Source organism: Phasianus colchicus, chromosome 10 (assembly GCF_987193195.1).
Source record: "Phasianus colchicus chromosome 10, bPhaCol1.hap1.1, whole genome shotgun sequence".
Taxonomy (NCBI): Eukaryota; Metazoa; Chordata; class Aves; order Galliformes; family Phasianidae; genus Phasianus; species Phasianus colchicus.
Genome location: NC_143445.1, coordinates 12,969,657 through 13,225,949, shown reverse-complemented (window position 1 = coordinate 13,225,949; position 256,293 = coordinate 12,969,657). Strand labels below are relative to the sequence as shown.

The 256,293-nt window shown below is 38.1% G+C and overlaps 2 protein-coding genes and 2 long non-coding RNA genes across 11 annotated transcripts in view; 2 read left to right on the top strand and 2 right to left on the bottom strand.

Annotated features, from left to right (window-relative positions):
- Positions 1-8,596, bottom strand: part of CPB1 (carboxypeptidase B1) — a 16,846-nt gene extending 8,250 nt beyond the window's left edge. Inside the window, exons 1-9 of the mRNA XM_031596271.2 lie at positions 8,476-8,596; positions 8,297-8,372; positions 6,249-6,373; positions 4,519-4,618; positions 3,674-3,775; positions 2,905-3,006; positions 1,354-1,464; positions 1,168-1,258; positions 365-567 (exon numbers count right to left, since the gene is read on the bottom strand). Coding sequence (XP_031452131.1) covers positions 365-567; positions 1,168-1,258; positions 1,354-1,464; positions 2,905-3,006; positions 3,674-3,775; positions 4,519-4,618; positions 6,249-6,373; positions 8,297-8,372; positions 8,476-8,546 — 981 coding nt within the window. The 5' untranslated portion in view covers positions 8,547-8,596. The remainder of the gene's footprint in view (positions 1-364; positions 568-1,167; positions 1,259-1,353; positions 1,465-2,904; positions 3,007-3,673; positions 3,776-4,518; positions 4,619-6,248; positions 6,374-8,296; positions 8,373-8,475) is intronic.
- Positions 8,597-21,204: 12,608 nt separating this feature from the next.
- On the top strand, positions 21,205-204,236 carry LOC116230821 (uncharacterized). Of its 7 annotated transcripts, XR_016469642.1 has the most exons (11): positions 67,108-67,135; positions 117,583-117,651; positions 118,050-118,143; positions 154,085-154,218; positions 165,979-166,034; positions 167,851-168,059; positions 170,070-170,165; positions 188,988-189,174; positions 189,570-189,706; positions 194,850-195,041; positions 203,913-204,236. It is a non-coding gene; the product is annotated as an uncharacterized LOC116230821 (long non-coding RNA). The 7 variants fall into 7 exon arrangements; XR_016469640.1 differs by lacking the exon at positions 203,913-204,236 and having other exon boundaries at positions 194,850-196,398; XR_016469643.1 differs by lacking the exons at positions 67,108-67,135; positions 117,583-117,651; positions 118,050-118,143; positions 203,913-204,236 and adding an exon at positions 21,205-22,588 and having other exon boundaries at positions 194,850-196,398.
- On the bottom strand, positions 33,638-54,590 carry AGTR1 (angiotensin II receptor type 1). 2 transcript variants are annotated; one of them, XM_031596272.1, is made up of 3 exons: positions 54,460-54,590; positions 49,680-49,784; positions 33,638-35,373 (listed from the first exon to the last, which is right to left on the bottom strand). In XM_031596272.1, exon 3 carries the CDS (start codon positions 35,318-35,320, stop codon positions 34,241-34,243), a length of 1,080 nt encoding a protein of 359 aa, XP_031452132.1. In that variant the 5' UTR covers positions 35,321-35,373; positions 49,680-49,784; positions 54,460-54,590; the 3' UTR covers positions 33,638-34,240. The 2 variants fall into 2 exon arrangements, with proteins under 2 accessions (XP_031452132.1, XP_090003050.1); XM_090146924.1 differs by lacking the exon at positions 49,680-49,784.
- Positions 204,237-214,755: 10,519 nt separating the features above from the next.
- On the top strand, positions 214,756-228,770 carry LOC149916613 (uncharacterized). The gene is made up of 3 exons (XR_016469492.1): positions 214,756-214,866; positions 217,522-217,692; positions 228,704-228,770. It is a non-coding gene; the product is annotated as an uncharacterized LOC149916613 (long non-coding RNA).
- Positions 228,771-256,293: the final 27,523 nt, after the last annotated feature.

Sequence of the window (256,293 nt, the reverse complement as noted above, 5' to 3'; positions counted from 1 at the left end):
AAGCGTAATGTTTCTGTGTGATGTTCTGCTGCCACACACTGCAAACTCTTGTGTCAGGAAGAAGCGGTGCTGCATGATGTAGTGAATTTCTCTATGGCATGACTGGAAGGCAATCCTGACCTTGTGGCAAATTCATTGTATATATTGAAATAAAGTAAGGTTCTCAAGTTTATCTTGTGCTTGAACTATGTGGAAGCCATCAGGGTTTCTCTGGTTTTTGAAGTATTTTCAAAAACTGGCAACATGTACTCTTTATTCACAGTTAAAGATGCTGCCTGAAGTTAAATAGACCTAAATAGTGCTCTTTCATTATCTCAAAAACGTTCTTTTCATTACATCAAAATGACAAAGAACTTGTGCTTACCAGTTCGTTGTAATCCTTTGGATGTGCGTAAGTGTATGAATAAGGAAACAGTAGCAGCTGGGAGTAGGAGTGAATAGTCAGGTATGCCTTGATTGTAGAAAGATGTTCACGAATAAAATCAGCCAAAGCCTTTGTCTCCTTTTCAGACTCAGGTGAGGAGCCACAGTAAGTGGAATCACAGGGTCTATTTGAGGCCCCCAGTTCTGGAAAGAACAGTGAATGTAATGAATACTTAATAAAAAAGTTGGTTGTTAGGAGAATGATATTATATAAATTTCATAATAAACTGCCACACCTGTATTCTATCGGAACAGAGAGTCCTTTGTTGCATAGTTAAGGCACTAGGCAATATGACACAGTGTTCAGTAAATACGATCTGTTCTTCTTTGCTTGTTTGGAGGGACATGAGTTTTTTTGCAAAGCCCTATGTTATTTAAATGATTATTATTTGCTTCCTTACTTAAAAGTCTTCTCCTTGCACATCTCCCCCATATCTGGGGTGCTTTCAGGAACCAGCAAAGAGAGCAGCCCTCTGCAATGAGTGAAACAACTGAAAGAAAGCTATTTTGACTTCTCTTCTGAAGTCTGCTGTTCATAGAAGTAGCTATACTAATGAAACTAGTAACCAAAATTTGTTTTTTGCATAAAATTTGAACACCAGCTATTCCACAATGCTATATTGGTGGTCTTCAATCAAAATAATGATGAACCAACCATAATAACATAAGGGAAAATCCATAATTAAGTATTTTGGCTATTGCATTTCTGGGTGATTGCTGCAGCTTCTATTAGGAGACACTTACGGCACCAGCCAGCATTGAAATTCCTGTTGGGATCGGTACCAATGCAAAAGGTGCCAGTGTTTTTAGAGCGTGTCTTTCTCCACATACGGTCCTAAAATAGAATGGTGAAGCTTAGAGTAAAAGTAAGAAAGAGTTCTTACAGTTGGCTTAGCCAGCAATATTTTTGAGAAAGAGGAACATACTTACATTTGTCCAGGTGTAAACGTAACCATCAATATTAACAACTGGCAAAACATAGAAGTCCAAGCTGTTGAGAAGTTCGGTCATGGTACTGTCTGTTCCGTAGGTCTCAACAGCCTAATCAGAGAAAAGTAGAAAGAGCTGATGATGCCTTCATGGAATGAAAACACCTCCAGCATATATTTGAAGGCCTGGATCTAGAATTACTGAATGTGGAAGGTGAAGTCATCCAGGGCACTGCTCCACATGAGGTGGTAGCTCTGATGTTATATATGCTCAGAAGACTTACAGTGACTGAAACCATGTTCCTGAGAGTCATCTTTTTTCTGGTGGATAAAATGTATTTTAAAGCAATGTTGATTTTGAACAGGATAATAAAGAAAAGGTTTCTATCTACTAGCTTATCAATGAAAGACAGAAGAAAGTTCTGTCTTTCTCCCCGTATATCTTCCCTGTGTCCTGTCGTCTTAAACGCTTGTTTATAGTTTGAATCGATAGTAAATTCTGGTTTTGATATCTGTTATGCAGATAAAATTCATCACTAATCAAAACTACAGAGAATATTTCCGTCATTACATCCTTAGACATTTCTAGTCATAATACTTTGGTTGCACATATTCATAGAGAGGCGGATTTTTCCATGCAATTTTCCAGGTACGTACGTCATAAGAACTCCTGCCTACATATCCTATTGTTTATGACCTAGCACTTTGTATGCTTGTTCAGAAATTTAAGTCAGTCTTGTGTGAGCATCCAATTATAATTGACATTTGCTCTAAAGGCCTGGTTGCATCCTTTACTTTACAAAGGCCTGGTTTCCTTTACTTTACGAAGATGTAAAGTGCAATGCAAGGAGCAGTGCAGTAGAAAAAGAAATCTACTGTCCTGTAGCTAGCAAGCAGACAGGTTAGGTGTAGAATTTGGAAAAGAAATTTTAGGTCACCAGAACTTACATTTTTCCGGTGTTTTTTGTTTGTTTATTTCTTTAGGTGGGTTTTTTGTTTGGTTGGGTTTTTTGCTTGTTTGTTTGCAGATACAAAGAATGATCTACTTAGTTTTTTCTGTAGTTTCTGACTGTTATGTCTGGAAGCAATCCCAGCTGAATCTCCAATGACTCTCAGAGGACTGCACTTTAAAGTTTCTTCTACCTATCCACACTTGCATTCTCTGCGCAGAGCCACTGCTGGTGTCAGGTACATCCATGAATTAAATGATCAGACAGTGAAAATGACAGCTGTAGTGACGTGAATTGCTGAGAGAAGAATGGTAGCACATACTGTCTGCAGCCTTATTGGGAGATAATGAAATAACATTCCCTTTGACTTCACTGAGATGTCACTTTCAATTTCCACTGCTCCTTACACAAAACCGCATGGCTGTCTGAGAGATAGAGGTTATATTTGCCACCGATGCCGCTGCAAGCATACCTCATACACATGCTTAGGTAGTCTTAAGCTGCTCAAAGATTACAGGGCAGCCATTAAGATCTAGTGTAAGTGGTTGAAATAAAAATAATTGCGTTTTGTAAAACAAGTTTTGATCATTATGCTTACTGACTTCTTTCACAAACCACTGGCAGAAAGCAGGGGAGATCCACTCTCTTGCATGAAAACCACAGTCCATGAAGATGGCCTTCTTATTCGTACCGCTTTTTCCCAACTACAGAAACAAATAAAAAAACAAACCCAGGTTCCGAATGAAACAATTTGTATGCAGATGTCTAGGGAGTTCTCTCAGCTGTAGTTGACAATGATATTCAAGCTAAAACCTTATAATCTGAATGATTTTATTTTTATTAATGTAGGTTACTCTCCTCCACCACAATAATAGATTGTTCTGCACTGCTGATATATTTCCTGTGGTGTTTCTAGTAGTTAGCTTTGTTTGGATGGGTGACAGAGGCTTATGCAATTTTAGGCAAGTAACCTTTATTCTCTCACCTTTAATTCGTTAATCATATCTTATTTATTCATAAGAGTTATTCAAAAACCCCGCATCTGATGAAGAAACAAACATATTGCCTTTTGCTAGGGAGACTGACATCTATAGATCCTTTTAGAGTAAATGTGCTTACAGGTGGAGAGAATATAAAGGTAGGTGATAATTCACTTGCCTCACAGGATTGTTGTTAAATTTATGCCTGAACTTCTAGTAATTCATTATGGCCCTTATATCTTAAAGTAAAAAAGATCATAGTATAAGTTGTGCAAAAAATCTGTTTGGTTTCTTTCAAAATGTAGATTAATATCTTAACATCATCATTCAGTAGGCATCATAGTCTTGAATAGATAAGAGCATTCTGGCACAAATGAATCGCTGCACTTACTTTGAGAAGGTACAGCGGCCGTCCTTCGTATGTTTCCCCAATTACACTGCGAGAGACCAGGGTTGGGTTCTGAGCAGCAATGTCAGCAGTCCAAGCAGCTATCTGTTTAATAAGGAGAATAAAGATGTTGATGTGTCTGTGCTCAGGTCCAGAGTAACTTATTCACAGCTTTCAAGCTGGAAGGGTCCTTCTGAGAATTGAACCAAACATTTAATACCATTCATAGATTTCCAAGAATTAACTCTTACTTGTGCCAGAACTATGTATCTAATCTTAGTTGGTTTTTTTTTTTCCAGTGATAGATAGTGTTTCATAGCAGACCTCATCAAACTATTGCTGAACTAGGATTTTCTGATATGAATTTATCTAAAACTTCTAATCATTGGAATCTGGTTGGTGAGTCAAGAAACTTTTTGAATGCTAACCGTACATAGTGCTTAGAGATTATGATTTTGTCATCCTTTTAATTTAACAAAAGAAAACATTCTTCCTTTTACAGTAAGTAGGTTGAATGCCTTAAGTCTTCTGCATGCTGTCATGTTTTTCAGTTTCATAGCTCTTCTATTTATTATCATTCTTGAACTGCTTACAGAAGCACTGGGCGGGGATTTATGGGAACAGTCCAACGAAGTAAAATACAAAAGAAATAAATATGTGTAGGCAAATGGATTATGCAGATTATCTCTGTAATGAGCAATGAAGGAGAGATTTTGGAGAGGAGGTTATCAAGTTAAGGGATGTAACAGAAGAGGAGAAGGGAATATTGATGGAAGAATATCAGAAGCCATTTTGACTATGGAGGCTAAGATATCAAGTTGAGACAGTGGAAAACTTTTGGACTTTACCTTATCCCAGGTGTTGTATTTTTCATAGCTGTGACCAGTGCTACGAACTTTGCTGTCAAACTGAGCATGCAGTGCAGTCTGCAGGTTGTCAATTAGAACTCTGCAATACCACAAAAAGCAGAAAGAAATGTGCAATTTGTTAGCAGAAAATTAAGCACCATATGGATATCTTTGGATTTGCACAGAACTAAGGCCATGTTGATTATGAAGAGACATGCGGGGGACTGGTTTATGCATTTGAAAATAATGTAAGTTATGTTCAAGTTTCAATCTCCTTCCTGCCTCATCCTTGCTGACAGAATGATCACAAAGCAATAGCTTCTTAACTCACACCTGCCCACTTAACTCCCATACTAGCAAACCTCCAGAGTACTAATAGTTTGGTTTAGGAAGAATGGCAGTGCTAAAACAGGGTGCATGTAAACTATATTAGTTCTGTATCCAAGTAAAACTCTCCTTTGCCTTGGACTGACCTCATGATGCCAGATTGCCTCTTCCTCAAAAGGAAAAGGGCATTCTCTTGAACTGATGATGCTGAAGAACAATTAGACTGCAGTAATGTAACAGCCTCCTGTTATCCAGGATCTCTAGCAACCCAGAGATGTTTGCATGATTAAATTCTTTATCAAACCAGGTTTCCAAAGTTTAGGTGCAGTTTGCAGATGGCAGGATCCATACTCCAATCTGCTTTACTGCTTGTGAGAACAGCTATTAAAGTAGTAACACACCATGGCAAAAAAAAACCCGACAAAAACAACAACAGAAAAAACCACTCTAACATCCTGACTGCATTGGCTGAATCTCTCCTGTTCATCTTTCCCTGGGGCTTAGAGAAAGGCACAGCTCATCATCAAGCATGGTCTTGTGGACCTTTTGCTTATATTTCAACCTTGGCTATAAAAAAAAAAAGATGTTTCCTTGTTTTTTCCAGTGCTTGTCTTAATATCCTTACAAATTCTCACTTGTTCACGATATGTCCTCAATCATTTGGATAGAAGAGCAGGAGGCCACTTTGTGAGGCACCACCAGCCTTCAGAACAAACAGTGCAAATGAGCACATTGACATGATGTCATGGCACTACAGCTCCACTTCAAAAGAATTTTAACTGCTTGGGTTGTCACAAGGACACTCCACTGAAGTTTGTCAGGGACACCTTCCAGACATTTGTTGCCTTTGTTGCAATCAAAAGATTTGTGTATGGACCTGAGGGAGTTCATAAATATCATAGGGAAAGATAGCACATGTAACTCTTCCTTTGCCAAAGAAATAATTCCAATGATACTGGATTCCTGTGCGGTACATGGGCTGAGGTACTACTGAGAACAATCTCTTATAGAGTATTTTTAACTCTGTTCCCTCCCATGGCATCCAAACAGGACACAGTTAACATGGAGATGGCAAGTTTAGGGAGAGAGAATCCTCAGATTTAGCAGAACCTAACAGCTGTTTTTCATGAGAACTCCAAGAAATGAGTTTGATCTGGTGGAAATAAATCTGAGTGATGAAAACTCTCCACCCTGCTGAATGAAGTCATGAGAGTTTGATCAAGTAAAACTGAGTTTTGTTTCTGTGTTTATGCATACACTACACATTGAAAAAGCCTGCTAATCAAGCTGGACCAAGGAGGATGCAATGGAGGATGTTTGTGACAGGAAGATAAGTTCAATCAATATTGACAACGTTCAACACATTTTCTCCAGTATTCAGTCTCCTCCTACTCAAAACTTACTTGTAATCCACTTTGTTTTCTTTCAAGAGATGTTCAACCTCCAAAGCCTTGTCAGCTTCAACTCGGAAATCAACTTGCATTTTTGGCTTTACCAGATCAACGTAGTCTGGCTGCCAAAAGTCAACCTGAAAGAAGGCCAAATGAATATATGAACAAATACATATATACGCATGACTGAGTTTTAAGTGAGTGCATGTGTGATATAGTAATGCTGATTAATTGTGATTAATACAACAAATTTCATGCCGGTGTTACAGTGAACTGATCTTGTTTGCCAGAAAAACTGACTTAAGTTTTAAATGGAATTCAATGAAGATTTTATTAGACCCTTGAACTTATATGGAAGATTTCTGGAGATGGCAGTAACAGTTTAACAAATACCAAGTATTAACTCAGTTTTTGAGTACATTTAATTTTTGACTTATTAAATTATATTACTTAATAGGGACTGCACTAGTCTTGCACAGTGCTAAAATCAGTGCTTCGTATTTTTTCTTTTCAAAATTGAAAAAGGAAAAAAGACAAGTATCACACTAAATCAAATGACAAGTAGCCCTTATATCCATAAGAACATTCTGAACTTCATTTAAAAGAATCTGATGTAAAAGAGACTGGAGTTTTGGAACATAAGGAATATTGTCTGCTCTGAACCTCCCTTACAATTATGACAGCATCTGAACGCATACAGATTTGTGAATGCTGTGCAAAATTTGTAACTCTATAACTTTTTTCATTCTTTGTTCACATTTCATTGGAGATTTTTGCCTATAACCATTAAATGGAAATGGTCTCCTGACTATAGCAAGCTACAAACATACTTTACATACATCAGCTGGAAAGGACTGTTGAATTTATAAGTGTCTTTAAGACTCATTTTGCTGCAGTTTGTAGGAGGAGCCTATGCCTTTGGAAGGTATTGTTTAACTCATAATGGACAAATGACAGTGCAATTACTACTTTACATATTCTTTCTGAAATCTGCTTTAAGATCTCTTGGATTTAGAGTCCTGTTAAAGGTCAGTGAAAACAAAACTGGTTTACCAGTCTAATGCATTTTCAGCTTTTCATGTCCTGAACATAAAGGAAATTGGGGCTGGTCTGCATGTTCACAAATGATGTATCTTCAAGTGAGATGACTATTACAGTGTATACTGCTACCACATAAGTCCTGGCAGATTGCTTTGTATAACAATGGTAGTTTAGAGATCTTTACTTTAAAGAAAACAAGCAATCCCTTTATCCTGCAGACTTAGAAGCAAACTTGTTATATTCATTTTCATAGAACTAGCAGCAACATACCAGTAGTATATTCTTTCTGTAGAATACTGTTTCAGCATACTGTAGTACCCTGCTGCTGCTACTTCTCCACATCTGTACTTCATTAAAAATATCATCCTTTTATCCTACAGATAATGGTGTCTTTTTCACCAACAGCTATTTTACAACATCAAAGCTAAAGAGAAATATTGAAAACACATTTGCTGTCTTTATTGTTTTTTCTCATGTCATTATGTCATCATATATCTACATCAAGGTCAGTCAGAAACATGCAGCTTGGCTGGAGAAAGAAAATTTTAAAGGAAAGTCAGAGACAAAAGGTGACACAAGAGGCTAGAGGCCAAAACAATGTGCAGTTTGTTATGAATATGAATTTTTAGATTGTTTGCATGAACAAAATCTTTTACCTATAACATTAAACATTCTGGTACTTGGAAGTTTCATGTTTTGTCTAATTCATAAAGGCACTCCACAATGAATATATATAATTTCAAAGTAACTCAATTAATAAATTGCAGTGCACGCTTTCATACTCAGGCTGGGGCATCTAGTCTTTTCAGGAAGACATTAACTTGTATTTGAGTAATTCCAGCTTTATCACCTTGTCCTCTTCCCTCTGAAGAAGCACTCACAATGAGTTGCTGGAATCAGGATTAGGTCTTTAATTTAGAAGCTTGTTATTGTTTTTGTTTTGTTGTTTTTTGGTTTGTTAAGAAAAAGGAGAAATGTTCCATTTGGATTCAATAAAGCTCCTTCCCCAAGTTCTTTACCTGCATTATGCTGGCAAGGGAATGGATGATTTCCACCTGCTCATCGTTCTGTGGAATCACACGAAACACCTTGTGGCTGAAAGGAGAGAGAAATTGGATTTTAAAAAGATGAGTCAGCTGGAAGACTTTTGCTCATGGAGAAGAAACCATGAAAATATAAACCTGATGTCTGTACGTACCCGTCAAAAGTCAGATCTTGCAGGTGAGCAGAAGCAACTGCAGCACCTATGAGAACTAAGAACGCCCACATGTTTTTTAAAGAAGTAAACAGGCATTCAGTTCTGGGCTTCTTTTATAATCTGTTTTGTGCTTTTTTTTTTTTTTTTTTTTTAAATCAAATATACACCAGAACAACCCACTGATCAGCTGACAGGTTATCCCTTTGGCCTTGTTTGGTTTGCATATTATTTATAATGTGTACTTTACTCCACACCTGTGAAAACAGCAGAAAGTCTCAAAGGTGGTAGTAGCAGTAGGGGCTAAGGAATTTTTCTGCTAGAGTGGGATGAACTTGTTATGTGAGAAACTGAGTTTAATCCATTTTGTTCTTTTTTAATGTTGCTTTTGTGTGTATATTTTGATGAAAAATGTAATTTTTTTTTCAGTTGTTTGGTTGCTGGATTACAAACTTTATAATAGTTAATTGTCACCTTATGTAATGGCTGATGACTTTCAGATGTTGCAGCAGTGTGACCAGTCTTCTTAATCACACACCACTCTCTCTTTTTCCTGAAAGGTCTGTGGCTGACTGTGACAGAGTCAGAGTGTCTGAAGAGGAAACACAGTTTGAATGTATGAGTTATCAATCTTTTCCCAGTAGGGAGGAAAGGTACTGAACTTTTTGTTGCTTCAGTTATCTCACTCGAAGGGAATCAGATGCCTGCAGAACTGAAGGTGTAGATATTTCTAGTCACGGTGGAGTTGTACATATTCTTCACATAACATATTCACAGATTCATTTGTTCTCTCTAATTATACCATAGGAAAATCAGAGGTCAAATTCACTCTCTTGTGGGAATTAACTATAGGCCAAAACGGGCGTACCTACTTTGGTAAATTTAAAAGGAGAAATGGCTTCAACAGATGAAGAGAAAGCTGAGGTGCTGAATGAGTTCTTCACCTCGGTCTTCACTGGTGGCCAGGATTCTAGTCTTTTTCATGTCCCTAAGTCTTGCACCCCCATACCTCTATGTGGGGACCAAGGAGGTAAATCCCTCCCCACTGTAAGGGTTGAGCAAGTCCGAGAGTGCCTCCTTAGACTGAATGAGTATAAGTCTATGGGGCCAGATGGCGTGCATCCCAGGGTCCTGAAGGAGCTGGCTGAGGTGGTTGCTGAGCCGCTCTCCATCATATTTGAGAAGTCGTGGCTGTCAGGTGAGGTCCCGGACGATTGGAGGAAGGGTCACGTCACTCCCATTTACAAGAAGGGGAGCAGGGAGGACCCGGGTAACTACAGGCCGGTGAGTCTCACCTCCGTGCCTGGGAAGATTATGGAACAGATCCTCCTGGACAATATGCTTGATCACATAAAGAACGAGCACGTGATCCTAGATAGCCAGCATGGCTTCACCAGGGGAAGGTCATGCTTAACTAATCTTGTGGCCTTCTATGATGGAGTGACGGCATTGGTGGACGAAGGGAAGGCAACTGATGTCATTTACCTGGACCTGAGCAAGGCCTTTGACATGGTCCCCCATCACATCCTCATCTCCAAACTGGAGGGAAGTGGATTTGACGGGTGGACAACTAGATGGATAAGCAATTGGTTGAAAGGCCGCAGACAGAGGGTGGTGGTCAATGGCTCTATGTCCAGGTGGAGGCTGGTAACGAGCGGTGTCCCTCAAGGGTCTGTCTTGGGACCGGTGCTCTTTAACATCTTTATTAATGACATCGATGAGGGAATGGAGTGCACCCTCAGCAAGTTTGCTGATGACACCAAGCTGAGTGGTGCAGTCGATACGGTGGAGGGAATGGAGGCCATTCAGAGGGACCTTGACAGGCTGGAAAGCTGGGCTCGGGTGAACCTAATGAGGTTCAATAAGGCAAAGTGCAAGGTTTTGCACTTGGGCCGGAAGAACCCCAGGCACCTGTACAGGCTGGGGGGAGTTGTCCTTGAGAGCAGCTCGGCAGAGAAAGACCTAGGGGTCCTGATAGATGAGAAACTTAACATGAGCCAGCAGTGCGCTCTGGCAGCCCGGAAAGCAAATGGGATCCTGGGCTCCATCAGGAGAGGGGTGGTCAGCAGGGATAGGGAGGTGATTGTCCCTCTCTACTCTGCTCTTGTGAGGCCCCATCTGGAGTACTGTGTTCAGGTGTGGAGCCCTCAGTACAAAAAAGACATGGAGATTTTGGAAAGGGTCCAGAGGAGGGCCACGAAGATGATCAGGGGGCTGGAGCACCTCCCCTATGAGGACAGGCTGAGGGAGTTGGGTTTGTTCAGCCTGGAGAAGAGAAGGTTGCGGGGCGACCTCATTGCAGCCTTTCAATATCTGAAGGGAACTTACTCCCAGGAGGGGAATAAACTCTTCATAAGGGCTGATAATAGCAGGACACGGGGAAATGGTTTTAAGTTAAAAGAGGGAAGATTTAGGTTGGATGTTAGGGGGAAGTTTTTTACTAGGAGGGTGGTTAGGTCCTGGAACAGGCTGCCCAGGGATGTTGTGGATGCCCCGTCCTTGGAGGTGTTCAAGACCAGGTTGGACGAGGCTCTGGGCAACCTGATCTAGTAAAGGTGTATGTTTGGTGGCCCTGCTAGGCAGGGGGGTTGGAACTACATGATCCTTGAGGTCCCCTCCAACCCAGGTCATTCTGTGATTCTGTGATTCTGTGAAGATCAAATGACGCATAGTCATATAAACACATTTTCATTTTTACTTCCGTGTTGTTCTTAAACTATCTGAGAATTGTATTTTCTCATCACTGTGCTTGCATCTGTTTAGTTTTCATTAACATGCCCTAGGCATTAAATGTTACATGAATTGTCTGCTGATGCTGTGTCCTGAGGTGATTGATGCTTTTGGCAGGGAGCCTGTAAATGAATCAGCATACATATATATATAAAGAATGGAATGTATGAGCTCAGTTCTGTTTTCTGTTATGCCTAAGTGACCTGACAGATTCCAGGGTTTCAGACACAGATCATCTTGAAGATGTTCTTTGACTCCATGTCTGCTATTTTGCAGAAATCTGCATATGCAAATATCATATATATGTCAAAATGCATCAGAAAATTGAATGCGTTCATCTTGCAGAAAAAGGAATAGCAAGTTTCAGAGGACTATCTTAAGAAAGAAAGTCATGATAGATGCTGCACTTAGCTTTTTTAAAGAGGTTCCCTAGAGACAGTAAAACTGCTCAGTAAAACTGCAGCAGCTTTATATAGGGAATGCCCTAGAAATACATTTTTAAAACCTACGTACCAAGTATGCAGCAGTTTTACATAAAAAAATAACATAATGAATATGCTCTTAAAAGGATGCTCCCAAACTGAGCCTGCTTATTCAAGAGTTATGCTTGCCAAATCATTCAGTTTGAACTTACTTCACAATTAATGACCTAATTTGTTGCACTATGGGCACTTACCCTGCAATAATCTTGCTTTTACTCGAGTCTCCTAAGAAGGATGACAGCAGGAGTTATTCTGACAAACTGCCAAAACAATACTGCAAAGTCTTCAGAAGTTTTAATTTTAAGTTGATTAGATCTATGGTATTAGGTAAAACGGTCTGGTCCACGAACACTGCAATGACAATAATGCACTGATGATCAAGCCCAGATCTTGCAATGAGTAAATGATCATAAGGAGTAATCAAACAAATTGCAGATATCATCATTCCCTGCTGAGCGCTGAAAAATATTTTGGAAATAGAAGAATGCTAGATTTCAAGGCATGAGTTTACTTTTAAATGTTTTTTTCATGCAGTTGGAGATCTTTTGCTTTCGCAAACAATCACTGACACAGCATTACTGCCATCAGCTACTGAGCTGGCAAGTGTTAGAAATATAATTTCTGATGGCAGTTTTTGCTGTTTCCATCACAGACTAGGTCAGGAAAAAGACAATGACCTGGAATCCTATTTAAATTATTCATTTTGCATCTCAGGATTGATGGTTAAGTGTAAGATTAGCTCCTAAACAAGCTCTAACACAGTCTTGTTTTTCTAACTGTACAATATAACTGTTCAATATTTGTATGATAAAGAGGCAGCATAAGGATAAATAAAATAACAAATTAAATTTGGTTAAGCCATCTGTTCTTTTTATTGTCTGATTACAAGCCAACAGCACATCAGTAGGCCGTGGCTGAATAAACCTTGGGCATTAGTACTTAAAACTGAGAGCAGAGGCTAGTGCTACCTATATTATTTCAGTTTTGGGAAGAGAAATACTCTGCAGTAGAACACTCAGCCTTGACATTCTTATGAAGGATAAGTGTAAACCAGTAAAGGGAAAAAATACATATTGATGTTTCAGAAGCATCCTTTATCACATGAAACCTTTCGTTCCATTTGTTATCAAACTGAGTGAAATGTCTAAGATTAAATAACATCTCTTTTTCTAGAAGTTCTCAGCAGTTACACATTTTCTGAACCAGATATTTTGTTATGTTTAAAAACAGTGTATTTTCTTTTAGTCACAATATATTGCCAGAACTTCTAATCCCTGACTGACAAATTTATCTTATTATTCTTTGATATTTATTAAGTTCCAAAATAACATTGAAAAATTCCTCAGTGCCCAAATATTAATCCTATATATGTATATAATGTATGAAAATCCTAACTGTGCCTCAGGCCAGCGTATGTTTTTGGATTATGGGATACTGTTATCTCTATTTATTATATCTTATCATTATTGTTTATTTTATCATCATTACTTGTGTGTTCTAGATAATATTAGTTTTGAAGAGTTATACTTCTGAAAATATTCTGAAAACCTTTGAGATACTTTGAAGATGCCAGGATCAGCAGAATCTGCTATCCAACATGTACTTCAAGCTTTGCTGGTATTTTCTTTGTATTTATATATTATTAATATTGCATCCTGTAATTCATCAAAGGCTTTTTCAACTTTTGTGCCCTGGGACATGCTTATATCCTACCATTTCGGTAGCTATGGGTATGTATGTCCCTCTCCCCCCCATTCCTTTCTCCTCACAGATGCATATTAACATGTGAATGGGAACTAGGATAGGGAGAGGAAACAGCGGTTGGGATGAGATCTAGGCTATGGAGCAAAAATGTAACAAGGAAGCAACAAAATTTGTAATCTGTCTTTTATGAAGTCATTGGATTTGTATCTCCCGTGAGATATTTTTAATATTGACTAGGATTAAGAATGAATGTATTGCAGCTTTCTTTTGTGTTCATTTATGAACTGCTTAGTGTTCAGAAAGTATTTTTTATCCTGAACTACAGAATGTTGTACATACATTTCACATTTGAATTCCTACTTGCTTGAAAATGACGTGAAACTACTGAAGTGGAAGGAGCAGGTAAATATCGTGGCAGTGCCAGAATTCTCTGAAGCCAGGTACTGAGAATCTAAAAGCTGAGTACCAAGCAGAAGAAATACTTTTAACAGAACAATAAGGACTGACCTCACACTCATTTGTTATGGATGTCTTCTGCTTAATTATCTTGCCCTTGGGATGGGCTTTCCATTGTGATCAAGAGTGGTGGGTTCTTGTACTCAAGCCTATTCTCTGGCATGTGTAAGGCTGGCTGGGGTCATGGCAGGGCTCAGCAACAGCTCAAAGATTCAAAAAGCGTAAAGGTTCCTTCCCTTAATTCTTAAGGCACTGAAATCAGCATGTGGTGTATAGTCAGAGATCATGGCTTCCCTGAAAAGATCCTAATCTGAAAAAAGTACAAAAATAACCAGGCACTCAGCACCCTTACTGACAGAAGCCAGCTCTTTCAATTCTCAACTTCTTGCTATATCTGATGGATGTAGGAGTTTCTCTTCTGGTGTAGTTCAGTACAACGTTAACACCTATATAACATCTCCAGCAATGTGAGAAGCAGATGCTGTGGAGGCAGGTGCTAGAGTTGTGCTGTAAGAGATACAAGGGTATCTGCCCACTGCTGAGGTCTCCCCAGGATAACTAATGTGGGTTGTTAGCACATTTTCTTCCTCAGTATTCCTCAGTTCCTGTTCCGGGATCCTCAGGGGGAGAAGGGTAAATCAGGCTGTCAGTGTGCTATCATCCACTTCCAGTTCTAACAGAAGGATTTAGACAGACAGATGAATCTCCATTTCATCTAGTTAAATGTGATCCAGATAGTGATGGATTGGAGTTAACACAGCACAGCAGGGTGACCACGAGTGGGAGGGAAGACAGATGATACATAATGGGAGAGTCCAGGCTGTATCAAAAACATCAGCAAGAAAGGTTCAAGGAAGAAAATGGACCGGGCACAGCAGCTAGATTCCGCTCTTAGGCTTAAGTGAAATTTCTTTTTACAGCTTGCTGGGTAATTTACTGTTCTGTTTTGATTTTTTGCAATATTGGCCTTCGTGGGTGATGTAAATCATGACCATTTTTCTCCTGTATAGCCTGTTTGTCATCAGTAGACTTGATAGTGTTTGAAGTCCAGTGCTTGGATAAATCACCTTCAACTCTGAATGATTTTGAAGTCTGTTGCCCTTTGCTGGAAGAAGGGCTCTATCAGCTGGTGCTAGGCCTGGGCAAAGGTCAGGGAGCTCTGCCATTTCAGAAAAACAAGGCCTGTTAGAAATGGTCAGAATTTCTCACTTTGCATTTACTGAAATAAGACAAGTTCACAAGCTGCAGAAAAAATGGAACTCTGCTGAAAGCACGGAGGCTACAACTATTTCTCTGTCTTCAGTTAGATAAGCTTCCTTCTTCCTTATCATCAGATTTTGGATATGTCATGCTGTAAAAACAAAAACATGAAATGAAAAAGGCCAAATAGACCAGGTATTATAAATGAGGTATTCTGCATATCACTTTGCTCATGTAACAATGTGATCCTTTACAGAAGAATCGTGGTTCTTAGTTAATGAGAAGCATTCACAAAACTCTTTCCAAAGTGATTAACTTGACGAATAATATACACTTGGATAGCATTGCTAAAGCACACTAATTGCAAAGATAATAGTGATAACTCACTCATTATAGGAGTATGAGGTAGCAAATTAATTCATTCTGATTAATCTTGGCATTGTTTGTTCTTCTGTGAACATGTAAATAAACAAAGCTCAAATCAAGAGGAGAACAGGGCTGATTTAAGCAATTCTATTAGGTTGTTGTGAGACATGATAGGAAAAAGTAACAAGAAATCAAATTAATGCTACTGAAGTGTGTGGAACCAAATATGGATTTTTGCTTAGATGAAAAGTTCCTTTTATTCTCAAAAACAAGTCAATGGCTAAAGATAAATCTGGACTTCTCACAAAATGAATAATTTAATATTTTTCAGTAGCAAGTACCCTTCACAGAACAAAGGAAAAACATAAGGAGTGCAAACAATTTATGTCATGTTGCTATTCATTTGCATGAATTTGTTTGGAAATTAATTCAGCTGGACACCTTTCTGCTAAACTTGAATGAAAAGGGCCTTGACAGAGAAAAAAAAGAAGCAAGCAGCAGAATTCAGAAGATAGCATTCCTGAGAAATATTCTGGTCTGTATATGTGGCGGTGTTTAGAGACTATAAGATAGCTGCTTTAAATTCAGTGTCCAGATTCTGTTGTATTTGTTGTATTACACAAGTTTAGATCTTTAAATTGTTTTTTTGGTTGGTTGGTTGGTTGGTTGCTTGTGGGGTTTTTTTTTGCATAGAAGAGTATAACTGAAACAATTATTTTTACCACCTTGATTAGAAGCAGTCTGTAAGAGTCTTCTTTGTAATACAGCTGACTCAAACACTGGGACCATGCAGATCCAGTGTTAGACAGAGGCTTTTTGCTACTAATTTATCGCTGCTTCTTACTTGAGTTTCTCTGCACTTCTCAGTTTCCAACCCTGAAATCAGATCTGCTGGGAAGGGGTGAAGGAGGAGAGACCATGCTTTGATCTGCTACCTCCTGAATCCTCCTGAAACATCACAGCTACCTGAAATCTTTACATTTTCTGTGAATTATTTAAAACTTTTTCTCAAAAAAAAAAAAAAGAAAAAGAAAAAAAAAGAAAAAAAAGATATATTTTGATGTGGAAATGTTGTTGTACTGCTTCATGGAAATCGTACAGAAGGTATCCCAAATACACTGTGCTGTATTCTCCAGCCACTATATCACACCTGTGATGTTTTGTGACTGAGGACTCCAGCCATGCAGTTTAGTGCATGGGTCATCAGAAGAGATGGTCTGGACAGATATAAAATATAAAAGATAGACATATATATATGCACACACAAAATTATATGTAGGTGTGGAATATATATACATACATACACACATATATATCTCTGCTAAATAACCAATTATAAATAGAAGTTCCTTCCCTGATATGGTTTCCTGACTTGTGTCTATTCAACAGCAGTGTGCTGGTAGAAAATAAAGATTTTCCATGTAAAATGTATGGGGTTTTTATGCTTTTTTGTTGTTGTTGTTCATTTATTTTGTGTTGTGGGATTTTAAAATCTAATTTCATTTAATGTAACCATTTATTTAATTAAGATCTTCAGATTGGGAAGTGATACATAGGCAAGGGCAGTTATATATTCATTGGCAGTGTAATTTGTAGACGAGGGGAATGACTAAAAGCGTTTTTGAAAGAGCACTTTCATCCAAGGGGAAAAAAAAACAATCTTCCTTATCCTTCTATTGTTTGTTTTTGTTTGTTTGTTTTATTTCTATTTTGAATGATAAATTCTATGAGGATTCATTAGTCCTGCTGTGCACAACTTGATAATATTTCATAGAGAATTGGGTCTATAGACTTTCTAATATTGTGTATGAACTACAAATCACCTTGGAGACAACTGAAAACTTTCTATCACTCATAGTTTTATCCTGGTAGATTTTGTAGGGATTTGTTGGGATGCTGACATTTCCAAATCCATATCACACCTTTGCACTAATAAATGGAACGTGAAGCAGCAATGAAGCAGCAATGTGTAGTATTTGCTCTTGAGCTCATGAGGCCACGTATCGCAGGACACAGCACTGCAAATTTGCCATCTTCATTCCTTATGCAAACTTGCCACAGAATTTTCTGCAGATTCGGGGTAATTTAACATGCCTTCTGAAACTGATATATTACTGCTGTAATATGCTCAAGGTTTTCATTGTGTGGTCTGGTAGAAGTGAGACAAATACTTTGATTTCAAGCTTTCCTGTCTGCAAAAGCAATGGTTCAAATGGGGTGGCATAGCAGTTGGCTACAACATGGTGTTTTCTTTTATTTTGTTTTGTTTTGTTTTGTTTTGCTATCCTCTGATTAGATTTATAACAAAGAGAAGAAGTTAAGAAGTTTGAAGGTGTGGTAAGAAGTGGGAAGCCAGGTTGAGAATTAGAGCTGGTAGGGAAACTGACATGAGGAGAGTCCCAGTTCAGCATGGGATGCAGTTCTGTCTAAACAAAAATGTGACTGTCACTAGTGGAAGTTTTGCATTTGCATGATCAGATATCCTGCAAGTTACAGGGCAATAAATAAATGTGTGAAATTTTATGTATTTTTTGTATGTCTAAATACTGATTAAATAAGTACTCCCTGAACACAGTAACATAAGAGAAGCAGGAAAAAATGTAATTTACAGACACAGGATCTTCACTGTACATGAAAAAAAAAATGGTCTCATATCTATTTTCTGGATTAAACAACCATTTATGACAGGCATGCACTGTGTTTCTCACTGTCTGCTCTGCAGTGATTCAGTCTCAACTTTTGTTTCTAACCGTGGCTTCTCAGATCAGCATTTCAGAGAAAGAACCACTAGAGACTATGCAAAAGCATCAGTACTTTCCTAACTCCTGACAACACTTCATGTCACACATTGCAGCACTGCATTGGCTTTCCCACAATGGCATTGCATCAGAAGCTTATGATCAACTTGTGTTTGACCACAACTGAAATAAGCGTGTTTTTGCAGACCAGCAGCATCTTGATTTGCTGATAAAGAACTTGCAGAGCTGAATGTTTTAGTCAGTATCGACTTTCTTTCTAGTCAACTGGCTCTTTGCGTGGCTCATTATTTCTAAACACCACTGATCACTTTGTAACTTCCTTTTCAAAAACACATGGATACATAAAAGTTTCCTGTGTTTCTTGTGTTTCCTGTAAGTGTTGGATCTAGGCTTGAGAATTTAAGTGGAAAATGACCAAAACTTTCAAAATAATTAGTGCCAAGTGACAGCAATATGTCTGCAGTATTTCCTTTCTCAAATGTCTATTTAAAAGCATGCATGTGTTTCTTTGTGAAAGGGAGAAAAGATGTAGTATTTATGAGGATTTTTTTTTTTTTTTTAATTCACATTCTCAGCTTCAAAATCTGATGTAAGATGCAATTAGTTTGGGTTACTGGTACATGGACCATGTAAAATTTTGTGCGCTGATAGTGGAAAAATGAAAAATAACTGTAGCTAAAGGCAAGAAGAGCCTTGGTTTCTGCACTGAAACTTAGGAATACTTCATCAACTCAATAACTATGCAGAATGAAAGCTGGGAGAATGATTTTTTCACCAACGCTTTCTTCTTTGTCGTATTATAAAATGTCATCCTAACATCTAAAATAGTTAAAACTGTGATCTTTTTTTTTGAATCATTTTGCAGTGCTAATTCTTTGAATCTCATTCTTGTCTCTTCATAGCTGCAAAAAGGAAGTACTACTTGCTCATTCCCTTCACTCACCTGCTTGCTATGTAACCAAGCCCTGGTTTAGTCAGTGCATGCTGCTGCAGATGCACAGGAATGTCGGGGTGAAGCTGCCCACTTAAATGGCTGTTCTACTTCTGCTTTTTCTGGGACCAAAGAACCACAGAAAATACTGGGAAGATAGATTGGAAGTCAGAGGCAACCCAGACCTACAAGCAGCAGCAAAATGAAAACTGAAGACATTGAATGATAAGAAAACAACTGAGTTGGTAAAAACTCAACTGATGGAGCTCTCTTGTGGAACATATTGTGTCTACAATGTTACAGGTCATTTCCTTTGCCTTTTTCTATAAACATGTTTTTCAAATTGGTTTCAAGTTGGCCCAGCTGTTTCAAGCATAGTATATTGAAAGCATATTAATATGACAGATAACTAGCAGCTGTTGTTGGAAAACTGACAAAGCAAAGGGTAGATGTTGCTTCAGAGGGTGAACTTGTGTTTTCAGACACATCTTCCTCAGTGATTTGTTTCTCTACGAGCTTTTCTTTGCAAAGGCTGGGCCAGTGAAACGAGGCCACATTCTTTCCAAATGTAACTCTATGAAACACTCATGTTGTAAGAAACATGTATGCAGATGTACATATTGCTCAAAGCAATGAATGACAGAGGAAAGTGTTCTTGATCTCTGCAATTGCTCCCTCTGTTAAAAGTATTTCTGTATCGAAGATTTGGAGACAGTGTAAATAGTAGCACAAGTGCTCCTGACAATGTGTTCTACAGGTATTCTAAGCCATTTAACCATGTCCTTTCTCCTAGCTCTTCAAGCCAGACTTTGTCTTAAAAACTTTTTCTTTTTTTAAATTTTTCTTCTTCTTCTTTTTTTTCCCCCACCAAATATAGTGTGTTAAAATATAGGAAAACAATATTTTTCATGAGTGGAAGAGATACCATTTTTCTTTCTAACCTTAGTTTTTTATTGTTTCTTGTCTGAAACACTGCATGAATGGCTTGAGAAGAAGAGAAAAACTCCACAAACCATTTAACTGCCAACGATACTTTCTTATTTTGTATTTAAATCTATCGAGACATGTACAGCTTCAAGTCTGTTGCTGTTGTGATTCTACAAGTTTCACATAACTCACAAGGCCCATAGCTGTCAAACACTGTGTAGCTTCCTTAATAAGAGAGAATAAACACAAATGTGCTTTGATCTACCTCACTGCTTCAAAGTTTAAAATGCACTGTGAGAGCTTGTCATGGGATTTCAAAAAACAGTTATTGAGAAGAGTAACTATGAAAGTAGCAATTTTTCACTGACATTATTTTTCTGTAATTGAGATCTGGGAGGTAAGAGCTTTAGGTTTTCTTATGTGTGTGTTTATATATATATTTTCCCATAGTGTAGTCTACAAGAATTGTTGATCTATATAATTTTTCTTTTATAATTCACTCTGCCCTGAGGAACCACAGTCAAGCAGAAGTCCAGGAGTCTGCAAGAACACAGACAAACCATATAAGCATTTATAAGCAGCCTGGAGAGCACCAAGCATTAAAAAAATAAATCTACCTTTCAAATAGACTTACATCAGGAATCCTTGAACTCATTTCTGGGACAGACCACATAGCAAGAGAAAGACTGCTTGCTTCCATCCATTCACAAACTGCTGATCTTTGTTCCTTTCATAATTTTCTAACATTACAGCAGCAATTACAGAGAAAAATGCCTAATGTATGTACTTCTTTTAATGTAGTTTAGCATCTGGAAACTTGGAGGAAACAGTCTGCTTTCTAGGGACAACATTTTCAGAATTGCTGACTTAGGCCACAATCCCAGTTGCAGGGATGCAACAGCACAGAGATCTTTGCAGATCATTACAGAGGACTATAAACATTTACTTTTTTTTTTTTTTTTAAGATGCTTTAAAACTATTCCGGGTACTTATTTACTTTTTCCCCCCCCCTCTCTTGTCCCAAGTTGCACATTAATGTAACAGCTGTTTGAGATTTATGCCCTTTTAGCAAAAATGTAATTAGGTTGCTATGAAATAGCCTAGTGCTGAGAAGCATTTGTTTAAAAAGAAAAAAAAAACAACAATATTCTCTAAATAATGGAAATGAAACGTTTTATTTGGTTTCCTTTGGCTCCTCTTAAGTCTTGTTTCAATATCATTCAGAACTAAGTTTCAGTCCTGTACTTTCAGATTTTTGTTTTTATTCTTGAATGGACAGAGACACTTCTGATTTGTTTATTGGTTAGACTAAGTTTTCAAGGCTGAAGATGAGGAGAAAGTTAGTGTTGATGTGTAGGGTCAATTAACAGACAAGTTTTGTAATCTAAGAAACTTCTTCCTTACAGAATCCTCAAGGTTTACAAGGCCTGAAGAATTTCATACTAGCATCATTCAACTCCCCCCCTGCCCCCCCAGGGTTTTACAAGCTATACAGGGAAAATGATGAACCACGCAATGTAGTCACAACACAAAATGTCTGTCAGGAATCATGCCTCTTACAGAATTTGCTAACAGCATGAAGCAAAGCTTCCACTGCCGTCTTTGAACTGTATACACTATACAGCTTAGAAGTTCTGATGATGTTGGGAGAGCTTGCAATTTCTAAGATTACGTTGTAGCCCAAGAATGTTGATCTTCCAAATTCCTGCAAAACAACATCTGTTAGAAGGATACAAGCTACAAGAAGGCAAAAAGCATCTTAGATTTTGCTGAGGCCAACAGTATTCACTCAGAAATATCCGAGGTGATACTGAGTCTTCAAAAGCAGCTAGATAATAGAACATGACTGAAATTATTCTGGCAGCCCTAACCAAATGAATCCTTTCTCTGAATTCTGAGATGTGATTCAGGTGTTCATGTGGAACATAACCCTAGTGCTATCTAAGCCTGCATGGCTAACCTATATCCTAGTCTTCTCTGTGGTAAACTCTTAGCTTCAGAGATTGCTACCAGAATAATTCCAAACTTGTCAGCATGTTTATTTCAGTCAGACCTAGTGCAGGGGCAGCTGGGCCAAACGTGGCATGGGTGGGTCATGCAGGGCTAGTATCAGCCTGTAGATCAGCTCCAAAGCCAGGAAAGCCTGCAGCTCAGCAGGACTGCATACCAGTGTCCTTCAGCTGGGCTGAAATGAGGCCTCAGGTGGGGCTGCCCAGTTTGTTAAGTGCCCTCAGGGCAGTTGTGGTGCCCCCCTGGGAGTGAGGCAGATTGGTCAGTGTGCAGCTGAGGGAGGAGTCCCATCAGGAGCAGCTGGGGGTGTGTGGGTCTTCACTTCTTTTTTTTCTGTGATGAGACACTTTTGTTTGGGATTTGGTTTCCCCAAACTCTGAGTTGCAAGGAAAAAAGCTTTTTGGGCTGTGGAAAGTGAAAGAACTTGAATAAATGGTTTCTGCTTTGGCTAGGGCCTTACAGCAGGCTGCAGGAGTAACGCCACAGGTGCAGCAGCCATTGGTACCAATAGCAAGAGGATTCTGCTGCTGTCCTGGAAAGTTGTTAATTTGGTGAGTTTTGACATGGCAGGATTACTGAGAGTGCGGTAAGTGGACAGTCTTGTTTCATGTTTTATTGGTTGCTGTCCTGGTGTAAATGCAGACGTGACATCTGTGAGTTGTGTTTGGAGCTGGGAATGTGAGCTCTGCCAGCAGTGAAGTTACACCATGGCTGGCTTTATCTGTGCATCTGTAAGAACTTATGCTGTAAGGATTATGCTTGTTGGGTTGGGAAAGAAAGTACATGGCCAAATCCTGATCTCAGTTGCACGTGTGGAGCTCCCAAGGCAGTAGGGCTGCATCCTGGCTCAGCACATGGCCTAATGAGGTCTTGCATGATTGCGAATGATGTGGATGGCACACTGGAGAGTCAGCAAACAACTGTTCTCATTTTTGTTGTGCTCTCTGCACTGCAGCATCTGTTTTGCTTCATCATTTTTTAAAAGAAAACCACAAATATTTTTTCACTAGGGAGCTGATAAATAACAGTGCTTATGTTTTAAAAAAGTTTTGGGGAGAGGGAAGTGATTCTTCTGTTTAAATTCTTTATATTCGGAGTTGAGCATTGATTCACAAATTGTATCTCATTGTTTTGTTCCTAGATCAGAAAATTCTATGGGGTATTCTCCCCTAGGAAATCGCACGGGATGTGATTTATTTTTATTTGTGTGTGCAACTTTGCATAGAATTCTCTTTCATGTCAGCTTTTTTTTTTTTTTTAATGGAGATTTGTATTTCTTTAAAAAATTGGGACACTGGGAAGTATTTAAAATTTGTCAGTGAAAACTTGAATGAAAAGAGTTGCAGCTTTTGGATACACCTGTAACTGGTGTGATGTAATAAGCTGTCTTAAAGGGCTGTGGTCAAAAGATGATGTTATGTTGCTTCATTTTTAATACAGCTGCCTGAGAGGAAATGCATTCTAACAAATGGCATGCCCTGTGCAGAGCTGGGGCAGGGTTAGCCCGAGTCTAGTCTTAGTATTTCACTAATATTTTATATTTCTGTAGTATTTTCATTGCTTCTAGATGTGTTTCGTTTGATAGATGACAATGCTTTTAGAGAAGAAGTTTTAGTTGGCATTTCTGTCTTACCTATTCTTGTGGGGACGAGAAAAGGTTTAAGAATTATCTATTGGAAAGGGTATTTAATCTGTGGTGGAGACTGTGTGAAGAGAAATCTTCAAAGGTACACGTTACTTCAAAGATGCGTGTTATGACTTCAAAGTTATGGCTGGATAGGTTCTCAGGTAAGCTCAGATACTTTTGTAATAAGAAATTCTCTTTTTTTATATAGAGTCTTCTAATGGTTCAGTGGTTTTGGTATTTCTGAAGCAGGGTTTGCTAATTTATATGGACTCATTTCTGAGTTTCTCAATACGGAAGCTGTCATTTATTTATTGTTTATCCAACATCAAAAACATACACTTGAACTTATTGAGTAAACTTTTTGACTCCTTCCCCACAGCATTGCATTTAGAAATTAGGCGTAACAAGAAGTTAATCAACAAAGCAGGGGAAGTATGTGCAAATGTGAATTGGAGAAGGTCCGGGAATTCATAAATTAGATAAAGTTTGAGTTTCTTAGAGTGAAAAAGAATAAGGTTGTTTGGTTGCTATGCAAATCTTGTCTGAATGCCCAAGTTCTGAGCTGGACAAGTCCCAGCAGTCTAGTGGAGGATCAGTGGAAGGTCAGTGTACTACCAGCAGTAGGCCTAGACATGATCAAAGGCACTGCTGTATGCAGGGCAGCCAGTTTTGTAAAGACCATGTGGAGCACCAGGCATATCCTAACATGGGTCTCTGCTTTGCTGCTTCTCTCTCCCTTCCAACTCTATGCTCTCACTTGAAAAAGCACAACAGGAAAATTCTACTGCTTATAGAAATCAGTGGCATAAAGACAGGATGATGAACGTCAACTCTTCTGTCCAGAGGAAGTGGTCTGCAACGCTTATTTGTATGACACAGTTGGGTGGAATAGAGGCTGCAGCATTTCTGCCCATCTTTATGGTTATGTGCCACTGATGGGCTCAGAAGTGGTGTTTTGGAGTAAGCTGATATCTGTCTAAAGCTCTGAGCTGCTTCTAGATAGATCAGGGTTAGGAGTGGACCTTACAAAATTTAGTGAACTAACATAGTCACTAATCAAAGACAACATTCAAATGACGTTAAAGGATACCAAGATCCAGGGCCTTATTTGAGAAACAGAAACAATAAAAAAAAAAAGAAAAAAGATTAATTTCAAGGGTCATGTGAAGCAGATAACAAAGAGACAGTGAGAAGTGTGTTTTTTCTAAATTAGAGAACAATTGTCAAACATGCTGCCTATTTCTGGGTACTGCTTTACTGCATCAAGCAGTGGGACAAAGCAAGGTATTGAGATTTTGCAGTCCAGTTGCTGCAGGGATATTCTGCAATTTATTTATTTTTGAATAGGTGGATGACTAGAAAAAGTTCTACATGTGTCAGAAACATGATCATTGCTATGAAAAATTATTCTATGTTCTATGTAAATCTTGTATCTAGGAGAAAAAAAAATCTCATGTTCCATGACTGAAGTAACATTTAGCTACTAGTAAAAAGGTATGTCTTTATTTAAATAGCAGAATTACAGTTATAGTTGAAATGTATGAAAGGCTTCATGTAGATTAGACTTCATTGCAAAACTGATTTTTCTTTTTATAATACATATCTTTGTCAGTATTTCAGGCTGAATTTATTGTAATTTATTGTAACAACTACTTATCTTTTTTCCTAATAATTCCTTAAATCATATATTTTCCACTTCTGCACATCATAATATAAGTATTGAGTACTGAAGTGCATAATATTACTTTAAAAAATCTAGTTGGGTGACAAGAATTAATTACAATTCTAAATTATTCCATAGATTCTCTATTCTACAGTGGGAGTTCTAGTGAAATGCTGGCAGTAGGTAATTAGCTGGTGCTAATCTGTGTCTTCAGTTTTGAGTAGTCCAAAGAAGATTTGATGTTTCCTTTTCTGCAATAAACAAAAATAGCTTCCAAACTGTCAGAAAACAACTGTAGTTCTTAAGGGCTAATCATTACCAGCCTTTGTCATGGGCTTGTAATTGTTTCATGAATTCTGCTTCAATCAGGGAAAAGTGTGCTTAAGTGCCAATAAAAGTTTTTATGCTGCTATGATTTTCTCCTGCCTCATCTTCCTCCTCCCATTTTATGGCTTTATTCCACTGTCCCTGTTACTAAGCAACACTGCACGTGGTGTTCATGCAAATTACTGCAAACTCCCTGATAGCAAAGCAGACTAACATCAGGTTAATTTCCTGATTAATATGTGCTGCAAGAAGTGCTGTTCACAACAATAGAGAAGCGGCAGGGGAAAGGCAGCTAGGAAGCAGCTTTGTAGTATAAGGAAATCTCTTTGGTACTTTTTAGGTTGTTTTATCTGTGTCTACTACAACCCGTCCAAGCAGATGGGTTGACTTTTTGGTTCCATCATTTTGGTCTTATCTGTTTTGCATAGAGAACCCCAGCTGATTGCACCGTGTGCATCCAATGACAGTGCAAGTGGTTTTCTTGTGGTTGAATGCTATAGCTCAATCTGTATGCAAAGGGAGATGAAACGATTGTTCACATGCTGATCTTGTCCTGATTTTAGAATTAAAGGCAGGACATGAGACTTCTCAGAACTGAGTGCTGTCTCTTATTTCAAGCCAATGGTCAAATTCCAGCTGACACCACTGTGAATGGACTCCAACCAGTGTTCATGTTCATTTGATAAATGTCTGTGATATGCCATAGTACCACTCCCCATAGCTCTTGCATGACAGCTGACTGCACATTTTTGTCTTTTCCTCTTCTTAAAAATACAAAGTCTCATTTAACAGACTAGGGACTATAACCATGTCCATGAGGCAACACCATTTTAGATGAGAATAAAGCAAGCAGATTTTAGTACTGAACTACAGAAATCTGAAGAGCAATGTTCAGACTGCCCTGTTTGCTCACTGGAAGAGCTGTGACAGATTTATGGTTGGTGTTTTCAGAACTGCTTTGACTACTTCTCTAAATCAACATCAAAGTACGCTTGTAAAAGGTAGAAACTGAAAATTTAAGTATAGAATATTAGAGGGTTTAATATGTAGTTAAAAGTATGTTTGCAATTTTGATTACTATAAAGCTTGAGGCTTTATACTTCTCAAACAGCCTAACATTATACAGAGCTTCCAAGCAAATTCTGCTTTTTAGATAGTTTCTTGGTTTGGAATCTACCCATTTTCAATGTAACAAAAGTAATAGCATGTAATGCAGCTCTAGGAACTATATCTGCATTGACTCATCTTCAAACATTTCCTGTGTTTTGCTCTCTTCTCTTTCACTTATCTCCTGTTTTATTTCCTTCTGAAGGAGAAAGAAATACTGAAACCACTGTCAGTAAAAAGCTGTCAAACACACGGTCGACAGAAAAAGTTATAGACCAGATGCCAGTTCATTCTTTTACATGATTAAATTGCAATTCAAAATTTGTGTGTAGTGATGTTTCAATATCTTATTTTTTTTCCTTATTTGTTAGAGTTCTCTTAAGAAAACTGCACTGTGCTTTTGGAAAAGCAAGCATTTCCCAAATCTGAAGCATACAAAGTCTTTGATTCCTCTATTTTCTGTGAAAGCAAGCATTTAAAAAAATATATGATTAATACAGTTATGCAGCACATTCTTCGTACTGCTCCATGTGCCCTTCTTCATTGCTATAGTGAACTTAACAGCTGTGTGTGAAGTGCTGCATTATGCATTATCAGTAACTGCAATACTGCTGGCATTGCATGGCAGGAGTTTCATTGTAAGTGAAATGTAGGGCTGTCCCTACTTGAGGCAGATCTTTCAGGAGGCTGTGGATTCTATAGTTTTATTGGGCCAGATAAGTAAGGTTATTTGCAGTGAAACTAGGTGCTAATGAGCACAGTGCTACTCTGCACGAGTGTACATGGTGGTGGTGGCAATCTGCTCATAGCTGGAAGTTGTGGAGCTTTGCAGTGTCGATTGGCTTCTGCTTTGACACAGGCATATCATCAATCAAATGATACGGCAGGAGAGATAAAGGCATATTCCGTCATGGAACAGCCTTGTCAGAGTATTTGAATTAGCTTGGTAGAAAACTTGGCCTTTAAACAGTTCCAAGGTAAGCGTAACTTCAAGTGAAGTGTAAGGAAAAAAATTATCTTGCAAATAAGCTTTGCAGTCTTCTTTTGGGTTGGAGGTAAGAGATCAAAATCGGAATATGCCTTAGATGGTTTTGCTTTTTTGTTTTTGTTTGTTTGTTTTTTTAGATATACTGTATATTTTCTAGCATCTTGACAGGATTTTGCCTGAGTGCCCTGTTTAAATCCAGCACCTGTTTGTTACAGGCTATAGCAATGAATATTAGTATTTTGGAGCTCATCTGCTAAGCTCTCAAGGCATATTCAGTACACACGTAACAGTGAGCCCTGCAGGAAAACTGAAGTTAGATGCTTAAAGAGAGTGTAGTAACTTATTGTAGGTGCAGAATATTACCCAGGTTCAAGCAATAAGTACAACATATTTTTTTCCAGTTAGCTTAAAGTTTTCTTTAAATAACAGGAAATTGATTCACAAGCCTTGTTGAGCAAAACAAAATCACGTTGCAACTTCAGAGTTTCTGGATTATGAGCTGTATTAAAAAAAGATTAAAAAAAGAAAATGTTCTCATTTGGAGTCCAGTGTTCTTGTCAGCTCCTGTCCTTCCTAAACTCTGCTACCTCTGTTGTGAAGTAAAGCTAAAAACAGCTTTGTTTGGAGGTCTGATTAAAAAAAAAAAAAATGAATTTGAAAGAAACAATCTAACCACGTGGTGTAAAAAATAATTTGAACCAACACAGTTAAATGTATTTTAGAGTAATATTTTAAAATATTGAAAATACCATCAACTTGATGTAAATGCTTCTGTGCAAAAATATTACTTTACAAAACTACCAGTTAGACCAAAACATAAAATTTGATCTTTCTAAAGCAAAGCACTACATTTCTACTGCTCATTCATCTAAAAATTACAGACAATGGCATACAAAGTTACTACAGATAAACAGAGAAATTCAAGAATAACAGAAGTATCATTTTGCTGAATTTAAGATATATGTTGCACCATGTAACAGTCTAACATAGAAAGTATGCTATGAAGTATGCCTTGCTGCATATTCCTTTATACTTCCACTTAGTGTGATCAAATTACACACACAAAATGACCAGGTTCAACATTAACAGTTCTCCATTAGATGAAATTACATCTCCTGTACCTTTTATTTATACCCTTTCCTTGAGAAGTATCCTGCAAATCATAAACATTCTCTCTTTTTATGGCTGCTTTTATACAAAGAAGGGTTTGGGTCTGCAAATTTTATTGTGCTTGAGGGTTTTTTTACAGTGCAAAACCAAATTCTTAGAGAAGGGTATAAAAATAAAAGCGCTTTGATCAAAACTTAAGAAAATAGCCTTATTTTAGCTCCTTTAGTACTTCATAATTGTTCAGCAAATTTAATTATACACAGTACTACTACAGCATATATTTTCTGTTCTTTTGTATTTGTACACTGCTCTAAACTAAGCCTGGAGTTCAGGCTAGGTAGGCCAAGCTGATATAGATCTATATGCAGCACTTTATCTGCCTCTCCTGGACATACAGTTATCTGATGGGTTTCTAAGACACTGATAATACTGGAGTACTTACAGTAAGATAGAAATAAATCTCTTCTTTGAGTGGACTAACACAGCAACAAAGATAGCTTTCACAAAGATGTTACCTATTGACGACACATCTTGTATCTTTTCATAACACTTCAGACAATAGAAGCTCTTATAATAGTAACTTTTTACAATATAAAGCTATTTCTATAGAAGTAGAAAACATAGCCACCACTTCACAAATCATGACTGCACGAAAATACTGAAATGAAAATATCTAGTTTTTGACACGTTATTCATAGGGTATTTTTAAAGCTGAAGGACACAGCACTAGACCATTATAAAGACTGTGGGATCCTGGTTTCAAATGTGGTCTGTGCTTATTTCTTGTACAGCTATGTCTGCAGAACTCACCAGCGACAATGAGCTTGACAGCTCTGCCATTAGATAGCGGATTTGTTAACTCAGCCTTGGTAGCGAGGTCATTGATAAAATGGACTTAGTGATTGATAGAACAACCTCACTGCTTTGCACTAGCTTGTGGGATGATACGTTGGCCAAGCTTGTGACACAGAAGAGCAGAGCTGGAGACCCTGACCTTGTGAGTTGGGTAGGAATGGTTTGATGTGTTCCAAACTGAGCAGGATGTTCTAAAGAATCTTAAAAGAGCCTCTCCAAACACTCTGAAAGTTCTTAACCCTTAGCTGAAAGATTTCTTCTTTAGGTTCTTTAAAAGCAAACAGAAAACAAAATGAAAATTTGTGAAAATAGAATTATTTACATACTGCACTAAGTATTTCTGAAAGTAACAAGTTCCTTATTAGATCTTCTCCTTGCTCCATCCCATTCTCTTCTCGTTTGCTTTTTTTTGTTTGTTTGCTTGTTTGTTTCCACAGCAAACCCTTCTCCCTGGGAATACTTGCACTTTAAAATATTTAAAAAGCAGGTCAGTAAGATAAATCGTTGCTGAAGCTATACAAGCAAAACCAAACTGAACCTGGGAATCCTGTTGTATTGTCTGCTGCTGTCGCGGTTCCAAGTTGATGAGAACCATCGTCTTAATAATGATTCTGATAAAGGAAAGGACTTCTGGCCTCTGCAACACCTCAATTAACAATATAATCATGAAACAATTGTTTGAGCTAAGAACCCAAATTAATCCCCACTGTATCTGTAAAGACTTTGCTGAAATTAAGGTTATTCAGCACACAGTATGATTCAGACTAGGCATTTAATGGGCCAACAAGTACAGAGTGGAGTGTGAAACATGAGTCATAAGGGACAACTGCACAATAAATAGAAATAAATGTTATGTATGTACATGTCAAGTATAATGTGATTTAGCAATTATTCCTCCAGCACAGAGGCAGTATTCATTCATACAAGTCAACGGACTATAACTGTGATAGCCCTATATTTAGGTCTAAGTGCTGTCCCCACTAATGCCTTGAGATCCACACACCAGGAGAGTACAGGAACAGACTAAAAGCACATCAAGGATTTTAATTTTGGATGCCCTAAGAATAGAAAGTACTTTAGATACTTGTTTTTAAAATGCAATATCGTCGCATCTTAACTTACTTTGTGTTCTTTGGGAGAGTGAGAGTTTGTTTAAAGTACATGTAACTAGTTCATGTTTTGATATTAAATTAAGAAGGCTCAATCCAAAGATATCCCAAGGTGGCAGAGTCGTACAGGGCCAAACCTTACTCTTCCCTCCTTTGTTGGCAAGGAGTAGGTTCTCTGGCCTTCTCCTCAGTATGGACCATGCAGTCCCAAGCTTATCACAAAGGCCAAGGAGGCACTGCTCTTATCTGCACCTAACAGATACCAAACTTGTATCGAGTCTTTGCATCTTGCATGATGGAGGTCAGAATAATTAAATCAAGGTGCTTCAAGGGGACACTGTGACTAGAAGGGCCTGACCCTGCAACCTTTGGCACTGCTGCTCTGCATGCCTCACTCACAGGTCTCTAGCACAGGATTCTCAGCAAGTACGTGGGTAGGGGAAGCAGGGCTCAGCAAAAGTGTTTCTCAGCACCTGCACTGATTACAGCAGGATGGGTGAAGAAAATGGTGTGAGTTTACTAAAGGAGAAGGGGACTCCAACTGACTCTTGGTTTGAGGTTCTGCGGGAGCATCTGCAGTACATGGCTGCAGGCAGTAACAGCTGTGCTCTGGAGGCATTAGCTCTGCTGCTGCCCTGTTAGATTTGCTGGAGACTTCTAACTCCGGATATAGGTGGTTTTCAGTATCTATTGATTTTTGTTTTAGGAAACGCTAAAATAGGATTCTGTCCTTGACAGCTGCTGACCATTCTCCAACTCCTTAGAAAAAAAAATATCTGAGTGTTATTTATTTATTAGCTATCTATTCAAGGCTAGCATTTCGTTCAAAGCACAACAGCTGCAATCCTTTCCTGCCTTTCCTGGAGCAACCCAGAAGAACGTGCATGCCCTTGCTTTTTCCCACGACACAGGTAGCACCAGCAGCTAGGATACGCACTCTTGAAAATGCAGGATATAACTTGAAATGATGAAAATTACTAACTAATGGCTTCTGGTTGTTTTGTCCTGTGATAGTTATTTTTATTATTCATAATCACTACTGACTCTGCTTCTTTGTCTTCCTAATAATGAGTCATTTCAGTTAAATACTTAGTTACTGCTTTCACAAGTATGCTTTTTTTTTTTTTTCTATTTATTATATATGTATGCAAAAATAACCAAAAAATTTACGTGCATCTTTGAGATGTCTCTTGTAGTAACACAATCAGCACTTTGTAGATGAGCTATGCTTGTGGTGGTCTGGGACAATGGTATTTGGTGACCAAAGGAATCAGCAGGTTTTGAAGAAATGCTTGCTTTGCTCCTTCCCAAGGGAGCTGAATACAAAATTGTCCACCCAGGAAGCAGTTACTTCTACAGGAGTTTTGCCAGAGGCAAGGATCTGCAGATCTATCAAGAGGCAGGAAAATATTGCTGCTTCTTCCTTTAGTAACTCTTGAGATGAAAAATTTGTGGCTGCGTCCAGCAGGTGGCAAGCACAGCACACCGAATCATGACTGAGAAAGAGCTACTTCCTCCATTGGAGGCTCCTGACGTGGTTCGACTTGTATGCATACACATGAACAAAATGTCACACAGATGAATGGCAAGCTCTGATAGTCCTTCATCAGCTTACTGTGTGCTCTGGATGCTATTTATAATGCATGGCACTGTTGCCATGTTTATTTTCAAAGAATGGCTATTTCACGTGCCTGTGTAAGGATATAAGCTGAAAAGAAAGCGCTATATGTGAGGATAACTCAGCTGTCCCTAAATGACACATTCAGGTATCAGATTTTTAAAAATAGCTTTCAATTAAATCAACCTTCAATGAAAGAGCATTTTTTAATGAAGTACAGTTGTAGAAGTTTTACTGAATCATCACAGTGCCTTGTGAGATGTAAATAGGAATTATAGAAAATCCAGCTGCTTGCTTACTAAGCAACATTAAAGATATCATTCAGAAGATTATAAATACCACAAATTCTCCAGGGTCATGTATTTGTCTATGTGACAAATATGTGAATTTTTGGAATTTTTTTCTTAAGCTTTGTTATGTTGGAAAGTATTTACGAGCTCATTTATCTTTGAAGAAAATAAATGGGAGTTAATCAGGAGCAAATATTTTCTGGAGTTCGCTATCTGAGGTTACAAGGATATGTGAGGATTTCAGGAGCTGGAACTTCTTATCACCTTATTCCCTTCATTTGTTTGAGCCAGATTTTTGTTCTGATTTTTGCTAGTATAAATTTGAAATTGTTCCATACAAATAAAATGTGGGTCTACATAGAGCAAATAATCCTCATTTCAGGATGAGTTTCATATAAGTGAATAGCAATGGAGTAAATGCCAAGGACAAAGTTTGGTCCTGCTTATTTAGTGATATGACTAAAAGCATCACAATTATTTTGTCAGAATCTGAGCTTAAGTGTCCAAGAATTTTGAAAAACTGAATGGACCTCATTAGTTGGTACTTCTCGCATAGAGTACTCTGGTTATTCTACAAAAATAGCTTGAAGGTTTCTGATCACTTCCGTCCTACAACTTCTGTTTTCCAACAGTTGCACAAAGCACAGGATTAGCTCACTCCATAAGCAGTGTTCTTCAGTCAGCACGGCACACCACGGAGAAATGTGAGGAAACCCTATTTGTGTGTCTGTGTGTGTGTGTGTATATATATATTACTAGTATAAAAATACCCACTGGGATAAAAATGTTTGAAGAAACGTTTGAAATCTCTAATTAGGAATATAAATCTAAAAATATATTTATTCTATATTTAATAAATAAACCTGCATTTTATTGCATATATTATGAAATTTTGCTATTTAAAAATGGAAAATAGTAGCACAAATCAGAATGAGATCAGTTTCATGGTCCTTAAATTTCAATTTAAGTTTAAAATTGGGCCTGTAGATAAAGTATATATTTGAAAAACGAGTTATAAATACAATGACAAATGACTCATTGAAAAGAACAAGAAACAACCTACAAAACAACAACAACAAAAAAACCCCACAAACCCAAAATCAAGCAGTGTCGTTCGATCAGGGCCTGAAACAAAACTTGGTGAAACTTGGCTCACATGTGCAAAACAGGTTCTTCGTAATTCACGTCACTTACAAAAGCTCTTCCTTTAAGTTCAGAGATCTTCTGTAGTTTTGAGTAAATGGCAGAATGCTGACAAACTCTGATGTATCTGTTCTATCATTTATGCTGCTTTCAACAAAGTAAAACAAAATGAAAATCAGGCAGTCCTCTGCACAATGTAAAATAGAAGGCCACTGCTAAATCTTTGTAGTGTGATTTCGCTGAGGTGATTTAATGTTTCTGTAATAAGCAGTAAGCTGTGATGTCTGGGACTGCAGATGGATTTTGTCATTCATGCTGCTTCGTTCACAACCTTGTTCAGGGAAAAAAAGTATATAGTGAAGTGCATCACTCAGCGTCGAAAGAGCCAGCAGTCTTTTTAGTGGGCAAACGTATATTTTCTGGTGGTCGATATGAGAGGGAGCTCATTTTTGTAGTGAGACTTGGATGTGTGCTGACATTTGGTGGAATGTATTTTATTAGCTGAAGGAAGTATTTTTTAAAGTTTTTTCCAAAGAAAACATAAAAAAAAGGATTCAAACAATTATTAAAGTAAGCGATGCAAATAGTAAAGGGCATAGCCGTATCCACAATATCAGTGATTTTGCAGTCTGTTATTACATGTAATTGAATTAATACATCCAGAAAAGTGAACACTTGATGAGGAATCCAGGAAAAGAAGAAGAAAAATACTATTGCCACAATCATCTTAAAAATGTCATCATTTCTAGTCTTATTTCTTTGAATTTGATATGCCTTCTTCAGGGTCTTCCAAATTAGGGTGTAGCTTGTTAGTATGATAAAAAAAGGGATCAAAAATCCCAGTAAATTCTTGGATAAACCTAACCCAACCCTCAGCGTTGTGTTATTGTTGTCATATCGAAAGCCACAGACTGTCATGTTCAAGTTCTCCGCAAAAAATATATTACGATGAATGATGACGGGCAAACTGGCCACACCAGCAAGGAGCCAGATGACAATGCAGGTTACTCTGGCAACAAACATGGTACGCCGGATTCGTGACTTCACTGGATGTACTATGGCCAGATAGCGGTCGATACTAAGGCATGTGAGTAGGAACACACTGGCATACAAATTGAAACTTATTCCTGCTGATGCTAGCTTGCATAAACAGTTGCCAAAAGGCCATTGATATTCCATGGCTGTGTAGGCTGCCCAGAGTGGCAGAGTTATTAAAAAACACAAGTCAGCCAGTGCCAGGTTTAGCAGAAAGATGCTGGCCACTGTTTTTAATTTCATGTAGCAGTAAATGACAATAACGACCAGGCTGTTCCCAAATATGCCTATGATGAAGATGATACTGTAAACAGTTGGAACCATAATGTAAATGTAACTGTGCCTTCCTGAAACAGGGCAGTCGACGTGAATTCTCTTAACAGTTTCTTCAGTAGAATAGTTTGGGACCATCTTGATCTCTTCTGCTGTGGCTTTGTTTCAAGGAAACAATGTGAAGATCAAACCTGTGAGGAGGGGGGGCAAAAAGAGGAAATAAAAATAGTTCATGAGGGATTTAGGTTTTTTTTTTTTTTTAAGTTTCAATTAAATCTCGAGATTTTTCTGTTTAACTGGGGATACAAATCATTGTAGCAAATTCCATTTCTTCCTCATAAGACATGGAATAGTCAGCAATTAATCTGCTTTTCATTAACTGACTTCTGCCTATGACTTTCAGTTGAAAACTAGGTTGTAGGTGCCCCATTATTAATTACTTCTCTTCCTGAAAAACTTAAATGGAAAGCAATGGAAACAGATTTTTCCCCTTTTAATTTTTATTTATAAATATATGGTATTATCTCTTTACTAGCGTTCCTTTGCTTTTTTTCCACATGCTTGTCTCATATAGCTAACGCTACTGGTGTTTCATGCTTTTCAATTTTATAATTCCTGGGCCATATCCTGCCCTCATTGTCTGTGAAATCAGAACTTCCTTCCAAAAACATGAGGGTAGGGCTCTTTTCTGGCTTTGAATAGAAGCAGTAATCAAGTCTGCAATCTGCAAATTGGGAACTTGCAGTTCATTCTCTGCAGAGTTTTACCCTGACACCACAGATAGCAGTTGCCTCAAATACAAAGCAGTTGTTTGTCTGGAACTTGCATTGACTTGAGTGGGAAATTCACAATGTGTGTTTCTCTTGAATCATTTTTCTGTTTGGAAGGCAGGTGGATGGAACCAGGAGTTTCTTTTACTTTGCTCTTTGCTGATTTGGAGTGAAAGACTAGATTATATGCTACAGCCTTGCTACAATACTTATAGCAGGAGATTTAATCTGACTCTAGAGGGACCTGGAAGTGAGCCATGCAGTATGTAACAGTTTAGCAATAAATAATAATAATAAAAAAAATGGCCATGTCAACCCAAGAATACTGATTCTCAGCCCACAAAAACTGAAGGGAAAATTCTTTTTCTATAACAGATATGTCTTGATAATCTGCTGATCGTTACAGTTTCTTGAAAATTCTGAGAAAGCAGTGAGCCACCATCTTAAACTGATCAATTTATATCTGCTAAGACAGTCATAGTCATTAAGGTTGGAAAAGACTTCTAAAATCATCTAGTCCAAACATCCACCTACCAGCAATACTGCCCCCTAACAATGTCCCTCAGTGCCACATCTCCACAGTTCTTGAACACCTCCAGGGATGGTGACTCTACTGTCTCTCTGGACAGCCTGTGCCAATGCATCACTACTCTTTCTCAAGAGTGAAGAAATTTTTCTTGATATCCAACCTGAACCTTCCTTGGTGCATCTTAAAGCTATTCCCTCTAGTCCTAAAAGTCAAGGAGAGCCAATACAGAAGTATTCAATGCCTTTGAAATAAACAAATGGAAGGGAGGGAAAGGAAGGAGGGAGAGAGAGCCGTAGAGCTGTCTTTCAGTATTTTCTCAACTATTTTAAAGTAGACCTTGCAGAATATAGCAGAGATAATAGTGCTAGGAGCTGGTTGTACATTGCTAATTTTCATTTACACTAAAAGAATCCAACAGATTTCTTTCAATTTTTGAACAAGGTTCCAGATTAAAATACAACAATATGTTAATGAATGTATGTTATAAAAATAATACAGACCCAAAACAGCAGATTTGGTACATTCAGAGCCTTTATTTAGACTTTTTTTTTCCTATAATCAAGTGCTGAATCTCTTGAGCAAAGCTATCTGGATATCTCAGAAATATGCTTAAGCACTCTGACTATCATTTTACTGTGTACATAAAAAAAAAAAAGTACAAAGAAACAAATGAATTCAGATAAGAGTTCTTATTTTGATCTTTGATGTGAATAGTCTTCTGTTGGACCTTAAATATTCAGAAGCTTCCTAGATTCTGTCTGGCTTAGAAGTACGATGCTGAACTATGAATGAGTAAAAAAAAGAAAAGAAAATCTGTGAAAATCCAGGCTTGTGCTTCTTTGTTGTTAATTAGGTTAATTAGTAACCTCAGAAATAGAGTCTAAGGATGTTAGAGAAGGCACAATTCATATTACTAACTTATGTGCCAAAGAGTTGAAGTCATAGTCTTAGGGCAAGAAAAATACTTCTAGACCACATCAACTCTATGGAAATTGTACAAAATGGCACTCATTTGGTTTGCCAGGGCTTGTGTGTTTTGCAAGACTAATTTCCTTATTAATGATTTATGAATTTAGCTGTGAGCCTGATACTAAACCTTTTCCAGAGTGAATAAACAGCCAGTCTTCACTTAAAACAAACAAACAAAAAACAAGCAAAAACAAAACAAAACAAAAAAATCCCCCCCCCCAAAAAAAGGAAACTTAGAAAAATAAAAATAAAAATCAATAGTTATTATCACAGAGTAATTTTTATTGCTGCATGCAGGATCCTGACAGCTGTCAGCCCAACCCAGTCTGTGCTGCTTGAAAACAAGATTAAGTGAAATATACTGGCTTTAAAACAAACAAGAAACCCTGTAAAGTCACTTTTGTATAAACAGTATATATTCAGAAAGATACTTGTTCTTTTAGTAGTGCTGGCTGTGTTGTTAAGGAGGCAGTTGCTCATTATTTTCATTGCTAGCACTGACGTTCAGTGGTGGGCTGTGTGGGGCCCTGGGCAACCTGATGTAATGCCTGATTTAATGGGTGGTAACCCAGCCCACAGCAGAAGGGTTGGAACTAGATGATCTTTAAGGCTCCTTCAACCCAAGCCATTCCATGTTTCTGGTAAAGGCAGAATGCTACTGTGTTAAAGACTGATGTGCTCCAGCTAGGAGACAAATCTTATTCCTAAATAGTTGAGTTTTTCATCTTTAACAGGAAAGTGACACACAGATACACCTCTGCAAAGTCCATACAGGAAGTCTGGGGAAAAGCCATGCACTGAACACAGAATATGGGTAACAGTCAGTACCTTTTGAGCATGTCTCTCTTTAGCCCTCACTTAATTATCTTTTAATATTCTTTTTTTCCCCCTTAGCTAGTGTTCTATTATAAGGTCTGCATCAGTAAGTTGATTCAATAAATCAAACGGGGCAATCTCAAGACTTAGGATCTTGATATTTCTGGATATTGGAATATCTAGTTAATTCCAGCCAATGACAAACCTTTTGTCAAGATATGTAATACCTACCAGGCTCTCCAATTTATTCTGTGAATTAGTCTTGATGCTTCAAAATGACACCACCTTTTTCTACCATGTTTAAGATGTTAAAAAGTTAAGCAGATACATCTGACGTTACACATATGTACTCCATTTTGATCACATATGGCAATTTGTGCTTATCTTGCTGGCTCTCACTGTGCCATATCTACAGTACCTGGTGTCTGGCTCAGTGGAAGGTCATCCTATTCATAGGACAGGGAGCACCAACACAAAAAGATAAATCCTCTTATCTCAGTTCTTGGTTGTGGAAGTGCATGACAGTAAATAATAGATTCTGCAACACTGAAGTCTGGCAATATGTACCTTGCCCCACCTACGTGCTGGTGCTGTGTGCTCTGTTCACTACCACAGGTAGCAAATGGGGTTTTGAGCAACCTGGTCTAGAGAAAGGAGTCCCTGCCTGTAGCAGGGGGGTTGGAACTAAATGATTTTAAAGGTCTCTTCCAACCCAAATCACTTTATGATCCTATATCCTTTGCTTATTTACCCACTGAGATAATGGCCAAAAGTTAGCACTATGAAACTGAAGTCAGCATTGCAAATCTGGCTTGCAGTAAAGTATTCAAGGCCCAATTAAGGCTGAGCAAGACATTTCTCCAGGACTAGATAAACGGTTATAAACACTTTATATAAGCAGATACTTCCACATAGGATGTATTACAGACTGCTCGATAGTGTTGCAGAAATAGTGGTTAGTGCAACTTTCTTCTCTTAGAATTCACCACAACAGATTAAACCACTGTCCACTTAAATGCAAGTATTGAAATTGTGCACATAGATAATTCCATTTAAAGCATCTTAAATGACCTGAGTTAACATAATGATAATTGGATCATTTGAAGGCTGATACACAAGGAGCTTTTTCTACAAAGACTGAATTGTGAATGATGTGGCAACATCAATCGTAAAGCAAATTATCTGGTGAGCAGCAAACCCCTGTTGTATGTTACTGTCCTGTTTGACCTTTTATCTTTTTTAATTACAATGATTCTAATGAGTCACTGATAATGAAATGCTTCAGACTGCTCTACCAACTATTATTTACCACTTCATTCATTGCTTCTGTTGGGTGAATATGCATCCTCATTAAACTGCCTGTAGAAACAACAAGGAACGCTAGGCCCATACAAGGTAAACAGCACTCTGCCTGCTGAAAGATAAGATCACACTGACAGTGGCTTTCTGTGAGAACTTCATCAGCTATTAATAGGTAAGCAGATGTCACAAGTCAGTTTTTAAACAAAAAAAATGTGTTTTTAATATTTGCTTTGACACAAACTAAGTAAACTCTGACTGAACAACCCTGCCACCATTAGGAAATGTGGTGGTGTTGTTTTTTTTTTTTTTCTTCTGATGGTAGGTTATTTACTTTTCTCATAAATGAGATGATATTACCATGTTGGAGGATGATGCATTCTAATTTTATATAAAATTATTACACAGGGAGAAGAGGCTGTAAAATGTTTGGAACAGTATGTTCAGTATTGAACTATGTTTACTTTCTTGTGGTTCAAGCTTTTTCCCTCTATCTTGAGGTTTTTAGCTCCCACTCCTTTCCTAATTTCTTGTATTCTTTTTCTAATTGCTGAAAAACTAACGATGCTTCCCAAATGTTTTATCTGACTGTGGTTTTTTTTTCCTACCCAGCATTGCAACCCCCTTGTTCACAGTATTTTAAAAAATAAATGTATTTTTTTTTCCACTTCATGTGCCTACTTCAGCCCCTTCCTTGTCTTCCTGGAGCTCCTGAGCAGTACCAAGCTTATATTCCACAAATACTTTGCACCAAATGGAGTAGGAATGCATCCAGAGAAAAGAATTACTGTTTAACAAATATGGATTTAGAAGATAAATGAACATAAGAAACAAATTGAGTGCAGTTCCTGTCTCTCTGAGCAAATAGTCTTGCAGAAAACGTTTGCTCATGTAATAATCATAAATCCATTCTCCAGAGCTGGGGGAAGGACAATTGCTTGGGAGCCCTGTGACTAACATCACCAGCGTGAAGAGACTGGACATTCTGCAAAGCTGTACATTTACTTTTCTCCTAGCTCTTACTTTAGTTGCTTCTTCTAACAGCCAGTTTTCCTCACTCATAGCTTAACAAAGTATTTTTAGTCTACAGTTGGTATGTGAATTGAGAAGAGTGAGAGCAATGCAAACACTTAGGCAAGTAAGGACACTATCGTGGCCTTGCAGTGTGCCCAGGTCTCCTGTCATCACTACCACTATCTTCCACAGAGGTCAGTGTCTGACTTGGTGGTGAGTGACAATAAACCAACGTACTGCTGAAATGTAACTGCAGCAGGCAGTGTGGAACAGGAACCCTGTCTGTGCATTGGCTCAGGAGCAGCAGGAACAGAAGTAAGCTTCAAAAGATCCTTATTTGTAACTGTCAAGTTGGGTGTTGCTTTTGCAGATTTGGAACAAAAAGTGATTTGATATGAGAACAAGTAGAATTTATGGAATCTTTTAACTTGGCCTCTGCATAGATGTCCTCCTATTTAGTCTTGCATAAAGCAACTGACATTCCATTGAAATTGCTGTCAATCTTGTGGTGCTTGTTTTCACTACATGCTTGAGTCATAGTGAGGTACTTAACTTTTTACTTCAGAAGTATGCTCTGGTACTTTTGAAGAAAAAAGAACACCTGTATAAATGTGTATTTGTATGACCTATGCTAATATATTTCCAGTAATCCTACTGCACTCAATTATTACTCTTACTTATCCCATAAGGTAGGTGGAGTGTCATCCATATTCATGCATTTTGCAGCAGTGGGACACTGATCTGAAATAAATTTTAATTAACTTGTGTTTTGCTTACACTATCTTAACGTGCAGCAATTAAACTTTTATTTGTGCTTTATTACTTTAACAACTGCTGCTTTGAATCACGTAGAGGAGATGTGTACTGGTGTTCTCTTGACAGTTTTGCATTGCAGAACTGTAAATATATATGTGTATCTACATATAAAAAGATAAATATTTTATTCTTAAGTATAGTTTATATAAGTAGATTCTCCTTGCTGCAGCTGACAGAAAAATAACTTCGTTTGTGCTAGCTTTATGTACGTGATGCATAAAGTGCCAGTGATCTTCATAGGATTTGTTTCCTCAAAACTCTAAATTGCTTATCACGTTTTTAGCTAGCAGAAGACTAGTTATTGCTACCTTGTAAACAGAAATTGTTTATCTACTCTGACCTTCTCTGTAAGAACTCTTCTGTATTTATTTCTTCTTGCACATTTCAAGAGTCTGTCCTTCTGTATGATGGCTTTCATAATTTATGCTGAAAAGAATGAGCATCTCTGCTGTGTGTTTTCAGAAGCTACTCTCATTAATTTTCCCTTACTTCCTAAGTGTCTCTCAACTTTACTCAATTTTAGACAAATTTTATGTGCGAAAAGGGCAGATAAAAAGATGTTTTCATCTGGACACATCAGTGCTTGAGGAATGAGTGAATAGTGAACTCAGGCAGGAGGAGGCTACTTTGAATGCTTTGTTTTGGGTATGGGAGGAGGAAAACGTGAAGGAAAATAACACAGTTTAGCACAGTGATATTTGAATTGCTTTGGAATTTAATTAGGATAATATATCTTTTGACCACTAGAGGTCCATATTTCCTATTTAAAAATAATTATTTCATATTCAAGTGTCACCAGTTTTCAAAATACCACCTTCAAGATTATTCAAGATGTAAATACAAAACAAAATTCTATCAAAAACATCTGTATTTATGTAAAGCATTACGTACCAGTGTGAGCCATTTACATTTTCTTTTATTACATACTAGTTTATATCTAATTTCCTTTATTCTAGTATGTTCCTGGTTTTGCAGACCTTCAATCCAGTTCTTGCCCCAGTAAGTCATGGAGCAAGGCCCTGGCACTTTTAGACATACGTAGTTAGACTATAAAGCTTTCAAGCCAAATAAAAAATTAAAAAATAAAAAACGACTAGGGAGAGTAGAAGTATAATTTACCTAAATAATGTAGGAAGAAAAAGTGGCACCTACTCAGTAAACTACATTTCTTTCTAAACTAACTATGGCTGTTATTAGTCAAAACATATTTTTTCCAAATATCAGACAGAATATTAGAATCACTTTCACTAAGTTATTTTGACTCAAATCTGTATTTCAAGGAAGTTTTTATTGCTGCAAAAGCAACTCCAGAACTATTTTTGTGATGAAATGGCAGTGTGACCCTACGCAGCTTTTATTATGCAAACAGTGATTTTTACACTGCATAGAACGTATTTTTTGAGTTGTAAACAATTTCATCATTTGAAAATTTAAATATCTTTTCCAATCACAGCCACCCAAATCATCCATTCTACAGTATCTAGAACACATAAAATGTTTCAAGGCCTCAATCAATTGAGGCTATGATCACTCCACACTGATATGCTGTATTACCAGAGCACCTTCTGACCACCTTTGTTTGAAAGGGAGATGGAACAACCCAGAGGGCCAGTCTTGTCACTGCAGCTTGTTCTTAGGCAGCCCTAAGAATCTTCTGTTAATCCCCAAAGTTTTGGAGGCAGTTGAGAAAATTGCCATGTTCTGCATGGAGTGCAAAAGACTTGTTCTAGGACACTGTGGCCCAGTTTGAGTCCTTACAATTGAAGGACTTTTAAAACAGAAAAATATTGGCTTCAGAAAAGCAACATAACTATTAAAGCTTTGTGGTATTATTAAGCATTTAGTAATACTTCAATGTAATATGTGACAAACCTTCTGGATGCCCTTTCCAACAGCTTACACTGCATTAACATCACAGATGTTACTGTTAGCTGCAGGGGAAGTAAAAGCTTGGACGACTTTTTCATGTACTCGTGCAGTACTTGCAGGGTCCAAGAACGCTGGAAATACTTTTTAATGCAATTTAGTTCCTTGGCCACAATTAACTACCAATTCCCTCCTCATCTGTTGTTTTGTTGGTTTTTTTTTCTCCTACCAAGAGTTGGGAAATCCTGATTTACATACTTCTACAAAATTATATTCCTACAAGGAAGGATTGCTTAACTAGAATTTCTCAACCTCACTAGAACACTAGCATGGTGATTATAAGGTTTTTGTTTGTTTGTTTGTTTGTTTTTTACAAAAGTTTGTTGACTAATCCACAGATCATTCATTACGGATAGCCAAAAGTATAGTAACTGACTTTTAGTAAGTATTTTAGTTCATAAATTTTGTTTCTCTGGTCTTCTAGGTTAGGGCTTAGCACTAAACATTGTTCTCTGGGAGTTTTTCATGTATAAGCATGAAATTTAGTTTCCTCCCCTTAATAGCAGAGAAAAAACCATTCTGAGGTTCAGTAGATGTAGATGCGCACTCCGAAACACTGCAGGACTAACCATTCTCACCATGCACTGTTTGTTTATCTAACCTCTTGGGAAATTTTGGTGAGGTTTTATAGATCACTTGTTCTGGCTTGATGGTGTACGCAGTTTTCTGGGTAGCTTACAGCTTTCCATGTAACTTTCTGGTCTCTTCCTCCCTTGTTTATCCTTGAGAGCAATCTGTTCTCATTCTTTGACCAAGACTGTAACAATGTATTGCAAACTCTCTGGTGTTTAGTATGACTTAAGGAAACACAGTATGTATAATACACATATAATACTTAAGTGATAGGAATGTAATGTTATCCACATAGCACTAACTTTAAAATTGAAAAAAATAAATAGAATGAGAACATAAAATAAATTTTTAGCTTAAGACTTCTATTCAGTGTTCTTAAACTAAACATCAAAAGGCAAAGCTGCAGAGAAGATGATGTTTGAAAATGGAATCTCTAAGTGATATCCCCATGTCCCAGTCCTGGGACACTTGCTCAAGTCTTGCCAGAAATGAAGATCTTCTTTCTCTCATTCAGGTTATTAACTTATACCTGAATTCCTTTCTAAAAATGAGTTAAAGCAGAAGGTGGTCCCTCTTCTTGTTTGTACCACAGGGTGAAAAATGGCCACTTTTTTCTAAAAGATACAGAAGACAATTGGATATATCAATATTTCCAAATGAGGCCATCATTACCCATCAGCATGGATTATTATTAATTATTATTATTGCATCTCTGTTCTATCAATTAGTTTTACCAGAAAGATTGGTGATAAACAAGGAGAGAAAAAATATTTATAATCAGTATGCAAACCTAAAGATTACCTAAGAGGGACTTATCAGTTCCTCTCTTTTTTTTAACAGCCCCATTTAATACATAATGCCAGAAAGAGAAAAGTCGTTCTAGAACTGCCGTGATTTGAAATTCTAAGGTTTTCAACATTAACCTGTAACAATTTTTGAAGGGCAACATAAGATGCTGTTTTATTCTAAACATTCAGTTCAGTGTACATTCATAATTTCAGATGTGATGTCTGGTTATGTAGTACCCTTAGGGTACTTGGAAGTACCCAAAAGAGTCCACAGTTAACAAGAATGAAGCCATCAAGTCCCAGAACGAATAAAAGTGAGATTAGTTTGAGCTGTGAAAGGTTACGTGATGCACGGTTACTTTCTCCAAATGATAGTAAATGAGTGGATTAACACATTTCCTTTATTGCAGCCAGAATTGCCTATATAAAATATAGTGTGCCCCATGTGATTATTTTTAATAAAAGACAGAAATCAAATTCAGGTTTGCTAAGAGCAAGTGAAATAACTTGATGAATTTTAAGTTTCTATTTTGATAGCTTAGTTCCATGGAATAAGTTTTAAAGTATTTTTTTTAATTGCACAGCAGTGCACATACTATGCAAATGTAGCTTCTGGACACCTAACACCACGAATCTATTAGCATCATTATTTCCATAGAGAATGAACTATAAACTTCTACAGTGAACTCCGCCAACCTGAGGCATAAGGGAGCTGTTATTAATTCTTGGCTTGATTCAGTTGTATGTTCCAGCCTTACATTAAAAAGGCTTTGGAGAGACAAGGTGGGGGAGGACTTACTGAAGTAAAAAAGCACTGCTGAAAGCACTTATGCTCTCTTCTAATAGGAGACCGGATATCGCATGTGAAGTATCTTACATCCTTTCAGGTCACACATAAAAATCACAGTTTGACTTACTGGGTATATCATATACCTATTAATCAGTTTATGCCTTTAAAGCTATGTGGTGCTCTTCACTGCATCGTGTAGGTACCTTCATAAGCATATGAGCTTAAGCTCATAAGCAATAACTGCCATTTTTACTTCCCAAGTCATGGGAGAAAACCTGCAGAGTGCTCAGAGCTTAATAAGGAGTTATAGTTTTCCATGTTGTTGGGAATATCATCAGTCTCTGATCATTCACTCTTGCTGAAGTGAATGTCTTAGTGAGTCCTTAGTTCTGCTATCGAGATATTTGTATTACTCATTGGTTTCACAAGTTCAGTGGAACACAGCTATCACCTGGAAGGCAGTCATATGTTGGGAAGGCCACTTCCACAGCTTGCTCTGAAGGCAAGACAAGAGCCTCTCTCCTCTACTGCTGCTCAAGGATGAGACAATGTTATGAGCAGCACAGAGATATATACCGGTTTAGCCTGAATATCTGCTCTTTTTAACAATGTTTGAATATATAAAGACAATACTTGCAGCTTAAGGTACAACTTAGAGGTTCCAAGCATTGCTATGGCCAGAACTGGACCTGGGAGGAAGAAACAGTACTCACATGGCTACCTTCATGGAACTGAGGAATGAAAGGCAACATTGATGAAATGATGCACATACAATTATCAAACTGAGCTCACATCAAATGCTTGAGGAAAGGTGAGTTTTCTGGTTTCCTTTTCTCATTCATATGATCTCATTTTTCAGTTTAACCAGTTGATTTGTTTGTACTTCAGCCACTTTCTCACTGTCAAGTTTTATTGAAGAAACTTGCATTGTAGTATTAGCGGTCAAGCTAGTCTGGTGATGGCACAATATTCTCACTGCAAATCTTTAGAACTTCTTGAAAAGCTTTCAAGAAAAATATCAAAGATCCTGTGACAGAAGTGATAGAACTGCATTTCTGTACTTTCTTGTAAAACAGCAAGAAAGGTGCTACAAGACTTCACGCGCATAAATTTCCCCTAAGTTGTAGAGCACATCAGCAACATTTGACCAGTATGACAATACTGTCTGTGTGTGAGGCCTTACTTATATACGTTAATCCTCCAAGAGACTTCTTCCTGCCATTAAGCTAAATACGAGTGGAGCCTTGGGGGATCCAAAGCTACTTATGTCTAAGAACACAGTCCTATCTGCAGATTATACTTTGCACTTCTACTTTTTTCTCACCTGAAAATATAGAAAATATATAGAAATATATAGAAAAATGTAAATTAATAAATAAAAGCCAGAGGAGACTTCTCAAGTTTGATAAATGCATTGTGCATTCTCATCTGCAGCAACAGCTTATCTGTCAAAGTGGAAGAGACAAAAAAAATTTGCACACTGTCATTTAAAAGGCTTCCCTTCACGGAAAAGCTCTCATGAACTGCACTCCTGTTTATCACCTATCACCAGTGGTTAAAGTGACTGATAAATTTTAGTAGCAAAAACATTAGCTGAAAAAGAAGCACTCGTGCAGATGCAGCATTCATACAAATGGACAAAGATGTATCAAAGTCACTAAAGCACTTTGTCATGTTAGCTAAAACTTCCATGTCAGCCAGTACAGCACTGCATTTCTAGTAACCTGGCTGGTGACTCCTATCAAACTTCCTGCTAGTCAAGGCGTTATGGCTTTTGGGAAAAATAAATCTTATGCTGAGCATTTTTTCTTTTGACTTCATTGTGAAAAATATTGTTTGTCTTACTGGAGAAGTTCTAAAGCAAAAGCAAGCATATTGTGAATTTCTGTGTAAGGAAATGAATGTTAGATTTCAACGCCCATGTTCAAAAGAAGCTTTGTTTTCCATGTGTCATAATTCAGCCCAGCATATCAGCATTTGGTTCACTGGGTCTGATTGAGACACTTGATTATTTTTGTTATATAATTAATTTAGATATTCTTATGGTGGGAAAATACTGCACTATGGCAATCTGCCTCAGAAAAGACTTTTTTTCCTTAAATGAAAATGTTAGTAACAGCCTGGAGGGAAAAGTTAAAAGATTAAAAGCAAAGGATCAGCATGGAGGCTTCTTAATGAATACCTCATTAGGGTCAGAAAAAAGGAAACCAAAGGCAGAAAGGAAAGAAAATAGTATGGGTAATACTGCTGAACTACAAGAGTTATTCAGACCCCTTCCCCTCCTTCCTTCCCCCCCCCCCCCCCCAAGATCTTTTAAAATGGTAATGCAGTTAAGCCCAAGAGAAATTAGTGGCATTGTAGCTGTTAGTAAGTATAACATGGAGAACATAGAGGCCAGTCATGCTTTCACTTAAACAAAACTCCTGTTAGGGGACTAGGAGAAAATCTGATCAGCAGCCAAACATGAAGATAAGCAATGCATCTGTAATTTTTTTTATACAAGTCAGTTGGACTACTAAGGTGCTAAGGGGTTAATCAAAGAGAATCAAAGCTCAGATTCAGATACCTTAATTCAAAATAGTGTGGAAGGTGTTACTGCCCATGAAAAGACCAGATACTGTGATCCCTAGTGCTTTCTCTGGAAAGCTGCAGGCTTAATAGAATGATAGCAAAATAGATGTTCTACCAAATGTGTATAGCTTGTTTTCTGTTTGCTTGTTTTTCTCAACATAAAATTTATTCTTTTGTTTTGAAAAGAAAATTAATTATTGAAATCTCTACCATTCTGGCTCTGAGAATTTTCCCTTGTAGGTACTGAGTACCACCAAAAAGGTGAAATGCACTTGCCCTACCCTGCTTCTCCCTCCCCAAATAACCCAAACCTGATAAAAATAAATAACCAAATCCATTAAAAACAAACAAACAAAAAATACCACAAGGGTAAGCTCATGTGCTGTGAATAATTGCTCCCTGAGTAAAGTGCACTCTTGATTTTCAAGCAAACATAACTGAGAAGGATAGCACTGTGCACTCCAAAATATGCCACAGTAGCTCTACTTCACTGCTAGGAAAAATATTAATTGAGGTTAGGAATATATGGCTGTCCTGCACTTTTTTCCTGATGGTATGCAAAGAACTCTTGGTGAAATGGAACAGCATGATAACAGTGTACTTATACTCAAAATATTTTTAAGCCCTTTTAAAAGAGTTTTTTTGGAAAGTACATGCATAAGTATATAAATATTTAAATATATATATATTTACCCAAATAAAAGCTTGATTTGAGGAAAACCTGCAACTCTCCTAAGGTAAGTTGCTGTTGGCTAGTTAACAAAGCCAACAGTAAAACAGAGAGCAATCTAGCAGAAGAGTTACAGTCCTACTGAGAAAACAAGTGTTTTCTGACCCAAGTACAGTACCTGAGGAAGGAGAAGCTCCTGGGCAGCTACTAAGAACAGTAGTTGACTCACTCTTGGGTTCACAGGGAGGAAAGGAAAATTGTATAAACATTTAGTTTGAGGTTACAGGAATTAGGGGAGAAAGGAGAAAAGCCAAAAAACCAATTTTTGTGAAGAAAAATGAGAAGGAGACACACGTCTTATAAAGTTAGATTGAAAGGGGCATGCATGGTTTCTAAACAAACAAGTTCAGTCTGCATCTTTGTATGTCATGTGCTGGCTGCTTTGAGCAAATGGTCTGCCCAGGCTGTGATGATGCTAAAGGAGGGTTAAATTGAGGATAACTGCCAAAAGAACATTTTTAGGGAAGTCAGATAGTGCATTTTTCTCCCTTGCGTAAGCCCCCCAACATAAAAGTACAGCTGTTCAGTGGTTTTCTGGAATGTTTTACTATTTGCATGAGTCCCTCTGAGCTAAAAATGCTGAGGCACAGTGCTCTCATTTGGTGTAAGCCTCTCAATTTTCAGAAAATGGAGAGGACTCAGGAACGCTGTTTTATTTTGTATTTTTGTTCCTGTTTTTCATCTACTGACTATTAGACTCCACTAGCCAACTATTGATCAGAATTTGACAAATTGGTATGACTCAGAAATAAAGGAACAGATGATTTAGCTGAAAACAGGCATTTGGTTAAATCACTCTTAGGCCTTAGCTCTAATATTAGCCTTTACCTCAGACAGTGAAATACTGTCTAAACACTGACCCTGCCCAAATTCAGTACCAGTTTCTTTAGATACTGCCAATGTTACCTTGTGCTGAAGCTGGCTTTTTGTCTTCAATCATGCCATTCGTTGCCAATCTGATCTCACTTTCCTGCTGAGAGGTAGTCTTCAGTTATTACCCATTTTCTGTGCCTATAAGAGAAATGCTACTCAACTACAATAAAAGCAGATAAACACCACAAATAGAAACCAAGCATTCTAGCTAGTGTTGTTATATAGTGGATACCTGGACAGTTTTGCTATCAAGCAAAAACCAAATAGAATGAAAATTGTAAAAGATGCCTAACAGCTCCAAATCTGTAGTTCTGTCAGATGATGGTGCAACAGAGAATAGTTAACAGCATGTCATTCTAAGCATGGTATTTTCCTACCCTTAGTTGCAATTCAGTTGAAAGCTCCAAGTAATTTTAGTCTAATCCATCATTTATCTGAGGATAAGCCAGTAAATCATTAGACCAGCTATTTTATTTCATGTGCACTTTGTCTCAAACAATCACAGCTGTTAGGATTTACAGTTAAGATCACCTCTTTTCACTTGCTTGTTAAGTGCAGGTAAGGAAAAGTGCAGATATCATAACTTCTTGTGTTTATTTGTCAGATTTCTTAAATTCCCCCAAATGTTCCAAAAATGACACATTCTTCTAGATAACATCTGTCAGTTTTTTTTTTTTTTTTGGAGGGGGGCAAAGGATAAGTCTTAGAAGATGGCATACAACATGTTCTGAGTACAATGACTTTATTGGTGAAAGCGATTTTAAGTGACACCTTTGCTGATAGCAATTGAACTTAAATACTGTGGTCAGCAAAAGCTTACTGGCTTGCTTTCACTGAAGGGTTTTTAAGACCAGGAGGAGGAGGCACAAAATAACAAGTAACTTTCTGTGCAATAGCAAGAGTATATGGAAAAACAGCTTCACTGGAACCTTTTTGATCTTCAGGGCACAGTATTTGGACCTCCTGTGTGAGGTCCATGCACCTTTATACTTGAAGTGTAAATCCTTCTGTGTCTATTTAAAACTCTCTAATGTATTTGAGCTAGTGTCTACACACAAAATATTCAACTTGGTGTAAAATTTTAATGCTAGACCTGCTCTCTGATTTACCTGTGAAATAATATCACACCTTTAGAGTATAACCTGTCTGCATGTCTTCATAACTAGCTAGGTTCAATTCTCACTAAGTGCAACCCCTTTATTCCTGTTAGCCTGATATACACTAACCATACAAGAGTAAGAAAAAAGAAAATGTCTTCACTTTCCCTCCTTTTGATAAGCAATACATATTTTCCATTTGTCTTCAGAATTCTACAAAATATTTAACATGTCTCTGTGATGCTCTGCACTCTTCTCTCTCCTAGGTTCTCAAACATGATCCTAGCAATGCAGAGGCTGATTTCTTAAAAATAGTATAGCTTCCTGAAGGAGAAACTGTCAGAAAGTCAGAACTACTACCCAAGAACGCAGCAAAATTGCTAATTAAAATTTGAGAGGAACATATGGCAGAACACAATGTAAGCACAAAGGGCCAGTGCATTTCTAATAGAACTGTTGCACAACTGAGAACATGAGGTGCAGACATCAGCAGTATGCCAGGTAAGGCTTAAAACTGCAGTGAGGGTACTGAAAGCCCGGATTAGCTAAACAACACAAAAAGACTGTTATGGGCCTGTAGTGACCGGGTTATACCATGTTCCAGCTCTCACAACTGTAAGCCTTACCAGGCTTGCAAGTCTGAAAGAATTTTGAGATTATACTTTCTGGAGACAGATGATGGTTTAAAATGAAGATGTAAGAATATGCAAGGGATCTGATGTGAAATTCATTTTTAGCTAGCACTGGAATCAGGACGAAATAATGCTGGTGCTTATTTCACTTCCTCTTTTCCTCTTTGTTTTGTCATTTGTTGGAATAAGTATGATCCAATTCCCCACTAAATAAGCAGTCTCAATTCTGTCTGTGCTGTTTCACTTACCTGCCCAAGCTCCCTTCGTTACAGCTTTGGGTGCTGGGGTTATTGCTGTTGTTGTTCAGACCTCTTTAGGTTAGCATTTTGGTTGCCAGAGGAGATACGTTGCTTAGTTGCCAATATTACTGTTGCAGACAGGTGAGGGTGGACTGCCTAAGTAGGTCTACCCTTAATAACCCATTTCCCCAGTTCAGCTTTATTTTGGTTTATTTCACCTCTTATTGGAAAAAAATAAAATAGAAAAAAAAAAGCACAATACCAACCAAGTAGAGAGAGTCACAATAGTTGATTAAAATAATGCACAAATATCTGTGTGTGCTATCCAACTCATAACAAAACTTATACTTTTATGCTTATACTTTTATGAAGTCCCCAAGAGAGAAAAGGACAGTTGAAGTGTAGGATGAAGAGATGTGCCAGCCGTTAAGAAACAACTAGGTGGTTCTCACAGTGTGTTTAGATGCCCTGAGACTCAGGCACAAATGGTCCTAAGTTTATGAATACTCCTTGTGACACTAGTAGCTTCTGGATAACAGGAAGGTCCAAGGATAAGAAGATAAAGTGATCAAGTACAAGTAATTTGTGACTGTTTAAAACATTTTCCACCAAGATTATAACTCTGCATAAAAAGTTTAACTGGGACAGTGTAATAGGAGTTTGTAGTTCATGGCAGCTTTAAACTGCCTCACTAATAAGCAGAGCTGTAGTAAAGAACAACAGGAAGTGCAAGTAGACTCCCTAGATGTACTCCTTTATAGAAAAGAGAATAAGTAGTAGTAGTAGTAAAGATGCATCGTCTACCCACTATATGAAATTTTTCATGTGAGGCTTTCCAACTCCTATCTGCATGACAAACACAGCCCCTATGTTTCAACAATTATCCTAGCAAGTGCAAATAAATCACTTTCTTTGTTCAGCATGTCTCAGCTTCTGCAGTACTACAACCAGTAGCAAAAAGATGTGTTTCCAGATACTTTTAGATATTGATCATAATTAAAGATTATAACATTCAGCAGGTAGCACGTGCAAATCTTGCATCTTGTTCTCAGCAGGTTGTGGAATTGTGACATTTTAAACTAGGAAGGCAGCACTCTCCTCACTTCTGCTGCACTGGGTTTCAGGCTGGCAATTACTGTATTTTAAGCCAGTAACTTCTGATTGCATTTCACGTATGCCGTCCAACCCAAGCAAGGTACATTTTCCAAGCAATAAGGCAGGAAATAGTTCTACTTTTGCCTTCCTCCAGTACAAAAATTAACTCTTTCCATCTACTACCTTGCTAAAAGTAAGGAGAGAATGAGACTGATGATTTCATGATAAACATGATTTCCATCTCTTATCTGGTACTCAACCTCTTTATCTCTCAGTCTGGCAACATAAACTAGAGAGGACATCATAGAAATAGCTGAAACTTCTGTGCTCTGCTGTTCAAGTAGTAGAGGGGAAAAGCAACAGAAATGCTATGTTCTTGCTGGGAAGGCACACAGTTAAAATTCTTAATAAATGAATGAAAACTTAACTTGTAGACACTTCATATTTTTTAAAGATACTATAAAAGGTTATGACGGCAACAAGCAAAAGGGACTGACGCAGTCAGGGGTGTGAAACATTTGTCAGACACTAAAACAGAGCGGTAAGAGCCCTTCTAGATCACCATGGTAATTACCTGCTCCAGGCCATACTTAGTCCTTCTTGCTCAGGCAAAAATCTAATCATGTTAGTGGCATGGGCTCATGAAGGTGAAAAGGTATGGCAGCCCCCTTTTCTCCTGCTCCCTGCCACCAACTAAACAAAAAGCCCTTTTTAACAGAATCCCTTTCAGAGCTTGTAGTTTGCCCGAGTCTGTTTACTAGACTGCCCCATGCTATGTAACACAACAGTCAAAACCAGAACAGCCACTAATGGATGGAAATTTACAGTGAACTGTAGCAAGCTCTGGACAGAATCCTGCTGTCATTTATTGCCATACAATTCATTAACTCCAGTGTGCTTGTAGAAATATAAAAATTAGCAAAATTACATCCTGAAAAGTTAGTGCTTGTCCATACCATGATCTGATTGGTGGATTTGATTGGAAGAATACAGAGCTTCAATATCAGTAAATAACTGGTGTTTTAATGTATGGAGAGTAGGAGGGCAGTAAATGTTGCAGAATTTCACCCACTGATGTTGAAGGACGTTCTGTATTCAGTTTTAAGAATCAAAGCTGAGTTTGGAAGTAGAGTGAGGTCTAAGTCTGGTTATGGAGACTGCATGCTACTTCAGTTTTGATGAAACTGGCACTAGTTGCTAACTGGTACTGTCTGGCTTGTTTGTTTCTTTTTCGTTTCTGAAAAGAAACATATTTGCATAAATCTAGAAAATATTCAGCACTGCCTTTGGTGATTTTTGATTTGTTTACATCATAGGTTTCAACACTAAAAAAAATACTTGAAGTGCTCCTCCGCCTATGCTTAGGGATAGGAGGGCTGGCTGTCGGGGAGTGCCTGGCTGGTGCCATGTGGCAGAGGATGCATCGGCTTTATCTTCGGGCTGGTGACAAAGACGAGAGAGCTCACTCACGTGACATGACTGTGAACGTGAGGGACGTCTGTCTGTCTCTAAAACAAATACATGTTGGCTGAACAAGTGGTTCTCGATAGGTAAGGTAGGGCGCGGGATTTAAATGCCTGCGTTCTGCCAGGATAAGGTGCTTCCTCTGCCAACTCCATCCTAACCATGCCCAAACGCAGCCGGACCCGACCCTACCCCACCAGCCACGGCCGCCTTCCTGCCCCCCGGGGCTCGGCAGCGCCCTCCCGGCCGGGCTCTCTCTGCACAGCCACGGCGGGGCCCCTCTTACCTGGCTCGGCGGAGGCCGTGCGCTGCCGTAGCCCCGCACGGGCAGCACGCCGACGAGCGGGCGGCTCAGCCCCGTCGGACTCTGGCACGGCGCCGGGCTGCGCTCCTCGGGTCTCGCTAGGCTCTCCCTCCCCGGCCGCGCCGCTCCTCTCGCTCCGCTGCCCGGCCCCTCGGTTTATAGCGGGGGGCGTTGCAGCCCAGCCCAGCTCGCCCGCTGTCTTCCCCACCCATCTCCCGGGACATCCTCCCTCTGACCCATCTCCCTCCCACTCCCCCCAGCCCTCCCGCCCCTGCCCGCTGCGGGATGCCCGGGGTGCCGGGGCACGGCTTGGCTCGGATGGGCGCTGGCAACGCAGGGAAGGCTGTGAGCAGTGCCACGGAAGCGTGCTCGTGAGTTTGACCGCGGCTGTCTGAAGGAGAGCTCGAGAGCGCCGTGCAAACGCTTCCAGTTTCTCTAAGAATTCCACGGGCTGTCTGTGAGCGCACCTGAAGCGATCCGATCATCGCTAGTGAGGCTGCGATATGAATACAATAAATGTCAAACTTAATTCTATGGGAGTAGAGGGAAGAAGGAGACAAGTCTGTTAACCCGCTTAGGGCACACATCCTAAGGATTTCCTACGGGACTGTGCGTGATCGTTTGTTTCTCTCTTTTTCTAAACCTGGATGTGGTGAACAGGATAGGGAGCTCCCTCTCCCAGGCAGTGTTTCTGAGGCTGATAAGCTCGCTAAGAACAGCATTTCACAAGTTCTGTTTTATTTTAAAGTCCTCTGCCCGTCATCATGGAGAGAGCTAATGCTTCCAATGGGACCTGCACATTGCAAATTGCTTTGTAATCTTTTTGTACAGCGAGTGTGTTTTTGATAGCCCACTTAAGGAAGACACAGTGATGTAGGATGAGCTGGTAGTGTAACTTGACTATGGCTAGGAGTGATTAGGACCTACAGCAATCTTAGTGCTAGAAGGCGGCACATCATGAAAAAACACTTGGATCCTGCAGTAATAACAACTTTAGCTAGAATAGTAATTGCTCTTTAACATCTGCACAGGAATAATCAGTAAGGAACTGTCTGGTTATAATTTGGTTTTAAAAATCTGTCAGCTGAAATAGAGGTTCCGATAGAGAAGCAAAGTGCATTGCATGAATTTAATTGTTCCAGGCTGTCTCTGTTGGATCATGGAGATACAAATTCACCAGTGACATAGTCCTTTGCCCTCATCTTGTTTGTGTCATGTCAAGAAAAAAAATCTGCCTTTTCATCAGAACACCAGTCAGGATCGAAGCAGTCTGTATTGGCTGCTTGCTGCCCTCCTGCCACTTGGGGAGTTTGTAATTGGCTTCCTCTCTGAGGAGATCGTGCTGAGATATTATCTACTGATGAACTGTGTGTGTTCACAGCTTTACTATTATGGGGACTGGAAGCCACTGCCAGTAAGTACTGTTCAGGCCTTTGCAGTCCCTGAAGCCAACTAACACTGTTTGCTCTTTATTCCCATATATGTTATTGGTTGTGTTATGTGGGGCTCCTGACATGTGGGACACATTTATTCAATGCAAATGTTTCTTTGTACATATGTGACTGATTACACAATTCTACTGAGTATAGATGTATTTGGCAGACATTACTAGGGTAAGAGGCACAATTCTGTCTCAGTCCACCCTGCTGGATGGAACTGATAGGGAGGAGATCTCTGTAAGGTGGTGCTCACAGGAGATTGCCCTCAAGTGATCTTTCAATTCTCCTAAAGCTAAGCTGAAGGAACTGAATCCAAATCCAAATGCTGGTATCAAACCCTGGTGACTCTGAGTCACAAAATGCCCCTGGATGTTTGAATCACTGCCCTGGACCAGTCGTACCCTTTGTTACCTTCCATCATCCTTGTGCTTTCAGAAAGTCATGGAGAAAGTAGATGATCACTGTACTTCTACTGGAAGAAAATCAGATTTTTAAAAAAAGATGCCTTTAAAATTGAATGTGGATCTTTGTTTAGTTCACCTCTGGAGGATATTCTCATGATACAAGATGTAATTTTGTGTAAATTAGGGAAAATCTCCTCATTACCAGGAGTTTTGTGTGTGGAACCTTAGTAACAGGATTTTAATATGATGAGCACTGAAACGTGTGCTTGCTATAAAAATATGTCTTTTAAGGAACATCCAGTGAATAATAGATTTGATGACTGGAATTCAGTTTTCATTGAACTGCCATAAATAAAGAGCCTTCTTCCTACCAGAATGGATTGAGATGTCTATAATGCAGAAAAGGCTTCAGGGAGCTGGCTTTATTTCACTCTTTGTTAGATCAAACAGCTCTCATTACAAAGGTTACTGGATACCTCTTCCAGTTGCAGTATTTATTAAGATCACTGGTACTGTACTGAGAATAAAGAGTTTAAAACTCTTCTTTACTTGTACCACAAAATAACATTCCTTTAAAAGCCTCCAATTTTTAGTAATATGACTGCAACATCTTGAATCCGAATCTTTTAGTAGTGTGGGCTTCTTCACATTTTCATACATTTTTAAAAAAATACAATAATGAGAAGTAGGAAATAATTTTCTTTGTTGAGAGTTGATGTTCCATACACAGATCCCCGTCTTCTGAACTTCATGAGCCAGGCTGTGAGATTTGTGAGGTTGCTTCTGCTCACTGTATTCTTTTATATGTATTCTTGATTCGTTTTCCCCATGTTGCTTAGTTCAGGGAATTGATTGTGCTTTTGCACATAGAATATAGCTCTACAGAAAGCAAGTAATTCAGATATAGATCTTCTGCTGTACCAGAAACCGCTGTGTGTCCTGGTAGATCCAGGTATCTGAATATGCTGAGCATTTGCAAACACTTTCTTAGGAACACTTCTCACCAAAGGACAATCCTTTTACCATTATGAGTTTTTCAGTCACATCTTGTTTTCAGATCTAAACATTTCCTCAGAAGAGGGACCAGGAATTGATCCCAAGTTGCTGCATCTATTATTTAGAAGTTGTAATTCTCTTTTGTCAAGGAACTGTGTTTTCAGTGTGTGTTCCCTTGCTATTTATCACAACTGAAAGTTAATGGGAAAGATTAAGAAAATAAAATTTTGAAGAAAAGATAAACACTGTGAGTCTTGCTATCCTCCTCTTGATCCCAGATCTGTACAGATGCACAAGTAATGTTAGTGGTCATCTTTTAGGAACAGGACTGTATGTTGGTGCTGTCATCCATTCTTTGTGTGAGACTGTTGGAGATCATAAGGTTTTGCTAAGACTAGAAGCCTCTGCTTAGGGCAGTATGTATTCATGTATGGCAGATAGTGAGAGAGTGGGAGAGGCAGAAGTGTCTTTTGGGATCAGAGATAAAGGTCATTTATGTAAACTTTTGAACAGCAGTGCTGCTAGTATCTGTAAGGTCTGCCTGTCCAGAGCTATGGAAATTTACATTATTATTATTTTTTTTTACAATGAGGTCCTCGAATAATTAAGATAGTTAATCTCTTTCCAGGAAACTATACACTTTAGCTTCTAGTCATTCTCAGCTGTATGCTTTAATTGTATCTCCTATAATCATTGTGAAGTACTGAAAAAGGGAGGCTGAAAAATGTGAAGACTCCAAGGAAGGTAGTGTTTCAAAACTCAGTGTTTTCTCAACGCTAGAGTTTAACTGGTTTTGGTTTGGGAGATAAGTACTAGATTTTTTTAAATTAACTTCTACTGTGAATGTAGGAAGCTGAAATGAATTGAAAGTGTGTTACATCTTAGAATCATAGCATCATAGAATGGCTTGGGTTGGAAGGGACTTTAAAGACCTGAAAGCTCCCACCACCACCCACCACCATAGGCTGGTTGCCCCCAGCATATCAGGCAACTCAAGGTACCATTCAACCTAGCCTTGAATGCCTCCAGGGACTGGGCATCTTCACTGTTTAAAGCTTATAAAATACTGTGATGATGTACTTATTTTTTCTGTCTATATGGGATTTTGCCAGGTTGTTAATTTAATAACAGTAACTGCTTTGAGGGTTTGGACTATTGAGTTTAGGGACAGATATAATGTGTAATGGGCAGGGGTGCAGGGATTGCGATTCAGGGGGCCTCAAGGGCAGAGTGCTGGGGCCTTGGGTCTGCATGAACACAGAGGAGTTGTGGGTGTACATCAAGTGCCATGTGGCCAGCTCTGCACAGGGTGCTGCCACTGCTATTGGAGAAGTAATCACAGAATGGTTTAGGTGGGAAGGGACCTTAAACATCATCTAGTTCAAACCCTGCCTTGCGCAAGGACAGACCAGGTTGCTCATAGCCCTATCCAAACTGGACTTGAGCACTGCCATAGAATATTAGATGGCACTATGGGCAGGGGTGGCATGGAAACTTTGACTTTTCTTTGTGTCCAGAGTAAATCTGTGTTTGATGAAACTCTCAGGTCACCAGAGTATTGCAGAACCCTGGTTCTTCTCCCAGGGTTCTTTCTGCAGCAGAAGGAGGTCACTTGCCTCAATGCAAACTTCTCGTCCTCCTTCAAATCTCAGGGCTTCCAGAGGACTGAGACAATCTGTAGGATGCTGAGGTGGCAGATCCCAGTTGTTTTTTACAGACCTAGAAACAGAAAGAGGTAGAGATCTCTTTCAGAAACCAGGGCCTAACTCAGCAGCAAGTGTTGGGTGTTGCACTGCTGGGAAGCAATATCTGAGCCAGAGGAGCCCAGATGCTGACAAGGCAGCAGTCAGGGCTGGGCTGGGCTCCCCAAACTGAGCTCATTCCGCTCTGCAGTTGCTTCTTAAGGGTTCGTGACATGAAGTTCATGTTCTTGGAAAGTCCTGGTCAGCAGTGTTGAAATATGGTACTATTCAATGAACACATGCTCTTTCCTCATTTCTGTGGCTGCTCTTGCCTGGCAGAGCTCTGATGCTGTCTGACCACTGGGTACAGGCATGGGCCAACTGTGCGGGGTGTGAATAGAATGTAGGAAGGCTGGATCTGCTGCTCCAGCACTGCACAGTTCTGCACAGCTGCAGGAGCTGGTGCAGGGTTGGCAGCTCCAAAAACCAGATACTGCTCTTCTCACGTGGTTTGTGACCAAGTAGGATGTAAAACTGACTCTGGTTTGCTAGACTTATGATTTATATTAATATTGAAGTGGGTAGGAATGAAGATATTTTAACTGCAGGATGTGTTTCCTTCCTGTATTTCCTTTCTTTTCTTTATCTTCCTTATTTGTTTTTCTTATTCATGTAAAAAATCTGGTGTTTGTTTAAATGAACGAAGTACAGTCTTGATAAGGAACCTTCTATTCTTGCTGCCTTCCACCTGACTGGGCAGGGAAGGCCAAGACGAGGCATCTTTTGAGAGCCCCACAGAAATTTTACTCTGGTAAAAATGTTCTGCTTTTGAGGAGCCAGGTATTTGGAGCCTTTTATTTATCCAAATGTGCTGCTATACTTTTGGAAATCAGCTTTTTCCCCTCAGACTCACAGGGCATACTTTTTCATAGTGTTTCATTGCAGGCACATGTATTGTTAGCTTGGCTTCATTATGGAACGTCCCTATAGACGTTCACCCATTCCACGTGATCATGCCAACGTTCTTTCTGTGAACTGTCAGCAAAACATACTTTAAATGTTTTCTAAAATGCTACATGCCATAAAAATAAAATTGCACAGATCATATCGTTCAAAGTAAGGTTTTTCTACACAGTGAACACTGAATGCGATAAGCCTTTGAAGTGTGACTCATTTATCAATTATTCTCACATCTATTTCAGACTCTATTTCAATCACCACACAATATGCCACTGGCATAATTTATGTTTTAGATGTGGAAAGGGCAGAATTTGAGCCAAGAAGTGTTCCTGTAGAAGGAAATAAGTTTAAAATCCTTTGGGCTGGAAGCAGTGGTTTGGAGAGGCTGTGGGACTTATTCTCAGTATGTGATACTACGTGTGAACTGAATTGAGTTCTGTTAAGAGAAGAGCACATTTTAGCCATTTGTTTACTCTTTCTTCAAGTAAATTCACCTTATTGAAGGAAACAATGTAAAAATGATGTTGAACGTAGATATGAGCTAAAATTTGAAAGCATATTAAATATGGAAATGGAGAAATCTAAGCTTTAACGTTGGTAACAACTTTTGAGTATATCTGGTTCCTTAGTTGTGCACTAGAAAAGGATAGTTGGAAACCTGCTGTCAGCACGTTAATGATTTAATGCTCTTATAGGTTCTAAGAAATATTCCGTTTAATTTCTAACTTGTCATAAAATTATCAGTTTCTGGAAAAGGCTGTGGTTATGGTAAAGCAAGCTTTTGTTTGCATGGCTTAATCATTCCTGAAAAATGGGTTTGGACTAATGAGTAATTAGTAATTTTTAAAATGTTTTTTTTTTTTTCAAAACAACAAACAAGACTTCCCATTGTGGTAAACTTAAAAACAGTGCATATTCATAAAAACACATTTATACTTCGGAACGAGAGGAGGAAAAAAGATTAGCGTTGGAGTTGGCCTCCAATTCTTGTTGGAACTAATCATTGAGATTAAAATTTAATGGAGAGGGTGCAGTGTTATCAGTGATAATTACTGTGTAAAAAATCTCTCCTAACTATGGAAAAGCTTAGAACTCAATTTTACTCTGAAAATTTCTAATTTCCAGAGAGCCACACCTAGAAGACCCTCTTAACATTATTTTCTGTGCTCTTTGAGCTGAACAGAATTACATACAGATGAATTTTCTTTGTACAGATTGCCTGTAGGAAACACTATATTTTTTACTACAGGAAATTTTTGCTGCTTCTGAATAAGAAATTCAAACAATAGGAGAATAAAAGATGGTATTTTAAACACGGGGCTATTAAAGAACCTCTTTTGGTTCCTGACACAAAACCAACTTTTTTTTTTTTTTTTTTTCCTCATCAGAGTATTTAAGAGCAAGGATGATGATTGTCATAGCTGTCTGAACACCCCATGTTCCAGGCACTTACCACTTATCAGCCCAACCCTTCCCGATTCCTGTGGGATAAAACTGGACAGGGCAGAAGTAGTTACCATCATCCCACTGGGGAGTTCAGCCACTTAAGTGCTCAGTAACTTGCTGGACATCCTGCTGTCTCATGCCGAGTGCAGTGCTGTCTGTACACCACTGTGGTCTGAAAATCACTGCTTTCTAGTTAAATTATTGTAAGCAAGAATTTTTTGAAAGTAGGATAGGGAATAGCTAAATTCCATTACTTGTCAGCTTGATATTACTTATAACAGGCGCAAGTTTCTGAGTTTTCTACTGCAGAAGTAATCCTTCCTCACACGTCTGTCACTTCTGTGAAAATCTAGTTGAAAAACCCAGTATGGTACTGAAAGCTGTGTAGGAGCTGCAGAGCCAAAGAGCCTGGCATTTTGTTGCCTTGCATCACTACTTACACCATCACAGATTACGAGTACTGTCCTAGAACAGGAAAAAAAAGAAACAATTCCCACTGTACACACATGTAGAGAGTGGGAGCTACCATTTTGCACATTTCAAAATGTATGTTTGTTCTGAACTTAGGCAAATAGCTGGGCTCTCTTGGAAAATGCTGGCCTACAAGGACTGAGTTGATTTGGAAAGTGATAATGTAGAGCTTTTGTGTATTACAATAATTGTAAAATAAAATGTGGTGTAATATAGGGTAATATGTAAAATAAGGAATATCTTTTTACCTTTAAAAGCACATCATTGCTTTATTGAAGCAACTGACCTGATTGGGATGATTCTACCATTGTACCAAGATCATTAATGAGAATTTCCCTTTTAGTATGTCAGTGCATGTGAAGAGACTTGACTTTGTTTACATAGCATAGGTAACTCATATAAAATATGACTCTCACTAATTACCTTGTATCAATAAGATCTTGGTGCTTTTATGAAGGTCCTTGACAGTTTTCTGACTCCTCTGAATAGCTTGACAGGTATCCTTGCTGTATCACCTTCTTCTGGGACACTCAAGATCACCTCTACAAAGGGTTGTAACTTCACAGTGTGTTGCACTGGTTTTGCAAATTCATTTTTCTAAAAACTGTATATCTTGATCAGTCTGTAGTTTTCAAACACTCCAAGAATTTTGAGTATTTCCATTGGAGCCAGAGCTTCGGGCTTGGTCTGAATTTAGAAGATCTAAAATCCAGCACAGAAATCCAAGGATTTGGGCATTTGACATGCATTGTGAAGTCCCTCTGGTGCAGAGTTGGAAGAGCACCTGGGTAAACAAGCAGAACTCCCCTCTCATTTACAAGACATTGTGTGGATACAGATAGGAGAAAATACTTATGTCGTGCTTCTTATCTCTGCCGCACCACCAGATATTGAAGTACTGTGGGGAAAAATGTGGGGAAACACTGCTGGGGCAAAGAATGAGGGGTTAAGGTTAATTAATGTAGTTAACTACTCCCCTTGGACCCATTTTTCTTTATGGTTAATGAAAAACAAGAAGACCTAGCAATTTTTTTTTCTAATGTTGTCTCTTAACGATCCAAAGAATCATGATATTTATTTATATGATTACATATGTTTTAAAGGCCTAATTTAGGAGGCTGCTTTCTTTACTTAATTTTGACCAGAGCACACTCTCCCCCTATTACTAAGTCATTACCTCCTAGTGCTCTCAGGCAGCCCAGCCAGGGCGAGGTGCACCTTTGACACTCCTGTTTCATAGCTTTCAGATGTTTTCTGCTTTTATTGTGTTTGGGAGCTGGGTTGTTTATCCTGTTTTTCAAAAAAGTAAAATTAGTTCCGAGGAACCCTTAATGAATGGTGGGAACATATTAGCTTGTACATAATTTAGATGGTTTTAGCTTGTTTACTGTGATCCTAATTTGCAATGGGCTGGAATGATGTATTAAGTGAACTAGGTAAATAGGAGAATGAGAACAACAGTCCACTAAGAGGAAGGTAGTATGGTTATAAGGCTATTTTTGTGTGTGTGTACATGTGTTTATTAAATGGATTTATGTTATTAAGCCTTTAACACCAGTGAGTAGCAGCATTTAGGATTCTTTGATATTTAGAAAATATGAATTCCAGAGAGTAAATGCTGGTTTCTTATAAGCCTTTCTTAGTGTACATACAAAGGAATAGAAATATGTCTATATATGGTTATATTCTTTGTATATTTACCTAAGAATATGTAAAAAAGCATGTATTGTGATATAATTTTTTTTTAATCCAAAGAATGGGAGGAGGAGGATGATCCTGATCCAGGTGACTTGTGTTCTTAATTTTCTCCTCTGCACATAAAGGGTCAGGCTCAATCCATGTTATGCAGTCAGCAGTTATTAGATGTTGAAATTATCTAATACATGATATTCACATATTGAAATACTGCTAAAATCAAAATACTAGCACGAAGACACATGCATATCCTTTTATAAACGTATTGGATGAAATATGTATATTTCCTGCAGGTAAGCAAGGAGTGTGGCTGTGTTTATGAATACATTTAGTCATTCAAATCAGTTTTCAGAGAAGGCTGGCTGATAATGAGATTGTATTTCACTTATTTGCTACTCGTATTCCTCTCATTCCACTCATATGGAGTGAGTATTCCTGACCAGTCTGTAAGGATTTGGATAACTTTTGTCTGAAGGAAGAACTGCTAAATGCCCACTGAAGGAATGCAGAATACTCTGAACAATTTGACATAAAAGATACTAACTCCTTGCTGCAATGTGCAATTCTAAACCCAAATCCTCTTCAAAGCATGAAATAATTGTAGTGAATTAGAACTATCTTATGAAGATTTGTTTGGGAATGATAGGTACATGTCATTGTTCATATTTCAATAAACAATTGATGGGCACGAGGAACCTGCATACTTTTTTCAAGAACTATTATTTCTTCTGCAGTGTTTAGATTTTTAGTTTTGAATACGGGTCTATAACCTCAAGAAATTTACCTCAACATTAGTGCAATTTGATCAGAAACAATTTCTGTTCTTGTATAATTACATTAAGTCAAAAAACCAGAATCCATACAGGAAAATGAAGCTATTTGATATAATAATTCTTTATCAGCTCACAGAATCAGCAACATTCTTGGTAATTTTCCTTGTATCTGAGCAACATGAAATCAGCACAGTACTTAGTTCCAATGTTTAGAGCCAACACGTACCAATACTGTCTCTCAGAAACGGTATGTTTCCTAGCTCATCCATTTGTTTCTGTAGGAGTGCTGAAGGAAAAAGCTAGCTCTCATTTGGAGCCAGGTGGAAAAGCCTGGTCCTAGGAAGGACCAGGTGCTTACTTAGAAGTACAACTGTAGCAAACTTTCCACAGTTGCAGGTGGAGAAGTGAGCTGGCAGAATGGCTTTCTGGCACCTCGTTAGCAAGTCTCATTTTCATTACAAGCTCGTCAGAGAGGTCAGAATTTAAGCATGTTCTGATTTTTCTTCCTTTGCACCACCTCCCTACCCTTTCTTCATTTAGGGAGGTCTTGCAAGATTTGTCTGCTTCTGTGCATTGTTTTGGGATCTCCTCTGCTTGTGTGCTCCGAAGAAAGTAAAAGCACTGTAGAAAAGTATATTAAAACAAAAGTATTGTAGAAAAGTATAGTAAGGAGGAAATGAAAGAGAAGAAAGAACATCACTAATGCCTATCTTCACATACTGCCAGTAAAATAGTCCCTTGTGTTTTTCAGTTATTCTTTGGAACTCTATTGCCTTAAAGTTGAATGGGGATCTATTACTCTAATGCAAGTTTCTTTTTCTTCTGTATTATGGCTGAGAGAAGAGAGAAACAAATGCCAAACAGCATTTCAGGGCTGATCGGGTTGAAAATGAACACCCAAATACCAGTGTCAGGTGTTTTTGAATTGCTCCCACATGTATGGATTAAATTAGGGAAAATGAAAAGAAAGCAGTTTGTGTTGTTTCAGCTGAGTGGCAGTGTGCTCTCCTTTGTGGATGTGCTGCTTTTGAGAAATACAGAGCTTAAGGAAAATGTGAGCAAAATAAAAGGACAGAAGTGCTGTTCAGAAGGTTTCTCCCTGTTTGTAGTGATGTATGTCCAGATTTCTGGAACTGGGGAAACTCAGAGTAAAAACGAGAGCTTAGCTAGGTGTGGTAAGATGTAATTGAAAGGAACCTATACAAAGAGACGAGGACAGCTGGTCATAGAGGGAGATGGAACAGACTGCCCTGGGTAGGAGGCTCCACAAACTGGAAATTATGTTTATTTTTTCTCTCCTCTGCCATTTTGTCCTTTGTTTTGCTGAAATCTGTCCAATGCTTACAACATTCTATCCCCAGACTTTCTAAGATTCATTTTGAGCCTTTCTTGGGGGAGATTTTTGTTAAAACAGCAAGTGCTTGCAAAAGCAGTGGAACGACACTCGTTATTTTCTCATCTGTGACTTGCATTTTTCTTTCTTTCTTTTTTTTTTTTTTTTGGCATTCCTTCATCACCTGAAATATGGTTTAGAGGAAACAAGTTTGCTTTGAGGGAAACTCTTAATTCTGTTTAGGTTAAGTAAATGTGGTATCATGAGATTTAACTGCCTTTGCCTTGTGAGAGCCATAAGTCAGAACTGAAATGCAGCTGTAGGCAAAACTGAATTTAGTAGAACAAAATTGGCAGAAACAAATAGCAACAGGATTTTATTTAAAACATCATTTTGTCTTAAAAAAGAAAAAAAGGTGGTGATATTGGTCTGGAATAAAATATGAAGGAAAAAAAAAAAAAACCCAAACTATTAAAACATTGCTAAAAAGAATATCTGCTTAAGGAATCATCAGTCCTTTGGACATCTAAATTCTGTCACATGTAATTGCCATTTCCTTAAGTTTAGAATACAGAAGTTGCACAAACATGAATATGGCGTCTTCCTATTTCTTATGGCAGGAGTCTCTGGAAAAAAAAACTGAACCAGTATGTATTTGTTTCATGCTGATCTGTGTGGTCTCTGGGATGCCTGCAATTGCTGACAGCTCACTGTTCTGGCTTTTCTTTTTTTTTCTTTTTTCTTTTTTTTTTTTTTTTTTGGTGTGTGTTGATATGTATACCTTTTTCTTTTGTTCATTTTACTTGCTGCTTTATGGAGAATGTGGGAGGTTATTGTTTTTAAAGGTGCCTCACCTTACTAATTTTCTGGCCAACTGCTTAGATGAAAAAAGATAACATCACAATGGAGCTGCAAATTAACCTGTGGGGTAAGTGTGACTGGAGAATTGACTTAGCTCAGTTGTCACATAAAAAAGGCAATTCACATGGCAGATTTTGTTTGAAGTAGATTTTTGTTTCAAGCTGCAAAATTGTTTAAAAATCCAGAGGCATCAGGCAGTTCTGCTTAAATACAACCAGAGGACACAGAAATGGCAACTGGGGGACAAAAATGTTTGAAATGCATAAAAGGTTACAGAAAGGGTTTGGAAGATGATGCAAAGTGTGTGTCAGTACCAGGTGGGTTAATCTTCTCTCCCCTCACTACTGACTAGACTAAGGAATGCTAAAAGTTTGTAAGAGTCTTTGTAGCAGAAATGCTGAGTCACAGCTTGAAGCAGTGATTGAGCACCTGGTGGGAAGGCAGGGCCAACCAGGGAGCTCAGGTGCATGCAGTGTACCTGAGTGATTGGAAGGGGAGGAGCCAGGATGCACCCCTTCCCAGACCTCATTTAAGGGTTGGCAGGGGGAGGCAAAGGGGTCTTGCCTGGAGGTCTCTGCGTGCTTTAGGCCTTACAGAGGTAAGAAGCTTCTTTCCTTTGTTTCTGTGGCTGTTGAATTTGAGCAAGTCCTCATTTACTGTAACTAAAGACCTCGCTGCTCTGCTGTTATTGCTGTGCTTTCCATCGTGTTACAGTCGTGGGTAGGATTTATCTGGTACTTGGATTTGACTACTGAGACTTTTGCCTGGGCAAGCTGAATGCTCCAATTTTATTTTAGTAAGCAGTCACAAAATGACTGATTTATATGGAACGTGATGAGCTGTGTTGCAGGGGAGGAGTCCTAGCTGCTGGGGTCGCAGGGCACAATTGCTTTCTTTTGAAAGTGACAGAGCAGTGTGGTCTGAATGCTTAAAAAGCAGCAGAGAGAATTGATTAATGTTCTTTTATGAGAGAAGGAGTAGAGATGGTAGAACATCCAAGGAAGCAGCTGATATCACTACAGAAAAGTGACAGGAATAGTTGACAGCAAGCCAGCCAAGGTGCAGTCATGTGCCTTGCTTTAAGAGTTAATAGATGGAAAGGGAAAAAAAGAGAGGAAAAAGATGAGTATCTGTTCTGACAACAGAAATAAAAGGAAGTACAAAAAATGAAAGGACCTGTTCAGGTCAAGTTCACCATCTCATGGGGGGCTTGAGTGGGCTGAGCTCCAGCTGGGTGGAGAAGAGCTACAGCTGCAAGAAATTTGCTGATGGAAGCAAAGAAAACATGACTTGGATGTCAAGAGACTGAAAAGAAACAGGCATTCTAGAAGTTGAGCTTATGAAGTGCCAGTTCTAGAGTTGGGGACTAAAGAAGTAAAAAATCCATAAAAACCAAGGAGGTTGGGGGGAAGGTAAATGTATATCCAATTTCAAAAATGTTTGATGCTACTCCCTGTGCTCTGTGTGTGTGAAAATGTCTCCCCCATCCAGGTATAAAGCCATTTAGACTCAGGGCGGACTTGCAAAAATGTAATGAAGCTCTTTCCTGAAGTGCAGTCTGTATGAGAAAAGCATTTTAAAGGTGCACAAGCACTTGGAGGAAAATGGGAGTGGTGATCCAGTTAAGAAATGAGGACAGTTATCAAAAGTGCTGTGATTACTATTATGGTTTGGTTTTATTTTAATGAAGTTATTGCACTATAACCCTTAAGTGTCTGGAAGCTTAAAGTATAGCTAGTGATTAAGAAGATAAATTTTAGTTGTTTTTTCTGAAAGATAGCTGGCTAAATCAAAGCATTTTCTGTCAGCCACTTTAGGCAGTTTGTTCTACCTGTGTAGTGATAACCATGTGATTGAGGAATATATAAGGTACTACATAATGTCCAAACCTTCCTATTACAGGAAGCTTGGCTGTACATTCTTTTAGCAGACTAATCGTGTTCCTTTGTTCACACTTAAGAGCTTTTTTTAATATTAATTATTCCTGTTTTCCGAGTTTATACAGTAGCATCTTTCTTTCTACAGCAGCATTAACTCTGATTTCTATTTAGAAGAGAAGCTCTGGGTAGTGTTCATAGACTTGTTCTCTGCATTTGAATTTAGGAGCTCTGTAAAGTTGTGAGGCTAATGTACTTTGTGTATACTGATGTCACTCACCACCTTTTTGGAAGAAAATAAAAGCACTGAAGCTGTAGCAACATCACTATTCCTTCAAGTGCTCTCCTGTTCTACTTCCAAACATTTGCCAACGATTTTAATAGATCCAGGAGTTTTCACCTCCTGTATTTTAGCCTTTTAGAGCTTGCTTTTGTCTTTGTGGCTAATGGCTGTTCAGGTAGGCAGGAGAGCAGGGATTGCAATCTTCTTGTGCATGGGTCCCTTATATAGGCTACAAACAGATTCCGAAATAGATCCAAGTTAATGCAATGAAGTTTGCTTCTAAACAAAACTGCTCTTACTTGGAGAGTCCTGAACAAATCTGGATTTGGTCAGCAGATATTTATCCCAGGCATTTATGATGTGAGGTTTGCCATAAGCCAGATGCACTGCACTCTGTCCACTCCTTTATTTTGGACAAATCTACGTGTGCTTGTTTTGCTGGCTAAAATTTACACTCAAGTTTACGTTCCTTGTATCCTCAAACCTTGATAAGTAGCATGTAATCAGCAGTGCTTTGTTTGCTTTCCTCTCACATGTAAATGGAATGAAATGTGTCTTCTGAGGGTCTTCTGTTTGCCTTTTTTTTTTTTACTTAAAAAAAAAAAAAGCAACAAACCTTTGGTTAGTTAATTAGAATGTTCTAGGTGTGCTAAAACCTGCTTAAAGTCTGTTTTACATCCCTTGATTGCTCAGGTTATGTGTTTATGGCACCAGTTCGAACCTTGCCTTCCAGACTGATTACTGGTATGATTTTGTGGAAGAGAACTTTACACCTAGGCTGTCTTGAGGCAGCACCTGTCCATTCAGTCCTCATGTGGTGCTCAAAAGTTTATTCAAAACACAATAATATTACCAAAAGGTTTCCTCCAGCTTTGGATCATAGAAATGCTTGAGTCCCAAGGAGCAGGTCAGTGATGTGTATAAACAACTTGTATGGATATGGCAACAGCTCACAGGCAGACAGTATCAGCTAATGTGGAAGGAGAAGTTACCACTGATTAGTTGGTGTGATTTGTTATCAGCTGTTATTTCAGCAATGGTAAGTGGCAGGTCAAATTTTCAGTGGAATTTTCCTTCCTTCTTTCAGGCAGTGTTTCCAGTATGTGCATCCCCTCTCTGAAAAGGTGATTCAATTAATGCTTAAATTTGTGGACAGTTAAAACTCTTTCACCACTCTTCCTTTGTCTGAATTGAGGATACTGGAGAACTTACTGATGTTAATCAGGCTGTGCAACAGATCTGAATGGAGAAAATGTTCACTTCTTACTCAGTAAGTTCTGAGTAGAAAATGGCAGTTGTTTTAGAGGTACTTGTAGTGCTGTGAAATAATCTATGGAAGGAAGTTGCATGTATTGTGACTACCAAAATGTCAAGAAAATTGGGAAGGAGAGCAGTAATTAGTTGGGGGAAAAAATACTGGAATGTGGGGTTGAATAATGTAAATTTCTGAGAGAGTGCCGTAAGTTTCAGAATGACTTTGCACAGAATTGTCTTTAAAAAAAAATCCCTCTCATCAACAAGGTTTCCATGTATTAACAAATTGTTTCATAAATTGACTCTGAGATGTAATCAAGAATGTGGTATCTGGTACCAGTAACTTAATGTTGCCTTGTAGCATTTGCAAAAGCAAACAACTACCACGTTCAAAAACGGAAGCAAAATTAAACTGTGCTGTTTGTACAAAGTCAAATGATTATAAATGTTGTGTTGGCTTAAGGCAAAATCCTTCTTTTCTGTCGCTGTGCAGTGTGCTTAGCTGATCAAAAGGTGCGGGAGCAGAGGGTATTTTGTGGGGGTTAAATATTATATATCACACTTTCGTGCTAATCTTAAAAGAGGCAATTAATGTGCTGTCTGCTTCCGACTCAGTATCTGCTCCCTCTCCTAGTTAGGGGCCTCAGCTAAGGTGAGGAGAGCATGAAAAGGTGCATTAGCTCATGCCTCACCACAGCAGCGAGCATGGTGCGTAGTGAACTACACCCCATTTCATTTGTGGGCTGCTCTAAAGTCTGCTGTAAATGGAGAGATTGGTTTTAATTTCTGTGAGCCGTGGGCCAGGTCTCCAGTGTTTAAAAACAATATTAGCTGATTTTTCCTTTCATTTTTAATACATTGAGATAGATTAAAGTGTTATGATTATCTTCTCTGCAAATTAAATTTTGTTTCCAAAAGGTCCTAATCCTAGCTGGAAGCTTTCTGGAATAACAATATTGAATGAATGTTAATGGTACTTGAAATCCATGCAATTAATATACTTAAAGACTTAACATGATAGATATTGTCCATAAAGTCTGAAATTGTGGGAGGATTATATACACTTCAGTCCATGTTTAATTGCATACATTTTAATAAGATTTCATATTCCTTGTTTGTTATTTCTTACAAATAACAATAACAAAACAATTATGTCCAAAAGGGATTTATAAACTTAAAGGAAAAAAAAAAGCATAAAATTCACGATGTGCAGTAATGCTTATTATGCTAATTACAGTGGTCCCTTTTGAGTCATGCATAGCTGTAAAATAATTAATTTTGATGCCTGCAGCTTAAGATATGTAACTCGCTTCCGCTGATTGTCTTATTGTAGAGCCCACAAGGGTGGAAACGGGTGCTTAAGTATATTTTGTTATTCTAATCAGTCTTTACATGTCTTTAGAAGCCCTATCTCCCTTTGAAAGATCAGAGCATAGTTTTATTCAAGGTTAAAATCGATGTTTCTGGTTAAAAAGAAATACAAGAGTTATCTGAAGTGTATAGGAATACAAGAGTTTGGATTGAGTTTGCTAGCAACGTTTGTGTTTTGCTCTGTAACTGTCGTTTGCAAATCACAGCTAGTGTGTTACGTTTGGTTAACTGTTGCACATCTACTCTAAGAAAAACCTTTCCAAGTCGTTCTTTGAAAAGCATTATCAATTTGAAAAGGGCTTCAAGGCACTTGCAGTGATTGTGATTGATGGAGGGAGCAGGTGATTAAAAATACTTGAATATTGGAAGCGGCTTTGAAATAATTAACTTCTGTCTGCCCCACCTGTGAAAAATGTCAAAAGCTGAAGGTCAAGACTGAAATGAGATGAGGAGATACAATCCAGTTAGGTAGGTTTCTTCCTCCTAGCGTGGTGATTTGTTGGCTCTTTAATGTGTTTTGGCTCATTAATAAACTGGGAAGCTGTAAATATGACTGGTTGCAGCTCCGATATTGAGCACTGTGCAGCTTGGGCTGTCTGGATGTCGTGAGCAGAGCTAGATCATGCAGTACCTGATGGTGTACTGGGAACACTGAAATTAAGGCAGCTGGCAGGACAGCTGATGTTGTTTAACCATGATGCATTTGGTAAGTTTGTTTCACAGCCCTTGTTTTCTCCAGAAATCCTTCAATGGCAGAATGTTTTGTAAGGCAAAACTGTCTGCTGTGGGTAGCTTTACCTTTGAGAGTTCACACTTACTGTTGGTGAAAGGAAATAAGAGATTAATGCTGACAGAGAGAGAGAGGGGAAAAACAAAGGAATCAGAAATAAAATGAACAATAATGTAGCTGTATATAAGAATGAATTTGAAGGAGACTATATGGGGAACATGCACGTGCTTGTAAAATGCAGTTTCTCCTAGAGAACTGTATTGTTTATTTCCTCACTAACAGAAAAACATATGAACAATCATCATAATTTTTTTCATAAATCAATTCATCTGTGAAGATACTATCCTTTATTAGTCTTTGAGTGTAACTAGAGAAATTGTCTTCTCTTTTTCTCAGAATATATACTTCTTACAATACACAGAGGTATAGTAGAACTTGAACTAAGTTCTAGGGAGCTAAGTGTATATATGAGATCTCAGATGTTTTTAGTTTTATTTTGTTTATTGTCTTCACTTTCCAGCTATGAAAAAAAAGATTAGAGGAGCACTTGTATTGGAAAACACATCATTTTAATCAGACCTACAAAATAGTAGGTCCTGGCAAAATCAGTGGTGTGTGACAGTTGAGATGATTATTGGAAAACTTTCAGATGGAAAACCTAAGCAAACTAAAGTTTAGAGGCAGTTTGTTGTTGTGTTGTTGTTTGTTTCTAACTTTGATGTCAGATTTAGGTAAGACTTGATTAAGCTCTTCTGTATCTTTGGAGATATTTTGTTCTTCTGTATGTTTTGGGGATTAGGAGTCTGGAGGCAGCAGACTGTATGATAACGAATGCTCTGCATAATGATATCATCTCATTGCTGGCTCCTTGTATTGGCAGTGTTACTATCATGGACAAGTAATCATAGAATGGCTTGGGTTGAAAAGAGACCTTAAAGTTCACATAGTTCCAGTCTCCTGCTGCGCACTGGTTGTCTCCCACCAGACCAGGTTGTTCAAATACCCATCCAGCCTGACTTTGAACATGTCCAGGGATAGGGCACCTACAGCTTCCCTGGGAACCTGTGCCAATGTCTCACCACTTTCTGAGTAAAAAAAAAAAAAAAAAAAAAAATCCTCCTAATATCTAAGCATCTCCTCTTTTAGTTTAAAACCATTCCCTCTTGTCCAATCGCTATCAGACCTTGTAAAAAGTTAGTCTCTCTCCTGTTTATGAGCTCCCTTCAGTTACTGGAAGGTTGCAGTGAGGTCTCTCCAGAGCCTTCTCTCCTCCAGCCTGAACACTTCTAGCTCCCTCAAGCTTTTTTCATAACAGATGTGCTCCAGCCCTCTGATCATCTTGTGGTTCTCCTCTTGACCTACTCCAACAGTTTTACATCTTTCTTGCGTTTGTGCCCAACAGTGCTCCAGATCGGGCCTCACAAGAGTAGAGTAGAGGGGGACAATCACCTCCCTTGTCCTGCTGGCCTCCCCTCTTTTGATGCAGCCCAGGATAAAATTGGCTCACATCAAGCTTTTATCTACCAGAACCCCCAAGACCTTCTCTGCAGGGCTGCTTTCAGTGAGTTCTTCTCCTGGTCTGTATCTGTAGCTGGAATTGCCTCAACCCAAGAACAATGGTTTGTGCTTGGCCTTTTTGAGTCTTATTAGGTTGATGTAGGCTCGCTCTGTCAGACTATCCAGGTCCCTTTGGATTGCATCCCTTCCTTCTGTTATGTGAACTGCACCACTCAGCTTAGTGTCATTGGCAAACTTTTTGAGAATGCACTCAATCCCCCTGTCTATGCAATTGATGAACGTGTTGTAGAGCACTGCTCTGAAGATAGACCCCTGGAGGATACTGCTTGTAACTGGCCTCTGTGTGGACATAGGCTCTTGACCAGAACCCTCTGACTGTGACCATCCAACCAATTTTTTATCTACCTAACAGTCCAGCTTTCAAATAACTCTCCAATTTAGAGGTAAGGATGTGGTGCAGGACCATTTCAAAGGCCCTGCAAAGTCCAGAAAGATTATATCGGTCATCCTTCCTTTGTCCACTGATACCATCGCTCCATCGTAGAAGGCCACTAGATTGATCAGGCATGATCTGCCTTTTGTGAAGCTGTGCTGGCTGTCCTGGATCACCTCCTCATCTTGTATGTGTTTCATTCCAGGAGGATCTGCTTAGTAGTCTTCCTACATGTCTGCTACAGACATGAAGCTCCCCAAGTCCTCCTTTCTTAGGATTTGGGGTGATATTTCCCTTTTTTTCACTGGGAACTTCACCTGACTTATCAAATATGGTAGAGAACGCCTTGGCAACTACACCAGCCAGTTCCTTCAGGACCCTGGGATGCATGTTATACAGCCCCGTAGATTTGTATGCATTCAGTCTCATGAGACAGTCTCTGTTGTGCTCTATATTTACACTGGGGGAGATTTTTCTCACCTGCAAGCATGGCATTTCTTGTAGCTGAAGTTAGAAGGCCTCACCAGCATGCTCTCCTTGAAGCTAACTTGGACTTGAAATGAAGCTTTTGACTTCTCATTTTTACATGCTTATTTATATTAATGAAAAGATGTGAGGTACTACAGCTTGCTTCGCTGTATAGGGTAACGACTTTTATCTGCAAATTGTGGTTTTTTTTAATAGTGGTAGGCAAGGTAAGAGTCAGCCTCTTGGAGAACCATCAGTCCCTGGAACCTTGAAGTAGCTAACAGAAATGATGCTCTATTCTCAACAATTTTTAATGATAATAGAGAAATCTATTGAAACAACAGTTATTTTCTGTTACTTATTGTAAAGTCAATGTCCTTGTTAATAACTTCAGATGAACAATGATGCACTAGGGTTCCTGGCTTTAACTGTTCTTTCCAGAAATCAACACTTCAGACTAAATGGGAAGAAAAAACACTTTCAATGACTCTCTAATAGAAATACTGCTTTGATAAAGCCATCAAGCTCTTTTACAGACACAGTGATTTTAGGTGAGCAGCTTTTTATCTAATGTTACTCATCAATGAGGACTGTTTAAAAACTTGAAAACAGAACTGCTGGCGCCCACATGGCCATTTCTTCTGGAGCTTTTACTTAAATTGTCTGTGAATGGGATGGTCTGGCACTTCTCTTGTCATTTTTTGTTATAACTATAACTGAAATAACAATATATACATAGTGTCGTGCAGGAGAGGGAGAGATGAGGATGTTTCCATTTGTTTTTACTGGAATGGGAAGGCACAAAAACCCCAGACTAATGAGACCTTTTGATAAAATCTGAAGAGTTGCAAATGTGGGGCGTTTAATGAAAAACCTGTTCTAGAATGGCTACCAGAAGGAAACAAGTTTGTATAAATGTTTGTTTGGGGATGCTATTGAAATTAAGTCTCTTGAGATATGTATTTGTGTGAGGAAAAATTTCTTGATGATGGTCTTGTCTTATGGTATTTCTAGTGATTCTTCTAGATACTGAAATAAATGTTACTTAGTAATGTTAGAAATTTGTCCAGCATAACATCATGTTGTCTAACAGTGTGTTAATTGTTGTATGTCAAAACTGTGGCTTTGCACTGGTGCTAACTGAAAACAAACAGGACAAATATTCTGTCTATAATAGAATTTCCTAAGTTTTCAGGCTTGGGAAGTGGCAAACATCTGGGAAAATGTGAAAAGCATATACTCTATTGTAAATTTTAAATCATTTATCTTGTTCAGTCACTTCTTGGTTGCACTGTTAGATTTGGCTTTCTAGTCAGTCTTTGAATGAAAAAATGAAAAGAATGGATATTTAATAGACAGCATCTTTTTATTTCTTAACATTGTTTTTCTTTCGTCATCCTGTGTCCTTGGAAAGTTCTGTTTCAGGTGTTAGACTGATACTTTCCTTAGTGTGTGAAAATCACTTTCCATGCCAAACTGCCCACTACTTGAAACTATATCTTTGGTTCTTTTTCTAAGTTGCTCTCTTATTAGCTGTTGCCATCTTGGTCAAAATGATTTTTATATTCTAACTTGGTGCTAACAAAATGCTCACCTATTTTGTTTAATTTGAAGAAATACAGTTGAGCACTGTGCAGTGTATACAGTTTCTATGATGGAATGTGAAATGGATCAATGTTTGCTTTCTGGAATTAGCTTTCAGAGAATCATAGTGTGCAGTGTGAGTTTCTCTGTGAGTAGCAAATGCATGCCTGACCAAGTCTTGTGACATCCTGTGTGCTAAACAATCCTGTGGTTGCTTTTATTAGCCTGTGCATGTTTTGCTGCAGTGTCCAAAGGATAGTTGCTCTGAAGTGTAGAATGGTCTGAATATGACAATGTGTATGCAAGTAGTGTTGATACATACTAATCTGTTAGATATTAGTGTTACAAATGGTTTAAATATGGCAAAGCAAATCAGATTATATTCTGGGCAAGTGGTTTATAAGATTATATCTGCCTTAAAGTTTAAAAAACAAAACAAAAAAAAAAACAAACAAAAAAAACCCAAAAAACCCCCAAAAATTACAAGTTAGCCTTTCAGCATTCTCTGAATCTGTTGTCTTTTCCATATATGCCCCCAGGAGTGTGTACTGGAGAGAACTCACTCCTGCTGTCACTGTTTCTTAAGTATCCATTTAATTGCCCTGAAATACAATGGTGGACTGGCCCTTTATTGTTTTTTCTGTCCTTGCTGTTGAAGAAATTGCTAATGAAGAATAAAGCAGATTACTAGATGAAAAATTGGATGTCCACATTTTCAGAGCATGATTCGTATAATCTGTTATGATTTGAATAAGAATTCAGAAATGACTAATTATTTAGGCTTATGGTATCCTAAATTTACTTTTATCAGACTGAAACACACCAACATGTCAACAACCATCATGTTGTATCCTGAAAATTGCTCCTGGAAAGTAGGAAGGGAGAAAAATAAGAATGACTTTTCCTCACAGTTTGGAATTGCTTAGTTAATTAAACAGTTGTTCGTGCCTTTGCGTATCTCATTTGGGCTACCTTACTATTTAAGTGTGAATTACATTTCTACTGTTAGAATAATAATGTTTTTTTTTAATTGATTTTTGATACATGTAAGAACTAAGGGACAGCTGTTTGTAGTAAAATAGTGACTTTGTAGGAAATTCAGTGTGTGTGTGTATGGTTAATCACAACAATCTTATGGCAGTGGTGACCTTTCAGAAAAGTCCACGCGGTGTATGTAATAAATAGTCATGTCTGTATTTGTCTTCTGTTTCCTGTGCTTGTAGCAGAAAGTAAAGCCTTATGAGTTAGCAAATAACTTCACTGAAGTTATCCAGAACAAATGGGTTTTTATTTTTTACTAACCAAAAAGCATTTGTGATTGTTTTCTTTTCATTTACAAAGGCAGATGATAGTACAGACTGCAGGGGTCACATTTCTCCCTGCTGATTCTTGGCAGCAAAGAGAAAGTGTGCACATTTTTGGTGACCCTTGTGGTTTGCACTCCATCTCTGGCACCTCGTATATGGTTTCTCTTCCTTGTAACAACAAGGTGCTTGGTGGAACCTGAGGTAGGGAATCTGAATGGAAGAGGCATGGCTGTTTCTCTGGGCAGTCCCAGTGATGCTGCACACTGCTAGGGGACCTGTTTGGAGTCTCATGCTGTAGCTGAGCCAGTGAGTGAGTCCTGTGCTGTGTGACAGGATGCCCTTTGTGGGCAATGAACCTAGCTGCTGTGCCTAAGGTGCTGATTGCCATGCACAGGCACTGTGTGCCACGTCTGCCTGGGGGGAAGCAGAGTTCCTCCCAAATGAGCAGGTTACTTCTGTGGGTGAATAGACCTTGGCTAGGTTTGTAAATTTTCCCAACCTGTGTTCTTTTCAGAAAGCTCTCACCAGAGAGAAGAGATAATAGAAACTATGGCAAGTGCTCAGTGAATGCATGCTCCTCTTCTGTGTTGGATGTGTCTGGATTTTCTGGCTGTAGTTGTATTTGATGCCTCGTTCTCGTACTCCAGTGGAAGCTGTCAGTGCTCTTGCTCTTATCTCATGTAGTCATCCCAGCTTTGCTGCATTGCCCAGTGCACTTGTCAGCAACAGCAGCAGCTTTCAACTAAAAAAGAAAGCAGGCTCCCTTTAATATGTTTTTTAATTTACTCAAGTTGAATTAAATATGCTGTTGGTGTAAGGAGGCTGTTTTAGTACCTACCGACAGCAAGAAAGGATATGTTATTAAATCAGCTCTAGCCCCTAACTGTACTCTGGTGTTGCTTGTAACAATGCCTGTACCCTGGTTTCCCAAAACCCAACGTGATGTATTTTGTGCATTGAGGTATGTGTCCTGGGGCTCCCTGAAACTCTGATGCATCTTCTGTGCTTGCCTGGCTGCAACTCTCATAGCCTCTGAGGACGGTATGTTGTCATTGCGGTCACGTAAACATTCTGTGCTGCCAAACAGCTGTTGGGAAGTGAGACCCATGTTCTGCTACATTTATTTCACACTTCACACATTTGTTCTCACCTCCAAAGTACTTTGTGAGGTTCTGTCTAATCACATTTTCATTCTCAGGGAAAGGAGATCTGCAAATAACTCAATGAATGATTTAAGTTAGCCTTCTGAAATCTACCAAGTTACTGCTAATAAACTGACTTTATTCTATACTGTCAGACCAAGTCATAATTTTAATAGATTTATACATCATGTCCTTCTGTGGAAAAAGCCTGATATCTCAAAAGTTTAGGTGTATCATTCATACGTATATAACCTTCTTGTTATATTCACTTTCCATATATATAATATATATATACACACACGTTCACTTCCAGTACGACCTGCCAGTTACCATTTGTGGAATCAGCTACAATTTGTGTAAACAAAATTGCAAATGAGATGATGATAAATATAACTGATGCTGGAATGGTTGCTTTCAATTGCAAAGCATCGTATATACCAATGACTGGAGTCCATTCTATTGCATGCTGTGCTATAATCTAATTTTCTGATTTATTTAATGTGTTGCTAAATAATTTGATTCTGAGATACAGGAGACTTTGTACAAGTAACGTTTTAGAAAGTGGAAGATTTAATAGCATTCAACATTCTGCAAGATAGGTCCCAAACAGCAAAACCTAATGGTAATTGGACATTATTTAGGATGTAAATCGGGACATTTTTATTGTGTAATCTGTCTTCATTTGTGTGAACAGCTTCATTGGTAAATAAGGACTTAACTTCATTTAACACCCATAAAATTGCTGATTGCTTTGAAGTTGAGTGGAATTAATTCATTACCAGTATGGGAAAGGGGGAGATTGTATTTTGGTCCATTTTTTATTATAAATGACTCAAGGAACATCTTCCTACTAATCGGAGATGAATAGCCACGGGAAAATGCTGCAAAGGGACTGAGAGATCTCCAAAATGGATCAAACTTTTTCAGAACTTTGGAAAAATGTCTGTGTTGTGCCCTTCATAGCTCTGTTCTGTACACGGTGATTTTTGAGAGCAGGCTTAATGTCTTTTCAAGAGAAGGGCAGATAAGGCATCTTCCCTTAGGGAAGAGAAGGCCACATTCTTTCTGGTGATGCTTTTCTCCATTGGTGTGGTTCTACCTTTCCAGCTACATGTGAGCTGTGGATATAGAGCATGTAATGCTGACAAATCTAATGACCATATGTCACATTCCTTGTACTTTGCCGATTGCTTTGTAGGAGCTGTGTTTAACCTTGCTTGGTCTTGGTGGTACTGTGTGTGAACTGTTGCCCTTGTTAACTTCAGTGGTGTGGCAGAAACGTGACCAAAAATAAAAATGCCTCTAGATATTCACTGTATAGGCAACTGTGAAATGAGTGCTAATGTTCTTTAACAGAATGCCATGGATTTTCAAGAGTTGAAGTTTTGGTTTTTCCAACTTGATAGTAGGAATAGATAGGCTAATGCTACCATGTCACCCTGACATTTCACAAAAGGAAACAAATAACTGATTTTTGTGGTTTCTAAGCCTTTTGGATGTAACAAACCTAACTTATTCCTTCACCTGCAAGACCCAGTCACTTACTACAGAAAGAGAATGACTCCTTTATCTTTAACTTGATTGCTTACTACTCTGACAAATGTCTATCATCACTCTGAAAAAGATTCTAATTCTTAACTAGGATAATCTTTGGGATTTTTCTTTATTTGTTTTTACAGCTCAGATACCTTAATGTGTCTGTTACGACCACAGTGTCTTGACTTTTAAAGCATACAGTAAGGATCTTTGTAAACTGTGTGAGTGAACAAAATGACAGCAGATAAGCTTTAATGTAAGCAGTACGTTGTGGAGGGAACATGCCTGCATGGTACTGAACTTCTGAACTGTCAGATGCAATGCAGTGAGGAGTTTTTTGAGCTATAATTTTCAGGTCCCTGAAATGATATTGGTGTGCAACAGCCAAAAAAGCCAACGTAATCATGGGCATCCTCACAAAGACTGCTGAGAAGGAGGCAGAGGCTATTCCCTATATCTGTAAGGATGGTTAAGGGTCTAGGCAGAGATGTTTCATCAGGCATTCCTAATCACAGTTAGCCACAGATGCTAGGAAAATCAGGGAGACTACAGAGCATGCTCGTGTTCTCTTCCCAATAGCTTTTCTCACTGCCTCTGCTGAGACAGGGTGTTGGGCTACATGTACCTAATATGTGAGCCAATTTTTGGTAGTTCCTGTAACATTTGTTCATCAAGGCCTGGAAAAGAGAAGTCTACACAGGGGCCTGGTACATTCCCCCTTGTGATCAGTATAATTCTTCTCTCGTGAGGGGGCTGAGATGAAGCAGTCTCTCTGCTGTCAGGTAGAATAATTTTGGAGTCAGCTTGTCCACATCTTGAAGATAAGAGTTCATGTAAACAAACAAAGATTAATATGTCACCTCTGACTGCGTTTCCCACAGTAAGCCGGAAACATATCCTAAATGAGAGATGCCATTCATATTTGTGAAAAATGCTTAACTGCTATTCTGTATCATCACTAACATTCTCCTTGGATAAAATCCAGTGATGAACAACTTCCTAATGGAAGAGGTCATGGCTTTTCCCTCTCCCAGAAATATTAAATGCAGTAATGTTTGAGAGTAGTGATGCAGATAAAGATTTAGGGCCACGGGGGCAGTGACATTAGAAAAGTAATGTTAGCTGTCTGCTGAGACTGCTCTTAAAAGTCTACAAAACATATTTTGCCTTGTTCCTAACAATAAAAAAGTCTTTTAGTTTCTTGTTGCTATTAACAATACCCTAGTCCTTTACTTGTATACATAACCTAGCTAACAAAACTATTTGTGAAGTATAGCCACAAGGAACAATGACATATCAGACATGAGATGTTAAGGGTGGGAAAAATTCATTAATCATACAATTATGGTTGTATTGTATTAATCATACAATTATGATATTTGAAATGTGTAGAAGTTTAATCAATTTATAGACCCTGTCAATGACCTGAATTATTTGGGACACTTCTGCACTGCTGCTGGTGCTGCCTTGAAGCAAGTGTGTATTCACAAATACGTACTCTGTATTTCCTTGGTTATAATCAGAAGGAACACCTAGTACATGTAATGTGTTAATAGCATCACAAAATAGTTAATCCTCTACACCCTTGCTTACAGTTACACTATTTATTTGAACTACAGTAGGACTTGCCACTTTGATTAGAGTAAGAAAATTCTTCACTGATGTTCTTGTTTAAAAAAAAGACAAAATACAGTATTTCTTTAAGTTTGTATTTCTTGATCCTTTTTTCTCTGTGATGTCCTTAGGTTCCTAAAATAACTAACTTTGACCTGCCTTGACAGGTCAAAAGTTCATACCTGAGACAACACAGTAGTAAGTTTTTTTATTCCTGTATTTTTAATGGAAACACTGTCATTGTTTAATTGTTTAAATTAAAAACAATTCTTCTATTTCTAAATGAATCCTATGGCCTTTATTGAAGCCTTTGAAAGAAGGGATTTGGTCTCAGATGGTGATGTGATGTGTTGTCTTTGACAGTCAGACCTGTGTAGTCATTTCCCTATGGCATCAGAGCTAATCCATTTTGAAATTTAGATTTAAATGTGTGGAAAATGAAGAAACGAATGGGTGATTCAGGAGTCACCTTATCTCTGTTTGGGGCAGGAAAGAAAACAGCTTTTGAGAAAAGTATCTGGATTGCTTACAAAATCCAGTATGGAAGGTTTTATTTCAGATGCTGTCTAACTTCAATTCAGAAACTAGTACTTTAAGTTTGTCTTCTGTATCCCACAGCAAAATAAAGCTGCTGTTTTTAGAGCAGGCTATCTAGCTCCTGAATGGATATATGTGGCAAATGGCTTTTATTCTATATGATTAATTCCAGGTGTTGCACTGAAGAGAAAAATCTGTGCAGTTAATAGATATATTGAAACACTTGAACCTTTTCTTGAGTATTCTCAATCTAACCTGTGACTGGAGAACTGTGTGACTGCAGTCTCAAGAATTTCATCCGTTCAGCAATAAGTACCAGATGCATCACTACTGAACAGAAGCTGTCATTCTTGAGTGTTTTCCAGTACAGACCAAAAGCTGAAGTCTTTGTTTCCTGTAATTTTCTTTTTTTGAATGGGTGGCTGCAATCTTGTTGTTTTGATGACATTGGCTGCTGTTTTCCATAATGGCTGCCTGTTTAAAATTGGTGCATTTTTTTATTTTTTAGAGGTTTTAGTCAGACCTGTGTAGTAAACTTTGATTTTTTTTTCATACATATCGATGTGTTTTTAAAAAAATATATTTTACTGAACTCTTATATTAGAAACCCTATGCTTTGCAGCAGGAGCATGTGAGAATTCTGCCAGGAAAAAAAATACTTTTGTCACTTTCTGCATGTGCTATTTTGTGGAAAAATAAAAAAAATAAACTAAACAATCTTGCTCCTTTATCATGTGTGACAGCTTGCATTTGGGCATTGGGCCTGAATGCAGGGAGTGATCTGATAGTTCATGAGGAGAGCAGGAAGGCTTTGGTTATTGCAGCTATCTGTCAGAAGTGCCAGTGCAAGGATTTCTCTGTAGAACTGCAAATTCTGAGTCTTGTATCTGTGAACTTCTTGCCCTTTGTTTTGTGATCCATGAAGAGGTTTTTCTCCTCCTTACACGTACATCTGGAAAACAATGAAGATAAAATATTTTGTTGGTTGATGGATCATATGGAAAAAGATCGTCATGAATAGCTGTTGCTAACAAACATTGTTAAAAGAGTGGCTTCGATGGCTGTTATCTGTACTTTGGCCTGACTTTATAAAGCCAGCCTAATAAATGCCAGAAGGCAGTGTGGTAGCTAGGTGTTTTAACTTCATTTCTGCTCTAGCAGTGAGCAAGGTTTAACATTTCCACTCTTCCTGGGACTGTACTTAGTAATAAGACTTCTGAAACACTGGTTTTTGTAAACATTGTTGGCCAAAACCCACGTTGCCAAAGGAAGGCTCTGGCTACACTCTTATGTGGGAAGTGAAATGTGGGAGTTGCATTCCGCTCCCAAAAGATGCACTTTGCCCTGTAATCAGTCCTTCAGTAGAGTTATCTGTTCTCCATCGTGTGCAAGCAACAGAACTTACTGACTAAAACCTTTTAGAAAGTGTGAGCATGGATTAAGATAAATTCTGCAAAAGCTTTAAACAGAGCTTAAGAAGAGGCATTTGAACATGTGTCTTCCTCAACTGAATCATTAGTTTCCTTGTCGTGATAAGAAGTCAATATATTCAGCCTCTTCTGAAAGGATTCTTCCTTAATGTGTATTGTGCTCTGTATCTCAGTCCTTGTTGCTGTGCAGTAAAGTCAAATAGTAAAATCTTAGATCTATAAAAGTTAACTGAAATGTTTTAAAGATGATGTTGCATCTGTTGCTCTCTAGGCTTTGTGCTTTACTGTCTTGTTTTCCAATGTAAATCTGTTTGTAGAGATTTTGTTTTTAGCAACAGCTCTATAAAATGAGGTGGTATCCATGGAAGAAACTTGAGTTTATCAGTGAATACAAAAAATATTAAAAAAAAAAAAGACACGTTGTAATGTGAAGGATATATATTTCTGGCTCCTCTCTCCAGTTCCTCTGTTTCAAAAGAACATCCTTTTGCAGAATGCAGATAATTCCTCAGGAGTCTTCTAGCCAGAGCTTTCATGGTGTTGTGTTGGAGGGTTGTGACCCCAGTGTGTCCAGCCAGCTCTGTCACTAAGTGTGGACATAGGGGAAGTTGTGGGAATGTATGGATTAGGCCTCCTTGTGTGCTTCTCACAGAAACGCTGGAATTCTGAACTTACTTTGACCAAAGTTATTAGGGTGATTTAAAAATGGTGTTCTTGATGAGCTAAATTCTCTGAATCACCGTAGGAGCTGTTTTCATGAAGTTAACAGCAGTTTTCTGATCAGTGGTATATTTTGAGATAAACTCTGTGGTTTGTTGGTGTTGTTTTGTGTTTTTTCTTTGTTTTTTTTTATTTTACTTTCCTTGTCCTGGGGCAGTAATTAAGATAATTTTGAGTCATAGAATGAGAAACCCAACTTGAAGCTTGATATCAAAATAGGAGTTCTGCACAGACCCTCACTTCCTGTGTGGTAACAGCTAATTTAGTGTTTGCAAAGGCACTGTTGTCTAAGATGTCATGTCCAAAACAAAATTGGTTTCATGATGCAGTTCACTGGTGAAATGTTGATCAGTGAGTTTTACACAGCGTGTTATAAATTACTGTCACTTATTATGAATTGCGTTTGGTACTAGAAAAATGATTGTTCTATGTATATAAGGGGATTTTTATGCCAACTGTGTGCAAGAGTTAAATCTACTTTCCTTTGAAGTAGCAGAAAGGCTCCCTGAATTATTTCAAAAACAGAAGTAATTAAGAGGTCATTGCTAAGTTCCTTACTTTAATTTAGTTGGAATGCTTTAGTGTTCCAGAACTTTTGGTTTTTTTTCTTTTAAAGCAAACAAAAAACATTTATTTTTAGTGAAAATTTGTGGAATTTTGATTATTATGGTGGGAAGAAATACAACGAAGACTCTACTCATGTTAATAAAGTGCAACTGTTTGTGTGCAAAGTGTTGCTTATTTGAAGAGCAGAAAAATAGGAGAAAAAGTCCAGGTTACTAGACTTTTCTATCACTTAATAAACAAGAATTTATTTCAAGCTGATCACTGTCTGGTGTATTTCTACATTTTTTTCAGAGATAGTAGACCTGTTTTTTATTTTTATCATTTGTTTTTTGGGGGGATTGGTTGGAGTGAAATTGTAAGTATTAATTCATGAGGAGAAAAGTGTGATGTGGAAAAAACTATCACCAGTGCCAGCAATCTTGCTGCTTCCTGACAGCGTAGAAATAGAAATATGGCAGGTGGGTATGCCTGTGTAGACATTAAGGTCTCTCTATAGACCTGGACAATTTTCTGTTCTAGATTTTCTGAAGTTAGGGCACTTCATAATGCATTATGTATTTTCAAGGTTATGGGAGGCTTGGATGAATCAAGCAAATGCTTTAAAGGAGAAGAAATGATGTTTACCACTGGTTATCCTGTTCTTTATCACTGTGAACAATAAAAAGTCAATGATGCCTGCTTCTCCTTTGTGGATTCCTTTTTCCACATGTAGTTTATGAGTAATAAAATTGGTTACAGTATCGCATGATACCACATTTGTTCTGCCTGTGGGCAGGAGAATGCATTATGGAAACGTTTTAGCTGAGAATTTGACTCTCTTTTCAACCATGCATCTGTGTGCCTTTACACTTTTCTAACAGTTCTGTATCTGTCTAGTGTATCTAGCTTTATTTAAATAGCAATCAAGTCATATTTCTGTAGCAACACTGACTTTGGTAAATTGTCTTGTACGGAGATCTGATCAGCTTGATTGGAGCTGTGGACTTTGTCCCAGTGACTCGGTGCATTACGCTTTGAATAGATTGTCCTCCTTTGTGTAGTCCTATAGAGGCTGAATTTTATTGTGGAGTTTGAACTGACAAAATTTAGGACAATAGGAATGTTGTTCCTTGTGTTATGTCAATGAATTTTAGAGAAACAGAGAGATGGAGTAACAGGCTGTGCCAGAAACTGAATGTGGCTTTTCCAATTTCCAGTTCTCTCCTTGCTAAATCACTTAATAATCATATCATCTGTTGAACTCTTGTAGCTGAAGTGGAAACAGACCAAAATATTGAAAGGAACCTCATTCCTTATTTACAACACAAGCTAAAAAAATCAAAATAACTATTCTTGAACTATGCTCACACTTCATTAATGGAAATAATAAAATTACTTTCTCCCCCACTATCAGACAACCTTAATACTCAGTCTGTAGACAAAAAAATACTGTGCTCTGAATATGCTCAATTTTTAGCAGTTGATAACATTTTTCTATTAATGTAACTTGTATTGAAAATGTTTTTTTTTCTGTCCCAGGAGATTCCTTCTGACATGGGAAAATTGAAAAAATCCTTTGAATGAAATATTTGACAATTTCAAGGGAGTCTTGTCAAATCGGTTAGAATAAGTAGAGATTTATTATTCAGTTGTGCAGGAGGAAACCATCTGTGTTATCTTGTAAAAACATAAACACAGCAAGCACTTCTAAATAATACAAGATATGTAAGCAGTTCTCAGTATGTTAACTGTTGTGGTTTGATGCATTTACCCAGTATAGTAGGCAATTTCGTAGAAATGTCCAGACATATTCTAAAATGTTACATTTTTTCTTTACCTATTGGCTGCTGATCCCAGGCTGAGATGGTTTCCCTATTCATTTGGCTAATGTTAACATTTCATTTGTGCAATTAGAATAAGAGAAAATATGAACAAAATAAGTATGGGACTAACATACAGTTAATATGACTGAGTCATATAGAAATATCTTTCATTATAAACTCCGGAGCCTTAGTTAAGTATCAGACTGCTTTGGATCTGGTCCTAGTGAAAACCTTTGAGGTTCTAAAGATGAATGAGTCTTCCAGTAAATCAGAATCTAGCTTTAAAAATATTAAAAAAAAAAAAAAATTACAAGTTAATCAAAGATGTATAGAAGATCTGAAAAGTAGGCAACAAATAAGGTTTTACAGGTGTATTGTCATGCGTTGTTCTTTTTTGTCCCCTAGATTCTGTAGAAACAACTTCAGTATCAGCTTATTTCAAACTAGGTAGATTTTTTTTTTTACTTATAAAAGTTTTATCCGGTGGCTGTTCTTGAGAGACAAATATTATTGTATAAACAATTGGAAATGAAAACAGGAATCAGAATAAGAAAGTTTTAAGATTTAACTGGAAAAGAAAAAAATCCTATGCTGAGACATCGTTGTTCCTTTGTATCTGCAGAAGCTATGTTACATCACAGTACTTGCTTGTCATGTGTTTAGTACTAAAAGTTTGTGTTGGCTGGGGACTGTATATTTTAAATGGAACAAAGTTCCTGTATATGACAAAATTGTTCTCATGTGCCTGCTTTAATGTTGAAATTCTTAACAGGGTTCCATTCCTTTTAAAATTATTCTCTTGGTGTTTTAATTTATACTTAGTATGTCTAACATCTAGCACATGCAGAATGTAGGCGACTCAAGTTCCTGCACAATGCTGAAGACATGTATGCAGTCAAGTGAATAGAGCTTTGGAACAGGTCTAAGATCCCATATTTGTTTCTAGATCTGCTCCAAACGTGCTGTCTAAATCTCTCAATTTCTTCCTACTTTGCTTTCCCTACCTGCAAAAATAGTATTGGTGTTTTTTTTAATGAAAGAAGCATTCTGGATCAGAAGATAGCGTTCTTATTCTCATTCATGAAGGCATATCATCAATTTATTTTGCATAATTCACTCTAAAAGGGAAAAATATTGGATGGTGCTGGAGCAGTGTTAGTTCTATTAGTTGCTATGTGCTACTTGTCTGCATGTTTGGATATTATAGAGGATGTAAATGGGCTTATGCAGTCACTGACTCTTCTTCTGGCCTTCCTTTGGCAAGAATGGAGGCAAGAAGGACGTCGAGTTGTTCTGCTCTGGATTGAATAAAGTATCAGGCAGTTTACTTCAGTCAGAGGCTGACCGCAGCAGTCTGTGGTGTGCTGCCAAAATCCAATCCAATCTGTTGTGAATGAAATCACAGTTGTATGTTTCATTTGTACTCTTGAAAGTAACTGGGAACATAACAGTAGCCAAGCAGTGAAGCCTGGATAAAGTAAGGTATCAGCTTCCACTTGTTCCAATTTCTTCTTAGTGTACTGATGATATGAGGCAGCCTGCAGTTGGGGTCTTGAACTTTATTCCACTGTGCTTTTTTTTTTAATTTGTTTTCTTGTTCAGATGCAGTTAACAGTAGAAAAGTTCTTGTTTACTTCAGTACAGTTCACTTGGATCTCTTCTAAATGCAGATGCAGAACTGTGGTCACTGCACTAATGAACTCTGTATTTAAGCTCTTCTGGAAACTGAGGGTATCAGTGAACTCTGACATAAAGTATAGGAAGATGTGACTCTGTATAAATATAGCTTAGTAAATTGTAGTGACTTTGTAAGTTAAAGCATTTCCCATCTTTGTACCTTTATGTTCTGTGGAATACAGCTACTTAGAATTGCTTGTATGAACCCATATTTCTTTTTACTCTAGAAATACTTTAAAAGTTAATATTTAGGATGCTACTTGTGCCATTAGGTGGTGCTTTCAAGCTTCTGTAGCACTGGGAAAGTAGTAAAGAGCATCTAGCTTTGAGAAGAATGTGCTTTCACAGAGCAGTTGAGGGTGCAATAATGAAGCTCAGCTGTGTTGGTAACAGGATACAGCTTAGAGAGGCTGTGGGGGAAGGAGGTGGCAGAATTCACTTGTGAAAAATTCTATGGGAGAAGTCATGTGCAGTGTATGTGCTGTAAGTCTAGAAGATGATTCAGAGCCAGAGAAGTTAAGAAGGCTGTTTTACATTAGCTGAAAATCTGGCTGATTAAATGCTGACTTTGGATGCATGTAGATGTCTTTCTCACTTTCCTGGCGGATGCTTGCTTTGATATGCTGCCTTATTTGTTTAGAACAAGATTAAGCTCTTTCTTAAAAAAAAAAACAAAAAAAACAAAAAACAAAAAACAAAAAACAAAAACACACAAATCCAAACACAAAAACCAACTTGGTGTCTGGTTACAAGGAAAGATTTTAGAGGTATTTATAAGCTGCTGTGGATGGGTAGGAGTATCCTGTGGTCCCAATTTTACTAGCTGTTCTTAATCAATCCAACTTCTGGCTCCTAGAAAAGAAGAATAAAAAGTTTGAATTTGAGCCTCTCAGGGCAGTTGAACACTGAATTTTATTTACCTAGGTCCTTTTCCAGGTAGACTTACAGTGAGAAATGTAGACACTTCACATATGTTGTGTATTACATACTTAACCCATCGTCATATGAAAGGGTGTTCTGAGGATTGAGCGAAGAGTATGGATGCTTGGGAGGTCCAGACATGAGTTGGAAGATGTCCTGAAGGACTCTGCTGAGATAGCGTACCGACACTCAGTGGGTCTGAGGCTGTTACTTGGGAACTGTTCTCTTGATTCCTGTGTCTCTGAAGCATGAACATTGTGGTTTAATCTGGCAAGTTGCTAAGCACTACAGCATTATTTCTTCACTCCTGTCCCCTCAAAAAAAACCCCACAAATTTGAATGCATGGGTAGAGATAAAACTTATTACTTAAATAGGGAAAAGGGAAAAGATAATAGTTATGGAGAAAAAATATAAATGTATATAACAAATAATACACAAGCAATTACCACCCTCTAGCTAATGCCCAGCTAGCCCCCAAGCAGTGAAAGAAAGAGAGAGATGAACTCCCACACCCTTTCAAACTCTCCTGCATGATGTCATTTGGTACGGAATATCTGTTTGGCCATTTTAAGTCAGCTGTCCCCTCCCAGCTCCTTGGCTCCCCCCAAGCCCTTTGCTAGTAGGAGCTGAGAAACTGTAGTTGCCATGGCTCTGTACAGTGATGCTTAGTAACTACTGGAAACATTGATGTGTTATCAACATTGTTTTTCTCCTAAAACAGAAACATAACATCACACTCGACACTTTGGGGGTGGAAAAAAAGCCAACAGTTCTGTCTCAGCTGGAACTAAGACAATGAATGATCACGGAATCATAGAATGGTTTACACTGAAAGAGACTTTAAAGATCATCTAGTTCCAACTGCCCTGCTGTGTATAGAGTTGCCACCCACCAGATCAGATTGCTTGGGATCCCATCCACTGTCACCTTGAATGCCTTGGGCCATCTGCAGCTTCTCTGGGCAGCTGTGCCAGTGCTTCACCACCTAATGGTGCATGGCGTGAACAAACTGCTGAGCACCCTTCATCCCCTATCTGCATCATGTCATGGAGAAGGATCCCAAATCCTCCCCTCACAGTACTCTGGCCTTTTTCATTAGCATGGATAGAGAATGAGTACTGTGTCAAAGTTCTTGTGATGCATCTTAATCTGTGGTGAAAATATAGCAGTATTAATCTAAGTAATGTTACTGTTGTTTATATCTCCTCCTTGTCAGTCTATAATTACAGTTACAGAATTTACAGTAATTCTGTGGCTAAAATTTACTGATTGGTTCTTTGTTTAGATGTTCACCTTTGAATATTTTGGGCTTTATTCAAGTTCCAATTTTTGATATAGCTAACGTCCTTGTTGTCTAGCTACTCCTTTGTTTACAGAAAGCTTTTGTTGGCAAATTCCCAGAATATAATAGAAATAACTACCCTAATTACACTATCACGTACTTCTTTCCTTATAGGCTTTTGTGCTTGGGCACCTTCTGTTTTCATATTTCCAATGGAAGACATTCACTAGTGTCTTTTCTAATGGCCCTTTTATGCTACTAATGTTATTTATTTATTTTTCTTTTCATGGTGAGGTTTAAGTTCCTTAGTTAATGTTACAAAACACTGTCATTCTATTTTTAAACCTAAGTTTAAGCAAGTTTGACACTCATTTGTCCTGGGTTATTTTTAACCTAACTCCTGATGTACTATTTCTGAAGATTACTTCCTGAACTGTTTCTGTGGTATTTGTGGCTGAATTACCAGGGACTGTATAAGACAACACTGAACTTATAATGCTTCCTTACTTATTAAGTACATAAATGTTTTTGCTTTTCACCAGTTTTAGTATTAAAATAGTACTGAAATGATTTATCCAAGATTTAAAATCTTTTCTGCAACATGCTGTAAACATGTAGTAGGAGAAATGTTCTGTGAGGCTGTGACACTCAGAAATGTGCCATATTAGAGGGTCTGAGCTTATAGAAACCAGTTAAGGAAAAAGGAGTATTATATTGCTCTAGTATCTTTAATGAGAAAGCAAAACAAAATAAGTGATGTATGTAAGAATACACAGAAGGCTAAATATTCTGTTACTTATTTTCATGTGGAATTGGTGGAATTCTGTTATTTACTGAGCACGTTAAGTTTTAATGAAATTGTAGTGAGGTTGCTGTGGTGTACAATACTCTAGAAAGCTCATCACAGGAGGTTAGTAACAGCTTTATCAGCACTTCTGAAAATAGTGAAGCAGTGTTTGGATTTGTGAAAAGTTATTAATGGCAAGAAAAAAGTACCAAAATAATTTCAAAATGTCTTTGAAAGAGATGTTGGCAGGTATAATCTTGGATTGCACTGATTCCCAGTGATGGGAGAGCAGAGAGGTGGCTTTGGGATGAGCATCCAAGAAAGGAAGCAGTGTTATTGTGGAGCAGGAATGGACTCCCAAGGAAAAGCGAAGCAGAAGGAAGTAGCAGCAGTAATTTTCAGGTAGTTTGTAATACCTGATTTTGTGCACAAAAGTGTTTCTTGCAGTAAATTCCATATTGTAGACAACATGTGCTGGAACTCTTTTGATGAATATTTTAAATATTTTTGAGAGTTCTGTTTCCATAGTTATTTTTGCTGTCTTCCGTGAAAGTCTCACTGCAAATGTAATCTATGTTTACTCGTACACGAGAGAAGAGTGGAAACTCATCTCCTGTGGGCTGAGCAAGAAAGTTAATAGTTTCAATACAGGAGTTTGGAAAGAAATTATAAGTACTTTGTATTTGACTATTCTCTGAAGTCTTTGCACTTTAAATCTACCACTGGGAAATTATTAGTTACAGAACAGGAAGAATAATGTCAAATTATTAGTAATCATGGTAAGTGGTAGAAAATGTACACAGCACGTAAGGAGCTGTTTAAAATATGTCAACAATGAATAGTTATGAAAGAGATTTCTGGATGGTGATTACATCTTATTTCCTTGAGGATTAACTTGGAGAGAATCACTTTTGTTCAGTGTTTTTTGTTAATGACTTTGGCGTAAACAATGGGATTATGCTGATGAAACCTATTGATGACAGAAATTTAGGAGGGACTGTGGTGATGGAGGCTTTTTATATTATAAAAGAACTAGACAGCCTTGAAGACAAAATTAATAGAAAGTCAATAAAACCAACTCTAGGTCCGGACACCTGGAAATCAAAACATCTTTTCCAGGGGCTCACAGCTGGAAGGATTCAAAGAGGAAGAGGCTATGTGTGTGTTGATTGGTCACAGGAAGAGTATGAGCCATTAGTGTCACATGGCTGAGGAAAAATGGAATGTGTGTCAAATAAAGTGCTCCCAAAGGGTACATACTGATGCTCGTGTTCAGGCACGCAAGAGGTCTTGCTTGGTATGTTTTGAGCAATTCTAATCAATCATGGTCAAGAGATATGGATCCAAACTTGAATGTCCAGCCAGGATCATCTGAGGAATAGAGAACTCCCTGTACAAGGGGAAATGTAAATGCATGACTTATTCAATTCCAAAAGAAAAAAAAAAAAAGCCTATGATAGCTGTTTACATGAGCAAGAAGAAAAGCCATTTTTAAATGCTAAACTGTTGTACAAATGGCTGTGCACAAATTTAATTTTTCTTAAGAAAACAACAAAAGTTCTTTCTAATTTGAACATGAAGGTTTTGGAGTTGTGTAGTTACTTTGCTACTTTTTTGTTTAGAAAAAAAAATAGAAAAAAGAATTGAAATACATTTTTCTAAGTTGTATGTTATACCTTTCCTTTCAGTTAGGACCTTGCATTTTTGAGACAACGGCACAGTAATGAATTTCTAGGTTTAATCCCTAGTTCGTGATAGTCAGTAGGTAGTAGATCAAGTTAGGCTTCTGAAGCAGCAGTTACTTGGATGCTTCTTTTGTGGGTAATGGCTGAAGGTCCAGATTTATGGCCAAAGATATCTCATCTGATCCTTATCTATAGAATAAAGTGGGGAGAAAAGCTTTCACTCAGCCAGGCTGAAATAAAACCTGTAAATAAATTTGGATAAGTGGTAGACATAGTATCAATTCCTGATTTCTGAAGTTCTTCAACTTTTTCCTCTCCTTATATGTGAACCCTTAGGTCTTTGCTGATTCCTTGATTAGCTACCTCTGTGGACTTAGTAACATATGGCTTCAAAGTAGCAACTATAGTTATGATTTTCTTTTTCAGCTGTAGTAGTACACATGGAGAAACCATATTATGGTTACTTAGTTCAGTGTGTTTTTGAAAACAATTTCTCCTTCAGAACATGCTAGTTGTGGTCAGCTGTCCTGATATTTTTGGCAGTTTATGCTCCAGGTTTAAAAAACTGCCAGGAACAGAGTCTGGGACAGAGTAGAAATCAAAATGTTTGTTCAGAGTTGAAAACAAAGCATTTGCTGCCTTTCACTGTTCATGAATTCACTGTTAACCAAATTTAATCAACTTGTGAAATTCAAAACACGCTCAAAATCCAGAGGGGAATGCATAATGCTCTGTGCATCACATTACGTGTGTAGAGTGCAAGGTCTTTGTGCAGATTTTCTGTATATAATTTTCCTTAGTATCATAATGTGACTCTTGCAATTGAAAATGAATTTTTTAAATTATGAAAATAATCAGCAGAATACGTGACACATTTTGAGGATTGCAGCCTAGCTATCTACATACATACAAACTGCAGTTAGTAGGCACTGATATTCAACCCATCTCTATTTTTATCAAAAGTTTATTTTCTAAAATGGAGATGGCTGGCTTAAAAGAACTGGGCAACACTGAAAAACAAACCCAAGCCAATCCATTAGGATTGAGTGAGGCCTTTAGTGACCTGTTTTCCTAGTGAATCCCAAGAAGGCCTTCAGTAAGATCTCCTGCACTTGGCAAGATGAAATAGTGTCAATTTGCAGGATAGGTTTTTCTCTCTTAATTATAGAAACCTCCAGTACTGGAGACACCACTTTTTTCCAGGTAATCTGCTCTAATTAGAGTCTTTCTTGCTGCTGTCAAAATGTATCTGTAATTAATCTTTAATGAATTATTTCTTCTCTCTTTATAAGTACCTTCTGCAGACTCTTACCATGTTTCCCTCAGCCACATCTTTAGGAAATGCAAAGTTGGTGTTCCTTCAGCCCATTTCTTCCACGCTTTGTTTTCCAGACTACTGATACCCATCACACATCTTTCTTCATAAGCCACACAAAGCTGGTCTGGACAAGCTTTGCAATAGCTAAGGAACATCAAAGCTTTGTTTTCTAGACTATGCTTATTATGCATCTATGATGTTTGCCTTTTTAGTAATAAACTGTTGGGGCATGCTTTTTATCCATTGATGTCTCAAACCATTTTCTGGACACTTGTTACTTAATGTGTTTTTCCTTTTACCATTTATGCTGTTTCATCTCTGAATTTGCTTGTTATTTAGTCATGGAGTGAGAAGTGTTTGAATATGGATTGGTGTGAGGTCACTTTTGAATATCTAGGTGTGAAACCATGGACTGTCATACAAATAAATCTTTCTGATTTATCCTATAGCTTTATTACAAAGCTGTTATGGTAACTATAAGCTCAGTGAGCGTTTTGAACTTGTTCCTTGCAGTTTCCAGCTTGCATTACCTTTCACATGTCATGTTGCAGGTGATGTTAGCCCTTAACTCATGTGCTATGCCAGCTTCCTCCCTCCTCTGCCCGCTTTCTTATTCAGAGGGATGGAGAGTTCTTGCACTCTTAGGAAGGCATCTTTGAAGAGTAATCAGGTCTCCTCAACATTTTTGTTTTTAAAGACAGCATCCCAGGGGATCTCGGGCAACAGTCCATTGAACAGCATAAAGTTCGCTCTTCCAAAGTTCAGGGTCTTGACACCACTCTCCACCAGGCCCACATCCCTCGAGATCACGAACTCGACCAGAGCGATGTCAGAACTGAATCTGTTTCTTCTATACTCTACAAGACCACAAATATATAATGGGCTTTCTATTCTGAAGCTCAGGGTGGAATTCAGCCTTTCTCTCCTCAGCCTCCCACAATGAGGAAACAACCTCCCCCACCTCTCCAAACTGTGTAACTTCGGTGTGGTATGTATTATGTCTTTGGGAATCTCCCTGTTGGGATGGTGCTTACGCTCTTTAGCTAAATGGGGATCTTACTGGCTGTGAAAGATTTTTGGACTGGATCTGCAGAGTTAAGTTTTTGTCATATAATTAGTTGTTTGTCATGTATCCTTCCAAATTTTTAACCAGAAGGCTACGTTTTTACAGTGACCACTTCTCATTTAACTGCAGACAGATAAGACAGTAGGGTTCTCTTTGCCAAGCCATGACTTCTAAATTAGATGTTGAGGGTTGCACACAGTAATTGATTATTGTGGCCAAGATGATGAGCAGGTCTGTTGTCTGTGCCGTGGGCTGTGGTGTCTGATGGAGGGGCCAACATTAAGTGTGATTATAACAACTTAACTACAGCTGCTTCTCAAGCCAATCTGTTATTCTGGTGCAGATCAGAATAACTTTACCAATATCAAGTGGATTTTATAACCGCAGAAGGTTCAGCCTTGAAACCAGCAACTTTTTATTCTGTTCCTAGTATCACAGCTATACAGATCCATTGCAGGCTAATGTGGAAAGGTTGTTATCTTCTGATTTTTGGATTTCATATACGACCCTTGATAGATTTTTCAGTTTCCTCATGTTTGGCACTGCGTTGAACCAAGATTTGTGTAATTTGATCAGATTAATCTTTAGCATATGTACTGTTCTTATTGTTTCATGTAGTTAAAATAACTACATGTAATCCCTTATTCTTTTCTATGCAGTTTTATATTACTCTGTTTGTGACATAAAATGAAATCTTCATGATATTTGAATTAACTGATATTAGTTAGCATATTTATGATGTCTTAATTCCCACTCACAACTAGGTTTTGTGGATTTATTTTTTTTTTCTGAGAGTAGAAATATATAAATGCATTTATAGATGCCTGCTGTGTAACCTTTCTCTCCCCTAAAGGAGGCATGCAAAGCAGAAACGCAGTCTCCTGCTTTTTTGGCAAAGCAGATAAATAATCTCTTACTCTTTTGTTGTCTGGATGAAATGGTTCTGTTTCTGTTTGCCATACTACTATTTTCTCTTAGATGAATCCTTGTTTTTGCTGGATGAAGCACTCTGTGCACAGTTGAGTGGTACAGAAAAGAGGATGAATTATTAGACAATTTTACAGCTCTAAAGGGATTGCTTGCTATAGGACCCTAATACTGCCAAATTAGTGCTATGTGCCTGATAAATGAGAGAAGAGTCAATAGGAGGCAGATACTTTTATTTAACATGAAACACCTGCAGGTAAAGTTCAGTTTGAAATTTCTTTGAAATCAAGGAGTGTCTTCATATCAGTGTACTACTTAAGCAATACATTTTTCTCATGATTTAGTGTTATGTATGTTACAATCTGTTGATGGTCAATCACTCTGAATTACATTAGACTTGCTTTGCTAAGGCAAGATCTCCAGCTGGTGTAAGATGTCATAATTCCATTGCTCTTCTTTTCTTCCCAATTCTCTGAAATCCTGAGAATTTCTCTGCTCCTAGCTTCTTTGTCTTCTCTTTTGGTGGCTTCACCTTTAGGAGAAAATCTGTTCTGCAGTAAGAATTAAATTGCTTCATCTTTTTTTTGTAAATACATGGTATAACAAGTTGCAATGTCACTCCAAATGGAGCATTTCTGGCTTGTTTGCTCTTTATCTTGTTATAATGATGCCAGAGGTCCAATGTAAATATCCTCTGTTCTGTCCAACGACCCATACTTTCACTTAGTGTAATCAGAAAATAATAACTTCTGTAAAACAGCCTGTCAGGGAGAAATAATAGGGCTGTTAAGCATTTGGCAAAACTCCATTGTGTACTGCAGAGATGCAATATTCCAGTTTTGCAGGAAGTTTGTCAGGGTGGGTGGTTGCTGTAATGTGCTGGGATGATGCTCCTGTCACCAGATGGCACCTGACAGAGGACTAAACATCCAACTCTTTAATGAGCAAACCTGGGGTAGTAATCCCTTCAGGAAGGGCACAGTGCTCAGATGACCACCTGTGGAACCAGTGTTGTATATTTTCTCTTTTCATATGGCCTCATTTTTTTTTTTCCTACTGGAAAATTATTTTTCATGACAATAACCGTGAATCAAATAGTTTCTGTGGAGAAATAACTTTACAGAACATTTGGATCTCTCTGGTTGTTTTTTTTTTTTTGTATGTATAAAGTATACTACTCTTTCTGAGCAGGTTTTCCTTCTTTATTTGCAGTACTTGAAGAAACATTAAAAAAGGCTTTAAAGTGGTCGTTGTGCAAGCGTATAGACTTTTCATTCATGCTGTGGTGTTTGGCACCAATTCAATTTGATACCATCAGCACTTTTAGCATATGAAATACACAGCCACGTGTGTTTTGTGTGGGACCCCACGTGTTGGGAGTTGCACTACTGCCTTCTGCTGTGCACTCTTGAACACAGTTCTGCTAGGAATCATAGCTGAGAAATGGAAGGGTAAGGAAATCTATTTAAAGAGTTGAATGGAGGAACAAGAAGTCAAAGAATAAAAGGAAAAATTAAGCAAAATCCATTCATTTATTTATGCCCAAAGAGTAAATGGAAAAATTGGGTGAGTTTTTCATAAAGTAGTTCAGAAACACTTCTGTAAACTTTTTTTGTGTGTGAAAAAGGTGTTTGATTTTTCCAGCCTTCTCAAAGAGAGCAAGCCTTGACATTTGGAAAGAAAAGAAGAAAGGCCTTTTGTTTTCAATTTGAGGACTTTTAAGAGGGTTACCTGTATCTCCATTCAGTTTCAGTACCGAACTGAGAACATAAGTGTGAGCTCTCTATGCCTTGTGCCACTGAACTTGGTCCTTGTCTGCTTGCATAAAGCTTGGAAAGTAATTAATTAATAGTGAGTTAATAATTAAAAAGTTAATAATTAACATTCCATGTAGTTACCACTGGATTTTTAAAGAATCATTTCTGCATGTTATTTTCTCCCCAGCAATCTGTTTACTTTAGAGAAGTTAGATAAGAAAGTTGAAGCTTTCCAGGAACACTCACTGTTGGATAGAAATCCTCCATATGCATTTCAGGGATTCAAATGAAAATATCTTTGCATGTATTCTCATCTGAAATCTAGTAGAAATGAATGTGAAATGAAAAGTGGAGGTTTTCAGTTGATCAGTTTTTAAGCTGGTCTGTTTCATGAGTTTTTATATCCTGATTTTTTTTTTGATCTTGTACATCTGTGGGGATGCTTGCTGTTGTTGCTTCCAGTTCCCTTCAATGTTTTTCTTAATATGTGCTACTTCTAATTTTGTTACTAGAGAGTAGAACCAAATCTGTCTTGCTCTATTTCCTGATTTTTTTTTTTTTCCATGTGGTTTGTTTTCTCTAGTATTTTCACTTTGTAATGTTACTACCCCCATCTTGCTTTATTTCCTGGAGATTTTTTTTTTTGATAATATGCTTTATTTCCATGGTTAGAGCTAGCTTCTTGCTTAGTTACAAGGTCTGACTCATACAAGCAGCTTTCTCATTTGCCTCATAAATCTCAGTCAACTGTATAAAGTCTAGTAACATTTGGGTATACAAAGGAAGCTTTATGATGTAGTAAAAGCTCTAAACATGACATCTCTTAAGTATTTAGAGAGATTATGGTGTTTGGAAGGTGGTGAAATGGTCAGCTATCTTTTGCAAGTGCTGCTACAGGAAAGTGTTATTTTTGAAAATGTGTTATGTATTTAACACACAAAAAAAGGGTTGTGTTAGGTATTGAGCAGTTTTATTTTCCTGCATCTTAGTCCAGATTTTTATTCAGATAAAGTTTTGAAAAAATACATAAAAACATGTGGTCCATTCAAAAATATGTACTTGATCTGCACCCCAATCACCTGGAAAGTGAAAGAAAGATTCCAAGATGTCATCCTACCCCTACTTCCCTTTTTTAAAAATACATATTAATACTTCTAACACCATCCCTTTTTATTTACAAGTAACATTCTTATACCAATAGAATTTCATATATAGGACATGATATTAAATTTTCTCATTATCTTATACATACCTTCTTATATTTCATGTTCAATTGCAATCTGGTGTGTGTGTGTGTGTGTGTGTGTGTGTGTTTATATATATATATATATATATATATATAATATATATGCACATACACGTGTGTGTGTTTGATGTGAGACAGTCCTTTCTACTATGACACCAGTATGTCTATAAATGTTCATGTGTCCTTTCTGGATACAATATTGCAGTGATATTGATAATTAATTCCTAAAGAATCTGAATTGAAAGGCTTCTGTCAGAGTGGTATCTTTCTTCCTGAAGTAGGAGATTATTAAATGAAAGAGAATGGCATAGTCTGGTTAGAAGAACCATCAGTCAAGTTTTTTATCCTTTAGTACCAAATATTAAATCATTCCATTATAACAAAACACAAATATTTGTAAGTGTACTATGTTTAGTGTTTTTTGAGATTGGGAGTGGAGTTTATCATCGCTTTTCTTTAAAAGTTTGTTAGGGGTGGGGAGTTGGGGAGAGTGAAACAATTAAAACTGGGGCATCTTAATTAAGAAGTGTTTCTGTTGTGCAATTGAAGAATTTCAAATTTCCATCTTTGAAAGGATGGAATTCTCTGTTATCTTCTTCAGACTTATATGTTTAGGTGCCTTGGCTCTTTGTAAGCTGAAATGTGAGCTGCCATGATTTTGTGTCCCAGAGCACTGGTTTGTGTTGAGCTATAAAGAATCAGAAGAAGATAGGAAAGGAGTGAACTTGGGTGAGGCTTTTCTGAATGTGAACACTACTGGACAATGCTCTGTTCTCTTGCAGAACAGATTAACTTCACAGCTGATGGAGCGGGGCTGAGAAGGGGAAAATGCACTGGCATGTCATATCTTTGACTTGTTAGAAGAAAAGGGGGAAGAAGTCCTCCCAGAAGACCATCTTTTTGATGGTTCTGCAGCTCAGTGCAAAGGGACAGCTTCCAATGTGACTAGCTGGCTAGTGGGCAAGGTGGGAATACACCTGTGGTGAGTGGCTTACCAACACCTGTTGGTGTTTTCAGATGCTGAAACTCTTTAACTGTTGACTATGAATTTGAAAGCATGTGGGGAAAAATGCAGTCATGTTATTTATGAAATTGAAGGAGAAGGGGAGGGGGGAAAAGTACTTTCTCATCTGTACTGCATGCAGTGCTGGCAGCTTCACTTTTAACAGAGAATTGGGAATTACATTATGAAGCACAGCAGTCATAAGCCTGCATTTTGAAGAACACTAGCAAGCCAAGGCTCATGACCTTCTGTACAACTAGCATGTAAGATTCAGGACAAAACTGTGTTTGAGTTCTCAACCAAGAGAAAGTCCTCTTTATTCTTTCTCTCTAAATAAATATACTAGGATTTGGTAGAGAAAAGCACAGTTGTTATTTTGTTTGCTTTTCCTGTGTGATAATGAAATAAAGTAAATGTAATAGCTCATTTTTTCTGTGATAGTGGACAGTCACCACTGTCAAGTGGTGACTTGAGTTTTACATCTTCCTAACTTATTTTATAAAACTTGGGTCTGAATAGGTAGCTGGTGTTGAACTACATAGTTTCTTAGGAATTATGAAAGTGAAGTCCATTTCTTACTATAGCGCCATTAAATGCCTGCCACACCTATTTTATTCTGCTGTAGTTGACCTATAATTTTCTTAAGTTTCCTTGATTAAAGGGAAACATTTTTGCTTTGAGCACTAAATAGCGGGTTAGGTTTTGCTCAGTGAGTTGTTCTTTTGGGATAATTTATAAACTTCACGGAGTGAAAAATGGGCTCTATAAATCTGAGAAGTTCTCTTGCATGGTTCCTAGCCATTCTGGTTTAAAATAAAAATGTAGTGCTATGAACAAATATAAGTATTGAATCCCACGTATTTGCGCAAGCTGCAGTCAATGGTTTGTGCATGGAATTTACCCCCAATATACAGTAGACTACTGTTGTAGTCCTGTGGTCCTAGGCTAAGAAAAATGTAACCTCTAGACACATGAAAAATAAGGAAAAGTGGGTGGGGGGGGACATGCAAGGGAGATCTGTTTATTCACGTACATGTGATCACACCCGCTTCCTTCTGCCCTACAAATAATCCCCTTTTCCTCCTCCCTCAGTTTTGGCTCCACAGAATGCTCATGGAGCCAAGATTCATTTTTCATATGGAAAGTGAAAAGTCACGTGGGCCTCATCTGTAGCAACCCTTGTCCCATTTCCTAAGCTAAAAGTTTTAATGATGTGTGTGTAAGTTTTTCTTGAAACTGATTTCCTCCTTGCTGTTATGGGAAAACAGCGTTACTAAGAATCTGTCTGGGCAATATGTTGTTTGAACACTGTCTTATTTGTGATTTCTGTGCATTTCATTACATTCAGAGACCAGTTTTTAGATTAGTTGGGCTGTGATTGCAATATGTATTTCAAATGAAGCATGAAAGTTGCATATGAATTGCAAGGACTATAGTGAGATCATTGCATATGTGAGGGCATTTCTACTGTTGTGGTTTTGCTCATTAAAGATATTCACAGAATCAGGAATTCAGCATGACAGAAGACAATTCCTCATAGTTGCAGATGATGCCATGTTAGCCTTGTGCTAAACTGATTCATAGGTATGGCTCACTAAAGGGCTCTATAAAGGTTTCTTCATTAAAATAGTAACAGAAGAAGAAGAAAAACTGCTGTTTATTCTTGTTACAGATATATGAATTTAGAACTCTGCAAAGAAGCACTTCTTGAACACTTATGCTGTCTCATAAATCCAATATAGCTTGGGGATATGAAGCTTTTTCTACATTTCCTATTTTGGTAGAATGACATTAATTTTAGTGTCTACATCTGATAGGTACGTTTTTATTGAATGCACTTCTCAGAACCTGAGATGTGTCTACATACCAGGGGCAGCTTCTCAAATACTGATTTTCTTCTCTCTGCTCCTGGCAAACAGTGGATGTGAGTGTTGAGTATGTCAACTGTAGCAAAGAGTGTTGTCTATGCAGTAGATGATGATGTGATGTAGCCATTCTTTGCTGGAGATGCTGCCAGAAAACTTCACCACACCCATAATATTCCTTAGAAAAACAAAGCAATCCTGTAGCCATTTGTTTTTATCGTGTTCTTTTAGGCTTTAACAACAGCCAGATGGCTGAGCTTTGCAGAAGATAAATCATCTTGCACATGTGTTCCACACGTAAATAAGCAAACAAATGATTAATTTAACAGTATTTGTTGTGAAAGGTTTCCATTCTTTAAAAACATATTGGTGGCCTATATATGCTACTTCTTGATTTCAAATGCTTACCTAGACATAGAGGTTTTTTGCTCCTGTTTTTAATAGTAAGCACAGCTTTCTTTCCTGAAAATTTGCAACAGTGAAAAGCACTGGTAAAATACCTGAAAAATAAAAGGAAAAACATTGTTTCTGTGGTATGATCAGTGGGCTGAAGGGAAGAAGTTTTTAGAATGGAGGAGTCTGGACTATTCATATATCTTTACAAATCTATCAAAATGAGAATAGTAAATAGAGTGTATTTATGTCCTTTGAACTCACTAAGTATTTAGATGATCTGAAGGAAGAGAAGTAAAATCCTCTCTTAGAAATGGATTCATGGAAGCTGATACTTCACTGAAAAAAAAGTTTGCACTATTGTGTTTGCTTGTGTTATTTTTTTTTTTAGTGTGTGTCACGGAGTTAACTAGATCAATCTATGCCTGTGACAGGGGGCAGTAGGCCCCTGCCCCTCCTGGCCCCACAAAATGGGAAGGAACGAAGGGAGGAAAAAAAAACAGCGGCAACAATCTGTGGAGGAAAACTTATTTTACTAACTAGGATATTGGAATGCAAGATAACACAATATAATACAATCTAATTGAAATTGAGACTAATAAATCAAATAAGATAGGGGGGAGAGAGAGTTCCTGAGACAGTCAAACATGAAAAGCTTGGAACGGCTAGGAAAGCACCCTCCAGCACCCACTGCCAGGCAGTAAGAGACCGCCCCACTCAGAAGGGTCAGATCCCTTGACTTCTGTAATGTATAGGGATAGGTACCTGGAATTGGAGCATTAACACTTTAATTCCAGTACATGATGTTTTGATGTGGAATACTGAAAACCAAAAAACATAAAACCATAAGTGTGGTAAACTGCATATTGGTGCTTGTTTAAAAAAAAAAAAAAAAAAAATGCATTGCAGGAAGTTTTATTAGCAGTGAATTATTGCCTCACTTCATAGTGTGATTGATGCTTTTAACTGTAGTCTAATTAAAATGTCAATCAGTTCTGAAAGGAAGCAAAGTAGCATCTTTATTTAATTTGCCAGTGTGGAGGCTTAGGGATGGAGCATGTCAGACACCCAGTGCTCCACAGCCTCATGCAGGCGCTTCTGGCTGGATGGTTGACCCATCACAGTGGGCTGTTCTGTGCTGAGCTGTGTCTCATACAAAAAGCAAAATCTAGGAGACAGAGGAAGCTGTACAAGGATTTGTGTTGGCTTACAAGTCTTCAGCTGGATTTGTTCCGTCACAATTTTTTTGGCAAGAGAAAATATTGGTAGTATTTTCAGCCTGGGTCCAATCTGTAGAGTTTTGAAAATACTGGGTAGAAAAGGTCATGAATAAAATAAACCTTTTTCTTTGTAGTGAATGATTTTTGTTTCAGACAGAAACATTTATTTCTGTAACTTTGACATTAATTGACAATTATTTGATATTTTTCATCTTTCTGAAACTGAATATTAGTCTAACAATTGTTCTTAAAGAGTATTTGTAAGGTGATAGAAAAGTCTGTGGTGTTATCTATCCATTCCTTATTTTCACTGGTTGTGTGAATTAACAGCAGTAAGAGCTGTTTTTTCCAGCTGAATTATTTACATGAATCCCATTAACTTCAGTGGGAGCAGCCCTGGGCTCTACTCATTGTCAGAGTTTTTTAAAGTCAGCCATTGGGATGCTGGTCAGATTTTATTGCTGTTGGGAGCTGCAATGTTCTCTGTTATTCTTAGCCTCTGACTGTTACTGAAGCTGAATGTTGCTCATAGTTGTCTTTTTATCTATTTTTGCTTTGGGTTGTGAAGTCATCTTTGCCTCTAGGACACCAGGCAGAGGATGGTAAATTTATGGGACTTTTGTCTTTGTGTGAATGTCCTGTTCTGGTCTTGAGGACCATTGTGAGATTGCATGTCTGCACATATTAGATTTTTTTCCCTCTGTAGCATGATGTACTCATAGTCTTCTAAAAAGTAATTTATAAAGTAAAGAGGAATTTGGGGCTTGGTTTGCCATGTCGAACAAGTCTGCTCCTGCTGAAAGTATGTCTTAAATCTTATAGCGCTCGTAATTTATCTTAAGTAACTAGGTTATCATTTTTATTCTCTTGACTTCCTTTAGGCCTCGAGCTGACTTCATCACATATCATCACATATAGTAACACGTTTGTGTAACTGACTGGTAGCATAATTAATTTTTAATACCTTTGTGTTCAAAAAGTAGATACAATCAGAGCTTGAAGAAAATTGCATCTGCTGTGATAAATGCTCTATATCTCATGCTGTTGCTGTGGCTTCCACTAGAGTGAAATTGTTCCATTTAATGCTATTATCTGTTGTGCTTTCATAGTATTATACTGTAGACAGGAACTTCGTGGATGAATAAGAACACAGATTTGGTAAACTCTACACTTGTCTTGGTAGTACTACATAGCACTGAACTGTTCCTCCTGAGCTTTGCTGCGTATACGGCTACAAGCATCTTGCAAATGGTTATTTATGTAGGAAAAGTAGTAAAATAGATTGCATTATGTTTTCCTTATTGGATTAGGTAGAAAAGAACATGACTTGGCAGAAGAGCTGTCTTCTGAAACAAGGATATCTATCAGTTCTGTGATTCAACCACGCACCCTTCTCTATAAATGCCAAGGAGATGCAAATGCATCTTTCAGTGTCTTCATCTTTAAAGTTATACTAGTTGCTGGGATCAGCTCATTAATCTTCAAACGTGCTGTCTTTTGAGTAATATATATGACTCAAAAATGAAATAACCAATTCCATATGTTTATTTTATTTCCAAATGACAAGAGAGTGGTTTAATATTAGAAATAAGTTGCCTTTGTAAAATGTGACTAAGTTGTTATGAATTTATAAATTCATCAAAACAACCATATAGAATCAGCCTACTCTCTCTTGCGTTGGTATGATGCCTCTGACTGGGACAAGGAGAGGAAGCTTCGTAAAAATATGGCTAGTGTACGGTGACTGCCAGCTTCTGGCAATCAGATTTAGATGCTTCATTACTAAACAGAGCAAGGAAACTTTTCCCTCATAACATGCAGCTCAGGGCATGACTTAAATTGCTGTCAATTATAGAGTTGCATAATTTCAACTGATTTTTACTTGAGAAAAATATTAATACACCAAGATCTAGATAGGTAATGAATGTATATAATCAGATACATGATGATTAATCTGCATTTTCTCCCATTATTGTCATGTATTGTCATAATTAGGGAAGTCAGGTAGAAATTTGTACAGGATTGACTGTGTATGTGAAGTATTTCAGAGGTTAGAAGGCGGAGTGAATTGTGAAATGACAGGGTAAGCAGTGAAGTCTCCTGTGTATTGCAGTCCTTAAAGATGCTGTGATCTATTACAAATGATTGTATGGCATTACTCTTTTCTGATGCAAATACAAAATATTTCCAAGAGGTGGGATTAAAGTAGCTAACAAATAGTATGATGCATGTGTTTCTGGGGTCAGTGTTTTCAAAAGATGTGAAGAACAGAGCAGTGTCTAAAGGAAAAATAGAAAGATTTGTGGTCTGGAAAAATGTAAGAGGGCTGCTCTAAAAGTAATGCCTCCTATTGTATTACACTGGCCCACAGTGACAAAGGTGGCTGCTGGTGGGTTGGCAGTAGAGGCTGCACCTTCCCACCAATATTCCATTGCATTTTTGTTGCTGTGTAAGTTTATATTAGCCAAAACTAAATGCAGAGTTATCCTGTTATATGTAATTGGAGAATCAAAAGTTCTCTCTGAGAATGTATATTCTTATATTAAAGCAGAGTGTATTTTTGAGTATTAATTCAATAATACAAATAGCTCCTGGTATTCTGCTGGAAAAATGAGGCAATATTCTGCAGTTCTTTAAACAGTCTAGGCAGAGAGCCCGATTTATCTAATTCTTCTTGTGATAAACCATTGCAAGAAATGAACAGCTACATATTTTCTGTATACAGTTGCCTTAGTTAAGTATTATTCTGAATGAGACTTTAAAGAACTCCAAGCTCTTGTGTTACCTCTGTGTAGAAGAACAATATCACTGAGAGCCCCAGGGGATATGCTGCCTGAGCAGACTGATTGGAATTTAATAGTGCTTTCTGCTAAGGATAAGAAGTTAGTGACTAGGAGGAGACATCTCTCCAGGGTGGCAAATATTTTCCATCACCTTTGGATCACAGTGATGGAAAATGTTTGGGGTGAGTAATGTGCTTGGAAGAGGTACATACATTGCTGGCAATTAGATAGAAGAAAGCATGCTGTTTAAAAGGGAATACTGTGTTTTCCATCTTATTGGACAGAATAACTCTATTCCTAAGGTTATAAGCTATGCAAGAGGGCTTTCAGAAAGGCGTTTTGGTGATGTTTGTTTTTTTTTTTTAACACAAGCTTGCAGCATCAATGCTCTTTTTTTGCAGAAGAAACAAGTCTGGTGAAGTTAAGAGTTTGGGAATGTTTTTGTGCACGTGATTGACTGTGACTCTGATAGAAAACCTGAAATGCTATTTCACTTATTTTTTAACACTGATTATATGAAATGGAGTTTGTACTCGTTAAAGGTTACAAAGGTAAAAAGCAAGGGGAGAGTAATGCATCTTTAAACATACTAGTGAAGTTGAGGACAAAGGAAGAAAATAAACTTTGGAAGAACTTAAGATTCCAGAGAATATGGCTGTGACCGTTGTTTATATCTCAGTATAATTTGTAAAAACAATCTTGAATATTTCTTCTTCAATTATGTCAATCAGTGTTCATGAATGTGGAGTGTATTAACACCATAGTGGCTAAGAAATGCTGAGGAGCTCAGAATAGAGGCTGAATTTGGGTGATATAAATGGTACACCAACCTGTGGCAATGTTATGCAATGTTATGTTATCTGCTTGAGCATACTCATAATGATAGGGAATTGCCAAGGTACAAATAAAATCCTTCATCAGCAGTTGCCAATTATAATGTCTATTTTATGTTTATGGTGGGAAAAGAGCTCATTCCCACAGCAAAACCAAGTGTTGTAGAAAGCATAGAATCCTCCAAGGTACCTTCATATCCTGAAAGGACAAATAGGAGGAAGGAGAGGGGAGACATTGAAGTGTTCCTCGCTCTCGTAGGAGGAAATGATCTGTGATCAGATCATTCCGATTTCATTTTCCTCACATTATTTGTTGTAGTGGGGTCGTCTTTTAACTAGAAAGATGTCTAAAAATTCTGAATACAAATTGTATTTGAATTATCGGCTTTGTGACAGAAACCTCACAGCAACTTTAACCCTTTGATAGGCTGAAAAATATGAACTTTCCCAGAGTTTGTTGGTGAGTGGCTTGCATTCTTTGACTCTTTATCTTTTCCTCTTCTGATCACTCACAATGTGAAATGGCTTCAGCATGTAGTAGCTGGAACTACAGAAAGAAATTAGGTGTAAGACTTGCATCTTAGATTTCAAAAGTAAATAGCTGTCCTCAGCCTTCTGGGAGGGTTCTTGAGCTTATCTGCCTTTATCAGAATTGCAAGAAAACATAATTTCCTTAATTGCAGAGAGTGTAGTTGCAGGTCTCAACATGGACTACTTGTCTTGATGTTTTTACAATGAAGTTATTGATGGGCTGAATTTGCTATGAAATTTTAGCTTTTATTTTCTTGTTTGTATTATTCTCATAGTTTGAGTTGTAGTTGCCAGTCTAGTAATATCACTGTGTAGTTGCTTAACAGTGTTTGCATATACTTTTTTTTTTCCATGTTGCAGTGCTGACAGTTGGAATACTTTAGCATAGTACAGTATCCAGTTTGAAAGACAATTTCTTTCTAAGAAATAGAGACAGACTCAATTTCAGTGCCGTGGAGCACATGAAGCCCTGGCCTCAGTCCCTTACTTTCATGGACCTCCTTGTACAAGCTCCATTTAGCCTGAACTCTTATCAAAGATTGGAGAGTTAGTTTCCAAATTCTGTATAAACAAGAGAAGACCTTGAACTAAATCATGCATTTATTTTAAAACAAAATTACCTGTTAATAAGGAAGGTTCTTCATTATTTGCTTTTGCACTTAACACTCTTAATGAATGCATACATTTTTGCAAGAAGGCTTACAGAACTGTTTTATGTAGCATTATTCCTGCTGTTTAATTATTCACAGCCCTCTATCAAACTCCTCTGTTAAGTTTAAAAAAAAAAAATTCCAAAGTGTTCCTTCACTTGAAAGGACTGTTTGTATAGTCCTGTTTTAAGAAGTTTTAGGTTCATCAGGTGTCTGTAAATGTAGTGGGAATACACGTTTGAAAAGCCAGTCTGCAGGCCTGTTTTATTTCTGCCAAGATCACTTCCAGAGAGAAGAGGTTAAATGCTCTGGAGACATAAATGTTTATCACAAATAGGTAGTCAGAAGCAGTTTGTTATTTGCATTAATTTTAAGTCTCTCAAAATTTAGAGAGGTGAATGTCAATGAGTATATAGGCTCATTAATGTTAACAATACAATTTTCCCTGGAACCACACATTGTGAGAAGGTAAATTTTCTGAATTCCAAACTTATTTAAATTATTGTAATGATGGATTCTGCCCTTGAATAATTTAATCAAAAATATCTACTAGTCTATGTGAAAAGCAGCAAATGTGCTGTGGAATGACTTTGGATATATAATGAAATACGTATTTAGCTAATGCTTTGCTAAGAATTCGGTATTTTGCTTGAAGTTTCTCAGAAGTAGTTTGTTTTTCAGTGTACTAGTAGTAAAATTAAAACGTCTTCACAAATTGAAGTTAAAAGTTTTTCAGTGTGAAAGGAAGGTTACTGTATTACTTCTCTTATGAAGAGAATTTGGACCTTAGCCTTAAATTCTGAATAAAAGTGTGGGCTGGGTTATAGAACAATTAATGGTTGCCTGTAACACAGCCTATTTCATCTGTGTAATTAGAGCAAATCGGGCAGAAACACCATTATCAGCTGTTAAATGCTATTGTACTACTTGATTTCTTTATCTCCACTTGGATTGAGATCTGATATGTTAATTGAATGCATCTTGAAGTTAGTGTCAAATGTTAAAGCACATACAAGTATGTTGTCCTGTCACCACATCTTGGTGAACGTTTTTAAAGTAGCCGACACCATCGTCGTGACTGAAGAATATGCATCCTATGGTCAATGTACAGATCAACATTGGCTTAACTAGCTAATGGTTTCAGGTCACTGGTGGCTGATATCCTTATGACTTCATCATTGTCCAGGCTTATTCTCTAGTTTTTTCAGCAGCTTTTGATATCATCAAATACCAAGTATTCATGGCTTTATGGATGTGCAGGTGGATCCTCGTGGGGAAAAATGATCAGCCCTTTTTCATGGAATGGCCCTTAAGGATGCTAGTGACCTGTATTAAATAAGGACTGTTGTATACAGTCCTCTTTTCTTTCATCCTGGTTAGTCTGTGAGGCAGCAGGGGTGAGGGATAGAAGGAGAATGGACTTCAGAGTTGTGAATGATGAAAAATTATACAGAAGTGCAGAAATCACCTTGTTTTGAAGACATGGCAGATAAGGGGCTCAAATTTATCCACAGAAGATGATGACAAAGTTAGTAGACTAGGTTAGAATGAAATATTCATGGGATCTCACTGGAAATATACAATTGTAATTTCTACATTATGACTTTTCCTCTCTTTAGATGTGTTGGTAATAATAAATACTAAACTACAATGCAAATCAGCTTTATCATTGTTTTTTTTTTTTCCTGGACTACCTGCATTTAGCTAAATAGACTCCAAAGTGACTTTTCTTGTGAAACACATTTTTGGTGAAAGGTCATAAGAAAATTTGCATTCAGTGTCTTGCATGTATTAGCTTCTTTGCTTGAGGATTTTTGGCAAATTGCATGCCCACTACTGAATTCATCCATAGCGGCAGAATCTGTATGTATGCAAATCATAGCATCTAATGACTTTCAAGGATCTTCATGTTTGTGGTCAATTACCATGACAGCAGCAGTGAGCATGATGACAAAATGTGAGGGTTTGTCTCTGGGATACCCTTTGACACATTGGGTCAGAGCTGCAGAGCTGTCTTCTTTCTAGCAAGTTTAATGTCTACCCTGCTTACATGAATGTTTAATACAAGGAGAAAGTCAGGAGTGTGTGTGAAGAAGAGATGAATTCATAAGAGGATGGACTTCAGGGGTAGAGTTTTCTTCCATCAATAATCAGAACAAGTGTCAGAGAAAAGGGAACTCATTGTCTTCCTTAAGGCAGTTGGGAAGGAGTTGCTTATTCATTATCTGCACCCACACTGCCATCCCTCACTCTCCTCCAAAAAAAGATGCACAAAAAAGAGGTATTTGTCTCATTATATTCTTTCAGTCAGTGCACTAAAAACATTTAAAGACAAAAAAGAATTGAACTGAAATTAAAGTTGCTAAGTACATAATTAATGTGGAAGGGAAAGAAAGCCAGCATAGGGCCATATAGGTGTAGTATCACCCGTCTATGCATAAATATTCTTTATGAGCTAATTCTGGTCATCAAGGAAAGGATGAAGGAAAAACTGAAATGAATTAGGCTATGACCATTCATGTATCTGCCCAAGTGATATTTACTATCCTCCTATGTGAACTAATCCATAACGCTATCTTTTATCTTGGCAAAAAGGATAAAACTCAATTTAGAAACTAAATTGTTTAAAGCATGTATTTGTTAGCAGTAAATAAAGATGAATAAATACATCCCGCTGTCAGCTTCCTTCTGTGTTTTGTGGAGGGAAGTCATAGAGCATGAAAACCAGATGTGTATCCCTGCCCATTGCATACCTTTAATGTTCCCTTCCTCACAGTCCCTCCTGCCATCAGCAGGAACTGAAACAACATCCCACTCTCCTTTGCCTAATCTGGCAGAGGGGTGCAGCTTTTTCTATTATCTCCCTGTGGCTTTCAAGTCACCAGTGCCTGTGTGACATAGGGAACTGCAGACATTGTATCTGCTGTGCCATGCCCATGGCAGCACAGAGGCAGATGCCAGCAGCTGATGCCCACAAGTACAGCCAGCCTGGACTTATTTTGATTACGTATCTTTGTACTGATGTCCTTGTAGAAGGTGGGACATCTCTTCGGCTGAGCAGCAGAGGACAGGAGGGTTCCAAGGTCTGGGCAGGTTCTCCTCTAGGTCTCTTTGCCTAATCTGGCAAGTCCTACAGCAATAGCTCTCAACTGCCAGTATTACATAGCAAAATCCTCTGAAATTATTGGAAAACCATATGTTGGTTGTGCTATGTGAAGATAGGGTGGAAAATTTGGAGAAATAGGAGTATGCCATACTATTCTTGTGGAATCCCTTAAGAACACTCATATTGACTTCATTTTCAGACAGAAGATTGTATGCTTCTGATTTATAACATTTCAGTTACCTTCTCTTGAGAGCTTAGAGGGAAGCAGTTGTTTCCCTTTGAAATATTGCCAGTAGAGAAATGCTAGTGGTAGCCCTTCAAAGATAGACATGAATTCCTCTTCAAGTCTGTCTATGCTATTCTTCAGCAAGGAGAGGAAAGAATACTTTGAGCTGAGATCACCTGCAGAGACATCGCTTGCCTGTTTATAAATGGTATTTGTTAGTTGCAGAATGGCAGAGTGTGCAGTAGAAATGCCACCAAAGATCAGAGTCACACTGTGCAAACTGGTGCTGTATAGACTGGAGTTCTCAGCCTTCTGCTTGAGATGTTTGTTTTTTTTTTTCCCTCTGGCCCTGAGAGATGTACCTTAGGCATAATAGAAATCTATTCCTGACCTGTAGTACCTAGCAATGTAAATAGTATTGCCCTGGGTATTTCTTCCTGGCAGAATTCAATTTCTCTTACTGAAGGTTGGCATGCCACTGTGGTTATTTAATTTCAAAGTAGGCAGTGAAGCATTTTTCATACTTAAACCATTTCAAAAATATGAATGTATCCTTCTATCTTTCAAATAAATAATATAAAGAATAATAACAAATATTAATTGTGGGGGTGGAAAAAAGTCTTCACCTCATGTCCTATGAATATTCTAAGTAGGCTCTTTTGAACTATTCTGACATAGGTTACTGAATATCTGATTTTGCTATCACGGATACCGATGAAGGTCTACTGACTTTGATCTTTAAGCCAGATGATATTCAAGGTATTGCTTATTTCTTAGAGTGTACAACAGTACAATGGAACTTGTATAAAAATAGTTTAAGATCCTTTTTTTTTTTTTTTTTGCTTCTCTGCCTGTTTCTAGTATATCTCTATGAGGAATTGTAGTGAGTTGCCAGCAATTATTCATTGTTTGTAGACTGCTGAGTTCCAGTCAGGCCTCATTATGATATACCTGCTTTAGTCTCTCATCAGGAATAACTTTCTCAACACAGCCTTATCTCTAATCACAAAGTTATATCCAATAAAGTGCTGTGCTTCTGCTGCCTCTTACTCTCCTTGAAGGAGTCATGAAAATTTCTTGTGGTATTCTGCACGGAGGCCCTCAAGTTTTGGGTATCTTTTTTTTTTTTTAATTGTGAAAATAGAGAAAAAACAACTAAAAGCATGAACATAATTGTAATATAGTGAAATTATAGTCAATCTTGATTTTTTAATGGTTTTAGATAAAAGTTTTCAGTTGTTAAACATAAATGCAATCACAATGAAAATGCATGTTCTCTGTGCTCCTTTGTTTTCTTCTGATTATGAAAAAATTCTCTTTCATTTCCTAGTGTGCTGAAAGAAATTATGAAAACCATATTTAATATTGCAACATGCGAAGAGACAATTAGCTATTTGGCTTGCTTATTTAACATATTTTGGGGACATGACAGGTCATTAGGAAGTAGTAGGGATATTTATGGAGACTGTATTTCTTCTACCAAACCCTACAGAACAAGCCTGTAAATATTTTGGTCCACTTAGAATAGAATGCACCTTCTCCTATTTGCGTTGAATGTTTCACTTGGGTCAGGACAAGAATCATTACCATAAATATTATTAGAATCTGGTAGTTCTATTTTATATCATGTTTCAGGCAGATATCCATAGGGCCATGAAATGAAGTCTGCGTTTTTCTTGTCTGTGCAATTCTACTTTGTAAGCTGTATTGTGTAATGCGTTGTTAAGCAGAACTCTCCTCAGAATTAATGGAGTAGTCTACTTAAAATCAGTGTCACAGGATGGTCCTACATATTTGCATACCTTAATTATGTAATTGAATTGTGTATCTTAATTATTATGTGATTACGTGCCTTAAATGTGTAATTACAACTACTTATGCTAACTGCATGACCAAAAGCATGAAATTAGACTGTAATTACAGTATATATAGTAGTTGAACAAGTGATTTAGCTTTTTGTGTACTAAATATAACTTTGAAATATATAATAAATTCCACACTTTGCATAATTATTCTCTCCAAAGATTGTACCAGGAAGCAGTAACAATAAAGCCTAGAAATGCTTCATTTCTCTTCATTCAGGACAAACATCTAAACTTATGCTATATATCCTGCCAAAGGAAAAGATGGCACCTATGTGAGACAACCCCCCGAAAGTGATACTCAAAGTAGTTATACAAAATAAAATTAAAGAAAATCATGCACTATCTCCACTTGTAGCATATATTCAGTAATATCAGTTTCATGAAGCTTTATGTTTATTAGGCATGTACTCTGATGCTAAAACATCCAATAACATCAATATTTACTACCATATATTTGAAGTAGTGGTAAAGCTAAGAAAAACCTCTTAAATCCAGCTTTCACTGTCACAGCAAAATAACATAACTGATCCACACTGATTATTCAGAAGTGCTGGTGATTGTGCCTGACAATTCCTTTAGTAAGCTGTACACGCTGATGAAATTATCCCGGTGAATTAATAGACAACACAGAGAAGAGAAGGAATGATAAGGAACTAAGTTTGTCTGTTCCACAAGAAAACTCCACGCTTCTTGAAATATGCTTATCTCCTTGGACTCTGTTTCAGGCAGATTTTCTGTAAGAAAGTCATTTGTACCCTCTACTTTATTCTTTCTTCCCTACTCCACCTTGAGATACTCTGTCTGCAGAGAGTGCTCTTCTAACCCCTATTTCATCAGCACTGATCAAGATGGGGTTGTAGATGAGTTTGTCCAGAGATTCTGTAGAGGAAGATAAAGCCACTTTTCTTCCTGTCCTACTGCAAGATGGCTGGCTGATTTTTCAGCTCAGCTGTAAAAAGTACTTGAAGATGAAGAACTTCAGTACTATTTTAAGACAAAAGGCACAAATGATGTTTTACAACTATAGAATCTGGACTAAAAGACAGTTGTAGAAATGGTGTTTTGCAGACTTACTGATTTTGTTACTGGCAATTTTCTGGGGAGTTTGGATGAACAGAAGCTTCCTTATGCTTTCTGCAAATGTGGAGTTACTTCTCTGTGTTACAAACTTTTTGTTATCTCAAGCAATGCAATTTTTTTGTACTTCATTTCTGATGGGCACAAAGATATGATATGCTTTTTTCTGTAATGCAGAAGTCTTGTAAGGCAGGTGGAGATTGCAAGGCCTCAGTAGGGGCTGCGTGAATACCTCTTATAGGTAGGGATGAAATAGGGGAGATTGCTAAGGGCAAAACAAGTGTTCCTTCTCTTTCTTCACACAATCGGTGGCGGCTGCTGTTCCTGTATGAAGCAGTAATAGGTTGCTGTATTCTCTCTTCAGGCAACCGCCATCAGCACTACCTCCTGCTGCTGACCCAGAGAGCTGCTCGCAGCAGGATGGGCCTTCCCAGGGAGAGAGGGACAGGGCTGGAGCCCCCACACGGCAAAAATCAGTTTAAGAAAAAAAGACCAAGATTGGTCATTTATTCACCACGGCCATCGCTTTGCTGTAAAGAAAAGGTCAGCAGGAAAATGGTGCCTGCTGTGCTTTAGATCTGAAATGTTCCTTCATTTCTCAGCCCTGTGTGAGGGGATCTATTTGTGTCTGCTGTCCTCTGATTGTGAGAATTGTATGTTGAGAGTTACGTAACACTTCTACTGATTTTATCCCGAGCCAGACTGATAACTGAGTAGGAAACTGTAGAGTCAGTCCGAATTCCATGTCTTCAGAGCATCTTAGGGTTATTCATTAGCTGTCATGGAATAATGGTAAGGTTAGATAGTGGGATGGTAGCAGAACAGGTTGTTCCATTTCTATTAGTGTGATTTTTTAACCTCTAATGGAGCTGCAGGTTAAAAAATCTTTGGGTTGAAGATTTTTTAACTGTTGTCCTGAGAGTAGCTGTTTACAGAGATTTTGTGTCCAAAGTAGGAACTGTTTCAAAGTGTGCCTAATGTAGTTCATCGGTGACCTTAGAATATTAAGTATGGGATTTCTGTAAAAGCTCATAACTGGCATCAGTCAGCATTTGAGTGATGTTTATTATGCTGTTTTTTAGCCATAAGAAAGTGAAAGGCCATGACAATGTCAAAGGTGTCATGGGGAGTTAAAATGTTGAACTCATTGGACTTGCTGAATTTGGTATATTTGTTTTTTCTCCTTGGAAATGTGATTTTCCTCTATCTAGGACTGTAAGCTTTTCAGGCTTCAAAAGAGAAGCACTAATGGTGAAGCATGTGCAGATTACTGCAAGCTGGACCTGTCACCACACAGCATGTTTCAGGAACTTGTGTGTGTCAGTCTGAGACCACAGTAACATGCAATGAGTTTTTCCTAGAACTCATCACATGATAGTAATTTGCCTTTGTATATTTTTCTTAATTATTGAGAAGCTCTATCTAAGCAACACTTATAGCTGTTATGAAAATCTATGGTTGTTTAGAGTGGGCAAAAGTAAAAGCATTTTAATTCTCTTTTTCTTTTAAAAAGCTTTAGTGGTTAAAGAAATCCAGATTGCCCAATCACCTCTCAAACGGTACAAAAATGTGGATTAATGGTCAAATATAAGAGTACTTCAACATACTGGAAATATCTGAGGATAAGCCAGGGGCTTGCAAAAGGATGTTAGAATTGAAAAGGAAACTGTTCTATTATTTTTATGGAATCTTCTTACTTCCATACTGTAGGGAGCTTGTTCTATTTTGTTCCTATACCACGTTCTACGAGCACTTGCAAGTAGGTTACTGTTTAACAGAATAAGGGTGCAGAAGGTGGTGGTCTTGCATCGTGGGTTTTGTGCAAATAATTCTATGGTGGCAGGAACAGAATATCTTGAGTTAAAAGGGACTTGTAAGGACCATCAGATCTAACTCCTAAGAGGACACTTTAATTCTCTTTGCCTATCAATATTACTTCTGTAATTACGTTTACAGAAAAAAGTTGAACATCTCTTGCGGAATATGGCATAGGATTCTTCACTGTGCGGGTTCCCAAGATTGTTTATGTACCCAGTGCATACAGAAGCACTGGTGTGTGGCTGTCTTAGGCTTGTGAAAGTCTCTGCTTCGTTTATGCTGTAGTTTTGTAGAAGAACAGTCTTTTCTTGTTCTCAGTGAAGCTGGTTTGTGACTAAGATTGCAAAATATGAAAAACTTATTAATGGAAGTTAAGAAAAAAATGAAAATAAAAGCAATGAAGCCTAAAAGCAAGACTTGCAAAAGGCTCTTGCTGCATGCTTAGCTTTGTAAGAGGTGGATTAAGACACTTATAATTGCTCGATACTGGAAATCTCCATCTCAGGTTTAAAAAAAAAAAGAAAAGAAGATTTGGAAATTTTTATAGCATTGCATTTCTCCATTAATTAGGATGTAACCATGTGGTCCAGCAGTTAAAGCCAAGGGCTTGGCAATAAGAAGATCGTAGTGTTCTAATTATGCTGTTTGGATAATTTTCCATTGTCTTTATTATTTGTTTATTTTATTCACATGTACAGTGGATGCTTTAAAGTGTGAAAATCAGATTTGAAAGCCTGAGCTACCTAAAATTGTAGATTAAAAACTCTAGATAGAGAGTTTGTTTAAATTTTATTCATAATATTTTTCACTCTCCCCTTTTTCCTCCCCTGTTCAGCTCTTCCGATAAAATAATGCACATTTAGAGATTTCTGTTCTTAATCTACGGAACCAAGATGATCTCCAGGTCAGTGCAGGAAGAACTGTTCTTGGCTCTTATCGTTCTGTATTTCCCAATGGCCTGTAGCTAACAATGTTCTTAGAACTGTAATCCAAAGAACATCACCTTGTTGTTGCATCCCCTTGCTAGACTGAATTGTAAAGCTTACTCTGCTGTCTTTCTCTTGATAAATGAATTGCTATTAGCAAGCACAGAATTACCTTAATAGTACCCTTCTCACTATGATCTTGCACCTTCCTGATTTTTTACACGTGAACTCTTCATTCTCTTTCAATAAGAGTTAGGGCTGGGGAGGCTAACATCTTTTCCCTGTTTTGAGATAACTTCCTATTTGTGCAGACCCCTCTTTATGGAAGTTACAGCTGATAATTTCTTCTCTGGTTCACTTATTTTCCTGGATTCAGTGATGCTTCAGGAAGTGCTGGCTGAATAGAGCAGGAAGTGTGAACGAACAGCAGCTAGAATATGAGATGCAATCAACCAAAGTCATTTAAAAGTGTAAGTACTATGCTTGACATGAGTAATTGTGTAAGAACATTAATTATTCTTATCATCAAATAGTACAGGTCAGAAAACTGATATGTCCATAGATATTCTGTACAGCGCCCCATGGTTAGCTGGCTCCAAGAACACACAGTACTGTTCCAATTAATTGAGAGAATAGCTTGATACTTCACAGGTTGAAGCAGCCAGATCATTCTAAAGTAGTGATTATCTTCACTGCTACGAAGTGTGTTTAATTTCAAACTTAATTGTATCTACATTTCCGTTTCTAATTAATCCAGATATAGAAATGCTATAGTAACCGAACAGTGTGTTCTTTGAGGAAATAAAACATGGCACAATCCTGTGGCACCAGAGTAATCTGATTAAAGAGATGTTTATGTAGCACAGGTCTGTAAAAGTTATCTAATTTATCATATGCTTACTATTCTTGTGATGCAATTCAATTTTAAAGGAGAAATGAGAAATACTCATCTTGCTCATTTTGTGCTTTGAGACTTCCACTCTCTAATTTGTTGTGGAATTTACTAACGTGATTGAAAAAGCAGTCAGCTTCTTGGTAGCATACGCTTTTATAAAGGGCAAGAATCCAGTTTTCAGTAGGAAATTTCCACCACTGGTATCTGTGTGAGAGATTAGATGCATTGACCTTGTAGGCAACAAGGTGTGCCTCTTTAGTCTGTAGTAGCATGCATTGCTGAGAGGTATCTACAAGTGGCCAGTGTGCGTACAAAGGTCACATCAGCCTGTAAGAGACTGGGGGCAGGTTTTTGCACCCATGATTTTGCATGTAATGAGCTGAAGGACTGTGACTGCTCACTCCAAGGCAATGCTTAAGTTTCTATATGTCTGAGCTGCACTTTAAACACAAGAAATACTGGTGTGCTCTCAGTGGCTAATCACTGTCACTGAGATGTTGCTGGTGTTGCTGTATTAGTTGTGTAAATACATAACCTTAGAAAATTAAAAATACAGCAGAAATGTGTGATTGAAATGGTTCTGGGTATTTCTCTTCATCTAAAAGAAAAACTTTTTCAATAAGCAAGTAGGATTACCATTTTTTCCTTTCTCATCTGGAAGTGCTACATGTGCACTAGTTATCATGGACAGTATTATGAGTGTTATTTTGGGGGCTGATTTAGAAAATCTGGCAATGAAGGCCTACCAATGATTTCTTAAGGTAAAGAAATGGCAAAAACTGTAGTTCTGGCATGCAACTACCAGTAATACCAGTATGAAACAAGCTGGTTAGGTCTTTAATAGGGGACCAAACTTGGAGTTGAATCTAATTTTTAGGTTCTTGCGGATGGAAGCTGAGTGCACTGAGGAATCCTCAGTTACCGCTTGATATAAATCTAAGAAACAGATTTTCATGTGCTCACACCCTGACACAGTCTCAGATAAATGAGCTTGGGTGTCCCCTTCCAGCCAAAGATCTCGGTCCTGATGACATGCAGATGGTGGGAGGGAGGGAAAATGATATCAGAAACAGCTAGAGAGAGATTAGATGATGGAATGAGAGATCTAGAGACAGAGCTATGGCAGGAGACTTGATAAATGCAGTGAGGGAGTTTGTTCAGTAAAATAACTTTGGGGAAATTGAAAAAAAAAAAAGGGGGGGGGGGCTTCAGTGCTTATTCAAATGACTGATACTGAAATTCTGGTTCTTCTAAAACTACTGCCTCTGAAAAGTGGTCAGTTTCAGGGAAGCCTGACCTTTTCCTTTCGGGGGTGAACCAGGCTTAAAGCTTTTTTGTTTGGTAAGAAGAGAGCACCACCTTGTGTTAGTTCCAACATCCCGTAGCACCCTGTGATTACTTTCTCATGTAGCTGAATTGAGGAATGAATAAATATTTACTTCAATAGTGTTCTTGTGCTTATGCTGTAGAAAACCAAGAGAGACAGAGATGCAAGTGCAGAGTTTGAGATCTGGATATGTGGGCTGAGCATCTGAATTCACGCATCTGTACGTGCACTGCCTGAACTTTAGGGTTAACTGTAAATTCAGCTTCTCATAAATTCAAATTTTTGGGCTCTGATACTCTTCAGAAGACCTTACTCATTAAGTAAAATTGGGATAAATGCATTACCCATTCTGAGATGCAGTCTAATGGATGCGTATCTCTAGCAGGCAGTAATGAGGCTGACAACTGTACTGAGAGACTGCTGCTTGCTGTGTGTGCGCTGAGTAGTATCTTCCACTGTAAATGTTTGCCATGTCTTTGCTGAACAAGATATTTAAGAAAATATCTTTAATCCGTCTGTGGTAGTGAGGATGAGCAGCTGTTCATATCTGCTAATAATCATTCAATTTTTTTATATATATATTTCTAATGAATTTTTTTTCTGCATACTTCCATGTTTTATGTTCTGGGAGAACCTACTGTGCAGATTGGACTGTTGGTAGTTAATTTTTATGCTATGAGTTTGTGCTTATGAAAAAGTAAAACTGAAATTTGAAATACTTAATGGTTGGAATTCTCACCAGAGTAGGATAGAGTTGAGACAATCCTGTCTGAAATGCTTTAAAACAAACAAACAACAAACTTTAAATGCATCTGACTCTAAACCGAAATTGGATTGCGAGTGGGGAAGCAGAAAAAGAACACAAAATAGGTCTCTGAAGTAAAAAGACTGAAAGAAGCAAAGAGAAATTTAATGTATTTGAATTAAAAAATATTCCCCTGTGAATGAAAATACATGGAGGGAGAATGAAAAATACACACATTTTCTTCCAAGAACAAGGCTAGAGATCTTGGTACTTGAGCTCTAAAGTACTTTTCAAATACTTTAAAAGGGTGGCTAATTTTCAGAATTAATGATTTGATCTTGGAGACAGAGACATGATATATAACACGGTGCCCAGCAGTGAATACTGCATGCACACAGGGGCTGGATCTGTATTTAGTTAGGCAACTCTTGCTTTGAGTATTTTCTCTGAACCATATAGACTGACTACAGCGGTTGTCAGTCTACACGTGTGTTCCCTGCTGTTCCCAGAATCTCAGCATGTGTTCCCAACATGTGTTCCCAGAATATCCCAGCTGTATACTATCAGTTCTGCTCTGAATCCTTTGTAATACATCAGATAGAGCCTGTTTTCCCACCATGGAGGCACAATAGATTGATGCTTTTGGCAAAAGGAGACAGATGCTGTGGGTTTGTCTGAACGTTCATAGTTGATTGCGGTGCCCAACTTTGTTGTTATGGCTGCATCTTTAGATGTGCAGAAAATTGAAGGATCCTGTATGACAAAACACATTGGACAAGTGCATTTAAATTTCCATTGCAGAGATGTCATAGGTGCATATTTTCAGAAAAGTAATTGAAGCAGGTAGATGTTAGTTCAGTAGGATTGGTCTAGCTCAAGAACTTTTCAAGAGTTTAGGTGTATGAAAACATTTCAACTCTGATCCATAGTTATTCTAGAGTATTAAAATTCATTTTGCTTTTTTGCTCTAGTAATAGGTTACCTCTTGTGCTCCAGAGTTTGCTATGTTGATAGTGAGAGAATACAAAGACGATGATAAAATAGGGAATCTTTCTTACTTTTGTGAACTGTTTATGGCTATACACAGTAAACACTTGAAGGGGAGCGTAAAAACTCCTATTGTAATGATGTAATGTTCAAAGGTGTATTAGGATAATTTGAATACATTAGTTGAGACAGTGCCTTGTTGGTAAGGAACCTAGAAGAGATGGATGTAACAGCTGATTCAAAGTATTAGCTGTGAATTTTGTAAGAGGCCTCTGTACAAGACAATCCAAAGAAACAAATGGCTTTACAAACACCTAATCTTTTGGACTTAAATATACAGTTAAAAGGAAAGCAAAACAGAAGACTATATATATGTGTGTGTGTGTGTATATTTATATATTCATATATATATATACACACACACATGTGTATATATATGTTGAAATCAAGATGCTTTTTCTCCCAAGAAGGCAATATAAATTCTAATGTTTTCCTATGTGTGCTGATCTGCTTTCTTTCCAGTATGAGAAATGTGGAATGGTTTTTGGAAGGTAAGCTTTTCAAATTAGAGCTGTTTGGATATTTCTTGTTTAGTGCACAGCAAAAGCTATCTTAGGCTTCCTTTGCAAGGGTTTCCTCAGGTCTAGCATGGTCTGAGTCTGAGTTACAATATGGTAAGGTGGCTGTGCTGTTCCCTTGGCACTCTGCAGACAGAGCAGCCTCCTTGGGGAATACCTGTCTTCAGCTTTTCTCGTCTCCCCCCACCTCCTTTGCTGAGGTGGCACATCTGTTTCTTCAGGAAAAGCACCGTGAAGACCCATTATGCAGGGAGAAAACATCTGGGGGGAGAATAAAATTGAAACTTAAGGTGGGAAAAATCCATTTCCCATGTAACTCTGTGTTAGGGTATCTTCCATTACTTAACTTTGTCATAGATAAGCCAAGAATGTAAGCAATGAGTAATGCCTTCCTCATGGAATTGTCTCGTCTCTTGTTTCTTGCAAAGAACAGCATAGGAAACATGGAGCTTATTCCCAGTGTTAACTGCTGTCTTTTCAATTGTCCCAGCATGTGTTCATGACATGCACGGGTAGGGAGATATCAGGAATTTCTGGGATTTATTTCTGATCAAAGCTGTGCACAGAGCTTGATGAGCAAAGGTGAAAAGTGTTGCACTGAGAACAACGTGCTCTCAGAGTAGTGTCTCCAGGCTGCTGGTGAGGGCAAAGCACAGGGCATGTCACCTGGGCTGTCCCAGCTTTGTGCACTCATCGTGTGGAGGTGTGTTGATGGCTTTGCCTGCTCCACGAGGGGAAGGGCTGCTCATGGCATCCCCAAGTTGTGTTTACCATGGCAGGGTGTGGGACAACTCAGTTGTGTTGTCCCCAGATGCCTGGATACCACCCGTTGCCCATACACCTTATGTCTGGACTTCTGCTCCCAGGAAACAGATTGGGGCAGAGCAGGTTGGCTATGACTGCAGCACGTCTGTTCTTCCCCTCCTTTATCCCTTGCTTATTCATATTTTTGGGGACAGGAAAGCAGTTTAATTCTGTGCTCCCTCTGCTCTTCATTGTAGTCACTGTTCTGAGACACATCTCACCCTCCTGGCTCTCAGAAGCTGCATGAAGGATGACAGGTGCAGCAGGAATTTGGCCCCAAGGGTTGTCTTTCATTGCAGGGGTTTTGTCCAGCTGGCTGCTTCCTAGACAGACGATCTTCACTGTTTTAGCAGAATGTGTTTTCTTACCTGTTGTTTGCAATGCTAATGCTTCACTGTAACTGCAGTTAGTCAAACAGCTTGGACAGTGGTCTCAGAGTTACTTTGGTTTAGTTTGTCCTGCTGAAGAAGGATCTCTTCTGACAGTCAAAACTGCAATGTAAAGCCTGCAGTATAAGTTATCTGGACTGAGATACATCTTACCTTTCTCACATAACATTCCACTTTCAGCCTTCCCTCCGTTTTGAAAGTGGGAAAGTCAACTGAGTTGATAGCACTAGAATGCCCAACTTGCTTTCAGTAATGCTTGTTCCTACCTGCTATTTCCTTTTGTTCTCCCTGCCTTTACGTGTTAGCAATGGCTGCATCTGGCCTTATGTTAGTTCTCAGAGATCAGACTTGTGGCAGCCCTCTACTTCCTTCCACCAAAGGATTTTTTGCACATCCTGGCCTCTGCTCTTGGAAGTTGCTGGGGTAAACAGCATCAGCTATCTCTCATTATGCAGGTGACTTCTGGCACGTATATCACAGCCTTCAGAGGAAGAAAACATTGTTTGAATGGGGGAAAAAGCGGGTGTTACTCTGCACTGCAACAGCTCAATACACAAACAGTTTATGAATGCTGTTTACAGTGCTCACAGTCCTTCCCACACATTAGGCTCTTGTCCTGCTGTGTTCAAAACAGTCAACAGTTAAACAATTCAGTGCCCACTATCTTTCTCACCTGTCAAATTTTGAGAGATTACCTTTAAAAATATATTTGTTTAACTGTTTAATGCCTGGAAGGTGTAGACTAATCCTAAAACGTTTCCTATTTTTCTTGTTCCCCTTTTGGATTCAAAATTTGTGATAAATGTGCTTTTAGTGACTGCCTTAGTTCATGGCTACATCCATTTTTGTATGATTTCAAGAGACACACAAGAAACAATAATTTGGAAATTCATTACAATGCCAGAGTTTATATGCTCTCATTAAGCATTAATTGGTAGTTGATGGCTATTGCTATTTTTAACACCATTAGTTCATAGCGATGTAATTAGTGATGCTAAGTACAGGATCCACATTAATAGCATTACTAATTGTAAATCTGGAGATAGAAACACAAGATGACTGGTTAATTTCTAGGCAATATCTCATGATAATTGGCTATGGGACATTTGTGCTGAAGTAGAAAGGTAAATAATTTAAAATCTTTTCTTGTAGTTTACGCTGTACTTCACAATAGTAATACACTCTGCCCATGTTTTAGTCTTATGAAATACAATGCCATTAGCATCTCACAGCTTCTGCAGTTATTAATATCTGTGCTTCTGTACATTTTCATGTATAGTAGCAACTGAGTTTTAAAAAAATATCAGAAGCAAAGAACGAATAATTTTAAGGACATCTGTGTGGGTGCTTACTGGTTTCTTTGGTTTTTTTTTTTTTTACAATGCAATATGACATAAGAGAGGAAATTAAAAATAGGCTTTTAATTATATAATGGTTAGATGGCAGCTGCTTGCTGAGGCTTTTTTTTCCATGAAATTTATGTTAGCCAGCAAAAAATTAGTTCCTACTCCAGGCATTAATAACGTGGTGACTGCAATATTTCAATTCTACCGAGCTAGGTTTTAAGCAGTTTTTGCTTCAGAAATGGTGTAATAGGTCTTTAGACATAAAAGTTCCTTTGTATAGATAGCCAAAGTTCTTCTGGACACCTCTGTACAGGCCTTCATGGAGCCCGTGTCCCCAGCGTAACTGAGTACCTCCTAAATATTAAAAGAGAAGAAACAAATCAGCATGATCTTTTCAGCTCCCAGCAAGTAGGAGTACATGTCTTGATTAGATCCTGAGTTATATAAATAGTATAAGAACTGATATTAGAGAGGGAATGGATGTGTGTGAAAGCGAGGCTGAAAAAATTAATGATGCATCTTTTACAGCCTTACTGAGACCTCATTGATTTCCATGGAAACCTTTTCATTGACTTCAGTGGGTCTCTTTAGTCTGATGCAGGAAAGGGGTGGCTGACAGATAGCGAGGTGCACGCTCTGGTCTCAGTGCCATTGTGTGTGCCAGCAGTGCCTGCTGATCAGCGCTGCTTCGCTCTCTGAGGGTTTTAACTGCTTTGTGATTGAGGGAGGCTTTAACCTGGAGCCATTTTCTGTGCTTAGGTAATACTGATATATATGATTCCCAGGCCAGAGCATGTAAGGTGATGTTAATGCTGCAGGTTTGGATCTGCTACAGATAACTGAGAAATCAGAAATATATAGTAAAGGCTGAATTGTCAGTCTCTTTCTGGGATTATCCCCACCCATTCCCCAGCAGCATAGTTTCAGATAGCCTATAGATATCCCCAAAGATAGCCTATGAATGATATATCAAGACAGCCCTCCCCACTGAAACATTTAGTTGTTTTTTTTCCCCCAAGATTCCAAAACCAAAAAATAATTTTTTTTATAATAGCAGAAGCATTGCGTGATTCTGGCTCTGGTTTGTACCACTTCACAAGCTGTCTTGTCTCACCTGATTTGCTGACTTCCAAGGAGAGGCACTGAGAAGAAGAGAGACGCCTCAGTGGGGTGGTTTAGTGAGAGAATTCCTGCCTCTGGTCAGCACAAGATCTGTTTGCTTTTTCTCAGCAACTTTACCTTTTGGAGAAAGCAAGAATGGTGAAGTGAAGGTGCTTTGTGAACAAATAGGAGATATAGAATACTTACATTTTCTGTCAGAGATGTGAACACAGTGTAGGAACTGAGGAAATTGCAGTTCCTCTTGCTGTCAAATTTTTTACTTCAACAAGGACACCATTTCCCTTTTTTTCTTTCCTGATCTGTTTAATAGGTATCACACACAAGGAATATAGATATCGATTGTCTTATTTCTGTGTGCTTGTTTCTGAAAATTCTTACATGGTAGCATATGAGAAAGCTCTTCAGTGGTGGAGCTGTTCCACGTGTGCCTGCTGAGAACTCTTCTTTTCCTTCTTGTCCTGTACTTAAATACGTTGCTCTATAACCCCTTTCAGACTGCAGTGCCTACAGGTAAGGAAGGAGAGCTGGTTTCCTGTGCTACAATATAAGGATTGTTAACTATGTTTTCATTATGATGATCCCATCTGACTTTTAGATCTACAATGAGTTAGCAAAAAGCACTGTTTTCCTTGTCAAATGACTGCTTGGATCTGGATACACTGAGTCACAGTAAGGAGGAAACTCAGCACTACTGCCCCAGTCCTCTGTCAGCTGCAACCGTCCATTCCCTGCCAGCTGGGTACAGCCCTGGGCCCCTTATAGATGTGGCAGCTCTTGTGCCTGATGGGACCAGTGTTCTCCATGTGACAGCTGTGAACTTGGTGTATGGCACTGCAGACAGACATCTCAGACGAGATTTGTAGATCTAACACATGTAGACAACAGACATATGTAACTGATTCAGCATTGTGTGACATGTTTGTATGTTTATTTACTTGAGGGTATCTTTATTTCTGTAGGGTTTACTTGTTTCCACTTACTCTTTTTCTAGATTTACATCAGACAGGCGTATCTCAAAACGCTGTCAAAACAGCCACCCGAATATTGCTGTGCTGATTTCTTCATTTTGTTACTGATGGATTGTGAAACCTTTTGTTTTAGGGACTTCAATACAAATGTTCTTCTTCCACTGCAGACCTGTATTCCTTTCTTTTGAGTGGTATGAAGGAAGGAAACGAATTAAAAAAATCCATTTTTTTCCATGATGAAAAGAGCAATTTGTGAGCAAAAAAATCATCCAATTTCATCCATTAACTCAGAGTAAGTTTTTTTTTTATTACCACTAAAACATCTCTCCTTCCCTGCCACAGCATACGGGCTCTGCACTGCTGTGCAGGAGTGATGAGGGAAGGTGTCTGCCTCGGAAATCCTGAGCTGTTCTAAGCTCCCAGGTTTTCTAAAAGTCAGTGACAGAAATCCAGTGCATGGTAACTGAGGGTGATGTCTCACTCTAAGAAAGCACATACACTTATATTTAAATGGATGGTTCTTTCAGTAGGAGTTCATATATGCATTTAATCACTGTAGGAGATGGTTTTCTTTAATCACAACTTGAATGAATAAACCGTCCTTTGCTTTACAGGGGCTAGGGAACAGCTAAAAACCTTTTTAAATCGAAGAATTAGTTCTTGAGATTTCATAAAAAGGGGGGAAGTAAAAGTTGGTACTGTTTGCACTTATTTTCATTTCTCTTGTTACATGGATGGATTCCTAAGCCCTCGGGGAGTTTTCGATCTGAACACCTGTCAGAAGTGCGCACTGCAAGGACACGAGGGCAGAACGCGGGGCGCTGCCGAGCAAACCCGGAGCGGCGCCTGCTGTGCGCGGTGCGGCCGGCAGGGGGCGCTGCGGGGCCGCTCCTGCACTGCGCTGTCGGGGCGGGACGCGCGCCGCGCACCTGGCGACCGTTTGCAGCTCCGGGGGCCGGGTTTCGGTCAGCGCTCTTTCTTTGGATTTCTCCCTTACTGCCGTACTCATGGAAGTGTCGGTGTCCTTAAGTCCCTGTTCCGAAAGGGAAAAGTCCATCTAGGGAATCTCCTGGTTTTCCTGATGCTTATGGTCTGATAGTGGAGTTTAGTCATTCGCTCTGTCTCTTTGAATTATTCTTTGTTTTTAATCCCACTTCCAAAATGATCTTTGCTTCCTGATGTTTAAGATGATTTTTGCATTGCCTGATTTAGTTAACTAATGCATTTCTGGGCCAACATCCTCACAAGTGCATATGATTGCTTTGTGATAGCTGTGTATTCTAAGCAGTTGTTTTATGTGCCAGAAGTTAAAACAAGTACTTAAGTAGGAATGAGATCACTGCAGCAGTGTGCTGTCATTTCTGCCCTTTCCTCCTTCTCTTGTACATAAACTTCCAGGCCCTACAACAAAGACACCAGCTTGATCCACACTGAGGCAGTTTGCTGTAAAACACTATAGAAACTGAGTTGGAAACTGATTCTTTAGGAAGTCTGGTTGGTTTAAAGGAGAAAATAGGAAAACAAAACCTACTCTAACCTATATCTGTTTTAGTTTTGTTGTTTGTGTTTTACTTTTTTTTAAGCAGTGGTGCATGGTGCAGTGTTAAAAAAAAAAAAAAAAAAAGGCTATTTTAAGACAAGTACATTTGAATGGAATGATGCATGTGCAGTTGTTATTGCCATCTAGTGTTCTCATACCTTTATGGCATCACTCAAGAGAATTAGAATTGTCTTTGCAGCTTCCATTCACCCCTCTTTTTGCTTAAGCATTTCATCAACACAGCTTACCTTTGACTGGAAAAGTTGATTCAAACTGAATGTTGATAACTTTCCCTACTTTGAAACTTGTGTAGAAACAGTAAATTTCAGACTGAAAGTTATAAGCTGTGTGTGTGCATACCGTAATTCAAGATAATGTGGCTGAATATGTGTTGTGACTTAACCTGGCAGACAGCTCAGCACCACACAACCGTTTTCTCGCCTCCCTTCCATATTGTAGGGATGGACTGAAAAGAGAAATGTAAGATTGTAGATTGTAGATAAAAAGTGTAGATTGAAATACAGATAGTTTAATAAGGAAAGAAGTGGAAAAAAAAAAAATAAAACAAGTGATGCAAGATCCAATTGCTCACCACTTGCTGACCGATGCCCAGCCAGTCCCTGGCGAATGGAAGCCCTCAACCAACTCATCCAGTTTTATTGTTAAACATGATGCTATATGGTGTGGGACATCTTGACTTGTTTGGTCCAGCTGTTCTGATTCTGACAGGAATCCCCTCCTTGTGCACCCACAGCCTTCTCTCTGATAGGGCAGTGTGAGAAGCCAAAATTCCTTGACTTCATGCAAGCGCTGCTCAGCAGTGACTGAAACATCAGTGTGTTATCAACATTAGCCTCATCCCAGATTCAAAGCACAGCACCTTACCAGCTGCTAGGAAGGAAAGTAACTCTATCCCAACTCAAACCAGGACAATATCCACCCTGGGATAATAAATAAATGAAGACAGATGAATAGATGCTGTGCTTGAGAATTTTATCTGAAAACATCTGATGGAGAATGTAAGTATGAAGCACTCGTACTTATCAAAGTAAATATTCCATGAATTATTTAGTGAATTCTCCTAAGAGTTCCCAAGAGTACTCTGCTGTTAAATCAATTTTGAAAAGTCCTCTGGGAATAACTAGTAAATTTTTTGGTGTATAGGAAAGAACTGTAAATGAGATAATGAAGTGGACTTTTTTAGTCCCTAGTTTCAGGAAGCATGCTTGTGCATAAACATATGTGTTTTAATTATAGAGTTATTGTAAGAGATGCTATTTATATCTCAGTGGCACTTAGCTGTCCCGTGAAGACTTGAGCTCTGTGGTGCAGGGTGTAAGGTAGGAGAGCAGTCCAAGCTGTCACCTGTCTCTTCAATACAGAAAGGGAAGGAAATGAACATGAATCCCTACTACTGACAGAGACTATTCTTAGAACAAAGAAAGCTTGTATTTGTATTAGGAACATAAATTAATCTTCTGCATCCAAGCTTTTAGCCAAGTTCATTGGTCTGTACTTTTAATTATTGTGTCTGATCTAAAGCTTTAACTATCATGTCACTCTTGGTACTGCCTCAAGAATGTTTTAATGAATCATATGCTTCCTGACAAATTGAATTTGGGAATTCTGTGCATAATCTGTCTTAAATTATTCTGTTCCTGAAGTCTGTCTTTTCAACACTACCTTCTGGTACGCTGTCCGTATGGCTCAATTCACAGCTCTACCTGAACAGCTGTTAAGGAGATCTGTGATACTACAAGAAGTTATATGCAGTTATTTAATTGTATGCTAAAAATGGCCATAGGGGAGATGGTTTCTCCAGCTTGGGCACGAAAAGGACACTGCACTGAGATCTCAAGTACCTCTTGCTCTAAGTCTCTCTATCTTATTATATTCTATTATGCAGATGAATTCTGAGAAGAATTTAACTCTTAGTTTTCCTGGAGGTTTCTGTAGGTAGGAAAGCATTATGTCATAGTTTGATTGGAGAAACATCACTTCCTGTGCTGACACTTGGTAGCAGTACTGTTGCTTGTTTCAGTTGCATGGTCATGCATTTTCATGGCTTCCATCAATGAATTTCATAGCACAGATCCACCGGAATGCTGTGTAGGAAACTTAGACCCACAGTTGCATATCTGTAAATGCTTGACGGTGTGAATAGAATGGAGTCTCACCACATATCCCATCTACCCTTGCAAGGAAGGCTCAGAGTTATACAAAGGCAGCTGGGCATTACAGCCTGTGCTTGTGCAGGAGGGATGGATGATATCAGCTGGAGGCCCAGTATCTCTGGGGAAGTCTATGAATACGCAGAGGTGGGAGATGCATCAGCTTTAGCCCATTCCCTGGTCTGGTTAGCTTTGGTAGTGTTGTTGTAACCCATGCTTCCAAAGAAAGCAAAAGTAAAACCAGAAATATCACCATCATGAAATACAGCTATTTTTTTCCCTTCAGCAATTAACATTAGATGAAGAAAGCATTAGTTTCTGTTTGAGGATTCTTTTCTCCCCTCAAGAGCTAATTCTGTAGTGCTTGGTTATTTCTCTTGCTGCTGATTTTAGACAGAGATGAGGATATTCATGGAACTCCAAATTAATAGAAGAGTTAAGAAACAAATGACTTCAGAGGTGAAATGTGCTTGCCAACTGAACATCTTATGCCTGTTTATGCTGCATGAAGCACTCTGGTTTGAAGTTTTTTATTTTTGTAAAATCAGGTGTGCAGGTGTATGAGTATGTCAGATTAGAAACTAACTTTTAAAAAGTGAGACAATTCCAGATTTTCAACCCATCATTCCTAGATAGACAAACTAGTCCGGTGAATGATGAGCTACAAGTTCTGTGTACACTAGCTTGCACATGTTCTGTTAATATGTGAATAAATTCCTTCGTGTATACACCAATGTCTTCTGTTTTCCTGCAGCAAGTACTTTCTTTGATTGATGTACTTGGAAGCAATCCTTATCCTCATTCATTTTAATTGAGAGTAATGAATTTAGAGCTTTTATATGCACAGGTTGGCTCGGTTCCATTTCTGACTTTCCTCACCTTTGCTAGGAACACAGCCTGCTTGGGGTTGTGTTGGAAGAGGTTCAGGACATAGTGCAGCATTCCTAGAGAGGACAGTATCCCATGAGGAGCAACCATCTGTTAATGGACAGGCTGATATTTCCAAAGAGCTCAGATTTTTGTAGGCAGGCTCTCCCTTCTCACCACCACCACTGAGGAGCTGCTAATCAAGGGAAAAAGCTACTTTCCTGCCCTGATTTGCAGAAGATAGCGGTGCTCACAATTGTGTTTCATGTTGTTTGGAATTCTGTGAGTGGATTTGAAAGCACTGCTGAGTTGCTGGCATTTGGGGAAAACCTTACAGGAAGAAATTTTACTTTAATGAAAGTGAAAGCCATCGGCATAAAACAGAACTGTTACAGTTATTTACTGAAGTCGCAGAATCACAGAATTGCAGGGGTTGGAAAGGACATGAAAGACATCAAGAGATTGAGTTCAACCCCCCCTGCTAAAGCAGGGACCCTACAATAGGGCACACAGGTTGACATCCAGATGGGTCTTGAATGTCTCCATAGAATTGTTTCTAAGGCTCAAGAAAAAAAGAAATTTATGTGAATGTAATGTGATGTATAATATTGAAGTGCATTTTAATTTCACAATGTAATTTTCCTGTTCCCTTTTATTTTTGAAGGGAACGCTAAAATGAACACCCAACATTAGATGTTTAGCTCTTCTGGTTTTGTATACATGGCTCAGTTTCATGTGTGCTTGCGATGAGAGAAGTCCCACCAACCAATTTTATATTCATGTGCAATGTTGAGCTAGTTGAGCACATGGCTAATCTGGCAAGCACCGCAAGCCGGTGCTTGTGCAGAGCTGCCAAGCAGAACCTGCTGGAGAGAGCTTTGTGAAGGCAATGAGGATATTACTCCATTTTGGAACCTATCAGTGAAATTCAATGGGAACCTGCTGGTGAATCTAATGATACTAGCCAAAGCAATCTGCATGGCTCTAAGTACTCCTCTCTACAGAAGTTTGTTTTGTTTCTGAATGGTGCAAATGGAAAGATGTGGCTTGCAATCTCTTCTTCTTTAGAAGTTGTTTTGGTCTTAGTGCGTGACCTGGCAATTGTGGCATAAGGACAAGGTTAGTGGCAGTACCTGCTTTGATGGGCTGTCCTCTCTAGCTGGCAGATTCTGAGCCCAAGGAGGAGATCAAATGTAAAGCTTCTCTTCTGCAGTGCCATGGAATTTCAGGTGTGACGGGGGAGGTACCATCAGGGTGAATACCTCCACTTGTTCCCTCTTGAGCAAAGGGATTGACTGAATTAGGGACAACAAATTACACTTACGAAGAAAAATGTGGGTATTGTGCCTAATTCCAGCTATTTGAAATTATTATTCTGCTGTGCTCCTGTATGGCATCTCTGATGGATACAAACTAAGATCCAGCCTCCCCTCATAGGCTGGGGTCGGTTCTGCCATGCTATCATTAAGAACAACTTGTTTTGTCAGTAAAGGTATCAGCCATGACTCAGAACACATAGGAGAAGCAGCTCTCATGAGTAAGAAGGTATTATTTTTTCAGAGTCACACTTCTGACCGTAACAGCACTTAAATGCTGGGTGTTGAAGTCCAACAGCTGTCATAAGGCTGAATTGTTTATTCAGTCCCAGAAACAGCATTGTCAAACCATTTATCATTATCCTACAGTAATAGCACAGACAGTTCTTCTGGAGTCTTTATTAAATACTCCTACTATTATTATTACTGTTATTAAATTCACATGTGGCTTCCTCATGTATGCGACCACTTGCACAGAAAGGTTGCTAGCACTACCTCTTTAAATTCCTAGACTGTGCAGAAGGTAGAAGAGAGTTTGCTTCCATCCTGCAGCCTGTTCTGAGCGCTGCTGGTTTCCCTACTTCAGCTGGCAGTTAGCAATAGGGCTGATTTGTTTCCTTTGCCTCCAAGGGGGCAGGGAGCAATGTTTTGCTGCTGCAGCACAGGGCCTCCCACGCTTACCCTTGTGTTCCTGCTGCTTAAGCACCCACCCCATGTTCCTGGCACTGCTTTAAGGTACAATCTATCTCTAAATTAGAGGGGGGGGAGCAAAAAAAAAAAAAAAAGACAACCAAATCCTGAAGTTGAGCGAAGCACAATCAAGCCTCTTGGAAATTAGTTAAACACTCAAAAGGCTGTATTTAAAAGAAAACTTTCTGCAATCAACAGAGTGCAGCTTTCATCATGTGTTCCTGGTCAGAGACTTCTTTTGCTCTTGATGGCCATTTAGCTTTTTCTGAGGAAGCTGTCTAGCACAAATTTTCCTCCTGTAAGTCAGTGCTTATTAACTCTTCAGCTATGCTTTTCTTTGATTTTTGTTTACCCTGTCAAAGCTTACTGGCTTTTGTACATAGCTGCCATTCAGCTGCTTCAGGTTTTGCAAATGCCTGTGCACAATGTTACATGCAAAGTACAAATACATTCTTCAAAGAAGATGTCAAAACAAGTTTCAGCTCATTTTCAGCAGTGTCTAATTATAGATACATAATTAATGAGCCTGACATTTATCTTTCCTAACACAAAAGACTATACTTACAAATAAAAGCATTTCCTATGGTACCTGTAATAGCTTAAGCCTTAGTCTAAGGGAAATAGGAATATAGTTTAAACGAGCTATATTCTGAAGAAATAAATATTTCTTGGTAAATAAAATATAGACTCTTCCTGTGGTTGCTTATAACTGGGAAGTGTTACACCTTAATATTTAAAAAGAACTACTGGTGTTCAGTTACCAAAACCAAAAGGTAAATCTGTAGAAACAGTAGAACTTTCATTAATGTAAGAATCATCCTTCTTAGAAAGCATTTAGGTGGTACTATGGCTGCAACAGTTCTAGGTGAAAGAGGCGTTTCCTCTATTTCTTGTTTATGCAGTGTGTTTGACCTATAGGCAGTGGCATTGTTCGTTGATGGTAAGCAGTATCTAATTTATGTTCTGTCGATATGTATTATCAGCTCATGTTAATAACATATTAATAACCAAGTGACCTTGGCCAAGTTTCTCTAAAATAGCTAAAAACGTTGCCACACTGCATACCAATGTGTTTCAGCTACTTCAAGAAGCAAGTGCTGCTTAAATTTCTTTGCTTCTTACAATCTTAAGCTATTTCATTTGGAACCAAGGAGACTCTGTAGACTGTAAGTATATTTCTACAATACATCTTTGACTTTCTTACCTTTCTTACCTTGGAAATGAGTTGTAGGTGAACCACAGTCAGCCTTTTGGCTACCTGGTCTTTAACACAAATGGAGATGTATGTTTTGTGGTTCACAGGGTGAGCTGGTGTTTTTCTGGAGCCTTATTTTATATTTATTTTATATTTCTTTCTTTAATTATGAGCATAAAGCAGCAACATGCATTTGGTATACAAAAATGGCAATAACAGAGCATCTGCATTTTTAATTTTATGAAGAAGTAAAGGAGAACTTGGATTTAATAACACTGGCAATTTGTTTTGTTTGGGCTTTGAAACTGATGCTACATTGGAGTGGATGAGTAGTGTGGAGAGAGAAGCAAGTTGATATTTTTCACTGCTGTTGTCTTTGCAGAGAAACTGCCAACTGATGGAAAAACTCTCATCTTGTGAGACAATGGATATATTTTGATACTTGACAAAAATCTTATTTCCTCTCATTCCCTGGTGCTATTCAGGGAGGCATACGGAAAGCAGCTGGTGAATATTAATTGTCTGACATATTTTAGTGATAGCATGAAGGTTCAAGGCTCTCTATTCTGAACTTGCTTAATTTGAATTGTTTTTTAAATTGTTGTTCATGTACATCCAAAATAATTAATAAGCAAATGATCATCTTACATGACAGAAAAATAGTATATCTCTTGGCAAGATTTAGAAACTTCAGTTTTATAAACCTGACTCAAACATATAGCAAGTAATCTTCACCCTGGAGTTACAGACATTTCACATCTAGAAGGCAATGCCTCTGTTCTGTGCAGCATGTATAGTGCCAGCATTTACGTGATGTGCTACTACTGAAGTGAGGCAGAAGCTTTTCTAGTGTTTTCTCCTCTATGTATTACAGACGTTTGGGCTTGAAGGTGTTTGAACAGAAAGCAAACTGGCCTGATATACTGCAGAGACAGGGTGAAGCTCTAAGCATGCTTTGGGGCCTGTTTTACTGAAAAGTCCTTGCCCTGCCGTTTGAGCAGTGGCAAACAGGCAACAGGAAGAAAAGCAAAAAAACAAACAACAAAACAAAAGAGTTGAAACAACTTACCTGGTTCTAAGTATATCTTAGCAACTCTCCTTAACAGCTGCCTGGAGAGAGGGCTCTAGACTTTGTGTGCACCCTGATTTCTACTCTGTAGCTCAGGTTTTATTGTCCTGTTTCTTCAGCTGCCCCTACAAGGAGAGCCCAAAGCAGGAGGTGCAGCATGAATGTACATTTGGCAGAGGTCTGGAAGGGGCTCTGCAAAAGTAAACCAAACCAAGACCTTCGTGTTGGACAGTCTCTCAGACTGACTGTATAATTCATCGCAAAAAATGAGCATAAATGCTGTTCCTCTCATCATCCCTTCCTTGTGAATGCTGCACCAGGCTTGGTTTTAAGATTTTCAGCGTTTTCCCTTTGTTCTCATTCTATAGTACACCTGATAGAAAACCACTCCTTCATGGTGCAGATTTTCCAGCTTCCTACAAGCTGGCATTTTAGGTTTTGATTAGTCCTTATCCATCGTTCTTTCCATTTGTAGGTGGCTCACTCTTTCTTTTTTATTTTAGATGGAGGCTTAGTTAAATGCCTATTTAAGGACTGATGAGTAATTTAAAGGATTTGGGGGAACATTCTGTGCTATTATATGCAAATACATGCCATGCATGTCTCCCTATGTCATTAACCTGGCAGTCATTTCATGCATGACTCCCCATCTTATTAAGGTAGCAGTATGGAATATTTGATTTACTAAACTGCTATGAACTACTTAGTGTGCTAATATAGGAATATAACTTTTAAGTTTCTCTGGAATAACTATCTTTGAAACATATTCTGGAAAACAATAACATTATTTTGACAGCTGTGCTCAGTTTCTGAGGTCTGTTTTCGTAAGCTTCACAGAACTGGCGGAGAAGTACCTGTGATTTGAATGAACCATGCAATGACTGAAAATGCAAGTTACCAAATTAATTAGAGCCCTTCAGAATTCTGCAGACATTGGAAGCCCGGGTCTGTGGCATACACGTACATGTTCAATATGCAGAGCTCTGTGGAGTTACCTTGCAGGCATGTGCAGTTTTGAATCCAAACTCTTCTATATCGTTATGGAACTCTGCATATATTCGAACTCTTCCCCCTTCCCAATCTTCTGTTACCATAGCAGCATTCACTGGCCATGGGATTTACTGGAGGGGGAGAGGGGGATAATGGAATGGGGGAAGGAAAGTATTTTTGTTAACTTGGTTCAGCGCCAAACAGAGTAGGAATTGTATATTACAGGATGTTGGTTCCTTCCTTCAGTGTCCATTTCAGCTGGCACCTAATGTCATCCAGATAATTGCAAGCCACTCTGTCATCATTCAGCCAGCTGCATAGAACAAAACAAAGAGAAATTTAGGATCAAAAGGAAGGAATAGCAATTTAAAAGGCTTTTAAATGTTGTTTTCTCTTTCTCAATCAGCAATACTTAAAAGCCTTTAATTTATCCCACCTCTTATTCCCCTTCAGAAACATATACACACATTTGCACTACTTTGACTGCTGCTGGTTTGAATGATATGTGAGCACGGAGCTGCCTGTCACAAGCAAGAAATGAGGTCAGATAATGACATCCAAAACCACAGCAGAGGGAATCATGGTAGTTTGATTGCAGCTAAGAGTGTGAATCAGCTCCACTTTTATACTCCTTTATGTTGGAAGTTCTCCAGTACAGTGTAAGCCTTAGATTTGGAGCAGGCATCAGAATCACAAATGCAGCATAATGCCGTATGTGTGGTATGGATTATCAGAGGCTTATTTACCCAGAAGGATGGTGATTTCAGAAGGCTGTGTAAGTCTGCCTTGAACATGCCTGTGCCCTGCAGAACTTTTAGCACTGATGCAAGCTGTGAATAAGTATTTGAGTGGGAGCTGTGTGGAAAGACAATGTTAGGTGTGGAGGAAGAGGAGATGAGTACTGCTGGGACTGACTGGGGAAGTGTGTGCACAGCTGGCTTGGGCTGAACTGGCTGAGGAAGGTGGGTGCGTGCACATCAGGGGATGCATGGATAGCAGACCATGGCTATAGAAAATAAAAGCTGGAAAGAGCGTCCTATTTAGCATGGTCAGTACTCTGCTCAATGGAGACTGTGACTGGTGGAAGGTTTAGAATACCTTCTGTGCAGGCTGAAAGCAGTTGAACTGAATGATCTTGGAGGTCTTTTCCAACCTTGGTGATTCTATGAAAATGTACTTGATGGAGTGACTAAGAGTAGGCTGAGGAGTGTGGTTCAAGTCTTTCCTGATTTGAATTTTGGAGAAAAATCTCTCTAATTTTGGCAGGAAATTGTGGAAGTGCTTTGTGTGGTGTAGGTCTATCAAAGGGAGAATCAGTAGTCCTATCTGTAATAAATCCTTACATGATTATTTAAACATTTCCTCAGTAAGACCCACCTGTTTATGTCCAGTCCCTCGCTGTGTTCATCAGTTTCTTTTCTTTCTGCATTAACAGTTTTTTCTTGTTTCCATAGACTTTCTCCTACCTTCATTCTTTTGAGAGCAAAATGTTCTGATTTTTCTTTCAGTATATTTTCCTCTGGTTTGCCATGCTGGCAGATTCTCTTTATGAAAATCTCTTTTTCCATCAAGGCTTGACTCTGCTTACCTTGCTGATCTCTTCCAGTTGTTTCTATTTTCATTTAGGTGATCAGGTCTCTGGTTTGTAAATGCCTTTTGCTTTTTTTTCTCCATGTGGCAGAGGGTCTCATTTTTTGCTCATCGTCAGCCAACCCTAGCTAACAAGTTGGAAATGAGAGAGAAATTATTTTTGCTGGTTAGTTCTGTGGGCAGTTGGGATAAGGAAAGGGGGTTTTTTGTTTTGGTTTTTGGATAGCTCAAGCCTCACCATTATCACTTCCTCAGTCACTCTATTCCTTGTGCGGTTAATACTTAAGTCATATTATACTCCACCAGAGGGTTCTTGTTATGCATTTATAGCACAGAGACCAGCAGCCAGACTGAGATTTTCAGCCATCCATTTGTGTTATGAAGTAATTCCCCAGAAAAGAGCTTGGCTAAATGTTTCTGAATCATCCAAGCTCACAGAGGAGCAAATTAATGGCCCTGAATACCACATGATTACTACTTATGTCTTTGTCAAAGTCAAGCTCTACAGCTAGGTGTTGATTATTCAAGGAACCTCATACTGACTGTGATCTGGGAGAAATTATCTGTCTTACCTCTATACCCAGGTGTGCATGTCAAGAGCTGTCAGTAGCTATCGAGGCAAGGTCAATCACAATAAATGTCCTCTGTTCATTTACCTGGGTGAATAAAATGACACAAAACCATGAGTGGAGTTCCTGTGCAAGCAATGCGGTTATCTCAGCTGATACCCTGATACTTTTTTTGCTGTAGATAGAAAGATGTTTGAACAAAATGACCAAAGGTGATAGTGTTTCTGACCAGTAGACATTGCTCTCAGTGGGAAAACAAGGGTCAGTGATGCAGTACGTAGTGGAGTGATTGTGAGTGAGCAGAAACAGCGACATGGGAGCTGTCAGCATGAACCAAGTGTAACAGCGTAAAAGAGGTCATGTGAACTTAGGTGTCAAAAGCCATAGGCATTATAAATGTTCCTAACCTGGAACATACCCAGCTGTGGTTTTACAGTCAGGTTTTGTTGCATGGTTTTTCCTGTTCCTGTGTGAGTAGCCCACATAAACATGGAGCACTTACCAGCCAGTGTGCTAACTAAGCACAAAACAGCAAATTCAGATGGAAAACTGACAGTGGTGGGACTGCTAATTGACCCAAGCCCTCCCTGCAAATAGTTCAATTTGACAAAGTTCTTTCTGGAAACCTGTGAAATTCCAGCCTGGTTTCCTGCTGCTTCACTCATGCAGCTCACTGGAAGCATGCCAGCTACAAAATGAGATGCAGAGGCTGTGGAGGCTGTTTGCTGCTCAGCCAGGTGGGAACCCTGGGCCTGGGCTTCCAGGCTACTGCCTGTGGTCCAGGGCAGGTGGCTGTCAAAGGTGCTATCTTTTTACAGAATTTTAAGCCCAGCAACCAGAGGAAGGTGAGACAAAGGTAAAGGCTTTTTGAGACATGACAGAATTGCATGGATGTAGCTAAAAGTATGCTTTTAAACCAGTTTAGTTAATCCAGAGAAGGAATTATTATGAACGTACTTTTATAGGTTTAAACCGCAATTTTACTGACTGAAAACCAAGGAACCAGGATAAAAAGCCATACAGTCAGAAACATGGAAATGCCTTTCTGGGCATTCTCCTACTTTTTTGACCAGTAGTCAAGCATGCATCAGCCAGCCACAGCCATCAGCAAGCAGCTGTCACACCCTTTGGCTGAACTGGTGCTGCTTCTGGCCGTGCAGCATGATACACAGCTTGCTGTTTTATTCGCTGCTTGCATTTGCTCCGTTTTGTGGATTGAATTATTCATATACTAGCAATTGTCAAATTATCTAGGCCAGAGTAATTCATTTTCTTGCAGGACTGAACCTGATGCGGCAGCATGCTGTTATGTACTGCACCAGAATTAGTAGTTGCTGCTTTTTAGAAAGGAAACGCTTCAATGATGCACCGCTAGACAGGCTGGTGCCAAGAGACAGCCTGAACATTTCAGAGGCAGCTGTTTGCCTGGAGAAGGTGGGAACGTTGGTTTGTAGAAATGAACAGAAGTTGATAGCAAAAACAGAACTGTGCCAATTGAATGAGAAAATTCTGACTGTCCTAATGCTGAGCTTTGTAGCAGATTCTCCCATCACCAGTATTTCCCCATGGTTCTCTTTTCTGCCTTGTTTAGGTTGAAAGACCACAACTATGTATGTGTGGATTCCTCTACGGTCAAGCCACAGATGTGACTAGGCACAACTGCAGTTTGCTCATAATAGTAAAATACAGTCATTCAGTGTCCACCCTTCACCTTAATTTAGTGGCAGCCTTACAGTTAATCAGGGAAGCTGTAGATGTGGGAATGCAGGTCATGAAGAGGGACTACTGCTCACTCTGCAATGAATACACATGTGTACCAATGCTCCCCACTCATCTTTGGAAAGATAACAGCAATTCAAAAATAAAAAAGTCATATCCCTCTAACTTCTCTAGAGCTGCTCCTGCTTCTTTTTTCTCCTACTCTGCTCCCTACGTCAACCTACTTTTGCAGAAGAAATATTTCTAAAATTAATGGTTGGTGGAAAGTAGTTTTTGCTCTGAAGCCAGTGGAGTATACATCCATCAGAAGGATGTATTCAGACTTTCGGACTTGGCCATGCTCAAAATTGAAGTCAAACTCCCAATCATTGCAGGAAGAGTCAGCCCCTCGGTGCCTTTAGGCTGCAGAAATGTGATAGAGCCATAGGCTCTTGTGGTCTGCTCTGTGTAGAAGATGACATAAGGGAGAATCCCAGAGCAGGATTGGAATTTGCTTTTGGGATCAATGTAAAAGGAATTGTTCATCTCAACTGTGATATATGTAACCTATCATTATTGCTGTAGGAGAGCGCGTTCTGGTACTAGATGGGCTCTTTAATCTAGCAGAAAAAGGCATAATGAAACTATGCTATTAGAAACTGAAGGCAGACGAAATTGGTTTGTACAGTGAGAGTAATTAATCACTGGAACCGAAGGAGGTTAAGATTCTCTATTGCTAGCAATCAGAGTGGAATGTCTTTCTATACCTCAACTGCAAGTAAGGGGCTTGAGCTAGAAATCATTGTGTTCAATCTTTAGCCTGTGCTATGCTGGAAGCCCTGAACAACATGTTTCCTACTGAACTGTGAGTCTATGAATAATTGCTGTTAATTTTTGCTCTTTTTCTGCTCTAGTGGTTACTTTAAAAGCAGAAGAAGAAGGAAATCCTACTGTTCAGTTCGAAATTTGAAATCACAGGCCAGATTTTAGATATAGATATGATTATCATTTTTTAATTAATTTCATTGCAGTAAAAAACGAGATAGGCTTTTTTTCTTCAAGATATTTGTTCCAGATACCTGAGCAAGGGCTATTCATAACAGAACAAGGAGAAACAGATCACCAAAACAGCCCTTCGCATCTCCTTCCTCTCATTCATGAGGTACTGTTTGCAGTCAGTGTCACCTAAAACAAATGTGATGGGCTAGGTGCTGTTGCATTCTTTGTGATCAGAAGCAACTGTAATTGGCAGTTCTGCTTTACCCCCAGTTTTAATAATTTATTTATAGTAAAAACTAGCAATTCCATTTCAAATAGCTCTAAGTGGCACTACAGATCAGACCAGTGAAGCATTGTTTGCCTTTCAGATTATGAGTTTGTGAAGGGTTTCTTGATTATCCCTTTTCTTGTTAATATCATATAATTAACTTAGCAACATTCTGAGTTTTAATAAAGATTTGTGTATGACTGAATTATACAAACATGTTTCATTTTTCCAGGCCTTGCATGTAGGAGAAGTGTTAGCAAAAATAAATATTCTAATCACTTTTGTCAAAACAAATTGCTAACAATGTCTTTGCTATTTTGTATGTGAGAGCTACTTGTAGCATTCATTAATCTAACAGTTTATGATTTTGATTTCCAGATGGAATGATTTGCATTTCTGAGCTTTTTATAATTCAAGCAGCAAAAATAAGCCTTTTTCAGGGGTCACTGCAGACAGATAATTTAAGTCTGACTTTGCTCAGTTAAACACAGTGGTTCCAAAGTAACTCATTTAGCATAGTCTTTCTGATGCCTTTCTCTCAAATATTATTTTAAAACTTTATTTACCATTTGAAATGATACAATTGATTTCTGTTGCTATCACAACATCTACAGTCTTAATTTTTCCTTTTGTCTTCAAATCTCCCTTCCTTATCAGGGTAACTCATCTCAAATTCTGCCAAGGTATCAATAGCTCCTGGAAGGAATATATTGCATTTTTGTTTTTATTAGAGGTAGAATGCTTCTTTGAGTAACATTTAAATTCCTTTGAATTGTACTGGAAGTTTATAATAGCGATGGGATTTTCTCTAAAATCTTTTCAAAGTAATATAATTGGGAAGAATTTTGCTAGGTTTTATGTGTGACCGGGATGCTGGCATGGTGTCTGCTCACAAAGAGGTATTGCTTCATTTCTATCAATAACAATAACGCTATTTTATAGAGCAAATTCTCAGCTATGAAGCACACGGTCACCTCCATTAGCTCTGCATTTTTGTCAGTGATGAAGAGGAGCCTGCATGCCATGCTCGTGAATATCTGCACCAGTGGAAGTGACTCATAGTATCCGACTTCACTGTTGAAACGCACCACTGCCTCACTGTGCTCACCTCCATTGTTCATCTCCATAAACATTCAGCAAACGTTGATGAATGTCAGGGCACCATTTTTCTGTATGGAGGAATTCAGTGGCATACCTTTGCTCCATATGCACTTGTGTCAGATGCCGTTTTGTCAGACTGCCCCTCTGCTGCCATCTGTCACATGGCAACAGAATGTAATGGGATTTTGGTGGGAAGGTTCAGCCCCTACTGCCATACCACCAACATCCACCTCTGTTGTGGGCCAACATACAATAGCAGGCAGTGCTTTCAGAGCAGCCCTTGGTATCCCTTTAGGTCATCTGCTAGGGGGAAAAATGGCATCTCTGTCATGTCTCTTGCTCCAATAGTTTTGCTTTCTCTTACAAGAAATGTGAAAATTTTTCTTCAATTTGAAGAGTTGAAGACTTATAGCCTTTATTGCTTGTAGCATTTCATTTTTGTAATTTCTCAGTTCTTATCTTGTTCATTACAAAACTCGGCAGTGATGCTGGTGAGCGCATCCCTGTTGCCATGCTGGTTGTCTAACAAAAGAAATTCCTTCCCTGTCCCAAACTTGGAAAGAGACTGGTGGGTGAAACCTCACTGATCAGTTGCTGCTCCACCACAAGAGATTTGTTTCTTTGGGATCTGTAGCAGCCATCATTACTTCAAATCTGTACTGAACTGTTGCACGCTAACCACAGCTGCAAACGCTGTTGAGCAAACCTGTTAAAATCCAGATATGTTGGCATTTTGGCAACCTGAGGAGCACTTTGTGAACTTGGTTGAGCCTGACAGCCTGAAGGCCAAGGACAAACCAGCCTATGCAAAATGCTGAGTGGTGCTGCTGAGGCATTGAGGAGTGCTGTAAAGCTTCCTCCTTCCATGAGTCAGCAATAAGTTAGTAGTAAAGCTGCAACCAGAGCCGAATTGCTATAGCTGGAACTTCTGTAGCCTTGTGCATGCCCTTGTGGGTATGCCAAAGGAAGGATGCTGACTTGATGGCTCAGGAGCTGAACTCCTAGGAGGGAGATCCTGCTGCTGCTACAGGTTTCATAGAAAAAATGTTGTGCCTTTCTTCCCCCCTGCCCCATTTTTTTGTTGTTGTTGTTTAGATACTTCAGATGGGATGCAGAAAGTTTCCAAGAGCTGAGAGAGCTCACATCAGAGAAATTCTCTTCAACTTTACTAGGTGGTTGAAAGATATTTGATAATACCTGAAAGCTTTTGAACATGAACTGAATACTGCTCCCAAATACGTGATGTATAGAAGAAATCTGACAAGAAAACTTGTTGGCAGAGTTCCAAATTTGATTATTCCCCACTATGTGTCTAAACAGTCACTGTCAGTGGACCTTAAGGGAGTTTTTTGGCATAAAATTTCATCAGTAGATAATTGGATCCCAGATCTTCACCACTTCCAAATTCAGTGTAAAAAGAAAGAGCCGAAGTAATCTGTGAAAGCAGTTAGAGGAGAAGTGTGTGGTATTAATTTTTTTTCTGTAAGCTGTCAGAAGGGCAGGGCATTGTTTTGTTGGAATGGGCAAATTCTCTGTCAGTTACAAAGGCAGCATGACTTCATTGATATTGATATAAGTGGGGTCTGTACATGGTAAACATAGAAAGCTCAGAATCTATCCCAGAACGCTGCAGGCAAAGGTATCCCACAGGCACTGATAACTGATCAGTTCATATTTTGCTTTGCACAGTTTATTACTTAATTTTTCTGTGGTTTCTCTTCTTCTTTATTGACTTTAATTACATTTTTCACAGGGTTTGCAAGGCTTGCAAACTTTGGATGCTTACACAAGTAATCCTGTTTACGCATCACATTACCCCTGCTCCACTTTTGGGCTGAAGTGTGTATTTTCTTAAGTTCTTTTGGAAGCACTGCGATTCAGCAGTTTAATGATGCTAAGAACTGTTCTTGTAAAGTGAGGCAGCAGTTTACAGTTTAGTTTAAGTTTTAGGCATTGGGATTATTTTTGTTTGTTTTGTTTTTACTGAGTGATGCAGAAATGTTGGTGACTTTGGAGGAAACCCAGGAAAGCACTGAGAAGCTCTGATGTTTTCAGTTTAATGAGGGAAATGTTAGCAACTTTTTTTTAAAAAAATAAAGCATTTAAAAATTAACAATTATTTTCCTTTTTGGTGGCACCCTGAAAAACGAAACCAAAAAAACTATGTAAAGTCAGGCAAAATTAATAGAAAAACTGTTAATGTTATTAACTTTTTAGAGTGAGCTCTCATGGGAACGGGAGCTGTGAAGAACTCTCTAAATTCTCACATTCTGTAAAATTAGCATTTTAAATTAAAAAAGATGAAGAACACACCCTTCTGGCACAACAGATGAGCTTTAAAGATAAAACATTTGTTCGTGTTGATCTGTGTGTATGTGCACAATTATTCATAAAAGCTAAAAGCCTTAAGAAAGGGAATGAGGAAAAATATAATTGAATTTTAAAATGAAAGTGAATCTATTTGTTGTGAAGACCAAAGGGAAAAGAATTTTTATCATTGCATGGATATATTGTTCTCTTGTATCTAATTTGGTGATCTGGTTCTAAGACAAACTCATGAAATTAGGAGAAAGAAGTAAATATACATCTTTAATAAATGCAGTTATTAATTTTGTGGAATCCAAATGAGAATACGATTTAAATACAAATATAACATATACCTCAGTATGTACAGTTGGAGTTAATTTGCGGAATGAAGTCCTGAAAATTAGTTCACTGATGTATGAGGAGTAATTTAATGAGTATCAAGGCAGTTACTTTAAGTTCCTGGTCATTATTTTGGTAAGAAAAATAAGTTTGCATATTTTAATGCTTTATTTCTAAAAATAGCAAGTTATGCAATTCAGCCATTGAGTTCTAGAAAATAGTTTTTTCTTTTTGTTCATTAGATTTCTCTTACTTTCTGTTGCGGATCTAGAAGTATTGCTCCATACTTGTAAACTTCTTACTCGGTTGTGAATACCTGCCATATATTTCAGTGCATGCAGGTAAAACAGATAGACATGGACATGAAAGCTAACAGTGGCTTGAGAATCTCTCCTAATGGGTGATTGCTTTTACGTTTGGGGTTTATTTCTGTGCTAGGGGAAGACCAGTAGGAATTTCTTATAGTGGCAATATCAAGCATATACGTAAATGCTTGCAAAATCAGAACTAAAATGATGCAAGTGAAGTAAGTTCCAGTGGGAATGGGAGGACTGTCCTTCTGAGCAGGATGGCTTTGGCTGGAAGTTTCAGTGTAATTGGTATTCTTGTGGTTTCACCTGAGAATGTGTTAATTTCCACCATCACTTTCTGAGATGTGTATTTCCTTTGTGGGATTACTGCTGACAACATGAAGTAAATTGTGATTTTTTTTTTCATTCTGTTTAGCCTTCGAAACTGTTGCTATGTTTGACAAAGTTTCTACTCCTTTATTTTTCTGTTAGTGAATGGATCTCCTGGTAAATGTTTCCTTGAGTTTGCATCTAGCTGGTATATTTTAATTTCTGTTGCTAAGTATGTTTGTATGCAATATCATACAAACAATAAATAAATCAAATAGCTGAATTGCCTTCTTCCAAATCTGATAAATAGAAAATCCTATTGAAATTACTCACAATTTTGAGATTATCCTGGTTGCACTTGCAGACAGAAAGAGGAACAAAATAGTAGCTTGTTTAATTCTGGCCTGCATCGTTTACAGGGCTTTCACGAGCTCTGCTGTCAGCTAACGTTAACCAGAAGTCATTGTTTCCATTGGAAACATTGACAACTAGTAGCATTTGGCTGCACTGGGCCTCATTACTTATGTTTTGTTACCTTGTGATAATACTGTAATAGGTCATTACCGTTCTTGTTATAGAGGAAAGGATTTTGTTTGGTGATGCATAGTGGCTGTTTGGGTTGAAAACGCTTGCACCTTGAAGCTGCAATGCCTCGTCACATCATTAAAGTGCAGTTCTAGGGAGAGGAAAGGCATATTTACTGGAAATGACCAGGATGAAATGACATCTGTGTGTTTGTGAGTCGGTATTTAATATGTTGATGGCCATATGACAAATGTGCAGCTGCTGGCACAAGTGATGATGGTGAGGGGGCTCTGTGCAGCACAGAGCTCCTTGCTCCAATGCAGAGGGAGATTTTTCATTTTTGTTGCTGCAGAATTTAAAAAACAAAACAAAACAACCCCAAACAACAAAAAACAAACCCAAACCATGAGGCTGAGATTAAAATAATACCCAGAGTTTTGTTTGTTTCTTTCTCAGCATTTAACAGTGCTCAAACACGTCTAATCTCTCTTTATTTTTAGAACAATAGTTTAAAGAAATCTCTCATAAAAGTGTCTGAATGACACTACAGAGCATAAAAGCTCCTCAGAAAAGAGATTTTTAATGAAAACACTGCTGCAAGATTTATTATAGTGCTTCTGAAATTGTGCTGTTATAATAAGGGTTAAGGCTCAATTGTTCACTCTCCTGCAGCAATAACTTTCTCATTGGCATCTGAAAATAAACCCCTCTGAATAAAATGACACCGAAGACTTAAGTTGTTTTCTTGAGACAGCTTGCCTTTCTGTACAGAAGCTATTCGGAGGTCTCATACTGTAGTTCTGCTGAAAAATTACACTGGCTTGCCAAATATCTTAATGACTTTTCTCTCAGCAGTTGGTAATGGTGAAATGTTATTCTAGTAACCATAATGTCTCTCATAAAACAATTGCATACAATATGTACTGTACTTCTATTTTAGTGAGTACTTCCATCGGGCTTGGATTGCCAGTAGCCATTTAACATTTCATAGCAAACTGCTTACCAGTCCTTCAAGTGTAATATTGCAGAAGCAGTGAAGAAATGCGTGATTAAAAGCATTGACTGAGAGTGGACCATTTAGTACTACCCTATCTTGCAAGATAAACCAGCCTTCACATACATAGGCGCTCATCATATAAATGACAGTTCTATGTGGTCATTTAATTTTATGATCTCAATTCTCGCATATATTGCTAACATAAATATAGCGTTCTCCTGCAGGGAGGTCTGCTGGGTGTTATAAAATCAGTAAGACCTCAATGGGTTCAAATGGACATCTTTTATAATTATTGCTATAAAATTTCTTGACAATGCATTTTGTTGTCCAATGGGTAAAGAAAATGATTTTCTGAAAGAATAGGTTTCGACAAAGAGAGCAACCAAGCTCAGGCATTTGTTCCTCACGTTCAAGCATATTTAAATTACCTCTGTTAGCCGTGCCTTTTGGATAGAAGCCAAGAGCATGGAATAACTTTTTACTGTGGGACTCCACTTGGTGCATGATTGTATTTTCAGAGTGGTTTTTTTTTTTGTTGTTTTGTTTTTCTGGTGGCAAATGTAGAATATCTATGGGGAAAAGATCTGCTATTTAATGCAATTAAATTCTATTTGCCAAGCAATTCTTTTTGCGTGCCCTTGAAGAGATTGGGGAATTTTAAAGAGGATGTGGGCAATAAATGTATTCCCAGAAGCTGTTTGGAAAGGAGGAACAGACTCATCCATGCTGGAATTCAGGACAGCTTTATTGGTTGCAGGAAGGACTTGCTTACATCTTTCTTATATTTCTCAAAAATATTTACTGTTGGCCTGTGTCTGGAGAAGAATCTCTATCCCATTTATTCACATTTCCATGACAAAAAATATATTAATTTTATTCTGGAAGGCTGAACACCTGGTTATGGAATGTTGAGATCTGACAACAGTGAGTTGTAGTCAGATGCAACTCCGTGTCCCAGCCCTGTGACCCCCTGTGCTAGGAGCTGGGCCTCTGGGGAGGCAGGGATGCTCATAAGTAACTCAGCAGCTTTGTGCCTCCGTTTGCTCAGCTTCTGATTCAATTTCATGTAAGATTTCTGTAGAAGTCATTCTAAAATATTAATAAATTTTGCATCTTTCAAATTGAGTGATGTCTGTACCTGGATGGTAGTTTGCACCAGTATTTCTTTCCTGTTTCTCTTCATATCAAGATTTTTGTTTCTTTTAATATACATCATGTAGCATGAAAAGATAGTTTTCCTGTGGATTGATGATACCTCGTGGATTTAATTAAAATTACAATGATTGATGCTAGTTTATGATTTTGTTCCTCCTGACTAATCCATCCGTTGAATGGAATGGGAAAGTTCACAGCACATATAGACTCCTTTTCTTGCTCCCTCTGACTGTGTTTCATACTAAATATCTCTCTTATCTAGCCGTAAGAACTTCTTAAAGCTATTCATGCACTTGCAACTTATCTGATTGCCCAGTATCAATAATGGGGGAATTTGTGTCTCTAAAGGGCTTATAACTGCTGGGTACATACATAGTAAGAACAGAAATTTAAAGCTAAATGTGTATTGGAGCAGGAAGTGCAAGAGCAACATGCATTTACCCTGGGAGCTAATTGGATGGTTACTGCATAATTATAGTAATGAAGTTGTAGGTTTGCATTTGATAAATAACTACACAGTAACCTCTGTAAAGATTTAGGTAGCAGATAAGTTAACTTGTTGCCTCTGCTGAGTTTGCTAGGAAAAGGTCTAGGCAAAAACAAAGCAAACAATGTATTTATTACACATCTGTTTTTTGGGGGTCGGTATCTTGTATGTTATTTTTTCCTATGCTGTTTTATAACCATCATATTACTTGGTTTTTCTTACCTGAAAATAAGAGCCAAATGCCTTCGACTATATTTACCTTTGAAGTAATTAAAATGGAGTGTCTACTGACCATAGCAAAAAAGCAAGCATGCTCTGCATGAAAATGAGCAATGATAAGGAAGAAATTGTTATGCAAGAAAACAGTAAGAGAAGGAAAAAAAAGAGATTGCAGCTGCAGTTTCTTAACCGGAACCTTAGCAAACCTAATCAATTATTCTGAGCCATCTTTCACATAAATATGTGTTAGCTGCTATAGCTTGGAGATATTTGTTAAGAAGATTGTCAGATTTTTGTATAAAGGGTCAAAGCCATCATCTTCCATCCATGTTCCAGGAAGAAATAATTTACAGGAATTCCCAGCATTTTGGGAAGTTGCTTATTATACAAAAGATTTACATGCTGCTCACAATCATTCCCAGTTTTTGCATATTCTGGTGTGGATGGATGGCTGAAAATGGTGATGGGCAAATGTGTAGCTCCTAAACAAGCACAAAATAGAAAGAATTAGATAAAAGAACAGGGAACTCACCTGGAGCTAACTGAGAATATGTAAATAATTTGACTGAAATCCTAACTGATTTATTTATTCAACTGAGAAATGTCCTTCTGCTTTTCAGAAGTGTGCTCTACTGGTATGCAGATAAAAGCTTTCCAAATACGTAAGAGATCGGATCATCTAGGTCCAATCTTCAAATTACATAAATTGGTTTTGTGATAAGACAGCAGCTCAGTTTGTGCTCCTTGGGTTAGTGTAGTTGCCTTGTTAGCAGCTGTCCCACAGCGTGGGTTTGCCAGTTCAAGGCTGGAGGTGTATTTGACCACTCTAGACACAACTTGCTAAATACTTCTGTCCAGTTATAACACTCAGTAGTAATTGCACTCTTTAGAAACCCTCACGAACAAAACTGTATGCTGGAGTTTTGTAGAAGTGATATCATTAATTTATATCATGTAATATTCACGTATAGAGTTTCTTCAGCACTTGTTTTTGTCAAAAACACATGCAACTGTAAAATGAAGCTAATGAAAGGCCAAAAGAGTGGGTCTGCTTTCAGAATCACGGGATACATCTACTACTGTTTTCAGTTTTAAAAATTTGGTTTGTGTAGTAATTGCTTTATGAAGAAACTTAATTCAAATTATGCAAAAGCTTATAACTCATTTTCCCTGTACAGAGTAAATATGCATTAGACATGAGAACAGTTGCCATGATGAACTGTGTGTGCTTTCTGGGCAGTGCTTGGTAGGAAAGTGGGTTTTGCAGATTTCTTCTGAAGATGGAGTTGTCCAGATTCCAGTGAACCAAAATACAAACTTCAGAATTTATTTTGCAGTGCATTTATTTTCATTTTGGTGATGGTAACTGTTGATGTGTTGGTGACCTCTGTTAATCTCAGCAGTGACAATATGATTTTAGGAGCTGGGTTACAAGGCTGAGGTCTGGTTGCACAGACATTATTCTGGAAACTCTTTGATATGCAGTGAAAATTCCTGAGTTGCTGGTCTACATTCTATAATGCCAAACTCCATTTAATTTTTACTCAGTACTTCTGTTTATTGTCTTTTAATTTTTACTTTGGTGTTATTTCATAATAAAAAGTTCCTTTTAGAGCAGAGGCTGCTCTCAGATCCTAGACTTGCAGATTTTACGGAGAGCAGCATGCAGGTTCTTGTTGAACAATAGTGAAAATGCATAGCTAATAGTAGTGACTGTGTTGAAAAACAGTATTTTGGAGCTGAGAATTTACTCTATCAAACAATGTTTCTGTGCTCTTGCAGTTGCTGTGGTTTCCATGGAAATAAATAGGAGGTATTACTTCTGGAGTGACCTATGTAGGATTGGGCATTCCATAGGTTGTAGTACTGCATCAGTCTTCATTTGTATGTTGTCCTGGGAGTTTGAGTCTGTTAAAGTGCTGTTGGTAACAGGGAGGTGTTGGAAGTCCTGATGATTATTTAGGTTTAGAAATCACATATTGAGGAGCAGCACTGAACCTCTCTTAAGTCAGAAGCGAGACTGCAGTTGATTTTGATGGGCTCAGATTGGTCCCATAGGGCATTATGGTGATTTTCTGCATGCACACCACTTCTTGGATGACTTGCTTTTTGGGTCTCTGGAGACATAAAATATTCCCTAAATATCAAAACACCCCAGCAGAGGAAAATTAACCAATTCTGTTGACATTTCACTGGTCTTATTTGTATTTTAATGTAATTTCATAAATGATTTTGGCAATAAAGATGCTGGTATTCTTTTGAAACTTAATTAAAAATATAAGAAGCATTCTGTAATGCAGCAACAATTTTTACTCAATTCTCACACAAACCTTGATGTGCAGGTAAAGTGAACTTTCTTCACATTGAGTCTATCTTGAGGTGTAAATTAGATCCATAGAAGCTAAAGCTAAAAGAAAAGAGGTCCATAAAGGCTCCAGGGGAATCCTGTGCATGTTTCCATTCAGTTCAACATGTCTTGTGTAATGTGTCTTAAACATGCCTAAGATTATAGGCAAGACTAAGGACATGCTTCTCAGATCTTCACAGTTCAGCTTGGAGTAACTGTACAGAAGTCAATAGCCCATATCCTGCCACCAGGATTCTTAAATAGAACTTCCAGTGGGTTTTTATAAAGATTTTTGCTTAAAAGTCAGCAACACAGCATGATTCCAGGAAATTACAAGGCTGAAAGCAAAAATTGTAGCTGCTTTTTTTCTTTTCAGATTACCTGGTGTTGGGTTCTATACAATAAGATTATTTGGAGCAATTCAAATTGGTATGGCATCAGAACTGGATCTTGGAGGTTTTGCTAATGTTCCTAAGTTTCACTGACAGTAGAACTGAAATAACTTTGAGTTAACACAGATTTCAGGGCATGTGAGGGAAATATCCTCATGTTTCTTTCAAGAAAGTCTTCCTTAGTTTTTGTCAGCTTAGAGATAAGTCATATTGCTGCCAGAACAACCTTGACGTTCACTATGAATTACAACCCTCTTTTTTACTGCCTTAGCTGAAGAAGAAGTTATGTTGCTATGTACAGCTTACCAAGTGTTAACTCTGCTCACCAGCTCTGATACCTGTGGGCACAATTAGAAAATAGGAATGTTTTCTGAGGAGGACATCAGTGTTTCAATGGAGAAGGTCATTACCTGGGCTGTGAAATAGCACTGGGGGCAGGCTGTCTATTGGCAGTGGAATTGTGTTCTCCTGATTGTGTTATTGCACCTGTGCAGAAAACAACAGGATTGCTGCAGTGTAATGGTAGTGTAAGTGGAATCATGAGCAAAGACAGGAGTGTGGGCATATTTCTCACTTTTTCCTTGGCACTTCTCAGCTGCGTGTCCTGCTTGTGCCTGGCAGCAGCTACAGCAGAATGGCCACTCTTCTTACAGCTCAAGTTTCTCCAGATTATCTCATCTTTAATACAAACCAAGAAGTCCTTGCTTTAGAATGAGGGAGTTTACGCAGGGAGAGCAGAGCTCCTTCCTTTTATAGAAACATGCTACAATGGCAACCATGGTGTTGCATGAGGGCATTGGTGTCAAATGATGAGTGCAATGTATGTGGTAAGGAACAAGGACTCGGTGGCCAGGTCTAGCTGCATAAAAATAATTCATTTCTAGTGCGTAGAATATGCCACTTTCTCTTTCCTTTTAGACATTAGACCTAATCCTATATTTGTTAATTTAATAAACCATATTTTGAGGGGGTGCACTTCAGACATTTTTCTGCGTTCCGAACTTGAGATGTGTGGCTGAGGAGCTGAAGACCCCAGCTTGGAGTGCAAGTGGAGCAAGCGCGTGCCATTCCAAAGATGTGATTCTAAATCACCCTGCTGAACCTTCCAGCCCCTTTCCAATCTGTAGAAAATGAATGATGTACAGTTCTTGACTGTCACATTGGCTGCCCTAATTCGGTGAAGCATTTCTGCTCCCATGTGGAGGCACTCTTACTCCTCCAAACCATAATTGCACAGTTGTCCTGAATATTATTTATGTTCCCTTCACACTGCTGAGAGTCAGTAATACAAGCAGCGAGAGGGAGCCATCTTGTGGAAGACCGCTTTAATTATCTTCCAGTCTTAGTAGCCAGACAACTGAGAAACTTAATTCTGTAGCCTTTATTTTTGCAAAGAGAAACCTCTGTTACAAGTGAGTGTCCTATAACATTCACACAGATGTGTCAGCTTCTGCACAAAGATGCATTAAATGAGCAGGGAATTATATTGCTCCAACATTTGGCTGCTGGTACTTGATGTGTAGCAGCATAACATGTTCTGTCACCCAATCTTGAGATACAGTCAGAAGTTTCATCTCTTCTTTCCATATTGCTGCAGTGCACAATTTTCATATTAAATGTAAGTCTTGATTTGCTTTGCAGCAGACTGCAAATGAAGCTTCAGTGCCTCATCTTGGAAATGTGCAGTGGAAGTAGCATTGAAAATAATATTTTTCCCTTCATCATTACTGCTTTCAGTTGAATAAATGCACAATTCTTTGAAACTACAGCAAACATTAAAAAGCTGTTCTCATCTACAGGTTCCAGCCAGAGATATGCAAAAAGCTTGTAATGAAACTGCAAGCCAAGTGAAAACAGAGCAACAAGATATTGCATGTAGTAGAGAGTGGCTCCTGCTTCAAGTAGAAGAAAAAGAAGAGAGGGCAACCTCCTGGTAAGAACACGTGATGGGGGTTTGGAAAGGCCTGAGCTCTTGAAAAAGGGAAATGAAAGTAGTGCTTAATGTTCTGGCTTCTGCTCCTGATTTAAGGGAATGATCTGTAATTCTCATCCTCTGTCTGGGGTAAGGAAGAGTGGTGCCAGGTTACTGAAACATCCTGGAAGGGCAAGGGGAACCAGTGGATGTATTCAAGTTGGCTTCTAGCATGTTCTTGGTCATCTATCTAAGCATTCGTGCATCAATTAATGTGAGACTATCTGGTACCTTAAATACTGCAGTCAGTAGATGCTCTGAGTATATCCAAATTCCTTTTAATCAAAGTTGTAGAGGCCTTTCAGTGTGTTTGATTTCATTACCAGCCTTTGATTTAGCTGAGTTCTGTTAATAAAATAAGCCTTTTTTTTCTGCCTTATTTTATGGAGGATTCACAAGTCGTGGAAAGGTTTTGCTATGGGCAGAAATAAAATTTAAACTCAATATAATGTGATCTCTTGACAGATCAACAGTAAATATAAATTTAGATAAGTTTTTGCATTGAGAATGGCAGCATATTTTTACTTTTGCTGTAGAAATAGCTGTTGGGGTTTTGATTTGATTTGTTTTTTCCCATCAGTGAAATATGTGTAAGTATCTCAAGAATTGTATCTTTTTGAAGAAAGTTAGCCAAACTGTATGTTAGTGGAGCATGGGATCTGAAATAATCAATGAATAATTGTTGCAGAGCTGGCAAATCTGTAACAATGTGATAATGTTCACCTAAAAATGAAATTAGATATAACGTTGGCAGACTATTGCTCTTTTTTTTTTCCTCAAAAGAGATTAGCCAGTCAGTGGAATGAAACGTCTACCAAACAACAGAGCAAATGGAAAGGAGGGTCAAATATTTAGCAGCACTTTAGTCACTGGTCATCAGTCACTGTTCCAGGAAATAACATTCCATTCCACTAGATGGGATGCTGCTCTCTAAGAGTTACTCAGCAATGCTTAGGGACCCCTTGTAGCCTTGAGTAGGCCACAGATGTCCTCCAGGCGAGGACTGTTATTACTGGAAATTCCCCAACTCCGCTAGTTGTTTTCCTATGTAGAATGAGTCTTTCAGAATAGTCCAAAACAAAGGATAACACTACGTTGCACTCTGGCTTTTTATGATCTTTCATTAGGAGCTCAAAGTGCATGTTTGTTAAGCTGTAAATGTCATTACCTACTTCTCATGAATATTTCAGATTCGGAAATTTACAGGCTATTGTTCTCATCAGCAAACCACGTTGTTTTTGGATACCTCAGTGAAACAAATCTATTCTGAGCATAAAGTACTGTGTAGCCTGCTTTTGCTTTATGTTTTTATTTTTATTTTTTACTTGAACAGTCAAAGATGAAAAAGGCTGTAATGTTTGATTTAAATATTTGTTAGCCTCTGTCACATACAGATGCCATAATGTTTCCTTACTTTTTTTAGAAGTCAAGGTACCTGAACTTCTGGCAAGTGTTCATGTCTTAAAGATAACTTCTACCGTAGTGTATGTTTTCAGTTGTTGTACCAGTAGCTGGTCCAAGCAGAAATATAGCAAAGATGAGTGGAAAAGTTGTCTCTGCCTCACTTCCACACTCTGCAGTACAGAGCAAATAAGGTCCATCTCCCTTTGTTTTGCCAGGTTATAAGGGGGCTGCAACTCTGGTTCTGTGGCTATGGAGGCTCAGAAGGGCTTAAAAGAGGACTTACTGGGATGCCTGCTGCTTGGGCCAGTGCTAGACAGGCTGGGAAGGACCTGGGAGGATCCAGTTCTGGCTCTGAATACAAGTCTGACATTTGGCTGTGCAAGTCTTGTCCCTCAGGAAAGGCACTCAGGCACTGTTCAGTGATATAATGCAGTTCACAGATCTAAAACTGCTTTCAGTGAATGCCAAGAAAGTAAGAATGAGTCGTGATGAGCTCTCTGCATTATTCCAATGTGTATTATGGGTTTCTTCAAACTTGCGTATTGCTACCTGAGTGAATGCAGCTGTATGTCAAGGAAGGCTATAAAATGGTCTTGAAAGTTAGAAGAAGGAAAGGGAAAGTGCTGGCACACGGAAGATAACTTCAGATGCACAGCTTTAAATTTTCACAAAAGCAATCCAGAATAGAGTGGATCTCTCTTTCCAGGACTTATTCCATGTCCAGGGACAATTCACATTCTTCTGTCCTGAGGAAAGAGAAAGGGATGTAGAGAGGTGAGATAAAGAGGGGAAGAGAAAGAGAGGAGCTCAGCCCCAGGGAATAATTACAGCACCAAGGCATTATAAGTTGAAGACTTGCTCTCCATCCAAAGCTGGATAGAGCTGTGTGAGGTAGGAGAATATATGTATGGCACTCTCCTTTGGCTGTCTATCTTGGTCCTGATGCTTTCACTGGGTGGAAGAATAACAGATGCTTTCTTTCTGTTTGTGAATTGCTTTAACCTATTGCTGTCGTGGTGCAAAGCAGGACAAATCTTGTGAAGAGTCAATCCTTTATTGACTGGGGAGTAATTAACCATGTCTGGTATGCAGGGGTGTGCAATGCGGATCCTAAGAGCTGGAGAGATGTCAGATTTCATTTTGGGAGAGATGAAACCTTGCTGTGCCCCACCACAGATGCTGAATCTGGAGAAAGGGCTACAGAGCAGGTTCATCTGGTCCAGTGATGGTGGCATGAGCTGAACCAGGCAAATAGGGAGGGCAAGTGCTCAGTTTTCAATAATGCAGAATACACTGTTTGAGGGAGCATCTTCCAGTAATGTAAAATAAATTATAATCCAATGTTTCATTTTCTGTAGCATCTTAGTTGTATATTAAAAACAGTAAATTATCCTGATAGAGTGCAATATTCAAAGGTTTCAGCAGTCTTTTTGAATCTCCATTTCTAAGTGATACATGGGAATGATACATATCCTGCACAGTGGGTATTGTTATATGGTGAGATTCTCTGAGTATGAGTAGTTTATCACATGAAAAAAAAAAAAGAGTCCATCTTCTTTCTGCTTCCATCATAGTGTCTCTGTGCTTTGATTTTTATGAGTGGTATGTCATTTGGTAATTAGTATTCCTCAGCTTTCTGTAACATTTTTAATAATGGTGCCGTCTTCACCCTCTGATGACATTAGTAAATATGTTGATTTAATTTTTTATGCACCTGTCAAATTGACACATTGTAACCAGACAATGTGATAACCGTACAACAAACTATTATTTTTGTAAGGCTTTTGTTCTATACAGGGTGATGTAATTTCCTCAGGATAACTAGGGAAACAGATCATGAAGGCTCAGGGATGTTTGCATCATGTTACAAAGTTTCTCAGATGCCATCAGTTCACCATCTCACTGATTGGTATCTTAACCCTGTGGAAATGAATGGAAAAAAATGCTGGTGTTTTATGGACAAGATTCCTAGTCAGACGTCTAGCACAGAAATAATTTCAGAAATATCCAGGAGTTTTTCTGCATCATGCATATCACCCAGAATGCCGTGGTCTGTGTTCTGATGCTTAGAGCTACAAATTGCTGCTTCAAAGCTCCCTGTGCTCACATGTAGCCACTCTTATGAAGGGCACTTTGGGTTCCTCTGACAGACGTGTTTGAGAAGGATTGCTCAGCAGTGGCAGAGCACTCCTGTGTGTCTCCCCCTGGGCTTTTCTGGCATCCTTAGGAGCCCTCTAACATCACCAGGAAGGAAGCTGGAAATCTTTTTTTTTTCTTTATTTTTCCTTTTTTATAGATGTCTCTTTCTTTTGGATGTTTCCAGGTTGCTCCTGAAGAATAGTTATGGGAAGAAACTTCCCTACGTGGTGGGTGTTTTCTGAATATTTTTGGGGGGCAGTTTAAAAGAAGAAATGTTCCCATGTGTCTGTTCCCCTACTCCCTGCATCTGCTGAAGTTCTGCTGGCTGTTCTGTTGTCAATGTAACAAACAGGACTGCTGGAGACAATGTAGACACTCTCAACAAATGTTCTTCAGCCCAGTAGATCAGTGCTGCCTTTCTTTTGTGTGTAATTAACAAGGGAACTTGATTTGATTCCAGTGTTCCTCACTGCCTGCCTCTGTAGAAGTCCAACAACATGCTAAGGGGAAATAATACATGGGAATGATCTGTGTCGGCTCTGCTGAGTGTTTTTGTAGTCTACCACACCTTCAGTGAGGACAAGGTGTTGCCTGGAGTAGGCAATTATTGCATCTCTGGTGTTACAGAAAAGAGATTCTTTGGGCCAAAGTGACTTTGCAGTGCAGTTTTCTGACAGTCTTACAGCATCCTACAGCCCAGCAGTAATGTCTGCCAATAAAGAGTTCTGCATATAAGCCATGGTGAGATCGGGAACATCTTGCACTAATGATGGAGGTTTTAGGGAAGTTCTGTCAGCTTATGAGCTGTGGCAAACCTCAAGATGAGTTATTAGTATTTAAGGTGTACTATAAGAGCTTGGACACGCTCCTGTTTGTTTGTACATGCTTGCCAATTATCTGATGATTCTCCAGGTTGTCTAGCTATGAAGAAATCTATCTCAAACCTGGGGCAAGGCCATTACAGAGGATATCGGACAAACACCTCTGTTATTTATGCTGCCAAACAGATAGAGGTAATGAACATCCAATTTCTTAGCTCTTCTACTCTTGAGCTTGGAGCAAAGAATTTTTTTCCAAGGTGTCAGCTGTTAACCTGACTACTAAGTTGTTGTCATCACTGAAAGAAGAGAACATTGACAGGCACCTTTCTTTTGAAAGAGTCATCTATAGTGCTGTAGCTGTTAAGTGATTGCAGAATAGCTGCCTACCAGAGGGAAAATGCAAGTTAGGCAGCCTTCAGACCTTTGGTATGTGCTAATTATGATAGGAATTGTATGAATTTCATTTGTACTCATGTATTTATATATATATCATTAATTTGTTACAAAGAGGGGAAAAATCATTACTGTAGAGTCAAATTGCCTGTAAATGACTAAAGGAATATGTTAATGATCCTGCTCCAAATGAATAATTATAAAGCAGGTGCACTTGAGATGTGATCATTTAACTGACAGCAAGCAGCTTCTAATATCTTGAATATCCACTATAACAGTGATGTCATAGCTAGAAAAGATCATTGCTCACATTCTCCACTTAATACACAGGAGGACTGTGGGTGTAATTCCCATATAGAGCTGTTGCCCAGCTTATTTAAGGACTGGTTAGTTTACAAACAAATCAAGAATTCACTGTATTGCTTTTAACACAATATATTTCCAGTAAAATGTCATATTGTCTCAAACAGAAAATAAACTTTGATAGCAGAAGGCATTAGCACATCAAATTGACTTTACAGTTTAAATAAATTTGGCCTCAAGTGTCCCGGTTAAATAGAGCTGTGAATTCTGTTTCACCTGCTTTGCTATTCACATGAAGCTAAACTTCTCTTGTCTTGTGTTTTAAAGGTGCATGTTAATTCTCTCAGAAGTTGATGCTTCCAAGAGGCAGCGTGTGTGCTGAGCAGTGTGTGAAGTGTCACCTGCCTGTCTCATTATGAAAAGATCTGACTCTTTAAAGGCGGTCTTTTATTGGGCTTAGGTCCTGCTTCATTTTACATAGCTGTGCAATGTGTTAAGCTTTACAGCTTTCATTGCGGTCAAGATCAGATTTTAAGTGTCTACTGTTCCAAAATATACTCTGCTTTGAATGTGCATGAGTTCACGGAGGGCAGCAGTGTGCTGCCTAGGGGTTATCTCCATTATAATAGTGATGAAACTAGAGCAGTAGCTAAATATAGAATCATTTTTCTGCATCTATTTCATGTGTTGTCATGTAATTACACGTAGATGAAGAATTAAATGTCTAAGCTGCAGTGAGGTTTGCAAGAAAAACCTACAGAATTTCTAATGTAAAGAGGAGTTGCTTCCGGATATGCTTAGCATTGTCTACCTTGAATGCTACCACCTTATTTAGAATAGTAGTATTTTATGATACAGGTTATTTTAGCAGCAAGAGTCTGTACTAGGAGGAGGGAACTCTTCTGAAGATATTGATTCCAAAGCATAATAAAACAGGTGCACCTTAATAGGTCTACCAGGAAAGTTTTAGCTGTTAGCATCTTTTAAATGCTTCTGCTGTGAAACTCTGTTTTCATAACAAGGTTGGTGAGTATTAAACCTGTGATAGTTCTTTCTGGGATTACAATAATTTACAAAAACAATAAAAACCTGCTAAAAACCATTTATGTATTTATAAATGTTGTAATCCAGGGGTCCCACTGACATTTGTGGTGAAAGATATGCCTAAGGGCACATAACCCTGCTTGTACATTGCCAGGACTGCAATCTGGTTTATGACAAAACAGATTCATTTATCTCCAAATAAATAAATTACTTTTGTGAACATTTAGAAACATTTGCATAATTAGGCTGTAAGATCTTAGCAGTCTTTTTCATAATAATTAAACTAATCTAATCTTGGACAGGGTAAACAGACTTACCAGGCTGAGAGCAGCCTTCAGGCAAGGAACTTACTACATTCTACAGGAACTGTAAGGCTGATGATGTTTGTTAATTATGCAGAGCTTTTACTCCTTAGTAATAGCAGTGTTTGTATTGCCTGAAGCTTAGATAGCTACTCCCAGGCACATAAAATTAGACTCTGTTGTGTTGGTTTTTTTTTTGTCATTCTTTAAAAAAAATAACAAAACAAAAACACAAAACAAAGAAGATACTTCAGGATGATTATACGCTTGCAACACAGATGTATTAACCTTAGAGTGCTGGATCTTAGATCTGCATACAATTGACTCACACTTCAGTCATGTGGTCTTGATTATCTTTGGATCTGGAGTCTTTCATGCCATATAGAGCTACAGAGTTGTAAGGCTTGGTAAAAGAATAGCAAAAGGCTCCATTTTGTTTTCTGGAGACTTCAGGATGAAAAGATTAAGGATATCAAGTGGAACTTGTCCAAGAAAGTCCTCAGTCAAGCAGTTGATCAAAGCTTGTTTCCATAAATAAAAACATGAAGACTAGAAACAGCATCTGAGAAATTCTGAAAATACTTTGTAAAGAATCTGTCGTCTTTGTCTAGTTCTGTGAGAGTCTTCTGTCCATGGAGGCTTCAAATGACAAGTTTATTCAAGAAGAGGGATGTTCAGACCCTACATAGACAATTTTATTTCTGAATATTATTTTCCCATATGTAGGTTATGCAAAAAAAATCTCCCAATACTTTCTTCTGCTTTGTTTCACTTAGAACACCTCTGTAAATTCAAATTGATTTGATCAGTCCCTTAAAAATCTGATTTATTAATTAATTTATTTATTTTTCTCAGAACTCACGTACAGCCTCACAGTGCATTTCCTCTTTTCAGTAAGGATTTAATTACGTCTACATGGCAACAGGGATGTCTGACTCCAGCAAAATAGACAGTTAAACCATATGAAAGTGGTATAACTTGAAGGTATCAAGGGCTGGATTTTATTAACCCCAGAAAGTAGCTCAATTTATGAATTTCTTCTGTTAATATCAAGGAGATTGTCTAGCAGCACTTGCTCAGTGAACAAACTTCTCAGAATCTAGCTCTTTAAGTTGCATCGGCATTTTCTCATGAAGTGGTTGCATGCAAGTCTGAACCATCAATCTTTTAAGACCCCATGGTCTGGAAGATCTATAACAGGGACTTGTATAGATCAGGGGTTTGGTGACCCCAGAAGCCTGTGTATCCCTCCCCAGAGCTCTTTTCCTCCTCTATTTGCAGTGTATAGCTGTACTCTAATCGTTTGCCAGGCACATTTAGGGTAGAGTAATTGCCAAGTTTGTAATTCAGCATCTGTAAGGTGGACTAATGGAGTTAATTATGGCAACTTCACTGTTTCTTTTCCATGGCACAGACTCCCATGGCTTCACTGCTAAGCCCTTGGACCAGAGGCAACTGGAAGAGGCTGGAGGAGCCAATAGAGTGCAAGTCTCTCATCATGGCAGAAAATCTAGGAGGAGTAACATTCCTTATGCTTGTACCATAGAACACAGACTTTAGATTATATTGTGGAAAAATGTGGATTACATGTAATATTTGGGGTTAGTTAATAGTCTTTGACAGTGTTGAGACAGTTTACAGCTTTAATAGAAAATTATTTTTCATCAATTTAGCTTTACTACATGCATTGCTGTTTTAATTTTTACACCACTGTTTCACATGTTACTGTGTACCATATTCTAGTGTGCATTTGCAGTATAATGTGCCTTCATACACATCACTTAGCAACAGAGACAAATGAGATTCTCATTTTTTGCCCTCCTCAAATTATGAGGAGGATGTATACTGGACTGTTTTATTTATTTATTTATTTATTTCCCTCCAGTGGGGATCAAATAAATCTGGGTCCATTCCTTCTGCTCAATAGATCTTTTTGGTTTTTAAGTCAAGTATCTTTTTTTCCCCCTTTGTCTTTTCAGATAAAAGAGAGGACAGTAGATAAACTGTTACTCTGAGTCAAGGTTAGTTCTTGGGTGCTGTCTAGGTAGGTCTGGTTATGGGCTGTTCCTCTTTCTGGGCAGAATGTGAGGTTTGGGATAAACTTCCCCATCAAACACGTCTTGACTTCTATTCGCAGAATGACATTGCATGTTGAGAACATCAGTTGCATTCCAAGATGGGTTTGAGTACGTGTGTGTAATTGCAGATAATTAGAAGAACAAGTTATTTATAATCACGAGTTTGGGAGCAATACAGATATTTGTATTATTTGATCATTTGCAAAATGTGGCACAGGCAATAGCTTGTGTTATTGTATTTATATCTGTAGCTTATTCTGTTTCCTAGCTCTGCCTTGATGTTAAAATGTCAGTTGGGTGAAATCATTTCAACTACTCAGGGTTCAAGACCTGAAGTACTGAATATTTTTGTTAGCTCATTGTCAACAATCACTCGTGATTAAAGTGTTCTAAATTTGTTTACCCTGTGAACTCTTTGAAAAAGGTGTTTTAGGAAAACTTGGTATATGCCAGGTATTGTTCTTTTATGAGTTTGAGGGGGGAAAAGAATAAAAAATGCCAGCTTTCTCATTTCCAGCACTTCAAAGAATATTTACTAAAGATATGCTGACTGAATTTCATTATAATTTTGTGAGTGATTTATCTTGGCTGGTCCAGAATGTAAACTTTCTAAACATTGTAAATTAATCATTTTTATGGGTGAAAAGTGCTTACTAATCTGCATGAAAACAGTAACCCAATTCCAAACAAGCAATGCTTTTATATTGGTAGCGTTACAGACAGGGAGCACTGATAACTTGATAGTACTGAGAGATTTTCAAAGGTAACTAAATAACAAGAGTACAAGTAGCATACATGATCTTAAATTACTTAGATTATTCTGAAACGTTGAGGTAGTTGAATTATCTTCCAATTTCTACGCTGAAATCTTTATAGATTATGAGGATTAAGTCTTGGTCTCTCTTGCTTTTAAAAATCACTATTATCAGTCAGACTTTTGTTCTTGGATTGTATTATGGATTGAAAATTCTCATGCTTTCATGTTTGCTCTAAAAGAAGTTTTACTTCAAGTTATAAGCTAGGGATCACTTCAAAGTAACTCCATCAAAAACAGTTGAATAAAACTTTTAAGAGAGAGAGAAAAAAAACAACAACAACAAAACCCAATGGATGCAGATCTAAGAGACTGACACACTTATTGCTCTCTGTGCTGTTTTTGTTGAAATGCTAAAAGATACCATCAGCTCTTAGAAATCTTGGGAACACCAAAGATCACAATATTGACCATAATGACTTCAAGGAAGAGATGAGTGGGTTGGATGCAAGAATACTCAATGGAGAAGACTAGAATCACTTGACTAGAATCTAAAGAAAATAAAGTTGCATGGTTATCACCTGTAGGTAGCTGCATATTATTTTTACTGGAGGTCATGAGCAGTGGCTATTTGAATTCTTCGATTGCTGATGAGTTCTTTATCAATCAGTTTAAGATAGTTTGAAGAAACTCTGTTTAGAAGATGTGGAAGAATGTGGAGAGAGTCCCCAGCTACTCCTGAGTAAAGAAGAAATGTTTGTCGGCAATTCAGTAACTCTGGAAAAAAATTGAGAGAGAGAGAGAGAGAGTGTACAGGAAACTGATCTTTATAGTACTACTATATATATGTAATACTGTGTATTATCATTTATACTACGTACTGCAAACTGATTTTTTTGTGATCCTTGATGTCCTTGTCAAGATTTATATCAGTGGGCAGGTAGTAAATATGTCTGCTGTATATGCAGTGGAGGTAAGATTTTTGGGAAGTTGGTCCAAGTGAAAGGATAAGAAGAGACCTGGCAGTTCCTTAAGACAGTTCTACGAAGGGCACTGGAAATTTTTGCATTGAAGAGGAAAGATAGGAAGTACAGTAAGAGCCTGAGTTAGATAAATCAAGAGCTCTTCACGTACTTCAAACATGAAAAGGAAGATCACTCAAAGTGGAAACTAGGTTAGCTTGCTAAGGCCAGCTGCAAGTATATAAATCAGAAGTTAAAGTTATTGAGAGAGAGGAAAGGCTATTGGAGGGTGAGAGTGGAAGGATTTGAGTGTTTTATGTCTTTTGTGTCAGATTTCAATTAAAAGGTCAATTGCCATAAAGCAGCTAATATCAGCACCAGCAGGAAAGAGAAAGAAAACAGGTTATATAGTAAATGCAATATTCAAATGCCTTCAAATCAACTGGGCAGGTGAACTTTTTCCTGGTTTGTCATGTGCTGGTTGATTTAAAAAAATAAAAATAAAAATCTCATAGTCTGTAACAGATAGTTATAGGAAGTTCTGAAGCAAATTACCTAGATGTGAGAAAATTAAATGGTACTGATTATGTACAAAGAGTGGGAAAGGTGAAGAATTTATAGACTTTATAATTTAGAAAATTCAGTTTTATTTCAATTACTGAAAAGGCACTTGAATATATAAATTTGTGTCATTTAATTGCCACAAAACTGAGAGTTGGGGAACTCATTTCCAATGAAGAATGAGGCACTGGGTTTACAAATATTTGTAAACTACCAGGAGAGCACTGGTGAGGTAAGAGTTTTGCAGGAAATGATATGATGGTCACGGTGAACCACAGTTTGGAAGCAAATGGAATAAATAAATGACTAACGTTTCTTTCTTACCTGCTTTACCATGTACAGCGTCTCCCCTCTTACTGTGCAAAATGTCCCCCAAGCAGATTCAGATTTCTTGCATATACAAACTAATGACCAAGAAAAACAGAAAATTAATGACAAGTTTAATGCTCCAATATCCAGGCAGAAACCTTTTCTCCAGAAGGGTGTGCCTTGGAACGATGGATGTATGACATTTGAAGTATGTGAGGGACTGTGTCCTGTAAATAATTCAGCTTATAAAGCATTCATTAGATAAAATCCTAACTTTAAGATGGTTCTAACTAGTGTAAGAGAAACATACCTTTTTCTTTTTAAAAGTAAATCCTCAAGACCTTAATTACCTATTAGACAGAGCAGAGTTAATCAAAGAGATTTTAAAAGAAAAAAGGGGTAGAGAAAAAAGAAGCAGAGATAATATTCTATCCTAGATAATGCTGATGCTCTTGGAGGATGGGATAGGGAAAATATTAATTAGTGAAAATCTGTGGACTGGATCCACCTGATCTAACAAATCGTTACCTGGCCTAGACTTATTTTTCTTTGTCTTAAACTTCAGATCAGTGGGAGTAAGGCTTTGTCAGCAGGTCGAATCAGACACAGGCAGAGGTAGAGTACTGTAAGTTATACAGTTATGTCTTCCAGGAGAGGCAGGAATGAGCTGGATCCCTCTTCATTTGGAATGAAGTGGCTACACTGAGGTAATGAAATATTTAGATAATACTCTTCTGTGCTTTAGACCCATTTTCCTAAACTGTGTATTCTTTGGCAAAGAGCTAAAACTTTTCTTTTGAAAGAGCCATTTCTTGTCTCCCCAGATTTACTGACAGGCTGTGAGAGGGGTGAACTATTTGGAATGCTGAGCCTCCCTTGGTCTCCTGACCAGAATCAGGATCATCCCAGAGAGCAGCTTTGGGTTGGGTCATGAGAGGATAACCCATATGATCCTGATAAAGGGAATGAGACAAACAGGTCTAGTTCTTGAAAATATTGTGGTTATGAAAATGGGTTTCTGGGAAGGGCAGCTGACCACAGACTGAAATTGCTTGGATGACAGAGTCGTAAAAAGGATGTTTGACGCAGAATTTCTTTTGGGGAAGAAGTCTGCTGTATCTTTCACATGACCATAGTCTACTATGAACATGTCATCTGTTAAAATGGTTATTCCAGACTCTCTGGGAACAAAGAGGACTCTTACTGCTTCTAAAGTCTCCAAGAGTGAACTGTAGGCAGTCTTGCACTAGCCACGTGCTCCTGCTGTCCACAAAAGAAAGAAAATGCTGCTCAGAGTCTAACACTGTGCTGATCTATGTCTTTCAAACAGCCTAAAAGCCTGTGAATTGTCCTTGTCTGTACTTGGCTAAAGCAGGTATTTTTTACTTGATACCACATGCTGTTTCTGCCTCAGCATCTCTCTACATTTATCAATGTGATCTTGAGCCCCAGTTCCTTCTGTGTTATCTCAGTCTTCCTTTTCTGTGCTAAGCAGACAAGGAGGATCCTGTTTGGTGTGGATTCTGCTCCCATTTCATTAAATTTTTGCTGCCTCCTTCAGTGGCCCTGAACTGCTGGGTAGCAGGGAGCTTAAGGCCGTGTGATGACATTGCACCAGTCCCAGCCCAGGCTTGATATCAGTGAGCAGCTGTGGCCAGTCCTCTTGGGTTCATGCTTGAGTTCAGATGCTGGAGCTTTTTAAGTAGTTCAGAATTTTTTAAAAATGGTCATTTTTAGGAGCTACAACTCCAGTGTGCACAATGGAAGACAAGCAGTAGCAGTCTGCAGCTCAACTTCTTAGCTTGAGGGAAATGGAACTGCTTCAGAGGCTGGATATGTTGCCTTTGTTACTGTTGTCACGTCACCTGCTGCTTGCTACTTTATTGCAGCAAAGAGATTTCTTTCCAATGAATGAATTTGAATGTTCTCCGTTAATTCTGCAGTAGAAGGTCACTTTCAGGAGGATTTAATTTTCTACTTCCTGGTAATTTTCTAGAATTATACATTGTTTCTCAAGATCTATTTTTTGATCTGGATTTTTTTAACAAAGAGTACATTTTAGGAACACAACATCCATTTATCCCAGCCATGAACAAGCGAAGTAATTTGGACATCTTGTCTACTATCTCCAAAGCACTAGTTACTCACCACAGACAGTTCAATTTCTCTATTGTGCTTAATGTACAATTAGTATCTCAGATAATTAGTCTCCCCTTGGAAGGAAGGGTCATGTGCTTCACACCACACAGCATGTAGGCAGAAAGGCAACTGCAAGGGAAACTCATGGTATCCCTGAGCTGGCAAATTTCTGGATCCTTCAGTTTTCATACAGAGCCTCTCATCACTTATTTGTTGTGGATTACTTCAGAGAACATTTTTTCATCCCCTGGGTTCTGTGAAAACCCTGTTAAAATTTCCTTTCTTTTCTGTACTGTCTTGTATGTTTTATGCAATACGTAAAATCTTGCACCTTCTCTGAAAGGGATGTATGTTCAGTGTATGGTCTCTCATCATATCTCTCAGGCTTGCTGAAAAAAACTTTCTCAGCATTGCTCACCAGTCCCTTCAACAGTCAGCAAGACTCGTGCTTGGAGGTACTTGGACAGAATTGCCTGAACTGAAGTGGCTTTGGATACAGTGGCCACTACTAGTATAAAAAATTACATTGTGAGAAATCAGAGATTCAAGCAGAATGGGAGGACTGTTTCTGTAAAGTAGCCACATTTTAAAAGGTAGGTAATGGCTCTAATATTTTGTATGATATCTAATTATGTAAGTTATGTAAATAAGTCTTCCAATTTCTACCCACTGTCCCACTGCATAGTTATTTTGGGATCTGTCTTGAGCTACTGTACAGAGACTTAACATTCCTACATCTCTATCCTCCTTTCTCCCCCCCACCCCCCCACCCCCCCCAAAAAAAAGGAAAAAAGCTAATAAATGATAGAATCACATTACAAACTGTTCACTCTATGGATGGGATACTGGTGGGTCAGGCTGTGGGCTTTTTTGTTCTGTTGCTGTTGTTTCAAAGCATTTGTCCCTGTGGATAAGACAGATGAATGTTTGCATTTACTTATGTTCTGGGATCTTGGAAGAGTTCAGCCCTAGTCTCTTATACTGTTCTTATGGGAAAAGCAAAACTACATTCCTGGCTTGACGACAGTGCAGTTTCCAAATGTTACCATGGTGATCACCTATGTAACATCACTACCACTTTTCACAACATCTCAATTTAAGATTCAAGTTGAATATTTCCATGATTATGGGAGGGTAATTATTTCATTACTCAAGGGAAGAAGATTTAGGAGGTAAATAGCTCTTCATTAGTTCTTAAATGATTTCCCTAGCCTTTTTAGGCCACAGAAATGCCAAATATTAAAGTGACAAAAACAGACGGTCAAATTCTTACCTCTGTTTTCATCTTGAAAACATCTAAGCCCCATCTGAGCAGCCAAGATAGTCAGAATATCTCTAGCCATTAAATACTCTTTAAACTTGGAGACTTTTGGTGTAGATCTGTTTTCAAAGATGCTCAGTTTTTCAAAGGTGCAATCAAGTTGGAATCAGGAAAAGTTGCAGTTTGGATCACTGACAACCTGAGGTAACTCTGATTTAAATAGCATACAAACAAGGCCATGGGAAGAAAGTATCCAAAGTTCAGACCCACGGCTCTACAATTTCCTCCTTTCTTTGACTGCAGATGTCTTTCATGGTTAAAGCACGTCAGAGACCATTTTCTGCTTTCCTTTTCCTAATGTATTTTTCTTCACAAGCTAAGGGAACCAATAACTGAGTACAGAGGGAGCTGTCAATACCTTGTGCCATTGGTGGCAATCTGTTACATACTTTGCAGAGTTTATGTGCACATTTTAATTGAAGAAAACCATCTATTTCTAATTAGGAGTGAGAATAAGCAAACAAATAAATGATATGATAAATTCAACTGGGAGTTTAAAAAAAAAAAGTTAAACTTTTTTTGTTTACTGTGAAGGGACTGTTTTCTAATTAAATCAGAGGCCTTTCAGATAACTTAATTGCTTAAAAACTAATAATTGCCACAACAGAATAAGCGCATACAACAGAAAGAAAATAATTATATTGTATCACTGTTAATAATTTGTTCCTTCATGTTATAGAATATGCTATTCTTGGGAGCCTTTCATCAGAGGAAAAAGCTTGCATAGACCTTTTGAATCATAGTGTTAGTTAGGAACTGAGGGAGAAATGATTCATGATTTCTTATGTCCGCATTTTTATGTTTTCCAGTGAAAATAAATGAGTAGATTTACATAATCACAATAAAACATTTCAAGAATAGTGGTGTAAATTTTTTTAGATTATACCACCAGGCCGCCAAGGTTTCAGGACACTACTAATATGTCTAGACAAGCAGCTGTTTGTGATATTTTGGCTGACTGTCATTGTGTTCCCTCATTTTTTTTTTTTTATGGGCTGGGGTTCAGCAATGATGCAACTCAGTAATCAAGTGATTGGAGATATAACAGTCATAAAAATACTGCAGCGTTATGCTAAATCAGACTGAGGTAGAACATGGAAAATCAACACGTTTCTATTTTGTATGCTATTTCTCAGGGATATCTGCCAGAGAATAAGAAAGACTAGGGCAGTGGTAGAAAGAACTGGCAAATGTTTCTCTTGTTTTTTTCAGAAAAACCCCATTTATGGGAAAACATTTTTCAAGAATGTACTAATGTTGTTGATGCTTCCTTATTTGAAAGGTGAAAATGCGTATCATGAGACCCATGTGTACTTCAGGACACTCTCCTGGAAACCTCCAGTTCCTGTTCTACCTTGTTCAAACTAGGAGCTTTCATGTGAGTGTCTTGGATGTTATACAGACAGTTCTCAATAACTCTTGTTGAGTTGTGCATTTTATATAGTTATAACTTGTCTGCTTTCTTGGAGAGACAGGAACATGGCCAGCATCAGCCTCTTAAAGCTGTGTTGGCTTTATGAAGTTGTAAGATGAATTTGAAGGATTCCTTAAAGTCAAGGACATGACCAGCCCTGAGCAGCTCTCTGAGGAGCAATGGATCTGCACAGGGTGCTGCTGTTGTGTCCTGTTCGAGAACCACCTGTGGAGTTCCCAGTCATTTCTGCTCTTGATGGTGTCAGGAATTGCTTAGGGTTTTGGTGCTTCTTCTAAGACAAAAGAGTAGTGCTAACTGGAACTTTAAAACTGTTAGCAAAGAGGAGAGAGCTATTAGTGTAACAAGGCACTAAAGTCTTTTTACTCAGTTTTCCAAGAAAAAATCTGCAGAGTTAGAAAATCACATTTTACAAACTTATTTTTCTTTGGCTAAAAGCATCAAAACAGTTATTCAGAATCACATTCTGATTCCTCCTAAATGTTTACATATGCTTTTACTGATTACCATGCAATGGTTAAAAATAGTAGCAAGATACAATATAGGTTACTGTGCTAAAATACTACTAGAGATCAGTTCTAAATTAGGAAATCTTATGTAAGATATGTGCATATATGTATATATGTGTGCAGATTGAAACTCACTGTGATGTGCATGTATATGCAATAGCGTACATCTTTTCTGTCAAGCGTGTACAAGTAATGGAAACTTTAAAGTGTCTACCATCTCTGTCAGCTGTGATTCATTGTTGGCTAGCATGACAATTTCATTACAAGATTTTCAAGCATGTCAGAAATAGTTCTCTGGTAGAAACTGCAATAGGCATTAAAAAAAAAAAAAAAGCAACAACCCACAGTGCACCTGGGACAGAGAGGCAATACCTGGTAGGAGGGGGTTATAGTTCATTTGAGGCACCCATTAAACTGAGTATTTTTTGTTTTCACTTCAGTGTGAAATAGAATTTTGGCTGTTTATGCTGTTTTTGTTCTGTAGAAGAATGATTTAATACACTGCCAGGGGTTCAAACTGAACGAGGTATGATGGCTAAAATTAAAGAAAGAAAATGAGAAAATAGTTGTTCTTGTCTTTGAGCTGCCCACATCTTAATCTGCCTTGGGTTCAGTCAAGGAACCAATTTGGAGACAATTCACCAAATGATTACTCTCATGGGTAGTACTCAAAGATAAGGAGAGAGATTAAACTTTATTTGGCACAGTATTTCTTTTTTAAATGATTCTTACTTTGACTTTCTATGATAAAAATGTCAGTATTGAGATAGCAGTGAAATCTCACCATTATCTTCACATGAGAACAAAGTTTGTATTAGTTTGTTAGTGCCTGGCTTCCTACGTAGTCTTCATACTTCTCTATGGCATGAGTTTTCTTCGTGAGTGACCACGCAGACAGGCCAATATCTCCATTATATTTTATATTGTGTGCTTTCCTATCACATTTTATACCATCCTTTTCATTATGGGATGTGAAACTGATTATTCCATTTTATGTTCCAGGACTAATTACTGCTTCATACAGAAAAGAAATCATGACATCCAGTTAGTCTGGTTTGCAATCCATAAGAATTCACAATATTCATAAAGTATTTTAAATAACACTTTTCATTCTTTATCAAATATAAAATCGTTAATGTTCAATTGCTAAGATATTAATATATTCTGTCCTTTTCAGAGTTTCCAGACTTTTGCAAAATTTATTCACTTAGTTCTAAACAAAATCTTCTTTGTGTGCCCATAATATCATTGTGAGATCATAAAAGTTGTACTGATACCTTAGAAGTTTGCCTGACTTTGCTCCTTTTGTACTTTGTCTGCCTGGTCTGAGTCTACGTGAAACATTTCTGTAAGATGACAAGATTTAAAAATCTGTGCATTATTGAGATTTATATGATATGAAAACAAAGCGTGTTTTTTTCTCTCTTATAGTAAATGTAATCACAGATTTTGTAGACACGTTTTGCTGCTTTTTATTTGATTAGGTTCCCCTGTGTATAGGTGATAATTAATGGCACAATAGACAAATGTGACAAAATGAAATCTTTCCTTATTTCTGATCCCTGGTATATTTTGCTGTTAGTCGATCTGAACGTCCATGTGTTAGTCTGGTGGCTTCTGGACAGTCAAAAAAGCTCTTATGAAGAAGGTGAAGGAGATGGCTCCCCATGGCTTTTTTTTTTTTTTTTTGGAAGTGCAAAAGGGCACCAAAGTCTTCTGCATGTGAAGACACAAACTGCACACTTCTGCTTCTTCCTCCACGACAGAGGTTGCTTTAGGAGTGCTCTGTAGTGAAAGTTAAAATGAGAATGTGTGCTGCCTGACAAACACTGCTGAATAGGAGCTTTGCTGCTCGTTTACTTTTTTTTGGTTGACCTTCATCATTTTCAAAACTAATAGGATTAAAGCACTATTTAAAATATTTAAATGTTCTTCAATTTTAAAGCACATGCTGGTATCTCAGCAATTAGATGCAAATTCTCCTCAGTGTTACAACAGAAGGACACTTACTCAGAAGTACAGTTTTAATAATTAAAAATCATAAAAACCCTTAAGTAGTGTAATAAAACTGTATTAAGTGATATTTGGAAGATCTGTGTTAAAAGCTCTAGGAGAGAAATGGTGATTTTTAACTTCTCTGTCACTTAAGTATTTTTAAAACTTTTCACATAATTTTCCAGTCACATAAAAATGTATGCTTTCATAGTGCACAAAATATGATGGTACTGGAAAAGATTTCTGCGATCTCAGAGTTGTTTAAAACTGGAATATATTACATATATAAGAAATCTGCAGTATATCTCATGTAGAATAGAAATTTTGTGTGTTTTCGTGAACTATAAATTTAGAAGGGTAGGTGCTCTGGGTAGGAGCTGTAAAACACACAGCTGTAGCACCACCAGGCTTGTTTATTAAGTGTAGTGAAGGAGAACACAGCACAAACATGAAAATCCACTAACTGGTGTGTTTCCTTTCACTACTCTATCTGTACCTTCATGTTTTTTATTCTTTGGGGTTATGTAGACCTGTCTTTATATTTTAGGAAGCAGATTGGGTCTTGTATGCTGAGGGAACCCAAAGGAAGCATCTTCATGCTCAGTTGTGTTACTGCTGCCATGTAGTCTGTCTGAGACTGAAGGTGCACCTCAGCAGCTTTGGTAAGGCAAACAGGCAGTGGGCAGAATATGATAGGTTTGCCTGTAGGAAATTCCCCTTAGTGAATGTTTAAGGGAAAAGGACAAAGAAAATCATTTTTCAGGAAAAAAAAAAAAATGGGACAACTTTAAAATATTTTTTTTTTTCAATTCAATATGGGTTTTTTCTCTAAATAAATACTTAATCAAGATCATTAGATTTCAATATGGGTTTTTTCTCTAAATAAATACTTAATCAAGATCATTAGATTAAGTCAAAAGCCCAACTTCCCATCAAAACAGTTTGAAGGTAAATTTGTAACAGGCCTTCTGATGCTGGCACCACATTAATGACCTTGTGTGTTTTTCCCTTGAGTAGTTGTTGTCATTGAAACAACTTAGATCTTTTTGTTCCCTTGAAGAAGAAATGCTCCAGTGTGAGTGGTGTTCTCTTCTCAGCTGATGTCAGTTTGGTACTTTTACCAACTGCTCTGATATTCTTGCCTGGGATTTTCTGTGGGAAAACACATGCCTGTATGCCATGAAACTACATGGGGAACATTACACAGTCTCCACCACAGTTAATTTGCAGAGCTGAATGCCCTCTGTAGCCCTCAGAGTTTTTACTTCACTTTTAGTAAATTTTTGAAGAAAGATTCTGAAACTCAAAAATGGATCATGAGTACAGAGTGTTTTATGAAGCTCAAAGAACTCTATTTTCTATTAGCTGATAGATCAGCAAAGCACTAATAGGTTGGTTGATTTGTAGGAAATTATACTTCTGTTGAGATTAGTATGTTTGCTATTCTGTCGTTAGAAAATAAACAATTAAGATGTAGGCTGAAAGGTCTGGGGAATTAGTTCTGTAAGCGATTAATTAGCTTGTTTGCTCCAGTTTATTTCTGATCAAATAGAATATGCTGAAAGGGTATAAAGTAAGGTCCTTAATATACTCTAAGGGCCTGTTTCTGCCCCAGTTGACATTAAAAGCAAGTTCCCACTGATGTGACTGATGCCCTAATTGCCTGGCTTGACATTGATGGTTTCTCATTTCTCAAATCCAATAGCTTTGCTCTAGAAAGGATGTTGGGAGCATGTCAGTTTTCTATGCACTGATCACATGGAAAGTAAACAGAAGATTAAAAAGCTGAAAGGAGAAAATTTTGCAGCAAAGGAGTTGAAGGCTATGATGCCACTTTGTTACAAATGAATGCATAAAGGAAGGCTGTTTGCTCTGTGGCCACTTCTGCTGCTAGGGAATGTGTTTACATTTCACAGATTTGTTGCTTTAACTTTCCTTGCTGGGACTCGTAGAATTTCACCTGGTCTTTTAAAAAGAACAAAGCTGTCTGGAATGACCTTTATTTTTAACATGTGTGCACTCATAGCAGCTTTTTAGCCTGGTCATTTAATACATTTAATTTTTCACCTTGTTCTGTTACTCTTTTTTTTAGGTTCAAATGCAGCCTTGCAGCACTGTGATTCTCCCTTTCTTTTTTCCACATGGCTGCTTGGTTTGCAGAGGATGCCTCCTTACAGATGTGTTCTTTCCCGACAAACAATTACCCCTGTTCCCCTCTGCAGGAGGCCATTAGGACATGATCACGGGTTCTGCTAAGTCATCTCACAATCACAGTTCTGTGCAGTCGCCTCTCATCTGAGTCTTATCGAGGCATATGCCATGCGGGGAAACTAGCAGTCACAAAACGCAGCACCTCCAGGCATATTATTTGTTATTTTGGTCCAGGAGTGTGACAGATAATGGTTACTTTGCGAATGTCTCATTGATGGCAATGGCTGGCATCATATGCAGAAAATGCAGAAAAGCCAGGATGGGTGATCATGTCCCTACTTAAATAGCGACAGAAGGAACAATTTTCACTTATAACTGCAGTTACAAGCACTAAAAAGGGAGACCAAAAAGGTAATGTTTGGGGAATTATTCTGCTGAATAGACCCAGAAAGCTAAATTTACATTGCGTCTGTTCTTTATTACTTATTGTTTATGAGCTGTGTCTACAAAGTGCAAATGTGTCAATAATTTGCTTCGTATTTAGCCTGGTTATCATAACAGAGCTAAGGATCTCACACTTTTACTAACAAAATACCATAAAGCTGTGGGCATTTCTAAGCTTGCAACGTGCTGATTATTAGCAGATACTCCTTAAAATACTGATGTAGCAGGTGGATCCTCCCATGTTAAACTGACAACAGCAGAGAGCTCCATTACTGATACACTACTTGAGAATGTGTTCACACTTTTCCCCTAGCTGTTCACACGCTTCTCTTGTTTAAAATATCCTTAATTAAATGGTATGATTTTGAGGATTGTGTTAGACAACAAAATAAATAAACCCCAAACTGAGTTATTTTCTTGATAGAAGGAAGCCAGCTGTTTTGTGGTAGACTTTCAGTCTGCATAAATGTTACAAACTACTGAATTACTAAAAGGCCCCTTGATATATGATCTCATGTTGTTTAATAGGCCTCCGATTACTTTGGGGAAAAGTGGGTTTTATTGTGTTAATCATATGAAAACGAAGTTACTAATCCCTACCTAATTATGAGAGGTTTTTAAACTTGTAATAATATCCTAATTATTTCCTCTTATTGGAGCAAGTTGCAATCTAAAGGTAATGCTCAAGAATGAATATGACACACTGTCCAATGAAATAGCTTGGTTTTTATTTATATGGGTTTTGAATCTTTTGTTGTTGTTCTTTCAAATCTTATTAATGGACAATATTTGGCACTGCACCTCTAACAGATTTCTCTCCTTCCTTGATAAGTCTGATCAGAATCTTAATTCAGGTTCTATGTAACGTATTTAGTATATAGTGACATTAATCAAAGATTAAAAAAAGATTCACAGTAATCAATATGAAACAAAACACAGAATAATGCAGTTTAAGGTTCTGTGGTTGCCAACAGGCAGAAGCTGAGGTAGCATAATCCCTTATTCTGCTCCATCTGACTCTTTGAAGGTACTCTGGTTTTGGGGAATCTTATACTGTGAGATGCAGGAGATTAGAAAGATACATAGGTGGGAAGAATATGTCTGCTGAAAATAGACACCACTGAGCAACATCTTAACCTCACACCCAAGTTAAAATGCTTTTGCAGCAAATGAAATGGAGATCTGCGAAGTGAACCTTGTAGTCAATAGAAGTGGAAAAAAAGGCCATCACTTTCCTGCAATGAACTCATCAGGGAGCTCCTCCCTAATTTAGGCTCTAGCTTGCAAAAAAGAAATCTTTTTTTTTTTTCCCCTCTGACACTATTAGATCAAAACAGTACCCAGACATTAGACAGTATTTATTAGCTTGTAAGGCCAGAGATAATGATCCCATTCAATCAGAACTCATGAATAATTCAGCAGTCCCAACTCCACATAATTTCTGGCTTTACTTTTAAAACCAGTAAAGCACCATTTGCATTGCCTTTTTGAGGGGAGGGGGAAATGACAGCAAGCAGAAAAATAAAATGGGTTTTTTTGGTTGTTTTTGTTCTGCTTTGCAAACATACTCAGCTCTCTAAGAGGTTATCTCCCTTCTTTTTGTCCCCTCCCATCTCTCAGAACAAAAACAACATCAGAATAAATATTAATCATGATACTATTGAGGAGATGCTGTACACTAATTATTGTCAAGAATAGTGCTACCCATATTTATAGAGGACTTTGTAATCACTGCAATTTGTTCAGTATTGTTACTTATACTAGCTGCTATGAAGTAATTACACCTTTTTCACTTTTTTTTGTTGTTATTTTAAAAGAACACCCACGCTTTTTCTTTTCTTTCAGACAAAGTTGCAAATAATCTTTTCCCTGTTACATTACCAGAGCTATTCTGTGAAATTTACTTCCCACTGCCAAGCTGAATAAGCCCAGTCCTATGTGGTACTGTGAAACTTTTGGAAAATTGCAATGCTGTGTATCCCACTTAATGGGAGGCGCTGAATGTATCTGAGATATTCAGGATCTCAAAACCTTTCTCTACTTCATCCTGCCCAGCTCTGCTGATATATCACTTACTATAATAGCGTTATACTTTACTGAAGATTCCAAGCTACTTCAGACATCCTTACTTAACTGATTATCCCTTCACTTCTCCAAGTGATGCTGAATAGCTGATAAAGATTTCTTCAGTGGATTTTCTGCTGCTTTCTGTAGATGCTTTTGTATTTAATATCTTCTAAGCTGTGATAGCATTGATATGACTGCTATGTGGCTTGGTCCCTTTCAGTTCTAGGTTGAACTTACAAGAGAGAGAAGGTTGTCCTTTGCAGTGGTGCTCCCTTTGTGGTTATGAGTGTCACTCCTGAAAAAAGTAGCATGCTCCAAACACCATCTTCAGCAAACTTCCAATCGCCTGTTGGAATATTTGTTACAGTGCTTATTGATGTGAGCCTCCATAAAGGGGGACTGGAAATCTCTTCTGTTTTGTTATAAACAGAAACAGCCTTCCTAAAGCATGGGAAGGGGGAAGTAGTATTAGGAAGAGTGAAGGCATTCTGGTGCTGTCTTTAAAAGAGTACGTATTCTGACATCTTCGTTAACACAACTAATGTAGATGTCAAGGAAATCATCATCTGCATGTGTAATGGTGCGGCAGAGCGGCTGTACACAACTGAATTAGCATCTATGATCCAGTGGGAAATATGTAAATTATTTTTCCAGTTTAATATGGGACATTGGCCTCTCTTTCCATATGTGTGATATCTTACCCTCGGAGAAGGAACAATTTGGTATAAAGTAGGAGTTTTCCTATGAAAGTTCTTCACAGAACTATAGATTGAGATTTGAACATATTGGAGAATGTGTCCTTGATGTATTTGGCATATTTCTTTATTAAGCAGAACAGAAAAAAAATCATAAAATGTAATCATTTTCTTTCATTAAATTATAACACTATTTAAAGGTGAAGGTAGCATTCTGGCTGCTTTGGACCAAGAGGTTTTGAGGATAAATATGCAAAAACTCTGTAAGCAATAATTTAAAGAAGGACTGTCAAAAAAAATCCTGAGGAGCTTTAGGCATAATGGTTAACATCCACTGTTAGTCTGAGTGAGTGTGTTTGTGAATTCCTGTCAACCACCAATTAAAGACCACTTGGGAGACTTTAGGATCTTCATCTTGGCTTAGTGAAACTAAGCAAAAGAATGAATGGGGCTTTGCAAATTGCCATAGAGTTTGGGAATAGTGAGTAAAGAAGATTCAGATATCTTTGGTATCTCTGTATAAGAGCTGCTGTTGTACGAGATTTAAAGAAAATCAACAATCAAATACTTGCAGTGGTAGTTGAGAGGCTGCAATACTACTTATATTGAAAGTTGGTGCTAAATGTCTTGTTAAAAGAAAGCAAAAAAAAAAAAAACCAAACCCATAACAAAACACAGAAAACCAAAGCCTAGAGAACATGCTTAGAGTGAAGCTATTTTTAACTTAGGAGTGGCAAATATAAAACTGTAATGTGCTTTTTCATCAACATTTTGTTGCATCTTTGAAACACAGTTTGGAATTGGAAGCATGTAAGAATTAATATGTGTGTAACAATGTTTAGATTTTTCCTTGTTTAGAAGAGGACTATCTGATCAGTCCTCCTACTGAGAGGAAGTACCAATATGTTTATGAAGGTAGTGGTAAAGAGGAATATAAGGAATATAAATGGCAAAAAATTATAAATGCCTCTATGTTCTGGTAACTTCTAAAAGTAGAACCTAATCTGTAGGTTTTTACATCTGGATCTGAGGGGGCAACATACATCAGATGGGTGTTGGGGAATTTACTGCATCTGGCTCTCCTCTGGTCCCATTAGTAGCTGATGTGCAGTTGATGTGCTGGGAGCACATCTTCTAGTGCAATTTCATCCAATAGGAATCTACTTTGTGCAGTCAGAGAATTTGGGAAAAATGCGATGAATGATAATGAAAACACATTCTTGATTTGAAATAAAATGCTGATGTAGACATACTCTGTGACATTCTGTAACACAGGTAGTGATTTCAAAGTGATAAAAGGTTTAGGTAGTTGCCATTGAAGTCAATAATGGGGTTTTACTTTTAATAATGCTTCTGAGAAAGGGGGTCGGATGTTAGCTTTTGTCAAAAAAGTAGATTCTGGCCTACATCTGTGTAAACTTACATGACAACATATGGCTGTGATTGCCAAAGTGGATTCTAAATGTGCAGCCACCAGACATAATTAAAACTGTATGAAATAGATCTCTAAAGTAAATAGCCTCCCATGTTCCATCCAGAAATGAAATAAAGCAGTTGCATCATGTGTTGTAGGAAGTGCTGTAGTTTAAAAATCACAATAGTAATATAGGAGCAGAACCCAAGTGCTCTTCTTCACCTATTCTGAGATGCAGTTCTCAGCAAACAGTTATTGTGGTATTGGTTGTGACTGCAGATTCTGTTTAGTAAAGGATAATGATGTAGCAGTAGTGTGGCACAGGGAGCTTACAGCCAAAGAGAGAACCCTGCACAGAGTTGTATCTTACTCAAAAACCTAACTTTACGCGTGAAGCCAGTTCATTTGGAGTCTGTGGGGGCACACAGCTGCATAGAGTTGGTGAAGCATATGGGCTATGGTTTCCCAAAATGAGACTTAAATCTTCATGCTGCAAAGGTCAATTTTAATATACCCTGAAAGCCTGTATGTGTGTTTTTTTCCTCTTTGCCTTATGGGTGAATAATGTCATTCTTACAGTAGTGGCAGTTTTGGCAAAACAAGTGAAAGTTTAAGAAGGGTTTAAAAGTCTTGTTTCTGACCCATCCTTTGCCAAAAATACCTCCCCACTACCCCATTTCCTTCTTAGATTACCCAACTTGTCTTGCTGTGCTTGTGAGATATTGTGCCCAGCACCAGACTGTGCTCCAGGAGTTACCTGCAGCAATTTCATTTCTAGCACTTGCTGCAGCAGCTGCCATCACTGACATACAGCACAAAATGCAGAAGAAATAATAAAAAAAAAAACCTTCAGCTTTATCTCAGAGCTCATTTTCTCAGCACCACAATTCAGTATTTGAATGTGCTGATGTCTTACAGGATGTCTGAGGTAAGCAGAATTGTGTTGTAAGGTCCAATTAAACTCTACTAATGATTACTTAATCCTTTGGAAGCTAAAAGCCTGATCCTACTTCTCTGCGTCCTGCCACTGAGTTTGGTGGGAACAGAATCAGGCCCTAAGTCACTAAATAACATTTTCCATGGTAATAATTAATAACAGCAGTTTTAAAGCTAAAGAAATTCATAATTTTATTTGTAATGCAAGTTTCCGAAATTGCTGGTGGATTTAAGAAGAGAATCATACAATTATCTGAAATATGTTCAGGGTTGACAAGCTCTAAAATCAGGACACATCCAGAGCTGCAGGCTGAGTGTGATACTGCAGGATGGATTAAGAACTATCAAATGCTGTAAGAGAAAGGTAAGTATTATTGATTGGGGGTGGGCTAGGAAAATAATATGCTAATAAGGAGCATTGCGGAGATCTTAATCCTCGCAGATGCGTTTTTCTGGTGGAATGTTTGTTGTGCAAAGGGTTGAAGAAGATATGTCTGAAAGGAAACCCAAGGGGAAGTTTAGTCAATCTTGGATGCTTTCTAAAAATGTTGTCTTGCCTTGTGGTTAAATAATGAATGCAAATCTCCTTTCATGGGTTTAAAGCTCTGATTGCTGACATGGGAAAACCAGAAACTTTTTTTTTCTTTTGTAAAATAACACCAAATGACATGCATATCTCTTTGTTCTCGCATACGAATTTATCTTTGTTTTAGGATAAAAGGAGCGCCATATGTGACCGGGACTGCATTAGCAGAAAAGAGCTGTGCTAAGCGCTGTGCTTTTCGTTTGTTAAGGTTGCTGCAGCCATTTCCCTGAGTGTCATTCACTGGACAACAGTTTAGCTTTGAGTTTGGTGTTCAGGAAAATTGAAAATATAATTAAGCATTTCTGATTTAGAAATTGAGCTATGCTGAGTACAGAAGTGCATCCTAGCTACTACTTGAGTTTCAATAACTCCAATAGCTCTTCTACACGCTAACATGTAACACCACGTGAAGTCTATCATATATGAAATAGTTTCATTATGTTCTATTGCAAATCTTTCATGCAGTTCAGAAGTGAAATCCACCTTAATCATATGTGATACTTTACTCACTTGTTATTTTTTCCCATTCCTATGATGGTGTTTCTGGCCTTTCTGAAATTCCATAGAGCCGGTGTATCTCTATGAGATTCTGGACAGTCTTTTTCCCTGTATTGTACTCATTTTGAATACACAGTATGAAATCAAACAAGAGATGGGGGGAATCAGCATTTCTGTGGTTACTACCTATTTGGACAGAGTATATCTGAAACAACTTACCCCTTTCATTTCAGGAAATAAATTACATCAGATTATATTTTCTGTGGCGTTAGAGGCAGGGAGACTGCAGCTTACCACCCATCAGCTGGCCATTAGTAATTGCTCTGTGTATTCCCAAACCGGTAGTAACTGTGAGGTAATTTAGGTGACAGCCTCCACTGATGAAGGTGACCAAGTAACCCTGGTTTCTGCCAGAGGAAATACTGTCTCCCTAAGGAACTTGAAAATGTAGTACGATAATACTTCACCTGATTAAAATAAGTAACTGACTAAGGCGTAACTTATATTACATGAGTTAAAGAGTCTGTCTATTAGCTGCTCTGTTATATTTCAGCCCTCATTAGCGAGGTAATTCATTGTACTAGAATGTGTTCTATGAATTTGTATAATAGTATTCTGCACCTGATAGATATTAATTTTAGTTCAGTCTGATTTATCGTAATATTAAACTATTCAATGTTTGAAGAGACAAATAGAAGTTCATTTTCATGTTGTTCTGAGATATGGAATGTAGAATGTTCGAGGATAATAATTAGATGTTGGATGCTACTATATTTTCTGAGATAGAGCTAGTGATTGCTTGGAAATGATATTTAAATGACCCTGTTCTGCTTAGAAGCTATATAACCTAAATTGTGCCATCCATTGCTGCTGGATGAAACTCTACAAGAACATTCCTTTCAATGAGAAATGACACTATTTCTGCGCTGACAGTTTCTGTGTAATAATAGTGTTAGGTTTTGCCAATGAGACACAATTGTTGCTAATATGACAGTTTGTTGAATTGTTGAATTTTGAATGGAGAGTAATTGAAAATGTACATTACTGAGGGGTTTGCTGGGTGAGGCAAGGGAGGGTGGAATTAGAGTCAGCTTCTGGCTTTATTCTTGTTTAAAATGTACATGATGCAATTGTGACTGTGTGGACAATTTTTTAAACCAGTCTTAGAATGCAGCCATTTACCAGCAGTGAGCAGGAAGATTGTGCTACAAAAAAATATTTATATTAACTTAAATTGAAATAGATTGCTTTAGCTTATTCCATATGCTATTTTTAATGATACTGAATATTAGTAACCATTTCCCTCTGCAAAACTTAGAATTCTTTTATAAGCATTTAAAGAACTTTCTTTTAGAAAGCAAAACGTGACGTGTTGTGCAAGTGCAGGACCAAACAATCAAGTCAGTGTTAAAGATGGAAAAGAGTCTGGGTGTGCTAATTCTTTCAGCTTCTCTGTTGGGACACCTTCAGCCTGTGACAGAGTCAAGTTAAGGCCTAATCTGCAGATATTGGAATGTCTATTAAAACAACAACACTTCCTGATGAGATGGCAACATTAAGTATGAATGTATCAGGTGGTAGAAAGGTGGTAGAGAGAAAGTGATGCGAGGGATTCCTTCCATCAGGGACTAGAAGCAAATTCTCTACTCTTTCACCAGATTTCGCATATGTGTTGGTTTTAGTGGCCTTGGTCATTATGAACACCCAGAGACAAGAGAAGGGAAAGAAATGCTGGGGTTTCTCATTTGTCTATAACACAGAAAATACAGTTATCTCATAGTCTCTCCTGAGCACAGTGGTGCTTGAGGTACAAGCATTCTTCCCAGGTTGTGTGGTGTCTATGCTTTTTGTTCATGCTATTTTCATCCTGTTTAAAGCTGATTTCTGCAGCCAACTGTGTATTTTGATCAGTTTTGTGCCCAGGATTATAAGGGAGCAGCAGAGTAGGATATTGTTTGACATGCATCAGGGGATTTCTTTCTTCCTTTGTTTCAGAATATCATGTCTCTTTTGTGCATTATAGTCTGAAAAATGTTTTTCAGGATTTATTTTTGACTGCATTGCTAAGTCTTGCCAACTACTAGGTAGAGGTCTCTCATACTAAGTTCATTCACGGTTCATATCATATAATCTTTCATTCATTTAAGAATTTGTTTTTAAACATAAATACAGATTGTTTTGTTCTCAGTCGAATTTGGAATGGAGTTTGCTGTTTATGTATATTGCATTGTTTAAAGGGTAATCACTTCTACACACTGGAAATACATAGTTTTTGATTGTATTTCAGATGATTCCGAGATTAGAGCAAATATAAGAATCTTCATAAATGGTTCTGAGTTAGAGCTATGGGAAGAATGGATGTTCAATTTGCTGAAGGAAATGAACTACCAAAGCACTTTAGGTCAAATGAAACATTTTTTCCAACATAAAATGGATTTTTAACATCTTTTCGGTTATTAATTTTTGCCCACTTAAAATATTTTGTCTGAAAACCTCTTATGCTTCCAAAGCTTCCAAAAACACTCAAAGAAAATGTTTCAGAATTGTGTGTCTTCTGTTTTTTATTTTGTTGAGCAGTGCAACCTGATGATGTTTGTTCAAGTTTAGAGATAGTTACATCAGACTTCTGACTGCACTTCTATGGGAATGATTTCTCTGAAAAATTTCAGCTTGTTGCACTCCTGGCAGAAACTTACCTTGGTGGCTGCTTTCTTTTCTTTCTTCCAATTAGGATCCAAGAGCGAAAGATAGTTTTTTTTTTCCAGTATTTATTGACTGCACACATTCACCTCTTCAGCTGGTCTAAATCAGCACAGCTCTGGTGGATTTATACCCGCTGAGGAGATGTCCCTTTCTGTTCATTACTAATTCCTTAAAGTCGTTCTGGCTTGATTTTCACTTAGTTCACCTTGACTTATTGTCCTTCATTATTTTAATATTCATTTATGTTTTTGATCACCTGCTGACTCAATCATTTTTGAGTCCTTGCATTTCATTGCAATAACTAATTTCTAACATTAATAGTCTTGACTTTTCTAATCATTGTTTATTTTCTCTTTTTTCCCCTCTTTCCTTTGCTGTCCTCATTAATTTTATCTCACCAAAAATCTTTTTTGACATTTAAACTTTTTCATGATTATGATTATCAATTTACATTTTACTTATTTAAACTCATTCAATTTCTCCCCCTTACACAGTGAAAATTGCTGTAGAGTCCATTAAAATCCCTCAGCTAATTCCTAATGGGTTCAGACAGTCTGTGCGAGTTCTCATTACTAGAGCAGCATTTCTTGAGGATAAACAGTCCTCATCAACTTTCTTTGTTCTACAACTGGCAGCATCCGCCTACCAGTAGAATAAAGTTAACATTTTTTAAACTGGAATTCAAAATGAAAAAAAGTCTTATTGTAACTGTTTGTTTTAATAGGTTGATGTTGTTCTGTTCCTCCAGGGATATACTTGGATTCAAACCTGTAGTTTTCTGGACTCTGGTAGGGAGTTATTGAATCTAAGCTAATCCTACATGTAGGATGGATCTTTGCTGTACACAGTGTTTTTTCTGCACATGGATGCTGTGCAGAAGAGGAAAAGTTGTGACTTCAAGTTAACAGTTGACTGTGGAAAAATTTAGAAATGCTGTTATACTTCTATTTTTGTGAATATTTTATGATAAACCTTGTGACAAATCTGTAACTTCAAGTGTAATGTCAGCGTGACAAATGGTTTCCACTTAGGCTTCTCTGTGATTATATATTGATATTTTGTAGCTGCAGTCTTAATCATCTAACTCGTGATGCAGTCAGTAAGAAATTAAGAACTGGTTTAGTCATTGCAATATAGATTTCAGTGGGAACATGACTTCCTGGGAGTTATTAGCAGTAGCTTGACAGACATCTTGATAATTTTGGTCAAGTAATTTCACTGCCAGTTATTTTGGTTTATCTGTGATAAGTAGTGTGAGGAAGAAAAATTGAAGTGAGAGCTTTTGTAATTCTTCACCTGAGAATGTTATTGCATTTAAACGGTGGCACTTGTCTTAAACAGCTCCGCCACAAAGATCAAACTGCTTCCTAAATTATTGATCTCATTTTCCTTTTGCAAGAGCTGATTGGTGATACTTCAAATATATCTGCAGCTTATAAATGCTTGAGAATGCAAAAGACATGTGCAGAGAATCTGGCTTCGGTGTCTTTATTGGCTAATATTTTACTGTGTGTCTAATTTCTCACTGTGGATCTCTCCACTGTAAAGCTGAATCAAATCCCACACTGTGTGCTGCTTTGGGATTAAAATGCTGCACCAACTGAAGTATGCGTGGAGGTAGCAGTCTCTGGTTGTGCAGAGTTGAACTTCTGCTGGCATTCATGTGCCAGAACGGTGAAACAGTGCTTTTTACTAACGGGTACACTATCATGTAGAAAAAGCAGCCCCTTCCAAGCTTTTGCCGAATGGCTTTTTTGTTCAGAATATTTCTGTTGTGAAACAATTTGAAATTATGAACCTCTACTTGGAGTGAGAAGGGAAAAATCAGCTCTGGTTTGGATCTCAGCAGGAGCCAGAAGTCTCTGCTGGCAGAGGCACCATCCATCCTACTTTTGGTAAGAAATGAGGTGTAGGGGAATCCCAGCTTGTGACATTAGCTTGTCTTACATGTTGGCACTGCTTGGGTTGCAGCAGCCCCCCTGAGGCTTACAGAGAGGTGACTGCATGCCACTATGGGAGACAAGGCCCATTTTCTATGGATCTTCAGGCTCTAATTGGGACTGAGATCACATGGGGACATTGGTATCCAGCAGCCTGGACCCTGCACCACCTTTCAGCTGACTGCTGGTATCCCTTTCCAGCTGGCCAGCCTGGCTGCACCCTGCGGAGTATAGGCTCATGGCCAGTACAAGTTTAGTAGGGTCTGCAGTGACCAAGATTCCCTCCTTCTCCAGAATTCCCAGCAGCTGATTGATTTGGTTGGATTTGTGAGGGGCAACAGCTCTGGCCACTCCACTTTGCTTTCAGAATCCTGCAGAGAACAGTGCTCTCCCCAGGGAGCTGCAGCTACAGCTTTTTCCACAGAACTGTCAACCTGCCTGTCTTCCAGCTCAGGCAGAGGTAGAACAGCCTGGTGTGCTGTGTGCCACCATCCCTCAGAGGACAGCAAGGACCTCAGAAAGCAATAGTGAAAACACAGCTTTCTAATAAGTTGACTGTCATTAGCAGTGCTTAGTTTCAGGGTCTCAGATGCTGTGTAGCAGCCTAAGTAGTACTTGAGCTTATTTCAATAATGACAAAAAGGAAAAACAAACAAACAAAAACCTGAAGATATTAGTGTGTGCCTGCATACATGTAATGGACTGAAATAAAACCTCAAGGAAGAGCAAGTGCGCCTTGAATGGGTAGGTCTTTCTGTTTGTTAGCATTGAAAAATGAGTTTATTGTAGGGTGGGTTTTTTTGGTAGTAATAAAATTGTCCTCATGTGCCAGTGCAGAAACCATTTGGCTAGCACATGCTGCTTTGTACTTGAAATTGTTACCAACAATTTTCAAATATCTTTCTGGCAACTACACGAAATCTAAAGGCTCAGTCAGAAGCATCTCCTCGGTAAGGGAAGTAGCTGGATATGATCTTTCTGTCATGATTAAATGCTAATAAAGATTCACTAGCTTTCAATGAAGACTTGCACTGCCTGTCCTGAGAGTGATTGTAACTTTAAGCAATGTTTGAAAGGACCAAAATGGGAGCACAGAAGTAATTTTGCTTTGCTGATCCCGTAACAGGAGAGGCTGTTTTAGGGAAGACAAAGCACCACCAATATCTGAACATAGTGAAGGCCAGACACAGTATCTCTATTTGAGTACCATTTACTCACCTGCAGGAATCCCAATTAACTGGAATTACCACCCCAATTAAGCAGCAGTCCTTGCCATTAAGTATCATTAGGTTTAATTTGGTTCCCTGGGAAATGTCCCGATTAAGAGAATTTCATGATTAAGCACCTGTAATAAATGTTTTAGCTTACATCTAAAATTATTTTTTATTTTATATCTGATATGGTCACTAACCTTAATAACAACTAATACACTAGCTACTACTTTTGTCATTTTATTTTATTAATTGCCTAACTTTTTATCATGGCTCTGCAGAGTTTTGACAAGGAAATCTTTATATTTTAGGATGGTGTTTTTTTAAGAAATGCAGATAGATTTCTGTATGTATCACTGCTGTTTCTGTCTGTCTGATAGCCAGACTAATATTTTGTCAGTATTTCAGCAAAATCACAAGGTTGAAAATGACCTGTAAGACCATCTAGTCCAACTGTCCTCCCATTACTATTGCTACCACCAGCACTAAACCATATCTCGCAGGTCTGTCACATCTTGTCACGGTGTCTGTTCTGTGCAATTTGACTTGAATTGTAGCAAGGGCAGTGCAGTTTCTAAAGAAAGATGGTATCATTGGAAAGTATGTGTTGGTGGATCCTAGGATTGATTTATTTAGTTAGTTAGGAAACATCTCTGGTTCACTGACCTTCCACTGAACACAAGACTTGTTTTGAAGAGTATCTCAGTGGAGATTTTTGTCTTTATGATCAAGAGCAAATTTATGATGACTTCACAGTGATAATTATTGAATGGTTACAAAAGCACCTTCTCTAAAGAAGGAGCTTAAATTTTACTTTTTTTTTTTTTTAGCTGATTTTAAATTTACATAAAAGAGAATATGTATGGGAAAATCCATTAAAGATAGTCGAGGGAAAGAAGTAAGGGAAAGGAAATTATTTATCTGAGAGATTAAGCTGGAAAGGAATAGAATAGAACTGAATAAGGGACTCCTTTAATCAGCTCTGTAATGGGAATATATGACCAAAGAATCCTTTTTCACATGTGTGAAAGATCAAGGGTTCTTAATCAGAAAATAATGATGAGAACATACATTAATTTGTAGGTTTTGAAGACGCTGAAAAAAGTGGAAGCTAGTACAAGTATTTCATGGTATTATGTACACAAGGTTAAGCATCTTGAACTTGTGCCATGTACAGGTGGTTCCTTAAGCGAACAGAAAGCAATAAGGTCTTTTAGGAAGGCTAACATACTTGGATGTAGTTATAAACAAATATGGATTTGGTCTCCAAAATGGTAAGGAAAACATACCAAAAATGAAAGAAAAGGTTATAAACAGTTTTCAAATTGGGGCAGGTAGAAGTATTTCTCTCCGCCCCCTCACCCCATTTCTCCCTTCTACTTACCTGTCACGCTCTTCCATTCTCAATTTCTCTCCTTATTCTACTTCTCCCTCTCCTTATTTTTTCCCTCAGACATATTCAACAGCAGAAACAATATGACAAATTTTGGCGTTTTGGCACTTTCTTAGAGATAATCCTGCATTTGCTCTGGTCAGAGAGAGAATATTCAGATTCATAAATTGCTTAAACTAGGTTTTTCTTTTGATTTGTGCATAACTGCCTTAAATGTTCGTGCTAGGTCTAGGCTTCAAAAGAAGAATATGCCCCTTGCTGGAGCTGAGACATAAGGAAATTTTGGAACTGAAAAAGCCAATCTAGCTCAGCACTTCTGCTATTTATTTGGTTTTGGAGTTGTGAAGATGGAATTAATTGCCTCCCATCTATATTGTTTGGCCTAATATTCCTGTATACTAAAATGCAGATAAGTATGTGAAATTATTTTTGTTGTTGTCTCCTCTTGTTTTCATTAACTTTGGTATCAATTGCTATTTTCTTTCTCATCTCATCAATTACATGTAAAATAGAATTGGCCAATTCTTCTCCAGTTGAATTGTTTACCTTGCTTGCTTAACAGACTTTCAGGGTGAATTACCAAAATTACCTGACCTTTTACTTTCTAGTGCACTGTGTGCTTGAAGCATGCTGATGTAAAATTAAGGAGAATTAATTGTAAACTTTGGTAATGGTTTTAAGTTCTATGAGCATGTGTATCAATAATAACTACAGCCTAACTATGAACTTGAGAATGATTAGAACCCACAGTTCTCATGAGTTCTCGAAAACAAAACATTTAAGCTAAATAATGTGTTCTTCCTCCTAGAGCCTGAATTAAGAGCCAAGTGAAGTATTGTCCGGAGCTGTAATAGCATGTTTGGCAGCTGTATGGCAGTCAGCTGCACACACAACAATGGTAGTGTCAACAGGACGGCCTTTCATGAGGACCAGATGGCCCTTAAGGTAAGATGAACAGTCTGATACTAAAGTGACAGCCATCTGAAACTGTGGAAGGGACTTCTTCATTTTACTCTGCAGATACACAAGTTTCAACTGGGATGATCCAGTTTTGCTGCCAGAGTGCAAGGGAAAATGTTTTTGGTAGATGGTGTTATCTTCTGGTCTTCACTTTTATGAAAAATAGAGGCTGACAAACATCTGCAGACTGCACAGTAAAGGAGGTATCACAAGATTGCTTTTAGTACCACAGGTGGATAGGCATTCCTGAACAAGTTTTGAGAAGCAAGATTAAAACCTCAGCAACTGCAAGCATGTAGACACCGCTCAGCCTTGTATAATACAAAATGGTGAAAACTCCTCCATTCTCATTGTTAAAAACTATGGACCAGTTACACATTTGTGTGTGTCTCCTGCAGGGATGCATGTTTTCTAGACATGTGACAATTAGGTAATAAGCTGCTTCCAAAGAGTAATTTGCTAATTGTTTCTAACAGATTTGATTTTTCATAATGTTAATCAGCAGCAACTTCAAGCTATGTAAATGAACTTGCAGCACTTTCAAAGAAGGCATTTCTTTTGTCATCTGATACATACAGATACTTCCTACTTACTGAACTCCTTAAGATACCTTTTCATGATAACAAGAGGTTAAGCATTTGTTAAGTTTGTTAGGTTTCCTTAGCTGGAGCCTTTGTCTTCCACTGATGTAAGAGAAGTTCCATCTGCACAAGTAAATGCAAAGACTTGACATTTAAGTTTCAGACTTTTAAAAACAGTGCTTAATGGATAGGGCTTTGAGGGGAAGATGTCTGTGCCTGTAGCAGGGGGGTTGGGACCAAATGATCTTAAAGGTTCCTTCCAGTGCAAACCATTCTATGACACTATGCTGTCAAGTTGTCTAAGCCCACTGAAAACAAGTAAAATATTTTGCCTGGTTACCTGGCATTTTGGCCTGCAAGCCCTGCGAGGTGTTCTGACGTTTCTAGTGAAATCATTAATAGGGGGAACTTCATATATCCTAAGGAGATCTATTAAACAGAAAATTCAGCAGAATTCTGCATTCAGATATGAAGTCAGGCTGATTTCTGGGATCTCTGCTTGCACTCAGTTGAGAATTTACACATTTGCCATCAACTAAAACAGAGGGAGAAAAAGATCATTTCACTCATAAATAGGCTTAGTGATCAAAAGAAACATACAAATATTTTTGCTAAATGTTACATGTTAATGTACTCTTTGTTCTCTATTTTATTCTAACTGTTATAGTTTAATGGTCTGAGCAGCATGATGTTAAAATGCTTGCATGCATCTTTTCCCTCTCTGATGAACTGATCTCAAACAATCATTTGAATTATGAACAAGAAGTTCCTTTATTATTGTTTTTGTTCTTTCACGTGATCAGAAATCCTTTTGAGAAGAGAGCTGGTATCTGTGGAAAGCATCTGACATCTTAACAGATTGTGGGTTAAAGGAGTTGCTTGGACAATACAAATAAGTAGTCATTTATTATATGCAAATATAACAGGTTGACATAAAACCCATGACTTCAGTCAACTAGAAAATAATACTGTAACACAGATATGTTTTTTGAAGTTGCTGTTTAGCTTCCTATAAGGGGAGAAAATCTCCTGTAGCTCAGATGGGCTTATTTGAAACCAAAGCTTTTGATGTTATAATGTGCAGTCTAAATTCATTAATCCCTCTGTTAAAAAAAAAAAAAAAAAAAAGTCTCTTAAATGAGTAATAAACATAATAATGAAAATAACTGCCAGGAAGAACATGAGTTACATCACACTTAGTGTTCCAGCTAAAGATGAAAATGAACTTTGGAAACACAGGTTACGCTAAATGAATTTGTGTTTTGATACAGAATGTTTAAACATGTTGTTATTTCTGGCACCAGGGCTGATAGCTATTAAATGAGAACATCTAAGAACATCAAAGGAACTGGACCTTTTATACTCTTCAGCACCCCCTTGGAGATGTTTATCTGGGCTGTTATCTGGATCCCATACAAGCATCGAACAATGTGCCAGTCTCACCAAGTTACTCTCTTTTCCCAAAAGTTCTGACGCATGCATTTCCTGCGCAAATGTTCCATATTTTAGAGTTCACTACAAGTGCACAAATAAAAGTAGTTTGTACTAACAGAGTTAGACTGTAGATACTTGGAGATTTTCTTCTATAAAGTATTTGAAATAGAAAAGAAAACTTCCTTCTGTTTGACTCAAACTAAGTTTCCAGATGTCAGGGTCAAAGGTTGGAGATAAAAGTATCAGGTTTTGGCCTACTCTAACTAGACTCAAGGTCCAAATGTGTGAGAGCTTCCCTAGAGGGGGTTTCCTTTTGTACTGGTTTGGTTTTCTTCTTTAGCCTTCCCAGTAAGAGGTCCCATTCCATGCTGCTGAATTATGATACTTCATCTCAATCGTTAAATAGTAAATACAAGTTTTAAGTGTCTTAACACTTGGCTGCGAGTCAAGCCTTTTAAAATATCTCTTTTAAAAACTTTTCCATTTTTTAAGGCTGTTAATTCTTTTATTCCTGGGGTTGTGGTGACTGTGCGTGGGTCCTCCCAGCTGATATTATGAGATTCCTGCTCCAACTAATGCCAACAGTGTGCAATAAAATGAGGGGCCTTACCATTTACACAGAGCTTCAAAAGATACATAAATGCTAAAAGGTATTACCCTTCTCTTCCCTTGGCATTTTCTTTATTGCAGCTGAAAAATCTTTGGCTGTCTGAGGAAAAAAAGATACAACTGGTACACAGATGAACAGAGAAGCCTAGAAAGTGGTTGAGTCTACTACTTATTGATATAAATATTAACGTTTAAAGCAAAAGCAAAAAAAAAAAAAAAAAGGAAGACTTTGAGGAATAATTGGAATAATTGTAAGCGTTCACATCTAACTCACCCTGGTCACAAGATCAGTTCTTTGGCTAAACTCTGAACATCTACATGTGTGAAGAAAGCACCCATGTGGTCACAGTGGGACTGTGAAGACATGACCATGGAAGCATTCTTCCTGCACTTGTTCTCCTTTGCAAAAAAGGTGCCGCTTGATTACAAATCATGACCTCTATAGTTATTCTCTTCTGTGCTTCTCTAGGCATCTGCATTCCCATGTGGTACACAAATGTGTGTGCTCTCCATGCCTTCCCAAGCAGTGCTCTCCTGTTTCTATGCATGGAAGCATGCCAATTCATCTGCATTTTGGCAAAGGCAGAACAGAATTTGAGAAGTGACCAGCACTGTGTAGTTTGGAGAGATCAGATTGTTAAAGAAATTAAGACTTGAAGTGACTGCAGAGCAGTGTTTTCACTCTCATGACCTGTGTTGAATTCCTCCATTATGCAAAGCAGGAAACAAAAGCAGTTCCTCCCCAGATACTAAAGGAATAACTGATAAAACCACTAAGGATACCTGAACTGACACTTGCCAATGGATAACTATGGTAAGGCAATAAAGGTGCATAATGTAACCTAGAGCCATTGTTCACACTGGAAGAAATGTGCCCAGTTCTTGCAGTTAAGCTCTTCAGGATATCACAAAATGCAGAGACAAAAAACATCCTATAAGTTGCTGTGTTTTGTCCCTTGCCAATAATGAACTTTCACTGTGTGTGTTATAAGATACTTTTTAAGCAATTCAGACAATAGGAACTCGACTACTTACTTTGGGTTGCAATGCTATGAACAGTCTGAAAGGTGTTTACTTATCTACAACAGCACTATTAGGGATACCATGGCACATAGGTTTGTAAATTCCCAGAGGAAAGAGGCAGCAGGATAGTCTGCATATTATGGCTCTGCAGAAAAAAGGCTGCTTTTTGTAAGCTGTCAAGAAGGGCCTTGCGTGAGGGCAGTGGGCACAGCAAGGCAAATGAACAATGAAATCAGTGGTGGAAACAGCTGCTGACAGAACGTTTTGGGAATCTTTAGAAATGGTAGATCTGCTGTAGGCTCAGGGCAGCAATAATTAACAACTTGGTGTAGTTGTAGGACTTCCTGTGGATAGGGGACTGTCACAGTGGGACTGTGATAAAGGCAAGCTCAAAGAGGCACAAAAAGGCCAGACATATAGGAATGAGAAAAATCTCCATAGTAAAATCCTGGGGTCAGGATGTGCTGGAGTCTTGCTGGTAGTAAAGCAGCAGTAGTTGTAGGCTGGGGCAGAGAAGAAAGTCTGGAATGGATGAGACACAGACAAGAAAGAAGGAAGGCAGCTTTACAGTGAGGCTTAGCAATATTTGACATTCTGTACTTGCATTAAGATTTGTAAACAGTATTATTCAAAGTTATTTTGAAACTGCTGGAGCAGACAGTTCTTGTCTGTTCTGCTCTGTTGCAAATGCACTAATCACTCTTGTGTGTTATATATATAATAACATTATTATTAGAGTGTCAATTTTGATGAAGTAGCACACAATTATTTTTGCAGCAGTTATTCTATATTTTACTTCTTTACTTTTTATTCAGGCATTTGTTTGCTTCAGATTTCTGCTGGTTCATTTTGTTTTGTTTTCAAGTGAGCCCACAGTACGCTAAATAGTCTCATTTGTGCACCTGTGACGTGTTCACTGGATTTTATTTTCTTAATTCAGTTATTCTGACCTATTTTATCCCTGTTTATTCTGAAATTAAATAACTTACTACTAATTAATTATGCCTTTCAACTACTTATTGACCAACTCTTCAGGATAAAATGTTGTCTTGACCTTTCAAGCCCCAGAAGTCAGATCTGGTGAAAGATTTGTGAGGTCAAATAACTTGCAACGAAAAACTGTGTGGTTTCCTTCGTATGTACAACGTTACACTTATGAAGGATTTAATAAAGAAATCAGAGAACTCAGAAGTTTGGGAATGAAGGCAGAGTCCTCCTGGATCTCAGCAAAGAGCGCAGTTCAGTGCAATGCTGCTTGCTTCTGTTCACTCAAGTTAAACCAAACTTTATACCCTTCTAGTTAATGAGGTCAAACATCCATAAACTTCCAATAATATTTTAAAAATTAACCTGGAGTTTTGGAAGCGTTCGTTCTTGATTCCTTCCGATGCCCACATGACTTAAATTATTTTAAAAGGCAATGTCTATTTTTATATTAGGTTTAATAAACTCTGTCCATTTTCATATTTTTCTGTTCTCAGGTCTGCTTTCAGTCTGTTACTGAACACCAAGGCTAATATTCTTCTCCTAATGTGACACTGTTGGAACAGAGATTTCAAAGCATGCAGCCTCTGACAATTACCCGACAGAGCAGAATGAATAGAAGACACCGGGAAACTCAAAACATCTGAAATGTTTGGGACTGCACAGTGCATAAGACAAGTTTGTGTTAGGTAAGAGTGTAGCTCCCTTACACGTATGGGAGAGATTTGCATGACAGTAGTATGGGAGCTTGCCTTGTGTGTACCTGGGCAGGGGCAGGGAGGAAATGGGATAAAAAGCAAAAGCATTATGCAGAGAGCCACTGCTAATGTTGTTCAGGGATGTAACAAAGGCAGAGAGAGAGCAAAAAAGCAGGTGTGAGCTGAGCTGAGTACAGGTAAAGAATAGCTTGATCTGTGAACAAAGAAAACATTTGCTGTTAGATTCCTATTCTGTGTCAGGGACTGGAGGTGATGGGATTTACCTAACAGTCTTGGTTTTGCATTTGGTGTTTGGCACAGCTACATCTTGAATGTTTCAAGTGAAGTATTGTGCTGGTTTTCTTTCTAGTTAAATTTACATATTACAGAGAAGATGTTGTATTGTTTATCCTTCTGTCTCTCCTTTACTGCATCCTTTGTTTCTAATTGGACTGGTGAAACATTAAAAAACTGGTTTAGGGTCATACGCTGACAAAAAGGCAGACTACACTTGGTAACTGATATCACTAAATTACTGGGGGGAAAGAATGATTCAGCTCAGGATGTGCATATATAAGATTGTGCTAGTAACTCATTATTTTACTTAAAGATTATTTCTATTCTTTTATTTCTTCTGGCTCAGCTTTTGTATGTAACTTTAAAGTATGTTAAATGTAATTGAATATGGTGACTATAAGAGAGCCATTGAATAAAAGAGAACCTACTGTTTGATCATCTCAAATAGAATAAGGGAGAAATACATTCAGCAAAGTCTTTCTGCAGATGTGTTTTTGCTTTTAAAGCCACATATTTCCCTAGTTTGTTTTTAAAAGAAAGGCACAGACTGTTCCAGGTTTGGAAACAAATCATCAGGTCACCTGAAACAACAAAAAACGAAAAACAAAAAACTCTCTCAGCTCTGGCTTCTTTTCACAAACTGGACCAAATTAATTGCGCTTGCAGGAACATGACCATTATGACTGCATGTTTTAATGACTGAGCAGGAGTATGTTTGATTAGATTTGGAGGGGCTTTATAGAGTCTATCTGGAGACCTGAAGGATACTAATCACAGTAATTTGTCATTTATATCTGAATTTGGGCTGTAGTTTTACTGTTCCAACTTTGGAATCCTGGACAATGAGCTACTTCAGATTTTACCTCCTTACTGACTTGTAATGGCTGGACTTGTAATGTTTCAGTAACTCACTATAATTGTGCATGGACTGTGGTAGTGGCCAGAAAGGTTGTCACTGACAGCAAATCCTGCTTGTGATCATCTTGGTGCATGGTCCGTGCAGGAGCTATTTACTTCCTGCAGTATGTGCTCATTGCACCAACTCTGTTAAAACTTCAAAGAGTATGGTCTCCAAATCATTTTCTGCCAGCTTCAGTTCTTCCACACTTGTCAGTATTCAGTATCAATCAAGTGTAATGTCAGCGTCAGGACTGCTCAGGACATGGGGCAAACAGGGAAAAAATATTGCTGTGCTGCATCTGTGAACCTCAGTGAATACCTATTTAGGACCAGCATTGAATTCTATATCTTAAAGAAATGATTGAAATAATTTGTTCCAGCTTTCTCAAAACCATACCCTAGAATTTGGCCTGCTGTCTCCATTAGAATCACTTTTTTTTTTGTTTAACTGTATGAATTTAGCAAAGACACCTGAATTTTAATGACAAACTTCTAATGGCAAGGAAATTTTCCAGGTGTATGACAAATAAGGCTTTTGTCACTTCAGCTATGCAAAGACTCCTATAAAATAACTTCTACTGCTGTCTACAAACTTCCTATTCTCCCATAAACTGTGGGTGAAATCCAGATTCCACTGAAGATCTGTAAAAAGACAGACATGGATTTGAGATGTCAACTTGTTATCCCAATCTGTATTAACCATCTCTTCAGCTGCTTCAATCTCTCACTGGTAGCAGATTTCCAAGCCTCTTCTTGGAGTTTAACTATTTGCCATCCTCCTTTTAGACCATGATAACAAAATATTTGTTAGGTTTTATACATTTTGTTGACAAATATTGCCGATGCTCAAACAGAAAACTTTGTGATCTCTAGATGGTTGTATTTGCACATGCTTTGTAAGTGTACATACGGGGAGTGGGTGGATGCCCAGGGAGGTGGTAGAGTCACTATCCCTGGAGGTTTTCAAGAACCATGTAGATGTGGCACCGAGGGACATAGGTTAGCGGTATGGTGGTGATTAGAATAGGTAATCTTATTAGTCTTTCAAATCTTTATGATTCTATGATATAACTCTGCAATATTTGATGGACAGAAGCTCAAAGAACCCAGCAGCAATTCAGCCTTTTCTCTGTGTGCTGCTGTCACCCCCTCACGACTCCTCTGTGTCCTCAGTTAATCTGTGCCATAAGTACGAGAGTATCTATTTCAGAAAATTGAATTAATTTAAGATTATTTATCATGAAAGTCAGATGGAGATAATTCAAGGAAAACAGTAAAAATGTGTTTGTATCTTTATTTGTGTTTTAGCTGTATCTACAAGTAAATGGAACCAAGCCATTTCACTTAATAATTTTCTGCTCGATAATATAGTGTATCAATGCAAATAAACTCAATGGGTGACTTTAGGCTTGTGTAAATGGGTACTTTCCAGACAGAGCTCTGTAATAATTATTTTCATAATTTATATATATTTTCCCTTGACATTAAGTAATTTTAAACATAGCCTTTAACTGAATTTTTAAATTAGCATGGGTTATACTTTAATTTCATTAATGATCCTGATAGTTTCTGAGTGATCCCATTATATTAATCCTTCTATAACACTGAGTTATTTACTCTTTATTTCTGCAATTTTCTCCGAATATTATTATTCCTTACTCATTCACAGCATCTAACTGATTCTGCTGATACATTAAAGAAGCAAAAAGAAAATTAAATTGCTGCCCATTTCAGGCAAAGAAAATGCTCTCACAAATGGGTCTGTAGCTAAAGGAGATGTCAAGCAAAAAGTTGTGGTTAACAAACAAAATTCTTTTTATACTAAGTCTACAAGCTATATACGAAAATAAAATGCTATAGTTACAGTTTTACAGCTCCCAAATGCAGAAGTAAATTAACAACCCATTGGCTTAAATCTGAAATGACTTTTTAAACTCTTTATAAAAGGATCTCTGCAGGTTTCAGCAGTGTTTACAATTTACCACCAGCTACTTGAGTGTGTAAAATAACAGCGAAAATTTAAAGGAAACATTGTACATGGAGTTTTTACATCTAAATGTGGGCCAGCTTCTATGAATCTGGAAATGTAGCTGTAGTTTAAAACCCTCGTGGTTCATAATGTGTATTCCTCTCCAAAATAATTTGTGAGACATTCCTAAATGCTGGATGTTCTTAGAAAAAAAAAAAAAAAGCAACATATACTGAAAACAGCACAAGATTGGATGACCAAAAGAAAAATTAATAATAATTATTCACAATATTTTTCCTAACAGAAAGAATGATTTCCTCAGTGTGTGATGCTGCTCGCAGTATCGTGTACATTACTTTATAACATATGTCCATAGATTGCTGAGAATAGCAAGCTCCTCTGTGACAGTGAAAAGGGCAGGGAAGATTTACATGGAGAAGATTCATAAAGACAGGGATGGGAAAGAATTGATCCCATGGATGTTTTGGTGTTTGTCTTGCATTGCAAATGCAGTCTGGCTCACAGCTTTGCCAGCTCAGGCATGAGGTGTCCTTCAAGGACTTGCTTCCCTAGGAAGTGTTTTCTCTTTCCACTTCAGCAGTGGCCATGTATGTGTTACAGCCCATTTTCAACTTTGATATTTGCTCTCTGGTTGTCATCTGCACTCTACATAGTTTCTACATTGGAAATGAAACTATTAAGTTCTGGAAAGCAGGCAATATCTGCAGTCTAGTGTTGCTGTGGCAAGTATTAGCTTTTGGGTGATAACAGCACAGTGACTCAAATTAAGTAGGCTGTCTTATCCTTCACAGTCCAATTACCACAGTCCTACACCAAGTATTGGGCCATATTCTTCAAGGTTATACTATATATAGAGCTGATATTGTCTTACATGATCGTCTAAAGATAATATACAGCCCACTGTAAAAATCTAGCTGCAAAGCAGCATCCAGGAGCACACTGCTAGCTCGTTGGCTCTTTTCACTTGCACTGAGTTTTGAAGTTTTTTAATGATAATAAAAGTGAAAATGACTCCATCTGTTAAGAGGAATGTTTACTCTTCTGTACTAGGAAGCTTGCATCTCTCTGCTGCTTATTGTCAGTTTTACTTTGTCAGTTTTACATCAAGCAGCAGGAAAAAGGAAGCATAAAAATCAAAATGAGCCGAAAAATACCTTTCAAGCTGATTTACGGAATACAATATATTACTGAAAAGGATCTGCTTCCTTTGATGTTATCCAACCTTCCATACAGTGCATAGTTTATGGGTACGAGTGGTAGGTGATTCTCAGAAAAATGCATGCTCTCCAAACAATAACAATTTGAATAGATTAATTCGGAATGCTCTAATAGCCCCTCTATATATTGCATTATAATATTGGTAGAGAAATCAAAAAGAAAGTGAACAGTCTCGGAGGTATCTGAATTTCGTGCTTTGCATTTTAGGCTGACGCAGTCACCAAAATTGAGATAGCATAGTTTGCAAAACAGCTAAGAGAAATGCCCTTGAAAATCAGACAAGGTCAAAGACCTGTGCAGTTCTGGCCTTGATTTCTGCAGGAGGGCTCCAGCTAGTTGCTCAGTTTTCCTGCAACATAACAATCCGTTATATTTGCAAAGAACCTGGATCATATAGAAGTAAGGGCAATCTTCTACTGCCTTGTTTCTTTCCTTTTTCCCTGTGGCTTTTGGACCATGGGGTTTCCCTTTACAAAAAAACAGTGGAGGTGGGACTCTGAGCAGCTGTCCTTTCTTTAGGATGACGTTCACCTCTTCCCCTCCTGTTCTGTGTCCTGCTATCCTTCAAAGTGAAGAAGTGGTATCTCTGAAGTCTTTGTCATTTAGCAGCTGTGGGAATTGAATTCATTTTGCCTTGAGTCACAGAGAGCCCTTCTCACCCCAGTAGCTAACACTGCCTAATTGTTAGGGTCTGTGCCCACCCCAACACACCCAAGGAAGGGCAGTTGGTGCCAACACACAGAATGTGCACAAGAAGCTCTCTGAACTGCAGAACATCAGTGTGTGCCTGGCTGTGATCTGACTCATGCATGATGTGGGATTCAGGCTTTCATCATGTGGTGGCTGTGTTTTGGAGGGAGCGGTGACCACAGAGCCAGGGCACAGGGATTTGAACATCCTGGTTTCTGTGTGTCCCATACCACTGCTGCCATCTCCATGTGGTGAGATACCCACACAGGGACAAAGAGCCATGTTTTGCCCTGGAACTGAGCCTCAGTTGCTTTCAGTTAACACATTTTCCTTTCACAAAGGACATTCAGAATGTAACCAACCCAGAAACAACAAAAGAAGTTCTAATTCAGCTGTATTGATTAACATTTTCTGTTGTGTTGACTTTCGTCCTCTTCTTTGTGTTCGATTTCACGCATCAGGCCAATCTTAGTAAGCTATTAGTCAAAAGTAGATTTACTCCTACAAGTATTGATAAAAATTAGTTTTATAATTAGTGACTTTGGATTTCACACACGCATCACTACATGCAGGATAAGGCTGTGCGCTTGTTGGAGCAATGGATTGTCTCCTTTTTACTATTTGCTGCATGAAGAATATTACAGGTCTGACCCATGCCCTATTATTTAATAGAAAAAGGAAGAAAAAAAAAAGCAAACAAAAACATTATGAAAACTGCGTGTGGATGTTACAGAACAGAACAGAAGTGAATGCAATGGCTGAATCTGTTTTGGAAAAGTTTCAGAATGTTTGTGGGGTTTTTTGTTTGGTTGATTGTTGTGTTGGCTTTGTTGGTTTATTAGTTTTTATAGATTTATGCTGTCAGCTGCTAATACAACATTTGAAGTTATCATTATGCACAGCACAGTTTGGAAAAGGCTACTTAATGAAGTAGGCAATCTGTTGATGGATATTTGAAAAGAAAGTAAAAGTCTTTTTTTTGTCTTTGAGCTATATCTAGGATCTGAAAGGCATTTGGGAGCTAGAAAGATACCTGAAATCCAATGGGTATAAGAAGAATTACTGAGTTCTCAGCATTGGTCCTGTCTCAAGTTAGTTTATTATATTTGAAGTTTAGAATTTAAACAATAAATTATCATATTTTGATGATTCCCACAGAAGAATGAAAATAAAAAGTGCTTAAAAACAAACATATACTTACATTTTGGCAGGTAAGTCCTTCTTAGTTAACACTTCACAGAAATTACTTGTATGTACTTGACAACAGCATACATTTTTCATAAATCTGTTTCTTGTGTTCTCAGGCAAAATATAAGGAAAGAACAGCAAAAAGGAATGTGACAAAGATGACATCTTGGCAAACTCACTGAACTTATTATCATTTACAGTGGGGAAAAAAAAAGAATATCAACCAAACATAACTTTTGGTCATTCTTTATTCCTCTATCTCCTAATTCTGAGGCCATGGCTATATCTGATTTATTTTTTTTTTTTACCTTTCAATACATGGAAAAGGTATATCGTCCTATCTGCTAACTTACTGCTTCCTTTCCAAGTTCCTTTTATTTGTAAGATAAGTGATAGCAGTCACCCACCCCTGATGTGTTTCAATAACCAGAAATATTTGTAATGGGTCTTCCAACCTTCCCATCATAAATTATACTACTGTCTGCTCATGTTTTGTTTTGTGGTATTAAATTCAGAGCATTTGGCCCTCACTTTAAGGCCTCACTATAAGTCCCTTTATGTATGTTCATGCAGATCCCTTTTCTACCATGCTATGAGGATAATCATGTGGGTGTAATTAGTGCACTAACATGAGGATGGCAGTTAATTCTGTTTTACTGTGGTCTCATTTATAAGTAAAGCATTACCCATAGTGCTATGCAATGACCTCTTCTGCTGTTGTCCAAGAAGCAGTGCTCCAATTCAAATCCTCAGCAGGGAGCACATCCTCACTCTAAGGGAGAAAGCATCTGCGCCTGGAAGTCTAGGATCTTAGAAATCTAGGATTTAGGCTATGAGAGTGAGGAACAACTACTAAGGGATCTCAGTGACAGGGAAGAAAAGGAGAAAAGACAGATAACAATATGTGCAGGTCTTCACACATAATTTCACATGCTAGAGCACAGTGAACGCGGTGTTGCAAAGTATGCAGAAGGGTTATCATGCATCTGCCATGAGGAAGATCTCCTTGCTTCTCAGTTTGGAAAGGCCTTTACATTTCCAACTTCTTTTTGTAATCATGTCCAGCTGTGAATTGAAGTTGCATATTTTATGGAAGTATTGACTTTAAACAGATAGCATAAACAGTGCCATGTACCAAAACTTCAGTTGTTCAAATCTTACCACTGCATATTATGCAGCTAGTGAGCACTGCATATCAGAAAACAATTTCCACTGATCTGTTGCATTTAGGGTATTCAGTTTTTGTTGAGTGTATCCAGTCTGTAGTCTAACTTTCTGTAGCACAAAATTTACATTGTGTACAGACACTTCAAAAATAACGACTAAATTTGTTTTGATTTTGTTTTATTTAAAAGCTATTTCAAATTGCCCAGACATATTTTTGTCCCATATCACCAGCAGGACTCTTAAGCTTGGAATATATTATTGGTTTCTTGATGTGTTATGTGTTATCTGACATCTGCTTTCTTTGTCATGCCAAATCCTCCAAGCAATATCTTGAAAGACCTGAAAGATATTTTAAGTAGTAAACATCTTCTGGCAACAATACTTAATTTCATCACTACTCTTAAAATTTTTGTCTGCATGTTAATTGCCTTCTGAGTTTCCATACGGTCTCTGCATTGGTATTTAGGATTTTTTTTTCTCTGTTTACTAGGCGCATCATGTAGCTGATGCCATAACTTTTAGAAAGATAGTTATAAAAAGATAATAATCTTTGTGATTTCCTCTCCCTTATTTCCTTCAGGCCAACCTCCTGAATAGAAGAAAAACTAAATTGTTGATGCATGAGAAAACAAATACAGTGCTTTTATATGTACTGTAGTTTACATTTTTCTCTATAGCACTTTCTTTAAAACGTTACTGCAGTTATCCTAATTACATAGTTGCTGTTTGACCAGGAAAAAAAAAAAAAAAAGACTTCAGCAAAAAAAAACCTTCAGCAATTCTCTAAAAACTGTGTTGGACTGTGATGTTATTTTATCTAGTTCTGACCTTAACCTGAATCTGAAGGTTGTCTACAGGCAGAAAGAGACTCAATGCTGTCTACCCTGAATTTCCAACAGTAATAAACTTTGGTATGTCACTGCTAAGGTTTTAAGATTTTTCTATAGAACCTGCCTGAATGTAAGCCTGGGATCTCAGTTTTCCCATTCAGAAACGGTGTTAGTCACTGGATTTGATTGAGATCTGCAGATGCCATGAGCCTGTAAAAGATACCAAGCATCATGGCCCTTGTTGTTCATTTCAGTGCTAAAAGGATCTTCTACCACCCTTTGCTTATGAGTACTCAACTATACAAGCATGAAGGAAAGCACAGAGAAAAAGAAACCCTTTTTTCCTTCTCAATAGTACAATTTTTTTTCCTGCCTGTATGGATTTAAGGCTCGCAGACAGAGATACAGGATATAGCTCTGGAGTCCTTCTCACACCAGGACGTATAGATGTCTTGAATGGAAGGAAGACCTCTTTCAGCCCTCTGTAAGCAGTTCTGATGCCTGCTACTGGGCTAACTGTACAAGAGAGACTGAGTTAATGAAAATGAGGTGGCTGATTTGCTTGCTTGCCTTTTGTTTCAGCTTCCTGGAAGGCCCTGGATTGCATCAGACATTTTCCTGTAATGGATTTACTTTTAACATGTCAAAGAAAAGGAAAGGGTTAAAAATAAATGGCTAAATGTAGCTATGGTGATCTCCGAGGAAGAACCAAGAGAACTGGACCTGTGCTTTAGACAACCAGAGGCTGTGGAAATAGGAAGGGTAGGAAGAAGCATGTTTTCCTCTGTCTGTCTGCTGGGCACTGTTGAGCTCAATACTGTGCTAAAATGACTGGTTTTGAGCTCTGGGCAGAACATGGTCTACTCCAAAAATACCCTACAGACATACCTTGCAGTTTGAGAAGAAGCCAAAAATCCATTCCTATGAATTACACTTTGATATTTTCATTTTCAAGTTGCCAAAAATTCAAATGACTCCAGAATGCATGCGTGAGTTTCTTCCAGAATATCATTTTTAATTTCTCTGTATTTCTACGTTGCTTTATTGAAAAATAGGGAAAGGGGACAGTAGGAATTTCGGGGAGGCGTGATATCCCCATTGAAAACCATTGAGAAAAATATCACTAAATCTGAGTACCCCACTTCATAATGCAAGCTGGTTTCCAGGCTAATGGACAAAATGAGCCCAGCTGTCCCCTTAGGGGAATTATAGGCTGTGCAAAGCAAAAACGGGCTGTGTGGTTATGTGTGTGCTGGAATCTGGGGTGGTGAGAAAAGAGAGAATGCCTTGTTTAATCAACATATGCTAGAAGTGTGAAAGCTGCATTAATTTGGTGTCTTAAGTCCTCTCCACCTCTCCATTTCACAAATTGTCTCTTTCATATGGATATAGAGTTGACCTTGCAGGCTTTTAGGCTTTGGGTGGACAGGGTCACTCAGGGCCCAAGCCACCGCTCAACCTCCCCCACACATACCCCAGTTATATCTTTTTACTATCTCTGCTGGACACCGCACCTTTCTGTAATTATAAATGTCTGCTTTCTGTCACTTCAAAGGTTTCCCAGCACTGGGAGTCCTTCTTCAAAGACTTTACATTGCTGAAGAACCTCTGTCATTGACAGGAGGTCCGTCTTTGAAGTTTTTCATGCCATTTATTGATTTCCCCTTTTTAGGATGTTCATATTAGAAAATATTTCACTGTGTTTGAAAATCTGTATATTTTTATGTTGTTCAGGGGCTGCCTCTTTGAAGAAACAACACTGTTGCTGCAGTGCTTCCGTATGAAGAAATCTGATAGTGTGTCTGCTGTGTGCTTCATGTTCCTTCGAGATCTCATTTTTAGAAAATTCCTCTCTTTGTTTCTTTTCTATTTGTAGGTGCTGTCTAGGTACTTAGGTAATGGAGCTTGACACGGACTTTATGTGAATAGACTTAATTTATGTTCTGTATATGCACTTCAGAAATTTTTTATGCTTAATAACCTCTTGAATTAGCAAAGAAAAAGTGAAAATAATACCTTAAGTTTGAGCAATGTATGCATAATTCAGTGGCAACTCTGGAAATATCTCCAAAAATTAAGCAAGTTTGAACATTTCAAAAGGGAGATGCCCCAAACCAGTCACAACTTTGTTCATTTCAACCTTTGACACTGTAAATTTTTTCAAGGACTTGTCTTCTGAACATGTTTACCTTGTGAGGTAGCTTCCCGAGTAAGTTCACATTGCTCATATATTCTTGAGAGGAAACTTTTGACCTTGGTTTACTTCAAAGATCTGATATTTTCTCTTTCTTCTCTTCCACACCCCATCCCCCATTTCGTCTTCTCCCCTTTCTTTGCATGTAGGTTAATACAGGTCTTTTGTTCTTCAGGATCAAAAGTTATGGAGTATTGTCTTATTCTTTGTATGCCCTAAAATATCATTGTCTGTTCTGACCCATCGCAAAACAATGAAAAGCTCTGCTTGGAGTATGTATGTGACTGTATGGAATGTTCTTGAATAGACATAATGTTTTAGAACAGAAAAGCATTTTACCCTAGTGATGTATTTGACGTCAGGTGCACTTAAAGGATGTCTTCCACTCTGTCACTGGAAACTGCTGCAGTAGTCAATTGTATCTGAGAAGAACATGACTTGAAAAGGCATAATTCATGCAACACCTGGGCAAACAGCCAACTTTTTTCCCCACAAAGTTTTAACTGATTCATTTGAAACTTGGGTAGGGCAAAACCTCTGAGAAAATTGATTGATATGGCAGGTGGCAAAGTGCTCACATATAAGCATGCCATGAAGATAATCCAAAATCAAAAATGAGCCTGAATAAATCTTTGAAGTTCATCTATTTATAGTATGGCAAATATGAACCAAGATTGCATTCTGTGGCTGTGGAAGTGTATGGGTAAATTAAAAATTCAGTTCTTCTGTTGGCGACTGCAATCTACAGAAGGAGGCACATAGCATTTTGTTGTTAGGATAAGAACATCCCGTTTAAGAAGTCAGTGTTGCTTACACTAAAAAAAAAAAGAATAAATCTCTTTTATAGGTGTCATACCAAGAGAATATCCCAACTTCCTGCTCAGGGTCATGATGTGAAAGACAAGCCATGTTCTGAGTTGCTACTCACAGCCATGTTCTGGGTTTGTCACATCACAAAATGAAGAGCATCTCCATCAGCTTGTCCACACAAATCAGCTAATAATGAAAAATAGTATTCTGTAGCCGGGAGTTGGCTCTATCAAATAGTGTTATTGTCCTCTTTGTTTAATTTCTGTGTAAATAAATAGGAAGCATTATTTTGGAGATTCCCACATGTATGATAAGGTCTTTGGTCCTTTCATGTCTCCATCTGCAGCAAAAGGGACTCTTTATGCTTTTATTCATTTTCTGGGCTTGTGTAGTGCAGAAATATTTGTCTCTGCTGGATGAAAAAGAAATGACCATTTCTCTGTCATCAGTCTTCTTCAAAAAGCTTTGACACCAGTTTTTAAGAAAGAAATTTATAAAAATGAGATTAATATACATTGTTCTTTCTGGTGAGTTGTCATTGATATTCCTATAAAATTAAGGACGGGAAGGAAGGTACAAAAGTTTGAGGTATACATTTATTCCATAAGTTTGCAGTTTGCGTAGAATAATTTTATAATGGATGGTTGCTTTAGTGTTTTCCTCTGTGCATCGTTAATATGATACTTCTTTCTTTGTCACTCGATTTAAACTGTAGCATTGTAAGACAAACATCCTCCTTCAGCTACTTCCATTCTACTGCATACTATTATGAAATGAAAGGGATGTGTTGTACTTTATCTCTTTATATATTATAAAAATAATGAAGAAGATAATTATCAAGGCTGTAGTGCAATTTCATGGCATGGCTGTCAGTTACAAACTGCTTGAGCTGCATTCCTTTGGTATAAAATGTCAAGAAAACCCCATGATTGAAATATAGTCATCTAATTAATTTCTCTCTATTATTAGTTTCATGGGTTGTGTGTGTGCAGAATGCTCACTGATGGTTAATAGAGAATGAAATGTAAACAGTCCAATTCTAGCTTTTAAGTTCTAAATATCTTTTCATGTCCAACCTTTCATTGTGCCAATAAACACAAATTAGCAGACTTTCAAAAAGCTGAAACTTTAAGACTGGTATTCCCTGCACAGCCTTTGCTGAGTGTCTGTTTTATCAGATCTCTCTCCACTAATTCAGTTCAAAGCTGAGCATGTATATTTGAAGACTTACTGTTATTGCCAGTTTCTTGGTGTGCATCATTTCTACCACAGCCGTAGGGTACCGTGCTCTCTGAACCTCTGCCTTCTCATACTGCTGGACCTTAACGTTTGTTTCTTTCTATAATCCCTGCAGATTATACATTGGGTTTTTATACAACAATAGCAATCTTGCTGTTTATAGGATAAGCAGCCGCTTTCCTTATTTTCAGTTCTGGAAATTGCATTAGTAAAAATGCCAAGAGAGATCTACATCAAATTTATCGTGTTAAAATTTAGAATGTTAAAATGAGGCCATTTATATGGTATTACATGGTAGTGGGTGGTAGCTAACTTGTCTGAGAGTGGTCAAAGAACTAATAGCAGGGGTACAGCACAAGCAGGAGCTGAAAGAAAGCCCAGTCTTATGTGGTGGGGAAAAATCTGGAAAATAATACAGCCCTGTAACTACCCCATGACTGCCATTTGCAGCCAATCTCTGAGTTAGAATTCATGATGATATGGGAGATCCCACTGAATCCCATAAGCACAGTAACTCACAGAAGCTGAAGCTCACTTATTTTGGTACTGGCATTCAAATTTACACCATCTCCTTTAAGATATGTGAAAATTCCCCTTTTCACAAATAATGGAGATTGTCGTAAATTTTAACTAAAAAACTGTAAATCTCTCTCCCTCTTTTTGTTCTCTCCCTCAGTCAAGCTGGGTGCCCTGATGCGAGAGTTTTCATAGCAAGAACATTACAATATCTTGTATTATCATAGATTCAAGCATCTTGTATTATTCTGTGGGAAGGATCTTCTCACATGATGGAGATCTGTTTTACCCAATGATATCTGAGCTGCAGAGGAATTACATAACTTGCTCAAAACATGGAAAAAGGCTGAGGTGAAACAATTCCCTTAGCTCTTAGATCGCAAGTCAGAGCTCTAACACTGGCATGGTCCTGTCTGCTGACATATTGATACTTCAAATCCCAGAACATCTGGAGTGAGATCATGGTCCATTTAGACCTCGTGGTAGTTTCTAGGGAAACTTAGAGGAGGCCAGGATTTTACGATTGGTAATTTGGATATTTACTGTAAACAGTACTAGTTAATGCAATGTATTCAACAGGAAAATTGTCTGGTTTCCTGCTTTTGTCTTTTGTCTTAACTAATGCTATCAAAATGTTCTAGCAAAATATTTTTTTTTTTGTCGAGAGGAAAAGGTCTCACTAAACTAAGTGAAAATCTGGAAATCTTCAATGTAAAAGTTCATGTTTAAAATCTATGACGCCCTTCCCAAATTTTACCCAGGACCAGAAGCTCTTACTAAACTTCTTGCCATTCTGCTTTTTTTTTCTTTTTTTAAGAGAAATGATAGTATTTCAAAATTCTCTGCAAATGTTCATTAGTTTTGACAAGTTCTGCTTTCCACATATGACACTGCCTCCTGCAGGCTAAGATATAAGTGCTCAATATAATTATGGCAGACCATAAATAATGAATATACCTATCAAGGCTTTGCAGGATTGCTTGTGACGGGAACATAAAATGTTCTGAGAATAGGAGAGGCAATTGCTTGGTATCAGCTGTTTAATTCTCTAATTTATAAAGAGAGAGTTAAGCTTTGGTTTGGGCCATAGCGGACAGTTGTTAACACTGCAGGTTTGTGCCTTTGTGGGCTTCCCTCCACTTTGGGACTGACAATTGTGCAAAGAAATCAAATGTTTTTGTTCATCCACAGCTACTGCTGCTGTGCTGTGAATCCTCTGAGTTCTCCTGAAATCACTGGGTTAGCCGGCTGTGTACCCAGAATGGTTGGCAGCATGGCAGGGAGCTGCTGCCAGGTATTCCTGGTACATTTGGCAGCTCAAATGAGGAATGAGTTAATATCTTTTTCCAGGAGTCAGTGTTGCATTTAAGCAGAACCTTGCGCTGGAGGGAGCCGCGTCCCTTTAGTCATATTGCCTTGAGGAATCATGCCTCAAAATTCAGAAGCCCTACTAGGGGTCCTGGCAGCACAGAGAAGTCCTCCCTTTGCTGCACCACTTCAGGGGATGAAAAATCTTTCTGTTTGTATAGGCAGCCAGCTCTGGTGGCCAAAACTTTGGGTGAATCTCAGCCATGGTCCTGCTTTTCCCTCACCTCATCTGTCCTTCTGCATTTGTTGCTGTAGAAGAAGGGCATAGTAAAGAACCTTGTTGCCTCCTTATTCTCTAGTGATAACACATCTGTGAGACATGTGGACATCAGCTGATCTTTAATTTGGACTGTTCACAGAATTATGGGCAGTATTAGATGTCAAAGGGAAGAATGTAATTTTACAAGGTCATTTGCTTCTTAGATCCATAATCAAGCATAGTGCATAGAAGAACCCATTTTATTTCACAAGCACAAGTAGTCCATTTAGTCCAATAAATGGAATCAGAAGCACCTGTTGCAATCAACCTTTATAATTACTGGCTACAGGATAATCTATCCTGAGAGAATGTTTTTCTCTAACATATAAGAGACAAAACCTGGATTCCTCTATGAACTTGAAGCCTTGTCTATTTCTCAGACTTCATACTGACACAATCTAGATGTTTCTTTAAGTTGCATCTGTCAAGTTCAGTAACTGCTTCAAGATAGATGCGTGTGTGTGGCTAGGACCACCTGATTTTCCAAAGGCTTAATGCTTGTTTTGGTTAAACAAGTGAATGTCTGGAATCATGCTACTGCAGTTGCTTGAGTTACTTCTTTGACAGTGATGATGTAGAGGAACACTGTTTTTCAAAGGCATGGCTTACTTTTGAATGATGAAGAGGAAAATCCCTTTATTACAATAGAGAAGTCTTAAAACCTTCTGAATCTTAGGCAGGAAGCTGGGTTTAAGAAACAAACCCAAATAGTAAAAGAGCCTAAATTGTAAGCAGAGGTTGTATTAGGGTCTGTCTGGAGAGTGCATTTGGAAATTCATTGCGAGTCTAACGTAAAAAAATCCTGAATCTGTGAGGTTATATGGAATGGTTCCCTGATTTGAGTGTGGTGTGATGTTTGCAAATGACTGTTTTGTGTATTGTGCTTTGCCAAGCTCATTTTGTATGATCTTCAAGCCTGCAACACACTGAAGTGCTCGGTCATTATTTTTATCTCAGGGAGTCTGTTGATTTTATGATCTGCATTCCCCTTATGAACTCTCCAAGTCTAATTTCTTTGCTTACCTTCAACTGAGGCATTTCATAGTTATACAAATATGTGTTTATCTCTTTCTCTGCTTGAGGCTGTTCTAAACTGCCAGGATCTCATGAAGGGCTAATTTCAGTAATGCGTAACACTGTGAATGCATCTGCAAAGGTGGCAAGGGATAGAACAGAGAAAGCTTTCTGTAATGCTTTGGAAATGGAGTATCAGTGAAGAACAGTGGCAATAATGTCAAAAACAAACAAATAAATATCGTCATAGCGAAAATATCTCCAACAAATTCAGTATAAATTTTATATACAGGCTAACTGTTCCCCTGGCATGAAAAGCTGCCTGTTTTCAGGACTCGCTCTGCATGTGTAACTTATAACAAAATTCACTGCCTAAATAGCTTTCCTTGGCCTTTTTCACTTTCTTCTGATCTCAGCTTGCACACTGATCACCTTTGTGGATCCTCTTTGTAGTTGTCCATTTCACTGATTTTGTTTTACTGTTTTCCAGAAGTCAAGGACTTTTAATTTCAGGTACTGTTAAATGTGTTTGCTTGAACTCACCATCTGGCAGTTGGTTTGCCTGCCCTTGTCTTCATGAAAAAATAGTTTGTCAAGAATGAAAATAAAAAGAAAGAATTTGGTGGATTGTGGATAGCTTTTCTTCTTGTGAACAACTGGTGAGACAATCTGGTTTTGCTTAGGTTGTTTTGGAACTATCTCTAAGTATCATTTAGGTCTCTTACTTTTTTGGGGGGGACCAGTTTAGACCAGTGAATAATCCTTTGACCTCAGTCAGGCAATTACAATAAGTGGGTAGTATTTGGCTTCAGATGACTAGATGCTGGCTTGGATTAAAAACTAAGTATTCCTAACTGGTTTTCTCTGTCTTCAATATGTGCCTTGTAAGAGTGCTTAACAAATAGCAAAGAATTATATAGTAAAAATAGAAAATGCTGTCACTTACGCTTGATGCACCAGAAGGAGCTCTGGTCTTATTTATTGTATAAAACCAAAGTTGGTACCTTTATTCACCCTAGAACCTTCACTACTTTATATGTTTGTTATACTTTATTATCTGTGAAGCAGTGGTGAATAGAACTGCTATAGTCTGTAATGTTTGTAATCTACATTTTAGATGTGCATTTTAAATGGGTATATGTACATAAATGTATATGAGGGGGAGGGGAGAAGAAGCAATTTAAAACAAGGTATTCTAAATTCCTGGCACAGTTTGAGCACAGAGGTTTGTGTGTTTATAAGGAAGGTAGTGGGTTGTCACAAAGCTTTCATTTTAAAATTCTTTGTCCAAAACGAAATAAGAATGATCCCATGCTAAAGAAATAGGATAGTCAAATTATGCGAACGCTTGAAACTTCAGCATGCTTTCATACAACAGTAAATGCAACATCCAGAGCCTGTATTCTCACTTTAATGATTATGACAATAAGATCCAGAAATTTGATGTGAAACTCCTCGTAAGAATGACTGTAAGAGCACATCTTGAGCTGTAGGATAGCTGCAGTTGGGGAAGTATGTCTCCCCAAGTTCAGTGCTGTTTTAATACTAAAAATTTTTCTTCTCTCACTGTATCTTCTGTGCTGCTGTGCTAGAGTTGGCCTTAATAAATACAGATAAAATAAAATTAGATCCTTTAAAATCAGAGATAAGTGCAGAAATTATCCCTTAGCCAACCTATTAGAAATGAGAAAGGGACATTTTAAAATTTCATCTTAGCATTTCTGCTCTGATTCCAATCAAAAACTTGAAGATAGAAGAATACTGTTTTTGTTTTTTATCCCAGATGGTTTGAAATATTAAAAAAACTACAGGGCTGGAGTCTGGGATTGCTGTAGTCCAGGTAAAACAGCAGGAGCTATTGTAATACAGTGAGAAGGTTTCAATAAATCTGAAACTGTTACAGCAGCAGTGGGGTACTTTCAACATAATTCCTATTTCTTCTGGAACAATTTTGTAATTTAAAGTATTTATTTATAAAGTAACAGGCAGCAAGAAGTAAAAGTGGCAGTGTTTTCAGTTCTTAACTCATAATTTAGTTCAATTCAGAGCAGACCTGCTACATGAGAAGCATGGGATAATAACAGACTTAGCTAAGAATACAGAACATCTTGTATTTCTAATTGTATCAATCTTGTAAATGAACAGAATCTCTAATTGAGGAAAAACTTATTATGGGAATCGCTAGCAACTAAAGCTGTCTTATGAGCATTAAATAGAATAGATGATATTTGTCACAAATCAAATTTGCTCTATTATTTTGGTAATCCATCTGCAGAGCTTTTTGGAGCTACAGATGTGTTGTATTTTCTTCCACTAGGAACTCTTTAATAACATTTTTCTATGCAGAACTCTAGGCATACAATATGATAAAAGTCAGTGTAATTTAGTCAGTTTCCAACAGATTGCATAACATTTTATTACAATAAATTTGGGACAGGTAATGGCAAAGAGTGTATCTTGGAGTAAATAAACTTCTAGATCAAAGTCTGATGAATGAATTGCAAAGTAATACTTTGAGAAGGGGCTGAAAGGTTTGAGGCGATAAATCTCCTTTGAGAAATATCAGGCAACAACTTAGAGCTTAGCCAGACAGTATAAAAATCAGTAAAACCCTAACAGATAACATCCCGTGACTATTGAAAATATGTCCTGAACAATAATGCCACGTATTGTGAAATTAATCCCAAACAGCATTTGTTTTTATTCTGGTGAGACAAAGGTAGGGGATGGATGTTGAGACAAAGCAACCTGTATAAAACACAGAAGCAGAATATTATTTATTGCATGCAAATATCTTGTATCCAATTTCACAAAGTAGAAAGAGAATTTAAAATAAAAGGGTGGAAATTTAAATCTTCCTTTGGTTGTACTCTGTGATGTTGATGGGCTTAGAGGAGAGTAGGCCAAGGCATTGGGATTCTCCTCACAGTTTAGTAAAACCTAACACCAGCATTTCCTTCCTGTATCTTAAAAGTATTTGAAATGCTTTGTGGGGTCACTCTCTGGGCATGTTGGTCTCCAGTTGAATTGTCTTGCATCATGAAAAACTGCTACACCAGTGATACACCTTCTTGATAGGTAGACTGGATAAATCTACCCCATCAAATTAGCTAATTATACAACATGCTTATCAATTTCAGCATTTCTCAGTTTGCAAAAAAATGGAACAGTCTCATCTGTCCTGTCACTTTCTGTGTACTAGTCATTTACTAAATTTGGACTTAAATACGACTGAAAAGTTTTTATAATGGAAAAGCTTGTAAAAGACGAGCTCACTGACTGCCTTGCAGCTGAGTCCTGCTTTCACAACAACTCCATATATTCACTTCCTTCAGCAAATCAGCACGAACGCTGGGAGAGACAAAACTTGCCTATGATTTGCTTTGCTCCTACAGTCCGAGGGTGCAGTTATTCCGGCAGCACAGAGCACGTCCTTACACATGGAAATGGAGCAGTGAGCGCAGCTACTTCACAATAGCTCCCCTTGTGGACAAAGTGTTTTGGAATAAAGGACACTTTAGTCTGGAATAATTAGTGCACTGATTATTCTAGAGCAGAATAAGTGCACTAATTATTCCTACAGTGTCCACACAGGGACAAACAGAAGGCTATTGAAGACTGGCTTATTCTGCAACAGCTATTTTGGTTCATTTCCTCATATGGGCAAATCCTACTGCTGTTGTCAGCAGGTAATGAGCATATAGATGAAGAATGTGGATGGATTGCATTAATGATCTCCTCCCATTAGTGCTTCTTTGTGCTTCACTTTTGTTCACTTGTGGAGTTAATTGCTTAAAACCCCCTCTTAAGTCAGGCGCATTTCTAATCCTAACTTCCCAGTTCTTGGAGAGACCCTCCAAGCTCCTCTGCAGGTGACCCACCCCCAGCCAGCTGAGCAAAGCACTGCACATACCTGAGTGTTTAAGTAAAATTGTTGATTTGCATTGGGACATATTTGTTTTCTTCTGCTAGATGTGAAAGGTTGTACTGCATTGAAACCCTTTTATATGTTTTTCTCAGGATAACTTTGAAAAATAATTTTGAAAAGTTCCTGGAAAATTCACCTGTGTGATTGTTGTTTTGAGAAGACTGAAGATCCATCTATATGGAGAGCTGCAGGAGCTACTGGGTGAAGGGTAAGAGAAGGTTATTTAAGCACTAGGCAATATTTCTCCCTTACAATGAAGTAACGCTTTGATATTCAGGAAGCACTTCATATCTTTAGTTCTAAGCTCACTGTATTTTCACCAAGGTCATAAAGCCATCAGTACTGACACTAATGTCTCTGGCTTACTTGACACAAATCTGGTTAAACCTAGTTCTGTGTGTGTGCAGCAAGTTGATACAGCCTAGAGGTGGAGCATGGTAGTAACATGGCAAATCTTTCATGGAGGAGTTTAACCGTTTAAAAGTATAGAAGTTGCAACTCAAGAGATAAGCGAGAAACAGAGGCTGTTGTGCTATAGTGACTGAGGTTTGTTTGTAATCTAATTTATTTACTTCATTGCAAAAAGCTGCTTGTTAAGTACTGACTACTATTAAGGCCGTGATAGAATCGTCTAAAAGATAGCATTCTATCTGTTCCCCTAGACGATGTCACTTTTAAAAGCAACTTCTCCTCAGTGAATAAATTTCAAGAAGTAGATTGTCTACTGCATTCCCACTTAAAACCAAGTAACCTTCTCTTCCTAAGACTGCATCATAAAACTGTAATTTAGGTGATACTGGTTTGCAAACGTGAATTAGCAATGTGCCCAAACTATGATTTCAATAGAACAAATTCCAGTGCTTTCTCATCACAAGTGAAGAGCAGCTTCTCAAAGATAATATTTAGAATTCTGTTTTCATAGATGAGAGATAGAAATACTAAGAGTATGAGTTTTTGTCTGCTTGTCCTTCCTCTGTTATTGTGCAGTTCTGTTTCTCTTTCTTTTTTTGCAGTAAGAGTGGAATAGGATGCAGATGGGACCATAACTAGAACAATTCTTAAAAATACTGTTTTGGTGCCAAATGCCAGAAGAATACCCAATGAGCTGTTTCATTCAACAGGAATTCAGGCAATAGAAAACTATTATTTTATTACTCTGATCATCTGAATATAACACAGAAATACCACCTCAATATAATGTCTCAAGGATACATTGCCACTTTGTCATTAAAAACCTAAGATATTATACACGTTTGCAGCTGCAGAACTGCTCAGAGTTTGTCCATTGAGTCTCCAGCTGAAATAACATTCTGAAATAACATTCTGAAATATAGCGAACCAGTGGATTCTCCAGTGAATTGTCTCCTTTGATTTGCAAGGGTAAACAGAGATCCAAACAACTGGGAGTTAGCCTGGATTTTATCCAGGCAACTTAAGGAACTGTCCTGATCTTTTGTACTCTCTTTCCCTCCAAATCTTTTGTGAGACACAAAGAATGATCACTTTCTATATTTTTGGCTGTGACAGCCATTGAAGCCCACTCTAGCCATGTGTTTAGGTTTAGACTTTCTCTGCAGAGCCTCACTGAGCTATGAGAATGAGTTTTGCATTTCCCAATGCAATCACTTTTATCAAATTTTAAAGGATGGGAATCCTCCCTGTGTTTAGGGCAGCACAGACAGTAAAGGGAGCTGGTTGTACTCTTCCCTTGTTGGAGTTTGCCGTGTGGTGCTTCGTGTCTTAAAGCCTACTAGATGATATAACTTGATTTAAATTTATAATGTTTTAAACCCTGCAATTTAAGTGCAGAAATATTTATACTTTTGTCCCCATCTGGAATATTAAGATCTCAGAACAGAGCAGAGGATCTGACTATGCAATATTCATAGATATGAAGCTACCTTCACACGCGCCAAGTAGTTGTGAAACCCTGCCAAGCAGTCACCGGAATGTTTCCCTGCCCCACTCTCTTGGTAACGTTGTTATACTATCAGGCCTCGGGGTGCCACAGACTCTTCCTCCATCATGCCACAAAGCTCATGAGTTTTGTTTTGCATGAATTTTAACTTGGAGAGAGGAAAGCTGAAGAAACAAAACAAAAGTGACTTAGGGCTTCATTAGCCTTGTGGGAAACATCTTACCAAGGAGCTGTGAATGATCAAAAGATCTTTACCTAACTAATGATCTGCTGAGTCTTGTTTGTTTGTTTGTTTGTTTTGCAAAATGGAATTTTTTGTTTGAAGTGGTGAAAGTACTGGGTCTGCTACTTTCCTGTGGGCATTCCTGTGGTCCCTTTCTTTGGAATTTATGTTTGTGCTACTTTTTTTTTTTTGCTTTTTCTTTTTTTTTTTTTTTCTTTCTATTGGAGATCAGTATAGGCCTTTGCAGCCAAATCTGGATTATCTCAAAGGATTTACATGTAAATATATTGTTGACAGGGTTAAACTGCTGTTCTTCCTGAGAGACAAATGACATTATACACAGCTCAGGTAATGTAGACCCAACCTTCTCATCTAGTTTGGGTAACAGTCTCAGCAGTCCCTGAGTTGCTTGGATTTACAGATGCAAAGCTTAGCAGGGATATTCGTAGGTCTTCACGTAGATTCTCGAGATCTTTGTGAACAACAGATCACGAAATGTGCGTACATTGGTGAATGTCATCATTCTACTTGAACAAACGCAGACATATTTGAATTGGCAGTTTTGTTTGTTTGTTTTTCTGTTTTTACATGGTCTCAGTAGATGTCATTACCTACCTGAGCCCAGAATTTAAACAAAACTTTTTCTTAAGAATAGTATTTTGTGTGCAGTAATGAGAGTAGCTTGAACCCTTCCAGCCTTTGAAGTTTGCTGCATCTTTCAGGTAGTGGACATGCCGTGTGGAAGCATGAGTGGCACGAGGGTGACTCAGACTCTGTGCAAGTCTGACAGTGCTGTGAGGCTCCCTACTCTCCCCCCTGCACCCTGCTTGTTGAATTGCAAATGAAGTACAGCCAGGAGGACCACCTGCAAACACGGTGTTCAAAGAGTGCAGGTGAGCGAGGGTCAGCAACACAAACTCCTGGGCTTGGGATTTTAGACACTTGGAGAGTGTTTGTGTGGATTCCATTTGAATTTACCATCAAGCAAGGTGAGCCAGGAAGGCTGAGGAAACTTCATCCCGCACAAAATAGTATGAATTCTAGTGCTTTTCTTTATTTCCCTTATTTAAAATATCTCAGTTTTGGAATTAGCTTTGGGTTATTTAAATTCATAGCTGTGGACCAGATCTGTGAATGATTCTCTCTGTGTTTAGGCACTTTGTGCCTGTACTTCTAGGGTGGCACTTTTTGCTTATTATCTAAAGGGCCAAATTCTGCTTCAAATTGCACTGGCTAAGACTAAGAAATATTCTACTGAAGGCAGTACACTTCCTGCAGATTTATTCGGGTGCAGATGAGCTGAAGTCAGTTTGTAAATAACAGACTCGTGATATTTTCTGAGGATTTCAATGGTATCATAGTCTACATTTACACTAAGAACCCAGAAGTCTGTCCTTGGCCAGGTCCCAGCTCCTCACTGGAGCAAGACCTTGGCATCCACTGTTCTTTCTCCCCTCCTTTTCCTTGGAAGGGAAAGCTGGGGAATGTGTGCTGGACAGAGCTGAGGCACATTTCGACAGCTGCTTGGTTTGATGAAGGAACAATGAAGACCTCAGGGCACACAGTGGCACACACTCAGGAGTGCAGTCATAAAATGAAAGTTTGTGATGATAAAACCGTGTGTGCAGTATAAGGCCTGTGGAGTGTAGAGAAGCTGGGCGGTTGTGCTTTCTTTCAAGCCTCTACAGCATATGCAATATGGACATCAGGTCCGCAGAAGTGAAGATGGAAGAGGGCTTTAGCCACCCAAACTGAGCCCTTCTCTTCTGAGCTTGTCAGGGCAATGACAACTTCTTGGTGGTTGTTTTTTTCTGCAGAAGATTCCTCATCCCTCACCTGCTCTCTCTTTAATTGACAGTATGAGCAGTGCCTTTTGAGCCAGAATGTATAGTCTCTGTAAAATTATGGACAAAAGTTAGTAAATAGGCATTTATAAAATAGTGAATTTGTTCAACCCCTTGTGGAGTTCTCAGTGTAAGCATTAAAATGTGTTTCTAGGTTAAATGGCTTGGGATTGAGCTGACTTATTGTATAGGATCACAGAACTTGCAGGATCACGAAGAGATCTTGTCAAGCTGTGGAAAGAGAAAAATCCAAATGTAATGATGAAATACAAGGAAACAGTTTGGCTGTGATGCAGCATTGAGGATGCTCCATCTTGCCTGGAAAATAAAGATGAGGCTATGCCCGTTTCCCTCTTCCATGATTGGAAAATTGCTGTCTGTAATTTTAAGTGATGTCATGTCTTGATTTCTTTCCCTACCTCTTAAATTCTCCCTAAAGTATAATCTATTTAACTATTTTAATGTGTTTCATTTGCTCACTGTGATTTAAGATGTTTGCTAACTCCACAGTGATGCAGGGTAAGCTGAGACTTTACACTACCTTAAGTGAAAATTCTTCTTGTTGAGCATGTTGTCTAAACTTTTGAGATTGGGATTCTGACGTTCTATTCCATAGACAAGGACGAAAGTTTGTTGAAGCTTCATTTGTGGCAAACTATTTGCTTATTACAACATAGAGTAATTTAGTTTTTGAAAGCAAACACAATGCTGCACTAACTTGGGGGAGGATCTTGTTCTCTTACTTTCATGCTCTTTAGGGAACTGGGATGTTTCTAGTGTGACTGTAAATAACCTGTCTACAAATGACAGGTTCCAGTTCTTATTCTTCTGAAGCTCACCTTTTATTGTCTCTGAGGGGTCACCTGAAATACTTGGGAAATATGATTGCAGCACTGGAAAGGAAGACTTTCATAAATATTAGAAAAGAGAAGACGTTTATTGTATTTATCTAATAAATAGTTCTCTCTTATGAGTAAGATAAAGCTTTGTAAATGTAGGGAATGCATAATTTCCATAACAAAATGTCCCAATTATTTTGGCATGGTCAAGGTGTATTTTATGAAGGTGGGTGTTGTTCCAGTTCTTACTCTGTTTGGTTTAATTCCAGGAGACACACAGTCTGTGTCTTTTTGAATTTCAGTGTTACTCTTTCCTTTTCATAGCCAACTTTTTTTCCCTTTCTGAAATGTGTAGCTTGGAAACGAGGTCCTTTTAATGAAGCTTTTGAGTCTCACAAAATATGATTAATCTGATTAGTGGTTCAGACTCTTTTTATGCTTACATTAACTAACACAAAGAGCCCCCCTACAGGTTAAAGTTTAAATGTGGATTACCAGATAAAGCTAGTCCTGACGAGGTTTCTATGGTGCAAGGAAAAATTGAATTTGCCTTTCACCTCATTTCAGCCTTTGTCATCCTGGTTTTTGCCCTTCTCTCTCATTCACAGTGAGGATATTAATTTTGCAGTAAAATCTTTAAGCAATTATGCAGATAGCTTGGAAAAAGCAACACACAACACAATAAGAAAAGCTTAACTGAAAAATGGACCCCAGATATTCATTAAAACCAGATGGCAACATTCCTAGCAGCATAACTTTAGATGTTTGGACTAAATTTGTATTAATGTGCCAAAATCAGATGACAAAAATGAACCACCGTCATATGATTGTACATATATACCGTGTGTTATATTTATGAAGTAGTGAAGTATATAGTAACTGGTCCACGACTGTCTTTTTGATAAACAGCTAAGAAAGGCTATCCTTTCACACACAAACACATCCATCTTTAGATAGCATTCCTCTGTGGGAGGCTTGCCTTCAATTTAACAGATAATGAACTTCTTCAGATGAATCAGAAAATTGATAGTGAAATGAAGTTTAGTATTTTTCAGCATCTACTCATACAAGGACATTTACAGTTTTAAAATGTAGTTTATTAAAATTGCTCATTTTTTTAATTTCTCATCAGTCTAGTAACTAGCTAATTTTTATCCCTAATCACTTTATTTTTTTAGATTATTTTTTGTTATTGCTCTTTTAGAAATGGCTATAGGAAATTGGAGAGAAATAGCACCTGCAAATAGCACTTAATTAAAAGCATGATTGTGTTCAGGGGCTTCCTACATATTTCTCTGAACAATGAAGATGGAAAATATTTTTTTATTATTTTTTTTTCATGCTCCATATGATCCAATAAAACACAGCTAGCACAGCACACCAACTAGGGTAGACTACAGTCTCCCCTCAGTGAACACACATAATTCCCATTACTGCTAATGGGAGATGCAGGTCCCTACACAGAGGCAAAAGGGATCCATGTACATGCCATAAATATGAAAATATCTAGCAAGGAAAGAGATGTTTAGTTGTGACAAATTGCCAGGAGGTTTTTTTTTTTCTTCCTGTTAATTATAGTAATTATTTATCTCACATTAGAATAGTCCCCTACATTTGCAGGGCACTGTGTGCAACACAAATAACCTATATTCACTGCTGAAAGGAACACACAATGTAAAGATGACAAAGAAGCAGAATGTGAGGCACTGGCGCGTCATCCGGAGGAACAAGTTGTGATTCAAGGAGTTGAAGGGTGAGAGACCTGGCTGGGGACAGGGGGCAGTGTGAGCCCAGCTGAAGAGCCCTGACCTGGCAGAAACGAGGTTGAGGGGCTTGGGGAGAGCCAAGGGGGAGCTGAAAGCAGGGCGGGGGGGTCTGCCTGCCCTGCTGGAGTGACGGTGTGGGCTGTGAATGCCATCACTAATGAGAATTAGCAAAGGGATCAGAATAGGCAATGTGTCTGCAGTGCAGGGAGAAGGTGAGCTCTCTAGCAGCTGAAAGAGAGAAAGCAACAATATGCAAGGTGACAGATGAAAGAGCTTTAGCTAAAGCAGATGGAAAATCAAGCAACTATTACAGAGGGCAGCTTATCTAGGAGCTGGAGAAAAACGACTTTTTTGTGGCAGGCAGGAACACCAATGGTTCACCACCAAGGCATTTATCAATTTGTGTTCACGTACTTTGGCCTTCCCCTATTGTTGGCTTCCACTGTGCACAAGAGAACCTAATTTTTAGCCTGTTTTGGAAACAGGCTTTTTATGATCATGCATCTCTGCATGATTTTTATGTCTGTGTCAGGCTTTACTCTATTGTGGTTCCACTGGCCAAGTTGTTCTGTTGAATTTGGTAGCAATGGAAGATGGGCTGTTGTTCTCACTATGGGAAAGGCTCTTTAGGTATTAGCAGTCTTTGAGGACAGAGGACGTCCTACCTAGGGCATCGTGTTCGGGTGGAGCTTTGAACCTCCTTAGGTCCCGGGGAATCTTGACTGCAAGTGCAAAGCCAGAGGAGAGCAGGTATCTTTCATTCTGCTGCTCATGGAAGTGCTTGCATTGTAATTGAAATTTAATCTGAGTTCATTAAATGTTTATGAACCTGAAGCAATTGTAGAAAGTTTCAGTCAGTTGCACTGCAATTTCATTTGCATGGTTATTTTGAGAAAGGAACACTGAATATTGCAAAAAATATATTATTATTATTTGTATTTTTTTGAGTTTTGAGTTGGTCTCCAGTAGGTTACTGGAAACTTTTGGGTAATCTCTAGGATTTAAGAGGAACTGTTAGGACTTTGAGAAAATTCTGTTTTCTGAAAAGGAGTAGCTACAAGCATTCAGCCCTTGTGTTATCACACACTGTTGAATTAGTTGAAAAATTACTGATGGCAATAACCAGTGGCAGGCCTCCCAAATTGTCAGCTGAGGGCTTCGTTATGTATTCTTTCCCCCAGAAGAATTAACAAGGAGAAAGCAGGGGGAGCACAATTGCCTAAGTGCTGCTCTAGAGACTGGATTGTGTTTAATTCAACAGAAGCTGAAGGCAGTTAGAAAGCTACATGATCATTTCCATAAGGAAAAAAAGAAAACAGCAGAGATACTATCAGAGGACTTTAGATTAAATGGCTTCTTGAGCTACTCCAGAGATGTAGGTAGTTGAGAAAAATTCTTGACCTTTTTGGGTTTCCTCCGCCATGATGGTTATGTGTAGCCATGTAAAATGATAGGTAGTTTACAGCTTTGCCTTCCCTGGGGTGAAGCTGATTTACAACTCACTTTGTGTGTGTAATTTGGCTACAGAGATGCAGTTTTACACCCAGCTTTTTCTTTTTGGCTATCGTGAGGACTGTAAAAGTGCTGTGGTCCTGGAATGTGAATGTTCTTAATTTGTTCCTTCTTGGAGATGCAGGATTTATGGAGACTGGTGATCGGCTGAGGTAATCCACTGACCTAATACCTAGACCTAGACTGATTAGATAATCTTTCTGAATGAATGTATATTTATTTTCCTGAGTCAATGGAGTTATTGTTTCTGAGCCAGTCTTGACTTCCATTCAGTGGAAAGATCGGGCAGCTGCTTCCCTTCCTCCTTCTCTTTCCTTGAGGTCACTAATGCTTCAGCTAAATCATGCATTGAGAGATCCTGAAGTAGCAGACCTTGGCAGGATCTTAATTATTTTCTGGAAAGTGGATAGGCGTGCATCCATACTACTCTGCTTCATTTGTGCAGTAAATCTATACAACTAACTTTCTCTTTTTCTTACAATCAGCACTAAGTGGAATTCACTTATGCAGCAAAGCCCCAAGGCCTAAGCGCTTTGGTCTAGCAGGATTATTCAGGATTCCTTGATAGTCCTGAATTGGTCTCTGCTGAGGCTGGGACTCAAACAAGGAACTGCTCTAAGTTCACATCTTCCAAGATGGGATTTGCCCTTCCCAGCAGGAGCTCAAAGCCTGCCCTTTCTGATTGTGGACATGTGAGGTTCCAGGCGCAGCTTTGCATGAACACACCAGTGGGCACAGTGCAAGTAAAACAGATCCCCTTGCTGCGCCCATCTTGTATGGCAGGTACAACGATGTCAGCCCTGGACTGCCTCTGCTTGTCCTCTGCCAGGTGCTTTGATCTCTTGCAGCATGGCCCTCAGCTGAAAGATTTTATGGCTCTGACAGCTGCTTACATCGCTGATATCAATACTGCTGTACTGCTGTAGCTCCTTGCAGCCCACTGCAATCAATATCCGTTATCCTCTTACACTGGACCGCTCATAGTTTGAACTTCTCATCTGGTCAGGATAGACAACATAGGAGATAATGCCTCACATCCCGTTAGCTCAAGATACTATGTTTTGTATTGCATGAGCTGAGTATACAACAGCTTGATTTGTAGGAAGGCTTTGGATGGGATCACCATCTACTGGGGACCAAGAAGGACATAAAGCACGTTGAATTGCTTTTCTTTCCCCACATATACCTTTCCTGCATCAAAACTTCTAAGCTTCTCCCCAGGAAACTGATGTGGTGGATACCTCATGGGCCATCCCCAGGAATCCCACGTGGCAACTATGACAGCATGTGTTACCATGCTTACATTTTAATAATCTACTTTAAAATATGAATAACAGGTCTTATTAACAGATATGGTCAACAACAGTTAAAAGGAAACATACTGATTTTGGAACATAGCTCTAGCACATTAGCCATACCAGTAGGAGTATACATAGAAAATCCAATGTCCACTGTCCTGAATATGCATCAAATTATTGCATCAATTATTAATAGACATTTGAAAAGTGATTTATACTTTTTGAAATAGAACAGAACCTACCACAACAACTTTAGTTTCCTTCCTGCTTATATTTGTGTGTGTGTATACACAGACACATGCAAACATTTTGAATATATAATGACAAAGAAGTGTGTGTGTATATATATGTATTTTATTTATATATACACATACAATTATATATATATATATATATACACACATACAATTTAATATATAATACAGGGAGACTGTGAGAGTCTATCTGCCTGTTCCAGAGGAGAAAACTTGGTAGATTCATTCATCCTCTTCTGGTCATTAATTTCAAAGAAATGTCGATCTGGCCTTTACAAAAATAATGTGCAATATAATTGTTTTTAGAAGGGATTTTTTTTTAGATGACTTTGAAAGGAAACTGTTAAAACCTGTCTGAATTTATCATATGTTGTCAAGATAATTGATGTTGATTCTTACTTATGATGATTTCAGTTACAATTTAGTGCAGTGGGCACGTGTTTTATATTTGTTTCTATATAGATAGTTAAATAGGAAGCAGAATTTAAACTTTGTGACTAGGTTTTGATATTAAAAGTGGAAAAAAATTATTTATCTGTGGGAAAGCTTGTCTAAACGAGCTTTATATAGCCAGCAAGTTAGCAGTGTATCTTTTTTTGGCCCTCCCCCAAAACTGTTGATTGCTTTCTGTGCTGGCTTTTTTTTTTTTTTTTTTCCTTCCTGGTCAGTTTGATATACATTCTGGTGCCTTGCTTGATGTTTCCTATTAAATTATAGGCACATACTGAATAGCATTGTTAAATCTCACAAGTTGGAGCCCAGTTTTCTTACATAAGGAAAATCTCTTTAGATCCTTCAGGACAAAAAGCATCATATATTTGGGCTCTTGCAAAGCGTTTAATAAACCATGAAAAGATATGACATCAATCCCGCTAAAACACAAGGGCAAATGAATGATGTTACTGTAAATCTTTACATCAATCATGCCCTGGACTTTCGAAACAATATAGTTTTGTTTGCATTTCAGAAGTGACAAACAACTCTTCTGACTGGCTTAACATAGTCACTTTCCATTAGTCAAGACCAGAAGCAAGTCAGAATTAAAATGTGGCCCTTGGTTGCCAGGCAGCCGAGTTGTCTTGACATGGTGGTTAGTTTCCTTTTCATCGAGTGACAACAGTGAAATGAAAGAAGTTTTGAAAAACTTGATAATGGTTTTCAAAGGAGGGGGATAATTGGTGGGGCTAGCTTGTGCGGCTGTGTGTGGAAACTTTCGTCTGTGGTAAGGGAAGACTGTCACTAAAAATTTAAACTCTTGTACACAAACTTGACCTGGAATCTTCTCCAGGTTTTCACTGGTTCATTTGTAGAACACTTCTCTCAGCCCAAGGGGTGCTGGGATGAAAGCGTTAGGACAGATGGGTAAAGCCCCAAAGGAAGAAAAGAATCAATAGTTGTGATTTAATCCATCAGTGAAAGGGAGGAATTAAGTAAAATCTTTAAAATGGGGAATTTGTAAAAGATCTTTTGATAGTACCTATGGCTGAAAATAATTTATTATCTGATCGCTGTTGAAAATTGATGGCGTTTGGACTAAGAAAATATATTTTTAACACATTTTGCCGGATATAAGCAATTTTCCTGCTGTTATTTTTTATATTCTCTAGACAATAGATAATTTAATTCAAACAAATTTCCTCGAGATGACAAAAACCTAAAGAATAATAAGATGATCGCAAGGTAAGCTTTTGCTGCTGAAGTTAATAATGCAAAAACTAATGAGACATTAATATTAATAATTATATAAGTTGATATGGAGTAGTATTTGCGTTAAACTGTTATAAAAGTCAGATGTATGCAGAGCTGTCCATATCATTCATTTGTTAAAAGGAGGGGGGAAAAAAAAGCTCAGCAAAATGTACCCATAATGAAAGAAGGGACCAATTAGGGTTGGATTAACATTCATGGTTATTTACAGTTGTTTTTGTACTTGTTCTTGTGCTCTGACTTCCTAAAATTTCACAACCCAAAGATTTAGAAAAATGGGGTTGTTTAGACGCGAGGTGCAATGAAGTGGCTGCAGCCATTGTGCAGACACCACCTCTCTCATTATACCCTCTCAATCAACACTCGGCACACAGGAAACCGCAATAAAGCCCATCTGCCACGGTTAATCTGCAGGCAAACCCACACCCATGTCTGTGCCCGTTACTCTCCAGCCTTATTATTCTCAGATCCAAAGCTTCATAAGGGATCAGCCAAAGTCCATTAAAGTAAATAATAGCTAGAAATGACAGGCTTAGCAAGGATTGGGAGGAAGTTGAAGACCAATCTGAGCTGTGAGCTCTGATTAATAGAGAAAAGCATTAGGAGAAAAGGGGAGAAAAATGACCTCAGCCTGCTCCAAAGAATTCCTGAACCTTGGTTGTTAGGGCAAGTGCTACCATCTGAGACGTTAGTGATCCTTGAATTTCCTTCACTTTGATGCAGCTCAAATGGGAAAATTTTGAAGGTTCAGCAAGGCCCCAGACCTCAGCTGGAAAGCCGTCTGGAGTCAACCCTGTCAAAATTCTCTTGTGGAAAAGAAAGCCTTTATTAGCTAGATTGCAACAAAAAAACCCACAGCCTCTAATAAGAAGAGAATGCATGCTGTAGATTGCATATACATTAATTATTAGAGGGTATTTAATTGTTCTCATCTGTATCCAAATGTGTGCAAGAGATCTTTTCAAATAACAGTCTGGGTGTTTAAAAAAAAAAAAAAAAGCATAAACAAAAAACTGACCTAAACACTTACTCTTTGCTTCTCATTCTGTTTTTCTTTGTTCAGCTTCATTTTTAATAGACAGTTTAGTTCACTGACTAATGACGGCATGCCCTGCTTGGAAAGGCCAGCGGATAGCATCAATGTTTGCAGGGATGTTACATCTGATGTTTACTCTACATTGTCTCAGCTGTTGTTGTACATGAGCAGATTGTAAAGAAACCCACACCAAGCCAACTGGTGCAAGGATTTCTTTTTCTAGTGTTAAAGAAAATTACTTCTCTAAAATCAGAAACATGGGCAGTTTGAAAATATTTTCTGTTGTTTCTTCGCACAAATTACCGACCTCTCATCCAAGTACATGATTGGTATGTGATTTATTTAAATTATCAGGAGCCTGAACAGTCATGATTAATGCTAGTATTTATTTCTTTTTTAAAATCCATTGTGCAGTTATGTTGATGCTTGTTCCACAGCACCTTCGCAACTTTAGCTGAGCAAATAATTTCAGACCTAGCTAAGGAATCAGCACCAAACTTGTCCATCTCAGACAACAAGCCAAGCAAAACTATTCACAGGCACCTGGTGCAAATTTACAGGTGTTTCTCTGTCTCTGATGATTTAGGGGGTAGATATTAATGACCTTAGTGAGGGCTTTCTGTCAAGGCAGCTCATGTGATGATGCATTCCTTCTAAAAGTTTATGTTGCACTGTGCAGTTTTCATACACAAGATGGAGAAGATGGAGGTTAAAATGATGATGCTGCCATGATATTGCTGGTAGCCTAGCTGATGCTCTGCTCATGTGCACGTGATGCAATTTTCATATTTTAATCTTAAGTAGAACTAGAAATGACAATTATGAAAAGACAAAATAGATACCACCAACAGCTGTAATTGCTGTCTGCACTGCTCAAGGATGAGCAAAAGACATAGTAAATCAATATTAAGATCTCTACATATGCAGGTATCACAACAAGGACATCATATAACATCATTATAAGAAAATCCTAATAAAATTTGGACAGTTATTCCAAAGAATACAGGATGAACATGGAGTGTGTGTGTAGCTATCTACTTCGCTGTACTTTCAGCTTGTGTCTTACAAGAAAAGAAATGCTTGCCTGTATAAAAGCATAACTGTCTTTCATGGGGGGAAAAATCATAGGAAATAGAATTCTTTTCTTTTCTTAGATGAATACGTATTGCTTACTTTGCTTGTGAAAATTTCAATATATTTTTTTGTGGTCATGTAGAAACTGTTATAGGTGAAAAGGCACTAATTTTCTTCTAAAATAAGTAAAATAAAATGCTTCTTTTTGTTCTGAAATGTAGGTGTCAAATTTTATGAGGAGGAGCATTTGGACTAACAGCTCAAACTGTGTGCCTTCTTAAACAATTCTATATTAGCAGTTAAAAATGTTCCTGTGTCCATGAAAATGTACACGATTTTCGGATGAGTGGAAGCAAATAATATTACAGTGCAGCTTCTGCAAAGCCTTTTGTAGTAATTAAAATAGAATGAAATATGAAAATGTAGAATGTAAACAAGGTACGCATACCACTAAATATTGAAGAGAATTCAAGATAACTGAAAAAAAAAAAATACAATGAATCAGACAGAAAAAGCAATCAAACTATTTTGCTATTAAAATCTTTGCTTTTTTTTTTTTTTTTCAAATTTTCAGACCAGCACTACGTTACTGCAAGATAATATGTAGAAAATGTGCATATAAAGCAGAGCGCATCTCTTGGCACACACATGAGGTTGCCCAAGGTATGTTTCATTTTGACCATGCTCAGAGCAATCAATCTTCTTGTACTCATCTTTCCCAAGTATTGAAAGCACACAGCACATCATGGGTATCTCCACTAGTTTTTTGTGCTTTTAGTCACTAAAAACAATGCATTTTCACATATACTTTTTGTCTTGGTTCCAAGTACAAGGATGTTTAATGCCGATTATATGTACAGTACCTTCTCCTAAAAGCTCAGCCCCATGGTGGAGGTTTGGCTTTGAAAGTAGACCTTGCCCAGTGAATCAGGTGGAACCAGAGCGCTTCAATAGTAATTTTTCTCATTTGTTTAATGAAGGTATAAATAATGCTATGAATTTGAATGGATTTGGAAAGCCGTTAGTTTGCGCAGAAATAGAAATAATGATCTCTCAGCAATATTCAATCAAATAGTCCATTAATCAAAAGAGTCCATTGCGGGAATCAAATACTTTTCTGTCTGTGGGAATTTAAAAAACAAACAAACATAACCAGATTGTGATATTGATTCCATATTGCTGTTTATTATACAGGAACTCCAGCTTACAATTTCCTCATGTTATTGATAGTCTCCCCTGGATATTTTCTTGCTGGTTATATTCTTAAATATATTTGCAGCCTGCAGATATTCCCATAAATTTTGTTTATTTTTCTCTGAGCTCCTTATTCCTCACCAGAAATAATATTTTTAATGAAAGATTTAGTGTAACCCTCTGCTTATAAACATGAATTTGTGCATGCAGAGACAGAGATTTGCCCAATTTCAAAAGGTATACAGGATATATATGTATAACATCTTGTATTCTTGAGCCATTTTATACGTGGTTCACCAAAAAGCAGTGTGGTTTTTTTTCCTTGAAAACCACCGGGGGACTGTATTTTCCAGAACACAATCCACAGAATGATGTCAGCTCATGTTTTGTTTAACACCTGGCGTGTTGCAGAATCCTGTATGTATTACAAGTAGCTGGACAGTTTTAATGAGTGGCTGTCTAGGTCTGTTTCAGTGTGGTGCTAATGTTATTCTTGCTAAAGTTTACTTCTTTTATTGAATTTCTGCAGGAAAAAAAAAAAAAGCAGTCTATGCTGGTGAGAGGATAATGGTGTATATTCTTAATAGAAACTGTTTACCACATTCAGTGAATACATGCTGCATGAAAATGGAAATCTATCAATTTGGACCAAAAGCTAATGACTATAAAATTTTCTGAGCAACCCTGAGCATAATTTGGGGAAGTTCAGGCCAATTCACTAGCTAGAAGGCATCTCTGGCCTTTCATTCCCTAGCATTTTTGACACCCATCACCTTAGAGAGCCAGGTCTCACTTTGCCCTATTTACTTGTCGCAAAAGCCCTATTTCTCCTTCTATTACACTGCAAAGTGCCAAGCCGGACTCTTCCTTTTCTCTCCTCTCTTCTTCCTCCTTCCCAGTATCAGAGATAGTGAGTACAGCACTTTTTCCTAGGACCGTCAGGAACTTTTCCATCTGCTCCCTTCCTGAAATAGAAAAAATAAAATTAAATATTTGGCCTTTAGATGGTTTTATTTACATGAAAACAGAAATTGGTTTTAGAGCATCCTTGTCAAGGACTCCCATGAGCCTTTTACACACCCCAGGATAACCTCCAAGAGAGCAGGGACTTCATTCCTGCTGTAAACACGCCTGCAGTTCACCACCAACATGTCAATAATGGTAACAAATAGCCCCACTACGTCTCATACTTTGGGAGCCAAGGGAAGTGTACAAAAGCTATTTTTAGAGATGAAGCAGGAAGGTTCATTTCACTTCACGAGTAACGCAGGAGTAAAAAATGCAGACTTGAAAATGTATATGTTTCAAATAGGCACACAGAAGTTGGGGGGAGGTGTTAAAAATTTGCAGGAGTAAGGGGGGAGAAAATAAGTGCTATTCATCCTGCCATTATTGTACCAGTCTGTGTTCCTTTGGACAGTAATCATGGGACCCAGATGTTAAGGGTAAGTGATATTTTCCCACAAGCAGTTTCTGGCTCGTTGGCAGCTTTTGTCGGCAGTTGTGTTGGCAGCCTTGGAGCTGCCTCTGGCTCTGTTCTGTGCCTTTGCTCTTGATGGGCTGCTGGGGCTGCCCTGTGCCGGCTGGATGCCATCTCCCTCCGCCAGCCCCTGGGTTTTCTGGAGCTTTACACGGCTCAAATCCCCTGCGAATGGATAAATGGGCTCTTTAAAGGCAGAAAGGGAATCTCTTTTCTGGCTGTTGTAGACATTAGGTGAATTACTGCTGCAGGTACTTGGGAAAACTTCGTCCATTTTGCAATTTCGGGCTTCCCTAAGCTTTAATATTGGTCTCAAATGTGCAGCTAGGTACCAGGCCAGGTGTTAGTCCTAGCATCTGCCTTTTTTTTCTTCTGTTTTTTTCCACTGTTTTTTTTTCCATTTTTTTTTTTTTTTTTATCATTGTTACCATATCCTGCAGTCTTTTGCAAATTCTTTTTTTTTAATTGTATCCAGTTTATCCCAAATTACCAACACAACGCTGTCAGTAAGAAAATCATTATTTCAAATATGACTAAAGAAATGTTTTGCAGGAATAGGGGATTTCTTTCTTTTTCTTTTTTTTCTTTTTTCTTTTTTCTTTTTTCTTTTTTTTTTTTTTTTTTTTCTGCAACTTATGTGTAACTCTGTAATGCCTTAAAAATTAAGGTATATAAAATAATTGTTTAATTCTATAATAATTTTAGGTCACTTTGCATACTCTGCATTGTCAATGTGAATACATCTCTTAAAGTGTCCTTAAAAAATTGGTCCATTCATTAAATATGGATGTCACTATGTCACCAGTATACAATATTTCTTTGATATCATTATTTTATTGAAGAAAGTCAGAAGAGATATGTTTACAAAAGAGATTTATAAGTATGATGCTTAGGCTTTTTAGTAAACCAGGCAATAACAACGTATATGTTTCTATACTTTCTATTTTTTTATTTTATTTTTTTTTACCCACTGCATTCTTCATTTATAGCTGAATCGAAAAGATACACTCCTGGAGTACCTATTAGCTTCCCCTCTGTGGCTTTCTAACTTCCAGTTTATTAATTCTGGATTTTTCATCATAACCAGTAAGTTGAGTATTTATCAAATTATTGCACTGACCAGCAGAAAATTCTCTTGTCGCTTCACCTGCAGAAGCGGATCTCAGGGTTTGTTTGGTTTTCTTTTCATTCCAAGTGCTCTGCGTGCTTCCCAGTGACCAGAATTTGGGGGGATCACTTGTTAGATTTCATTGATATTGTGCATCATTTTGTGATTGGTTTTGTTCGCAAAATCGTTTCCAGGAAATTCATTTACTTAAAATGTTTATTAATTGGCTGTTCATATGCTGTTTCTTTGGATTTTGAAATAGAAATCATGACTCACTGGATAAGAAAACAAAAACCTTCTCAACCAATTTGTGAGAGATCTTTTGCACTTTGATGTCACCAAATCTATGTAATTCTATCTCTGCCAGGAAATTACCACATGCCAGAGATTCCTCTAAGAAATGCTGATAGTCCATATTGCTAAAAATGCGTGATTCTTAAAATCTATTTTTACAAGGCTGACATCAAAGACCACTGTGTATCTTTTGGCCTTTGCGAGCTGCTTGGTACTATTTTTATTCACCATTAGTGTTGCAAGAGTCTAAAGGAAGAAAGAGGGCTTTTGCAAAGATGTGGTTTTGTTGTTGTTTTTTTTGTTGTTGTTGTTTGCATCTGTGTTTTGTGTTTTTTTTTTTTTAATTGTTACTGTTTTGTTTTGTGGTTTGGGGGTTGTGCTGTCTGGTTGGGGTTTTTGTTTGTTTGTTTGTTTTGGGTTTTTGTTTTTGCTTTTTTTTTTTTTTTTCTTAAATCAAGCACACTAAGAATGACCAATAAAGGCTAAGCTAAAGCTAAGCATATTTAGAATACATTTATCCTCCAGTTTGTTTCCATCAGTTTCCTTTCAGGACATCGTGGCTCACCCTCACACAACCTGACTCCCATGCCCAGTCCTCACTGTGTTCCTGTTCTTCAGAGATGCTTATTATGCAGGGCTTTGTGGGGCTGCACCTGTAGATTTTGAACTGTGTGGCCCGTTGTTTTTTTTTTAACACCCAGTATGAAATGGTGCATATAGAGATTGTCACATTAAGTGTATCCAGGCTTTACTATAAAATCATAACACGAAAAGCCAAAAATTAAAAAATAGAGGAAGAAAAAGAATGCAGCGGCTCATATCTGCTGTAAGCACAGTCACTGGGCATACTGTTACGCTATTTCTGGAACATCTTTTCCAAAACTGCATCCCCCCTTTTTTAATGAACTACCTGAAGGCTAACATGAGCGTGTCATATTTCCCGTCCACATGGCTGCCGGCTCCTTGTGCTTTCCTCGCTAAACTGATGTAATTAAGCAGAATTGTTCCCTTGCCTCCCCTGCAGCGCTTCAGTCCCGCAAAGTTTCTTCAAAGAAACCCCCAGCCTGGAACTGGTGCGGCTCTGCAGAGGAAAACGCCGCACTGTACTTCAAAGCGGAGAAAATCTGCAGCTGCCGGGAGCCCGCCTGCCCCAGGAGGTGTCACTGTTGGGACTGGCAGGGTGAGCTCCGGAGCTGCTGTTTGTTTTCTAAAGCCTGCTTTGACCGTGAGGTAGGAATTGACCTGTGCTACACCTCCCCTCCCCACCCCAGCCAGTCTGGGAAAGGGGATCGCAGGTAAAAACGAGCTGGTGGCTTCTGTGGAGGTATGGGCATGTATGTAAGTGAGATAAGATACTCAGCATTCAGTTTTTTATTTTAAGAAATACCAGTTAATCCAGGCTGCTTACAGTAGTTGCTTTCCCTGTTCTCAAAGTGCTGATGAATCACACCAAATCGGGGAGGATATACCAGGGTATAGCTTCTACTTTTTTCCTTTTAATACTGTTTGAGGTGAAGAACAAATGAATTTGTGATGTGATATTTGCTGACTAAATGTTTTTTACTAAATAATGCTCTCTCTTTAAATTTACTAAATCATATGCTTTAAGAAAAAAGTGCATACTTTTAGAGCACTCAAGGATTGAAAGTTTTCTAACCATAAATATAATGCAAATGATCTGCGATGCAGACACACATATATAAACACACACACATATATATATATACACATACACACACAGTAACTTCAAGATTAGGAATTTTGATGATGAGTATTCTTTTTCATGGCAAAAAAAAAAGAAAAAAAATCTTTGAAAGTTAAACTTAGTTTTTGGAGTATACTGCAGCCTGAGGTAAGTTGCTTCCATGGTTAATTATATTCGCCATCGGTGTTTTGCATCTTATTTCTAGTATCAGTGTCATTTTATTCAGCCTTCAGCTTGGGGATTTGCTACACTAGATCTTCCAGTTTGCCCATTTTCTGTGGGTTTATGTGTCAAGAAGTTCCACACCTCCACAGCAGTAAGGGAAGGTCTAGCAAGTTGCATCTTCTGCTTGGCAGTTATTGCTTATCCTGATGGTTTGTGGTGGATATCTGGACATAAGAATTCTAGGAATTTAAAAAAAAAAAAAAAGTCAATTTAGTTTTAAATATCTTCAAACTCTCTTTGTATTTTTGAGTAAAGCACAAAGCAGAAACTCTTATTTTCTCTCAAACGAACTGCTGATGTTTGCACAGAGCACACTGACCATTGCTTAAAGTATGAAATTTTACTTCCAAGAACACAGAGAGGGGATTTTAAAGTTCTTTGTCTTTGTGTTGTCACTCTGGAAAGCCCAGAGAAGCAGGGTTCCTCTATCATTCAGTAACTTCTTTTTCTTGTGCTCTTGATTTAATTTCTCTGAGCTTTGATGTATGTTTTACTCTAGTTGGGAGAAATACATGTATAAAATGCCACATACATACAAGAATTTAAAATTTAAATGGCCTTAAATCCTGACTTTAAGGGGAACCCTGTGCACAAAGAAAAATGATTACCCATTAATTTTTAGACCTATAATCTTAAAATGCCTCAAAATGTCATAGAAGCAAATACATCACAGCCAGGATAAATCTTTATAGTCTTCTTACTTTTTTAAAAAAAGCAAAGTTATACTGTACATGGTAGCTTCAAAAAAGCACAATTATCCCATGTTTTGCACAATATATTTATCAGTAATCCGTTCTGTGTGTGACTTTAAGATAAAAGCTTGCAGTTTCTTCACTGCTTGCTTTTCCATATCACTGACAAATGGAAAAATTGCACATTGAGAGAGTGGCCAGTAGAGGCCTCTCTAGATTTGCCTTATGATTAAGGACTCTCAGACTGCCTCGAATCAGATGCAGTTAGCAAAAGTACTTGAAAAGATTCTGCTGCGTGGAGCAGGGGGGAAAGATCACTTTTTAATGCCCTTTTAAGTTGCAAGATGTTGATTAATGTTGCCCTTTACATTAATGATGTTTCAAGTAAAAGAAAACAAATTTAAAATGGATAAATTCTATTGAGGATACATTAATTAAACAGAGACTTTACCATATGCTGTGGCTGGAGTGCTTGCTGGCCTTTCTGTTGTTGTTACCTGTGTAAAATCCACCCCATCCTCTACATGAATGCCCAAGCTGAATAGCCATTTGAATGAAGGCTTTAGTTTGATTCGCCATACAAGGGGTACTGTGTCACTGTGTTTTCTTTCTAGGAGTCACTAAGTGATTTCTATATCTGTTGTCATGGTGATATAGCAAAGCAGGGGAAAATGGGGGCAACTCCAGGCTTTCTCTACACCCTCTGCACTAAGAACTAAGATGTTGTTAGCAGGCCTATAAAACATTGGGCTTTATCTGGGCCTTCTTTTTGTTCTCTGATTGTCAATAAAACTCATTTTAAGGGTAACAAGGACATCTAAATGTCATCTGTCACAGTGTTAGAGAGATTAAGTTTGTTTAGGAACTTGTGCTGGACAAAAGGCCACTATTTGTTCAGCAGATACAAAGCAATGTTGGCCATCAGCAATCTTGATTTAGAAGGAGGCCACATGGAGCATCCAGGAAAGATCAGCTCAGTTGCAGGTGATAGTAAGAGGCTCCTTGACATCACAGCATTTTAAACAGAACCAAAACAAATATGTTTTTGAGTTAGGAGTGGTTTCGTCGGGGTTTTGTTCCTTTGCGGGTTTTTTTGTTACTGTCTGCATTGTAGACAGCGCATTACTGGAGAAGCTGCATAGACCTGAGGTAAGCAAACAGCCATTGACAGCAGACGACCTGTTTAAAAACATGACACACACACCTGATAGTCCTTGAATGAATAAAAAAAAAAGAAGAGGGAAAGGAGGTTTTTCGTGGAAAATCCAACAATAATAAGTGCTGCATTAACTCAGCATTTACTCAATAATGAGGCTAAATGGAAAGTACAGATTAATGAAGACATTGGTGTTATTAAAATCAAATCCTGTGGTTCATATGCTTTTCTTAATAATGAACATTGTGGCTATTGGAGAGGAAGAACAGGATTTTTTCTATTAATTTGGCACACATCCCAGATCTCATTCAACCAGAACCTATCCTGTGCAAAATGCAACCCATGGCCTTTATGTTCCACAGTCTTTCCGTTTTATATTTGTGTTAATCCTGAAAAAAAGGCTTTTCTTTTTTCAAATTAAAGAAAAGCAAAGGGTGATCTTTGAGCCTAAATATTAATTAAATGACACAGACCAGCTATGTTGAGTTTAGTACAAAGGTTGCTTGAAAAATGTCCCTAGAAGGGACGTTTGATGGTGTTTATTGCACTGACACTGTTTTTACTCCTAATGTTTGTGTTTGAATAGAAACATGATGTATAACGCTGACTGAAATATTATATGGCTTGTTGTCTATTTAATGAGATTTAATGTAGAATATCCAGATCTCATATCTTGTGAGGTAAAAAATAATGTAATCTCATTTGGTAAGATTGCTACAGTTCCAACACCAAACAGCAGGATTTGAGATGCAGCTGAACAATGGAGTTGGCAAAGCTGAGTGCTCGTTTCACAATACACACAAAGAGAGCTGCTGGTTTGACATGTGGAAGGAAGCTGCATGTCTTACTTGGTGGTAGGTTGTATGCATTGCAGCAGCACCAACTCCTTAGCAAAATATTTCCCATTATTGTTGACCTCACTGTTTTCTCCAGAGGTCTGCAGAGTGAACATGTGTAGAGCATGTGGTGTGGCATGGGAGAGAGATGTGGCCCATAGGAATGGAGTCCTTGTCCTTTTGGGTCACTCAGAAGTGAAAAGCATAAGGGAATGCTGCTTCTCAGTGCATTAGACCTTTATCTGTAACAAGTTCTCCAAAATCAACCCATCAGTTTGGTTCTGCATGTGGAAGAGAGGAACCCTGGCTGAGGAAGTAAGAGCTCCTGTAAGTTTCCATTCTCTCCATGTTGCCAAACTGCACTCATCAGTGAAACTAATCGTAAACACTACAGTAAATCTCCCAGACAGAAGCCTTGTCCAGTACTGGAAGGAGCCTGTTTTATCCCTGCTCTGGGATAGTGTCAGAAGAGTAACTGTGTGTACAGTAAAACTCACTGTAACATATTCAGCACTAGGACCCTGCTGCAAAAATTTGCTTTCATAGTAACTGAAAAGTTGAGTTGAAGTTGCTGCTATAAAGGATAGAAACCACCCTCAAATTTTACCATTTTCAGTGCATCCAGAGGCTGGGGCTCCATTCCTGCCACAGAGGGCAGCCAAAGGGTGCCCGATGGGAGAAGACAGTGTTGCTGTCTTGTCTCTTTCTATATCACTATGTCCGGGGAATGCAAAATTGTGACAGGGAGCCTCTCTACCACCTACTGCTTCCTCCTGTGAAAGCGGCTTTCCCATCCAAGCAATTTACATGGTTTTCTGACCTCTCTGTGACCAGGCTCTTGCAAATTACTTATTACCAGGAGGCCAGAACCCAGGCTTTAGTATTCAGTATTGGAATCAGTTGGCAGGGGAAAAAAACATACTGCAAAGATGCTGTGAGGGGAAGAAAAAAAAAAAAAGAAAGAAAGAAAGAAAAAAAAAAAAAAGAGGCCTAGAGGCTTTCTCTTTGCAGAATTCTCTGTGTTTATGGCCTGCCACTCTTCTGTTTTCTATTGTTTTTTAGGTATGTAGCTCAATCATGCCAAAAGACTCCAAAGTCTGCACTGAGCTATCAGTCCTGGTGCAGACATTAGGTGGTCTTGTTCATCTTCTTGCGCTGATGGCACTTGCTGTGGAGAAGGAATTGCCTCAGTTTCCCTGTCTAGAGCAGGAATTTTAGCATTCAGGAAACATTCATGACACTTTTGGGGATCCATGTGCAAAGGGCAATTTGATGATGTGAAATGCTTTCTTACCGTGGAGAAGCTTAAATGGAAGAATGAGTGAGTGATGTTAATGCCCAGCCAGTTCTATGTGTAAATTTAATTTCTGTGTTTCCTTCCTCTGCCTCTGCAGTGGCAATTCTGTGCAAGTTGTCTCCTTGACATCATTGGGACAGCTAAGCCCTACTCACTGTGAGAAAGGGATGCAGAATTAGGCCTCAGTTAGGAAATGTTTTAGGGCCATCAAAAGCCTGACCCCTTCTCTGCCTTCAAAGGATGTATTGCTAAGTATTATTAGACTGTTCAAACTGGGACACTCATAATAGTGCTGGGAGCAGAAAGTGCTCAGCTTCAATAGACATTTTGCATTGGTAAGGTCTCCAGGAGCAAGCGAGCAGCCTTTGAGCTTCCCACGTGCTGTTGGGAATAAGTGGGCAAAGGTGCCTGCGAGTCTTTAGGTGCACAGAACTGTTCATCAGGGCCTGGATGCTGATACCTTCCTTGCACCGAGAAGCAGCTGTATTACATAAGGTGTTTTTTTTTATGTGAAGTAAAGCCCGAAAGAGTCAGTCCTGTCAGTTGGTGGGTGCCTTCAGCATCCATTAGAGTGAGCAGGAACAGAGAGCATTTGCCCCTGGTTGGCAAGTGTAGACCTTTAACATTAAACAGAGAAATTATCTGGTTGTACACCAGAGACTTGAAAGTTCTCTGAAAATTCTACCTATTATTAGAGCAGCTGCTCAAAAAGGAAAAGAGGAATAATAAAATTGCTTCCTCAATTTCTTATCTGCCGCAGATATTAGATGTGGTTATATTTGGTAAGATGATTTCTTTGGTAATGCTTGTTTCTGCTTGTGATTTAAATAATAAAACAGCAATTAAATAACTATGCTGCAAGGAGAAAAGTATTGTCATTTATTTGAATATAATGGAGCTGGAAAATATTTTAGTAGTAGTATTACGATTTATGATTGTGTGGGATGCATGACCTTAATGAGTTTAATGTTGCATTCAAAAAAACCAGCCCAGTTAAAGAAGTCATTGTTATTATAAAGTTAATTCTTACAAGTAATAAGAAAAAATTAGCAAGACAGCAAAAAAGAGTTTTATTATATTTTTATAACTGTTTAGTTACTGTGAATTGTTAAGATTTGTACAGATCTTTGAAGATGAAAAGCTCTGTGTAATATTATTATACTGGCTTGGAGAAAGTAAAAGGAAAAACCCAATTCATCCTGTTATAATCCTTTTAGAAATTTTAACAAATCCAATGGCTTTCAAGTAGTGGAAATATTTCAGAAAGTGCCACCACCACTACTGCTGTTGCTCCAGGCTATGTTATCATATACCATAGCATGCATGGAAGCAAAGCTTAACTAAGGTCATTCTAATGAATTTTGAACAGTTACATGGACCTAATTTGGCTTTCTGTCCTGTATGAAAGGCAACCTCTTCATATTGCAGCACCCAACAGAAAACCTTGAGTCGTCTTATCAACCTCATCTGCAATTTTCATCAGCTGAAAGAGCTGCAAGTAATGCTCAGTCTGTGAACTTGGTGCACGTGGGCTTTTCCCATCTCCAGTATAGGGAATGAACAGTGTTGTGGGTTTTTTTTAGCCTGAAAGAAGCTGAAAATGAACTATCCATACTTTCTGGTTTCATTCTTTCATTTTTGTTACTAGACTTGATTTGCCAGCTATGATAGGATAGCTTTTTGCCAAATTCCTTTGATATCCACTCCCTCCTCCCCTGCAGCACAAGAGAGCTGCAAGACTTCAGCAGCATTCCTGGAAGCCCTTGCCCTGCTGTTGGTAGAAAAGACACCTTGAAATCCTGATCTCAGGAATTCCCACCAGCTGTGGGTATCTGGGAGCTGGCCTCGAGCCCTCCACACCTTTACTGTAGGAACTCTGCCACCGGGAGCTGCTTTAGAATCATGGAATTGCAAGGTTGGAAACGACCTTCAAGATCATCTAGTCCAGCCATCCTCCCATGACCATTTTTACCACAAGCTACTAAACCATATCTCGTAGCTCCTCATCCAGACAATATTATTTTAGACCCAGATCCTTTCTCCCACTGAGTTCTCTACTGGGTACTATGGAAGAGGGTGTGAAGCCTTATTATCTTATAATCATAGAACCTTTAATGTTGGAAAAGACCACTAAGATTATGTAGACCAGCAATCAACCCATCAGCATGATAAACACGATGCACAGCCTTGGGAAAGAGGTTGGTGTGCCTGAATCTAGGATAAGTCCTGATGATTTAACATCCTTTCTAGATATTAATTCTTTCTATTTAGTGCGAGTATTCTTTACTTAAAGTTTAACTGTGGTAAATTGTTGCTCTCAAAGAAATCCAGCATTGGTGAGCTCCAGTTAGTTGGAAATGAGAACTTCTCTTCTGCATGAAATGAAATGCAATAATAAAATTGTCATAGAATTATAGAATCTTTAGAGTTGGAAGAGGCCTTTGAAGGTCATCTAGTCCAACTCCCCTGCAATGGACAGGGACATTGAAACATTCCTGAGATTTTTTTTGTGTGCGTGTGTGTGGAGTATGTTAATTCATGATAATTAAAACTCTTTATTTTGATAGCATTCGAGTGTTTCTTATCTAATATCTGCCATACACAGCGAAGGAACTTGAATCAACACTACAAGGTTTAAATTAAGTATTTTCCTTTCTCTGGAAAAGTCTGTTGGATTTATACATTTGTAAATGTTGTTATAAATACTTTGTTTCCATTTTGACTGCATGGTATTGTGATGGAAAACAGAAAAAACTGCTCTCATCCGTCTACCATAGTTTAATTATGAAACCAAAATAATAAGTTTCTCTTTATCACTGTTGCATTTGCCATCTTTTCATTTCAGTAAATCCCTTGTTCTTGGGTGAAGCTCCTAACCTTTCCCAGCTATTCAGTTTTCATTCTTGGATCATGGCCTTCTTATGTGTCTCCTTTCTAATGTAAATAACCCTGTGCTTTCAACTTCTCTTCAGGTGAGGATTTTTTCCTAGGTTCTCGTGTATGCTTAATTATCTTTTTCATCAGCTCCCCTTTATCTCTGCATTATCCCTTTTGAAAGAAAGTGATCAGAAATGTTACTGCATTCTTGAAATGGTTTTAACGTTGTAAAGTCATTTCATAATTTTATTTTCACCATCACGTTTTTGCATCATATTAGCTGTTTTTTCACTGCAATTCAATGATATTATTATTGATGTCTGTCTCCCTGAAGGGACTTGAAGTGAAAACAATCTAAGGTTCACTAGAGGGGGGAAAAATTTTAGAGCACTGGGAAAATAAAAAAACACAACGGGGATATTTTTGTTATAGTGGTACCTCATCACACATCTAACTTACATTGCTCCAAGGGTGAGCCATAGCCATCCTTGATTGCTGGAGGTATTTAGCAGCTTCTGTTTTTGTTTTAAATTCCAAAGCTTTTCCCTGTTTTGCCGACAGGTTTGCAAACCTTTTGACAAACCTATGCCAACGTTTGCATAACGAATCCAGGTGCACTCTGCATTGCTTTTGATTCTACAGCAAGGGCGGCATGTAGCTGTAATTTTATTCAAGTCCCCAGCACCATTCTGTTTAAATTGCTCTGCATTTGTGTGCTAGCTTTTTGCAGTTCACCTGTCTGCACATTCTTCAGGGCATACTGAATATTGCCAGGCTGCTTAATGAATTCTTATCAAAATGTGATTGTCTTCCACTGTCTCATAGGAAATTGCAGCAAGAAAGCAGAGTGTGTTAAGGCACCTGTATGTGAGATGTGAAAGAGTTTTGCTTAGTTTTAAACGTTTAGCTCTGTTAGGAATCTGGGTAGAAGAAAGGCTGTCCATTTGGTCCCTAGAAATCCTCCTAGGCCTTTACCATTGATATGTTTGAGATGTCTTATGATTTGCACAGCAGAACCACCAGTCTTTGAGTCAATACAGCCAGCCAGTACAAATAACCCTCATTCTACCCCTCGGAGTAGCCCCAAATAAACAGCATAATAGATTTTTCAGTATTGTTTGCAATCTAGTACACTGGATCTTTGAGGACATATGCAGCAGATGCATGACGTACCCTTCGGTAGTAATGGGGTTTCTGAATTTGGCAGTTACTACACCTTTTTGTCTGTTCAGTGCTCAAGTTCACAGGCAGCATCCAGTGAGGTCAGTTTGCAGAGAGGCAACATGATAAATTCTTGTGAATAAACTTGTATGTTACAGATATGACCCATCTTAAATTACTCCTCTGGATTCATTTCAGTAAGTATTAACTTCAGTGGACTTTAGCTCAATATGTACAACTAATCATTGAATCATTAAGTTTGGAAAAAAACTCTAAGTTCATCCAGTCCTACCATCCAATATTGCTTTCTAACCACTCTAACCCTGAGAGCCACATCTCCATAGTTCTTGAACATCTCCAGGGATGGTGACTCCACTACTTCCCTGGGCAGCCTGTGCCAGTGCACCACCACTCTTTCTGAAAATAACTTTCTTCTAGTATCCAACTTGAACCTTCTCTGGCAGTGCTGCATGGTGTTTTGGCTTCCTTCTCTGGACTGACGGAAGAGAGTTGCAAGATCAACTCAGACATTCATCAATGGACACTTCTCATTTCCAGATATCGAGCATGAATAGCTTTAGGTTTGGATACTTGGATTATTTTGGTTCTCAGAGCCCTTTGCTACTTTCTGTTTGCATTCAGGTTATTCAGTGAGATAGTTTTTTATTTCTTACCAGCTCTGCTAAGGTGTAGCCACCCTGATTCTTTCCTAAGTATTCTGTGGCTTTTTGAGTGACCCCTTTTCTTTAAATAATGAATACTTCCCCCCTCAATCGGGGACTTGTCTGAGATTAAACACAGTGTCAGACCAGCACCTAAAATGTCTACTGTTAACTATTAAGTCCTCAGAGCTGTCCAAAGAATTACATGGCAGCACATACCCCCCACTTCTAAACAGCAACAAATGTTGAGCAAGAAAGATTTGAGAGAGCTAAATTATCTTGTTAAATTAACTGGAACATTTTAATTTTTACTAGAGTTGAGTGAGCTTGAGTAAATATGACGAATTGGAAGCTCACTTCATTTAGCAGACATCAAACACACGCAGAATGTTGCCCAATTTAATTTAGCCCTGCCAAGCCAGGAAAATGCTTGTGTAACATCAGTGAACAAGAAAAGAGCTAAAATTTACTCTCAGTTGAGAATGCCTGCATAATTCTCTTGACATAAGCTGGGGTTGTGTGAGTATGGATGTATATATATCATAAAGCTTCCCTAAGGGAAAATCCTCCAAATACCTGCAACCAGAGAGAATTTGTGCTCCTATGAGTTATTCCCAATGAAGTCAATAATAGCATTCCCTATTGTTCTAAATGGAATATGTAAACTCCTGTCTGACGCCCCGAGGTTTATCTCCTTTTCCTCTACTGTCTCTTATCAAACACATACCAGCACAGTCACTTGTTCAGTCATGCTCAGTGGAGTGGCTGTTTCTTTCTTTTTCTTTTTTTTTTCTTTTTTTTTTTTTGGCTTTATACCCTGAGCTTAATGGGCACATTTTGTGAAGAGTGAGCCAACCAGGTAAATAGCTGCTACTATGGAGCTTAAAAGCTACAGTTCTCAAATTAGGAGATGCTTTTTGTCAAATAGGCTTCTGTAGCTCTAATATTAGTAACAAAACAAGGGCTTTTCAGACAAGAAAAAAATCTTTAGTCTGACTCTGTATCACACTTAACTCTGTTGCCTTGTCAAATATGTCAATGTTCATATTATACAGCAGCATTCATCTGTGGATGCAAAATTGCTTTACAAATATTACCTCTTGAGTAGTTTTAATTTATACTTAACAACTAGTTCTACAAGATACTACTCAAGAAGAACCATGGTGAACTATTTTAAAAGTTTGTATAAATAAATTATAGTGATTTATTTGCTTTCCTCTTGCTCCTTAGAACGGTGAGCTCCAGAACAATGCTATCAAAGCATGCTTCAAACAGCTTTTTCTCTGTTCTAATGTCATGTCCACAGACGTGTCCACAAAAATTTACGTTTGTTCTGTTCTAGTTTCAGCTTCTCAACTGCTTGGTAAGCATCCTCCAGTAGAGCAACAGGAATTAAGTGTGCAGGAGCTGGATAATGCCCAAGTCAGGGCATTATGATCTTGTGTGCATTCAGTAGGCAAAAAAAGTCATCCCTTTTCTCCAACTTGTTTATGAAGTTTTATTACTTTTTGTATGCTTCAAAAACGTAGCTAAAATCATTACTGGAGTTTCTTGCCTTGGAGATATGCAACTTTTGCCTGTGTTCTAAGGCACTTTATTGAATTTTTAAGCAAATTTGTTTTTAGCACACTCTTTCATTTTATGTTTTCTGAGGACGATGCTGTAAGTCTGCATGGAGAAGGGAGGTGTCACAGACACATACTGTGAGTTTTGAAGTGCTCTAGGATGGCTCACACCATTACCTGTCTGGAACCAAATAATAGCAAATTTCTTACCTGCTAGCTGATAGCAAACTGGACTTTAGTCATTTGTTATCTTAGTTTATCAGTTAGCTTATTAGTTATCAACAATTAGATTTTGTGAGCATCCCTTTTGCTCAGTATGCACGTAAGAAAAGTTATTATTCTTGTATTAACAGAAGGAAACATTGAGGTAAAGAAAAATGAAGTTTCAGAGAAGCTGTCTTTGGTGCTTCTGTTCTTGTGTTCCTGATGGAAGTGTTCTGAGTCTTGAATATCAGAGTGGGCACAGACACACAGAGCTGATCTGATGCATCTGAGAACTGGGGGTACTTAAAAAATCTGGATTTTGGAGTCCAAAGCTGTGTTCCCAAACTGAAACATTTGAATCAGAGGCACTTGTTTTTGTCAGGGAGGTGCACAGAGGCAGCGAGTGGGAAGGAATTTGGACTGCTCACCAAGGAGCAGTTGAGCAGTGTTCTGTTGGACCACTGTTAATCTTGCTGGTGATTTGGTGAGAGTGCTTTTGTGTGCTGGGAAAGCACAGGACCTGTGCTTTCATCTTCTGAGAACCAGATTGCTGTTTTGGACTGGTTTTCTTTTTGGTCTTCTTTAGGGTAGTATTTCTGCAGATAACTGAGTGGTTTAAGAAAGCTCCTACTCAGATACTTAAGCCTAAAATAATTAGATGTGTTTCCAGGGCAATGTTTAAACGTTGGTCTTCTGTTTTTTGAAAGCAGAGGACCCAGACCCGCCCCACTACTCCAGGTTATGTCCTGTCTTATGGACTACTACAGAATCACTAAAACCATCGCACACAAAGGCACCACGGGACTCCCACCATCACCAGAGCTCTCCGCCTGCCTCTGGTGCTAGCTGTCAGAACCGCTTCAGCTGAAATCAAGGTAAAGAATCAGCAGCACTAAATACTACAGGACAAAGGCATAAACTAGCTTTGTAACCCTGGGCAACCTGGATGTTTGCTGACTGACAGTGTGAATGACAGCGCAGTTGTCAGTCTAAAATATCATCCTCTAATCATTCCAGATGTCACCCGACAAGATGATGGCTACTAAAAAGGGGAATAATTTGGGAAAACTCATAAAGCCCATTATCTCCCGCTGAAACCATTTCTCTTTGCCATTTCTGAAGTCTCTGCAAAATAGATCCAGAATCCCGTATGTAGCATGCGACTGGTTTATTAGGAGAGAGCACTGAGAACTGCACAGAGCACTGCATTGCATTCCTGGGGAAACCCGGCTCCAAGCTATGTCACTTCTTCAGGTCTTGACAGGTGATTCCAATCTGTCCACGTAGCAAAGGAGAAATATTTCACCTTTTCCAAAATACAACCGGAAGCAAAAGGCTGTTGATGCAGTTGCTCACACGCACAGCCTAAGAAATCAGACAGAGAGGCATCAAAGTGCAGTTTCTGGCTAGGATTCTTATTAATATTTTTTCCCCTTAATAAAGAAAGAAACATCTGAAGATGTTATTAAGGCATTTCAATTCTTGCTTCATTTATTCAATTGCATTTTAATTTCAAAATGAAAGCTGGATTCTAAAGTTCTGTCTGAAGGCAAATAAAGGGAAAATAACAAATAAAAGGAGAGAATCTCTTTCCAAAAGGGTGGCAAAACATAGCAGAGGTGTGGAGGAGGGGAAGGCAGGAAAGGAAGAGAGAAAGTTATGCGTGGGTATAAGCCTGATATTTTCCAGGCATAGCTGAAAATCAGAATATAGTTTGTTGAGAAAAAACTGTAAGGAACCCTAAATTGATTCATTGTAGCTGGCTGTATTAATGACATAAATTAAATCCGGAAGACTTCTGTTGATCAGTATCTAGAAGGAGATTCCAGCCAGAAAATTCTCTATCTCATTTGTATCAACTATCTCAAAGAAATGCAATGAAATAGAACTTCCAAAGTTTGGCAAAGAGAGGGAAAGTAAGTTTAGAGCAACTGTTAAACATCTATGTTGTGTGGCTGTTTTGGGTCCAGATCTGCCATTTGCACTCATACTGGCTAATAACTCCAATTAATTGCAATGAATGCAGTGAAATCACTTATATAGTAATAAAATTGGGAATGATAAAGGCACAAGGATGTAGTAATTTGTCTTAATAATTTCAGATTGCTTGCTAATTCTAACACAGGCATGAAAGAATTCAACCTAAGAAAATGTAGATTTTCTTTTTATCAGTTGTATTTCTATTAGTATACCCTGAAAATAGTTTGTTTCTGAACTGATAAATTGCCCTTGACAAAACTTTTTTTTTTTTTTTTTTTTTTAATGTGGTAGTTACTTTCTCTTCCAAATTGTATCTAGAACATAGGAACAAACATCCGAAGTGTTACTTAGGTGTACATAAAATCATTCGAAACTATGAGCACCGTATAGCGCTATTGAGATGGAAAGTCTGAAACATCAGGATGCTAAGAAGTAAAAATAAACAGCACATGTTGAAAAAAAATATGCAGGGAACTAAAAAGCCATTTTAGACAGTGGATTATTAAATTTGTTGTTTTATAGGGTAAATTTATTTCCACTGCCAGTGGAAATTTTAAAATTACTTCTCTTCCCTCTTGTATTTCCACCACTTGTTTCTTTTTCTTTTGTTTATATCACTAGAACCATAGATCCAATGAAGCTGCTGTTAAAGGAGCTATAGGGCTGGCTTACATTAGTTGTTGATTTTCTTTTATGAAATTTCAAAGAAATTTGTGGAAATAATGCTGTTAGTTATCTTTCTCCTTGGAAGGTCGTGCCCTTAACTATGAATTTGTTCCTGTTACTATGTCTTTGTGTGTTGTGCTTTAAACAGGCTGATGTGCATACTACTAAGTATACAGATTTCATCTGCCTATGCTACTGCAGGATCAACAACTCAGTACCCTTCTAAATGCAAAGAAGTAAAATGAAAATAATAATAATTTTAAAAACCACAACTAAAATAATGATAATTAAAACTACATTGCAGTTAGTTATGCCTTGGGTCTGTGCAGCTAAAGCTAGGTAACCTTTAGATCAACTCTTGGTGGCTGAGCAATTGCATGGTGCATTGTGGTTCCTTCTCTGGAGTTATAAACTTCTCTGTGTTGGTCCTTGAGCAAGCACAGTGCAGTGAATGCTATTCTGAAGAATTTCCTCACACTCTTTCTTCTCATTGATAATCATCTCCATTTTGTCCCCAACTACACTGGTGACAGCATACTCAAGCATGCTGTGTAGCAGTGGTTGGGAAAGATACAGCCAGGCAGAGAAATCTCCAAGTATAAGCTGGGTTCCTCTGCTCTTCCCATGTTCCTGCCCCCGGCTGCTGCTGGAGGCAGTACTCTGCTTGAGAGACCTTTGGTCTCATCCAGCTTGGTTGTTCTTACGCTAAAACTTTCATGCGCTTTGATTTTTCTTCTGTTTTCTCTTGATAGGTAGATTTCTAAAGGATAAAAGGGCCGGAAGAAAGTTTCTTATCTCTTTTCACACTTCTGTAGTTCTTATTTTATAGTCTGTTCACTTCCAGAAGGAGGGAAGAAAATGTCGATGATGAGAACAAATATTGTGGCATCCCTGCCTGCTTGAGGCTGATAATCTAGCCAGTCACCATCTCAGCCTTACACCCCAGTTTTCCCAATGGTTTCAGCAGCATTTCCTGCAACCTTGGCTGATGGATATCAGAACTGATAGAGAGTTATGAGAAATGAATGAGCTGGTAACCTGCAGTCTGTCTTCATTTTTCCAGGACCTTGGAAATTTTATCCAAGTTTCCCATAAAATAAGGTTTCTGTAGAGCAAGTTGGAGAGAAAATGTTTTGCAGGTTCTCTGCTAAAAATCTATTTTAGAGAGTTCTTTTCTGATTCTGAAAATAAATTTGCTATGGAACTTTCTTATGTTGTATTTATTGAGGGAATTCTCAGAAATGCCAGGAAAGAATTATCTCAGCATTGTAGCTGAAATTCTCCACAGTTGTGTGCTCAGCACTTCCTAGTTCAGGCCCTGTGGCAGATATTCTTTTCCATTCACTTATTGACTCTGTAAAGCTGAAATTAATCTAATCCTTACTATCTATTTGAATAAAATTAAGTTCAGATCTGACAAAATAATTGCATTTATCCTTATGTTTCTTAATTTCAGCCTATTTGTTTAAGCACAGTGCTCTTCTGTGAAGTTTGGATAGGAATGTACTTGAATGTGTTACTAACCTAAGTCTTAAGAATGGATCCATTGCTATACTCCAGGGTGTGTTTTTTTTAAAGTGTTAATTAACTGTTCTTTTTCAGCATTACAGCATTGCAATCTGCATTGTAAGAATAAGCAAGTGCTTTGACTATTTGATAGCTCCCTTTATATTATATTTTATATTTAAAGGTTAAAGTATGTCTTGATGAAAAAGTATTTGCCTTCATCTGTCCATTGCCATTCTCTCAGTTGCTTCAGATAAGAAAAATCTTTCTATTTTGGCTGCATTTTTTCATTTCTCACCACTAAACTTTGCTGTAGTTTGCAGCATGTCACTTTGGTTATATGCATTAAAATGGGGTTTAAATTTTGGTTTATCTTTATATTATTTTACAAGGAGAGGGTTTTTACGCACTAAAATGCTTTCTGTTAGAATGCAGCTTTAAAAAAAAAAAAAAAAACTAAAGTAACTGAGTCTATACTTTATGTCTCCTTGAAACGTATTTTCTTTAAAAAAGGTTTGTGTAATTTTACATAATTTTTTTGGCAGGAATGTTTATTACCCAGCTGTGTGAAATTATTAACATAACTCTCAGGCTGCATTTTCAAAGATCAGTAAAAAATCTCCTTGAGGGTCCTTGGTATATACTTTTTTTATTAGAGACCCTCATTCCACTTCAGTAAAAGGATGACACAAGATGTTTACTTAAAAAAGAGTCTTTAACATCCTCCTGAGAATGTTTTGATAGAATGGCATACATTTGGTTACAATTAGTAAGCCAAACAATTTGCCATTGTTATCTCACTGTGTTTGTCTAGAGCCTGTAAGGAGCTTTCAAAAAATATCCATCTCCATGTTTCAGTTAATTGACTGCATGTTCAGCAGCATTTTTCTGTTTTATAAAACTCCCTGTCCTCTTAGTTTAATCATAGAGATTTGAAACTAAGGCATGTGATAGAAAGCAAAAGGGAATACTGGCACGGCTAAGCATAAGGATATATTGTACTTCTATAAAGGGTAATATTCCCATGTGTCGGGAAAAATACCGATGTATTCCCGCTACTTCTGAGTGCAAGATGTTGTACCCGAGGGCTGAATGTAATAGTTGCTGGTGTGAAAGTATTCACCCATATCAACTGCAGATGAATGCTCTTGGAGCCAGCTGAAAGCTGAGTTAATCATATTTTAGCTTAATATTTGAACATGACCTCTGTTTGGTATAACATATAGTAGTGTTTAAGTTATTCAGACATCATTAGTAATGTAATTAAAAGATTCAAATCTCTATCAGACACCTCTGCTATGTTGTAAATCTTTTTTTTTTTTTTTGCAATTTTACATGTAATTTGCAATTTCACTTTTGCTTTTATATATTAGCTAAAATGCATCTTTCTCTGTGGAGTATTTTACTTTCTAAACAGATCATGAAAAGTCTTGGCTAAGATGACTATATGGATTTTTAGACAGAAGATGTATCTTGGTAAGTACAGCCCATGTTGCCACCAATTGTTTGGTGGTTACATGATTAAGGCGGCTGTAATGTGAATTAGTGACCGTGTCACAGAAGTTCTCTGTGCAATTATCACCCATTGGAATCACTGCAGTGCTGATTTTAGGCCTGATAATAAGACCTGGTGGTTCTGTGCCTTTACTTTAATTTTTTGGTTGTTTTTTGTTTTTTTTTTTACACTTTTATTGGGCAAACTGCTGATCACAATTCCTGTAACTGTAGCTGAAAGGTTTCTTTAGTAGCAAAGAAATGCAAAACCTGTAGTGCCTTTCCACTTGATAAATCTGCCTCCTTGTGAGTCTCCTGCATCCCTTCCCTCATAGGCTGGTAGAGCCACGCTACTTTTATGAACTTTTGGTAGGATTGATCAGTATTGAACTGAATAATTCCCTTTTGAATTATATCTTAAATGAAGCAATCTTTGATCGAAGAGCAGTTTAAATTCAATTTAGTTCACTACTGAGTTACTTTTTTGGAGTGAACTGGAAGCCAGTAGGAATGTTTGTTCAAAGGGTTAACTTAACCTTCCCCAAAGTTGTAACAAACAATGGAAGATCAAAAGCTTTTCCAAACTCTCACAGCTTTTACAGATTTGAGTCAGTGTCTTCCCTCTGTAAAGAAAGCGTGTTCAACATACTTAAACTCATGATACAAATAATTCTTTTTTTGTCTCTAATTGTAAACATAATTTGTCTGGTGTTTCAGTTCTTTAGATTTATGCAGTAGCCATGTTTGTCAAAGTATTTGGCACCAGTGACATCATCTTTGTTGAAACGCCGGGCAGCGTGATGAGTCCCAGATGTTAATGCACATGAGAAAGAATAAAATTCAAAGATCGACACTAACAACTATGGACGTAATGAAAAGTGATTTTATTTTCTTCTAGTGTTCAAATATAATTATTTGTTTGATATTTGTTTGCATAAATAATCAGTCAGGGACTGAATACTCTGCACGTGCAGTACAAGGAGAGACTAAGATGAGAATTTGGGTGAATGCTGAATGAAGGATTTGACTTCATGATAGCACTACTTCCTTTGTGTTGTTTTCTTTATCTTTTACATTTCGCATGAGTAGATTATAATATATGCTGAATATGTGTACTGAGAACCAAATGTGCCTCTAACTGAACTGCCAGGATTTAACGTGTCTTTTGGATAATGGTCATGCATGGTTATGTCAGCACATCATGTTTTCTAACGTACTGTAACATGACATGCCCACGTAACCGAGAGTTACGTATCCTAATGACATATCATTTCTGGAAAATGCAAAGAGGATGTGACTTGCTAAGAATCAGGCTTGGAAATGAAAAAAAATATTTTATAATACAATTACTCTGTGCACAGTTTTTCTGTTTCCAAAAGTAGTTTTCATGAAAGTATGTTTTAGGTGCTTTGAGAGGAAAAACAATCAGTAGGTAAACATTGTTTCCTATTAACTGCATACATACTCAAGTGTTTCTTGTTGCATATGGTAAAGTAAGCATTAACAAATAATGTCCACCTTGAGCATAATCAACGCTGTGTAAGATTGACCTGATCAATATTTTCAAGGAAGATCAGGCCTTACTTTGATATCAACAATGAATGCTTCCTTACAAGCATTTTGGTTTCTGGATCCTAGTCAGTGTCACACTGGATTCCCATAGCCACAGTTAAAAATTTGGTTCGGAAAATGATTGTCTAGTTTTAGAAATTGTTTTCTTAATTTACTGAGTAGTTCTTCAGTCTCATAGATGTTAAGACAAATTGTGTTAAAGCCACAGAAAGGAAGAGAAAAATTACAGCTTTCATATTGGAAGATTGTATCCTATAAACATGAACAATTAGTTGGATATATACAACATATGTCACTGCATTCTCTTAAAGAACTTCACATCAGGAAAAAAAACAAAAACAGAAATGCATCAAAATATTTGTCATTGTTACAGCTCTTCTTAGGAGACCATTCTTCATTTGTTTAGTTGGGGTGAAATTTTTGAAAATACTTGACATTAGCATCAGTATATTTCCATTAAAACAGACTGAGATTTTATCAAAAGAAATCAAGGGGAAACACGTTAAACTACAGTTACGTATGTGAAAGTTCCTAGGGCTGTAAATGTGAAGCTGCAGTTAGATGGCATTGATGCTGCTAAGTACTGGGGGGTTATTTTGGAAGTATTTCAATTTCTCTCGCATTTCCTTTCAAATTTCTTGGTAATTTGGTAATAAATGCTAAAAATGATCAATTTACTTTTTTTTTTTTTTTTTTTTCCTGTTTACAGGAGTGCACTCACTTTACATTCTGGGGTTGATGGATGAATACGTGTTTTTTTACAAGGCATCCTAAAGCTGTTAAACCTTAGAGGTAAGTCTTTCAGATACCCTTACTAAAACCAACCTATCTACAAGATTTTGCTAGATTTCATTTTCAAAATACTCATGTCATTTCAGAGTCTAATTCACAGTTCTGAAAGAAGCTTGGATGCTCAGTATATTAGATCTCCCTGACCTTCAAAGGGACATCTAAGTATTTATGGTCAGACACTGAATGTAAGAGGGAGCCCAGTAGGATTTTTTTTTTCATAGTGCTTCATCGCCTCAGTCTCTTTGAAATCACTTTAAACATTTTCCTTCAATTTAAAAAATGGGGCATGGAGTTCTAAATCATATGTGTACTTATGAAAATATTACCTGTAATTTATTTATACCTTGTAACTACCCCAGGAAAAATGTGTGTTGTGGATGGAGTGCTTTAGTAGAAAGTGTGTTCTATGAGTTTGGGGACAAATCTTATTTTTTGTCACTAATGTGTCATTTTAGTCGTTATTTGCTGAGCTGTATCATTAGAAATCTAGGTCACGTAGGCCGTGCTTGAATTACATATCAGATGACCCAAATGTTTAAGGCAAGCTGGTGTAATTCAGCATCATTTTAAGCAATTTATGCCACTGAAGATCAACTCCCTCAAAGTCCTGCATCTTCCTGAGTGGAATTACTTCACCTTCTCAAGTCTTTTCTTACATCTTCTCATATTAGTCAGGACCCCCTGCCTTCTCGTCCCTGGCTTATCTGACTGGCTGGTGCTACTGATGCAATTACTGTCTCCACATACAGTCTTTTATTAGTTTTAAAACCTGAAACACAAACATACCTGTTATAGATGGTGTGTGGAAATACTGAAGGAGAAAATTGCAGGGAAAAAAATAAGCAGAGAAAACTTTGCTGAAGGGCGAGCAAAAGGTACCTGTTTGTTGCATACATTTGGGATAATACAGTAATGTCATGTAACAAAATACCACACAACATAATATATTTTTGCACAATTTAGTGTTATTTGCTGAACAATTAATATGCATGCAAACAGAGCAGCTAGCTTTGACAGCTGTGTTTTCCACTTTTCCTTTTTACTTTTCTATCCACTTTCTAGCAGGCACTCATTTTCCTTTCTGCTCTTAATGCCAGAAAGCTGCGCTGGTAGAAACCAACAAATATGTACTAAAGTGATTAAAAGTCGTATTCGGAGCTATTGATCACACCCCCAACAAGGTCTTCAGGGCCATTGCGTTACATGCCAAAACCACATTTCCAGACTCTCCACTAGAGCAGCCTTAGTGCAGTGGCTTTTTATTGGTTTTGTTTAAAGTACGTGGAAAACCATTTGCCAGAAGCCCTGCATGTGATGTTGAGGACAGGTTTTGCAGCTGTCTGTGTAATTCTGAGAAAGGTGAAAAAGTGATGACTTGTGCTCTATACTACCCGAGTCTGATTTTTTTTTTTTTTTTTTTTGTCTAAGGTCACCTTATATTTGTAGATCTTGAAGAATTGTCATGAATATTTATGATGGCATAAAAAAAATCAAGCAGCTGCAAATTGTTTACAGCGTTTTTAAGGTTATGAAACCAGCTTCTACTGTAAAACATACATCTGTTAGAATTGGACTAAAACTGACAGCTCTAGTTCTGCCTTTTCTTCTATACCTGAAAGTTGGAAAATTTTTAAATCACTTATGTGTGCCATCAAGATGAAAGGTAAAAGCTGGATAAAAGTACCAAATTAATCATTCTAAGGATTGCACAGAAAGATACTTTAATCAAATATTAATTTGAAATAGACACAAAATCCACAAAATTTTGTGGATAATTCCAAATTACAGAATTATAGTCCATCTAAAATGTTATCAATTTCTGTTTTTCCTTGCCTTTGGAAAAACAAATACTTCTGTAGCACAACTGCTCAGTTGTGCATATTTGAAAAAGCGTACATTAGAACTCTACTGCACAATCATGATTTACAGTCTGCCACTGATTTAATAGCTGGAAAAGTACATCAAGAGAAATAGCAGTATCTTTATTTAGGCAGCAGTAATCAATTCTGAATTTTGGCACTGGTGGTAAGATGGTATTTAGGTTGCATTTTTATCGTAAAGACCCCAAAACATTTGGGTCTGTTCAAACTGGAGGAATACTGTGTGTGCTTTAGATGAGACATTCTGTTTCCTGAAATAAATATCTTGCATGAAAGGGAAAGCTGTGCATCTGTTAAGACTATGATGATTTTCAAACTTTCCCTTGCCAAGCAATGCCATCAGCAACAGTGGTGACAGCAGCCTCAGCCCGCAGCTCTACGAGGGGTCACAAGTCACATTGCAGACACTTGCGTACCACTTGTGGTATGTGGGCTGCAACTTGGGAATGCCTGTGTTGGAGCTCTTAATCCATTTAAATACGACTCTGCTAATAAATAAAGGATCCAATTTAGAGACTACAGTTTCATTTTACCTCTCTTTAGGAGGCTCCATGTTTTCTGTATTAGGTTTCTCCAGTTCTTCCTACCAGTTGAATGTTACTTGCAGTGTCATTCAGTATTTCACTGAAATACGTTCAGCTCAGGAAGTTTAGGATTTCAGGGTATTCCTGAGTTGTGTTTTAAATATGATTCAAAGATCGATATGGAAAGAAGGCTCCCAATGCTTTGCAGGAGTATCTTTCTCAACTGCCATATAGTTTACTCTGCTCAATAAGCTGAACAATAAACTCCCTTTGTTCTCATTCATCCTTTTTTCTTTTTTCTTTTTATTTTTTTCATTTTTTCCTTCTTCCCGTGCTTGCTTTCTTTTCTTTTTCCTTTACTCCTTTTCTTTTTCTGCTGTCCAGCATTATACGCTGTCACAGAGTATCAGTCCCTGCACAGCACTGCATTACAATTCAGTGAGGCTCCTACAACCAGCATACAGGACTTCATCAGAAGGCAAAATGCTATTCTGAGGGGATAATAACGATAAGAACTTCTTTTAATAAGGACCATTTTTAAATGTTAAGGATGACTTGTTTTAATTGAAGGAGAGGAAAGGAACTCCTACCAAGAGTCAAAGAGATCCCCTAGAGCTCCCTGAAGTCTTCAAATTGTCTAGTATAGAAAAGCCCGAGAATAAGCCACGAACAGAGGTTGTGAACAGCATCCAGCCATCTTACTATAAATTTCATCTGGTAAGGTTATTCTCATCTGCAGTTGAAAATCTGGCCTTAGCTTAAATAAGATACGTGACCATCCTAGTAACTGCAGGCAGATCGGGAGAGACTAATTTGATGGACCCAACTTGTCCTGGATTTGTGTAAGTAGGGGTGGAGAACAATTGCCATTCAAACCATTCTTTTCAATCTACTATACAATATCCACCTGTTCTGACAGACAGCAGGAACTTATGCCACAAATACAGGCTACTACCGTGACAGCAGCAGGTGTATGGCAGCAACAACTAATCAAATCAGCTGAATCAGAGGTGTGGATCACATTGCGCTTCTGCGCAATGAAAATGAGCAGAAGGAGAAGAGCTAAATGGCTGTGATTTTTTGTTTTGTTTTATTTTTAAGAACTTGTTTTTAAAAAAGGCTGTGCAGTAGGTAAGTGCAAGGAAAAAGTAATGAGGAATTCAAGGAAAATGACATTTCATCTTGGTTGCAAAGGCTGTGCAGAGAGAGACAGGTACAGGAGAGACTGATTTTAATCATTTCAAAAAAGCAAAGCATAGGTTTTGATTTTCCTAAAGAAGCAAATGCAAAAGAA

What these genes read in the sequence shown, in the direction of transcription:
- AGTR1 (XM_031596272.1), bottom strand. Translation starts at nt 35,320, where the DNA reads ATGGTCCCAAACTATTCTACTGAAGAAACTGTTAAGAGAATTCACGTC.